At 42.3% G+C, this 288,358-nt stretch overlaps 2 protein-coding genes, 1 long non-coding RNA gene and 1 pseudogene across 5 annotated transcripts; 3 read left to right on the top strand and 1 right to left on the bottom strand.

The window, feature by feature from the left end:
* Positions 1 to 58,301: 58,301 nt before the first annotated feature.
* On the top strand, positions 58,302 to 144,586 carry PPP2R2A (protein phosphatase 2 regulatory subunit Balpha). Of its 2 annotated transcripts, none has more exons than XM_047856040.1 (10): positions 58,302 to 58,606; positions 60,467 to 60,541; positions 108,068 to 108,165; positions 126,647 to 126,812; positions 133,753 to 133,865; positions 134,539 to 134,716; positions 136,357 to 136,521; positions 137,444 to 137,613; positions 140,231 to 140,322; positions 143,585 to 144,586. In XM_047856040.1, exons 1-10 carry the CDS (start codon positions 58,600 to 58,602, stop codon positions 143,862 to 143,864), a joined length of 1,344 nt encoding a protein of 447 aa, XP_047711996.1. In that variant the 5' UTR covers positions 58,302 to 58,599; the 3' UTR covers positions 143,865 to 144,586. The 2 variants fall into 2 exon arrangements, with proteins under 2 accessions (XP_047711996.1, XP_047711998.1); XM_047856042.1 differs by lacking the exon at positions 58,302 to 58,606 and adding an exon at positions 94,767 to 94,905.
* A 2,324-nt stretch (positions 144,587 to 146,910) lies between these two features.
* On the bottom strand, positions 146,911 to 179,009 carry LOC125163832 (uncharacterized). Its single transcript, XR_007151564.1, has 5 exons — positions 178,886 to 179,009; positions 172,945 to 173,030; positions 153,370 to 153,880; positions 151,778 to 151,940; positions 146,911 to 146,992 (listed from the first exon to the last, which is right to left on the bottom strand). It is a non-coding gene; the product is annotated as an uncharacterized LOC125163832 (long non-coding RNA).
* Positions 179,010 to 179,107: 98 nt separating this feature from the next.
* On the top strand, positions 179,108 to 201,373 carry BNIP3L (BCL2 interacting protein 3 like). Of its 2 annotated transcripts, none has more exons than XM_047856023.1 (6): positions 179,108 to 179,294; positions 186,713 to 186,896; positions 191,467 to 191,539; positions 196,317 to 196,420; positions 196,552 to 196,701; positions 198,586 to 201,373. In XM_047856023.1, exons 1-6 carry the CDS (start codon positions 179,195 to 179,197, stop codon positions 198,632 to 198,634), a joined length of 660 nt encoding a protein of 219 aa, XP_047711979.1. In that variant the 5' UTR covers positions 179,108 to 179,194; the 3' UTR covers positions 198,635 to 201,373. The 2 variants fall into 2 exon arrangements, with proteins under 2 accessions (XP_047711979.1, XP_047711980.1); XM_047856024.1 differs by lacking the exon at positions 179,108 to 179,294 and adding an exon at positions 185,819 to 185,958.
* A 69,661-nt stretch (positions 201,374 to 271,034) lies between these two features.
* Positions 271,035 to 271,505, top strand: LOC125164366 (60S ribosomal protein L21-like; annotated as a pseudogene).
* Positions 271,506 to 288,358: the final 16,853 nt, after the last annotated feature.

Raw genomic sequence — 288,358 nt, 5'->3', positions numbered from 1 at the left:
TCAGGATTCCAGGAAAAGCTCAGATGGGCGGTTCTGGCTCAAGGTCTCTTGGCAGGTTGTGGCCAAGATGTCCAGCCTAGCTGGAGGCACCTGCTTCCTTCCTAGATAGCTTGCTCACACACCTGGCAAGTTCATGGGACTCTTGAGTGTCCTCAAGACACGCCCACTAAGTTCCCCAGAGCAAGCCATCCAAGAGAGAGCAAGCAGGAAGCCACAGTGCCTTTAATAACCTAGCACCGTCTGCTTTTTTCCTATATGCTAGTTAGGAAGCATTATGTCCACCCCATGCTCAAGGAGAGGGCAGTTAGGCTCCCCCTTTTGAAGGGAGTGCCAGACAATTGTGTAGATTCCAATGTCTCCGCCCTATCCCATTTTCACTCCCTTTCACTTATACTTAAGGTCCCATCTGGTCCATCAGGTCATCTAGTTTCTTGCCAATATCCTCCTTCCTTTGTCCCGTCATCCTATTGCTTCCACCTAAAGGAAGGGGGACAAAAGTGTGGTCCAAACCGAGCATCCACCTGATGCCATCCCCGGAGAGTTGGGGGGTGCTGGAGGTTATCACCGTACCTGTGCAAACTGGTGCTACTCCATGGCCTCCTGGGTTGAGTAGGCCCTCAACACAATACAGCACTTCTGCCTCCCAGTCACCAGACCGGCTGCTTGCTTCCTCACCCATTCCCCCAAACCTCCCTCATCGCCATGACTCAGGTTCGTCATCTGATGCCTTCTCCCCAGACCTTACACCGTACTCCCCATCTTCCCCCCCTCCTCCCCCGAAACCTTCACACAGGCCCTCAGTCACAGTGGGGGGGGGGGGGGGGATGAAGAGGGGACTCTGAGACCCAACCCTCTACGGAGTAGACACTGAAGGGATGTGTCTTTAAAACGAGAAGGACCTGACCTCTGTGTCACAAATACCCACCGCTCAGAAACCTCCTTGCTCCTCTGCTTCTGTCCTTGTGTCTTCAGCTTCCCTGTATGGACTCCTTCCCACCAGCATTTACACAGGCTCAAATCTCCCCCTCGCACAGGCAGAACCTCCCCTTCTAGCCCAGCCCTCCTCAGGTTAACACGTCGTTTCTCTTCATACTTAAAAATGCTCAGAGTGACAGTGTTTTACGCTCACCTTCTCTTTTCCTTACTTTTGGCCACAGCCCCCTGGAAAGGCTGCCCTCCCTCGGCTTCCATCTCTTCACATTTTCCGACCACAGCAGACGGGCTCTATTGCCACGGGCCTGTCAACATCGGGGTTTCTCGGAGTTTGGCTGGTGGCCCTTTTCTCTTTTTAACCTGCACAGCGATTCACTTCTGTGGCTTTAAACACCACCTATAGGCTGAGTAATTGCCAAGTCTGTATTCGCAACTCATATTTCTTGCCCGAGCTTCAATTTTGGAACCCCAGTGACCCACTAGACCTATTACCTTGGCTGTCCCGTAGACCCCGAACAGTCACCATGGAAGCAATACGGAGGCCATAAATCGGTCCTAGTGTTAGCTATGGCACTCGGAGGCTTGTGAGGCTTGGAGCAGATTACCCAGTGTCTCTGAACCTCAGTCTCCTCAACTGTAAAATGGAGCATAATAAGAGCTCAACTCATAAGGCAACTGAATAAGTCAACTTCTGTAAAGTTTTTTGAATGGTGCCTGGTATATGGTGGTAGGTCTCTGAAATGCGAATGTTCGAGGATTAAAGAAGACAATACAGGCACAGCACGGGGCCCATGGTAAGTGTTGAGTGGGCATGATCTGGTATGATTACATCCCAGCCTCAGCAGAGCTCCTTGGTCCTCTCTGTCTCCCTCAGACAAATCCACTCCTCCAGCATTCCCTCACTCAGCAAATGGGGCATTTATCTCCCACCTCTCTGCGCTCCGTGTCCAAGCGATGACCAAGTTCTAGCTCTTCTAGCATATGACTTCCTTTCTCATCAGTCCACCTCTTCCATCCCTGCTTCCATGCCACAAGATGTCCTCCCCAGATTCCCTCAAAGCCTCCCACCGGGTCTCTCTGCCTCTGGTCCTGCCCCTGGCCAATCGATTCTTCACACTGCGGCCAGAGCAATCAGTTCAAGATGCGCATCGAATCTCGTCATTTCCCTGAGGCCTCTGCATTGCCCCCCAGGCTAAAGTCCAATGCTCTTAATTGGATTACAAAGCCAATTATTGTAGGAATTTTGCTTTCCTTTCCAGACTGAACTCCCAAGCTCACCCTGCTTTCGGTGTCTCTGCTTTCTCTAGCCTGTGTCTTTGCAGATTTTTCCGAAACCTCCTCACCTTGCCGACGATCTCGTGCTGGTCCTGTAGCTCTCAACTTGGATGACGTCTCCTCCAGGAAGTTTATCTGACTGTCCCCAAACCAGGTTAGGTATGGCCCCCAATTTACTCTCCTGGAACCATGTGGACTCTCCGAAATCACGATCATCGTACTGTTATAACTAGCTGTTTATTTTCTCCCCAACTTATGTCATAAAGGTCATCATGTGATGGATGAATGCATATACAGACAACAAATGAGCAGCCGTCTTTCATCTTTAATGGCCTGTGACATTGTTGATGACTCTCACCACATTGTGGGGGGCCCTTTCCAACCTGTCCCTAACAACATAAGCACGATGCGCTGGAGGGTCCATGTGGGAAATTGGGAGAGCTGAGTTTAAGTCCCATCTGCCATTTACGAGCTATGAGATCTTGGTACAGCCACATAAGCATCCAAAAACTGGGAACAATAATACCCTTCTTCCAGATTGCTGAGAAGCTCAAATAACGCGTATGAAAGTATTGTACATGATACCAGTTCCAACCCTTTCCTTTTTGGGGTTTTTGGTTTGCTCTCTTTCCTGCCTCAGGCTCACTCTCTCTTTTTTTTTCCCCTCTCCTTCTTCTCATTCCTGCTAGAAGCTCCCATAACTTGGCTGACGATGGTTCTCAGAATATCTAGGGTCAGGGAGTTACCAACCTTTCAGAGAAAGAATGGAAGACACAGAGTTGGAGCTGAAGCGTGTTGCCTCATCACTTCTTCACTGGAAGCCTCAGTTTCCCCCACCCTTTGGTTGCTCGAAAAATTGCACATAGAATTCCCAGAGTGGCATATGGCTTCCCAATGATCTCTAAACACACTGTATCATTACCATTCAGAGATCTCTGCACACACTACATCGTTACCATTCAGAGATCTCTACAGGACTCCCTTCTCTGAGTTAAGTTCTTCTCCAACAAGTAAGGGAGTATTTAAGATGAAAAAGTTAAAGATTTGGAGATTTCTATTAAGGCAAATAGAACAGCTTGAAGCGAAAGAAACAATGTCTTTTTTTTTTAACGTTTTTTAATGCTTTTATTTATTTTTGAGACAGAGAGAGACAGAGCATGAGTGGGGGAGGGGGCAGAGAGAGAGGAAGACACAGAATCAGAAGCAGGCTCTGGGCTCTGAGCTGTCAGCACAGAGCCCGACGCGGGGCTCGAACTCACAGACTATGAGATCATGACCTGAGCTGAAGTCAGATGCTTAACTGACAGAGCCACCCCGGGTCCCCAAAACAACGTCCTTTTAAACATTTAATATGGCCAGGAGCATCACATATTTTTATTTCATTTACTTTTGACAACAACTGCGGAGGTACATATTATTTTCCTCGCCTTACAGGTGGGGAAACCACATTTCGGAGAAGTTAAGTAACTTTCCCAGGAATATGCAGCAAGCAAACTGTGAATTCAAATCCAGTTCATACTTCTATCCTGACCTTTCTACAACAGAAAAAGTGTTTCGTTCATTTGATCTTGAGTTTTTCCTTACTAGCAATTCAGAATTGTTTTTCCCTCCTTCCATTGCATGTCCTAAACCAATCCCAACACAAACCTGAATATTCGATAGAAGTAGCCTACTTAAACTGTTGGTTGACCAAGGGCTATATGGTACTCACGCCTAGAAGTTGAAAGCCTAAGAACAGATCCCTAGTTTTCTGGAACAACAGCTACTCCCCATAACTCCATTAGTCTTTGAAATTGTGATGTAGGGGCTAAGAAGCAAGCTGGGTAGCCTATACAGGGAGGATGGGAGTAGAGAGGGAAAGGGAAGAAGAGGAAGGGTCTTTCAATGTGGCCCAAAGCCAAGATGGTGGCCAGCAATCCATGCACGCATTGCCGTATAACCCACAATGCAGCTAGCCAAATGGGGTGTCCAAAACCATAAATACATTAGAGATTCAGAAAAGGGGGGTTCATCTAAGACAGCGTAGGCACAAAAGCCTTCAGCCGGCCACGCATGAGGGCAGATATGCCAATTCTCACTCGTGTGTGGAGTGAACCGCCTTGTAATATACATCTTTGCAGCAACTCCCGGCAAGCAATGGAATCTGTTTCCCTGCCTCTGAAATCTGAACTTGGCCCGTGACTTGCTTCACCAAAGGAATGAAATGGGAGTGACTTCGTGCCAGTTCTGAGCCCAGACTTCAGGAGACCCACTCTCTTGGAACCCTCTTGCTGCCATAAGCCTGTGCTAACCGGCTAGATGATGAGAAACACAGAGTCCAGTTGCCTGCTTTAACCCGGCCAATGGCCAGAACACCCGGCAGCTGACCAAAGGTGCATAAGACAGTCCAGGTGAGACCGGAAGAGCTGTTCATCTGGGCCAAGCTGAAATTGCGGATAAGCAACTGGGGACCTAAATAAGTGGTTGTTGTTTTAAGCCTCTCACTTTCAATGCGGTTATCACGTAGATATAAGCACTTTCGAGCATCAGTGTGAGTCGTAGTGTCCTCATCTGTAAAACTGGGATCGTAATCTTTTATCCCACAGGCATGTTGAGCCACTAAGCAAATAGGGGATCTCCAATAAGTGCTGCATCAGAAGAAACATCAAAACCTGAAAACAAAAATCATTCGTCCCTTGTGCGGGTATCCGTCATCTTCCATGCCTTCCCTCTACAGGAAGCACGGCCCCCCTGTGTCAAGCCAGGCGCGCCCTCAGATAGTCGGCTGGGGCTGTGTGAACCCAATTCCTGCCTCCCCGATTACTGGATCTAGTCGGTTCGGCAGCAGGTGAGTGGTGCAGGATTGAACCATTCAGTGCGCAAGCCCAAGCGAGTTTTAAGGATGACAGATCGATCGTTGCTTCCTGAAAACAAATTTAAATTGATGAGACCTTAATGAATTCTTTCTCCCATTCCTGGGGCAGGGGGAGGGTTCAGATAATGCTTTAATCACACTGTGAATGAGAACTGTTTGCCAAGCTCTCTTGTCTCTGAGAAGGCACTGGATTTCCCCTGCTGAAGAATTGTGTGCTTGTTCGGTGAGAGCAGTTTCAGGGGCTGATAAAAACTGTCTGCTTCCACTTTAGCTGTCAAGGACTCGCTCTTCAACTTCTATATAATATATAAGAGCGTGCCATGGAGCAGGTGGAGCATGGGGAAAGAAAATGTAGAGTGAACTGCAAATACCAGTTTTAAATCGGGTACTCGGGGTAGGCAGCTTGCCAGCCAGTGGTAGCCTCTGAGGCGGAGAGAGCAGTTGTGGGTCCAAAAGATGAGGGAGTCCAAGAAAATCTGAAGAAGTACATAATGTATCTGTGATACGCCATCGATATGCTGAAGTCCACTAGTGCTCGCTCACCAGAACCAATCATCCACACTCCTTCCCAACTCGTTCAGCGTTGAACAACTTGTTCAGCGTTGTCATGTGGGGGAACTTGAGATCGGTCGTGATGAGAGTATTTACACCATGGAAACGGGCAAACCCTTTTTTGTAAAGAAGTAAGAGCTGTTAAGCATTTCTTTGCATCCCACTGAGGGGACCCTACCTCCTAGGAGATGAGCAGTTGTTTGCTCCTTAATAATAAGCATAAGCTTGGGGGGGGGGGGCAATTCGGTGTAGCCCTTACAGGGAGGGATCGTTAATGGCAAAGTTTCAAGGAACAGTTCTTTGGAAGAAGGGCTCTTAAGAGAGGAACCAGGCCAAATTTGCGTAATGGAGAAGAAAGAGAGAGGAAAGAGAGTGAGAGGGGTGATTGCACGGGCAAGGCATGCCCATCGGGCTGACATGATGTTACAGAAAACCTCCAGCGAGTGAACACGAAACTGACACCCAACTCAGTGTCTCAAAGGTGGGATGGGATGCTTTCCAAAATTGAACTAAAATTATCTTGTCTTTCACGCCCCCACCAAAATCATTCCCAGCTCTCTGAAAGCTTTGCAAGCCTTGATGAACATGGTCCACATGTATCTTTAGGAATAGAATGTGGGCTCAGCATCTGTTTTACTGGAGTTCTCTGAATTTTTCTCCATGGAAACACAAGCTGGTAAATAGAAACTAGAAAGCCGAACGTCTGTGTTCTTTTTCCATCGCTGTAACTGCTTTGCTTGATAACATCAGGCACGTTATCTCAATGCTCAATTTCCCCACTTTAAAATTACTTCACTCATTGGTAGATAAAGATGAACAATATCATCTTTGGGAACTATTCCAAGCTTTTTAAAGAAAGGCATAAACAATTATATGCTTATGAGAAATGGAATCATCTTATTTTTATTCCAAATACGAATATAAACATACTCAAAAAGCTCAAGAGGGAGAGAAATCCCTATTAAATATTTCTGTTGTCAGGGAAGCCTTTTTCTCTCCAAGTACTCCTCCTCCAGGCCATGCATTTGCAAAAGGGATTCCCGCACCAGACGGGGGTTCCTCTGGCCTCCCATCACTGGTTCAGAACACCGGGGGGCCAGCAAAAGAAATACAGGCAGTGGAGGAAATGTCCCATTGGGATGCCATTGTCCTGTTGGGCATGACATTCACCGTCTCAAATCCTCTCACCTCCCCGGCACCGTCCTCCTTCTGTGACACTCCAGCCCCAGTCGGGCCCGGCAATTAGCTTTGTTTCAACCCACACCTTTAAATTCTCGGTCGCTGACATCAAAAGGACGTTCAGGATCCGCTCGACCAGGTTATGACGCTTTTCTAATGTGAGTTTTATCCCCCCTCCCCACAGAAACTAGTTCATATCTTCTCCACAGCTTCCTTCATCCTCGGTCCTTGACCGTCTGAGCTCAGGCTGCAACAGAAAAAAATACCATCATCCGGCTGACTCAAACAACAAACATTTGTTTCTACAGTTCTGGAGGCTGGAGGTCTATGGCCAAGACGTTGGTAGATGGGAGTCTGGTGGGAGTCCTTTTTCTGGTTTGTAGACCAACACCTTCTAGCTGTGTCCTCACACAGTGGAGAAAGTCAAAGGAAGCACGCTCTCCCCTCTCTGTCTCTGTGGGCACTCATCCCTTTATGAGGGCTCCGCCTTCATGACCTAATTATCTCCCAAAGGCTCCGCCTCCGAAGACTGTCACCTTGGGGGTTAAGCTCCCGCTTATGAATTTGGGCTGAGGGGACACACACCATCAGCCCATAGTGCCAGTCTTGCTCTATTCCTAATATGCAACATGTAAGTCACCAGACAAAACTTTCCTCATTTTCCCTTCTCCTCCCAAAAACCAACACCTCCAGTTGGTCATCAATCCCCTCTTCTCTCATTTTTTCAGAGACTCCAAACCATTGTTTATCACATCTCTTTCTTTAATCTTCCATCTCTTGTCTTGACTTGCTGAATTCTGTGATGATTCTAAGACGTGCTAGTAGTAAATATCTTGTAACTTTTTATGTGTGTGCGTGTGTGCACGCGGGTGTGTGTGTGTGGAGGGAGGAAGGGAAGACGAGAGAGAGAGAAAGCACATGTGGCAAAATGTTAAAAGTTGGCAAGTCTGTCAAATAAAATGGTCAAGTCACTTACAGGGGAGAGAAATCAGGCTGGCCTCAGAGTTCTCTACAGCTACAGTCAAGGTCGGAAGATTGGGGTGCAATATTTAAAAGATCTTCAAGGGAAAAAAAAGCTGTTACCCAAGGATTTTATATCCAGCCAAATTATCTTTCAACTCTAAAGATTGCAGATGGTCCTGAACATAAGAGAATTCAGGAAATATCAATTCTGTGAATCTGTTTTTGAGGAAACTACCAAGAGATGCTCAACTAAGAGATAATTGGGAAAGTTATGAAAAAAAAAAGATTGGCAACCAAGCTTAAAAGCATCATTGTAGACTAAAACTCAAATAATTTCTGCACATTGGATCATTGAAAAGGATGTAAAATTGTGTGTTCTGTTGATACATAAAGTATGCCATTAACAGACATTGGTGAAGGAAAAGAGAAAGTTAAGTGAGAGGTGGCATAAATTTAGTGGTTTCTACGTCTGTAACAACGGGAAGCCAAAACACATTCCTTGGGGCGCCTGAGTAGCTCAGTCAGAAAAGCATGTGATTCTTGATCTCGGGGTCATAAGTTCAAGCCCCATGTTGGGTGTAGAGATTACTAAAAAAAATAAACTTAAAAAAAGAACATTCCTCAAAGATGACAAACCAGCTAATAAAAGAAACGTTTAAAAAATATACACAAAAGATGTTGTCAAATCTGGGTGAAGAGTATTGAGAGTTTTGTGCCATTCTTATAACTTTTCTTGAAATTTCAGATTATTTCAAATGCCATTTCTTCAGAAAGGCTTCTCAAACGATCATATCTAAAGCAGTTACCTAATATTTTCTCTCCTAGCAAGCTGTCGAACCTACCGTATCTCGTAATTCTAGAGCTACAGCAGCCATCTCGGCTGTGTTTGTTTAACCGATGACACAGACACGGTGACATCCATCTGAAAGGTTGGTGGGAGTGGACCCAGGGCCAAGACTAGGGAGAGGCAAGTGAGGCACTCACCTTGGGCGCATAATTTACAGGAGCAACCAACACCTCAAAAATCAAGATAAATGATGTTTCAATACGGTAAAAAGTCAAACTTCATGCAAAAATCTGTGATGAACAAAATATCATAATTTTTTTTTAATTTTTTATTTTACTTTTGAGAGAGAGAGAGACAGAGCGTGAGCAGAGGAGGGGCAGAGAGAGTGGGAGACACGGAATCTGAAGCAGGCTCCAGGTTCTGAGCTGTCAGCCCAGAGCCTGATGCTGGGCTCGAACTCACGAGCCATGAGATCATGACTGAGCCAAAGTCGGATGCTTAATCGACTTAGCCACCCAGGCGCCCCAAAATATCGTAATTTTAAGTGAAGACAAGATCCAGACCTGTGACTTTCATGACTCTGCCTCACTCACCTTACCTTAATCCTGATGTTGGTCCCAACAAAATTTTATTTATAAAACCAGGCAGCTGGCCTATGGGCCATAAGTTACCATTATTAAAAATGTATATCAATCCCAATTACTGAAGCTTTTAGTAACCCCTTAAATTTTGCCTCGTCTTAGTCCCAGCCCTGGGAGACCCCTCTACTGCTAAAAAGCATCCAGGAATTGGGTAGACATTCACGTATTTGTTCGAAGATCATGGGCTAGCCTTGGAGAGGAGGGACAGTTCTGAACTCAGCACAGATGGTGGCTGTCTGTCTGCCTGTCGCTCAGATTGTTGCTTGTCCTGGTTGATTTAAGGACCCCATGTACACTTTGCGAGCTGCGTATCTTCTGCATATTCATGTATTACGCTTCATTGAAACTATTTGTAGTCTGTGTGCTCCTTGAAGGCGATTACGTCTTTTATCTTGAACTCTAGAGCCTGAGCTCTAGTAGATGTAACAGGGTTCCTGGGGATTCAGAATCTAGCATTTTTATGTGTGTCTAACGAGGGTGATGATGGCAAGGAAACCCTCAGAGGTGTCACAGGGAGGAGAATCTGAACTGGTGGCCTGGACCTGAATTCCCGGGGGTGAACTTCCTGGAAGGGGTAGCTAATGCGATGAAGTTGACCTCCTTGGCATCAAGGCCCTGCTTTGGAATAATGCCTAAGTACGTAAGCGTTCATTTAACAAGTTCTTAAGTTGGAGTCCAAAGTTGGGACAAACCAGAGATGCCTCAAGAGGGAGAAGATGTTCTTCCTGATAAGCAGGGCCCATGGGATCTTGCGTGATTAACTGGAAAGCAGAAGAGATGTGATCACGTGTGCACACCCAAGCTGCTGACCAGGCCACGCTGGCTTCAGCAGATACTCGATAAAAGTGTGATCAGTGGGGGCACCTGGGTGGCTCGGTCGGTTGAACGTCCGACTTCGGCTCAGGTCATGATCTCACGGTCCGTGAGTTCGAGCCCCGAGTCGGGCTCTGTGCTCACAGCTCAGAGCCTGGAGCCTGTTTCAGATTCTGTCTCTCTCTCTCTCTCTGCCCCTCCCCTGTTCGTGCTCTGCCTCTCTCTGTCTCAAAAATAAATACACGTTAAAAAAAAATTTTTTTAAAAATGTGATCAATGAAGGGGAGTCGTAATCTCTTCTGCCCCAGTGGCTGGGCCCACCGTTTACCCTACAAGATACCAGTTAATCAGAGAACGGGCTGGATAATGAGAAAGGAAGGAGAAAGTCGCTAGGAACTGTGATAATTACATTTACCAGCTACTCGATTCTTTTAGATAAAAAGTTTCTGTCTTTTTCAGGAGAGACTATATTTGCACACCATCTTCCCTCAAGTCAGCAAATATTTCTCGCGCACTCGTGCACAGTACACCTTTCCTCCAAAACAATTTGGCCATTAAAGCATTCGGAATTCATCCTCCGTCGGCTTCATTACTATGCAGGATGACTCATAGATCCGCCTCCCTCTGCAGTATCGAGTAAAGAGGCTACAGTAGAATAGACACCACATATTTGAATATCCAGATTTTCTTCCTTATTTAGACGCACAAAGATCCCTTCACACGCAGTAATACTTCTGGAACCATAAATAAGCAAGATCTAAGTAGGGCAGGTCCACGTTTTATGAAGTCATAAGCCCGTACAATTTAGGGGGCCTACTTTCAGAGAAAAAAAAGATAAAATTGGATATGAAAATGAATATTTAATCAAAATGAGAAAATGAATCATAACACATCGCCATTTTAAAAAGCTGGTACATCTAGAAAAGCTAGCCAAAAAAATAGCCCAGAGAAAGCAAGAGGATGTTTTTGTCAATTTGCTGCCTAATATCCCTCTGTAATACGGTTTTCGTATATTTTTTACTGCATTATCTTTGATCATTTATTAACCTGGGGATTATTTTGTAATATAATTTATAGAGATAATAGAAAGACAAACCCATTTTTTTTCTAGCTTGGTTCTTGGAGATTTAGTTTTTTATTATCGACAATTCCAATTTCTAGAGTTGTCATCAAATTTAAAAAGTCCTTTATCAAATTCCTTTCATATGAGCTGTAGAATTTGGAAGAATTATCCATAGACTTAATTTTGACCCAGCATTTCAAGGCTTGTTTCTCGCCACTCTCCTCCTGCTTCTAGAGCTCGGTGCGGTGGGACACGTCTGTACCGTGAAAAGTCCTCTAACCCCACATTTTTATGTCCGGATGGCCAGCAGTAACTGAGTAGACATGGAAGTGACTGTGACCAATATAAATCTATCCCATTAAACTCAGGTTAAAGTCATCCAATCAATTTTCCCTTAATTGGATCTCCAAAATGCCCATGGCCATCCCAACACCATCAACATGAAGTGAATGTGGCGGAGAGCAAGACCAAGGCCATGGATAGCAGCCCTAGTCAACTATGGCTAAAATGTCTTAATTTTGGAAGTTTCCTAACATGTACGTCCAAGGGAACACATTGCCAGGTCCCCCAATAGGATCTTGGAAGGGGACTGAGCAAGTGAGAGGGCTCAAGGCTTAAGATTCATTGGCTTCACTGTAAATTTTCCTCTGTCGGCCATACCCTTTCCCAAGATCTAGGAGTTCTGATGTGTTCTTAAGGCTCTCTTGCTGCCAATTGGACCCACATTCAAGATCTCCACCACCCTTGTTTCTCCCATATCCCTGGCCAGTTTCTGCAAAGGAGACTTCTGCTTTGTGCCAGCTCTCTATCTTATTCTTGACAGTCTTAGAGTGCTCACCAATAACCCCAGCATGATGGTGGGTCCGCCCTGTTGGTCCAGGATGATCACGACCTCCCTGCTGGGCTCTGAGAACCAGAGACTAGAGAACCAGAGAACTAGACTCTCCCCTCAGGTTACACTTGGAATACTTGATTATGACTTGGTTGTCTCTTGTCAGAAATGCTTTAAAATGCTGTTTGAGTCCAAGAGAAGCACGCCCAGGAGTACCTGGGTGGCTCAATCTGACTCTCGATTTTGGTTCAGGTCATGATTTCATGGTTCATGGGTTCAAGCCCTGCACTGGGCTCTGTGCTGACAGCACAGAGCCTGCTTGGGATTTTCCTCTCTCTGTCTCTCTGTCTCTGTCTCTCTGTCTCAAAAATAAATAAATAAATATTTTTTAAAAAGAGAGAGAAGCATGCCCATACTCTTTGTACTCTGGGCTCTGTACCTTGGACTCAGGTCCTTGGAGCTAAATCCTCCGATCTCCTCAATCATATATTCTGTTCCTGGCTTAACTTATGAGCCAGTCATAATGATGATGCAGAATTGGTTTTGGTAATCTCAGCCCTATTCCACTTCCCACTGTCCTTAGGAAAGAGTTCACTTAAGTCACCTCTCCCTCCTTCTTCTACCCACTTGCAACTTTGCTTCCAACGTACTTTCCTTTCCTTTCCAGTAGACCCATTATCTCAAAAGGTCTCTAATTATGACACTGAACATATTAATGACATTCAACTCATATCTGGGGTGGGGCGGGGGGGGTGGTGGTGGCTCAGTCGGTTGAGTGTCCAACTCTTAATTTTGGCTCAGGTCATGATCCCAGGGTCACGGGATAGAGCCCTGTGTCAGGCTCTGCTCTGAGTGTGGAGCCTCCTAAAGAGTCTCTCTCTCTCTCTCTCTTTCTCCTGCTCCCTTGCCCCCCGCTCTAAAAACAAAACCAGCCAAACAAACCAAACAAAAACCTCATGTCTTCTCAAATTCTTTATAATACACAAACTTTTGACTTCTTGAAACTCTTTCCCGTGGTTTCCACACCACCTGTGTCCTCACCTACCCCTCTTATTTCCCAGTCGTCTTCCCTAGTTTCTTTCCCTCACCGTTGCTTGCATTTAGACCTTCTCCATTGATTTGCTTCTTGGTCCTCTTCTTCCAATTTCTCTTTGCTTTAACTACAAACTTTAGAGATGACTTAAACCTGCATCGCTGGCTCCGGTATTTCTTCCAAATTCCAGACTGGTATTTTCCAACGGACTTTTAGACATCTCACATGCGTGTCCTGCCTGGTTTCAAGCTTCACATACCAACACTGATTTCCTAATCTTCACCCATCAAAAGCTCTATCTCCATTAACAGCCTAACCACTCGGTCCGGGCTAGAAATCTCTCGTTCTCTCCCTCCTTCCTTCAACAAACATGTTAGAACAAATCATTGTGGGCTCCGGCTCCACCACAGCTCAAACCCACCCCTGTCCATCCATTCTCTGTGGCCATCTCCCCCAGCCAAGGAGTCTTTTCTGCAGACGGCCACTGTGGTCCCCTACCTGATGTTCCTGTCTCCAAGCGTTCCCCAGTCCGATTTTTCCTGTGCACTGCTGACTTTCCTTCTTCTGCAACACAGAGTAGTCCGTGTCAGTTTCCTTTCAAAAACACCTTCACGCTCAACAAAGAAAGTTCAGGCTCCTGGGTGTGACCTTGAATATCTCCGTAATATGCCCTCGATCTAACCTCCCTGCCTATCTCCTACCTAAGTCCCGTGCACTTCAAGTTCCAGCCACCTAATCACACGGGCCCTCCCCAAGCCTTGCGCATGTTGCTCTGTCAGCGCGATGCTCTCCTCTCCTCCAAAATCGCCGTCTTTCCCTTTAAACCTGCCATCTTCTTAACTCGAGAGAATCCTCCTCTCCTCAGGGCCATGGCATGGGTCTGGAATGATGACAGTCAGGAGCGCTGTTGTATGGTTTGCGTCTATGGAGATGGAGACCTGTCTTCCCCATCGAGCCGCGAGTTTTCCAAAAGCAAGCAGCGAGCCTTCTTCCTACTTGTTTTTCTCCATTGTTGGCACCACGCCTCTGCTCGGTAAACTGAAGGTTGTTGTGGAGGCTGTGGTATAAATTCCTCAGGGACAGCGTGACTCACTATGGCATGGCCACGCTGCTCCATAGGAAGGACACTGGGTTTGCCATCAAAGAGACCCAGATTCCAAACCCAGTTACATCATTCATTAATAGCACAACTGGGAGCAAATCCCTTGCCTCCTTCTGGCCAGTTCCCTCACCAGTAAAAATGGGATAATCATAACTTTACAAAGCTTAAATGTCACGGGTGCAGGAGTGTTTGGGCCTAGAAGACTCTCAAATATTGATTGGACCTCATCCTGAAGTCCCTGCCAATCCCGCCTTGACTTTTTGTTTTTGTTTTCCTTTTCTTTCGTTCTTTCTTTCCTTCTTTTTCTTTCTTTTTCTTTCTTCTTCTTTCTTCTTCCTTCCTTTTCTTTCTTTCTTTCCTTCTTTTTCTTTCTTTTTCTTTCTTTTTCTTTCTTCTTCCTTCCTTTTCTTTCTTTCTTTTTCTTTCTTCTTCCTTCCTTTTCTTTCTTTCTTTCTTTCTTTCTTTCTTTCGTTAATGTTTATTTATTTTTGAGAGAGAGAGAAAGAGTGTGTGTGAGCAGGGGAGGGACAGAGAGAGAGGGGGACAGAGGGTCCAAAGCTGGCCCTGTGCTGACAGCAGACAACCCACTGTGGGGCTTGAACTCACGAACCGTGAGGTCGTGACCGGAGCCGAAGTTGGACCCTCAACTGAAGGAGCCACCTAGGAGCCCCTGTTTTTTTCTTTTTTGAGCCGGGAAACATATCACATTCCAAAAATGTGTTTTGGAATGAAAACACTTCAAAAATCTTTTCCTCTTTTTTTTTTTTTAATTCACAGGGAGGGAATAAAACTCGTGGCTAACACAGGAAAGTGATGAGGGTCATAAAACCCTTATTGTGGTGCTTACCACATTACATTATAATAATTTATTGGCTGTGTGTCCCCTGTGAGCTCGTCAAGGAAAGGGACTGTGACCTTTTATCCCAGCAACCAGCACAATGCCGAGCGTGGAGAAGGCTTTCGGTATACATTTATCGTCTACTTAGAGAGCAACTTCACAATCTTTCACAGATACAGCCTCGCATACCTCTTGACCTAAATATTCCACTCCTAGAGTTTATTTAACACGTAAACTCACACAAGCGTACAAGCAGATGAATCTCCAAACATGAGGGTTGTGGTCTTGTTCATAGTAACAAACCAAGCGAACAAACAAAAAAAATCCCTCAAACGTCCAATGTTAGAGGTCCGGTTAAATAAATAACGCACATGCACATGCACATCAAGGAACACTATGTAACATTAAAAACCATGAAGTAGATCTCTAGGCACTGATGTGAAAAGGTGTCCAATATATGTTGTTAAATGAAAAAAGCTTCTGCATAGCGCAAATATATACACTCACGCCCACAACACGCGCATATAGACACGTAGGCCTGTATGCAGAAGAACAGCTTCTTCAAGGTCATACAGGAAAGTGTATATAGTGGTAGTCTCTAGGGCTGCCTTGGTGGCTCAGTCGGCTGGGTGTCCGACTGGGCTCAGGTCACGATCTCACAGTTCGTGAGTTCGAGCCCCGCGTCGGGCTCTGTGCTGACAGCTCGGAGCCTGGAGCCTGCTTCAAATTCTGTGTCTTCCTCTCTCTGCCCTTCCTCTGCTCGCACTCTGTCTCTCTCTGTCTCTCAAAAATAATGCGTAAACATTAAAAAAAAAATTATAGTGGTAGTCTCTACAGAACAGAACTAAGGAATTAGGAGAAAGAGGAAGACTTTTCAGGCTCACCGTTTAGCCTCTGAAACAATGTCAACTTTTCATCAGCAGCAGGAACGAATTAAATGTTTTGATAATAGGGGCGCCTGGGTGGCGCAGTCGGTTAAGCATCCGACTTCAGCCAGGTCACGATCTCGCGGTCCGGGAGTTCAAGCCCCGCATCGGGCTCTGGGCTGATGGCTCAGAGCCTGGAGCCTGTTTCCGATTCTGTGTCTCCCTCTCTCTCTGCCCCTCCCCCGTTCATGCTCTGTCTCTCTCTGTCCCAAAAATAAATAAACGTTGAAAAAAAATTAAAAAAAAAAATGTTTTGATAATAAACAAATAAGTGTCTGTTGAACAATTCTACTTTGACCTTGTCTGGGTAGAATTTGATTATTAATTTTCATCAGCGGGATACAGAAAGTGATACGCATAAACTCCTTTCTTTTCCCTTGACGTGAGTTCAAAGACCGTAGGCGCAATTTCCGGAACATTCGGTTGCAAAGCTGGCGTCTCTGGTGGTTTATCAATGTCACTAAGAGCACCAGATGCATTTATAATCCCACCCCTAAGAGTCAATTGTGGCTTGTTCTCTGTGATCAATTACCAGCCCCTTCTTACTCTCTTAGCGGAAAACACATCCTCCCCAGGACAAAAGGGAGAGTGGAGAAAATCAGCTTGCCGATTGTCTGTGCAGGCTTCACGCTCTTTCCCTGGAAGCCATGTGGCTGCCTTAACAGTTGTCCCAAAGCTGGCACTGCATAAGGGAGAGGCATCTATAGCAGCAAGTGGTGGTGATTAATGTTAAGCTGTCATGGAAAATGTTTTTGCACTTTAATGTCAGAGAACTGAATTATTATTATAGGTCTGATGTTCCCTCGCCAAAGCTGTGTGTTTGCTCCCCGCCGCCCCCCCCCCCACCGCCCCCGATACAAAATGAACACAGAAAGCTTTCTGGTTGGCTCCCAGGAGCATCTTTTGGAGAAAAGACAAAAGGAACGCCGCCAAGCCAGCCGAGGCCCCTTGGGGCCCTGATGGGAGCATCAGGCCCTCCCCCCACCTGCCTGCCCCAGGCTGGAGGAAGCCCTAATAAGCCCCTCTGCCCGCATGGATCCCAGCTTGCCTGCTTGAGCCATTTGGAATCCCCAGAGGGTGGTGGACACCCCGGAGGAGAAAAGGATAGAGAAAGTCCAGATTTGGTACAGGGAAGAGAAGTTGCTGAATGCAGAAACAGGTGGAGGGGAGCATGGGGGCCAAGGTCAAGCCATACGCGGAGGTCCTTCAGATCCACGCCATCTGGATCTGAGTCAGACACAAAGCGTCACCCACTGGAATGCCTACGAACCCCTCCTCACTCCCCCCAAGCAGAGGAGGAGGAAAGGGGTGCAAAAACTGACTGACTTTTGCATTGCAATAAAATATTTATTTCTTGCATAATCTGCCAGCAAATTAGATCAAAGAGCTGTCAGTTTAAAACCATGCAATTCATTAAGGGAACAAACTTAAAATATACTTAGTCTAAAATAACATTTACCAAGAGGCAGGATTGATGTACGTAGCTAGAACAGATCTAGGAACTAGAAGAGAGTAACAAAAAATGGAACGCTGACTTTCTGGCACCGTATCAACTCTTTTCGAAAACGGAAGGTCAGCATATTAATAATAACAACTACTATTTATTGAGATCCTACCCTGTGCCAGGCCAGGCGCTTTACAAAGTTTTTATCTGTAACCTACCACGTGGAAAATGTAGTTATTCTCATTTTTCAGATGAGAGATCCGAGAATCAGAGAACTTGCTGAAAAGCATACGGCAAGTCAATGGTGGATTGCCACGCTGTCTGTCCGCCTGGCTGTCTGTCCACCGAACCAGACTGCTTCCCAGTACGTGCTATCAAAAGGGATACACATTGGGGCGCCTGGGTGGCTCAGCCAGTTGGGCGTCTGACTTCGACTCAGGTCATGATCTCGCGGTCTGTGAGTTCAAGCCCCATGTTGGGCTCTATGCTGACAGCTCAGAGCCTGGAGCCTGCTTCAGATTCTGTCTCTATCTCTCTCTGCCCCTCCCCTACTCTCACTGTGTCTCTCTCTCTCTCTCAAAAATAAAATAAAAACATTTAAAAAATTAAAAAAAAAAGGGATACACATTATGGCTAAACAGTCTACATTTTAAGCTCATCTTTCATCCAAATATTTGTTTTCATTGCATCTGATTCAACCCTTGACAGAAGGTGGGTCCTAACTTCAGCTTAAAAGTAGGGTCCTTGGGGTGCCTGGGTGGCTCAGTCAGTTAAGTGTTCAACTCTTGATTTTGGCTCAGGTCACGGTCTCATGGTTCCTGGGTTCAAGCCCCGTGTCAGGCTCTGCACTGACAGTGCTTGGGATTCTCTTTCTCTCCCTCTCTCTCTGCCCTCGCCCAAATAAATAAATAAACTTTTTTTAAAAAATGGTCCTTGAAGCTATTTGAATACTGACCATGATAAACCAATAGGAGAAACTGACCTGGGGCCCTTGACTCAAGAAATATTGCTATATTTCATGTTTGAATCTGCTGGAAGGGGGCTGCAAGCCAATCTTGCATATATTATATGCTTCAGTATCTATAGCTGTATTCTTGTCCACTGGGTTAATAGCTACCTCGCGAGGTGGTAAGAGAAGAAAATAACGTATTGGGTCAACTCTGGATTCGCTCTCTCCTCTGGGCTCCAGAATAGTATAACCAAAGCCATTTAGATGCCCCATAGGTACCTCCAATTAATTCATCACCTCTGGAAGTGAACACAGCATTTCCCTCCAGACTAACTCTTCCTGGTTTTCCGGTGAAGATCCTTCAGAAGGGGAGCAAACAGTTCGCTCCAGCCACGCGAGGGCCCCAGGGAGTAACTGGGGTGATAACTCCTAACTTCCCACCCCCCACATCAGATACTCACCAGGTCAGGTCACTTTTGTTCCTTAACGTCTCAGATGTGTCTGCTCCCCTCTATGTGTGAGACTGCAGCCTTAGTTCAAGGTACCATATGTCTCTCCCACTACTGCAACCACCTCCTGACTGGCTCCAATCTTTCCAGCCTTGCCCTATCCCAACCACCTTCCATATTGATTCCAGAGAAAGTGTTCTAAAGAGCAAATCTAATAATGACACTTTTCTGCTTAAAATCAAGTGACCTCCCTCTGAGCCCCTAGATTTTTTTAACACCTTCATTGAGATATAATTGACATATCATACAACTTACCCACTTAAACTGTTTAGTTCCATGGTTTTAGGATATTATGAGAGCCGTATGTCCATCAACACGAGCAATCTTAGAATATCTTTATTAAGTAAAAGGAAACTCCATACCCATTCACAGTCACTCTCTTTTTCTCTCCAACCCCTCTCATCCCTGGCAATAAATGATCTGCTTTCTGTCTCTCTAAACTTGCCTATACCGACATTTTATATAAATGGGACCATACACTGTGTGGTCTTTTAGGACTGACTTCTTTCCCTTAGCATGATGTCTTCCAGGTTCATCCATGTTGCAACCTATATCAGTATTTTGTTCCTTTTTTATGGCTGAATAATATTCCACTGCATGGATACACCACCTCTGTGTATCTATTCATTCATCAGATCACCACCTTTTGACTATTATGAATAGTGCTGCTTTGAACATTCACATACAAGTGTTCGTATGGATATACATTTTCGTTTCTCTTGGCTAGACATGAGTCAAAGTGCTGGGTCAAGTTAACTTTTTTGTATTTAACTTTTTAAGAAACTGCCAAGCTGTTTTCTAAAGTAACTGTACTACCCTCAGATATTTTTAAATCCAAGTTGTTTAACGGGGTTTGCAAAGCCCTTCCTGGTTACCTTCCTGGTTACAGCCTACCTTTCCATCTTCATCTCCGTCTATACCCCAATGCAGCCCGCCTGCTTCAATTACACCCACTTAGCAATCCCTGAAAACAAATCCTCTGTCTCATTTGGCTTCCGTAAACATTGTTTCCCCATGCTTGGACCACCCCTCTCCAGGCTAATGCCCACTGGTCCTCAGGCCCCAATATCTGTGACACTTCTCCCCAGAGCCCCCAACAATCCTGGCATTAACCTTTCGCTCTGTCATGTGGGCCCTGAATTTACTATTCCAGCAGGACTTGTCACACGTACTGTCATTGGTGACCTCATTGGTGACCTTGAGCCTTTACTAAACGGTAAGCTCCCTGAGGGTAAGGATTATACTCTTTGTCCTTGGCCAAGAATGGTTCCTGGAGTCTTGGAGGTCCCCAATAAATATTTAGTGAGTATACAAAGCCGCTGACATGTAGTAGGTTATCACTCCTCTTCCCTGACGAATTGAGCTGTGGAGTGATGGGTCCCCATCTCCCTTCACCCAAAGGAAATCGTTCACCAATCCTCTTGGAAATGCACAATCTAATTTTTAAAATAAAACACTTGTGGTTCCTTCCTAATTCTGTTTTGCTTGGGCTAAGAATAAAATGAGTTGGCATTTCTTGGGTATATATCAACTGACAGTAGAGGGAGCCAAGCCAAGAATGTGTTAGGTAGCTGGTAGGAATCTGTATGTGATTAAAAATAGGCCATGTGTAATAATGAAAAATTGAAAATTACTCAAATGACCAACAATTGGGGAATAACTAAATCGATTCTGGTAGTAGACAGATAGATGAATAATACTGCCATTATAATTGTAAATATGGAAATGTCTGTTTGAAATGATCCTAACAATAAAACCGGAACACCAACTAGAATATACACGTTGGTCGCAAGCAGGCAACATTGTGTGTGTGTGAGATGACAACGAACAGAAAAGATCACGTCATAGAACCATACTAATGGTGGGTGTTGTCTGGTGAAATTTAGGATTTTGCTCTTTCAATGTTTCTTAGCTTTTGCCGTAAAGATCTATAACAAATGATTGCCACGTATTGTTCTGAAAGTGTGTGTCACAAATTAAACCTACTGAAGTTCCCTAAGGTAACTAAGGGCACTGTTGAAAATGTTTTGGATGTATATATGATGCATTGCAGCCTTTAATGTAAAAATCTCTATATATGTACATGTTGCATACATATATTGTATACCTACACACACATGTATACGTGTCTTCCCCAGTGCTCTTAAAGAAGGCAAAATATTTTCACTCTGTGATTCCTCCTTGCCCCTAGCACCTTTGGGAGTCAGACAAAACAAGCACTATGGTATCATCCCCTCTTCATCCATTTAACTTTAGACACAAGCCAAAACTGAGATTTGTGGGGCACCTGGGTGGCTCAGTCGGATAAAGCGTCTGACTTTGGCTCAGGTCGTGATCTCACATCATGAGTTCGAGCCCCGCATCGGGCTCCATGCTGACAGCTCAGAGCCCGGAGCCTGCTTCCGATTCTACGTCTCCCTCTCTCTCTCTCTCTCTCTCTGCCCCTCCCCTGCCCACATTCTGCTTCTGTCTCTCAAAAATAAATAAACATTTAAAAATGAAAACAAAACACAGAAACTGAGATTTGTAAGATGGCTTGCTCAAGGTTACACAGCTAGAACCAAGATTGGAACCAAGATTGGAAGATCAAGATTGGATCAAGATTGGAACCAAGATCAGAACCAAGATTGGAATCCAGGTGTCTCCACACAGACACAATTCCTTAACTCTACCCAGAAACTGGAGCTAAAATGTGAGCAGGAAGGGCCCACAAGTACTCAGGATCTGCAGAGTTCTTTACTGAAGCATCTTGCCCAATATCCTGCCCCAGGAGACGCTCCAGAAGCGTTTGTTCAAAACATCGATGGATCGATGGGTCCATCAATGGGCAAGAGTTCAACAAGTCAACACTGCTCAGCAAAAATTCTTTGGTATTCTATGATGTCATTTTTACCAGACCCTCACTAGGACTTCCAACTTTTCCTCTACAAAAATTCCATCTATTCATTTATTCACTCGGCAATTGGTTATTGCTTATTAATTACCAGGCAACTGCTCTGTGCAAGAAGCTGTGTTAGTAGCTTAAGAAGTGATAGGAATAAGGTATTGTTCTTACCTTTGATATATTTATAATCTACTAGAAGAATGCAATTCATATTTTTAAAAAATCCCTAAATTTCCAGGCAAAATCTGAGGTCAAGAGATGACAAACGCTTTTCAGAGAATCCGGAGGAGAGAGATCCTTGTGTCTAGTTGACAGGATAGAGGAAAACACCATGGAAACGTGGCATTTCGGCGGGACCTTGAATGACAGGTACAATTTCAGAAGATGGGCTGGGGGAGGACATTTCAGGAGAAGCAAAGCATTTTCACAAAGACGTGAGGTAAAAAATTCACAAAGGTGAGGATCTAAGAAACAGTTTCCTCAGGGAAATAAATGCTCTTCTGCTAACGTGGGTTCTCTTTTTCCACGGGTGCCTTTGTCTAAAGGTGAAGTGCACGGTTCCCCGGTCACCTCACGTGCCTCACGCAGATGCTGGGTCCCAGCTATGCAGGAACATGCTGTGAGGACTTGTGTGTTCAGTTCCTGTAGAAAGTAGCGTTAGCCCCGGTGTGCAGTGGAGTGTGAAACAAAGGTGCAGAGAGCCCGGGGCCGTTCTCAAGGTCACAGGATGAGTCAGCCGGGTAGAAACCCTAGAACGAGGGCTGTACCTCTCCAAGGGAGGCTGCGTAGACATGTGTGTGGGAAAGCACAGTGTGTTCCCACCCCCTGCCCTCTGCGTCCAAGTGGTTGGTGCCTTTCTTCCTAGGAGCTCAGCATGTGCTGTAGACATGATTTGCTTCTCTCTCTCTCTCGTGGTTGAAGGAAGGTGAAGGCATATTTACCTTCTTTTCTCAAAGAGACAAACCAAAGTCCACAAGGAATCCTAAGCAGTTTATCTGATACCATGTAATATGTGCTAGAGTTAAGCAGGCTTCGGGCCCAGGAGTTATGTTCCATGTGGTTCCTGGGTTGAGATTGCGGAGCCAGGGGCCGGGCATTCGAAGACTTGACTCGGGATCCCGGCTCTATCAATTGCCTACAGTTCCAGCCTGGACAATTGCCCCTCCCCTTTTAGTCTCTTCCTTCATCTGTCAATGGGAGTAACACGATGCTTTTGTGTCTGTCTTCAACACACATTTTAATGCTAAGAAAACACATCTGAAACAGTACCTGCAAATGCATTTAAATTGGTTACTTTGGGGGGCCGGCGCGGGCGTTCAGTCGGCTAAGCGTCCGATGCTTGGCTTCCGCACAGGTCATGATCTCACAGTTTGTGATTTTGAGCCCCCACGTCAGGCTCTATGCTGACCATGTGAACCTGCTTGGAATTTTCTCTCTGCCCCTTCTCCACTCGTGCTCTCTCCTTCTTTCCCAATAAATAGACATTAAAAAAATATCGGTTACTTTGGGGAGGAAAGTGGAAGCGATTGGCTTCTATTTGTTCTTGATGTACTTCTTTTTCATTCGGGATGGCTGACAGTGATCTAGGCAAACCAAGGGATAGAAATAACAGCAATCTCATAAACTACCACACAGAAAAGACCTAGCCCGGTGATTGCCAAATACTGCCTTCTCCATAAAAGTTGGTTTCGTGTTTTTTTAATGTTTGATTTTTGAGAGACAGAGAAACAGATCGCAAGCGGGGCAGGGGCAGAGAGAGAGGGAGACACAGAATCCGAAGCGGGCTCCAGGCTCTGAGCTGCCAGCACAGAGCCCCACGCAGGGCTCAACTCATGGACGGTGAGATCATGACCTGGGCCGAAGTCAGACGCTTAAGTGACTGAGCCACCCAGACGCCCCTCATCTTTTGAAAATGAGCCAGTATGCTTTGTGGTGAGGAAGAGGTGGAATGTAAGAGAAAAAAAAAACAAAGAACAATAGAAGAGTAACACAAAGTTTCTAATCAAGGGCTAAATTCCTTGAGAGATCATGGAGACGAAAGAGCACCGGCCTTGGCTTTGAGAAACAGACCCGTTTTCAAGGTCACTGCTGCCACATGTCCGTTCTAGGACATTGGAGAAGTCATAACCTCTCTGGGCCTTAGTTTCCTTATCTGTAAATGGAGAGAAAAATCCTCACCGTATAGATTTACTGTAAGGATTCTATGAGACAAAAACGTAGGATGCTCCAGAAGGCACTGAGTATCACACACAGTACGGGCCACGGAAATAAAAACACCATGTTTACCTACAAAGCTCCTATTTTACCTGCTTCTGGTACAGATTGTTTCACAGGGGCGTCTCTAGGACCGTATCTCAGGGGCTCACCTACACTGTTTTAGCCATAAATTATTCTTTTAAAAATACTTTGTATCGTACGCTTGAAAGTTACTGTGAGGGTAGAGCTTTCAGGTTCTTACCATTAACAACAACAAAATGCTAGTTATGCGAGGGTGAAGATAACGAGATAAACGTGATAAACGAGATAAACATGTTGCCACGTGTTCGTATCTCAAGCCACCATCGTATTGTATACGCAACGTCACGTACGCCAACGTCACGTGTCAATTGCCTCTCAATAAATCGAGGAAAAAAACCGTTTCCACAGATACAAATTGAAGCCCAAAAAAGCGCACCAAAGACCCGCCGGAGTGGACCTCACTTTCGATCTTTCTGATCAAGACAGGCTTTTCAAGCTCACATACTTGTGGTCAAGCGCTGACCTCGGTGATCTCCGCGTACTTCCGGGACATGGTATGTTTACTCTCCTGCAGCCTTCGGTAGCAGATGTGTTTAAAGAGCAATAAACTCAAGAGAGTTAAAAAAAAAAAAAAAAGAGCCATAAACTCAGCAATGAATGATAGGTAGGGACATGCTTGATTTCTTCTGGCCCTCCTTGTTCTGAGTCAAAGAATTTTCCCTGGGTAGGAATTTGGCCCATGTACTCTGTTGGGTGTACCTAGCTGAGGTATACTTTTATTTTTATTTTTTTAAAGTTTATTTATTTATTTTGAGAGAGAGACAGAGAGAGCACGAGCAGGGGAGGGGCAGAGAACGAGAGAGAGAAGGAGAGAGAGAATCCCAAGCAGGCTCCACGCTGTCAGCTCAGAGCCAGAGGCAAGGGCTCAAACCCACGAACTGTGAGATCATGGCCTGAGCTGAAACCAAGAGACAGTTGCTTCACCAACTGAGCCACCCAGGCACCCTGGGATATTTTTATAGGGAGCTGTAAATCAGGGATGATCTTTGTCCCTTTCAACTCAGAGCAGTTGGCTTTCTGATTTCTTCACCTACGAAATGAAGCCGGCCTGTTGTCGTGACAGCTTGACATCATGGCTTGTGAGATTTAGATGAGACACTGTATGTTTGCACAGTGTTGTGCAAACTGGGAATAATAAACCACCCAGGAGAAAACCCACAAGGGGAGCTGAGGTCCCAAATCCTAGAACCCCGGCCTCAGTTTTCTTGTCCACGGAGAGACTTAACGGAAACGTTCCCGAAACTCAGTGGAAAAGGAACATTTTGCTGTTGAATTTGATCTATTCTTTTTTTTTGCCCTAAAATCTCCCGCTTCGTGTGTTCTTGCTCTCAGTGTAATACTTTGGATCTTGGTTCTGTGTCCTGTGTGTCTGAGCCTTGATTCTCTCTGCCACCTCCCTTCCCCTTCTCTTTGCTACCGTGGGCTCTTCCAGGCAGAGGTAGGGGAGCAGTAGTTCTCAGAGGGAGCATAGGGGCAGGTGGTGGCGTCTCTCGCTAATTCCATCTCTTAAAGACGCCACAAAAGGGCGAAAACAATCTTCTGAGAAAGCTTGTCTTCTTTCATTTATTGGGCCCTCCCTGTGTGCCAGGCGCCGCGCTTACGGTCCGCACAACAGTCTATGGGCGAGGACTTTTATCTACGTCGCGGTTAAGGAAAGGAAGAACTTAAGTGGCTTGTTCGCAGTCACACAGCTAATCGATGACAGAGGTGGGCTTAAAATCGAGGTGCATCTGACATCGAAGCTTTTAGCCCCTGGCCTCCACTGGCTCCTGTTCTACTAACGCTTGCGTTTGACCTGGAGCAAATCCGACCCCCACCAGCCACCCCACCTTCCCACAGGTGCAGGGTTGTTGTTCGTCCAGCTGGGACATCCTCTACCCTCTCTTGAAAACCCTGGCTAACTCCTGCCTGCCTTTTAAGACTCAGTTCCGGAGATGCCTTGGCAGACATCCCCAACTTGACCTCAAGCCCCACCCCCCATCCCCCACCCCAGGCTCCCACGGTCCAAACACTATGTATTTTCATATTTCGATTTTTGGGTTACCTGTGTGTGCTCTCACAGCGAGCAACCTGAGGGCAATTTTTTTGTGCATTCCCGACGCTTAGCCACTGCCCGGCACCGGCCCGAAGTTGGCCCTCTGTACTTGTCCGTTGAATGAGTAAATGGATTAATATATAATGAATACGTGAACAGCAACAAAGGCTACAACAGAGAACAGCCCAACCCTGCTCCTTACTTCTTGTACCCTCATCTTTATCGACGCGGCCAACCAAGTAGCACTAAATCAATTCAACAAAGATTTATTGCGCCGTAGGGAGGTGTCGCAGAGCGCTGGCACTTTGCTTCAGAGTATCTCGGAAGCGAGGACCCTGGGCACAGATGTCTGGTCTGTAAGAGGAGTGTGATAATCATACCTTTATCACAGGATTGCCGTGGGCTCAGGTCGCAGAATAGATACAAAAGCTCTTCTGACATTGCAAGGTGATATGCACATGTCGGTGGTTGTTACTTTACTGTTATTACTACGCACAAGGCACTCTGTCAGGCCCCGAAGGGGGACTTGAAGATGAGTAAACTACTGCCCACAGGACACTGGCCACAAAATGAAGCACTCAAAGGCCTATGAAATAAGGCAGAAGTTCAACGACCTAGAGGGGCTCGCAGGAGGGAGAAATCAGGAGTCAGGGGTCAGGAAAGCCCATTTGCCTAAGGCTGTGGGATCTGTGAGGGAGGTCGAATGGCAAGGTCACACTCCGAAGCCATTTATGGTCATGGGCAGTGTCATAAGGAACTGAACTGTGTGCTATTTGAACACAGCAGGATCTTCCAGGGTGTGGTCAGTGAAGGCCACAGAGACCTGGGCTGGATGTCAAAGAATGGGTTGGATTCAGGTTGTCCTTGCTGGACAGAGGATACAAATAATGGCAGGCTAGAGCCTGGAGAGTCTGGGAGACTAAGGATCGAGGAGAGCAGAGCCAGGGCTCGTGGTGCTCTATTCAGGCCTCATCCCATGACCCCAGGTGAAGCATCAAAACCGTATGAAGGGCCACCCTGGGTGGATCCATAGTCCATTCAGTACTCTCTATATTTGGACCGTAGCTCCAGGGGATAGTTTGGGAGAGCTTCTGGTGATACTCTTTGGATGAGTCTTTAGCGATTGGGAAGATAAATTGTATAATAACCTACATGGTCATGGAACAATCATTCATGACTTTTTATTAACCCTGTCTTCATCTCTAGGCAAAAATTCACAGACACACAAAAGACTATCTTCAAGGAATGTTCTATGATACAAAGCTGTTTCATAGGCTCTTGGATGGCTGATAGAAAAAAAAAAATTTTTTATATAAAAAGCAACCCTTAAAAAAAAAAACAAAAACCCAAACTGTAGAGATGAACAGCAGATCAGTTGCCTAGGGCTGGGGCTGGGAATGGGGATTGGATTGATTGTGCAAATTGATCGCGTTGGCACAAGGGAACCTTTGGAGGATGGAAGTGTTGGAAATTACAATGGGTGGATTTTATGTTGTGCATATTACAACTCACAAGATTTAAAATAAAAGAACTATATAAATGCTTCCTTCAGTCCTTAACCATAAAACATTATTCTTTTTTTAAGTTTTTTTTAGAAGTTTATTTATTTTGAAAGAGAGAGACAGAGATAGAGCACGAACAAGGATGGGCAGAAAGAGAGAGAAAGAGAGAGAATCCCAAGCAGACTATGTGCTGTCAATGCAAGGAGCCCAATTCAAGGCTCAAACTCACCAAGCCAAGAGATCTTGACCTGAGCTGAAATCAAGAGCCAGCTTAACCGACAGAGTCACCCAGGCACCCCAAAACATTATTCCTTACCCAGAAAGAAATTGCAAGGACAGAGACGAGAATGAGAGGACACTCAAAGTCATGTCGCATCAGAAACGTAAAGACTTGGGGATGGTCAAGCTAGAAAGGCGAGGGGAAGGGAAGAGAGGAACCCTGGGGGTACTCCATGGGGGAAAGGGATTCAGGGTGATCTGTGAAACCCAGGGGAGGCTGAACTCACTGAGATGGATGAATGTCTACTTTGCTCTGAGAAGTCGGGAGCCACCCAGCACTGGGCGTGGGCCCGATGCCCTGCTGTTGATGTTGTAGGTCTTTAAACATTGGATGGGGGTGTGGTGTATAGAGACTTGAAGGCCCTTTCTCTCCCTAAGAGTCTATGATTCTCTAAACTAGGTGAAATGTGGCCTTGCCTCACATATTAGCAGAGAAGGGAGAAAGCAGACCAGATTTGTGTTCCTTTCCTTCCCAAAGTGTCCGACTACAAAACTGGGCAAAAAGATCCCACAGCCAAGACAAGGAACTTTCTTTACAGTAGCCAGAGCTTGAGAGTCAATTCTGTTGAACTTTGGGGCCTTAAGGTCTTTGAGTTCAATCCTCGGCTTGGCATCTAGAAGCTTCCATCTGTAGAACTCTGAGCTCCCTTCGCAGCCTTTCTTCCATGTTCCCTGCTGCAAACCATCTGTTCCAGGGGAGCTGACCAACACACAGCCCCTCCCCCCCCATGCCTTTCACATTTTCCATTCTGCATCGTTCTTCAGATCACTACCCCTGCATGAAATGCCCTACTCTGATCATCACACTTGCCTAAGCCTTAACCTACTCGCAAGGCCAAAATCCAGTCGCATCCTGCCACTGCCTCACCGGTGACATAGTTGTGGAAGTGTATCCTGGGAGTACCTCACCGGGAGCCGTCTGCCGGCAAAGGTCAAAGCTGATCATTGCGGGGCTGAGACTACAATAGGCCCAGGGATGAACTGGGAATCCAAATGGGCCAAAGTCAAGGGGATGTTGACAGGATTAGGGGATCCAAACAGAACGCTGATCCAGTGGGGTTTTTGTTTTCTCTCAAAGTTTTAATTTATGTGTACTGTATATGTAATATTCAGAAAATCCAGAATGGGATGCCTGGGTGGCTTAGTTGGTTAAGCATCAGACTCTTGGTTTCGGCTCAGGTCATGATCTCACGGTCTGTGGGTTCATGCCCCACGTCTGTGCACGATGTGCTGTGGGCTGTGCTGATGGCTCAGAGCCTGGAGCCTGCCTCAGATTCTGTGTGTGTCTCTCTCTGTCCCTCCTCCATTCATGCTCTGTCTCTCTCTGAAAATAAATAAATAAAACACTTTTTTTAAAAGTTCCAAAATAAACAAACAAACAAATAAATAAAGTGATGCCCCTGCTGAAAAGGTAATGGTCATTGAAATGCCATTTCTTAATTTTGGGCAAGCAAGAGAGGAATAGTTGTAATTTCTCTGTCCAAAGGTTTTTAAAAATCAGCTTACTAAGTATTCTCCAAAAGGTATCCTCTTGGCCTTTGATGGTCTCTATTTTCAAGCTGAACAGGAAAAATTGAAAATGAAGAGACTATATCCTAAGGGGGGGAGGGGGTGTCCAAAATTGAAAAATGTTATAGACATTTCAGTTTATATTTTCATAACCAGTAATCGGTGATGTCTCTATAAATATTACCTTATTATTTGAAGATACCACAATATAAAGGCATGTTAGGCACAAATCTCTTATGTGCAGTAAATATGTCATAAGCTGAAGTCAGTTGACACACTATTAGTTACACCATTCCCAACAACCAAACCCGCAATCACTTCCCAGCCTTTGGGCGACATGCTTGGACAGCCTGTCATATTCAAGGTGGTTATATCCTAGGAAGAAACAGTTGTATCCTTTGGAATAGGTCCAATTCCCGGAAATGCCTCAGTAATCAAGATGGAGTAACCAAGGTCCCCAAATTGTCTCCTCTCGTCTCACCTCCCGTGTTGTTTCTGCACAAGGAGGAAGGGCTGAAGTGGAAGGAAGGAAGTGGATGTGCTCTTGGCATAGTTTGGCTGTGGTTCTAAACCACTGATTAACCAGTACTTGTCATCTTTAAAAAGAAAAACTTGACTCCTGGTTCCAATTTCATAAGTGGCTTTATAGCTCAGGAAACTTCCACCAAAGGGCCCATCCTTAAAGAAACAATTTTTTCCTCCAACTGCAGTGATAGGATCAACATTGAAATGGGGGCCACAGGTGGTTGGTCCCCTAGTGTAAGGATGCGACATAGCTTGGTGCTTTTCTGAGTCTCCTTACAAAGACTGGACGTCACGGATGTCATCTGTAGGGAGGAGAAAATATGTTAACTGTAACTGTAGAGGGAGAACATGATAGCCTTTGGATCTTTGGAATGGCCAAGCTCATGAACAATAGCAGTAAACAAGTTTATGCCTTTGGTGTGTTTAACCTAGATTTCAGCCTCACCGAAACGCAAGGCTTCTCGAATGCCAGCTCGGGCTCCATAAGCTTGATGGGCCCACCTCTGCCATCAAAGGATTGGAGCCCCTTGTGTGAGCTCCTCGTGTGAAATGTATCCTAACGTCGGCCTCACCGGGGCTAATCTGTCTGAATTGCAGGGGGTCACGTCACTCCGTACTTGAAAAGCCTCCTGGATGGCATAGTCCATATCTTTCCACGCCACGTCAGGAATGCAATTCTTGATTCCGTAGGTTACATATGTTCTGCCCAGACAGGTTTCCCCATCATTGTGCCGGACCAGTGAACATGGGATCCTCCGCAGTGAGGTGTTTACATCATTGCCAGAGGAGATGCACCCGGTTGCCCCGTCACATTTAGCCCCAAGAACTGCTGCGTGTCCTGGGTTATGTCCACCAGCAAGTCGCTAATGACTCATTTTGAACACAGTTCTTTCCATCTCCATCTGGAGGCCATAAAAGGTGCCCATCATCTTCTTCTGGACTTGTACCACCAGGCAGAGGAACAGCTCCAGAGGCAGGAGTTTGAAGAACCAGACTTAAGAGTAGAAACTTCTAACTTTCTCTTGAATAGTTTAACCCAACTTACTTTGTTCCTTTTCAATCTCCAGCTGGCTTTTATTCCTGCCTTTTATATATGCAGATATTTCCACCCCCAACATCCCTCGGTGTCTCTGACACCAGATCTCAGGGAGCACTCCCACCTCTAAATTCCTTATTATCTGTACTTCTTCTTTGATAACACCTTGTATTATCACTTAGCTTTTCCTCAAAATGATCGGATTTACCAACTGTGTTGTAAGACCCTCGATGGCACCCAGGCCAACCTGAGTTTCCAGTGTTATTATTACTTTTTTTATTTGCTATTTTTTTATTTTTGAGGTTGGCATCTCCCTCTACTTCCCACTCTCTCCTTTGACCCTGAATCTTCAAATTTAGACCAAAAGAGTTTTCGCAGGTGCATTCAAATGAAAGTGAGGTGAGGAATTTGGAACTGCCCTCTGGCCAGAGGGAAAGGAATCCCCAGCATTCAGGATCAATGTCCTTAAATGATGGCATCCTAAGCACCTCAGATCAAGCCTGATTTTTTTTTTTTTGAGAGGAGGGGGGCACCTGGTGGCTCAGTCATGATCTCGCGGTTCGTGGGTTCAAGCCCCGCATCAGGCTCTGTGCTGATGGCATGGATGGAGCCTGCTTTAGATTCTCTCTCCCTCCCTCCCCTGCTTGAACACTCAAGAAAGAAAGAAAGAAAGAAAGAAAGAAAGAAAGAAAGAGAAAGAAAGAAAGAAAAAGAAAGAGGGGGAGGGACAGAGAGAGAGAGAGAGAGAGAGAGAGAATCCTAAGCAGGCTCCATGCTCAACATGGAGCCCAACACTGGGCTCGATCCCACGACCCTGGGATCATGACCTGAGCCGAAATCAAGAGTCAGACACCCAACCAACTGAGCGACCAGGGGCCCCAAGGCTGATATTTAAAATTAGGACTCTTGGGGCGCCTGGGTGGCTCAGTCGGTTGAGCGCCTGACTTTGGCTCAGGTCATGATCTCACAGCTCTGTGGGTTTGAGCCCCACATTGGGCTCTGTGCTGATGGCTCGGAGCCTGGAGCCTACTTCGGATTCTGTCTCCCTCTCTCTGCCCCTAACCCACTTGCATTCTGTCTCTGTCTCTCTCAAAAATAAATAAAAACATTAAAAAAATAAAATAAAATAAAGTAAAATAAAATAAAATAAAATTAGGACTCTCTATATCTACACATCCACGTCGGAAGTTTTAGGCTCGTCTGAGCCTTTTGTTGGTGTGGTTAAAGGAAACAAATGCTGTTGCGGGGCGGTGGGGGGGGAGGGGGAGGGGTCCAGCCTGCATGTAAATGGTTCCCTCAGAATGAAAGGGCTTAATGTAAAACATTTTTCTGCAAGTCATTCCACATTCATTAAGTACTATCACTGGTATTTGTCTCTTAAACCCCTTTTACGAGTGGGAGGACCCCAGAGAGTTTACAAATAACGCCAGTGCCAATGGAGGTGGTTAGTATGACCTAACACACATCCATCTACTGGGGAAGTCCTGGGAGGAGAGACTGCTTTATCATTTATTCCAGTTACTCACTCCTGTTTTGGCCATCGAGTCGTGTTTAAAGGGGCCCTTCAAGGTTATTTGGCTCAAACTCCCAGCAAATTCTGGGATTTGCTTTCATACCTGACCTGCGTTCGACCACTCCGAGCGTTGTCAGATTACCCCTGTGTGAGGCAGTCCCACCCGCCATGCCTAGCTATGGGGGTCAAGAAATTTCCCACGGGGGGAGGGTGGGAATCTTCTTGATATTTGTCTGCACTTGCCCCCCTGTCTGCTCCCTTCACTGAATGGAACGTCTTGACCTAGTAAGTCTTGTCCAACCCACCAGGGCACGGACACCCATGTGGGTTTTGTACGCCTGAATATCAGAGACGGTGTCGGAATATGCGTGGAGTGCGTAGCCCCTTTCTCGTTTCTGTTACTTCCGATAAGTTCAGTTTAGAGAGTTATATAATTCTCAAATTTATAAGGGGCCTCAAAGTTCATCTAGGACGTAAATTCACAACATGAGCAAAAAAACCCACCTGACTCTTTTATGCACAGAGTGCAGATGCGCATACAGCGCGTAAACATACATACGGCATATCAGGTGGTGGTACATTTTTATGGCAGAGGGTAACGAGGAAAATCCATCTTTAAAAAGGATCTTAGGGGAGAAATAACGAAAACACAAAGTTGAGAAACACTGATGGGCCAGTGTCTTGAGGCCAATTACCTCAGAATCCATCAGGAGTGGGATCCAAACAGCACTTTTTTTTTTAATGTTTTTTATTTCTTTTTTGGGAGAGAGAGCATGAGCTGGGGAGGGGCAGAGAGAGAGGGGGGCAGAGGATATGAAGTGGGCTGTGCGCTGACAGCAGCAAGCCGGATATGGGGCTCGAACTCACAAACCGTGAGATCGTGACCTGAGCCAGCCTACGTCGGACGCTCAGCCGACTAAGCCACCCAAGTGCCCCAAAACAGCACAATTTTTCAAAACTAGTTTTCGACTATATAGCCGAGATTGAGCACCAGTGACCTAGACGAACCCCCCTCTTATCCCATGGGGCATTTGGGGACCGAAAAAGAGAAATAACCTGTTGTGATGAGCAAACTAGACAGTAGAGTCCCTCTTGAGGGCTATTTGAACCTTTTGTTTCACCGTGCCATGATGTTTTTTTCAACTTTTTTCTGTACCATTTTGTTATGCTTCTATAACATGTTAGCCTGTGGACAATTTGGCCCATGTGTTTATACCACACTTTATCCTGACAGCTTGAGTAATGAGGTACCGCCCTTTGTGAAAGTGGAAAATGTGCTATCTGCACATGGTTTTTAAATTTTTCAAATATAAAACGTCTATTATAAAAACGAAGTTTCTGTTTCTCAACCCCGACTCCAGTATCCCAGTCACTGACTTCCTCCCCCAGGCATGGGCTCTGTGCCAAGCGTCTTGACTATCTTTCCGACAAAATTGTGTGCCTCCTTCGGTGGCTCTTAAATAATGAAATCGCTTGATAATTAAACAGAAAATGATAGTGTTCAAATCAGGGCCCCCAAGTGGCTTTACTCCCAGCTTCATTATATCTTCCTCAGGGTCTGGTAACAAGTACACACTCTTCACCAGGAGTGAAAATAGCATCACTTTGAGCAAAGCCAGTCTTACACTTTCATTTTATACCGAACCTGCCCATACTGAAAATATCCCTGTAAACTACGACCACAACAGGCTGTCTCATTGTCCCATTAGATGGCAGCAGGATGGTAAGTTACCCAGCACTTCACAGAACAATCTAGAAAACTTTGCCTATCACAGACTTCCTCTTTTCTTCCTTCCTTTGAAAGCAAATTGCTTTAAGCACACATCAAAGTCCTGAATAACTGATATATTTAATAAACTGTAAAAAGTCATGGTGTTTTTCCAAATGCATATAATCGTAGGTCATGCTTGTTGGATAATTTGGATTACTTGGATAGCTGGATTATTGATTCCTCTCATTCATGATGAGAGTTTTAAATTAGAACCTTTCAAAGGAAAAAGAGAACATCCGTCTTTTTTTTTTTTTTTTTCAGAGAGAGAGAGAGAGAGAGCGAGCGAGAGAGAGCGTGCGCAGGAGACGGGCAGAGGGAGAGGGAGAGATCATCTTAAGCAGGCTCCATGCTTGTTGCAGAGCCCGATGCCAGGCTTGAGCCCATGACCCTGGGATCATGACTTGAGCCAAAATCAAGAGTCAGAGGCTCAGCCAACCGAGCCACACAGGACCTCCTAAGTGTCTTTCTTTTTTTTTTTAATTTTTTTTTCAATGTTTATTTATTTTTGGGACAGAGAGAGACAGAGCATGAACGGGGGAGGGGCAGAGAGAGAGGGAGACACAGAATCGGAAACAGGCTCCAGGCTCTGAGCCATCAGCCCAGAGCCCGACGCGGGGCTCGAACTCACAGACCGCGAGATCGTGACCTGGCTGAAGTCGGACGCTCAACCGACTGCGCCACCCAGGCGCCCCCTAAGTGTCTTTCTTAACACAATATTCTCGATATCCCAAAAGATGACCTCCGGCAGTGACAAGCAATCATCTATAGACTCAGGCTAGGTTGATAACTAGTGTCCAAACTTCTGCCCCTCTTCCCCACCCAAGTCTCAACTCTGAAGCGCTACCCTAAAGAGAAAAACCAATGTTATTTCCCTGGGAAGAGAAATTTTTAAAACCGTTCTCTTGGAACTTATCCCTACCCTGAACATGCTGACATAGAAGTGATAACAGTGAAATTTGGAAAGTTCTTCCTCAAATAAGAGAATACTCACGCTGAGAGGAAAAACAGAACGCATTCCACCCCGTTATTTCATTTGACAGAAAGAAAACTGAAGACGAGGGAGGTTAACCGGTTTGTCCAAGGTCACGTGGGAAAATTCACTCTTACTATGTAGTTGTTGGGTGTCTACCGTGTGCCCAGCATGTCCCAGGCACGGGGGTACAGCCCCCCGTGGGTTTCCATCAGGGGCATGAGCGGCAGCCCCAGGGCCAGGATTTAGTTCCGTCCTCTCCCACCATTCTCCATTACAGTCCCCTCTGGGGGACCGCTGGCCTTGCCTCCTCAGAGGATCAGCATTCAGAATGATAAAAATAAAGCGATTTCCAGGAAGGTGGAGCCTCATTTCTCTCAGTCCCTTCTGGCAGAAATTGAAGGATATTTGGGAGAAAGCCAGGGACACGAATGTGTCCTTATTTGTGGAGATGATGCCACTGTCCCAAAGCCACAGGACATGGCCTTGACTAATTTTATAGGTAGCTCTCCTATGGTTATGCGTCCCCTTGTGAATCAAGAGGGTCGTGGGGGCTAGATGGGTGCTGTCACCCTAGAACACACACGCCACCAGAAAGCTGACCCACTCGGAGATTACAACCGAGACTCATCTCCCTAGAACGGTACGACAGCCAATCGGGCCATAAACAGAACAGCCCTCGAGTCTGACTTTCAACCAACGACTTACTGTTCCTGAAATGTGTATTTATTTTGGCTTCATGACTTAACAGAAATAGTGTGAGGTAAAATGACATGAATCACTTAAAGCCTTTCAGATGGTGAAGTACCAGTCTTGGCTGGAAACATAAAACAAGCCATACAGGCACAAGGCATGCACGCACACACACACACACACACACGCACAGAAGTTAAGACTTATCCCTATGAAAATAAAATCTGACAATAGGAAACTTCTTGGAAGTGTCACTCTGGTACATCTCTGTGAATGGATATCTGTTTTGTTTAAAAAATTCAAGTAGGTGGATGAACCTTGAGAACATTACGCAAAGTGAAAGAAACCACTCACTAAAAAAAAAAAAAAGGCAAAATCTATAGGATTCCACTTATGTGAGGTATCCAGAGTAGTCAAATTCAGGGACACAGAAAGCGGAACGGGAGATCCCAGAGGCCGGAACGGGAGATCCCAGAGGCCGGGGGGGAGGGGAGGATGGGAGGTTGTTGTTTAATGGATACAGAGTTTCAGTTTTGCAAGATGAAAATGCTCTGGAGATTGGTTGCACAACAATGTGAATATACTTAATAATACTGCGTTACACTCTTAAAATTGATTGTGATGGTAACTTTTACGTTACATGCATTTTACCTTAATTTAAGAAAATTTTGAAATAGAAATGAAGTAATACATGTTCTCCATCAAGAATTTTCTATCATGTATCAGTGATATAGGTGTCACAGAGGAAAAACTTTTCCTCTACCCTCTTAGGGGTGGTGCGAGGGGCCTGTGAATTAAATTGCCAAAAGCCAGATTGGCAGGAGAAAAGATGATGTTTCTTTACATAGGTATTTGAGAGCTCACAAAGAAACCAAACTAAACTAAGGGTTTATGTACCTAACTTAACAAGGGGAAAGGAATGGGTCGAAGAAAGCTCCTAGGGGAAAAACGAATGGTTTCTTTAGGAAAAACAAATGGGCTCTTAGTAGAAAAAAAAAAAAAAAAAAGGGAGATAAGATAGTCTGCGATAATGTTTATTTATGCAAGTGTGAGAGCGGTCTTCTTTATCTTCTTTGGGGCCTGAATCTTCCCTGGAGAGGGGATTTATGATCATTTCATTCTAGATATCCTTCCTGGGAGTCAAACTGCCCAGAAGAGGGGAATTATGACAATCTCATTCCCAGGAGTTTCTGCTTTTAGTCAGATACATGTGTGAAGGTGGGAGGGCGGGCAGTCAGACAAAGCTTCTTTCTGGATCTGTTGATTGTCAGATGTCTTCAGCTCAGAGTAACTTTTATGCCACTGCCATCCGATTTAGACTACTTCCTAAGCGTTATTCCAAATATTAAAAAAGGTGCAGTTCGTAATATTTCCCAAAACGTTAGTTACCATGTCTGCCAAACGAACCTCTTCTCTCCTTGCAAGGGGCCCAAAATTATAAACCTCATGTTGTAGTTCAGTTTCAGTCCACAAAAAGCTGAGAGTAAAAGCTCAAAAGATCTTCTGAGATCAATCGTCATCAGCAAAGGGCAGTGAAGTGATAAAATGGGGGGCTGTCATTCAGTACAAAACTATGATTTTACCCCTGGGAGGCACCCGCTGGGTGGCACAGAGGATTTTATTTTTGCTCCAGATTCTAGAGCCCAGAAGAAATGAAATTATAACATGCCCTCTTTGAGGGGATGTTCACTGGTGCTCGGGACCAAAGAGATACAGGTCTGAGTTGCTTTTTTTTAGAAGGCATGTTTGTCTGTCTATGTATGGGTATTTTTCAATATTGCTTTCATTCTTAAAATTCTATATGCTTTACTGCTTTGCAGCAAGTGCTGGAAATAAACCTAAGGAGTTTTCTAGGCAGAGTAGAAACCTACAGAGTGTGATCCTGGAACAGCAGCATGTGAGAGCCAGTTAGAAGGCAGAATCTTGGGTCCCACCCCAGATGTACTGACTAGAATCTGCATCTCTAAAGAATCTCTGTAGGGGATTCTTGTGCCCTTAAAAGGCTGGTTAGAAACATGGAGTTCCAGGTAGGCTTGGGTGGTTCAGTTGGTTAAGCCTCTGATGTAGGCTCACGTCATGATCTCGTGGCTTGTGGAGTTCGAGCCCTGTACCAGGTTGTCTGCTGTAGGCAGGGAGCCTGCTCGGGTCCTTTGTCCCCCCCTCTCTCTGCTCCTCCCCTGCTGGCGCATGCTCTCTCTTTTTCAAAATAAAATTTTAAAAGGAAAAGAGAAACCTGGAGTTCTGCGTTCCACCTCAGTGAATCTTTTCTAAAGTCTGAGACTCCTTGGCCTAGAAGTTTCAAGTACTTACCGTGAAATTTCATATCCATAGAATTCCTGTGACAACAGTGAATTGCTTGTGGAGGAGAGTACTGGGAGAGGGACCCTTTCAATGTCATACCCTTTGTATGGCTTGAATTTTTTTTTATGTGTCTATATTATCTTTTTTACGTTTATTTATTTAAGAGAGAGAGTGCGAGCATGGGTGCAGGAGGGGAAGAGAGGGAGAGAGAATCCTAAGCAGTCTCCGTGGCTTGAACCCACGAACTGTGGGATCGTGACCTGAGCTGAAATCAACCGACTGAGCCACCCAGGTGCCCCTTAGGTGTCTATATTTTCTTTATTATGATTAAGTAATCATGAGCTGTCTCTAACCACCACATTTCAGTAGGACATTATAATTTACAAAGGACTTTCGTGATTGCACAAATACTCCAAACACCCATGAACCAAGAAGTGACACATTCGGGTATCCCTATACTAACAAAGGAAGATTCTGAAATACAGAAATAAAGAGCATAAGGAAACATTGAAAATTAGAGCCAAACATGGGATCCAAGTGTTTAAAATGTTTTTATTATGAAAAATTCAGACATTTATAAAGTAAATAGAATATCCTAATGGACTCCCATGTTCTATCATTCCCACCCCCTATTCCATTATTTATATGTATACTTTTTTAAGTAAGATGTACATACATTGAAATGCACAAATCTTACCCAGGTCCCTTTTTTCCCTTAATTCCAATCTTGTGTGGCAGAAATCTGGCTCTATCACCTCCCAAATGTAAATGCTATTGACGGATTTCCGGCTGTTTCCTACACTGAGTTGAATCATCCTTCCCTCGATTTAGGTTTGGCCAGAAACGGAATGCCTTTGTTCTCAGTCAGAAAGCATATGGGATTCTAAGTCTGACTGCTGCATTGTTACCCACTCGGCAAGTGAAATCGGGGCCTGCCCCCTTCAAACTGCCCTCCTGGCCAATAGCCTCCCTCCAAGACCGAAGCTCAGAGCCCCTTGGCTGTGCTCCACCCCCACCCAGCCTTGCACCCCATCCGCACCGCTCTGCGTGGGCTCTCGGGCCATCAGAAATACACTCGCCGCTCATGTAGTCTTATGTGCCAGGCATTGCTGGCGCATCATCTCATCTCCAAGAGACCTGACCTTGCAAGACTCCCATTTCCCTTTAAAAGCTGGAAAAGAAAATCTAAGCTTGCCTTCCATGTCATTGCAGGAGATGAGTCAGCAGAACAGGAAATTCTCCCCGCACAAGCCCTTCTGATCCCGTGGGTTGGGCGTGTGTGGCATCGAGAGCGAGGGCTGGGAAGGGAACCGGCTTCTCCCCTGGAACCACTTTGAAAGGCGAACAATGTGAGTTGGCCGGTGAGTTTAGAAGTGTTGACACACACCTTGCCAATTAGGACTGTCCCGACATGTTTTGGGGAAAGCTCAGCTGTTTCCAAATAAGGAACAAGGCAAATAGGGAAGCCGGTGGTTGCGAAAGTCTAGGTGGCTTTAGAGCCGGAGAGGTGAGCGGAGTTGCTGCCCGTGACACTCGCCGTGCATCTGAGCGGCAAGGCCAGCTTTCTGGGATGTTTGAGGGAAGAAGTGAGTTAAGGGGGGGAGGTCCCCGAGAAGGTCCTTAAATGCCACGGAAGCCCTAGTGGTGCAATTGTACACACGTGGTGGATTACAAAACAGTGAAGAAGAGCTGCGGGCACTGGAGACGCCTGTGTGAGGCCGCCACCTCTGGCCCCGTCTGCATGACACTGCCCTGTCCACCGAGGGCGCTCAGGTCACGGCCTGGGTTCTGCGCCTAACCAGCTGTGGGGCACTTGGAGTAAGTCTTCCAACTGTGTGGGGGCCCCGTTTTCTCAGCTGCAGAAAGGAAGTGCTTAAGAGCACAATAAGCTCTTCCATCTCTAAATCGCAAATCTTTCTCGACCTGGGATGCAGTTACGTCCCGGGGAAACCCCATCGTTAAGTTGAAAACACCGCGAGGTCGAAATGCATTTAACGCCCCGAACCTACCGACCGGCACCGCCCAGCCCAGCTGACCTGACACGTGCTCAGAACACGGACACGAGCCTACAGCCGGGCAAAAGCGGCTCACGCCAAGCCCGTTTGGTAACAGACTGTTGATCGGCTCGTGGGATGGATTGAACACCGTACCAGAAGTGAACAACAGAACGGCTCTGTGGGTGCAGAAGGGTTCTGAGTACCCAGGTTGTTGGCCCTCGCGATGGCGAGGCTGACTGCGAGCTGGGGCTCGCTGCCACGGCTCCGCATCACGAGACACGATCGTGTGGCACGTTGCTAGCCCGGGAGAAGATCCAAATTCAAAATTCGAAGTATGGTTTCTACGTGTGGAATACGTACAGTGGGAAGATGCGAAGTCGAACCATGGCAAGTCGGGGACCGTCTGTACTGCTGCTCCCTCACCAACTCGGACTGGTGTAGCATTAACCCCACTTTCTCCTTCCTTTCATGACTTTTCCAATGGGACAGGGAGAGAGAAGTGGCTGAGTGCGGCAGGCCGTGAGCGAAGCCAGTACTCTTTAAAATAAGTCGCCTGTGGGAATCAGGCGCTAGGTGCGGTGTGTGTGTGTGTACATTTCTATTGTGTGTGTACATTTCTATTGGGTGGGGCTCTGCAGAGGGGAAGAGCATTCAGCCTGCTCTAAATGTTTCAGCTTTGCAGGAAAATAGATGCAGCAAAGATTGAGGAGTGAGATTTTGCATATGAGGAGGTGGGGGAGGAGCAAATGCGCTGAGATTCCAGCACTGAATTAAAAAAAGAATGAGGACACAGAAGGGTAGGCTGAAAATGAGCCAAGAAGTAAAAATATGCTGGGGCTTTTAAATAGGGTGTAGCCAGAACCGGTTAAATCCTACCCTTCCACTCCGACTGGCCTTCCCCTCACCCCGCCCGGACCCATTCTAAATTCTTTCAAGGCGCGGGTCCCTCCCCCCCTCCTCCCCCGCGGAGAAATGATATAGGAGCCAGGAGGAAGTGACACATTTTCCTGCTTGAATGGAGCAGGCCCCTGCTGCAGCCTCGCAGCCATCGTCAGCAATCTTATCTCCCCCCGGCCATCCATCCATCGTGGGCGCCTGGTTCCTCAAACAATGGTTTCCTCTGGCTGAATGAACCCTGGGTGATGACCAGAACACCCAGGCGAGCTCCGTGCTGTGAGGTTCGGGACAACCGTGCATGGTTCGTGTTCCTTTCCAGGGCGCCACCCCACGAATAATCAAGTGCAGAGGGTAGCACTTAGCGTTTCCAAAAACGGGTCTGAGTCTGGACCCTGCACCCGGCCAAGTGCAGGGCCCTTGGGCGGTGAAGTGGGAGAATCCTGAGGTTGGTATTGAGGACTGAATTTGAGTGCCAGCTGTGTGACCTTGGGCAAGTTATGCGGCCTCTCTGAACCTCTGTATCTTCCTCTACAAAAGGAGGAAGGGCTGGTAATAATAACTGCCTTGAAGGTTCTTGTGAGGATTTAATAAGGTAGCAGGTGTGAAGGGCTTGGAGTGTTGTAAATATGCAAAGTTCATTTCCCTACCCCGCCCATCTTAGACACCCCCCCCCCTCACCGGTCCAACCCACAGTACTATTTGCTTACCCTTTAATAGCACTTTTTATCAGTACCTTACCAGCATAGCACTTAATTTTATGCAGTTATAGTGTAGTTTAATCATGTAGGCCTCATTTTGTCAGTCACACCGAAAACATAAATCAGCATTCCAGGCGAACATCTTATTAGCGGCTCCCAAATGACTAACTAAATGCTGTACTGACTAAACAATAAAACTACATAAGAATAGAGAGTGAAGTTAAAAGCATCACAGGCAAAAATAACCTCTAGACCTCCCTGTTCCCATACGGTTTTGTCCTGCCTGGTATGTATCTCCACTTTGTAGGATTTTCCTTTTTTTTCTTTTTTTAATTTTTGTAATGTTTATTTTATTTTATTTTATTTTATTTTGTTTTATTTTGTTTTATTTTATTTTATTTTTTTGAGAGAGAGAGAAAGAGAGAGAGAGAGCACAAGCAGGGGAGGGAGAGAGAGAGAGAAGGAGACACAGAATCCGAAGCAGGCTCCAGGCTCTGAGCTGTCAGCACAGAGCCTGATGCAGGGCTTGAACTCACAAACTGTGAGATCATGACCTGAGCCGAAGTGGGACGCCTAACCGACTGAGCCACCCAGGCGCCCCTAGGTTTGTTCTTATTATGTTATAATCACCTGGCTCCATACTTGTCTCTCAAGAATTTATAAGCTCCTGGAAGGCAGGGACAATGCTTCTTGTATCTTTGTATTTCCAGAACATAGCTTAACAAACTACGTTGTGGGTGCATAATAACTTTAATCAATTACTTTGAATAAGCCATTAAACTAGTAGATTTTTTTTCCTGTTCACTGATGTAGCCTCTGCATGTGGAATCGTGCCTGGCACATGGCAGGCTCCCCTAAACGTGTGTTGAGTGATTGCCCTGGGACCTTCCTGGGTTGCACTTTCTTCATCTGTATGAGGCTCGTTCAAGGGGGGGGGGGGGTCAGTGGACTAAATTAGCAGTTCTCAAATCCTGGTTCTCCAATGGGCCACAGCAGAATTGCACTGGGATTTTAAAAGACACAGATGCCTGGACTCCCCTGCTGAACGATTCAGTAGGTCTGAGATAGGACCTACTATCTTTTTTTTCAAAAAAAAAAAAAAAAAAAAAAAAGGAAGAAGAAATCTTTCCAGATGATTCTGGACAAAACCCAGGCCTCACTATGTTAGATATTTCTAACAGTTCTCATGTAGTATGATTTGGTACATCATTTTGACCGTTTCAAAAGACTGCATGCAGATCATCAGAGGAGTTTGCTGGGCTGATATAAGGAGAATATATAGAGCTTGATTTTGTGTTCAGAGGAGTTAGAGAGGAACGCTTTTGGGATTTTTTTTTTGATGTTTATTTTTGACAGAGAGAGAGAGAGAGCGCACGCAAGCAAGTAGGGGAGGGGTAGAGAGTGAGGGAGACACAGAATCCGAAGCAGGCTCCAGGCTCTGAGCTGTCAGCACAGAGCCCAATGCGGGGCTCGAACTCACCAACTGCGAGATCATGACCTGAGCCGGAGTTGGACGCTTAACCCACTGAGCCACCCAGGTGCCCTGAGACACATTTTTTTTAAAGAAATAAATACATATTGCATATGTCTTTCTGTTTAAAATAAGCAATTTATGACTTTTTTTTTTTTTTTCTGATTTTCTGAACCAGACAACATCTTCGGAGGCAGAGAGCATAGTTTCAAAATTCAGATAAGTTGTTTCAGGTAAACGTCCATTATTCAGACCACCATCAGCTGGCTGCTTTTGGGGTTCAGACAGGACCTGAGTAAAGTTGCCCCTGGACCTTTGCATGTGCCACAAAATCCTCAAGTTACCAGGGGTACAGAAACCAGGAAGGGTTTTGCATTTCTTCAAGGACACACTCTACTTTGGTGGTGGCAGAACCCATTTACTATTTCACCGAGTTGGTATTTTCACCTGGCTGGGGTCGTTCAACTCTAGTACTGTACTATACTCCGGCGATGGTTGACGACACCTTTTAGACTGATGCTGACCGGCTGGCCCAATAGTCCTCTTAACATTTGGGACATGCTAATCAAATGACAAAGGTCACTTCTCTACCCCCACAAATATTTTTTTCTCTCTCTCCCAAGTCAAAGAGTGTCCTCATCTGTTATATAACGGTACAAATTGGGGATGAGGAGGCTGGGGCGAAGGAGGGAAGTAGGTCTATTTTAACTGGATCAAGTTCCCTCCCACTCAGTAGTCAGGGCATCCGAGAAGAAGCCACGTACTGGAGGGAAGGGTCCAAGGGAGACCTACAGAGATTAGCATCTCTTAGCAGCCAAATAAGGGTGGGTCAATGAAGGCACGGCAGTCATCTGTTGAACCACACCAGCTTTTCATTGTTCTTCTTTCCTATGTTGATGAAAAATTTTGTGGTTTTGACACTCTCACTGAAAAAAAAAAAAAAAACCACCTGTGACATCTGACAACATTTAGGCCATTCAGTCAACTTTTCTGGCACAGAAACATGTTCAACCCCTCCGGGATGGTAAGGGTGTCACACGTCTGCCTTTCTGTTCCCCTGTGCTTTGTTTATATCACTATGTGACTTCTGGTACCAACACAGCCAGACAAGATCAGTGACCTGGTCGCACAGTCCCCCGGGATGTTCTGTGTGGTGACAGAGGAAGGGATATCTATCCCTCAACACCACTGCCCACAGGGGTGCTAGGGAGAGGGCTTCTAATGAGTCACTGGCAAAACGAGGGCTTGCCATTGAGCTGCACGAGAAAGTTCAGGATTTAACAGGGAAATGCCAAACTGCAAGGTTCTGGCTGACGAAAAAAATTGAAAGAGACAGTGCACAAATCCCATAGCACTTTTCAGGAATTTTTAGGAGCTGGAGTGACAAAACGGAAGTCATAGACATTTTGGATTTGGCCACAGAGCTGATTTCTCCGGAAGGACCGGAAGCTCACGCTGCAGGACATCCAAGCCCTTCCTTCTTTGAGAGCCAAGGCTGCGAAGCACACCTCCAAGCACGACCTGGAAGACGTGGCTCCTTTGGTAACCAGCAGGACTTGTATTGAGCACGCAATCATTCAAGAGGCGCCAGCTGATGGGGGTGGCATAAAATGGCATGTGCTTCATGACTGTACTCTCAGACTTTCTGCAGAGGGATGAAGAAAACCGGGGGTGACTCTTGCACGTGAAACAAAAGTAGCCTGCGTGTCATTTGCAAGGTCTGGAGTAACCATCACCCTTTCTTCAAAAATATGTCTCCATGGGGCGCCTGGGTGGCTCAGTCGGTTGAGCGTCCGACTTCGGCTCAGGTCACGATCTCACCGTTCGTGAGTTCGAGCCCCGCGTCAGGCTCTGGGCTGATGGCTCGGAGCCTGGAGCCTGCTTCCGATTCTGTGTCTCCCTCTCTCTCTGCCCCTCCCCCATTCATGCTCTGTCTCTCTCTGTCTCAAAAATAAATAAACATTAAAAAAAAAAAATGTCTCCTGTGAGCAGTTGGGAGAAGCAGTCGTGTTCTCAGCAGCAGCTTTTAAGTGACTGGAAACTCTTTGTAAATAAATGGAAATAGATCACATTCTATGGCATCATACTCCAGTTCCCTCAACTATAGTACGGTCATCCTAATGTATCCGATTGTATTATTGTGACCTTGCATCCGTAGGGCTGTAATAATGCGAATGAGGGTGACAAGCAGCACTTGCTTTGCAGCAGTGATATCTTTTCAACACATTTGTTGCTAGTTGTGGGACGGAACAGGTGGTATTCACCCCATTTCATCAGGGTGTCGGGTCTAATAAAAATAAAAATACAACACTTGATTGGGAGTGATACCTTTTTTAACCAGGAGTGCTGATTCATGGGAAATCATCTTAAAGGGCCTTGATTCTACCAATATAAGGATATTTACTATTTACTTTGAAGCATCTCATATGACCTCCCCCCATCAATAAAGCAGTGGTTCTGAATATTTTAGGCCACAGACCCCTTTAAAAACCTGAGGAAAACTGTGGGCCCTCCACTTGGAAGAGGGCACATTCACACATGCATAGAATATTTTTCAGGCTGTATCACGGGGCTCATTCACCCCAAGTTAGAATTCCCCTGCTATAGACATAGGATAGATAGAAAAAGAAAGATCTGGAATGGATCTTCTTTCCACAATTCTTTGGGGCCCATCTCCATGGTGACCGTTTTAGATTCCAAGTTCTAGGGCCATACCTTTACAAGGTGAAACTTGAGATCCAGCTATTTTTTTTTTTTTAATTTTTTTTCAACGTTTATTTATTTTTGGGACAGAGAGAGACCGAGCATGAACGGGGGAGGGGCAGAGAGAGAGGGAGACACAGAATCGGAAACAGGCTCCAGGCTCTGAGCCATCAGCCCAGAGCCCGACGCGGGGCTCGAATTCACGGACCGCGAGATCGTGACCTGGCTGAAGTCGGACGCTTAACCGACTGCGCCACCCAGGCGCCCCGAGATCCAGCTATTTTTGTCATTATTTTCAACTTCTCTTCTTGCAACGGTTCTCTGCCTTGGCCATATGTTGGAATCATATGTAGAATTTTTAAGAATCGCAGTGTGTGCCCAAAGCCATACCCCAGATCAATCAAATCGGAATTTCTGGAGGGTAGGAGCAAGGCATCAATACTATTTAAAGCTCCCAGATAATTTGGATGTTAAACCGAAGTTGAGAAATCCTGCTTTTCTGCCCCTCCGTACTTGAGAGAATAATTCTGTCAATCTGGGTATTCCAGCCGCTTGCAACCCCCTATATCTTCTGCGTCTTTCTGTGACACATCCAGTGTCTTTTCTGTGTGGGGTATAACAATTTCCTCTTTAAGCTAATAATTGCCTTTCACCTCGTTATCTAGAACGTCACTGAGAAATGTATTGTTCAGCTACCACTTAAGAAAGATTTCGGTTGACTCAGAGGTTATGATGGGGGAGAACAAGAAGCAGAAGAAAACAAAAGCTACCCCGAATCGTTAAACTCCATCCAACCTCATGGGTATGCTTTACTGAAAGAACAGAAGACAGAGAGGAGGTGGTGGCCCCCCAAAATTCCTCAAGCTGATTTTGAAGAGGTAGATGACTCAGTTAAATCTGCAAGAGTGAAGAGGTCCAGAGAAAAGGCAGAAACATCTCAAAAGTGATGCTCCTTTCATCGGCAGAGGTGAGGAATAAGGTGAATATCAGGAGGTGGGATTGAGTAGGCCCCCAAAAAAAGTTCCTACAAAGTCATGATTTTAGAGCTAGAAGAGATCACTGAGATAACTCAAGAGTTATTTCTTTCATTTTCTAGGTGAGAAAGCAACCCAGGTTGGTGGTGTCTCTGCCTGAAGTCTCTCAGCTGGTCGTGGTGGGGTAGGCATGGGCCCAGGCCTCCTGAATGGCCAGGCCTCTCTCATCTTCAATGGCTAGAGCTCATTAATACGGTGACCGCCCACTTTGTCATCTAAACCTAGACACTTCTGAGAGTAAAAGAGGACAACAGGCAAACCTACATTTTTTTTTTTCCTCTCTAAAACTCATTTGTTGGGGCTCCCGGGTGGCCCAGTCGGTTAAGCGTCTGACTCTTGATTTCGGCTCAGGTCATGATCTCATGGTTTGTGGGTTCGAGCCCCGCGTCGGGCTCTGTGTTGACAGCATGGAGCCTGACCGCTTGGGGTTCTCTCTCTCCCTCGCTCTCTGCCCCTCCCATTCCGACCCCCTACCCCCATTCACGCTCATTCTCTCTCTCTCTCTCTCTCTCTCTCTCTCAAAAATAAACATTTCAAAAAGAGAAAAGTTTGCTGGTTCTGAATCCTGTTCCTCATATCTTTCCATCCTGTCATCTGGATTCTAGCATCCCTGGAGGGTAACACATGGACGCTTGAGAGAACACTCCTACAAAGGTAATAAGGCCCCAGATGTGTGTCCTACGCCTCACTCTCCACCTCTTTCCTTATAGAGTTTCTTTGTATGAAAACTGGCCTTTGTAGGGGAGCCTCTGAGTTGACTTCTCTCCCAGAGATATAGTGTTGTCCCTCAGGTGAGCGCTATTTCTCCTTCTGCCAGTGGTTTTCCTTTTTGGGAAAGCAATGCTCTGATTTCTGTGACTTTTTTGCTTGTTGAAAGACAGGCCGGCCCTCTTTCCCGATTAGGCCCTGTTTACTTAGGGCTGGGTTTAAATATCTGCCACAGATTGGTCAGTGATGACGACGGCATTTCTAGTGAGTTTTCTGTAAGTGCTGCTTTTATATTAGCCTGTTAAAAATTTACTGTTGGGACCTTCCAAGAACAGAGCACATTTCCTTATGTGACAGTAATGCGGTTTCCAAATGGCTAACTACGAATGCCTTCTGGACCTTCTGCTTTTTATTTTTTTCTAAAAGTGTCCAAGGTAGTTACCAGACTCTGAGATACTTGGTAAACTCCTTTGTAATCGCTCTGGACTGATATAGAGTGAATTCCTGTTATAAAACTTGACATTGGGGGGGCGCCTGGGTGGCGCAGTCGGTTAAGCGTCCGACTTCAGCCAGGTCACGATCTCGCGGTCCGTGAGTTCGAGCCCCGCGTCGGGCTCTGGGCGGATGGCTCAGAGCCTGGAGCCTGTTTCCGATTCTGTGTCTCCCTCTCTCTCTGCCCCTCGCCCGTTCATGCTCTGTCTCTCTCTGTCCCAAAAATAAACGTTGGGAAAAAAAAATTTAAAAACTTGACGTTGGCTAAATTTTAGGACTCCATTTCCAATCAACATTGGGACCAATAAGGAGCAGGACTCAGTCAAGTTAATACAATCCCTATAAAATACTTAGATTTCAGTGATCAATACTCCAATGTCCACTCAGCTGAGGTAGCCTCATTTTCTGATTTCTTAACATAGCAGCTGATTAATTCAATTATCTTAATTATCATCATTATTTTAATTTGAGAGAGGGATATAGCACAAGCAGGAGAAAGGAGCAGAGAGAGAGAGAGGGAGAGAGAATCTCAAGCAGGCTCCACGCTCAGCGCGGACCTGGGCTGGATCTGGGCGTGATCCCGCCACCCTGGGATCATGACCTGAGCTGAAATCAAGAGTCAGACGCTCAACTGAGTCACCACGGTGCCCACAGTGATCTTGATGCTTAGTGGCTTGCCAACCACTGGTACCCCTCAGTTTGCTGTTACTGTAGACTTTTGCTATGTGGATGCAGCTTAAGCCCATTTATTCCTGGATATAACAGGATTTTAGCTGAGGACCTGTCTCCCAACTTTGATGGCACTGTCACTACCTGCTCGTGTTGTCTTGATTTTTAGGAGCCTCCTTCTTCAAACACAAGCTGTATTTTCCCTCGGATGATTTGCTTGGGACCGTGAAGCCTCCAGTGATTAGACAGGCTTATTTGTGGAGGTAGATACCTGTGTTGGAGAGAAGTCTTCTCAGGTTGGAAAGGACTCTGGCAGGGAACTTAGGCGGGACACTGAATAGCATTCTCACGTGACCTTCAAAAGAATCGCACATTTTTCCTTCTGCACCTTGACGGGGACGGCTGAGGTGGAGGAGGTTAAATCACAGAGGGGCGCCTGGGTGGCTCAGTCCGTTGAGCGTCCGACCTCGGCTCGGGTCGTGATCTCGCGGTCTGTGAGTTCGAGCCCCACGATGGGCTCTGTGCTGACAGCTCAGAGACTGGAGCCTGTTTCAGATTCCGTGTCTCCTTCTCTCTCTCTGACCCTCCCCCATTCATGCTCTGTCTCTGTCTCAAAATAAATAAACGTTAAAAAAAAAATTTAAAAAAAAAATCATGGAGGTGGGTGCCTCAAATAGCATTCGCCGAGTGGCGTCTTATCTCGTTTCCCTCGCTGAAAGCAATTTTGAAGTTTAACTTCTGTTGTAGCTTTATTGCCTTCCAAATTAAGAAGTTATTAAATTTAAATTTTTATTGCAAAGCTACCAACATACCATGTCAGAGAGGTTTTTGCAGGTCTATTAAGTATGAGCTGGATTTGATTCATTAAGCTTTCAATTTTCTCCAAAGCTGTCTTCAAGTGTTTGCGGAAGCATACATAACCTTTTTCGGGGGTAGGAGTCTATCTAAGGAGGAGCGATACGGTCATACCGGGCCACATTTAGGGGGCTTCATAGATGGGTTTCTATGTTTCATCCCCAAGGAATTTTTACCCAGCCAGCTGTAGTTTGATTGTTTTTAAAATGTGTGTGTTTGAGGGGACGCCTGGGTGGCTCAGCCGGTTAAGCATCCGACTTCGGCCCAGGTCATGATCTCACGGTTTGTGAGTTCGAGCCCCGCATCAGGCTCTGTGCTGATAGCTTGGAGCCTGGAGCCTGCTTCGGAGTCTGTGTCTTCCTCTCTCTCTCTCTGCCCCTCCCCAGCTCATGCTCGCTATCTGTCCCTGTTAAAAATAAATAAACTTAAAAAAAAATTTTTTTTTAAATGTGTGTGTTTGAGGACTTATGTCCTCTAAGTGCTCTGGGTCAAGACATGTGACCAAGATAAACAGTAGTTTCCTGGGAAAATGGAAGGAGCACTATACTGAGTGGACTGAGAGCCAGAAACTAGTTTCTAGCTCCCAGACTCTCCACTGACTAGCCCGGGTGACCTCAAGGAAGCTACCGGCATTTAATAACGAACACCTTAACCTCTTAGAAACCCAGTGTCCTCATCTATGTCGTGAAGGTCTTCGAGGTAACGTACACGACGTTATAAAGCAAACTAACGTACTGTCCAAATGCAGAAATCTATTGTTGATCTCATTGTCATGAATCATAACATGAGATATGAAGCCTGAATTATGGTAAACACTGAAACGAGCAGACCTTTGGCTCACTCAAAAATTTGGGAGGTGAACACAGGAAGACCCGCATACGCTTTCCCCCATACTCTTCAGGGACTTCCAGGGTTCCCAGGCAGACTCAATGTTGGACCAGGCTTCGAATTCAGAAGTGCGTTAAAGGCAAGACACTGCGAGGTGTGTGTCAATATCGAAGGCTATTTTCTGAATGGCTGAGTGACAAACTCTTTCTCGTTCGGAGGGGCCTGGAAACAACATGGACCAGACTTGGATACAGCAGAGCAGGGTCCAGTCATCAATATGAGAGGAATCCTAGGTCCTTGCATATACTCAGACCCAATAGTTTATCTGAATAGCTAATGCAAAACTGATGAATAGAAGGTCTGGTGGAGGCACATCAAAGGATTTGATATTTCAGGTCAAATGTTCCAGGCTAAGAATGTATGTGAAGGAGGAAAGGTGTGTGATAAGGACTCATGGAGTACTGTTTCATCACTGTTGTCAATGAGTCCAGAGGAATAATGAAGGACAGTGCGGGATGTCCAGCCAGGAGGCCTAGAAGAAGTATTCGCACCGAAGGGGTTCTCATCACTTGGTGCAGAATGCCTTGAGCTAGAAATGAGCAGGCAGTGGGTGATGGCAAGATACAATACACCTCATATGCTGGACGTATGAGGTTAAAGCACAGAAACAACGGCTTAAGCCCGAAAGTGCATTACCAAACATCGCGGCAGAGTTGTGCGCTGACTTCTGGAAAGAAATACAGGAGCGATCCCTAACTGACAGTGTGGTGAGAAATGAATATGGAACAGCTTCTGGCATGTCCAGATCGATCTTTATCGCAACTCAAAAACAGCCTTTACGTGTGAGCATAGATTTCTTTTGATGTTGGTTGGCCATCAGTCATGACTACACTTATTCTAACATCATTGTTTTGCCATCTCAACAACAGAAAAAGACATTTACTTATGTGAAAGTCACTGAATCTGTAAGTGGTGATGTGCTAATAAACATCTCATCACCAGCCTTCTGGCGGGGGTGGGTGGGGGGGAAGGGGTTTAAGGAGTATGGGGAGGTGAGCTACTTTCTAGCATTTGCTGCTTTCTGAGGTATAGTTTCATCATGCCCAATTTCTATCCCACAGGTACAATAGATGTAAATAACCTCCAAAGCATAGAAAATAGTAAAATAACAAGACGATTAGGAAGTGATGAGTGTTTTATTATCTTTGTTTATAATATGAATAATTTGAGGGGCGCCTGGGTGGCGCAGTCGGTTAAGCATCCGACTTCAGCCAGGTCACGATCTCGCGGTCCGTGAGTTCGAGCCCCGCATCAGGCTCCGGGCTGATGGCTCAGAGCCTGGAGCCTGTTTCCGATTCTGTGTCTCCCTCTCTCTCTGCCCCTCCCCCACTCATGCTCTGTCTCTCTCTGTCCCCCAAAAAATAAATAAATGTTGAAAAAAAATTAAAAAAAAAGAATATAATATAAATAATTTGATTGTCAGTTTACAATTTTTCCTTTTTAATAATGTCTGGTTTTTAACAACCGGCTCACAAAATTCCTAAAAATTTAACAACTAGCTCTTGAGAGACAATATGAGAGGCTCCAACACACCATTGCCAATGAGCGAAAGAACATCAGAGCATCTTTAGGGAAAGATAAAAAGAGAAAGGAAGAGCAGTGAAATATTTTATTTATGAAAAAAAATATGGAGAAATGTGGGTTTAGGTCCTTCTCCATTCAAGTGAATACTTAACTGTAGAATGATAATGCTGGTTTGTGGCTCAATGATTTTTGTCCCATAAGCTTGGGGAATGTTTCATGTTAGATCTCATTTGCTGTGTATTCACAATGTACATTTAAACATTACATAGTAAAGGACCCTTTTATGCCTAGTGTTCCCCAACTTTTTTGACTGGTAGAATCATTTTTTCCCCACAGAGTACTTAATATTTCATGGAAAATAGATTGAAAAACACTGCCTTGTGGATGTGCTTAAGTATCCCGTCTCTCAACATTTGTTATTGATGACTTCAATCAGACAATTTATGGCATGTCAGTCCAATCTGTGGTATACTAAATCAGTGATTCTCAAATTTGACTACCTATCAGACTCACCTGGAAGCTTGTTTGCTTATTTTATTTAAAATTTAGGGGCGCCTGGGTGGCGCAGTCAGTTAAGCGTCTGACTTCAGCCAGGTCACGATCTCGCGGTCCGTGAGTTCGAGCCCCGCGTCGGGCTCTGGGCTGATGGCTCAGAGCCTGGAGCCTGTTTCCGATTCTGTGTCTCCCTCTCTCTCTGCCCCTCGCCCGTTCATGCTCTGTCTCTCTCTGTCCCCAAAATAAATAAACGTTGAAAAAAAATTAAAAAAAAAAATAAATAAAATTTAAAATATGACCCCCTTTGGGAAAAAAATGGAAAACATGACTATATGAATAGTCTAGGATATTGAATAGGATATTGAATGAGATAAAGTATTGATACATAGATCAAAGCTGGGTCAAGGAAGGAAGCTTTAAGGAAGCTAGAGTGATTATTGTAGAGAAGAGAACATTTGGGAGACATAGTTATATTCCAATATCCAGATGACCTTCATATTCATGTTAAAGATGTCCCAGATGGGAGAACCTGGGTCTATAGAATAAAGTTGCCATGAAGTGCATTTCTATACAATATAGGGGTGAATTACTTAGTGGGTATAGCTGTCTAAAATCAGAATAGATCTTAGTTCTTGATTAATTGGACATTTTTAAGCAAAGGCTGAACGAACACTGGAGGGCCTGTTGAATAGGGAGTTCATCCATTGTGAGGATTGAACTAGTTAATCCCTAAAGTTCCTTCCCGTGTTGGGTCCATATGTTTCTGTTATTTGGGCATAAAACACATACTAGTGTCATAGCTAAACTCAAATGCCACCTAAAAAGTCGGCAGCATAGAAGTAGACTTATACTTCAAACAAACAGGCCATTTGGATAATAGTTTGTCAACATTGCAGAGCATTTATGATCATCTAATAAGCAATACTGAAAATAGATTTCAGAGATAATGTTTAATTTCACAGAGTTTGCATCCATATCGAAGAGATATTCAGCTATATATCTATAGACTGTATCTCCAACAAAAGCATAAAACAACATTTTCGGTTGCAATTTACAAACTCAAGGTTAGTGACATGAGGTTACTCATGAAGATCTTTTTTTCATCTTTAAATATTCACACTATTAAGAGACGAAAAGAAACTATTTCTCTGTTTTATGGTTGAACCATGAATTAAATCATATCTGTGAACACAGCTATAATGGACTACAACTTTTCCTTTAATGTGGAAAACCTATAACATAGATTTTATCATCAGGTTCTTATACCAGCAGTAGAGTGGACTTTTAAAGGACTTTTTAAATTCAGTTTATTCTTTCCCTTAATATATACTGATTATAGACAATTTGGAGAAACACGAATGTCAAAGAAGAAAAAAAAAATTGCCAGTTTGCCGCTGCCTGGAGACATTTCTGGTGAACACCTTAGTACATTTCCTTCCTGTCTTTTTCAGCTCTATGTATTTTGTGTATGTTTGTTGTACAAATGTGATCATATTGTATCTGTATTTTGTATCCTGTTCCTAAAGCATAAGCAACTTCCTCTGGTTTTACAAACATTTGGCTACATAATAATCCTCCTGGTGGCTTCACTATTGTTATTTTTGAACACCTGCTAGTGTAGGATATTTTCATGATTTGATAGTGCATACTATACCTTGAACATTGTGGCCTGAATTGTCAATACAGTCTAGACTATGCAGGGTTTTGGAAAACTGCCTTGTAGGCCAAATTTGTAGATATTAAGGAAGTACGTAAAAAGCTGACATCTGCTTATAATTTTCCCTATAAAGCCTTTGAGCATATTCCATGTTAGAAAGCATGGCTGTAAGTAGTTTGTCAAAATTTTAAATTGTATCACTCTCTTTTTACCCTTGAGTTCATGGTCCTTCCTAGATACCTCTAATTTTTTTTTTTTTTTTTTTTTTTGAGAGAAAGAGAGAAAGGGGGAGGAGCAGAGAGATAATCTTTTTTTAATTTTTTTTTTAAGTTATTTACTTTTAGAGTGAGAGAGCATTCGAGGGCATGCCAGCAGGGGAGGGGCAGAGACAGAGGGAGAAAGAGAATCCCAAGCAGGCTCTGCACACCGTTAGCGTGGAGCCCAGTGTGGGGCTCAAACCCACAAACTGTGAGACCATGACCTGACTTGAAATCAAGAGCCGGATGCTTAACCAACTGAGCCACCCAGATGTCCCGAGACACCCCTAATTCTAACTGCCTAGAGGAGAGAAGCATCTGAACTTCTCATTTAGTGTGGAGGAGAGTTTGTATTCATCTTAACTCCAAGGAAACACACAACTTTCAAGTGATTCTCCCCTCATTCTATAAAATTCTTTAAAAAGCCAGCTTGCAAGATCCCATTAGCTCCTTTCTTTGTTGAGATTGTGGGTGTCCTTAGTACCTCTCAGCTTAGATTTGAAACAAAACACCTCCGAGACTCATAGATTCTCCAGGACCTTACCAGGGAGAGTTTTCCTCTTGGTGTTCCTAGGCTGAACTCAGTTTTGCAGGGAACTATTATTTTGTGCATCTTACACACGGTTAGGTGTTGAAGTTCTGGCGAGGGGCTTACATGAAAAAATGTTTACGTGAATGTGTGTGGATCATGTGGATGAGGGAATGATGTCCTATGGGATTCTCTTGGATGATATGTATTCAGGGACAAAGGACCAGTTCGAAGTAGTTGGGATGAATCTATCTATAAACAACTTACATATTTAACCAACCATGCTTAACAGATATAGATCCGAATGACCAAGATAATGTGTAAAATGCCTTTTATTTCCTGGGTCAGGAAGGGTGAGTGAAAACCTTCACGACATAGTAAGCTTTTTTTTTTAATTTTTTTTTAAACGTTTATTTATTTTTGAGACAGAGAGAGACAGAGCATGAACGGGGGAGGGTCACAGAGAGAGGGAGACACAGAATCGGAAACAGGCTCCAGGCTCTGAGCTGTCAGCACAGAGCCCGATGCGGGGCTCGAACTCACGGACTGCGAGATCATGACCTGAGCCGAAGTCGGATGTTTAACCGACCAAGCCACCCAGGCACCCCACAACACAGTAAGCTTTAAGGAGGCGACACTTCAGTGGTTTCCTTCCCAAGCCAGGGAGATTTATTCATTCATTGGTTAATCCAATAAATTAGGTGGTTGGTGATATGGAGATGAATAAGACATATTTCCTACCTCAAAGAACTCAGTCTAGTAACAGACACGTATTTAGATAATTTTAACATGATCTCGTAAGAGAGAAGTACATTCGATTTTATGAAACTATTTGAGAAGGTAGGGAATGAGGGAACATATCAGAGAAAGCTTTCTGAAGGCAGTTACATCTGAATTGGTTTTTAAAGAATCAGAAAGAGTTTTGCTGGCTGAGGAAGGAAAGAGAGATGGGTAAGTGGGACTGTTGAGGCAGGGGTGTGGTGAGTAGATGGTGACATTCCAGGGGAAAACTAGCATCATCCTAGATATGAAGAAGACATGGAATCAAGACTTATGTTCTGCCAGTGCTTATTTGAAGTGCTTATTAGACATCTGTAGAAATGTCAAGCAGGCAGGTAGAAGTGTGTGTCTGCAGTTTCAGGGTGGGGACAGCGCTGGAGATCTAGATTTGGCAGGGACTGGTATATACATGGTATTTACACCTATAAATACTCAATGAAGTTGCCTGGGACAGAGAAGCATATGCAGGGCAGAGACCAGGAAGACATATCGTCCTAACATTTAGAGACTGGTCTGGGAGAAGGAGCTAGCACCCTGAAAGGGGTGTATAGAGAGACTGGAGGTAAACCAATCCTGTAACACGCAAAAAAGGGTCTCAAAAAAGCATGGGATGGCTAGTGGTTTCAAATGCTGCTGGGAAGCAGAGAACGAGAAAACCAAAGTGAACCATTGGAAGATCATTAGTGACCTTGGTGCCTTTTCATGAAATGGTAGGGACAGAGCCCTACTACAGTAGCAACCCTTGTCTTTGGGCTAATAGGTATTTGGGCTTCTCTTCCCAAGAGCCATTCAGAAGAAAGGGAGGCAGCTTGTGGCCTGCTGAAATTACTGCTTAGGGTCACTGATCCTTGATTACTGGGCCCATCTCAGCTTGTCCCAAGATTCCATACAATGTTCTTAGAACAGTACCCAGCACATAGTGCTATATGAACTTGTTGTAATTATCTCAGTTTCCAGGCAAGCCTTACCGGCTTCCCAGAAGAACAGATCATTTATGTAGACCAAATCATTTTTCAGGAAGTGTGAATATACCAATCTTACACGTGACAAAAACTGAAGAAAATGGCTTATGTATAGGGGTTCCAATCCTCTGGTTTATTGGTCTAGTCCCTCATTCTCTCTTTGTCTCTCCCTCTTAGTTCTGATTGAGGCTCACTGGAGAGCCTAGGATTGAATTATTAAACAAGGGCAGAGAACGTAAAAAGGAAAACAAGTCATAAAAGGCAGATGCAGAGAAATGCACTTACAAAATCAGCCAAAATAGAAGTACATACAGCACAGTGCATTAAAGTTTTGTACCTGTTTGTACAGGTAGCTGAAAGATGAAACTACAGGGTGGATTTTTAGTTTGGGTTTGTTCTTTGGTTAAGTGAGAAATACTAACATAGCAATGGAGGAATAATAATACAATGGTACAGCTTTTTTGAGTGGAGACATTTTGGGACTTATTTTACAACTGAACTGTTCTGGAAATCAAGAACAAGGTAGAGAGTGGAGATAATGGAGAGAAGGTGTAAATAATTATAAAACTTCCCCTTGGTCTCTCAATGCCTGACCACTCCTTTCAGCCTTAAGGTCAAATTCTGGATATTTTTACAGATATTTTTCACGTGCAAAGTAGAGATCTGTCTCCTAGGAGCATCGTGGGGATTAAGGGAGATCTGCAAAGTGTCCAGCTGATAGTGAGTGCATCATTAATGCATCTTTCAATGACGTACATATACATCTCCTTTTGGCTGATGACAAGTGTTTCCTGGTCGTTTTCCTTATACCTCTTAACTATTGGAGATGCTTTCAATACAAATCTAATAATAACAGCAGCAAACATTTATCACGTATTCTAAGTCATTTAATCTTAGAAACAATCCTATGAGGTAGGATTGTTACCCGCATCTCATCACAGCCTCACCATTTGGCAGCCTGGCTTCGGGGCCCAGTTCTTTCCTCAACCACCGCTTCCACTTTTTCGGCAGGACAGACCTGGGCCGCTTTTTTCGGCCATGTTCTGCTACTAGCAAACTCAGTTTTCTGTTCAGAAAACACTGAACCGCTTTCAGTCGCCAAGGGCTCTTGCCTCAGTTGCCAGGGCCCATCAGAAGGTAATTTATTTCACCCAGATGGAACCAGCCCAGCTGCGTCTTTCTCGGACCCAGGAACTGTTCCCCTGGCCGAGCCGCAAGTCTGCACCCCCCCCCCCCCGATCTTTTATTTCATCGGCCATAGTGTCACTATTTTGAGTAGAAACACAGTATGCTCAAAGACACAGGATCCCGCGAATCCACCGCGAGCGAGCACGGTAACCGCACGGCTGAGCCCGCCCGGGAATCCATGCACAGACGCGAGGGTTTGGGACACTGATGTGCGCGGGACCGCGGACTGGGCCAGGGACAGAGGGCAGGACGAGCACGGCAAGACACCAGACCAGCAGCTCGCGCACCAGGGCGCGGCGAAGGCCAGGCCGCCCCGGCGCAGCGCGGGGCGGAGAAGGAAGGGGCGGGAGCCAGGAGCCGGGCCGGCCGCTCCCCGCCCCGCCCCCTCTGGTCTCCGCCCCGGCCCTCGCCCCGCCCCGCCCCGCCCCGCCCCTCGGGCCCGGCCCGGCCGCTCCGCCCCTGGGTGACGTCACTGGCCAGGCCAGCCGGCGCCATTTTGAAAGTAGAGTCGCCTGCCCCTGCCGCCGCCGCCGCCGTCCCTGTCGTAGCTGCCGCCGCCACTGCTGGAGAAGGAGAGAGAGCGGGGAAGCCCCAGAGTGAAATCCACCATCCTCCTGACTGGTCTGCCCGCCCCTCCTTCCTTCTTCCCCGACCCCCGCCCTCTCCCCCCACAGGTGCCATCCGCCGCCATCCGCCCTCCCTACCCCCCCATCCCCAGGTGAGGGGGGTGAGTTCAGGAAGCGGCGACCCCGAGGAACCCAGCAGGGTCACCATTTGCAGCGCAACATGGCAGGTAAAGGAGAAATCACCCTCGTCCACTGACAAGGCACCGCTTCCTTCCTCCTCCCTCCATCACCCCCTAGCGACCGTCTGTGCCTCGCGTAGAGCCACGGGGCGCCCCTTGGATTTCAGGGAATTGGTCAAGTGGGGGGGGGGGGTGGGGTGGGGAGGGTTTGTTGAGGCGAGGGGCGGCAGTGATACCTAAATGGCTTTTTAAACGAGGGCTGGAACCTTGGCATGGGTGGGGGTGGGGTGTGTGCTGGCGAGCCGAGGGGTAAGGCGTGGGTGGGGCGGGGTGGGGGCGAGTGCAGATTTGTTCCTACTCCTTTGGACCCGGTGTAACCTCTGCTCCCCCCACCGTCTCCTCCCCGTCCTTCCCCCCCCTTCCCCCCCCCCCGCCCCGAGCTTTTTATACGGATCTTTCTCCGTATAATTCCAATTTTTTTTTTCCTGCTGCAAGCCTTCTTGGGTGTTTATACTAACGTATTTTGTACTGAGAGGGAAGAGTGCCTTACAAGTTAAAATACAATGGGGACCTATGTGTATTTTTTCCCCACTGTGGATACATGTATTTTTGAGACCATGAACCTTTATTTTTTGTCTCGAACCAGCTCCCTTTCGTTTCTTACCCTTCGTGTCCAAAGAGTGCAAGGCCTTGTTAATCCACCAAGTTGCATGAAAAATGTGATTTAAACTTTCCGTTTTGTATGTTAGTTTTTGTGCAGATGTCCTTTTCCCAAAAGGGTTTCGTGGAGTTAGTTAAAATAGTTGTGGAGTTCAGCGATATAAATAGCCAAGGGGATTGATTTAGGTAAAAGCTTGGGGGGGGGGGGGTGGGAAGGATGCATGGAGAAAACCGGCTTGGAATATTTAGCAAGGAATGATGGTGAAGGAAGGAAAAGGTGATTGCTTTGAGGATTATCTTTATACATTTTGATGTTGCTGAGTATCTTCCTGCTTCTAGTAGAACCAATTCTAGTTCTTGATTCAATTTCTTCCTTCATAGAGCCAGGGCATTTCCTTCTTAGTGCTTGGAAGTGAAATAGAAACATTGAGGAACTAAACCAATTCTCCATGCGTTTTCTAATATTTAGATAATCTTTAAATAATCAAACCTTTAAAAAAGTTAACATGTTGGATTGACTTAGGGTTTGCTGTAAACAAGTTGCTCCTTTGGCCTTGTCGAGTAAGTGAAATTGTTTTGCACAAGATGATGACAAACGAGCAAAACTGTTTGCAAGGTCCTTTGGACTCTGAGGGATAAGGTGGAGGGAGGCAAGACAAGCTTCCTCTGACAGGCTCTTGAGCATTTATTTCGGTTTCTTTTCCTGTCTGGAGCCCGTGATGTGCTGGTAATGAAATGCAAAGAAATGGGTGGTGAGTGTTGTGTGTGCTGTGTGTGTGCTCTGGTGATTGGGTTCACACGAATCATTACTCCTCACCCGGGGAGTAATGTTTCTGAAGTTTTCTCTTCGTTCCGTGTTTTGTGGTAGCTTAACCTTATTAACCCTTCTGTAGGCTTAAAGGAAAACTGTCTAATTGGTGGTATTTACTTTTCTCTGGTAGGTCTTGCGTGACTGTAAGGCTTTTACTGTCTTTGAGGGGAAGGGAAAATGGAAGTTTTGAACACATGTGCAATGTTAATGGTAGTACATGGCCTTTAGATGATCTCATACCTGGGATCTCTGTCTCTCCTCAAATGCAGTGCCAGCTATTGGAGACTAACCTTCCGAATTAATGCTCTGGGCTGGTGGTTGTATGTGTGGGCAGCACTAGGCTATTAGTATCATGCCAACCATGGATACCATCTCTGTGTTTACGAGAGTAAACATGAACAGAACTGAGTTTTAATTGGTATGTTTTCTTTTTCCAGGAGCTGGAGGAGGGAATGATATTCAGTGGTGTTTTTCTCAGGTGAAAGGAGCAGTAGATGATGACGTAGCAGAAGGTAAGAAGGCATTTAATAATGCAAAGTTTGAATATGGAATCTTCAAAATCTTGATTACTGAAGGATTTCTTTGCAGCTGAGTCTGTTCCAGGTTAAGAACATACTGTGTTTATTGCATAAGCAATGGGGGAACAGTTTTAAAGTCATCTTTCTGGAAAATAGTCTTCAGGTTTTTTTTTTTATTAATACCTTGTATCATTATTTTTTATTTCTATTAAATGAAAGGAGCACTGGATGATGATGTATTTAAAACCGTCACAAGAAAAATCTAAGGCTTGTATCATAAAGGTTTCCTGGCTGTATAAATTTCTTGTACAAATAAACGGTGATGCATTTTCATCATGTTTGTAAATCATTTTTAGATAATTGTGTTGAAATACGTATCAGCATTGAGCTCGGAAACATTTTTCAAAAATGAATATCTTTTTTGAAGGAAGATTTTTAGTTTTGTTTTGTTTTGTTTTTTAACTTGTGTACTTTGAGAGCGTGATGTTGGTTGACATTCTGTGAAGAAATGCTGACTCAAATGATGCATTTTATTGTCTTGTAAGGATTAATTTAGGTGGGTAAGAAAACAACAGTGTTGTGGATATATAGCATGGCTTCCTGGGAGCTTATTGTGGTGCAGTTAGAAGCTGGGTTTGATCGGTTGAAGTATTTAAGTCTTCTCCCAAATTTCTTAGTGTATTTCAAAAGCTTAACATTTTGAAACGTTAGGGATCTGCACTCATTTGAGGTGGTCTTAGGTGCTGGAGGCATTATTTCCCATAAAGTATTTGTGTTATTTCATTGTTCAGAAATAGTATTTAAAGTTTGAATTTTAAAGGTATCCTGTCTTGAATTACAGTAGGAATTTTTGAACAAAATTCAAACGAATTAAAATGTACTTTTAATGAAAAAAAAAAAAATGTCTAGGGGCACCTGGGTGGCTCATTTAAGCGTCCGACTCTTGGTTTTGGCTCAGGTTGTGATCTCACAGTTTGTGTGATGGAGCCCTGTGTTGGGGCTCTGCGCTGAGAGCATGGAGCCTGCTTGGGATCCCCCCCCCCCCCCGCCCCGCCCCTTTCATGCTCACACACGCACACACGCTCTCTCACTCTCAAAATAAACTTAAAAAAATTTGTCTAGTGAAAGTTTTTAAATCATCTTTCTCGAAACAGTATTGTCCTATTAAGATTCTGTTTCTCACCTGCTGCCTACAGTGCAGTTTGTTCTGAGGGTTTCTTTGATGATAGGATGATGACTTTGTATTGAGCCAGTGAAGGGTTTGGATTTGCATGTGCCCACGTCTTTCTCAAAGAAGTGTCTGATCAGTTTGGTGGGTCCTTTGGGGAGCCAACTGGTATCCATTATATTTGTGATACTTTACAGAGCCCTGTCACATTTCTGATGAGTCCTCATCTGTTTTTCAGATGAGAAATTAGACGCTTTAGTTAAGAGAGTTACTGATGGTCACACAAATGGTACAAATCAAGGTTTTCTGGTGAAGCCTATGGTGTTTGACTTGAGAGATCCTAAGTTCAAGGGAGGAGCCATATGTGACTCATTTTGTGATTCCATTACCTGTTGAATAGTAGGCAGTCGGATATTGGACCATTCATTCTGTGCTGTTGTGTAATATGCACCAAGTTATGAGAGTGGTGTATACTAGAAAACTTCTTTTGTTGACTGCCATTGATTTTTGTATGAAAGATCTGTTGGGGGGCTTCCTAAATGTTGAGCACTGGGGCTGCGAGGTGTCTGGAACATAAACCCTGCCCTGAAGGAGCTTGCAGTTTACTTGTTAAATGGTAGGCAGAAAGACCACATGAGTTTTATTTAATTAGAAGAAATTGATGGTTCCAAACTTAACCTAACTGAATCAAATGATAGTTTGTGATATGTATCATGGGATCAGTTGTAATTCTCCTCCTAATGCTTAGGAGCTGTATTTTGCTACTGATTCATCAAATAATTTTCTTTTGAGGTTGTTAAATAATACTTTAACATACAACCCCATCATCTTACCATGTTGAGGCTTAGTATGTACATTTTAATAAAAATACGACTTACTCTAGCACGTATGTGTATGCTAGTGTATTAAGCATCACAAGCACCCAGTTTTCAAATGATACTCCGTCAATTTGGGGATTTTTGCATACGGCAGCTTACATGTCATAGTGTATCATGTTTATGTTACTAAGGGAAGATTTGCTTTTCCAAAATAAGATTAATATGTTTTCTCCTTTGGTTTAGACTGTAATCTGTAAACAGGTTACATCTAGCTAAATCTTTAGTTCAGCTTGCCTGTTTTCTGTTAATGATGCATTGGAAGTTCTTTACCATCAAAAGCTCCAAATTGTCTTTCCTCCTACGTGCAGTTAGCTGTCATGGCATACCATTTTTACTTCTGTAATGCTTTAATCTTCTTTCCATACCCACTTTCAGCTTAGTTCAGGTTCTCAGTATCTTTCTTTTCAGGTTGCAGTAACTTCCTAAATTTCCTAAACTTCCAAAAATTTCCTGCTTCTCGTCCTTTGTTTTGCTTCTCAGTTGATCTTAAATGCTATCCCAGTTTTACGTTCCTCAGAAATCTTCAGTGGTCCCTGCATCTGCAGGGTTACATTCAAATATTTCAGCCTGGAGTACCAGACCTGTCACCAGTATGACCCCTATTTCTCTCAGTTCATTGCTGATGCGGTTCATGATCCAGCTCAGTGGATGCTGTTCTTCAAAAAAATTTTGTGCGCTCTTACTCTATCTAGGGTCTTTGTTTTTGCTCTTCCCACCTTGGAATGCCTGACACTCCTCCCATACTTCATCGCTGATCAGAATCCTTCAAGTCACATTTGTAACTCTTTTACTTCTCTTCCTTTTTTGGGAATATTTTTTACAGTCTTTCTTTATAGCACTTTGTATTTCTAATTTACCCTAAACCTCTGCGGTTATACTGTAAGCTTAGTGCAGGACTAATGCATCTTTGTGCTCTGTGCAGAACGTCCTATACAAACTTCTGTGCTTAGAACGATGCCTGGCACACAGTAGGTGTTGAGTATTTGTTGAATGAGGGAATGTGAGTGTTAGGAGGCTTTGAAGGGGAAAGAGATGGGGTGAAAAGATGATTGAGACATACTTCTGGAAATCGTAGAGGTATTTACTCAGCAGGCTTTGTAACTGGGTTGATGTTCTACAGCTGTGTAATGGAAAGAAGTCAGGAGACCTTGGGCTTTTATCCTGGTGACAAACTAGTGTATGTCACTTGGGATAAGTGCTTCTCTGGGTTCCAGTAAGCTTAGCCTTAAGGTGACAAGACTGGATTAGATGATTTCTGTTGTTCTTTATACTGTAGTCTAGTTACTTCTGAAAGATGTTTTAGAAAAGAAGCAGCTCAACATTATTACTGCGAAGTTAAATTGTGTGAGATGTTGGGCTCTTTGGGGGCCTTGATTTAGAAAGAAGTCTCTACTTAATCAAGGCTTAGACTTTTTCATTATGTACATTGCAGAACTAAGAATTTTAATGTTTGACCAGATACTCTTATAGACCTTTGGCCCACGTAGACACTTTTTGGGATACTTCTTCTGTGCATAGGTCTTTTTGGGCACTTTAAGTGGTTTACCTTTGGTGTAGCTTCTTGTCAGAGAGAAGGGTGAGGTACTAAAATCTCTATCATTCAGATGGTCTCCTGTCCTGCAGTTTTCATTTTAATCTTTGTGGTAGTAGTAGTAACATTTTATCATCTATACTTGAAAATTTTCCTTCACTGACCACTTTCTCTCACGAGACTAAAGGTAACATAGACACCAGATCTAGGCTACATAGTTTGAATCCTACTCAGTCCTTTACTAGCTGTGTAATCTTGGGCAAGGTAACTCACTTCTTTGTGCCTGTTTTCCTCTCTCTAAAATGAAGATCACAGTAAAATCTGTCTTAGGCTGTTGTTTTGTTGATTAAATGAGTTAATATCCAAAAAACAGAAACCTGGCTCATAGTAAGCGTATTATAAAGGATTTAGCTGTTATTATTTGGACACTTACAGTAAGTAAGGAAGAGTTGGAGAATGTGAAAACTGGGGAATTGTCCTTAAAGGTTACTAAGAATTTCTCCTCAGCCAAAGTGAAGAGATTTATACATATTCTTTGGTTCCACTAATATAAAGCTCAAAAAACACTCAGCACTAAACCATAGCCTTAGAGACACATATTAAACTGGTAAAACTTTGAAGAATAGCTACAAAATAATTGCTGTAAAAGCCAGTATGTGGTGGTTACCTTTAAGTGATGGACGGGAGTCGTTCTTGAAAGGGTCTGGGGAGGCCTCATGGAGACAGTGTCTTGACCTCGGTGGTGATTGTACTGACTGATTATCCTGGTCATTTTCTGGTGATTTGTGATTTGTGTGTGTTTGTTAGATTTCACCCAAAAAGGTGTATGTTTGTGTGTGTGTGTGTGTTTTTAAATCAATACTGTACTCTAAAAAGGGTTTAGAGCGAACACTGGCCATCCCCACCTTCACCCACTCTCTAATCCTCCCTCGTCCTTCTGAAGGCAATTAAATTGAACTCCTCTAGTTGTTGTATTCCTTAGTGCTTAATTTTTGTGGATAAAATGATATTTCTATTTCTCATCAGTTTTAGACATTTCCAGTTGACTTTCTAGTAGATGAAGATTAAGCTGTTGTCATTATCACCCCCATACCCCAACGTTATAGCACATATTATGGGTTAAGAAGTCAGTGCTCACAGTGGCACCTGGGTGGCTCAGTCGGTTGAGAGTCCAACTTCAGCCCAGGTCATGATTTTGCGGCTCCTGGGTTCCAGCCCCACGTCTGGCTCTGTGCTGACAGCTTGGAGCCTGGAGCCTGCTTGGGATTCTGTGCCTGCCTCTGTCTCTCTGCCCCTCTTCTGCTCATGCTCTGCCTGTCTCACTCTCAAAAGTAAACATTTAAAAAAAAAAGAAGTCAGGGTTCACATTGTTATGACCATTCAGATATATATTGAACCCCCATCACCTGGCATCATCAACCTATGGCGCATGCTGTCCTATGTATACATCACTTGATCCATTCCTAGTCCTCTGTATTTAGTAATAGAAACACTGATTGTATTTTTAAAATCTGGTTAAACAAATTAGAAAAACCAAGATCATCATTTAAAGTGAAACAGTAAGGAATTTTTCCTAATTTTTTTTTTTGCAGTAGCAATACCTGGTAATCTGTTATTTGCTTAAATTTTACTTGTGGAAATATTAAACATTCAAATACATGTGGATAATCTGAAGTCTGTAATTTTTGGTTAAAAATATGGGACTATTGTTAACCATTCAAGATGGTTATTTTAATTTAATGTAAATTTTCATTATTTAATAGTTAATATTGTTAACTATTAAATAGTAATTTTAAATATACATCATTTTAATGCGAGTATAATTTTCCTCATTTCCGTATTTGACATTCTTAATTTTTTATAGGAAATTGTTTTAGGATATGAGTTTATTACACGATGCCTGTTTTTATGAAACTTGGATCCACAGGCATAGCATCTTTTCAACGCTTGGCTTCCTGTTTACTTTTGGTAGGACTTAGACTTACAGACTGGTTCTTGGGGGAAAAAATTCAATAGTAGAGCCTAAGTATTCCCCAAATGAAGATATAACTAAAATTGTGAAAAACAATTTTTGAGATACCACATGAAATTTAATGTTTTTAAATCCATTCCATATATCTAATGCTACATACAGTGTAAACAATTTAAGATCATTTGTGTTCTGTGTTTCTTAGAGGAGTATGCATGTTAGATTTAGGCACTAAGGCCATTAGTAGGAAAAAATAGTAGAACCCTGATATGTGTGGATTTCAAAATAGTGGCACATAAGCTATATGTCAAAACCTAATGACCCGTAGGAAAGGCCTTATTTAACATTCTTGGATCACATGTGATACTCCTCCTTGCCCTTAACACACATTACTACTGATAGAAGTCTTGTGCTCATGCAGTAAAATCACTTAGCGTAAATTTGCCCATTAAATAATGTGAATGATTGTATTTATCTAGCATTAGGCAGTATCCTTGTTTTTTGTTTTGTTTCGTTTTTAATTTTTGGGGGGTGGGGTGGTGGCGGGCAGAGAAAGAGGTAGACAGAGGATCTGAAGCAGGCTCTGAGCTGACAGCAGAGAGCCCAGTGTGGGGCTGGAACTTGTAAACCGTGAGATCTTGACCTGAGCTGAACTTTAGGTATGTTCTGATACTCTTAGTGAACTAAATTTTAAAATTCTAGAAATCGTGGAATAAGCAGCATGATGAGAGGTTGTTTGAAGCAAAGAATTTGTTATTAAGTCAGTAAAAAGATTCCCATATATTATGTATTTGCACATCCGTATTTTCTTAGTTGAGTTGCAAGAGGAAAGATATATTTTAAGTTTCTTTTGTCGTTAATAGGAAAATTGAATGGTTGGACATAAATGTTTTATTTATTTTTTATTTTGTTATTTTTTTGCAAAAGTTTATTAGAATGTAAGATTAGAAAGGAAGAATAGTAGGAAAGCTCTCTTTACAGAGACGGGACATTTGGAAGTGAGTGCCCTGGGCATAGATGTTTTAGCTAATCTCAACTATAATCTCTTTACCTTAGGTGATAATGGAAAATACAATTTAGTAACCAAGGGTCCACAAGTGCCTTTTTAGTAGTAGTAAAGAGAAAGTCTTGGTGATACTTAAATTACATTTCTTATCAATAATTGAATTTGATTATTATCACTACATAATCAGCATGAGGAAGAGATGGCCTGGTCATCTTAATCACAGTGGTCAGCATTTATTGGGTGCTTAACTATGTGCCAAGTACTATGTTAGCTGCTTTATATATTTCATTAATCTTCACCAAAACTGAAATAAGTAGATGTTGTTTTTCCAGATTATAGATGAGGAAACTAGGCTAGGAAGATTAATTGTGTATTCTTGAGCAGGTGATGGAACTGGGATTCTTAACTTCAAATTTAATTTCCCTTCTAATGTCCGTAATGTAATTTTTTAATTTAAAAGCTTGCTATTTCTCTTAGTTTAAATGAGGGTGTTTTGAGGTTGTTGGAATGTGACTTGTTTAACAGAGTTGTTTGTAATGTCCAGTAGACGTTGTTTTGAAGTAATTAAATCCAATTTGGAGATTTTCTGGATTTCCTAATGGAATTTTTAAGCTAGGATGTTCTATAAGTGGGCTATAAGGGTTTTTTAAATCTTCTGAGGTCGTATGTCACATATTGTGTATACTTGTACATATGTGCATTTTTCTGATCAGAGAGGTCCACGCCATTGTCAAAGCAGCTATTTTAGAGTGTGGTCTGATGACTTCTCAACTCTTTCAGAAGGTCTATGAAGTGGAAACTATTTTCTTTTTTTTTTTTAATTTTTTTTTTTTCCAACGTTTATTTATTTTTGGGACAGAGAGAGACAGAGCATGAACCGGGGGAGGGGCAGAGAGAGAGGGAGACACAGAATCGGAAACAGGCTCCAGGCTCTGAGCCATCAGCCCAGAGCCTGACGCGGGGCTCGAACTCACAGACCGCGAGATCGTGACCTGGCTGAAGTCGGACGCTCAACCGACTGCGCCACCCAGGCACCCCTACTATTTTCATAATAACATGATGCTTGCCTTTTTGACTGTGTTGACATTTGCAGCAGTGGTACAAAAGCAATGTGGGTAAATCTGCCGGTTCCTTGGCATAATCAAGGCCGTGACACCAAATGGTACCAGTAGTCATGGTGATCTTCACCATGTACCAGTAGTTTAAAAATGCCAGTTTTACATATGAATGTCTTTGATGATGCAGTAAAAACTAATTTTATTAAATCTGACTCTTGAGTACATGTCTGTTAAACATTCTTTGTGACAAAATGAAAGGTACACCAAAGCACTTCTACTGCAGACCAGAGCACAGCGGTTGTCTGGAGGAAAAGCATTGGTGCAGTCACTTGGGTTTTAAGGTGAACTAGCTGCTGCTTTCATGGGACATTTTTGTTAGAAATAACTATGGACAAATAAGTGATGATTATTCAGACTTGGATATTCGGCAGAAATTTTCTCAAATGGACAGTGAATTTGTTGCCTCAGTGGACAGTATCTGTTGCCCATGATAAAATTTGAGCTTTCAAGCACAAATGAGAACATTGGAAGACATGTATCTGCCATCCTGAGTTGGATAACTTCCCAATACTCAAAGAATTTTCAGATAAGTTCAGTAGTAATATCAGTGACTGCAATTTTTTGATGTTATGTAATGAAAGGTGTCAACATTTGGAAGCTCTGTATAACTCTGAATCAGTGTTTTCCAAATATCCAATGCTTGTGAGGTTAAAAAATGACGCATGAGTAAAAATGCAAGACACAGCATTGGATTTTAATGGAACAGACAGCTGATATGGTTTCAGATTCCACAAACCTTTAAGAAACTACTGCTTGTCCAGTTGTGGTGTAGTATCAAAGGGATAACCATGATTACCTGAAAAGCCTATTGAAATACTCCTTTTTCAACTACGTACTTGAATGAACGTGGATTTTCTTCATACATCTAACACAACACACTGTGGTGTGTTGAATGCAGAAACAATCAAGAGACAACGGGCATCTTCTGTTAAGCCAGATTTGCAGCAGTGTAAAAACAGTGCCATTCTTCTCACTAATTTTTCGGGGAGCAGGGGAAGTAAAATCTCTTTCTTTTTTTTTTTTTTTGTTTTTGTTTTTTTGTTAATGTGTAGGGCTTATCATTAATATTTTTAAATTGATAAATATTTTAAAATTTGAAAGGCCTTTGGGGACCCTCAGATTTCAATTGTAAGGAAATCCTGCCACCCAGAAATACCTGACAGTTGTTGGTTTAGTCTGTTAGTAGATTTCACTGTATTGATGCTTTAAGAGAGTCTCACAGACCACTAGGTAAGTAATCAAAGTAACATGCTGCTTTTGTGCATGAATGTCCAAAGCTTTCCCATAAAAGCTTTCTTGTGACTTGATATTGTTTCAGCCTACTCCCTTGCTGTTCTTTGGATACCAAATTAGATCTGCTTAAGCTCTTTCAATCTGGTGATCTCGGTGAAGGAAGGATACCTTTAGGACTTTAAAATTATCTATTTTTAAACTTAATCTCCCTTACAAAGATTACATACTAGTGCATATTTGCCAAAATACTTCAGCTTTAAAAGTTTTTGAGGTCTCTTCCCACTATCTGTTCAGGTCCTGTTAACATTAATACTTAATGAAGGATTACTGAGTTCCTCAGAACCTGGCATGGTGCCATTTCTGGGTTGCTGCCTGGTTATTAGAAATGAGTTGGTGCCCTTGGCATTGTGTTTTATTCTGAGCCCAACATGTAGGAGTTTGATGTATTGTTTTTTCTTGGAAGAAAGGCATAAAATTGCCTTGGTAACTTTCTACTTACCAACTCTATTACTAAAGAGAGGGAATGGTGTTTTCTTTAAATTTTACTTGAAAGCACAACATAAGTCTATTTTAAAATAGATGCTGAATTTCCCATTCTAAGAATTCAGTATCAACTCTTGATTGCTTAGTATTTTCAGTACTTTTGTGGTTCTTTTTCTACCCTTTAAAGAACATTTGTCAAAGAACTTTAGGACTTTTAAAACTAGCTACACCAGTTTCTCTTCCATGTTCAAATGCTGGGTTTATTAAAAAGGAAAACTAATTTTTTATAATATATTTTTTAGTTAATATTAGCAGTAGTTGATTGAAATGTCATCTAGGTCTTTGCCAATGTCATATGTAGAATCCTTGGCAAATCATGATTGAATGCTTTTCTATAAGCCACTATACCAGGAGTTGTAGATTTGTAATTTTAGTTTCTTTTGGTTGACTTCCTCGGAGAAAACTGGGATTTTCTCTTCTGAAATCTTTGAATAATATCTTTTATACAGTTCGGGGGTGGGGGTTCATGGACCAATGACTGTGTTTAAGAACCTTTGCTTTAATTCAGGTTTTGCCTATGGTTATATGCCTATTGAAATTTGGAGGAGTTGAGGATATTTTATATGGAAATGATAACTTTTAGACTGTTAAGAGGGTATTCTTTCTTAGGAATCCTTTCAGTGCTTACCATTTCTTCTATGATATTAGAGGGATGACTCTTCTCTAAGGTACTGGACTTGACAACTTTAGTGTGTTTCCATCTTAATTTCTTTTTTTTTTAATCAAAAACTTGTCTCTATAACCATGGGAAAACTGTTAGAGGACTATATTGAGTTTTGAACCAGCTGCTTGTTCTATACTTCATTCAGAAGGAATCTAAATTCTTCATTAGCCTGTATTAAGAGAGATACCAAAGTAGATAAAAGGGATTGGTAAGAAATATTTTTAAATTTTCTAAAGATACGGAAAAATTTTAACTTATAGAACCTGACATTGTAGAGCTTTAGGTCTCCTTTGTGTGAAAGTGGAACCTTTTCGTCTCCTTTTTTCCAGCTTACCACAAAGTAAGAGTTCTGTGGGTCTGGAATAGATGTGTTTCTAAGATAACATAAGGGGAATAGTTAGTACATTTTTATAGACTCGTTGATTGGGAAGACTCTATTTCAAGAGAGAAAGGCTATTGTAGGCAATAAATAATTCCTTATCTAGGGATGCAACATGCAAAAATGGTTATTATAGGAACTGGTAGGCTTTTCCCCCTTAACATAAAAGGAGAATTAATTTTTTTCTAGCAGCAGAACCAGTTCTTCAAACGGAATATTTTTTAGCCTATAAAATAAAAAGCTACTTTTAATTTTAATGCATTTTTATTGTTAAAAATACATAACAAAAACCACATAACAAAGCTTACCTTACTAACGATTTTTAAACATACACTTGAGTAGTGTTAACTATTCACATCATTGTGAAACTCTCTAGATCTTTTTCATCTTGCAAAACTGAAACTGGACCTGTTAACACTTCCCTATTCTCCTGTCTGCCCCTGGTATCCACCATTTTACTTTGTTTCTATGAATTTGACTACCTTAGATAACCTACAAATGAATCCTAAGACAAAAAAGTATTTGTCTTTTTGTGACTGGCTTAACTTCATGTCCTCAGAGTTCATCCATGTTGTAGCACGTGACAAGATTTCCTTCCTTTCTAAGGTTTAATAATACTCCATTGTATGTAAATACCACATTTGTTTATCCATTCATACCTTGATGGACATTTAGGTTGCTTCCACCTCTTAGCTAGTGTGTGCTTTTTTTATAGATGTCTTTTTATACATGGCTCGGGTTCTATGGGAAGGAACAACAGAAATACTTTCTTTAAAATTGTTTTTTATGTTTGTTTCTGAGACAGAGCATGAGTGGGGGAGGGGTAGAGAAGAGAGGGAGACAGAGAATCCGAAACAGGCTCCAGGCTCTGAGCTGTCAGCACAGAGCCCTATGCAGGGCTCGGACTCACAAACCTTGAGATCATGGCCTGAGCCGAAGTCGGTCGCTCAACTGACCGAGCCACCCAGGCGCTCCAGAAATACTTTCTTTAAATGATTGGAGGTTGGGGTTGTAGACAAGGAATGATCAAGATTGTATTTTTTACAACAACCTTTGAGGTAGACACTGCCATTTTGTACACAAGGACACTGAAGCTCAGAGTTGAGCGTCGTTAATCTAAGATTGAGTCAGTAAAACTGTTCTGCTTTTTAGGCTTCCATGTTTCTTCTGTGTGGTTCAGTTTTTAAAAATAACTATTTGATTACAAATTTAAATCTTTTGTTCTCATAGGGAAAGGGTAGAGAGCTAAGGTGAGACCTTAGTTAGTATCCACAAGTGAACAAGAATATGTAATATTGAGTGCCCAGTGCTGTAGAGAATGTGTAGGAAATAGAACAGATCCTTCACTTCAGGTGTATTAGGAGGGTCCGAATTATTAAAATAAGCCTTTTCCATAACTTTGTGGCTTTTGGTATTATTAACCTGTTGACATTACTGGGAGATCCTTTGCAAATCCTGTGTAAAAAATTTACAGGTAATGTTGGGCTGTAAGAAATTATTTTCCCTTTTCTAAGTTGGCATTGTTTTTAAAGTTTATTTTTGAGAGAGAGACAGCACGTGAGCCCACATGCAGGCCAGCAGGGGGAGGGGGAGGGCGGGAGAAGCAGAATCTGAAGCAGGCTTCAGGCTCCAACCTTGTTAGCACAGAGGCCAATGCAGGGCTTGGACTCAAAAACCGTGAGATCATGACCTGAGTTGAGTCGGACACTGAGCCACCCAGGCACCCCTCAGTTGACATGCTTTTTGACGTTGAGATGGTGATGTAGTACAAATACTTAGTTGTTCTTGGAATTAAATGAAAGAATCATCTTGATCTCAAGTCTAAGACCTAAATATGTCTTTCAGTGATTTCAAATAGCTGTGAATCGAATTTACTCATGAGTATCTTTGAAGATCTCTCCAAGTTAAATGTCCATGGTAGTGTATAAGCCTTTTCTTTCTTCCGTCTTTCCTGTGTGTTTCAAGACCTTCATTTTAACAGTTTGGGCATTCCTTAAAACGTTAAACATAGATTTAACCATAGAACCCAGTAATTCTGTTCCTAGGTATATACTTAAGAGAATTGAAAACATATGTGCACAAAAACTTTTACATCAATGTTTATAGCAACGTTGGTCATAATAGCAGAAAAGTGGAAACAAACCAAATGTCGATCTACTGACTATGCATAAAGCAAAGGTGGTGTATCTATACAATGGAGTATTATGCAGCCATAGAAAGGAACGAAATGCTGTTAGGTGCTGCAGCTTGGATGAACTTTGAAAACATTATGCTAAGATGAAGAAGTTGGTCACAAAAGACTGCATATTATATGATTCTATTTGTATGAAATATCCAGAAGAGGCAAATCTATAGAGACAGAAAGTAGATGAGTGGTTGGTAGGGCTGGTGGATGATGTGACTGCCGTGGGTACAGCGTTTCTCTAAGGGGGTAATGAAAATGTTCTGAAATTAGATAGTGATGACGGTTGCACAGTTTTGTAAATAGAGTAAAAAAGCTGAATTGTGCACTGAATCTGACAAATGAATAATAGTAAATAAACTTTTTAGTTTACACATACAAATGGTAAATCCAAACAGTGCAAGAGATACAGAGTGAAAGTATGTCTCCCTCTTAACCCCCTTCTCCCAGGTTCTGTGTCTCTAGAGATACTGTCAAAATTTTTTATGTGTTTCAGAAGTGTTTCGCAGTTGCAAATTGTTAACTTTAACAGAGCATGTTCATCATTTCAGATTTGAAAGTGGGAAAATACGTTCCAGAAATCCATGATATGCAAGGTTTATAGGCCTTGTCTTAGGATCAAAAAAATTGCCAGGTAGCTACCATTTTCTTTTAACTGTCCTATGAGGTTTCTGTAGCTTCAGACTGAAGAGTTGCTGAGAAGATTGTACATATTTGGGATGTGCATCTAGATGTGCAATTAGTAGATTTTAAAGCTGAGTAAAATTTGTGAAATAACAATGTCTAATAATAAAGTAATAATGTCTCACATATCCAAATCTTTAAAAATAACAATGGGGGGGGGGCACTTGGGTGGCTTAGTCGGTTGAGCGCTAACTTTGACCCAGGTCATGATCTCATGGTTTGTGAGTTTGAGCCCCATGTTGGGATCTGTGCTGACAGCTCAGAGCCTCGGCCTGCCTCAGGTTCTGTGTCTCCCTCTCTGTCTCTGCCCCTCTGCTTCTCATACTCTGTCTCTCTCTCTCTCAAAAATAAGATAAACACTAAAAAAAATTTTTTTTTAAATAGCAATTTGGGTTCATTGATACCTGAAGTCTGTGTCTTATCCCTCATTAAATTAGACCTTGAGTATTTTTCCATCTAGATCTTACCGTTCCTAATGATGTCTGTAGTGACTAGGTCCTTTTTTGGTGATTATTTAATTAGGACTAAACCAGACATTAGTAGGCTAGATCCTAAAGACCAAATGTGTCCCTTTTTCCCCCCTCCTTATGTGTCTTTTTGACTATTTGGTAAATACATTAGCTCCTTGTTATGTCTACCATCTCTAATTCTCAACCAAATTTCTTGGAAATTTTGTTAACATTGTACAAATGCCAAAATGTGACAGTTTTTACACTGCTCAGTTTGGTGAGAATACAGTTTCATTAAATTCTTGTTATGTGGTAATTTATTAACATTAATAAGGATTTTTATTTAAGGAAAAATAATTCTCTGAATGTAAACATAAACTGATGTATTTTAAATAAGCGCTCGAGAAACTTAGCTAACTGCCTATCACTGTTGTTTTGCATGCATTATCATTTAATCTTCTCAGCCAGCCTCTGAGGATAGGTATTTTTATTTTATAGATGAGGAAATCAAGGATTAGACAAAGTAACTTGATCAAGGCCACAGTGGTAAGTGGGGAAGCCAGTGGTTGAGCCTTGGTTCTTCTCACTTTAGAACTACCATAAAGTAAACAAAAAAAAATAATAAGATCACACATAATCTCACCATTTTTAGATAACATCTCAACATTTTGGTGTAGACCTGTCCTTTTACTGCTGTGAATATATATATTTTAAAAACTTGTTTTACATGTGTAGTTTTGTATAATGCTTTTTTTCTATTTAACATCTAGAAAGATAAATGGCTCTTGTACTTAATTTGGGCATTTTAGTTTTCTACAGTTTTTGCTGTTGTAAATTTATGATGAACATCTTTGTGAGAATCTTAATACTTTAGGGTATGTTTCTAGAAATGGAGCTGCCGGTCAAAAGATACGACCTTTTTATTAAGGCTTATGTAATGTATTACCAAATTGCCTTAGAAAGTTGGCGTCGGGGGCGCCTGGGTGGCGCAGTCGGTTAAGCGTCTGACTTCAGCCAGGTCACGATCTCGCGGTCCGGGAGTTTGAGCCCCGCGTCGGGCTCTGGGCTGATGGCTCAGAGCCTGGAGCCTGTTTCCGATTCTGTGTCTCCCTCTCTCTCTGCCCCTCGCCCGTTCATGCTCTGTCTCTCTCTGTCCCAAAAATAAATAAACGTTGAAAAAAAAAATTAAAAAAAAATAAATAAAAAGTGATATTGGGCATCTTTAAAAAAAAAAAAAAGAAGAAAGTTGGTGTTGGTTTTCTCTTCCTCCAGCAGTGAATAGGAGTACCCATTTCCTAACCTGTTGACAACGTCTAGCACAATAATACCATTCAATAAAATCTTTTCCGCTTATTTGTTTGAGCATGTTTAACTATGTAGGTTCTGTTCATGTCCTTTATTGTTCTTTGGGGGTACTTTTCGTATTCATTTGTAATAGGTAAACTTTCCCTCCACCCCGCCCCCACCTTCCATCATCATAGCTAGTGAAAGTTGTATGGAAGCTAAAAGAAGTAATTTGGGTCTAGAGTAGATGGGAAAGTCTTTTCTAAATGAAGTGGTTTTTTGTTTGTTCTTGCCAGGCAATGGAAGGCAGAGGGTAAGAAAAAAACGTTTGAGAACTATTACTTGTTAGTTTTCTTATCTGCAAATGGGGGGATGATTAGTAGTACTGGCTTTGTTATTCGGAGGATTAAACGTATAGGAGTGCTTAGTTTTGGCATATACTTACTGCTTGGAAAATTTAGTTGATGCAGTTATTTATTGCATGATTAACAGAAATAACACATTAAAAATTAATGGAGTAAATGCCTATTCAAGCCCACAAATCAAGATAAACTAGTTGTTTTTGAGATTTGGGGCAGGTTATACAGGCACTTTCAGTAAGTATATGTTGCATTAATGAATACAGCTTTAGCTTGGTTGAGTTAGGAGTTTGGGGAATCCAAAGACAGAAGTAGGAAGATTAGTTTTATCGGAATTTGGGTTAGGCAGGGGTCTGGCACTTTGACTATTTGAGAAATTTAAAAGAGAAGTTCAAGCTCATTCTTTAGGGGTTGTTTTTTTTTGTTGTTGTTCCATTTTCCTGTTGTTCTCAAGTCTCTCCATTGTTGTTTTTTTTTTTTCTTTCTTTCCTGTGATTGGATACTCTACTTGAGGGGTGGGGCTTTGAACGCACTAGAGCCAAAGCAGCCTTCGCTGCTGGTTTCATTTTCCTCTAGCAGGTAAGAAATGGGAGTTTGGGAGCACCTGAAAGTGTGATCTCAGGAAAATCCCATTAAAAGTGTTGACCCTTAACTGCTGAGGCTCTTAAAAAAAAGCCCTTTCTTCCGCCTCTCTTTGGCGATGTTCTCTATTTCTGTCGTGTTATATGATGATCTGAATCCTTTACCAGACCTTGAGCAGACTGATGAGTAGGTGTAGAGCCCATAAAAAATTTTACAGGAGTCTGAAGAGAAAGCACATTTTATTGTACCGGTGAACACCCTTATTTCTCTCTTTGATTCCTTATTCAGAAGTTGTGCTGTGTTTTATTTTGTCAAAAGAATTTTATTAGCGGATACTAGTACTTCTCAAGCTTTCTGTGCTTATGGATTTCCCCGAAACCTTGTTAAAATGCAGATTATGATTCTGCATGTACATCTGGGGTGGAGCCTGTGATTTTTCATTTCTCACCCACTCCAGTGAGGGCCGTGTTGCTGCTGTTGCTGGTGTGTTGGTGTACAATCTACACTTCCAGGGGAAAGGCAGCTGGTTTATAGCCTTTTGTAGGGGAAGGGAGAACAGGTACAGTAGTATCTTAATTATTTTACTCAGCATTTCTGACAGACTGAATAGATTCATTGTGCTGTTCTCACATCATTTAACATTTGCTCAATAAATGAATAAACACCTCCTGGGGAGCTTTGTACTAGCTGTTAAAAGAGCAGCTTGCATCACAGTGTACTGCATGTTAGCCATCCCTAATTGTTAGATTGAATTTGTGTTTGTATTTCAAGTTTAGCTCAGGCCAATATCTTAGTATACATAAAGGTTTGCTTTTGCTAGTAATTTGCTTTTTTAAATAGATTGGCCCCCTAGTGCTGTGAAAAAGATGAATTTAGGAAATAAAATTTTAACGCCTTAATTGGTTATTTTATAACTGCTAACAGATTTCTAGTAAGTATAAATTCTAATAGGTATAAATGATTAAGTTTTGAATTCTTTATGATTTTCTGTTTGCTTTGTTAACATTGGAGGTACCTTTTCAGTCTCCTATCAGGATTTCTGTCTTCCTAACCACCCAATCTTAGTTTTATTTTAAGTTGATTTTTATTTTATCTGTGTAGCTCAGGTACATAGTTGAACAAGCTGGTAAATTCAAAATGCTTATGAGGAAAAGGAACCAGTTTCCTGTCCCTTTAACCTGTAATCACCTTGAGTCCCCTTCCCCACACTTTTCAACTGGCTTATTTTCCTATTTCTAAGTACATAGCAGCTGCTTATCCATTTTAGATGTCCTCAGAAGTAAATGGTAGTTAAGAGTTCTGTTCTGCCTCTCTTAACTGCTCCTGTTTTCTCAATATTGCTATGCCATTATTATTGTTGTTTAAACCAGTGTTCAGTGTTGTGGTAGGCTGAGTAATGCTCTCCCCTGCCCCTCAAAGAAACCCACATCCTAATCCCCAGAACAAGTGAATTTACTTCCCCGGAGAGGGAGCAGAGATGGGATTAAATTAATGATTTTGATCTAAGGAGGTTATTTGAGATTATCCTGGCCCTAAATGTAATCACAAGGACGCTTGCAAGGAAAAGAGGGAGATAAGATCTAAGGAGGAAGTAGTAGTAGATGTGATACCAGAAGCAAGAGGTTGGAGATACAGGGGAAGGGTCTTAAGCCGAGGAATGCAGGTGGTCTCCAGAGTTTAAAAAGCAGAGAGGGGCGCCTGGGTGGCGCAGTCGGTTAAGCGTCCGACTTCAGCCAGGTCACGATCTCGAGGTCCGTGAGTTCGAGCCCCGCGTCGGGCTCTGGGCTGATAGCTCAGAGCCTGGAGCCTGTTTCCGATTCTGTGTCTCCCTCTCTCTCTGCCCCTCCCCCGCTCATGCTCTGTCTCTCTCTGTCCCAAAAATAAATAAACGTTGAAAAAAAAATTAAAAAAAAAAAAAAAAAGAATAAAAAGCAGAGAAACCAAATTCTTCCTTGAGTCTCTAGAAAGAAGCCTAGCCAGGCTCGTACCTTGAATCCAATGCAACTGAGTTTTGGGCTTCTGGCTTCCAGAACTTCAGTGTGCTGTTAAGCCACCAAATTTGTGCTAATTTGTTACAGTAGCCGTAGGAACCTCATATAAGAGTGGACATGATTGTGTCCATATACCCTGTGCTGCTGTGCTCTTTTCTCCAGAGTTAATAATTACCTTGATTTTAGTTTGTTGTTGTTTTTAGTCTGTCGCTGCTATTTTCTTTCTGCACCTTTCAATATGATTTTCTTCATTGTCAAAAGAATCAGATAACGTACATACACACCCCACCTTCTGGTGTTTTCTCCATTTTGTTGTTTCAGTCTAGAGTGATTTGCTTTGTTTTCTGTGACTCTATCACGAAACCACCTTAGATTTTCTGACAGGTGACTAAATCTCCTGTCAGTATATTGAAGTACATCAGACATTCTATCAGTTTTACTTTTGCCTTGAGCTCTATCCTTCGATATGGCCTGGCTTTTTTCTAAGTTTATTGCACAGCTGTTGTCCTTGTCCTTTCCTTCGTTCTTATTTTTACTTCACCATCATGGGAATTCCTTTTGCTTCTTCTGTGTTGGATCTCCTTATTCCTGGATTCCATAACTTCCTTTTTTGGTTTGCTCCCTCATTTTAGTGGTGCGTACCATCCAGTATTTCACAAGAAAGATTTCATGGGTGGTACACGCTTTGAGATTTCGCTTGCCTGGAGAAGTTGTCTTTACGTTACTTTCCCACTTCAAAGTTGGGCTGGTTATTGGAAATAATTTTTCCTCAGAATTCGGAAGGAGTTTTTTCTTCTTTTTTTTAACGTATCTTGAGAGTGTGTGTGCACACGAGCGGAAGAGAGGGAGAGAGAATCCCAAGCTTACAGCACGGAGCCTAATGTGGAGCTTGAACTCATGAACCGGACTCATGAACCATGAGCTCATGACCTGAACTGAAATCGAGAGTCAGATGCTTAACCGACTGAGCCACCCAGACACCCTGAAAGGCATTTCTTTTGTCTGCTGGTGTCTGTCACTGCATTTGAGAAGCCTGATGCCATGCCGTTTACTCTTCTTTTTTCCTGTTTGGATGATGTGCCTTGATACTGGGCTAGTCGTCATTGGGCCGTTTCAACTTGTGGATTCTTTTCCTTTAGGTTTTTCCTTCTCTATTTTATTTGTTCTTTCTATAACTCCTGTTATATGGATCTTGGGCTTTTTACACCGATCCTCCAATTTTTTTCTTCTCTTTATGTTTTGTTCTGTGTTCCAGAAATTCTCAATTTTGTTTTCAACTCTTCCACAGATGTTTTACATTTTCAGTTATGTTTTAAGAGCTCCTTTGTTCCTTTTTCAGCAACCTTTCTTTTTGAGAAGATTGATTTTTTTTTTTTAATGGTCGTTTATTTTTAAGAGAGAGAGAGTGAGCACACGAGCAGGGGAGGGACAGAGAGAGAGGGAGACACAATCCGAAACTGACTACAGACTTCGAGATGTCAGCACAGAGCCCGATGTGGGGCTCGAACTCACAAAACATGAGATTGGGACCTGAGCCAAAGTCAGAGGCCCAACTGACTGAGCCACTGAGGCGCTCTGAGAAGACTAATGTTTTAAATTTTTTCTAATCTTGGCATTCCATTTCTTTCACGTTCCTTTTTTCTTATTTATGTCAGCAGATTGCACTATCTGGTAATCCTTGGTTGTCCATAGCATTTAAGAACGAGGAGCTGAGAAATAGATTGGAGATGCCGTGAGCACTGACAGATCTAGTCAGCTGTGAGCTTCACAGTAAGGTGTTAAACCTGGGACTCTCACTGTTTCAGTGAGAGGGAACTTCCAGTGTCCTGTCTCAGAAGGAAGCCTGTATGGGGTTGGGTGTGTGTGTGTGGGGGGGGGTACTTATATTCAAGCCTGGCTGCGGATATTTTGGGAGCCAAGAACATGACTGAGCAGCTCATTGTTTTACGTGCCCTCTAACTTAATCTTGTTTTCAGTGTGGTACTTCACCATCAGCCTTAGCTCTCAACTACTGTCTTTGATCCAGCCAGTTCAGAAAGTTAAAGTGGTTCTTTGAGAATGGGGCTTCTTGCATCTTAAACAGATGTTTTAACTGGTAGTCCTGTTTGGAGCCTTAGTCCTCACTGTTGTCCTTTCTTGACCCTTTGCAGGGTCTGCAGGGTGAATCTGCTTGCCTCTCTTGGCAACTCCTTCCATACGTTCTTAGGTTTCAGTTTATTTTATTCTGTGAGTTACCTGCTTTCCATTTTCCATCACATTTGTTGTTGTCTTCCTTCGGCTGTTTCCCTGAATGTTCCTTTGTTCTTACTGTCTTAAACTGTTTTTATTCATTTATTGTCATTTTAGTGGGATCTAGAGGGGAGAGAGAAATGAGTTTTGAATTTCTGTGTTTAACAAGTGTATCAATAAAATGTTTATAGTACGATTTTCCTTCATGTCCCAGAGCACTTGGTAATCACTTCGTCTACCATGAAACAGTAGAATTCACAGAATTTGTATTTGTTTTTTTCTATATAAAAGCAGACGATTTTTTCTTAGATCTAAATTCTAAGGTTGTGTACTATTTGTTTTTAATATACTAAACTTTAAAATATTGTGTAATTCTTTCCCTCAAGTACAGCAAAGGATGACAAGTTAAAATAAAAGACACTAACTTGCACTTTCAAACCTAAATTTTAGGCATTGAGGAATCAGCCAAAAGCAGTGAGATTTTTAAAAATTTATTACTATCATTTTTAAACTTTGACATATATTCTGTTAAGCTCTGTAAAGGGTGGATCTTTATTTACTTTTAATAAAGCACTTGCCACCATGTGTGGCATACATAGTAGGTGCTCATGAAATACTTGTTGATGGGTGCATATGTGAAATTTATTCATGTATTTAAAATATCAGAGGTGTTAGCTTTATTAGATGCAAATGAGTTTGTTTTATTTCTACTCCTAAAATTGGTTTTAATTAATTAAAGTGTTTATGTCTGAGTAAAGACATTTATAAGTAGAATGTAAGATTATAGTCACTTACTGATTGCAGGGCAGCTAAGATCATAATTTTCTGTTGGGAATTATCATTGTTCCTGAAGCCAGGACATAGAGGGAGTAGTAATTTTTCTCTGTGTTTCAGGGGGAGCTCTCATCCCCTGATATTAGTAATAAAACAGTTTTATACTTTTTCTGTTTTACAGATTTTATTTTTAAGTGATCTATACACCCATTGTGGTTTCAACTTAACGACCCTGAGATCTAGTTGAACGCTGGCCCAGCCCCACTGGGCTAGATCTAGTCGAATGCTGGCCCAGTACCATGCTGCCTCTGCCTGCCTTGGATGTTTTCTTTCTTTCCTTGCTCACTAGTAGCTCCAGTCACCTGGGCTTTCTTGGTGGTCCATGAACAAACACCGTCTTGTTCTTGCTGAGGGCTTCAGACTTACCCTTTTAAATCTGGAATAAACTTTACCTAGACTTTTGTGTGGCCCTGTGTAAATTAATTGATTCCCCTCCTAACCCTAGATAACTCTGTGTTCTCTGCTTTTTTTTTTTTCTTTTTCAAATACTCTTGCCATTATTTGGAATAATCTTGTTTGTTTATTGTTGACTTGCATATTGTAGGCTTCCTTTCACATTTTCAGTTTCATGCACAAGGGAATAAACTTTTGTTTTATCACTTTATTCTTAGCATTTTGAATAGTTGCAGGCACATAACAGTATTTGGCACTTAGTGGGCATTTTGTAATTATATTTTGAACGGGCAGGTAAATTGAACAAGGTGTTTTCACATGTCATCCCATTTTTAAATATTTGAGACTTTAATTTTACTAAATGTACACACTTTTATTTAAAATAGAAAATACTGTATGCTAAAGAATTTATAGCGCTCATAATCATTCTCTCCAGTTTTGTAAACCAGTAAAATGAGGCCCAGAGAAGTACCCAGAGTCCTACAATCTATTATTTATTATAGGCCAAGCTGCTATAAAAGACCCATACAGTGGTTCCCCAAATTAGCTAATTTCTCTCTCCTGTAATCCTACAGTGGTAGAGAGTAGTCCAGAGTGGATAAGCTGCCTTTGCCAGTGATTTTCCAGGATCCCAGGTTTCTTCTGTCTTGGTGTTGTAGTATGCTCTTGTCTGCATGGTCAGAATTAGGAAATTTTCTAATTTTTTAAAATAAGGAATTTTCTAATTTTCTTTAACCTCTCATTTTCTTTAAAACACTATGTGGTTTTGCTGAGGGACAGGGGTACCTGGAGACCCTTTCTTTTTTTTACTAAAAGGAGAAAGGGGGCATGGCCAGTTGCAGGGATAGTCTCTGTTATAGCTAGTAATTGTTAGAACTTTTACTCAGGCCTGTTTACTCCTTAGTGCATTGCTCTTTCCTTCCTATTTCATCTGTACATAATATTAGACATTTTCTTAAGGAAGTTCAAGAATAAAAATGTTACTGCACCTTTCATTGTCAGATAAATGTTGGTTAATCCATAATGACATAGGTTCTAGAGTAGTAACAGAATGATAACAACTAATGTCTTCAAATTTAGTTTTCTTGTGTCTTGTTTGATGCGGGACGGGATAGGCCTACATCTCCTTTTTAGGAGGCAAGAATCCTCCTCCCCCATTTTGAGTGCCATTATATAGCCTGTTATATATGTTGCCATTTGCAACAACATGGGTAGAGCTGGGAAGTATAATGCTAAGTGAAATGTCAGTTTGAGAAAGACAAATACATTATGATTTCACTCATATGTGGGATTTAGGAAACAAAACAAATGAGCACATCAAAACAGAGGGAAAGAGAAAGCAAGAAACTCATAACTGTAGAGAACAAAATGGGAGAACAATAGGGAAGATGATCTGTCTCAGTGATGGTTTGGCAGGAACTTGCCAGCTTAGATCTTGGTTTTCATGCTGCCTAGGTGGGAGAAGTCCATTCTGACATTTTTTGTCATTGTAGGTGGATTCATGGTTTTATAGCTAAGCTAAATATGAAATGAGGTCAGACAGATAATATTAGATCTATACAATGATATAGGAAGAGCTCTTTGCTGGGGGTAGGAGCGGGGGGTGGGGGGCGGGGAGGCGGGTGGAGGGGTGGTAGGGTTCTTTGAAAGGCTTCGCAGCCCTTTAAAAAGAAACCCAAGGAAGAGAGAGCTGCTGTTTTTTCTTTTTTCTTTCTCTTTCTTTCTTTCTTTCTTTCTTTCTTTCTTTCTTTCTCTTTTTCTTTCTTTCTCTCTCTCTCTCTCTCTCTTTTTTTGCTGTAATGTATGAGAATATATCTAGAGCTGCTATAGTCTGTCTCTCCCTTGTCCCAACTTTTTATTTTGAAAAAAATACATATATAATTTTTTTTTAACATTTGTTTATTTTTGAGAGACAGAGAGAGATAGAGCACAAGCAGAGGAGGGGCAGAGAGTGAAGGAGACACAGAATCTGAAGCAGATTCTAGGCTCTGAGCTGTCAGCACAGAGCCTGACACAGGGCTCAAACTCACAAACCATGAGATCATGACCTTAGCCGAAGTCAGACGCTTGATCGACTGAGCCACCTAGGCCACCTCTATTCTGAAAATTTTTAAGCCCGCAAAGAAGTTGAAAAATACTACTATAACTATTATTTAATCATATTCACCAATTACAAGCATGTTGGCACGTTTGCTTTATCTCTTCTCTCATACTTACACCTGCATTCTTGTCCCCAAATCTTTTGAAAACATGTTGGAAGTAGCATATGCTTTACCCTTAAATAACTTAGCATTAATCTCTTAAGAAGACTTTCTCTTAAACAATAACATTATCATACCCAAGAAATTTAGCATAAATGCTCTCTGTTATATAGTCCATATTTAAACCTCCGCAAGTGGCTCAAAAACTGTCCTTAAATTTTTTTTTTTTTTTTTAGTCCAGGATCCAGTCAAAGCATTCTGTTAAATTTGAAGAGTCAAAGCTTGTTTTCTAAAATAACATACTTTCTGGATTTTGCTGTTTCCTCATATAAAATCCAGGTTAAACATTCTTGGCAGAACATCAAATCATGTAAATTTGTCCCATTATTGACAATTGTTAATTTGATCACTTGATCATGTAGTGGTTGCCAGATCTCTCAAAAAAACAAAGCAAAAACTTTTTTTTTTGTAATTAATAAGCATTCATTGATGATCCTTACCTGAGGTAGGTAGTAATTACATGGGTGCCTCAGAATTTCCTAATCTCCCAACTCTCTCCCTTTTTTAGTACCATTGTGGACTTACAGGTTCTTTTGTTATTCTGTGTATTAATCTGTTAATGTCCCCTAATCTGTCAGTGCCACTGTTCCTTTTGATGCTTAAATGGTCCTAAATTTGGTCTGTGAGAGAGACCTATCAAGTCCCTCCTGTGCCCCCATTGCATGCCCAAGTTAGTCTTTGATCACTCCCTATTTTTCTGACACAAGATGTTTCAAGAGTGTAACTTTTCTGCCTCAGACTTGGAATCGATATTTTTCTAAGAAGTTTTGGGTTCTTTTAATAGGGAATGGTATTTAGAAGCCATTTTAGGTGCTAAGTGTTTTCTTTACTACTGGAATGTCATTTTTTTCTAGACAGCTAGGAAATTAAAATGATTTTGCAGTTTTTAATTTTTGAGTTTGTACAGGATGAACTATAATACCTTGTTTTTTCAAAAGGGACTTACAAAATATATCAGTCAATTGTAGTTTGTAAAACTTACTGTATTGTAATTCAGACAGCTAAAAAAGTTTTAAAAAATTATCTTACATACGAATTAGAAATTTGAATGTATACAGTATCATGGATATTTGATATTAAGGAAGTACTGTTTGCCTTTTTTCCCCCAGGTATGATAGTGTTTGGTTATATTAAAAATGGTGCCTTTATCTTTTAGAGATACCTTTGAAATATGGATGAAATAATTAGGTATCTGGAATATGCACAAAATAATATGGGATGGCTTTAAGGATAAAACAAGAGTGACCCTGAGTTTTCTACCTACTGTTGCAGATGACTAAAATAGTTTGTGATGGAATTAGGAAAATATTAATTTCTACAGATCTGCCAATTTAGATTGAATACCGGAGAGTTCTTTGTTACCTCCCCCAGCCTATATTTGTATCTTTTTCCTTTTACAGTGCGAACCTCAGTTCCCAAATCTGTAGTTATCTTTTGTCAGAATATGAAGATGATAAGAATTTGGATCTTTGATGAGATAAACCAGTGGATTAACCCTGCATTTAATTGCTCTATACTGGGATTTCTTGTGAGGGATAACAAATAATTTTTTTATTGTGATAAAATATACATTAGACTTACTGTTTTTTAATCATTTTCAGTGTACAGTTTATTGGCATTAAGTATGTGCACATTGTGCAACCATCACCTTCGTCCATCTCCAGAACTTTTTTTAAGATTCTATTGTCAAGTAATCCCTACACCCAACATGGGGCTCGAATTTAGAACTGTGAGATCAGGAGTTGCATGCTTCTCCAACTGAGCCAGCCAGGTGCCTGAGAACTTTTTTTATCTTACCAAACTGAAACTTCATTCCCATTAAACAGTAACTTCCATTCTCCCGTTTCCCAATTCCTGGCAACTCCCATTCTACTTCGGTCTCTGTGAATTTGATTGCTCTGGGTACCTCATAAAAGTGCAATTATACAGTGTTTGTCTTCAATATACCAGTGTTTGACTGGTTTATTTCACGTAGCATAATGTCCTTGCCTTAATCTGTTCCGTCTGCCATAACAAACTACCATAGACTGGGTCACTTAATTTATTTCTCACAGTTGTGGAAAGTTCAAAATCAGGGCGCCAGCTGATTCTGTATCTGATCAGGGCTGGCTTTCTTGGTTCACAGATGGCTGTCCTCTCACTGTGTCCTCATATGGCAGAAGGGGTGAGAGAGCTTTTTGGGATGTCTTATGTAATGACACTAATCCCATTGATGAGGGCTCTACCCTTATGACCTAATCACCTCACAAAGGCCCCACATCCTCATATCACTGAGGGTTAGGATTTCAACATGAATTCTGGGCTTATTTCATCAAAGATCCAGATTGTTTTCACCTTCATATTCTGACAAAAGATAGCTACAGATTAGGGAACTAGGGTTCTCACTGCAGGAGAAAAAAGATACAAATATAGAATGGAGGAGGTAAAAAAAACTCAGCATTCAGTCCATAACAGTGCTCAGAGCTTATCCATGTTAGAGACTGTCAGTTTCCTTCCTCCATTGTATTTAATACCACTTTGTTTATCCAATCATCTGTTGATACACATTTGGATTGTTCCCACTTTTTGGCTATCATGAATAATGCTGCTATTCAACATTGGTGTTCCAATATCTATTCAAGTCCCTTAGAGTATTTGGGTCTGTAGCCAGAAGTGCAATTGCTGAATCATAAGCTAATTCTGTGTTTAACTTTTTGAGAAGCACCATACTGTTCCACAGTGGCTGTTCTGCTTTACATTTTCACCAGCAGTGTACATGGGTTTTAATTTCTCCACGTTCTCCCCAACACTATTTTTGGTTTTTGTTTTTGATAATAACCATTCTAACGGATATGAAGTGGTGTCTCGATGTGGTTTTGATTTATATTTTCCTGATGACTGGTTATGTTGCACATCTTTTTATGTGTTTTTGTCTGTTTGTATATCTCCTTTAAGAGAAATGTTTTTCCAATTCCCTTGCCTATTTTTAATTTATTTTTTTTAATTGATGAGTTTCAGGAGTTCTATATATATTTTGGATATAATTCCTTGTCAGGTATATGGTTTGCACATATTTTCTCTCATTCCATGGGTTGCCTTTTCACTTTTGTGTCCTTTGATGCACGAAAAGTTTTTATTTTGACAATGTTCAATTTACCCTTTTTTCAGCATCATAGTCATAGTCAAGAAAGCATTGCCAAATCCAATGTCCTGAGGCCTTTTTCCCTGTTTTCTTAAAATTTTATGTCTAATGTTTAGGTCTTTGATCCATTTTAAGTTAATTTTTGTAAATGGTGTAAGATAAGAGGTCAACCTTCATTCTTTTGCATGTGGATATCTAGTTTTCCTAGCACCAGGTGTCGAAAAGACGTTGTCAATAAGCATTTGACCATATGTGGGGGCCCATGTGACCATAGGCAGAATAGAATAGTGATTATCTCTGGGTGCTGTTTCATTGGTCTGTGTATCTGCGTTTATGTCAGTATCACACTATTTTGATTATGGTAGCTCTGTAGTGTTTTTTGAAATAAGGAAGAGTGAAACCTCCAACTCCCCCCTCCCCCTGCCCAAGATTGTTTTGGCTATTCAGGTTCCTTCAGATTCCAAATGTTAGGATTGATTTTCCTATTTCTGCAATAAATGGACCTAGACATTGATAGGGATTGCATTAAATCTGTGGATCACTTTGGGTAGTATTGATATCTTGACTGTAGTAAATCTTCTAGTTCGTGAACAAGGGATATCTTTCCATTTATTTTTAAATTTTCTTTTAGCAATACGTCTTTCACCTTATTGACTAAATTTATTCATAAATGTTTTATTCTTTTTGATGCTATCATAAAGTGAATTGTTTACATGATTTCCTTTTGGGGTTGTTCATTGTTAGTGTTTAGAAGCCCAGTTGAGTTGTGTGTTGATTTTGTGTTCTGCAACTTTGCTGAGATTATAAGTAATTGTATTCCTTAAGTAGAGTGCTAAGATGTTTGAAAATCCCTTTTCTTTGACTAAGAACGTATCACCTAGAAATCTGATGAGAGCTCAGGTACAGGGTTTATCCCTCAGACACTCTGCCCTACCTGTCTGTACAGGTTGGCTTCTTGTGTAGGTTAGGTCTCGTGCAGTAGTATGTTTTTGTGCTTAATGTCATTGTGTTAAGTCCCTTCTTAATTCTGTTTCTTGCATATTCATCAGCAGAGGACAAGAAACCTGAAGTCTGATTATCCTGGAGAGAGTACACCCTATACTAGTGTATCATCGGATGAGAAAATTTGTTGCCATCTGATTTAGTTTTTGTTGGTTCTCCTAACCTGTTTATTAGGATTCTAAGAAAATAGGGCAAATAAATTATTTCCAGGGGAGTGTGGATGGGGTAAAGGAGTAATGTGGTAGGGAAACTTTTTACATTGGTTTTTTTTTTTTTGTTTGTTTTTGTTTTTTAATTTTTTTTTTCAACGTTTATTTTTTTGGGGACAGAGAGAGACAGAGCATGAACGGGGGAGGGGCAGAGAGAGAGGGAGACACAGAATCGGAAACAGGCTCCAGGCTCCGAGCCATCAGCCCAGAGCCTGACGCGGGGCTCGAACTCACGGACCGCGAGATCGTGACCTGGCTGAAGTCGGACGCTTAACCGACTGCGCCACCCAGGCGCCCCGAAACTTTTTACATTGTTAAATAAAAAATGGATATTTTGGTTTGTGAGTTAGAATGCTGTTGGTGTTCTGACTTAAGGTTTGTGTTTGATTAATGTTAGGTTCTTCTCGCAGTGCAAGGTATCTACTGCTGGCATGTAGTTGTAGGGGCTTCTTTACAACCATGTGTGATGTGGTAGTTTGTGCTGCTGAGCAGCTGTGTGTCTGATTCCTTTTAAGATTATATGGGTATATTGTTAAAGTGTTCCTGTGCTAGGCTTGGTGACATTGCATTTTTTGGAAATCATCAAAATTTAGTTAAATTACCATAGTAGGATGTTTCCTGGGGATTGATGATGTAGATTAAAACATCTTTGTTTTATCCAACAATAGAACTGAATTACATGGGTAGGAAAACCAACAGGCATTTCCTGTCCTATTTATCAAAACAGAGTCTTTTAAAGAATGTGTAAAGTGCTTTACTTAAACAAATCCGCTGTGTTGACTTCCGGTGGAAGATGATGATCTAAGTCCATGTGTTAAAACAGACAAACACACCAAAATGACCAACAAGATAATGGGAGAGTTCAGTCTCCTTGGAAACCCTGGAAGCATGCCATAACTAAACTAAAAAGAATTTTGGCAGGAAAAGGTACAAATGAGAAAGAAATATAGTGAGGGAAGTTCTTTCGGGTTAGCTTGGTGTTCATTTTTGTGGTTGAGAAGCCATCCTGGGGTATGAGGAAAGACCTATTTTGAGCTAGAATTTAAGGGTGGTCCATAGGGTAGTTGATTGGTATGAGATTTTGTACTTTGAAGCAAGGATTGAAAACTAAGTGACTCAATGCTTCTCACCAAGGAGAATATCCGTAAAGAGGGGCTAGCTACACATGGTTGCAGGAAAGAGACTAACTGAAGCACAGAGTTGAAACTTCCTGCTCTGAAGCTACCTTATTTGGCCTGCAGGGCTGTGACTTGACCACTTATTGCTGAATCTATATGGTGACCAAGGAAGTGTGGCGGGCGGCCTCTAAGATTGCCCCCAATGATCCTTGCCTCCTGGTATTCATGTCTTTTATCTAATCCCCTGACCTTGAGTATGGCTGGACCTGGTGGTTTCTCCAAGTATGACAGAAGTGAATGGATTAACTTGATGGCAAAACTTTTGAGGTTAGGTTACAAAAAGGCTTTGGCTTTCATGTGGGGCTGTCCTCTTTCATTTGCTCTCAGGGAAACAATCTACCATTTTGTAAGCTTCTCTGTGGAGCTTATGAGGCAAGGAGCTGGTGTTTCTGGCCAACAGTCAGTGAAGACCTGATGATTGCCAGCAGTCACGTGTTTGAACTTGAACTGCAAGCAGATCCTTCCACCATCCAGTTTGAAGATGATAGAGGCCCTGGCTGACACATTGACTGCAGACTTGTGAAAGATCCTGAGCTGGATGCCCCCAGCTAAGCCACACTCAGATTCCTGATCCACAGAAACAGAGGGAGTAGAGTACATGTTTGTTGTTTTAAGCTGCTAAATTTGGGGTAATTTGTTAGGCAGCAGTTGAGAAACTAATACAGGAAGTAACCATGTGAACACACACACCCCCACCCTAGAGGATTGAACTTGGTTCTAAATGTTTTCTGATTAACCTAAGACAATTCCCAAATGTTACATAAACATAGACCTTTCTCTATAAAGATGAACACATGAAAAGGTGGACTCATACAGGCTCAGTCTAAAAGAAGGTGACCAGTGTGAGCAGGTGATTTCCTGTGATAGGGACTTATTTCAAAAAACAAGAGAAAATGTTGAAATTTAAAAAACAACTAATTACTGTTCTCAAGGAGACTCCTGAACACTTGAACAAAAAAAAAAAAAAAAAGAGAGCAGGAAAGAGTTCTTAAGTGAAATTTGTGCTTCTTAACTGTTAACTTTTTGGAGTGATAGCAGAGGGCTTTAGAAATAGTCCCACAGTTCAGAGGAGAAAATGAGATGAAAATTATATAGGCATAAGTATAAGAAACACAAAGAGTAGATCCAATGTATAATAAAGGTTCAGAGTGAGAGATCAGAGCAAACATATAAAAGATAAAGTCAGAGAAACAGTAAAAATTTTCCTAGAGAGAACAGGTCAAAAGGGCTCAGGGAATATATAGCTAACATTTATTGAACACTTATTATGTACCAAGTATTTTTCACATTGAAACTCACTTGAAATTCTCTACAACCCCCATGAGATAGGGTCTTTTAATATTCTTCTACAAATAATTAAAGTGCATACCAAGCAAAATAAATGAGATCCATACCTAGGAATAGCCTAATGGATTTCAAAGATTTCAAAACTTTAAGGTATAGAAATAAATAGTACAAGTATCCTGACAAGAAACAAGTTACCTGCAAAGGAAGGTGTATCAGATGAGCATTTCATTTGTCTTCTGTATGCTAGCACTATGTGTGGCTGTTAAATCCGTTAGGTAAAATACAATAAATTCATTTCCTCAGTTTAAGTGCTCAATAGCTATGCGTGGCTAGTGGCTACCGTGTTGGACGGTGCAAAATAGAACATTTCTGTTACAGTAGAAAGTTTTGTTGGACAGCACGGTGCTAAAAGATAGTGGAGTGGCATTTAGAAAACCCTGAGGAGAAAGCTGTTACAACCTAAGAATCTTAAATTGCTAAAACTTCACATAGGCAGGATAACAGAATGGCAATTTTCAGGCTTGTAATGATTGAAAGTGTGTCACTCGAGTACTTTTCTTGAAAAAATTCTACTCTTAGTGTATCCGGGCAGCTGGGAAGTCAGCAACTCAGAAGCATGATGAATCAGCTTCAGAGTCCTGTTTGTTTAACCCTCTGTTTCTCAGAATAACCCAAGATACATAAAAGGGAAAATCTCCGTTCATGGCAGATCTGAAGAGAATGTCCTTCATAAGCTAAATTTCAGAGTGTCAGAGCAATGATTACAGCCTCCTACAGCTCAGCTCCAGAGCTAGCCACAGAAAACAGCTTTTATTTTAAGGACAGTTAATCCACTGAAACCGCTTTTGTTGAAATCGCACAGAGAATCTTCATGCCACCAAATCCAAGCTTACTTCTCAGCCCTCACTTTACTTGATCTGGACACTTTTTGGACACAGTTCATCCCTGCCTCCTTTTAGAAACACTTTGCCTGGCTTCTGCAAAAGCTCTTCCTACCTTACTGGTAGTTCCCTGTGCAGTGTCCTTTACTAGCTAGCTTAGTGCTAGGTGCGGGAGAGCTCGAGGCCCAGCCCTCAGGCCACACCTCTTGTTTTCTGTAATCATTCACCAGGAAATCATATCTAGTCTTTAAATGCCTTCTGTTAGCCGATGATGCCTTAATTTGTGTCTCTCCTTCCTTCCTAGGTGGTTGAAATCCATACTAAAGTTATAAAAATGAAATTCTTGGCTCCTTTCTTAACCAGAACCTGCTGTTTTCTGGTGTGTCTCTTGCCAGTAAATGACACTGCTTTTCCTCCATTGCGCTGGGTTCTAAGACCTTGGAATCCTCCTTTGATAACCTCCATCCATCCGCTAATTCTGGCAGTGCTCTCTTCAGAATGTGTTCTGAATCTGTCCATCTTTGTGACCACCACCTTAGCTCAGACCGTCATCATCTTTGCTTATGCTACTGCAGTAATTTAGGAACCATTCTCCTTCCCCACCCCCACCCCCCATTTTGTGCTGTAGTCGCAAAACAGATAATCACTTTAAAACAAGATAGAAATTCTGCGAGGACTTCTTCTCATTCTTAAAACAAAGCCACAGTCCTTCTCCCATGGCCTACGAGGCTGTATGTATATCTGGCCTCGGCCAAATGCTCCATCTCCTCTACCACCTTATTATGTAATTAGTCTTGTCAAATATAGCAACATTTCTACTTACGCTGCCTGCTTGAAATACTTTCCTTTACAAGTTTGGATGACTAATTCCCTGTTTGGTCTCTGCCTAAGTTACCTCCTCAGAGAGGCTTTCTCTGACCACTCTACCTGAAATAATGCCCCACCCTCATTACTTTTCTTCTCTTGTTGGTCTTTGTATTTTTCTATTTTTATTTCTGTTCTATTTATACTGCCCTGATACATTTTATATTTATTTGTTTATAATACGTCTCCGTCACTAGCATGTATGTTCCATGAAGGCAGGGATATTTATTTACTCTTGTACCCCCAGCAGCTAGAAATGCTAGGTTGACCTAGAGTGCCTAGCATGTGGTAGGTGCTCACTCACCACATTGTGCTCCACCTTGTGCAGCACCACAAGGAGGTGCTGCTCACTCCTTGTGGAAGGAATGACCGTCCTAAAAATGAGCAAAACAACAAGTGCACAAGATTTATAAAAAACACCAGTTTCCAGAATTAGATGAATAAATCTTTAGTTCAAGTAAATGGAGAAAAACCTTTAATGTAGAACTTTATTTTTCAATGAGATTCATGAAAGAAATTGCGTCTTTGAGAATGGAATCGTGAAAATCGCAAATCATTGGAAAAGCATGATTACAATTATTTTAAAAAGTTTAGTAGAGACCATGAATTGCAGTGCAAATATAATTTGCACTGGTCAGGAGTATCACTTTGAACAAACTAACCTGCCTCAGCTGAGAGAAAAAGGATGAAAAAGGGAAAAGATGGGGAAAAAGAATTTTCTGGACTAAATGTCTTTTTTTTTTGTAATAGTATGTGATGTATTCCTTTTGGTTGAGAATTTTGGTGAAATCATTTATGACCAATGGAAGTTAACTTCTTTCTTTAAACCTGCCATTTACACGCTATTAAAGAATACTTGATATAAGGCAAACATCAGTCTATTAATGTTACTAAGTACATTCAACCACCATGAGAACCTGGACATTATTCTTCTTGCTTTCATCTTTAGCTCTCCACACCTTATCAATGATCAAGCCTTGAGAAGCCTTGCATCGTATACTTCATAAATGTATTTTAAAATCTGTACACTTCTGTCCCCTCTTTGTATCTCCATGGTTTAGTTAATGGAACAGGTGATATTAATAAAACCAACTTTATAGGTTTGTTGTGAGGGTTAAATACCTAACATACAATAAGTGCATTTTAGATGTTTGCTACTTAGGATAATATTGTTACTGTACTGTCCTGGCTCAGATCACTGTCATTGCTTACCCCGATTTCTGGAGTGACTCCAGATTGGTCTCCAGACTTCCCTCTGCTTACCCTTCTCCCAGTTCCCAGTTCTCTTCACTTCAGTCCGAGTAATCTAAAGGCATGTCTAATTGGATTACTCATATTTAAAACGGCACAGTGAGCTCCCTTTAATCATTGGGGTAAAGTCTGTAAAATTTTCTGTAACATATCTTAATGATCTCTAACTTCTTTCTGTAAATAGACTTCCCCTTTGTACCGGGTTTGTAGGTGAGCAGGACGAATCCTATCAAAACAAAGTGGAGTTGGGCGTGACTCTGCGAAGACAGATGGACAGTGAAGGGCTTTCTGGTTCTTCTAGCATGGCCATAATAATCCTAGTTTGTAAATATTTTAGGCAGATACTAATAACCAGGTGCCCATTCTAGTTAAAAAAATATCTTAAGGCATGCATACATAGATGCACAAGCTTTGTGCAGTACTGCTCTGTATAATCTCCATGGAAACTATTTGCATCATATTTTGATAAGGCAACTTTAATGAGGTGATTTGCTTTGTGGTTTGAATTATGAGCCACTTAAAAGTTAGTGAACATCTAATAAAGATGGTTACTTTAGGTTTAGAATGGTCAGTTTCAAGTTCTTCATTCTAACATTATATAACATAAATACACCAAGGCTTGTTTGTTACGATCACACCTATAGAGTAAATGTATTAGCAACTGTTTATCTTTCTGTTCTTTGTTGCAGGAGGGTATGGTTCCATTCCATTTTATCCAAACATGATATCAGATTATCCAGGAACAAGTTAAAAAGAAGGGAGACTGGTTCCAGAACACATCTCTGGAAATTACCCTATGGACCCTGACTCTCATGGCAACATTACAATGTAGGTTCTGTATGAGCATCAATAGCCAGTGGTCTTTTTTGAGCCTATCACATAACATGTTCCTGTTCACTGAGTCAGAGGTTGAAAAAAGGTGTTTAAAAAGGCTGTTAGCACTTCTTTTATTGTTGAAAATCATAATGTAATCAAAGTGATATTTTAGTCCAGAGACCTAGGAGTACAGAATCTTAACCTGCAGCCTGAGGCTTCTTGAGTGTACAGACGGTCGCTGACTTAATGATGGTTTGACCTACGATTTTCCAGCTTTATGACGGTACGAAGGCAATATGCATTCCGTAGAAACTGTACGTTGAATTTTGATCTTTTCCTGGGCTACCAATAGATGGTAGGGTATTTGCTCCCAGTTGGCCATGTGATCACAAGGGTAAACAGCGAATATGCTTAACAGTGATTCCATATCTATCATATAATCATTTTGTTTTTCACTTTCAGTTTAGTTATTCAATAACTTAATGAGCTATTTAACACATTATCAAAACAGACTTTGAATTAGATAATTTTGCCCAATTATAGGCTAACGTAAATGGTCTGAGCACATTTAAGGTAAGCTAGGCTGAGCTACGATGTTGGGTAAGTTAGGTGCATTTACATGCACTTCAATTTATGATGGGTTTATTGGGCTGTAACCCCGTCTTAGGTCGAGAGTATCTGGATATGCAAAGAAGCAGCAAAGCAGGTCAGTTATGACACTTTACTACTTAGGGCTTCAGCCTCAGTCTCCAGGGAGCTTTGCTGGACCATTTGGAGAACTTTACCTAAGCTAGATTGGCCTCGATAGCCTAGAAACAGATAAGGTTACAATGCTTGCTTCTGCTTTGTGCAGCAAAGCCCAAAGCCCAGCCAACATCTCCTGCCTATCACGTGCCTGATTCAAGGTTCATTTCTTTACATCTATTGCTTGTTTAGCCCTCAAAGCTACTCTGTGAGATAGGTATTTAAAGATGAGGAAACTGAATCTTTAAGAGCCTTAGTTACTTCCTCAGGGTCTTACAGGCAGGTGAAGTGAAGAAAAGTCCAGTCTGACTTCTCATCATTTCCTGCACAAGTTTCTTATAGATACGGCCCCAAGAATGTATTACGGGTATGCTAAGACAGTGATCCCTCAGTTCCTGTGGGGTGCATGCTGAGCTGGATGGGGGGGTGCTTAGCCGACTAGAGTTCCTGAGCAGACATGAACAGCCTAATCTTATCTTTACACTAGCGTGCCTTACAAACAGTGTATTCTGTGTGCCCTGACATGAGAAAGATCGACACACTGGCCTGCTCCGCTGAAAGTAACAAGTCAGCAAGGGGGAACATTAGGCGCCAGTTCTTATAGCCATCCTCCTTTCAGCCTCTCAGGTTACGGTAATAACCCCTAGTCAGTGCCAAGTAGGCAAGAAAACTTCAGGATGGTCTGGAAGGGAGAGAGGAAGAAATGGTTGGGGCCCACTTCCCCAAGAGCAGGTGAGTAGGTCAAGCCTTACTTACTTCATAGGAGCAAGAGATTGCTAAAAGGATGGCACATACTTAACTTGCTTTTTAGGCCGAAATAAAATGTTCTTAAATCTTGAACATAGCACTTTAGTGGAAGGGGTGGATCTGACCTTTCAGAAAAGGTAACAAAAACTTTGAGCTCCCTCTAGAGGTCAACAGTGATAAAGGAGCATCATAATGGGAAATAACCTAAAGCTAGTCTACCCCTTCAGCAAGAAACTAGCATTTTATAGATGCATTATCCAGGAAAATACTTTCTTACATTGGAGAGTAGTTAGTTGCCTTTGAGAAGAAATTTGGGTTAATCATATTTTAATAGCTTTGTGGGGTGATTCCTAAAATTCAGTGTTTGCTGTGTTATGGTATATTGAACTAATAAAGGAGAAAAGATCATGATAATAGATTGTGTCCAGACAAAATAGCATGCTTTTAATTTACTTGGTTTTTTTTTTTTTTTTTTTTTTTTTTTGAGAGAGAGAGGGTACATGTGCAGGGATGGGGGTAGGCACAGAGACAGAGGGAGAGAGAATCTTAAGCAGGTTCCATGTCCAGGGCAGAGCCCAGTGCAAGGCTGGATCTCACAACTGTGAGATCATGACCTGAGCCAAAATCAAGAGTTGGATGCTTAACCAATGGAGCCACGCAGGTACCCGCAAATTAGCATGCTTGGAGCTCTGAGTGTTGAAGCAGATCAGATCAAAATGAGAATTAATTTCTGTGCTATTGTGTGCCAGAACATTTTGACTTTAGCAGAGATAAAGGTGATGAGTATACCCACTGTGTTCTCATCCCTACCTCTCCAACATCTGAAAAGAAAAGAACAGTGAATACCAGATTAATATTCTGAGGTTCAAGTTGCCAGGCATATGTTAAAACTTCTCAGAAAGCTAACATACAATTTAAGTTTTAGAACCTCAGTTGATCAAATGAGAAATCTGTTTCAGCACAGATATCTTCCTCCGGATCAGATACTTCATGGATAAGAATTAGTTATGGTGCTGACCTTTACTGTGTTTACACCTTTTGTTCCCAGTATAGTTTATTCTTCTCTTCAGAACTCACCGAGAAAGTTCAGTTCTTAAACTTTAGTATGTAACTATAGAATGAAGAAGTTAGAAGTCATGTTTAATTTGTGGTAATATTCAGAATATTTGAAAGTTACATTTTTTTTAAGTTCCTGAAGTGCTTAAAAAAAAAAAAAACCCCAGAAGGATGGGAACATCCCACAAAGGGACCCAGGAGCCAACCTGAAAGCTCTCAATGACCAAATCTGGAATAATTTGAACAATACAGTAAACTTCATAGTATGATTATAACCCAGAGTATGAAATAAATAAATAATGAGTTCATACTGATAACTGAATAAAGAAGTGGGAGAGAAAAGACAAATTTCCCCTAGAGAAGAATTCTGAATATGTAGATATTCCTCCTCAAGGCAGTAGTGCTTTATATCTCCATCCCTTAAATGTAGGCTGCGCTTAATGACTTCCTACCAGAGTACCTTACTGGGGGACGGGTACTTTATAGTGGAGAAACCTGGCAAACAGCATCATGGCCAGATAATCTAGGTTATCATCAATAAGTCATATTGATAAGATGTACCTTCGCATGATGTAGTAAGAATGACATTTCGTCTCTGTGATCTTCCTGCCAATAAGGCATAATGGCAGTGTGGCCAGGAGAAAAACAATATCAAATTTAGGGACATGCTGTAAAGCACCTGGCCATTACTCTTCAAAACTGTCAAGGTCACCACCGAAGAGAAAGTGTCACAGACCGGAGGAAGCTAGAGACAAGATGACTAAATACAATATGGAATCCTACATGGGATCCTGGAACTGAAAAAAAGGTACTAGGGAAAGATGACTGAAATCTGAATAAAGTGTGGAGTTCAGTTAATATTCCAGTGTTGGTTCTTCATTTGTGACAGGTAAACCATAGCAATGTAAGGTGAAGGTGTATGGGAACTCTCCGTACCGTCTTTGCAACTCTTAATGTAAATCTAAAATTAGGCTAAAATTAATTTATGGAAAATAAAGATTCAGCTCAGTTAATTCTTATGCTGTGTAGCTTTTGTTCAGTGATGTTTGAAAACTCCCCAGGTGTTTTGAAAAATGGAGAACTTCTCTGCTATGTGTATATGTATCATCACTTGCAGTTAAGTAGTTTGTGACTTTTATGTATAAAAGTGAGAAAGACCCTATGTCATAGAAGTGTAGTGAGTAGTTTCCAACGATATGAGCATATCCAGCACCATAGTTTCCTGCTGTAGCAGTGGCGGGAGTTGAGCAGAGCAGAATCGTGCTTCATTGCTTCAGTCCCATTCTGTTTTCACATTGATTGGCTTATAACTTACAGAAAGTAACTTTCATTAAGTCACTATTGTTGTGAATTCCAGGTTACAAAGAAATCTGAGATCCATTTTGTCAGAGTGAGGTCCCTGACAGAGATCCATGGTCATGGGTGGAGTTAACGCAGTTTTTGCAGACGTGTTGTCTTACAGGTCTTTAATTTTCCATATTTGAAGTTTCCTGATAAAAGCACGTTATTTTTCTCAGCCATCATTCTGTTTTCTTCCTCCCTAAATGTATTAAGTGTATGAATACGTGTTATATATGCTCTGTGAAAGATAAATTCTCTGAAGAGAGAAATCATCTTTCAGTGTTTCTTGGCAAATGAAATTTCATTGCAAATTTTGAAGTTCACAATTGACTTAACTTATGGTTGAATTTTTTTTTTAAGTTTATTTATTTTGAGTGAATGAGTGAGTGAGAGGAGGTGCAGGGGAGGAGCAGAGAGAGACAACCCCAAGCAGGCTCCAGGCTGTCAGTGTAGAGCCCGATGTGGGGCTCGCTCTCACAAACCTTGAGATCATAACCTGAGCCAAAAATCAAGAGTTGGACACTTAACTGACTGAGCCACTCGGGTGCCCCACTCGAGGTCGAATTATTAATAGCAGAGCTGAGACTACATCTCCAGGTGTCTTCTTGTTCTTACCTAGTAGTTAATGAAGGGCCAAGGGAAAGTGTGAAAAGGGAGGAAGATTTAAAGAAAAATTAGAGCAAAATGTGAAAAGATACTGGCAAAATAAGAACATCTGATGTTTCCCTTCTATTCTTATTCTTCTACTCTTTAACGGTCTAGACATCAGTGAGCATCTTTATACTTTTTTTTTTTAATTTTTGGATTATTGGGGCGCCTGGGTGGCTCAAGTCAGTTCAGTGTCCGACTTCAGCTCAGGTCATGATCTCACATCACAGTCCATGAGTTTGAGCCCTGCGTTGGGCTCTGTGCTGACAGCTCAGAGCCTGGAACTTGCTTTGGATTCTGTGCCTCCCTCTCTCTCTGCCCCTCCCCAGCTTGCTCTCTCTTCCTCTCTCTCTCTCTCTCAGAAGTAGACATTTAAAAAATTTAAAGTAAAATAAAATTTTTGGATTATTTTAGTAGGATGATTTCTGAAACTGACATGAAGTTACAAGAGAATGAATGCTTTGTGGCTGTTGGTATAAATTATGAAATAGTTTTCCAAAATAACAAGATATACTTTTCTACAGTGCAGGTAGAGCAATTTATATTTTTCCTCTAGTTTAAGAGATAGAAAATGGTGTGTTATTTAAAAATTAATTTGAGGGTCACCTGGGTGTCTCAGTTGGTTAAGCATCAGACTTTGGCTCAAGTCATGATCTAGTGGTTCGTGGGTTCGAGCCCCGCATCGGGCTCTGTGCTGACAGCTCAGAGCCTGGAGCCTGCTTCAGATTCTGTCTCCCCATCTCTCTCTGCCCCTCCCCTGCTCATATTCATTCATATTCATATTTTCTCTCCCTCTCTCTCAAAAATAAATAAAAAAATTAATTTGAGTGGATATTTTATTATATTTTACCAGTATTGCTCTTCTGCTCTTCTGTGAATTGTCTTCCCCATGTTGTATGAGCGAGCTGTTTTTGGAAATACAGGTATTTTTCTTAGCCACTTGTCTTTAGTTATTGTGTAAAAGTCACATTTTTGTTTCATTATCTATCTATCTATCTATATATATATAATATATATGTATATTATATATATATATGCTTCTTCTGATGTATTTATACCCCTCCAGAGATCTAATATACACTTTCCCCCCTGATGGAGTACATACAGAAGGGGTAAAGGATTGGGGAGAGGAAAGGTGATATTTATCAGGCATTGTCATCTTTTTTTTTTTTTTTAATTTTAGTCATTCAAATAGTGTGTAGTGATAACTCATGACTTACAGATTCATCTGTTGTCAGGGTTTTCATGTTACTCTTACGGTAATGGTTATAGGCATGTTAACCTGGTCTCCCTCCCTGTCTTGAGCTTTGGAAACAAATTCCATAATGCTCTGATTGTTTCATTTATGTTGTGTACAAATCAGATCAAACATGCTTTATATCTTTTTTTTTAATCTCCATGATATAATGTAAGCAGCATTCTTTCTCAGTACAAATAGATTTTATTTTTTTGTGCTGAGAATGTAAGGTACACATAGACAAACTTTGGAAGGATGTATACTAAAATCATAGTCTATCAGTAATGGGATTAAGAGTGATGATTGTCTTTTTTTACGGAGCAGTTTGTGTGATTAAAAGAGTTAAATCCCATTGCAGTTCTTACACAAATCATAGTATACATAAATACATCTATACCTGTTTCACAGTTTGCACATGTTTGTTGAAAGACTGTTTAGTTATTATCTACGGTTATCTCTTAGTGATGGGATTTCAGGTTTTTTATTCTTTAAGTTGGTTAAAATGATCACTATATTATTTTTTTAACAAAAACAAAAAACAAATATTTTTATAGTTAGGTTCCTGTAAATATTTTTAAGTATTTTTATTGCAATACTGGTTTTTATCTTTTGCCTTAGAGTTGTAAGATTATCAAGTGGTTAGTTAGAATCGGTGGTTCTTAATCTTTAGCTAATTTTATTGTGGTTAGAGAATGTGGTCTTTAAATTTGAAATTAGAATTCTTTAAGGGACTGTCTGTGGCTCAGTGTATGAGTTTTTTAATTGCATAGCTCTTTGGAAGATACATGTTCTTCTGTATTGGTATAAAGTTCTCTGTATGTGTGTATCAGTTTGATCTTTCAAGTGTGTATACTTTCTCCTCCCCTCCCCCTTCTACTCTTCTCCCTTTTTTGATCTGTCAGGCATGGAGAGGGATGTCAGTCTTCTGCTGTAGTTACAATTTTTGTCAATTACTTTATTTCTGAAACCCTAAAATATATATAGTAAAAAATATGTGGAAAGATTCATGGCTGTTAACGTCTTTAGCTTACTTTTTATCATTATATACATATTATAAACTCTGTCATACTGAATTTCTTTTTACTTAATTTAACCAGTGGTTGGAAGCATTAGTGGCATTTACTAGGCATGGGCCAAGTGTGCTAGCTCTTTGGCAGTTTGCGGAACAATCTTGAACAAGAAAAAATCGTCCCATGGTCTGCATGACTTAGAATATTCTGCCAAATGCTTTTGGTGCTGGAAAAAACTTCCTAATATTTTCTAAGCCTAAAATCCGTTTTATTTATCACATATTATTTTGCATGGGTTTAATGTATATACTGATGTTTGCTGTGTAAATCAAGGGAACATTGTACTTGGAAATACTAGAATTTTACAAAGAATTCCTCATGATTTTCCAGTCACATCACCAGTGCAAGGCTGTTGATGTTTTTTGAGTTACCACTATTGTATACCTGTATAAGTCTGCATTTATAACTGATCTATTGTGATTATTCTACATAGAGTGTCATCATGCTCACATTTACATATTGGTGGGGGGCTTTTTTATTTTGTTTTTCAGTATTTTCCACCTTTTTTTTTCTGGGACTGCAGTGATCCACATGGTAGAACACTTGATATTATCTTACAGGTCAGGTCTTTGTTCTTTTTTCCTGCTTTGCTCTTGCTTTTTTTTTTTTTCCTCCCCCCTGTAATAGCCCTTTGAGTTCTTGATCTTTCCTCCTGCAGTATCTAGTTGGTTAATGCCACCCAGTGTATCTTTCATTTCAGGTAGTGTATTTTTCATTTCTAGATGTTCCTTGTCTTTTCTCTTACATTTCTCAACATGTTTATAATTCATTCTGTGTTCTGGAGCATATTTACAATAGTTGTTTTAAGGTTCTTGTCTGATAGGACCTTAATTCCATCATCATTTTTGTCATTTCGGGTCCTTCTGGTTATGGGTCACATATTGCTGCTCTTTACATAACTGGTGATTTTGGATTAGATGCCAAACGTTGTGAATTTACATTGTTGAGTATTGGGTTTTGTTCCAGCACATAGTTAAGTTGCTTGAGATACATTTGATTCTTTCGAAGTCTGTGTTTAGCTTTGTTAGGACAAATTCAGTCTTTTGTGTTGATGTAGTTCCACTTACTAAGGTGATGCTCTTCTGAAGACTTTACTTGGTGCTTCATTAATTATGAGGTTTCTCTACTCCAGCTGGTAGGGATCCCCTAATAGTTCTGAGCCCTCGAAAGCTTTCTAGTGGTTCTTTTCTAGGCCTCGTGGAGTGTCACCACAAATGCTCAGATTCAATTAAAGAACCCAAGTGTCCTCTCTCTTTCTGTGCTCTGCTTCAAATTCCCCCTGATTTCTGTTTTCCATAACCCCCAGTTTCTGTCTCCACAACTAAGTGAGATTGCTGCTCTGTCTGACTGCCCTGTCCAGAAAGTAAAGTGCGTTAAATATGACTCACTTCTTTCTCTTGTCTAAGGGTTCACAGTCCGACAACATTTTTGTTCCGTTTTCTAGTCCTTCCCAGCAAGAGGATGCGTCCAGATTGTCTTAGTCTCTCCCTCATGGCCAGAAGCAGAAACTAACTCCTAACCCTCATTCTCACCCTCACCCACATGTCAGAGCTAATAATTATTTGCTCACCTAATATATAGTAATTTTTGTTAATTACTACTATTGATATATACCATCTGTTAGTTTTCTGCTGTACCCTGTTTTGTTTATTATACCACTTAGGAAATAGGGGAGACAGGTAACAAGAAATGTTGTGCCTGGTGAAATAAAAACAGACCAGTAATACTACTGTTGTCACTCGTACTGCCACCAACCACCACTCTGCCCCCAGAAGAAAGCAGTGATTTCAGCTTCCGAGAATGAAACCTGGCTGCCAGTGGTTTACAAAGAAAGGAAAGGGTTGGAAGAAATGAGAATTCCATTTTATAGAATACATTTTAATCCTTGATTTTATAAGATTTAACGAGTCAAAAACATTGTGTATATTAAGTTTTCTTACTAAAAATTTGTGCCTTTTAAGTGCTGTTGCCTGGAATTCGATCTATGCCTAAAATTGCTCTGTGTTGACTTCGGGCATAGTAGGGCAGTTGACTGATGTTCTTATAAAAAGATTAACATGGACAGTTTTTTCATTGTGAAATAACATTTTAGGCCATAGGAAATAATCTTTTTTTTTTTTTCTTCCTTAAAAGAGGAAGTTTTTGTTCTTTGATTTTTGTTGTTTGTTGCTTTACACTGTTCAGCTAAGCAGTGGCTTGGTTGGCTGTTTCTCAGATTTTCTCTTAGTTCATTGGCTTGTAGCAAGATGAAAAATAACAGACACCAATGTATTAAGAATATCTATAAATGGGGGCACCTGGGTGGCTCAGTCTGTTGAGTGACCGACGTCGGCTCAGGTCATGATCTCACGGTTTGTGAGTTCGAGCCCCGCTTTGAAAGGCTCTGTGCTGACAGCTCGGAGCCTGGAGCCTGCTTTGGATTCTGTGTCTCCCTCTCGCTCTGCCCCTCCCCCACTCATGCTCTGTCTCTGTCTTAGAAATAAATAAACATTAAAAAAAATTTTTTTTAAAGAGTATCTATAAATTGAGGGGTGCCTGGGTGCCTCAGTCGATACAGCGTCTGACCTCGGCTCAGGTCATGATCTCACAGTTCATGAGTTCGAGCCCCGCATTGGGCTCTGTGCTCACAGTTCAGAGCCTGGAGCCTGCTTCAGATTCTGTGTCTCCCCCTTTCTTGGCCCCTCCCTCACTTGTACTCTGTCTCTCTCAAAAATAAACAAACGCTAAAAAATAATAATAATAAAGTGTGTATAAATAGAGAAAGTTGTATGCCTTTCACCCAATATTTTCCTTCCTCAGTGATTTAAAGTGGGTTGACTTCTATGGTATATAGTATCTTTGGTTCTTGGCCCTTTTTTTTTTTTTTTTTTTTTTTGATAGGCTGGTTGTTAGTTTTGTTTCTAGGATTCCTCGGCCTGTCTCAAGTGTGCCTGTTAAAATTTTGTACCCTTGCTGTGAAGCTGCTTCAGTATTAAGCATTTATGACATCACTTTACTTTGGGGTTCTAGTTGTAAAATAGCCATTCCTGGGATAAGTGACCATTGTAAGAACAGATGTCGTCTTATTCCTGTTACAGTTTGCACTAAAACACTAGTCTGTTTCTCTTCTTCCCTCCCCTTCTCTTTTCCTCCTCCCTTCTCTCTCTTACATGCAGACAGACACACTTCTCTTTTCTTCCCCACCCTGTCACATACTCAGTGACTGCATTATAACCAGCTGTAACCAGTACTATCTTTAGTACCTTGGGGTGTTATAATAAAGCCTACTGTTTTATTACTTGATTCTTGTTCTGTCTTCTGAGGGTAACATAGATACAGAATCCTATCACCACCATTCCTATCCCACATCTCTTCAGTACTATTATAATGACCTCCCTGTTGACTTAATCATCTCTAGATTTTTCTCCTGTCCAGGTCACTTTAGAAAGACAAGATTTCTCCCCCATTGGAAATTAAGCACATCTTTCAGCAAGTCCCTCTTGCTTTCCAGTGCTCAGCAGGAAGGCTAGTCAGGCTAATTATACTGATCATTGACTTATCCTTTATTAAGTTACAGCCATAACAGCTCATCTAACTAACAAGAGTTGTAATTTCTTTAATTTAGGTGAATGCAACAATTTGGGAAAAAGATGAAGTAATTTAAATACTGAGCCAACTCTGCCTGTTATTCCATTGTGTGAACAGGAAAGTGAATCTGGTGTTGGTGTTAGGTGTGAGCATTTCACCAATTTGAGAGTTCAAAGAGAAGTATTTTTGGTGCAGCATGACTTTGTATGCAAATTAACTAGTTCATCTGGTGCATTAGCCAAAGAAACCATAAGCTAGCAATGCACTGGGGGAAGTTGGCTGAGCTGGACTGACAACAGAAAGAATTTGCGTGTCCAAAGTGATGCTTGTCTGAGTGGTTTGAATTTAAAGGTAATTTTTATGATGTATGGTTTTTAACCTTATTCCCTGATTTTAAAAAGAACCTGACCTTCAGGTGAGAAGTGACTCCATATATTGTGTCTGGTATTGTTAGCTTCTATTTATTTTCTCTCTCAAAGTGTACCCTAATGTACTTTAAGTGCAGGGCTCTTGTATGATTTTAAACCTTCACTACAGAATACAGAGCACCCAATGAATGGCTTTTATGTGTGATTTCTTATTTGGCTCATTGCTTGTGCAACAGTATGTTGTTTAATATTTACATATTAAATATTTAATAATTACATTGTAGCTTTTCCAGCTTTGTTTTATTGCTGATAATTTAGTTTTGTGCCGGTGTGATTGGGAAATGTACTTGGTATGATTCAAGGGTTCTTAAATTTGTCATATTCGTTAGGTTTCTTTTTTATGTGATTTAACTGGGGGATTCTCCTGTGTGTACTTGAAGAAAATGTGTATTCTGTTTTTCTTGGATGGAATGTTTTATATATATACACACACATATACACACATATATATGTGTATATATTTATATATATGTACATATTTATATATGAATATATGTATTAGAAAAATATATAAATATATTTTAAAGTATATATTTATATATTTTAGAACCCTGTATTAAGTATGCTTCAAGTAAAAAATGTTGAAAAAGAAAAAAAATAACTGAGGGTACTCACTTAAAGCATGTCAGAGGGGAGGTGGGTGGGGGAATGGATGAAATAGGTGAAGGGGATTAAGAGTACACTTAATCTTGATGAGCAAAATAGAATGGCTTTTTAAATAATTATGTTTGTCTTTACAGATTAGTCTGATATGTTCAGTTTCACACTTTTACGTTACATATACGAACACTAAATTTATTTTTTCCTCCTGATACCGCTGACCACGATGGGCTTCTGAGATAAGGTGGTTTTTTTTTGTTTTTTGTTTTTTAATTTTTTTTTAACATTTATTTATTATTGAGAGACAAGAGAGACACAGAGCGTGAGCATAGGAGGGGTAGGGAGAGGGAGAGACAGAATCTGAAGTAGGCTCCAGGCTCTGAGCCGCCGTCAGCACAGACCCCGACATGGGGCTTGAACTCACAAACTGCGAGATCATGACCTGAGCCGAAGTCGGTCGCCCAACCAACTGAGCCACCCAGGCACCCCTGGGATAAGGTTTTTAATCTGGAAGTGGGGTGCTGTCCACACCTTCTGAAATTACATGCACATTTTTGTGTGCACTTAAGCATGCAGTTTTTTGGCACGACACGTGTAACTTTCGGTAGGCTCTCAGAGTATTCCAAAAAGGTAAAGTGCCTTGGACCTAGACAATGAAGGAAGCAAAGAAAGCTTTCCAAAATCAAGCTGTTCTTGGAAAAATCACTAAAAAGAAAACTACAAAATGGAGTGTTGGACAGGTTATTAGTAAAGATACGTTGGTCAGTAATTTTTAAAATTGAAGGTGTATAGTGTTCTTTAGTATAGCAAATCAACATTCTTAAATTGTCACAGTGAGCTGATATAGGTCAGAAAATGGCCTTTCTCTTGTAAAAAAAAAAAAGTTTATTTAAATTGCATATGATGAAGTCTTTCCTAATTTGGCATAATGCTTTATAGTGAAGAACTTGTTAGTAACAGTGGTGAATTTTTCCAGTGTAGTTGCTTTATCTTAATACCTAATTCTGTAACTTAGATTTTTTTCCCTTAGAAAAATGACTCTGGTGTCAATAAGCAAGTGAAATACCCTATAATTTTATTTGAATTTACTGTGAAATTAGCACTGACTTCGGGTGTAACAGGACTGCTTCTAGTAGCCTGTGTGGTGTTTGGGAACCACAAGAAGAGCTGTGCATATTGACGGTGCATAGCACAAAGTGTTCCTGATATGTGTGTGTTCTGTTTGCAGACTTTTGTTTGAGAGGCCATAATTTGAATTTATTGATTTATGACTGTTAAAATTTCATCTAAAGTTACTTTTACATTTAAAAATTTCCCCCATTTTAGTTATATCTGCTTTAGTTTCAGAGGCCACCTTTGGGTTTGCATAAAGAAGCTTATCAAAAGTATATAAGAAGGAAAATTATCAAGATAATTATTATAATGTTTCATGGTCCTATCATAAAATGTTTCACAAATTGTTGATTACACTCAAGATTTTAGTGAAATACCAGTAAACCACTAGTATTTAAGTATAATTTGTATTCCTGTTAAAATAGATTCATACTGATTTATTCTAGAGAGAATGTGTTTTTGGAGAACTAAAATATTCATGAAAGAACCTTAGATTTACTTATTTCTGATGGTAGGTTCATCTGTAGGCCTGGAATGTGTTAGGGAAAACATGCTAAGTTCTGTGTAAGTTGGGAAAGAAAAACTAAAATCATTTCTTCTTTGTTTTTGTTTCAATTATACAGCAGATATAATTTCTACGGTAGAATTTAATCATTCTGGAGAATTACTAGCAACAGGAGATAAAGGTGGTAGAGTCGTCATCTTTCAGCAGGAGCAGGAGGTAAGTGTTTAAAGTTTAATATATCTAAATTTCAGTTTGCTTTGGGGGCTAGAACTTGTATTGCACTGGAGTACTTCATCAGAGGATTTTGACTTTTTTTTTTTTTTCCCCTTAATGTTTATCAAGCAGAATATCCCAATGGATAGATGGTTTCCCTTAATGTTTATCAAGCAGAATATCCCAATGGATAGATGGCTCTGCTTCTCTTAGCTTTGTGTGTATGTGTGTGTGTGTGTGTGTGTGTGTGTGTGTGTGTGTGTGTGTGTGTTGTTTTGACTATAAAAACACAGCGCTTTGTTAGATTTGGTTAGAGAAAGGAGTGGGAAGTGGTGTTAATTCAAGATTTTAACTGGTTTTGAAGCCTTGGCCCTCGTTTTTTTTCTCTTAAAACCCCATAAAGCAAAATTGCTTTGATCTCTTCTCAATGCTTAGTTTGCTTTGTGTAATTGGGGGTGGGAGGCTAGTTTAAAGAAAAAGCTGTTGAGTTATTTTGACATCAGTTCATACTAATACTGTTACTGTGGTTTAAATAAAACTGTTTTAAATGACAATTGCGTGTATACCCATGTAATGTAATTTATAAGCTCAGTAGTACCCCTTTTCAAGCAGAGTTGATTTGAAAATTGTTTTCCTTTTCTCTTTGAAGAAAGGAATTTCTCATTGCAGACTCTTGAGATTAAAGTGGGTTTTGTTTTGTTTCGGGTACAGCTTAGGCACACTTCTAAATCCGATTGACAAGATTTCTCACTAAAATTTTATGTTAAAATTTGTCACACTAGATTTTCCTTTACTTTCTCTGTCCATTCATAGATCAAAGTTAGACATTATTTAAAATCCTCTGTTTTGAAACATCCTGTCCCTGTTTATGTATCCAAAAAGAGTTAAAAGTAATGTGCATAAATTGCAGGGTTTTACAAATAGATGTCTAAATCATAACAGAGAGTTAGGTTTTAAAGGATTGTGAAGTTCCTTAAATAAGCAAAGAATCTAGTAATAATACTACTACTTTGCACTTCTATAGCGCCTTTGACCTGAGGATCTCAAAGTGCTTTACAAACACTAATGAATTAATCCTCACAACACCCCAGTGAGGTAGGTAATTTAATTTTAAAAGAAATGATTAATAGTGTCTGATTAGAAGATGCACAAACACTAAATATGTCTCCTTTTATTTATTTATTTATTTTTGGTTGGAAGACAATATGAAAAGACTCCAGCTTTTCTTGACAAAGACTGTTCTTATGGGAAGGGGGGAGGCAAAATCAGTTTTCTGTTCCTATTTTCAAGCAACTAAAATCTTGACCATAGGAATCTTGAAATACTTAAGAGTTGAAATGGAACCTTAGATCATTACAGTTTCCCTTTCTATTTACAAATGAGAAAGTTAGGATATTAACAGACCACTTGATTAGTGTGGCAGAACTAACAGCTAGGACTCAAAACTTCTGACGCGTCATCTTTTAATATTCTTCGGTGCCTTTCACCTTAGATAACCAAAATATGAATGGTAATTTTGTTATTCAGAAGTTAGAGCTGGCATTCTCTGCCCTTGAGTGGTTTTTTTTGTTTGTTTGGTTTTGGTTTTTTACTGGATGTTAATGACTGTCTACAACTTAGCTTTTGTTTTAAAGAAAGGTGTTTGGAGCTTTCGATAAATCTAGTAGGGGTTTGATACACGATAAATTGGAATAAAAGATCTAACACAGAGTTACTGCAACTGCTCGAACGTTTTACTTGTATTGGCAAACAAGGCCCCAGATTTGAGGAATAGGTTTCCTTTGATTCTTTTCTGAAATTCCATTGAAGATTCTAAAGTGCTAATATTTAAGATACATACCCTTATAACAAGGAATGAGCAAAATGACTTTTTGAGAAGGATCATTGGTACCAAAAAAGGACTTCCTTTTTCACATGTATCTGACCTTCTTAACTGCATTTAAGAATTCAAGATAGATGCATTATCTAGAACCTCAGGTTAGTAGTGTATCTTGAGAATTACTTAGTACAAGTATCAGTATGTTTTAAGCGATGGATTAAATAATGATGAGGTAATAATTTACTTCTTCCTTCAAAACTTTATCTTGTTAATATTAATTTGGTGCCTGTTACCTAATTTATTTTCCACATTTTTAAGCCCTGTCTTTTTTTTTTTTTTTTTTTTTTTTTTAAATTTTTTTTTTTTTCAACGTTTATTTATTTTTGGGACAGAGAGAGACAGAGCATGAACGGGGGAGGGGCAGAGAGAGAGGGAGACACAGAATCGGAAACAGGCTCCAGGCTCTGAGCCATCAGCCCAGAGCCTGACGCGGGGCTGGAACTCACAGACCCTGAGATCGTGACCTGGCTGAAGTCGGACGCTTAACCGACTGCGCCACCCAGGCGCCCCTAAGCCCTGTCTTATATGGAGCGTGTAGTATAGGGCTGTCTTCAGGACACTCACTGCCTACGTCACTGATAATGTCTGTGCCTTACGTCTAGAGGCACCTTTATATCAGTACCTAATATATTTAGATTAGATTTTTATTTTATTTTATTTTTTTTAAATTTTTTTTTTCAACGTTTATTTATTTTTGGGACAGAGAGAGACAGAGCATGAACGGGGGAGGGGCAGAGAGAGAGGGAGACACAGAATTGGAAACTGGCTCCAGGCTCTGAGCCATCAGCCCAGAGCCTGACGCAGGGCTCGAACTCCCGGACCGGGAGATCGTGACCTGGCTGAAGTCGGACGCCCAACCAACTGCGCCACCCAGGCGCCCCTAGATTAGATTTTTATGAATCCACATCTGTTACATCTGTAAAATAGTGTTCTAGTTTGGAAAGTGGGAGAGAACTTAAAGATGATCTTTTTCTAGTTTTTAGATAATCCCAGAAAAGGTTTCTATCAAAAGGTTGTATTGCTTAGTTTAATAGCAGAGCTCTAGAATTAGAACTTAGATCTCTGAATTTCAGTCCAGCTTCTTCTAACAGTTACAGCTATTAAACATACATTCCAGGGAGCACTGGTGCCTGTCCAGTGAGCCTTTCTTAGTGTCTGATAATGATGCCAGCTCCGTGTACAAAACAGTGGCATTTGCATTCTCGTGGCTTTATCTTCTCACTGGGTAGCTGGCGGGGTTCCTTTCTAAACTTCACTTGACTGGCACGGCAGACTGACACCTTTAACTCACCGTTCTGTCTCACTTCTTTTACCCTTCAAGTGTGGCTGATCCCCTTCCTGTCATCCTGTCGGGTACCTCTTGCTGCCTGTCCATCTGTTCCACAGTCAAAGAAACTGGGTAGTCATTTAGAGGGCTGTCATTCAGTGCGAGTATATTTCACCCTGGTGATGCTAAAACATTTTTTGCTGTCATTTAATACTATTTTTATAACTAATACGTTCCTATAGTTTTCTGTTTGACAGAATCTCTGTGATAGAAGCAGGTCGCGTAGGGAAATTAAGGCCCAAGGGTAAGGTGATTTCCATGAGGCATTCCACTTGTCCTGTGGTCAGTAAGTGTTGATACCCAGTCCAATGTTTATAGCATGTCCTAAAATAGGTGAACAATCATACTGTTTTCATAACTTTTATGTAATAGCTTTTGACAACAAAGTAGATGGTGGGATATATTCTTGTTGATAATGAAAATATTAATAGTTTTTCTTGGGAGATTCCAAGTAACTGTTAGACTAGGTGGTGTTGGTGTTCTGTATTTTGTAAAGGATCTTTCGTTTTATGGGTATTCAAATTAGGTGGGCGGCAGTTGTTGAAATTGCTGATATTTCTTTTGACTTTGGATTGCTCAGACCTTCACTTTTCTCTGAGGCTTTCTGATTGATAGAGGTTAAAGTGTGTGTAGGGGGGAGATTTTTTTTTAAGGGACAATTAAGGAGAAAGGTGAGAAGGGAGATGTTCCTTTTTTACATTTCTTCCTAGATTATCGTATAGAGCCTTTGTTTTCTGTGTTCTAGGAGTGCTAGTAACTTTCTAGGCTTTTTCTCATTTTTTGGTTGTTCTTAACGTGGCATTCCCAAAACTCCTTAACAAGATATAGAAGAAATCTTAAAAGATGGGTAGGGGGTTAGGGCATCTGGGTGATTCAATTGTTAAGCTTGATGTCGGCTCAAGGACATGATCTCACAGTTGTGAGATCAAGCCCCCTGTGTCAGGCTCCATGCCGAGCATGGATGGAGCCTGCTCTTTAAATTCTCTCCCTCTCCCTGTCCCCTTTCTGTGTGCATGCACTCTCAACTCTCCCTCTCTCTCCCTCTCCAATAAAAAAAAAAAAAATGGGTAGGGGTTTAATATGTATTTTCTTTGTAAATTATTTGGAAAGACTAGAATGGAGCTCAAAATCACCAAGATGTTGTTAAGGGCGCCCAAGTGGCTCAGTCAGTGGAGCATCCAACTCCTGAATTCGGCTCAGGTCATGAAGTTCATCAGGTTGAGCCCCACCTGGGGCTCTGTGCTGACAGTATAGAACCTGCTTGGGATTGTCTCTCTCTCTCTCTCTGCCCCTCCCCGACTTGCTCTTTCTCTCTCTCAAAATAAACTTAAAAAAAAAAAAAAACAAGATTTGTTTTTAACAGATTCAGTATCATCCATACAAAGGGGTTGTTGATTTACTTTGATGTTTAAGTGAAGAGAGAACCCACTTTTCTAGGGTGATGTGGCAGCATTCGCTTTACATAGTATTTACTGAGCAGCAATCAGAACAGCAAATTTAGCAGTGTTGGTGAGAAATGGTCGAAGGAACCAAGTCTATATAGCCAGGAGAAGAGACTGTGTAGAGTCTTGATATTTAGGGATTTATGTGGGAAGAATTGATTAGTTTCTTTTGTATATGGAAATAAATACACAAGATCTGGATGCCCATCTGTCAGGAATATTATAGAAAGAATACATGAGAAGTTCAAGAAAATCCAGTGTGGTTTACGCTAAATCAAAGTATGTATAAAATAAGGTTTCTTCTCTTAGCTACCGGGCTTAACTGTCTTCATTTTTCATTCACTCTTTGATCTAAGTTTTGTGTTTTTCAAAGAATAAAATGTTAGAATCGCCTGGGAACATGCATTTCAAATGCAGATTACTGGACTGTGTCTCAAACCCACTAAATCAGAATGTCTGGAGGCCCGAGATCCCACTTTTACTTTTTTTAAAAGTCCTTTGGGGACCTCATTTGATAGAAAATGTCGAGTTGAAATTCTCTGCATTCCAGTGCCAGGATAAGGATAAAAGCTCCATAATACAGCTTCAAGTTTATATCTAAAAATACATTTAAACAGATAGATCTTAAATGTATTTAAGATACATTAAATGTAAATACCTTTAAGATAGATCACATGATACATACAGAAAAATGCACAGAATCACAAGTGTACAGTTCTATAAATTTTCACAAAACAAACACACTTGTGTAATTCTTCCCTGGATCAAGAAATGGGATATTACTGGCACTTTAGAAGCCTTCTTTGTCCTTCCTGTTACTACTACCCTCCTCTACCAGAGATAACTGTGAAATTTGTTTTGCCCATATTGAGCTTTATTTGTATATGGTGCAGTCACAGAAACTAAGTGCTAAAATGTATAAGCTTTTTGCAGGGGTTCTCAACCTTTGGTGTCATGGATTTCGTCAGTAGCCTGGTCAGTTCTGTGGACTTCTCAGAATGTTTTAATTGTATATAATAACATCGGATTAGGAAGGAAACTATATTGAAAAATACGTTTCAAAGTGTTTTTAAAAACACTTATTACTGAGTAATAAATGTTTTTTGTGGGGTGCCTGGGTGGCTCAATCAATTGTCTGACTTCGGCTCAAGTCATGATCTCACGGTTTGTGAGTTCGAGCCCGCGTTGGGCTCTGTGCTGACAGCTCAGAGCCTGGAGCCTGCTTCGGATTCTGTGACTCCCTCTCTCTCTGCCCCTCCCCCACTCACGCTCTGTCTCTCAAAAATAAATAAACATAGGGGCGCCTGGGTGGCGCAGTCGGTTAAGCGTCCGACTTCAGCCAGGTCACGATCTCGCGGTCCGTGAGTTCGAGCCCCGCGTCGGGCTCTGGGCTGATGGCTCAGAGCCTGGAGCCTGCTTCCGATTCTGTGTCTCCCTCTCTCTCTGCCCCTCCCCCGTTCATGCTCTGTCTCTCTCTGTCTCAAAAATAAATAAAAAACGTTAAAAAAAAATTGTTTAAAAAAAATAAACATAAACATATTTTAAAAATTGAAAAAGTAAATAAAATTAAAAACAAAAGTTTTTGTGGGTAACAACTGGGGTGTGATTTAAAAACATGTCATGTCTATAGTGACAAAGTGATGGATGCTGCTAATATGGTGTTTTATCACCTATATCCATAAATGAAAGAAATGCTGAATTTCAGCTAGACATTAGTAGGAAAAAATATTTAAATTTCCACCACATCCAGGTTCACAAAATCCCTGGGTTTCATCCATGGATAGGTAGTATATGGGCCCCAAATTTACAGCCCCTAGTAAAGCAGTTTCTTTTTATCAATAAAAAGACTGGGGTCAGACAATAGGTTTAATCATCCAAAGTCATACACTTTAATAAAGAGATGAACCCTTAATTCTAGAATCCACGTGTCTTGTTTCTCTGCCACAGTCACGAAATCTTATTTAATCTTCACAGCAAAATAATGAAGATGTGTGCACACCTCCTGTGTTTCAATTTATTACCAATTTATGGATGAATTGAGATTAGAGAAGATAACTTTTCTACGATCACATAGCTAGTGAAGTCGGTAATAGTTAATTTCTGTATAAATTGGAATGAATATCCACAACGCTGCATATTGTTTAACATATGAAAAAAAATCTGACTTCTCTAAGTATGAGCCTAAGTGATACAAGTCACACAGAAAAATCAGTTTCATTACTTTATCGTAATGGGGAAAATACTTGATCTTGACTTTTTAATAGTAGCCATTAACGAATGATGTCTTCTCTGTGGTAGGCTTAAGGAGGGAAAAGTTAGAAAGACTTTGGATTGAGAGTTTAAATACCTCATTTCTGTTTGTTCATGAATTCATCCAGCCACCTCTCTTGTTCAACCGTCTATTGTCCACATTTCTATCCAACCAGCTGTTAAACACATGTCACCTACCTACTAATCTTTTGAGGTTCCAGCTCAAAGAATTCAAAATTCAAAAGAATTATATTTTCCAGAATTGAAGTATCAGTTTAAAGTACCATTTCTGATTGCTAAGCGTTATCAGTATGAATGTCACTAAACAACTGTTAGACAAAGTGGGATTCCTCTAAATGTTATTTTTTGTAACACTGGATGAGATCTTGAAAGGATGTTTTTGACATATTAAAGTAATTTTTTCACTTTACCTGTTGCCCAGAAATTTGAATTGTCCATATTTCTTATATTGTCCCCCCAGAATCCAAACAACAAAAAACAGATCCAAATCTGTGAAACTAATAATACCCAGGAATTTTAGAATTTACTTTTTCTTCTCTCTGCCATCTTCTCAACCTCACACATACAACACTTCTTAATTGTATTTTTCTCACAAGTAATTTCTCCCTCTTAATTAAAAACATCATATTCACTCAGACATGGACAGGGGGCAAGAAAGTACCTATAACTCCACCAAACAAAACCCAACACTTTTGGTGTGTATTAAAGATTTGTCTTTCTAAAATGAGATTATATTTAGGGTGGTATGTTATTTTTCCTCACATACTGTATGTAAAGACCTTTCATGTTGTTAAAGATTCTAAATCCTCATCTTTAATGATTACATGATACTCCATTACAGACATGTACTGAAGTTTATTTAATGTAATCTCTATTGCTAGAGATTACCTAGATTGTTTATTTCTTGCTTTCTGATCTTTTTTTTTCTTTTTCTGTTATGAATAACACTATAAAAACATTCTTGTAGTTGAAACTTTGAAGCACCTATTACTTCTTTAGAACCTTCTAGAAGTGAAGTAGCTGGATCTAAGGTTGTGAGCATTTTTAAGTTATATTGGCCAATTCTCTTCCAGTAAACTTTACGAATTTATACTTGAACCAAAAATTTCTAAATACAGAGAAGAAATAAAATCGACAAATTGGTGATTAAAAAAGGTATTTTTACCGGATTTTAGTTTTACCTAAACTTTTGATACTTCCAGTAATTAAAATTGTTTCCTCTACGTCCTGTTTTTCTGATGGTGTATTTAATAAATTGATTTGTTATAGGCCATGTATTGTGAGGAGAGTAAGTTCTTTCAGGAGGCTGTGTTTCTCAGTTTTGTAGATTGGCTGCCTTTAAGTTTCGTTTACTTTTTCTGTTTGTGTTTGCTGATTTCCTGCCTCTAAATTATTTAGACATTTACCCATATTTCATATTTTCCCATTTCAATTCAATATCTGATTGAAATTTATTACTCTGCTTTATGTAATTTAGAGATCTTCCCCTCCTCTACCTTCCCTCCCCACCCCCAAACTGACAGGCAGGTTATTCCAACATACATACTGATAATCTTTTTACAATGACTATTTTAAATGCATCTGTATCAGACAGAACATTATTTAATAGAGTTATATCTAGTCTTTACTGTATTTTACTTTTTCAGTACCTTAAGTGTGTTGAACTAATCTTTTTTATTTTTTCCATATTGTAATTGAATTGTATATACAGGTTTCAGAATTTATTGAAGTTGGTTTCTTTCTCAAATAACTCCTTTTGCTCTTTTCAAAATAAATGACTTGGTCAGAATACAGGGTGTTGCAGGTTTCCTAATTTGAGAAACTAACGTTCAGCTTTTTGAATTGCAGGCCATTGTATGTTTAGCCATATCATGTTGTGTCTAAATAATGTGGATCGATTGGACATTAAAGATGTGGGGTCCATCTGCTGTTGGTTAAGCAGTCCAACTCTTGATTTCGGCTGAGGTCATGATCTCACGGTTTGTGAGATTGAGCTGAGCCTCGTGTCATCACAGAGCCTACTTGGGATTCATTTTCTCTCTCTCTCTGTCTCTCTCAAAATAAACATTCAGAATCATTTCATCTCATGAATAAAGACCAATCTCTGTGTTAATCTTGTTTAGAGAGGAAACCAACTCCATAAGAGTCTAAGTTGTCTAAAGTGTGTGTTGCTTAGTATAGTATATAATAGGCATTCAGCGAAGGGGCACAACTTACTATTTAATAAGAGCTGAAAAATCTTGAAATATTCTACCACCATCATTGTGATCAGAAAATGATAGAAATTTCTTTTGTTGTTGTTGTTTTCTGTTTACATCGATTGTGTTTTATCTTGCTTTATTCTAGAAAGTTCCATATATTTGCATTGATAGTGGTTTGTTAATCAGATATCTACCATTTCTGTCATTTCACAAGACTCAAACTTTTTTTTTCTTTTAGTTTTTTTAATGTTTACTTTTTTAAGAGAGAGGGAGAACACAAGAGTCAGCATGAACAGGGGAGGGGCAGAGAGAGAGAGGAAGACACAGAATCAGAAACAGGCTCCAGGCTCTGAGCTGTCAGCACAGAGCCCCACGTAGGGCTTAAACCTGCAGGGCTTAAACCTGCAAACGGTGAGATCATGACCTGAGCCAAAGTCTGACTCTTAACCGACGAGTCACCCAGCCACCCTACAAGAGTCAAACTCTTTTAAACCACTTTGAAATAAAAAGCAAATGTTTGCTTGTTGCAAATATATTACAAGATTAAAGAATCATTAATAAACACTAACTAAATTTTATTAGTGTTCTATTTAGCAGCTTAAAAAATATCCATTGTCAGTCACATGAGATTACAGTAAAATACATTTTTAATTTTTTCTAAAATGTGTTATGTTTTGTTCAGGGAGCAAAGTAAATCCTACATTTTCATAAAGTTTCTTTTAAAAGAAGGAAGTTATTAGTAAAAGCACAGTGCAGTTATTTATATTTAGAATTAGCTGTTAGAGAATGTCAGATGATGTTCTTTCAGAGATTGTTTTTAATTCTTGATTATTCTTAATAGGTTTATCATGAAAAGTATGAAAACTGTATCATTTTCACAAAGAAAAAGATAAAAATCCAAAATCCTCCCATCTCAGGGGCACCTGGGTGGCTCAGTCTGATAAGCATCCGACTCTTGATTTCAGCTCAGGTCATGATCTCATGGTTTGTGAGATGGAACTGAGCCCCTTGTCAACACAAAGACTGCTTGGGAGCACCCCCCCCCCCCCCCCCCATAAGCAAACATTCAGAATCATCTCATCTCATGAATAAAGACCAATCTGTGTCTGTGTGCATTCTGGGTGTTTTTGTTTTGCAGAATTAGAATCATGTTGCACATGCGACTCCATAAGTTTTTGTATCTGTTGATGTTGATCAGGTTAATTTCAGTCAAGGAGGTGAAGAAACTGGGCAATAATTGAGTGGAAAGGAGTGCATGTGTAGTGTGGAAGAACATGTCCAGTCTGCTTTTATAACTTAAGTGACAAAAGTTAAATGAACATGGAGCTTGTGGGAGCTGTAGAAGACGAGTAGCAGGAAGCATTGTGCTTGATATAAGTTAATATGGTTGAGACACACTGATCTGCTGTTGAATGTAATTGGCTCTATAGTATTTCATAATTCACTTGATTTGATGGATATTGAGGTTGTTTATGCATTAAGTTGTTCATACATCTTTGCAGGCATGGTTTTCCATGAGGTTATACTTTTCAAGTGGAATTGTTGAATATCTACATTTTTTAAGGCTTTCAATAAGTATTGACAAATTATCCTCCAGAGAAGCTGTGTAAATATTTATACTTCTTCCGGTAGTATATGACTTGAACCATATTCTCATCATTAAAACGATGGTCATTATCACATTTTTTATTCGTCTAAGGACCAAACATTATTCTTCAATTTTGATTACTAACAATAATGAGCAGTTGTACATATATTTACTGACCATGTTTTATATAAATTGCCAACTTTTGACCTTTGTCATCTTTCAAGGAAAGGTATTGCTATTTTTTTATAGTGATTTTTTTTTTATTTAAAAAAAATTTTTGTTTTTTACATTTAGAGACAGAGCACAAGTGGGGGAGGGGCAGAGAGAGAAGGAGACACAGAATCCGAAGCAGGCTCCAGTCTCTGAGCAAGTGGTCAGCACAGAGCCCGATGCGGAGCTCGAACCCACAAACCACAAGATCGTGACCTGAGCGGAAATTGGACGCTCAACCAACAGAGCCACCCAGGCTCCCCTTTCGTAGTGATTTTTAAGGACCTTTTATAATACATCTTATATAATACATAATTTTCTGGCCTATACTAGCCATCTTGTTAGCTGTCAGTCTTTCTCTGCTGTTTACTTTTGTCTTTATAGTAAGAAGTTCTTTTTCACTTTAAAATATATAGAAATTCACCATTGTACTTACCTTTTGTTGCTTTTGTTTATTTTTGAGCATTTAATTGCTCCCTCTGGAGTTTACTTGTGTATAAGAAACAAAGTTCCAATCTTCTTTCCAAATGGTTGGTTGGTTCTAACACCATTGAATATTATGGTTTTATATTTTGTTTTGGTTTGTTTAAACCTCAGGGGCATACTTGAGTTCATGAGCTCCAAACCTGTGCACATAGGCATGCAGGTGCACATACACTGCTTCTCACATGCTTTCATGTACCTTTCCCTGTAGATAACAATAGAGGTAGATTCCTCTGTCCCTATAGGTAACGATTTAAATGTGTTCTTATAATACATATTTTGTTTTTGTGCGCTGTATTATTAACTGTGGTAAAATATCATATAAGGTGGAACTTCTCAACAGTTTTCCGAGTCTGCAATACAGCATTACCAACCATATATACAATGTTGTATAACAGATTGCTAGACAACCCCCCCCATGCGGCCCCTCCCCCCACCAATCCTGCATAACTGAAACACTATACCCGCTGAACAACAACTTCCTACCCTCTTCCTCCTCCTAGCCCCTGGCAACCACCATTCTAACTTGCTGTTTCTATGAAGTTGGCTACTTTAGATACCTCATGTAAGTGGAATCATGGAGTATTTATCATTTTCTGACTGGCTTGTTTGACTTAGCTTAATCTCTTCATGGTTCATCCATATAGTGGCATAAGATAGGCTTTTTTTAAGACTAATATTCGTGTGTGTTTGTATGTCACATTTTTCTTTATTCATGTATCCATCACTGGACATTTAGTTTGCTTCTACTATTAGTTTGCTATTCACATAGCTATTGTGAATAATCTCTTTGAGATCCTGTTTTAATTCTTTCAAGTATATCCTGAAAAGTGCAATTGCTGAATCACAGGGTAGTTCTATTTTGAGGAACCCACATACTGTTTTCAAAGTGGCTGCACCTTTTGTGTGCCACATTTTTTTACACTGTATTGAAATAATACACAAAAGCATACAAAGCATTAGTACATTATCACATAGCAGACATCTAGGTCAAGAAATAGAACTTTCCACCCTTCCACATAGCCCTTCTCATCCCCCTTCCAAGTCATTAATTTCTCCTTTCTCCCCTTAAAGAAAAGTCTATTTATAAGCCTGATTTCTAACACTGAGTTTGATCTGTACTTTTAGAACCTTCCATAAATGGAATCATAATAAGGGTGTATCTGGCCTTTTTGCTCAATACTACGTTTGTGTGTATATAATTTGCTCATGTTCATTGCTATGTAATGAATGTTCTTTTGTGTTGCTTTACTACAATTTATCTGTTATGTTGTAGGTGCAAACATTTTGGTTGTTTCAGTTTGTGGCTATTAAGAATAATGCGTCTATGAGCGTTATTTTTTGTTATTGTTTGGTTTTTTTGTTTTTTGTTTTGTTTTCATATTTTCTTTATTGAAAATACATAAATACACTAAAAAGAACCTCAAATCCATATATATATTTGAACTTATCAGTCTGATATTTTTTCTTCATAATTATATGCAATTAAGGCAGAATTTGTTTAAAAATTTTTGGAGACACCTTTATATGAAGAACAAATTTGTTCTATAGAAAATAATGTAGAGGATGGTTACAACTCAGAGAGTCTGAAAATAGACATTTCAAAAAAACTGGCTATTTTATTCAATCACAGGAATGACATTGGAAATATAGCAAAGATCACATTGAAAATTACGAGGGAATTAGACACTAATAAAAATGCTCCAAAAGATAATTGTTTTAAGATGTTGGTGATATAAGGAAGGGGGGGGGGGTGGGAAGGAAAAGGTGGACTTGAATAAGTTAGTTAAGCAGAGTGATTAGTAGTTACATAATAACTGCAACTCAGGGATACATTAGAAACTAAAATGTTACTAGAAATACAAGCTTTTAAAAGCAGTGTGTTACTAAAAATATGAAAATGTGCATGGTGGATGCCTAAAACTCACCCAATTAACATTTTAAAGTATAATTTAAGGCCATTTTTATTTTTATTTTGAGAGTGAAAGGTGTTGAATAGGTGGGCAGAACAATTTCATCACTACTGGAGATTGATTTTCACTTCAGTAATCAAGAGAAAGGAATTTAAATTTTGCTGTCCTTAATTGATGTAGTATTTAGAATTATAAGCAGTACAAAGAGAAGGCTTGTTTTTCACAAACAGCTTGATTGGTAGAAGATTTCTTTCTTTTTTTTTTTAAAGCAGTGCTATTTTACCAGTTGGATAAATTGTCTCTATCCAACTATTGACTACAACCTCCCACATTGACCAGGATTTCCTTTATAATTTTGATTGATTCCTGGAATAGGAAAGACCATATTCCTCATACTAGTTTGTGACTTTCTCTTCTGTTCTCCATACTATACAATGTGACTAATGATAACCAATGAGCTTTTATATGATAAATAAGTTATATTCACTTATGTTGGTATCTAAAATTTTTTAAAAATATTAATTTGGATGGATTTTTACTATTTCGACAAGCACTATTTTTATTTTTTGGTATTTTCATTTAATTTATTTTTTTAAATTTACATCCAAGTTAGTTAGCATATAGTGCAACAGTGGTTTCAAGGAGTGATTCCTTAATGCCCCTTACTCATTTAGCCCTTCCACCCTCCCACAACCCCTCCTGTAACCCTCTCTTTGTTCTCCATGTTTAAGAGTCTCTTATGTTTTGTCCCCCTCCCTGTTTTTATGTTATGTTTGCTTCCCGTCCCTTATATCCATCTGTTTTGTATCTTAAAAGTCCTCATATGAGTGAAGTCTTACGATATTTGTTTTCTCTAATTTCGCTTAGCATAATAATACCCTCCAGTTCCAACCACGTAGTTGCAAATGGCAAGATTTCATTCTTTTTGATTGTCGAGTAATACTCCATGTGTGTGTGTGTGTGCGCGCGCGCGCGCACACACACACCACATCTTTATCCATTCATCCATCAGTGGACATTTGGGCTCTTTCCATACTTTGGCTGTTGTTGATAGTGCTGCTATAAACATGGGGGTGCATGTGCCCCTTCGAAACAGCACACCTGTATCCCTTGGATAAATACCCAGTAGTGCAATTGCTGGGTTGTAGGGTAGTTCTATTTTTAATTTTTTGAGGAACCTCCATACTGTTTTCCAGAGTGGCTCTGTCAGTTTGCATTCCCACCAATAGTGCAAAAGGGTTTCTCTTTCTCCGCATCCTTGCCAACATCTGTTGTTGCCTGAGTTAATGTTAGCCATTCTGACTGGTGTGAGGTGGTACCTCATTGTGGTTTTGATTTGTATTTCCCTGATGATGAGTAACGTTGGGCATTTTTTCATGTGTCGGTTGACCATCTGGATGTCTTCTTTGGAGAAGTGTCTGTTCATGACGTCTTTTGCCCATTTCTTCACTGGATTATTTGTGGTTTTTTGGGTGTTGAGTTTGATGAGTTCTTTATAGATTTTGGATACTAACCCTTTATCTGATATGTTGTTTGCAAATATCTTCTCCCATTCTATCGCCTTTTAGTTTTGCTGAACATTCTTGATCATGTTTTTTGGTCCACATAGTCATGCATGAAATTACTATGTCATGAGGTGGACAGCACAATAAAAAGTGGTTTGCCAATTTTATCCTCATGAACAGTACATGAAAATTCTGGTTGTTCACGTCTTTGCCAATATTTTATTATCGGTCTTTTTAAATTTTCAAATATTTTGGAGATTTTGTGTATGTCATATTATACTTTTTTTAACACTGATTGATCATCTTTTAATGCGTTTATTGGTCATTTGGATATTATCTTTTGTGAAGTGCATGTTTCCTACTTGGGTAGGAGCCGAAATCAAGAGTCCCCTTTACTCTTTAAATTTTTAAATTTAAAATTTTTTAATTTTTAAAACGACATTCTTTGATGCGTTCTTGTTCAAGTGTCACAGTGTTGAGGACAGGGGGATTATGTTTCCTTTTCTTTATATTTGCTCAAAGTACTTAGTTCGTACTTGCTCACAGTCATGTAAACATCCCTCCCCAAGTTTTAGGGGAAATCTCACTGCTCACTAAAGATTCAGCTCTCTGGAATCCACTAAGTCAGTTTCTGTGCATGCATCTGTTTTATGGCCTCTTCTGTGTGTTACTGCTGCTGTCATCTCTGCTGTTATTCTTTGTTCTTGTTGATTTGTCTTTAAAAATTCTTCTATGTAGGGACCTGGGTGGCTCAGTACGTTAAGCATCAGCCATTCAGTTTCAGCTCAGATCATGATCTTGGAGGTTTGTGAGTTCAAGTCCTGTCTCCCTCTCTTTCTGCCCCTCCACTGCTTGCGTGTGCATGCCCACATAGTCTTTCGCTCACTCACTCCCTCTCTCTCTCTCTCTCTCTCTCTCTCTCTCTCTCTCTCACACACACACACACACACACACACACACACACACACAAAATAAATAATGAAAAAAATTATTTTACTGTAATTTTAGTGGAGTTTCGGGAATATGGTTGTTAAGACGTGAGCCCAGCCTGCCATGTTTAACTTTGTAGACATAACTTTCTTCTTGTGTGATGTAGTTTTTATTTGCCTGTTGTAAAGAAAAAATGCTTCTTGAAATCCATTAAGACTGCCAATCATCTCCATGATTTTGTTTTTGTATCATGTAATCATGTTTAGACCCATGTAATAATTACTGAGTCTTCGGGATGATGGGTTTTTTTTTCCTGTTTTAGAAGATATGTTTATGTTTGTGCTTTTCTTATCATTTTATATATTGTGACCCATAGAGACCCAGTTTTTGCATATATAAGTGTATGTGTTTGCCCTTGGTTCTCTATATTGCTTACCTGAATTAAATGGACCTTATTTCTGCTTTTTTAAAAAATTATTTTTTTATAACTCTTTTTAATGTTTATTTTTGAGAGAGAGAGAGAGAGATAGAGCACACGCACACACACACACATACACACAAGTTGGGGAGGGGCAGAGAGAGGGGGAGACAGAGAATCCAAAGCAGGTTCCTGCTTTGATTGGGGCTCAGGGTCAAGAACCGCGAGATCATGACCTGTGCCAAAGTCGGACATGACTGATCGACCCAGGTGCCCTAATTTCTATTTTTGACTAAAGTTTCACATACACAAGTTACTTGAAGGTAGAGAATCTGTGTTATTAAATCTCTCTATTGTAGGTAGTAGGAAACATGTGCACTTCACTTGCTCAAGTTCAAAACACATTCATATTAAAAATTGAATTGCTATGGGGCACCTGGGTGGCTTGGTCAGTTAAGCGTCTGACTTCAACTCAGGTCATGATCTCCTGGTCCGTGAGTTTGAGCCCCATATCAGGCTCTGTGCTAACAGCTCAGAGCCTGGAGCCTGCTTCAGATTCTGCATCTCCCTCCCTCTGCCCCTCCTCTGCTCACGCGCTCTGTCTCTCTCGTCCCTCTCTCTCTCCCTCTCTCTCTCTCTCTCTCTCTCTCTCTCTCTTTCTCTCTCTCTGTCTCAAAAATAAAAATAAAACATTTAAAAAAAATTGAATTGCTATGATAGTTTTTTTGGAGAGTAACGTGACAGACCTTTTGAAACAGTAATTTTAGGTAGAAGATGTATGTTTTTTTCTGAAGTGATATTAGCATATACTTATTTAATGGATTGGGTTATCTGATTTGGTGTAAGGTTATGGTAATGAGATCACGGTTCTAATCCCCATGTGGATTATATTTTGTCATATGCCCTGCATTCTTAATATTGGCAAACTCAGTAATAATTAATACCTGCTACTGGAGGGTACAGAGACAACTGTGACTATGAATGATCGATCCAGGTAATCAAGCTACCAGAAAAAAACAACCCAAAACAGGCTTTTAAGATGTTGATTCAAGGGGTGCCTGTGTGGCTCAGTCACTTAAACCTCCGACTTCAGCTCAGGTCATGATCCTTGTGGTTTGTGAGTTTGAGCCCTGCGTTGCTGTGCTGACAGCTCAGAGCCTGGAGGCTGCTTAAGGTTCTGTGTCTCCCTCTCTCTCTGCTTCTCTCTCTCTCCTTCTCTCTCTCTCTCAAAAATAAACATTAAGAAAAAAATTTTTTTTAAAGAAGACCTATGTCCTAATTTAAAAAAAAGATTCAATAAGGTTTTCTTTCTGTATGGAGAATAATAACCAATGAGCCATTCTTAGATAATCTTAAACATTTCACTTGATAATTCTGTTTTACCTTAAAATAGTTGACTATCAGTAATATCGTTCCTGTGAACTGTTTTCCCATAGGTTCTTCTTTGAACTAAACTTTCAGTGTTTTTGATGGAAAGATTTTTAATCATGTGATGATAGGTTAAAAGATAAAATTCTGAACATGGTTATAACTCTGACTTTTTCTAAGGTGTTAGTGTTAACTAAAGAAGTTCACCAGCAGTCTCTTTATCCAGTAGCTTAACCCATATTCACTCACTGATACTAAATGAAATAAATCATCGGTGTGTGCTAGGCTTATAAATATAAGAAGGCTAATTTAAGGAGCGTAAACAATTGTTGATGGGTTTGTGGGGAGTGGTTTGCTGGTTAATGCTGAATGTGGACTTAGTAACAGAGCTATGTGACAGTGGTCTTGGGGTAGGAGTTGTGGTGGCCATGACATTGATGAGAGCTCTTAATGAGTTTTTTAGTGGTGAAATGACCTAAAGGCAGGCATGAGAAAGAAGAGGAGGAGGAAAATAATGCATCATATTAAATAACTGAGGATTGACCCTAAAGTGGGCAGAGAAAGAAAGTGTGCCTCAGCCAGCTGATTCTGATAAGCTTTTATTTACTTTTCCCTTTTTGGATGAGCTCCCTCATTAAGGATGCTTAGATTTTTTTTTTTTTTTTTAACCAGTAGTCCTTTATTATTTACTAAATAACAGTAAATTAGTAATCAGATTGATCCGTACCCTTTCCCAATTATATTGGGCTTAATTATTAGTCTTTAGCTTTTCCTTTTTGGTGAAGCTGTTTTATTTATTCCTTGAAGACCTTAAACATGAAAAGCAATTGTATTTAAGATGCAGATAATTAACCAGAATTTTGCAAGGTCTGTTGGAATTGATTACATGTTTGATTATTTTTTGAAATATTTCTCAACAATCGTCCAAATATTTTTGTTTCCATTTTAGAACAAAATCCAGTCTCATAGCAGAGGAGAATATAATGTTTACAGCACCTTTCAGAGCCATGAACCAGAGTTTGACTACTTGAAAAGTTTAGAAATAGAAGAAAAGATCAACAAAATTAGGTGGTTACCCCAGAAAAATGCTGCTCAGTTTTTATTGTCTACGAATGGTAAGTGTTAAAATTTTTTCCTTTTATATGCCCACTGTGTACACCTATTCTGTAGGATACTTTCACCTTTACAAAGTAGAATAATTCAGAGATTTCTGCAAATAGACACTTGGAAATATGTCTTTCCCACATGGAATGTGTAAATTCTTTTTTGTCTTCCCTTTTGTATTCTCTTTTAGTTTCTCTAAATTCCATGAAAGAGATCCTTTAGGTGTCGGTTTTCTTTTAGTACACACACAGTCTGTAGGGAAGAAAAAAAAAGACTTTACTATTAGATTTAGATCAGGTACCGTTTGTGCCACTTCTTGGCTTAAGTAGCCTTGAGCAGATCATAATAGTTGAGTCAGATTTTCCTCATGGGCAAACTGGAGATAGGAGTATCTATGTTACAGTATCATTATGAGTAGTAAATGTGATAACTCTTAGTGTGCATAGTGAGTGCTCGTTAAAGTGTGCCTAAGCTCTCCAAAGAGTATTTCAGTATAAATACACACTATCTGTCAAGGGATGGTCTCCATTCCTGGATACTTTTTGGGAGAGCACTCTTTCTGCTTGATACTTGTTCTTTAAGGACACGAACTGGAATCGACATACTGCCTTCTTCCCAACAAGCCTCATGGATGGAAGAAGATTCTTCTTACACCATTTTGTTTGCTCGAGAAAAGTTATTAACTAAGAATTAGAATTATGTAATGACTACCAGAATTTAAGAATATCTCTTTTTGTTCTTCTAAATTTTTTTTTATATAAGTTGTTGTGACTTGGTTTATCCTTGGGGGCTTGGGTCTGAAGAGAATCGTTAAGAGTGATTGAGGGGGGCACATCCAGGTTCTAGTTAGCCATTGTCTGTAAAAATTTAAATTAAAACTTTCTTGAGGCTGTATAAGGCACTATTAATGAAATTAGATTTTAGTACCTAGACCTTACTGTCCTTTCCCATTTGCAGATGATAAAGTCAAGAGACTTCTGGGGTGATGTGGTGGAGATTACTGAGTGACCCTTTCATCCAATTTAGGCTTTATCACCCACTGTATCAAGTTCTTAGAAATACATTCCATAAAATGATGCCATTAGCTGACACCATAAATGTTTGCTGCTTCTTAGGTGACCACTTTTCGGATCGTCAAAGCTCTCCCCAACCAGCACGTTGAAACCCTCTACCCCATCTCTTCTCACATAAACTGCATTTGCCTCTCTTCTCCTTATTAAAGGAAAAATAAATAGAAATAAAAATGATTTAAAGCTTATAACTTAGGGCATTATAGATGAAGGAAATGTGTTTATTCGTGTTGTATGTTGGCTTTTAATCTTGGTTCACTTTAAATTTAGATGTAAACTAAGTTATTTCAGCAGCACTTCAGATACTGCTGTTTCACATCAAAATAATACTTGATCATATCATTTATATGGTTTCTACTTTTGGAAGTAAATGCCCCAAGTAAGTGTGCTGGGGCATACATACCTCATATATTGGGATATTTGTTCTTAATAATTTTGGCAGTTCACTTCTTACGGGATAAATTACTATTCTTTTATAAAGGGAGATTTTTAAAGTAAAAGTTGAAATAGAATAATGGAGCCTGCATACCCATCACCCAGCTTCAGCAGTTCTCCGTTCATAGCCAGTTGTTTTTTTCAGGTGCTTCTGCTTCTCCATCTCCTCAGTATTGTTCAGAAGCAAATCCCATTTCAGTTCATTTATGGAATAAATCTCAAATATCTTTCAGTTCTCACTTGATATCCACATGTGTCTTCCATGCACTCTCTGTGATTTGAAATAAGCAAAGCAGTGTATAATCAGATGAGCCTTCCTAGACAGAAAACTTTACAGAGGCTCAGTGGAGGGGGAGACCAATGGGGATTCCAGTGTTTGGGTCTTAGGAATATGACTCTATGTAGTATTTTTCTGTAGAATCAAGTGTCTCCCAAATAGGTTTACTGTGTAAATTTTCAAGTCATTATTTTAAAGGGCACTGCACAGTGCATTGTAGGTATCTTTTGTCGTTATTATTAAAGAGTACTAATAGTTATTTGGGGATGCATTATTTTTTTGCACTAAAAAGTAGAGCTCACTGTGGAAGGATAAAACAGGTATGGGAATTTTACACACTGCTTTGTCTGGGTGTGGTGGGATGGGAAAAGGATGGAAGGAGCAGAACTTAAACTATATCTGAAAAGCTTTATTCTTTTTAAAAGAAAGTACTCATGGGAGAACGTCAACATCTCAACTCTGAGTAATAACTTTATATAATTTGGTATTGTTGTCTGTGTGAGATTAAGCGTAATGATGCCTCCTCCTCCTCCACTTGTAATGGGCCTTTACTCTCCTAAAAGATGAGAAACTACTGTGGGAGAATGGTAGGGAATAGAACTAAATATCGCAGCTTTGATTGACCCAAAGTAATCTCATTTTCATCTTTGCATTGCTTTGCCATGGTCCCATCATACACTGTCCAGTGTTCCCCATATTGTTCTTACTTAGGTCACTTCATAGTGCCCTCCTTATAACTTTAGTTCATTTTAATGTTTCTTTAAGTGACTTTATTCTTTTCCTCTTTCATCTTGTTTCGCTTTCTCTGAATTCTCCTCGATTCTTCCATGTTGCAGAAATGTCCATCTCTAACCTGTTGGCCATGAGTCTTGAATATATGAGTAGTACAGAGTTCACTAGTAAATAACAGTGTTTTAACAGCTTGTTAATAAGAAGCTTTTGAATAATAAAGCTGCATTCCCACAAAGGAAACTTGGTAGCATAGTCTTCCCTCTCCCAACCCTCTTTTTATGGTGAGAGAGGGGCACTGGGACTTGGGGATTTCTGGAACACCCTTTACTAATTAGTATTGACAATGTAGGGAACCACCAAAGAGCAGTGGTTCTTAACCTTTTAGAAAAGACAGATTTCTTTGAGGAATCCAATAATCCTCTTTATGGAAAAGCATATATATTTAAATAATTTTGCATGCAGCTCTATGGAGTTTGATTATTGTTTCATACCTCCAGTAGGCCAAAAACTACAGCTAGAAAAGTCACTACTGTAGAGCTTAGGAATTTCGTTTCTGGTTTTTTTTAATTGTTATACTTATTAAAGTATTTCATTTCTTGGGGCTTCTGGGTGGTTTAGTCAGTTAAGCGTATGACTCTTGATTTCTGCTCAGGTGCGTGGATACTTTCTCTCTCAAAAATGAACAAGCTTTTAAAAATATTTAAAATATTTATTTCTTGGGGCGCCTGGGTGGCTCAGTCAGTTAAACGTCCAACTTTGGCTCAGGTCATGATCTCACAGTTCGTGAGTTCGAGCCCTGCATCGGGCTCTATGCTGACAGCTTAGAGCCTGGAGCCTGCTTCGAATTCTGTGTCTCCCTCTCTCTCTGTTCCTCCCCCACTCATGCTCTGTCTCTCTCTCTCCTTCAGAAATAAATAAAAACATTAAAAAAAATGTTTTTAGTATTTATTTCTTTTCTTTTTTAAAAAAAGTTTATTTCTATTTTGAGAAAGAGAGAGTGAGCAGCGGAGGGGCAGAGAGTGGGAAAGAGAGAATCCCAAGCAGGCTCCCCGTTGTTAACACAGAGTCCAGTGCAGGGCTTAAACTCGTGACCCACGAGATCATGACCTGAGCCAAAATCAAGAGTTGGACATTCAACCAACTGAGCCACCCAGGTGCTCCTAAAATACTTTATTTCTGACCTGCCTTGTTCCCATGAACTGTACTCAAATTGTACAGGGAGAGAAAGAACCTTAAGCAGGCTCCTGAGCGGAAATCAAGAGTTGCTTAACTGGCCGAGCCACCCTGGTACCCATGTGGAGTCTTTGATAGATCTACTGGGAAGTATGGGAGGAAGGGAGATAGTCCTTTATCATTTTTATTATAAATTAGTTAATTAAAAACTTTTTTAACCTCTTAAGTGACAAGTTTATATCACTTAAAAAATGTTGAAATTTAATGTTTTAAAAATCTGTTTACCCAGTTTTTCATGATTTTTTAAAATATAATTTTCTTCCTAAAACACTACTAGGAACCACAGACTAATTACATTTTATTTGAAAAATTTGATACATATATTGTGATTTCTTTATATCTTTAGTAAGGATGGTGAATTTGAACAGGCCATACGATAGTTATAAATTGGTGACGGGAAGCTTTTCATTCTTCTAAAATGAAGAGTTTAGGGGCACCTGGGTGGCTCAGTCGGTTGGGCGTCCGACTTCGGCTCAGGTCATGATCTCGCAGTCCGTGAGTTCGAGCCCCGCGTTGGGCTCTGTGCTGACAGCTCAGAGCCTGGAGCCTGTTTCAGATTCTGTGTCTCCCTTTCTCTCTGACCCTTCCCCGTTCATGCTCTGTCTCTCTCTGTCTCAAAAATAAATAAACGTAAAAAATAAATAAATACATAAATACATAAATAAATAAATAAATAAATAAAATTTTAAAAAGTGAAGAGTTTAGTCTTGACTTATTTATATCATGCATTTGGGGACAAGTAAAATATCCTAAAATATATAAATCTTTACATAAGATTTATATATAGTATATATTATATGTTATATACAGTATATATATATTTTACACATAGCACATAGAGAATTTTTAACTGCAAGATAACTCTAAACATTACTAGGGTTTAGATGAAATATTAGATTACAAGTTAGCAAAATTAGCGATTTTTTTCTGTTTACACTTCATCTTTGCAAAGGGCATCCACAGGGGTAACTGACACACTTCCCTGCCAGGCAGAGAGAGGTGGTGAGGCTAGAAGAGTCCCTGCTACCCCTGTATGTGACAGAATTTTATAAAGTGCCCCCATACACTATTTTTTTTAAGTTGTTTTACCCATTTGTTTATGAAAGGACCATTAAGAATGTGATACATTTATATGAATGCAGTTTTAGGATTATAACATGAAGTATTAAATAAACGTGCTTGAGTCCATAATGATTTAAATAAATGATTGGTCAAATAAATAAGCAGGGAGAGGGGATACTTCTTACAGGAGAATTTCAAATATATGGATGGATGCTCCTCCCTACAGGAACTGTAACTTGATTCTCTAAGTGTGGACCAGACTTAGAGACTCATTTCCAAAGAATAGAGTATGACAAGGGGGGAAAGAGTAACTGCAGTGGAGAAACCTGGCAGATACTGCCTTAGCCAAGTGAGTAAAGCTAACATCACCAGTGGAAAAGTCATGTTGATATCATGTATACATGTGTACCTTACTTCACCTCTGGTACCTTCCTGAAAACCAGTGATCCCAGTCTGATGAGAAAAGAAAACAGACGTACCCAGCTGAGGGACATTCTACAGTACCTCACTACTACTTCTCAGAATGGTCAGGAAGATGAAAAATCAGGAAAGTCTGAGAAACTGTTAAAGTCAGAGAGACCAAGGAAAGTTGACAACTAAATACAGTGTTGTTTGGATCCTGGAGTAGAAAGGGCTTAGTAGAAAACCTGGTGAAATCTGAGTGAAGTCTGGAGTTTAAGCTAATAGTAATGTACAATGTTAATTTCTTAATTGTAACAAATGGTTAAATAGGATGTTGCATAAATACCATGGTTGCATAAGTTGTTGACATTAGAAGAAACTGGGTGAAGGGTATAATGGAAACACTCTGTGCTACCTTTGCAACTTTACTGTAACTCTGAACTTAAAATAAGCATTTATTTAAAAAATACTATTCTCTATGTTCTTGATAACCTAGGAATTTTGTCTTGAAGAACTTGGGGACATAGCTTTTAATTGGTCGGTTTTTGTTTTTGTTTTCAGTCCTGTTAACAACTTGACTTAAATCCCTAGTACAGCAGGGAGAAGATAGATTTAAACAAAGGCATCCAGTCTTGTGAAGGAATTTGTGGAGTCTTTCTTTTCTTTCTTTCTTTCTTTCTTTCTTTCTTTCTTTCTTTCTTTCTTTCAGTCTTTCTTTTCTTTCTTTCTTTCTTTTTTTTTTTTTTTTTGTGAGAGAGAGAGAGTGCACGCACACACACACGTGAACAGGAGAGAGGCAGAGGGAGAGAGAGAATCCTAAGCAGGCTCCTGAGCAGAAATCAAGTCAGGGGCTTAACTGGCTGAGCCACCCTGGCACCCATGGGAAGTCTTTGATAGATCTGCTAGGAAGTATGGGACAAAGGGAGATAGATATTCCTTTATCATTTTTATTCTAAATAATAAGCTTTCTTAACTCTGTTCTCTATTGAAAATTAAATATTAAGTAAATATATATGTATGTGTTTGTATATATATGTACACACATATATGTGTTTACATGCACAGATACATAGATGTATAATTTTTTCCCCTCTAGCTTTAATTACTTTTTTAAATATTTTTTTAATGTTTATTTATTTTGAGAGAGAGAGAGAGAGAGTGTGTGTGGATAGGGGAGGGGCAGAAAGAGGGAGACACAGAATCCAAAGCAGGCTCCAGGCTCTGGGCTGTGAGCACAGAGCCCGATGCTGGGCTTGAACCCATGAACTGTGAGATCATGACCTGAGCTGAAGTTGGATGCTTAACCGACTGAGCCACCCGGGCGCCCCATAGCTTTAATAATTTTTAAAAGATAAAGGACCTGGCTGTGACTTGATTTTAATATCAAATGGTACTTTATGAGTACCATTAACATAAATTTGTGATTTCTGTATTGTATTTCTATGAATGTGTTTTTATTCATCAGGTAATAGGAAATTTGTTTTTAACGTTTATTTATTTATTTTGAGAGAGAGAAAGAGAGGGCCTGAGTGGGCGGAGGGGCAGAGAAAGAGGAATAGAGAATCCCAGGCAGGCTCCACGCTGTCAGTGCAGAGCCCGACCTGAGCCGAAACCAAGATTCAGACACTCAACCACCTGAGCCACTCAGGTGCCCCGAAATAGCATGTTTTAATGTACCTATATATTTTTCTTCCATTAGTATTACTCTTTCTTTGAGGACTTTTTCATTTTTCTCTGCAGATAAAACAATAAAATTATGGAAAATCAGTGAAAGGGACAAAAGACCAGAAGGGTATAACTTGAAAGAGGAGGATGGAAGGTATAGAGATCCTACTACAGTCACTACACTACGAGTAAGTACTACTTACGAAAAAATGATGGTATGACAAACAGTGTTCTGTATTCATATTATATATGCTAGATACTTAGCAGAACTTGAATAGGATTAACTGTAATCTGCCCCCTCCCAATAATTCTGTAACCAGGTAGGACATTAAAAACTCCCATTTTAAACAACCATGTCCCACATAGAGGTCTCTCTGTGCCGGGGGCTGACCCAAGACCTAATGCAAGACTGTTTTATAGTATGTCATACTCTTTTGCTCTCATGGTGTGAGTGTTAGCTAACACAACCTTAAGTTTCAAGATTAATTTTCTTTGGAGATCAAAAAAGCAGAAATGGACCAGATATTCTGGTTCCTGCTGAAAAATACCAAGAATTAGGTGCTCTGGGCCAATTTCCTTTTTAGCCATTTCAAACTGGGAAAATGTTTAGCTTTGTAAATCTCAAGCAAAAGATTGGAACTAGAACGCACATCAAAGTCTAATAGTATAAAAGAAGGTAAATTGACCAAATTATTTTTCTTCTCATGTCAACACTTTAAGGATCAATATCAGTTGCTGTATAAAACTAAATCTGTGTGCTATTTGTAGTGTTCCCTCAAAAACTGGAGTAAAGAACTGAACCTTAAGTGCCATTGTAAATAAATGAGCATTTTGTAATGACTGTTTTTCATGTATTGACAGGTGCCAGTCTTTAGGCCCATGGATCTAATGGTTGAGGCCAGTCCACGAAGAATATTTGCCAATGCTCATACATACCACATCAACTCAATTTCTATTAATAGTGATTATGAAACATATTTATCTGCAGATGATTTACGGATTAATCTTTGGCATCTGGAGATTACAGACAGGAGTTTTAGTATCCATTTGGTTTCTTTTTTTGGTGTTCGGTAAAGAAGGCATGTTGTGCCCACTAGTTATTTCTTCATCTCTCCTTCATGTATTTTTATTTTTTCTGCTTATAGGAGCTTCTTACTATACCACTTTTTTTTTAAGTTTATTTAGTTATTTTGAGAGAGATACAGGAAGAGAGAATCCTAAGCAGGCTCTGCACTGTCAGCACAGAGCCTGACATGGGGCTTAAACTCATGAACTGTGAAATCATGACCTGAGCCGAAGTCAAGAGTTGGTCACTCAACCAACTGAGCCACCGAGGCGTCCCTATAGCATTTCTTCTTTGTGCTTAAGTGATTAAACCCTGGGGGAAGTTCTCTGATAATGATAAGGGCATAATGTATTGATTTAAAAATAGGAATGTTGGGGGCGCCTGGGTGGCTCAGTCAGTTAAGCGTCTGACTTTAGCTCAGGTCATGGTCTCGCAGTTCGTGAGTTCAAGCCCCGCGTCGGACTCTGTGCTGACAGCTCAGAGCCTGGAGCCTGCTTCGGATTCTGTGTCTCCCTCTCTCTCTGCCCCTCCCCCACTCACACTCTGTCTCTCTCTTTCTCTCAAAAATAAGTATTAAAAAAATTTTAAATAGGATTCTTGGAATTTTAAGTACTATTACGTATAGTAAGTTCAGTAATTAGCGCTAAGTGCTTTGCTATATAATACTGTGTATATTAAATACTGTTGCAGTCCCTGTGAAAATTAATGTTTTTAATAGTTGAGTTTTTTGTAAAAACCAAATTTGTGGAGTATTATTCTTTAAAAATGTAATTATAAAAATATGCTCACTAGAGTTAGAAAAAAATTCATACAAGTCATGATGCAATAGTGGTATAAAGTCAACAGAAATACCTTTCCCAACGCCATTCTCATTGTTCATATTATCCTTCTGAGATTTTTCTGTACAAGTGTATGATACTATACATACCTGGCATACACAGCATACTATGTGCATACAAATCTAGGGTTGTATATAAATATATTTAAGTTTGTCTTCCTTTTATTTTTTAAGGTTTTGTAAATGTTAGTTATTACCGCGAGTGTCATTGTATGTATTTTTAAATAGACTTCATTTGAAAAATTAACACCTTAATGGAATTTATATTCTACCCATATTGTATAAAAGAGCCTTTTTCCTCCAGTCTAGTCCCTTTACCAGTCTGGTTAGTGAAAAGTACTATTTATCAACCATTTATGTTTCTTTTTGTTCTTTTCTAGTTTTTACGTTAGGTACATCAGCTCCATTTTTGTGGTGCAGATAGGTTCCCCTTGAAGTTTTTTACTTTTGTTTGGAATGTACACTAGCTCCTGTCAGTATTTAGGAAGATAACTTATCAATCGGTTCCTTGTGGCTTCTGGGATTTGTGTCACACTCAGGAAAAAAAGGCCCTGCTACATTCTAACAGGATATCGAATTCACCCATGGTTTCTTCGAAGATTTTTCCCCAAGCGTTAGAATCCCTGTGGGATTTATACTCCTTTAAGGAGTAGAATTAGTTCAGAATTAATACTTGTGCTTAATTAAGTTTATGAATGAATTTTAGATTTGAGAACTGCAAGATTATATTTGCCCTTTTTTCTAAGTGGAAATTCCTTAATAAAATGCTATTCAGATATTGTGGATATCAAGCCTGCCAATATGGAAGAGCTAACAGAGGTGATCACAGCAGCAGAATTCCATCCGAACAGCTGCAACACGTTTGTATACAGCAGCAGTAAAGGAACTATTCGGTTATGTGACATGAGGGCCTCTGCCCTCTGTGATAGGCATTCTAAACGTAAGTTTACTGTGTCTTTTTTTCAAATGATAACATTTTCTGGTTTTTTGAAACTAGTGTCAGATGTGGTGACTGCATTTACGTAGGTTTGTAAGTCTGCGAATCTGTGTGCCCAGGGTCTCCCGTGCCTTTTGCCAAGCTGCCTGACTCTACACGAGGCTCTGGAGCTTACTCCACTGGAACAACATGAAGGCCCTCCTGGGAGCATGTCTGTCGATGTCCCAGTGGATATATTTTTAAATGGAATATGATTTTTTGGGAACCTGGGGTTAGGCTCTCCAACTCTGTATTCAAGTGTAATCGGTTTTTTTTCCCTCCTTCCCTTCCCCCCTCCCTTCTCTCTTTTCCCCCTGCCCTCCCTTTGTCACTTTCTATTTTGAGTTTTCTCGGAAGACTTTTCTGAGAAGAGCTTTCCTTGGTTTCAAAAAAAATGAAAAAGCGCCAGGTTAAAAAATTAAGGGTTTACATTATTATTGTCTTCATGTTACTGTAGACGTGAAATTCATTTGGTACGTGCCTGTTATCAAAACAGTTTCACCTGGCCACTAAAACAGTAGACTCTGGAATGAATTTGGACGGTGTGTTTCTTGCGGTGGCAGTACAGGCAGTCGTGGAGGATGCGGAACCCGCAGACCTGGTGCACTCTGGAGCCCGAATCCCTGGGGGGAGCTTAGCTCCCTTAAACCAGCCGTAGGGCTCTGGGTGTGCGCTATGTACTTGGGCGTCTTCGACGTCGGCACTAAATCACTCCTAAGAAACCTCCAGGGAGGTTATGTTCGTGTAGCCAGAGAGAGGTTTTTCAGTTCTATATACTAGCCTGTCACTCTGACTCACTTGTAGGAAGTTTGTGAATGGTTGTCTCAGCAAGTGCTTTGTCCGAGCCAGAATATTATACAATTTGCCCTTTTTTGCTTGTTTTTAGTGTTTGAAGAACCTGAAGATCCCAGTAACAGGTCTTTTTTTTCTGAAATCATCTCCTCTATTTCTGATGTAAAATTCAGCCATAGTGGTCGATATATGATGACTAGAGACTATTTGTCAGTCAAAATTTGGGACTTAAATATGGAAAACAGGCCTGTGGAAACATACCAGGTATTTGCAGTTTTTTCTTTCAATGAGCATACACCTTGTTTACTTCTAAGTCTTTATAGTGGATTTTGTACTACATGTTACTCCCAGTACAGCATGGTCAGCCCATAGGCTTTTTCCTTCAGACATCCATTGAGTACGTTGCTTCGCCTAATGTTAATTTTATGTATACTTTTGTAGGTTGTGTTGTCTATTCAGTTAAAGTGTGATTTTGCTACCAGTTTGGTTCAGTAGTAACAACTTTTCTTCCCCACCCCTGTCTACATTTAAAGTGAGGAGGGGAGAGCAAGCTCTCTATTAATGTCTAGGTGGGGAAGAGGATTGGGGAAAATGGCCAGTCCTACTGGAGATGTCCTGGTTGGAGTGTGCACAGTAGTAGTTTAAAACTGAAGCTGAACTTGGGCGTGCCCAGTCAGGTGGACCGGCGTTCTGCCGTTTGGCTGATAACTGTTGTCTTAAGCTAAAGGAGAAGGGCTTGAAAGCCCAGCAGACGGCTTTAGGTGTTGCCTATCTGTTGTAGGATGTTAGGTCTGGATTCTCTTCTCATCAGCCAGCCACTACCATTGATCCCGTCTCTTCTAGAGAAGAGAATGAAGGTGTGCACAGCTGGGAACAGGGTGGGGGGCAAGCAGAAACCTGGGTGAAGCCCTAGGCTACAGTGGAGAAAACACTTAACACTGTTGTATGAATAGAGAACTTCTAAACGGTACCTTCTTTATGTTATATGTCTTCCATAAAATTAGAACAACGTTTCTCTAACTTTTTAATCCTCTTTGACAAACGTAAACTACTTAAGACTCTTCTTAATGGTATTTGAAATTTTAAAATAAATGCTATGTTGAAGCAAAAGCAAATACATACTGCTTTGTTTTCACGTTACATTTGTGTGACCTGCAAGATTGTAATCTATTTCCTGGGGTTCCTCACCACCACCACCCCATTGCCATTGAGAGTAATTGATTTGAACCTTAACTTCATACACTTAAAATTGTTTGGTGAGAAACCCTTATATGTGCATTCTAAAACTTTGTTGGACTGTTAGGATTTACCTCGTTTTACCAGATTTGCAGGTTTTCTGCTTATGCTGAATTAGTGATTCGGAGTAGAGTCACATTATACTCAAATGTAATGTATGCAGATTCAACTCTTAACTGAATTTATATAATCCTCTTTCTGAGCTGTGTGACTAAAGAGTATTTTGAGCTTATTGATTTTTTGCCTTCTAACTCTACATGAGTTACAGTTCTTCTGTGTTAACAAATTTGTGCTTAGTGTCACATAGACATGGCTGAATCATTCCACTATACTTAATTGAAATGGACACTTAAAATGACTTAAGGTTGTTTCGTAAAGAATAGAGAATTCTAAGCATTTAGAAGGTACCTGCTCTTTTCTGTCATTATTTATTTTATAAGGCTCTCTAAGTAAAGTCAGTAAGATAGAGACCCCTTTTTCCCTCCCTCTGGTCACAACAAAAGCTTTGGAATGTCCTTTGTAATTTAACGGTGTTAATATTGAGAAAAATGCATCATTTCTCAGAATACTTTTTAAATACCAGATTTAATGATTTTTCTGGCTTATCCCCTTGTGAGATACTAGTGAGTAAAATACAGAATTATACTTCAGAAAACCAGTACCTCTTCATTAGTTTTTGATACTCCATAAGGAATATCAAGTAATAACCAATTTTTTTAGTGATGCATACCTCGAGTAACTATATGAAGTTGATCCTTGAACAACATGGTTTGAACTCCGTGGGTCCACTTACACGCGGACTGTTTTTCTGTGAAAACAGTATAGTGCCATAAATGTATTTTCTCTTCCTTATGATTTTCTTAATAACATTTTCTTTTCTCTAGCCTACTTTATTATAAGAATACAGTATATAATACATATTACATATAACATTAAAAAAAATACATGTTAACTTTATATTATCAGTAAGCCTTCCCCAGCCAAGAGTAGGCTATTAGTAGTTAAATTTGGGGGAGTCAAAAGTTCTATATGGATTTTGACTGCAGTGGGATTAGCACCCCTAATCCTCATGGTGTTCAAGGGTCAGTTGTAATTTATCACCAAACCAGGGGCGCATATGCTGCGCATAGTATGGGTATGTAATGACAATATAGGGCTTCAGTTATTTATGCCCAGGAAGTAGTTATTTAAAAAGGAAGTAAAACATAATACTGAGTTCTTTATCAGTAATTTATTGGTTGAAAACCAAGTGTTAACATATTCAACTACAGATATAATAATAATAGTCTTTAATTATCATTCTCTTATCTGTACCATTTTCAAATGTTCTCTAGCCTGAATAATTAGGCCTATAAAGTGTTCATTTGCCATGCCCCAAAGGGTATTTTTCTCTGTCCTACAATGGGAAAATGTGTGTTCTTGGAAAGGGGCTCATTTGTTTGTAAAAGAATAAAATTATTGCCTTTATTGTTACCAAGAGAATTGAATTTTAATAAGATTAAATAAAGTGTGTATGTATCTCTGTATATTTCTTTTTTAAAAAAACAAGTAAGGATTTAGTTAAATTGTTTTCCTAATATCAATCAGCAGATATTAAGATGTAAATAAATAGATCTGTAATAATGCATTTGTACTTAAAACTCAGGTTCATGAATACCTCAGAAGTAAACTTTGTTCACTGTATGAAAATGACTGCATATTTGACAAATTTGAATGTTGTTGGAACGGATCTGACAGGTAATTGATTTTAATTTGAACTTCTCATTCAATCGTGCATTTCATTAGAGGAAAGAAATTTGCTATTTCGCTTCTATGGTTGCCACATTCACTAAAAATACAACTTCTTTTAGATTGACACAAATTATAAATCCTGACTTCATTTTCTTTCAGTTTCCTTGAAATAAATTCAGTAATCTTACAGCAGTAACAGCAGAAAAAAATTAAACCTGTTTCACTAATAAATATGAAAATGCACAAAGAAGTCTCAGGATCTTAAATTATGACTTAAATGTCTTTAAATATTTCCCTTTGTGAACCAGATCAATGACATTTTTGACATGTCAGTAGTTAAAATGGTGAAATTTCAGTTTGTTCATCAAGTATGAAACTGTTTTTAGAAATATTTAGTCAGTGAATATTTCGTTTGGAATGCTACACACCAGTTTTTCCAGACACTACATTAATATCTCATGGAAGTGGTAATTATCATCTGTAATTTTAACCATATTACCATGAGTAATTAGGATTTTTATAATCCACAACTTTGCCATGGTATGCTTCATTTTTACCATGTCACGAATATGTGTATCATTATTTCCAGGGATAAATAAGTCTTAATCTTTCAGGTTTTAGTTTCAATAGAACGGAACATGGTACAAGAAAACATAATTTGGGGATTACCTAAACTTGCCTTCAAGGTAATTAGAGGTACTTTTAGTTTAATGGGTGAAGCTTGATAAAATTCGAGTCTCGTGGTATTAATGTGTTAAAGAGGATGATAGAACTTAGATCGTTTATCTTTGGTATGACTTTTAAAAGTACTTTTATCTGATTCTAACATGACACCCAGTAACAGGCTGACCAGAGTACACCTAGACTAGGAATAAGCAAGCTTTGCCTTTGAATGCACTAACCCCGAGGCATCGAGAAGTTTCGAAAAAGAAAAGAAGAGGAAAGGAGAAATTAGCAAGTAGGAAGAGAAAGAAGACACTGATAGAATAGAATACGGCACACTGCTACAACTAGTTCTTCCTCACACGGTTTAAATTGTTGATTTCCCTTAACCTTAAAATAATTTTTTGGAAATGATTTCAAACTTACGGAAAACTTGTAAGGGTGACACGTCTTATTTAGCCCTTACTCAGGTTCTCCTGGTACTGTTTGCTGGGTCATTCTCTTCTGCTGGGTCTTTTTCTCTCTCTCTCTAAAGACATGCAGGTAGGGGCTCCTGGGCGGCTCAGTTGGTTGAGCGTCCGACGCTGAATTGCGGCTCCGTTCACAGTCCCCCGGTTTGTGAGTTCGAGTGCCGCGTCGGGCTCTGTGCCGACAGTGCAGAGCCTGCTTGGGATCTCTCTCTCTCTCTCTCTCTCTCTCTCTCAAAAGAAATAAATAAACATAAACTAAAAAAAAAAAAAGACATTTAAACAGATGCACATTATTTGTGAACCAATTGAGAGTAAATTCCAAACATGCCCCATTGCCCTTTAATTTAATGAGTATTTAAATTAATAAGTATTTCCTAAAACATAATAGTTTCTCCCATGTGATGGCAGGGCAGTCCTCTAAAGCAGAGAAACTTGCGTTGGTGTAGTCCTCCTGTCTAATCCACAGAGCCCATTAAAATTTCCCCAGCCTCGGGGCGCATGGGTGGCTCAGTCAGCTGAGCCTCTGACTGCAGCTCAGGTCATGATCTCACAGTTTTGGGTTCGAGCCCTGCGTGGGGCTCTGTGCTGACAGCTTAGAGCCTGGAGCCTGCTTTGAGTTTTGTGGCTCCCTCTCTCTCTACCCCTCCCCTGCTCGCTCTTGCACTCACTCTCTGTTTCTCAAAAATAAACTTCAAAAAAATTAAAAAAAAATAAAATAAAATCCCCCCCCCCCCCCGCCCCAGCCTTCCTCAGTCACGTCCTTCCTAGCAGAGGACAAAATCTGATCAAATAGCCAATCCAAAGGTATATGTAACATTTAGTTGTCCTATCTCCTTAGTCTTCTTTAATTTGGAACAGTAGTTCTTCGTGTTTTCCTTGTCTTCTGCAACTGTGGCATTTTTGAAAAACAGGCCAGTGATTTTATAGGATGTTTCTCAGTTGGAGTGTTGTCTAATGTTTCCTCGGGACTTGATTCAGGTGACACATTTTTGGCAGGTATACCACAGAAATGCTGGCCTAACGAAACCTTTTAAATAGACCTACGTGTCCTAATCCATTAAAACCTCACAGATTCAAATAATACAAGGATGCCGGCCTAAATTACATAAATCCTTTTAAAAGAAATACAGTTTTAGTACCTTCAGTATATGCACCTATTTAAGTTTGATTAAAATGTTGTCAAATGTCCTTTGGGGGAATTGACAGTACTGTGTAACGTACGATATGTGCAAATACTCATAGTTGTTTTCAAGTGGTAAACAGTTCCTTGATAACCTGTGATCCTATTTACAATAATAATTTAAACCATGTGGGAAGAATGGGGGAAGTAATAATAGCACCAGACCCTTTCCAAATGAACGGTTTCAAACCTAGGTTTTGCTCACTGGGATACTTAAAACTTAGTAAGTGTTGAGCGGTGATGGATGGAAGGTTGAACTGACAAAGAGCTACCCTGGGTAGGATTAAGATTTGGCAGGCCTTTAAACGGCTGCTATTAAAAATATTGGTCAAAAAAAGTGCTTCAGATGTATTTAATGTTATAGGTAAAACGACTTTCTGTTCATAAAAAACTTCATATGCTACTCAGTATTCTCAGAAGCGGATTTCTTAAACCATTCATAAGCTAGGATGATCCCAGCCAGACAGCATCCTGGGAACAAGTTCTCTAGTTTATCATTTAAATCACAAAACAAAGCGTTGGTTTCTTACGAGCGGTTTTATACCGTGCGGTTTGGGGGTTTCAGAACCTGTGGTCCCACGGTTGGCACTTCAGAAAGCCACAGGTTTGGTCAGTCACGTAACAGCCTGTAGTGGCAAAAATGTTCGACAAAGGTGACGTCAGTACTAGTAATCAGAAGCTGCCCTTGAGAATGCTTCCCGCGTTGGTGATGGTTTGGGTAGTCATGAAAAGGAGTCGATGACAGAAAACCAAGCTCCCTAGCCCCAGCCCCAGACTAGTACCAGTTTGTTTCGATGGTCTCGGGGTTGGTGTCAGCAGCCCTCTTCCTAAATCCAGATGTGCTCGAAGTCCCTATTTCCTGTGGAGCACACTGGACTGGGTTTCATCCCTGAACCGTTGTACTGGAAATAAACTCTTTTCACTTATTTGACTGCACGCTTGTTTGCTTTTGCAGTGTTGTCATGACCGGATCTTACAATAACTTCTTCAGAATGTTTGACAGGAACACAAAGCGAGACATAACCCTAGAAGCGTCGCGGGAAAACAATAAACCTCGCACGGTTCTGAAGCCACGCAAAGTCTGTGCAAGTGGCAAGCGAAAGAAAGATGAAATAAGCGTTGACAGCCTAGACTTCAACAAGAAAATACTTCATACGGCCTGGCACCCCAAGGAAAACATCATTGCTGTAGCTACTACAAACAATCTGTATATATTTCAAGACAAAGTGAATTAGGGTTGGCATTCCCAGCCGAAGAGCCCACTTCCTGCTTAGTTGAGATAGTTGAATCTAGCATTCGTACCTAAAAACGAGAGAGGTCCATTGTGGCGCCCCTTTCCAGTGTTTGACAGTGTGCCATTCGACAACACATTTTTTATAGCTACATGGAGAAATCTCTGTGGATTCTCACCGCGGTGTTCTCCATGTCTGCTAGCCATGTAGGTAAGGGTAGGGCACTTTTAATTTAAATGACTTCTTGCACCATCTTGCCTAATGGACTAGATTGGACTGTGTCAACATTGATTTCCTCCACTTTTTATGCCTTCCATTGTGATGACGTCAAACACAGTGAGAGCCTTCAGTCATGCTTATGGGATTTAATTGTGTATCCTCATTACTGTATCATTTGTGGGGTACACCCCTCCCCCTTTTTTAAATTAAACACAGCTCATTCTTACTGTGGCTTGTAGCATTCCTCCTCTTCTGGCCTCCTGGACTCTTCCCCTCCGTCTCTCTCACCCCTGCCCCTCCACCCAGTCTTGGTGGTGGTATATTAAAAAAAGAAAGAACGAAAGCACACAAAATGAGTCAGTTTGGGGTCAGTGGTAAAGGGGGTATATGTTGCGAACAAATGTTTTAAATAACAGTTGGCTGTAATCACTCCTTGCCGTGTCTGGCACCGAAAATAAGGAAAAAAAAAATACTACTACTGAATAAAAGTGACAAAGAATGGAGAATCTGGTTTTCTTTTTCTTTTTTAATCTACCTCTCTAAGCCAATATTTTGTGTCATACTTTTGGGCGCAGTGAAATGAAATGAGTTTCCATTGTTTAATCGGTATTTTTGTTAACTATTTTTAACAAGTGTTCTTTTACATGGAGAAGAAGGGGTCTTGGTTCTGTATGAACATGTTTTGAATATATATTGGTATTACTAAGGATTTCACAATCTATAAATTGCTATTAGAGATTTTTTTTTTTTTTTACTGTGGTTATAAGTATTGGATACATTGTATCTACACTTAACTCATCTGTTAATGAAATTGTTGTAAATGGGAACCAAATTTGTAGAACTTCATTTTTGAAGACTTTTTACAGTGCTTAATTTCATTTTTGCCTTACTAAAGTTAAAGGTTTAAAAAACTTTCTTAACAGGTTAAAACTTTTTTTGTCATTCACTCATAAGACATGACATAAAACTATCCTCCAGTGATTTACATAGATAAAATTGACACTGCACTAAATATTTTTTTTGTATTTTCCTGCTATCAGATCTGAATGAAATGTACTTTGCCATAGATATGTTTTTCCTCTATTTTTGGTTTTCCAAAGTATTAATATTAAAGACAAACTTTAAAGGTTCAGTGTTCAGAAAGTGCTTAATGGACTCCCAACAGCTGCCTCAAATAAAAATTTAGTAATCTGTAAATGATTACATTTTCCTTAAGTGGTGATACCTTTTCCAAAGATGAAGAGTACTCCTATTTTTTAATGGGTAGAATGTACCTTTGTCAGTCTTGCAGAAGCTTTAATGGAGAAGAAAATGGACTTTATTTTTAAAACTATAAATTGAGTAGGCATGTATATTATTAGAGAATGGTTAGGATGTTTTGGATGAGCAGTAATAGACAACCTAGAATTTTAGAGGACTCTGAGTGCTTCGTGTATATATATATATATATATATATATATATATATATCCACTACCTATGGTTCTATTCTCATCAATGAAAGATGATGAAGCAATTTGACCGTAATTCCCTCTATACTTATACGAATATTATGTCTTGTAAGTCAACATTTTTAGCACACAGGAGAAATTTTATGTAATAAAATTACTGTATCTTTTGGACTTAACAAATTGGAATTTGTATTTAAACACGTTCTATGTCTGGAAATTCTTCAAGTAATGGCACTTTTACTAACTTATTTGGGGATCTTGGGTGCATTCCTAATTTGTTATTTATTCTTCACACTTGACTCGGAGTGGGATGTTCTCCTGCCACAGTATCAAACACTGATGCTCGTCTCTGATCAGGCAGCTTTCCAGATCTACGCGGAAGATCGTTTCCCTAAAGTTTGGGTGTAGATCTTGAGATTAATACCACCAAACAGCTCTTGGAAATTCTCTTTGGATTCAGCAATAGCTATAATGATTCTCACTCATGACACTAAGGGTTAGTTTTTTATGTTTAAGAGAAACATTACTACAGTTAAAATGCCTCCATAAAGGAATGCTATTACAAATTGTAATGATATTCTCAAGTATCCATTTTTACTTATTTGATGTAGCAAATTAGAAGCCCAGCCACTCATCTCATATGGTCATGGTTAATCTTTTTATTAATAAAAATTTTGCTTAGAATAAACTTAGTCTTGTCAAGTTGCTTGTATTCTATTGACACCTACAAACATTCATATTCTATCCCTTCTGTCTTAACCTGTTTTTAAAATTACAGTAGGAAAAGGAACTTGCATTCTGTTAATCTCCTTTGATCTCTTTAGTGGCTGGGCAGTAGTCATCTTATAAATCTCTGTATTTAGGTGAACAGCTGTTCATGTAACAACTAACTACTGGACATTAAACTGTCTTCTGTGAAGCCCTTAGTCTTTTGGAATAAATGACTCCATGCCGGGCACCTGGGTGGCTCAGTCGATGAAGCATTCAACTCTTGATCTCGGCTCAAGTCTTGATCTCAGCGGGGTGCGTTCAAGCCCCACGTTGGGTTCCACACGGGGCATGGAGCCTATTTAAAAAACCAAAAAGACATCCATGCACTTTTTTCTCATTTCAAATTGAAGTTTTGTTTTTTTGTTCGGGTTTTGTTTTTGTTTTTGTTTTTGTTTTTGTTTTTTAGTGAGGATCTTTATAAACCTTAAATGTGAGGATTCTGGCTACAGATATTCCTAAAGAAAATGAGAAGTATGAGAACAGGTTCTTGCAGTGTGTAACTATTTCAAGTAATACCTTTTTGGTCTTGGAAAATTTATATGTGAAACCTAAACACTACTGATGAGTGTTTTTAGTGAAATACAAATCATTACCTTCTTGGAGAACACTGCTTCAGCATTTTTTTTTTTTCTTTAAATCACACTTAAATTCAAGTGGAGATAATCTACACTTCTGGAAGAACAAAACCAAGCCTAGAAAAGAGAAAAGGTGAATGCTGGGTAATCAAGAATCAAGTCAATTTACTTTAGCATTTGAGAACATTACTATTTTTGGGTCTTATTTATTCAGTTGGTTGATAAGGTGTGTGTGTGTGTGTGTGTGTGTGTGTGACCGTGACTAAAAGTTTTTCACACACCTTTTCCCCAAACCTTAGAACCTGACCCTGCTTCATTTTGTAGAACTGCATATGAGGTCAAAACATCCTCACTCACTGTTTAGTATTATCAAATGCTTGGTGAGCTTACAAAGCCTTGGGGGTGTTCTCAAATGCCGAAGGTAATTTTTTAAGCTGGTGATAACTTTAGTTTTGTCGCCTTGCCATTTTATTGCATAGTGGTATCAGACTTTTTAATCTATCTCTATGTAAGAATTAAGACACGCCCACCAAAACTTCCTCTTTGGCACAGTAACTGTCAAACTGAAGGCACTACACAGATGCCTCCAAAAGGAGAAATTTAGCAAAGAACTAAACTTGTTTCTTCTAAAGTTCTATGCTTCTGCTCAGTAGTAGGTGAATAGCAACAAGTTATTTGAGGGCTTTCCCACTAGGGGGCAATGGTTAAGTCCTGAACAGCATTTACCAGGTATTTTTAAGAATTCATTAACAGGAGAATTCTATTCCTATACTGTAAGAGCTTAATTTTCAAACACTAAATTGGGAACCAAATAAAGGGGAAGCCCAAGGTATACTTCTGTCCAAATAAAACCAGTATTCAACATGACCTAGCAGTACTTATTAACAGGCCCAATGATAGAGGATGGATCCCACATGTCACTTAGGAGGTCTTTTGTGATCCTTTCTTACTGAGGAAGCAGCAAAAGTGAAATTACGAAAGAGTCGAGCGCTCCTTTGTTTCAATCCTAGCCTACACAGTCTGGCTACCCCTTTGCAAAATCAGATCCTTAAGTGCCATGTTCGCTTTCTTATTTACAAGGAGACCACGAGTTTTATGTTGATTTAACTCTGGGCCACCATTTCTTTAAAAAAACAAACAAAAACCTTCTAGACCCTGAATGCATGTTTTTCAGAAAGTACAGAAGGAAAAAATACCCCATCAGTAATCTTACCATGCAGGGAAAACATAGTTGCCTTTTTTTTTTCTTTCCATAGAGAATGGAATCATGTGTACAGTTTAATGTCCTATTTCTCTGCTCAACATTGTGCCGAGCAGTGTCCCAGATCAGATACGAGATTTCCCTGTCTGCAAAGCCTCACGTTTGTGGATCATCCACTATTTATTTCACTGGTCCCTGTTGTGAGGGCTGAGTTTTGTTTTTATTTTTGCAAATAGAAGTATTGATGGGTACGATTTTTAGGATACATTCCTAGAAACACAGTTACTGTGTTCAAGGCTATGGATATATTTAAGATACGATACATGTTGTCAGATTTACCTTCCAAAAACGGAAGTTCCATCACTAGTGTGTGGGATTACCCGTATCTTCACACTTACAAAATCTCATGTTTCGGTTTTATTAATTTGAAAAAGTCAGAAATGGTACACCAATTTGTGTTTCCCTATTTCTAGCCAGGTAACTCATTTCTATAACACAAGACACGTATGTACTCTGTAAATACTTTCTCCCACTCTGAGCCAGTCTTTTCTTCATTCTCTTAACAGAGCTTTTTGAACATCAGCAGTTCTTAATTTTCACAAAGTCCACTTTAGCAACTTTAATGGATTATGCTTGTGGTGTCATCCAAGAAACCCGCCCAACTTAAGGTGACAAAGATTTTTTTTTTTCTTTAGAACTCTAATAGTTTTAAGTTTTTACATTTAGGTCTGTGATGCCTTTGAGTTACTTTTTACATACGGTCCGTATAAAACCTATACACCACAGACAGATCAAGTTTTTTCTTGACAATCAGCCACAGTGTTAGCCTGTTTCTAAACTGTTCCATTAGTGTATCTGCTTTCATCCACACTGCCTTGCCTTGATTCGTGTCGCTTTCCGTAAGTCGGAAAATCAACTTTGTTCTGTTTCAAAAACGTGTTGCAATTTGAATTCCTTTGCCTTTCCGTTACACGTTTTAGAGCCAGCCTGTTGCGAACAAAAACACCCTCTCGGATTTGGATGATAACGGCACTGCACGCACAGACCAGTTCAGGGAGAGTGGACGTTTTAGGGTTTGTCCTCCAATCTGAGTGAACACAGCATATTGTCCCATTTTCTGTAGGTTGCAGAGTTCTTTTATCACTGTTTTTAGTTTTTAGCGTACAGATGTTGCACAATAGTACTGTTACCGGTTCATGGGGTTTTTTTGTATGCATGCTGGGGAATTGGTACTTATACAATTTTCAATATCTAATTGTTCATTGTTCACATCTAGAAATAGAATGGATTTTTGTATCTAGACCCTGTATCCCGACATCTTACCAAATTCACTTACGGAGATTTTTAGAAGTTTTCTATTGAGCCATGTTGTCTGCAGATTATTTATAACAAATGTTTTCTTTCTCCACAGTCTTTCTGATTTTCCTTTCAGATGCCTTTTCTTTCTCTTCCTTGTCCTGCTGCCCTGGTTAGACCTTCCCAGTGGACGGTCAAAGGAGTGGTGAGGTCAGTTCAGACACATCCTTACATTCTTGCCTTGTCACCAATGTGGGGGGGCAAGCATTCATTTACCATTACCATTAAGTGTGTTGTTTACCATTTGGTTAGTTGTAGGGTTTTTGCAAATGGCCTTTTTCAGGCTGAGGAAATTCCGTGTTATTCCTGGTTTTCTGAGATCTGTTAATCATGAATGGATTTTGGATTTTGTCAGGGTTTTTTTTTTTTTGCATCTACTGAAACGATGTCTTTTGTTGAAGGACCGGCCTTGCATTTCCAGAATATTGTTAGATTCTTTTGCTAGTATTTTGTTATTTTTGCCTCAGTGTTCATAAGGGATATTGATCTGTAGCTTCCTTACCTTTTAATGTCATTTTGGCCAGTGTAATGTTGCTCTCATAAAATAAGTTTCCCTCCTCCCCCATACTATGGAAGAATGTGGGTAGAATTCATATATAGTTTCTTCCCTAAGTGTTGGGTAGTATTCACCGCGGATGCCATTTGGGCCTCTTATTGGAAGATTTTTATCTGAATTCAATTTTTTAAATAGAATTATACAGATTATTTCTTCAGTTTTAGCATTTTGGCTTTCAAGGAGATTGTCCATTTCATCTAAGTTATCGGATTTATGAGCATAGTTTTTCATAACATTCTGTTTATCTTATTCGGCTCAGGCTGCTATAACAAAATACCATACGCTGTGGTTTTTCTTATTTTTGCTTTTATTCCTCCTTCCCCCGTCCCTGTCCTCCCTTTCCCCTCCTCTTCTCCTCCTCCTCCCTTTTTTTGTCGTCAAACCAAAGAGTTTATTTCATTTATGGTTAGAAAGTCCTTCCCTTCATTTAGGGTTAGAAAATGAGAAAAAGTTCTTTTATGTTCACTTTTACACTTAAAAATGCTTTTTATTATGAATCATTTTACTTCTTCATTGCATTTTCCTTTCTATTAATGATGACATATGAGAGCTACTAATTTCACTATATTTTACATGTAGCCATTAACTAGACCATTAAGTAATTCTACTTTGTACGTCACTTGACTCTTTGGCGTTTTGTGTAATTCTATTGTCCCCATATAATTTCATTTTTTTTCCAGTATCGAAACCTTTTATTTTCAAACCTCTTTCTCTTCTGCTTTAATTGCGGAAACTTCCAAAGTAATGGTAAATAAAAGATACAAAGTTGTTTGTTTTCTCCGGGACTGCATGGCGATACCTTTGGTGTTTGTTATTAAGTATAATGTGGGCTGTTGATGGAGATACTCTTTACCATGCTAAGAAAATCTCCCTGGTCCTATTTTTACTAAGTTTTTTTTTTTTTTTTTAATGTAATAATATCAAATACTATGGCTGTCTATTGAGTTTATTTTTATTCCCTTTGACCCTACTAAAGCGATGAAGAGTATTTTTGGAATTTCACTTCTGTGTACCAGAGGACATGGATCTTTTGTTCTTGCGTGTGGCTGATTTTGTCAGGATTGGGCCAGCTTCGTAAAATTAAACGAGATGGTCTCATCTCTCTCAGTGTTTTACCTTGGTTTTGCTTCTTTTACTCAAGAGTACTGTTGGTAATTCCAGTGGAGTGGGGGTGGGGCGGCAAGAGGTAAGGTGATATTTCTATGGTGGTCACTCCTTCTCCAAAAGGTCCTTCTTATCTTAATTCTGAACTCCATCGAGGTTATAGTAGTTAAAATTATTATAGGTAAAGAATTGGCTCCAAATTACCAAATAATATGCCCTATGAGCGTGATCTTGATTTACACATCAATTAAGAAGTACTTTATTGCTTAAAGGGACCTCAGACCTCATTAAGCCAACCTCCTCATTTGAAAAATGGCCAGACATAAAGTTGTTCTGTCAAGAGTCACACGGCTGTGAGTCACTCTACAAAGACAACTGTAACATATGTCCCTTGTGGGGGAATTGAAATGTATTCCTACTTTGTTCTCTGAATCGCCCAGCAGTCGGCAGAATGGAGCACCGTAATTTGAACTTTGTCTGGTGACATTTTGCTTCTTGGCCCTAATCTAGATCAAACTCTTTGCCCAGCAGTTCACTTAGTAATGCCTGAAAAGATCTACCGATGAGATTGTAGAATTGTGATCCTAAGCAGCAAAGAACAGGTAGTTAGGATGTGATGGGATGCCACACTAGGGACCCTGCCAGACTACAAAAATATTCTGATAAACTGTTTTCCTCCTCTTACCCTTTCTTCACTCCCTCAACTGGTGGCCAAGTGCTGACCTGTCTTGTGGATAAGTTTATATGGTCATCAGATGAGAATGTCATCCAACACGCACTCTTTCATTCATTCCACTGACGTCTAGTTACTTCCCTTCCTTCTGTAATTATTTGAGTTTGCACCTCACCTGCGTTAGGATTAGGGCAAAGTTGGGGCGCCTGGGTGGCGCAGTCGGTTAAGCGTCCGACTTCAGCCAGGTCACGATCTCGCGGTCCGGGAGTTCGAGCCCCGCGTCGGGCTCTGGGCTGATGGCTCAGAGCCTGGAGCCTGTTTCTGATTCTGTGTCTCCCTCTCTCTCTGCCCCTCCCCCGTTCATGCTCTGTCTCTCTCTGTCCCAAAAATAAATAAACGTTGAAAAAAAAAATTTAAAAAAAAAAAAAGAATTAGGGCAAAATTACTTGTAATTGCGTATGCTACTAAGTCAACACTCAATATAATAATAAAATACTTTGCAGGGTATATCGTGGCTTCTTTAGTCCTCTTTAAAAAAATTTTTTTTCAACGTTTATTTATTTTTGGGACAGAGAGAGACAGAGCATGAACGGGGGAGGGGCAGGGAGAGAGGGAGACACAGAATCTGAAACAGGCTCCAGGCTCTGAGCCATCAGCCCAGAGCCCGACGCGGGGCTCGAACTCCTGGATCGCGAGATCGTGACCTGGCTGAAGTCGGGACGCTTAACCGACTGCACCACCCAGGCGCCCCTAAAGTCCTCTTAAAAATTCTCGCTTGATCCCAACTACGTTTCTGAAATGGCGAAAGAGTATTACTCTCCCCATTTGGCCCTTGAAATCAGGCTCAGAGGATGTGACTTGCACAAAATCTCACCACTGGTCAGCTTGGGCTCAGACCCAGTTTTTCTTACTCCTGGTCCCCTGTTTTTTTTGTTTTGTTTTGTTTTGTTTGTGTAATATACACACTGCCTCTTTGATAGGCTCCACACTGTCCCCACAGAGCCTGAAGCAGGGCTTGAGCTCACCCAATGCAGGGCTTGAATTCATGAGCCGTGAGATCATGACCTGAGCCGAAGTCAGATGCTTAACCGACTGAGCCACCCAGGCGCCCCGTGCTAAAGATGTTACATAAATTAACTCATCCAATTTTCGTAAAGTAACTTGCCTGGGGCCACACAATTAAACTGGGGCCACTACTTTAAACTGCCAGAAAAGTTGTAGCCAAATCTTTGTCAGAAAGTAAACAAGCTTAAGGTCCTAATTTAGACATCAGTGTTCAGGTGCCAAAGCAGTTCCCAAAATTTTGGATCAAAATGTCCATTTCCTTTCCAATTTATATTTTTTTATTTATATTTTTATATTTTTTATTTATATTTATATTTATATTTATATAAATATTTATATAAATATAAATAATATATATTTATATATTTATATTATATTTTTTAATTTATATTTATATTTATTTATTTATATTTATATTTTTATATTAAGTTTGGCCCTTATTTTTTCCACGGGCAGTAAAAGTACAAGGTTCTAGAACTGGATGAAATTTCAGAGATCAAGGTAAAATGTTTTCTGCATGATATAATTGTGGCTCTTACCTTTCTCTTGACAGGAGAAATTTGAGAGAGCATTCCTTGGATGACCACACAAACAGCCAGCACTTTTTTTTTTTTTTTTGAGCATTTGAAAGGAAACATTTTTTCCTACAAGAGAAACGTTAAATAATTGAACCTCATAGATTGCACTTGGCATAAGCCCCAAAATAAAGTGGTAAGTCTGATAATGAGCGATTCTGAAGGAAATGAACATGGGGGCACAAATGAAGGAAGTGAAATGGCGAACTCAACTTGGGTCCAGGTGGGATCTCTGTGAATCTGGGTAAAGAAGAGTGTGGCCCAATCAGAGCCATTTTTGTAGACAGTGCCTTGGAAGCAGAGAAACTAGACTACGAGTCGAGCGCACGAGTCATTTATCCACGTTTGTGTTAAAATGCAAGGGGAGCCCAGGAGCTGTGGGTCTGTGCGTTGCAGTCAAGTGGTCTGGATTCAAGTCCATATCTGTCACTGCCATCTTGTGTGCGGTACTCTGCACGTGTATCAGTTTTCTTCCCTATAAGATAATAGAGACACCTAACTCATGAGATAATTGCATAGAACATCAACTGTATGAAGTACTTACAAAGTCTGGCGTATATTAAGGGCACAGGGACTTCAGCCGCTATCATAAATGTCTGACCCCCCCTCTTCTACCTGGTTTATTATCTCATTCGTTTTGAATAAAGGCACTGGGGGAAATAACATGTAATGTAGTACGCACAAACTCTCTAACGTCCAGACCCAGTGTAACTCAATATGTAAATCGCAAATTTCCCCTCAGGAGAACACACTTTACAGACTCCGGCTCAGGCCTTCCTCCAAAGTGGGACCAGCCAGACCACGTGTTTTGCCCCTCACTAGGCTCTCGCCTGCATGTGGCTTATGTCATTAGGATAAACCTGGGAGGGGCGCCTGGGTGGCTCGGTCGGTTAAGCGTCCGACTTCGGCTCGGGCCATGATCTCGCGGTTCATGGGTTCGAGGCCCGCATCGGTCTCTGTGCTGACAGCTCGGAGCCTGGAGCCTGCTTCGGATTCTGTGTCTCCCTCTCTCTCTGGCCCTTCCCTCTTGAGCTCTGCCTCTCTCTCTCTCTCTCTCTCAAAAATAAATAAACATTAAAAAAAAAAAAGGATAAACCTGGGAAAGGGACATTTACCAACTCTGTTGGGAGAAAGCCGGGCTTTACCCGGTAATTCAGTTGGCCTTCACTGAAATCTGGTTCTCTCCACCAAGGAAAGCCTGCTATTGTTTACAGACCCCTAAATGGGAGGTCATGGTCTCCTGCTCCTTTTTCATCCTTCTCAACTCTTCCCTCGGGCCCTCTGTCCCTGTCCGTGGGCCTGCCAAGGTTCTCTTGCCACAAGAATAAAGGGCGTTACACGAGGACATGCCTCCTGCATGTCTTAGTTCAGTGTCTGCTTCTCGAGCTTTCTCCAGACTAACTCCCAGTTGGCTCCCCCTCAGTGAGCCTTGGTCACCAATCCCCAGGCCCCGCTTTTCTCCATGGCACTGGTTACTCTCTGGAATTGCCATTCCCTTGATCATTCTCTGTCTCGCTGGTGAGACAGGCAGCTACAAAACAGAGGCCTTGTCTGACTTCTTAACTGTAGTAACCTGGACCTCAAATGCCTGGTAGTTAACAAACACTCAGAGTATTTATCGAATGGCTGAATGAATACATCGTCGCCTTTTTATTTGTCCTCTATAACCTTGCCCAAGCTACCCCGCGGATGTGAGTTTTAGATCCCTCGTTGGTTAAGTGATGCTGATAATGAGGATCAATTGAGGTAAATATACGTAAAGTAGCCAGCAGAGGCCATGGCACTAAACAGTAGCTATATTGATGTTGGCATTTCCAGTGATTAAGTGGTGTTTGGTAACATATTTATCGAGGGAAATTTTCACCGGATATAGCTTCTAGGTTGACTTTTATACACTCTCAGCACTTTGAAGAGATTCCAGTGTTTTCTGTGTTCCATAGTTTCCAGTGAGAAGTCTGTTATATCCTCCTCTTTGTCGCCCTGTAAGTTAGGTGTCGTTTTTTTTGTTTGTTTGTTTGTTTTGCTGCTCCTTTTAAGATTTTCTCTTTGTCAGTGTGTTGTTGTTGTTGTGTTTTTTGTTTTGTTTGCCATGGGACTGTGATGTGCTTTGGTAGGACTTTCTTCATGTTTTACCTGCTGGGGGTTGTTGAGGATTTTGTAAGCACGAGACCATAGTTTGTGTCACGTTGGGAAATTTTTCTTCAAAGAAATAACTTCTTTAATGATTTTCTCTGTCCTTCCCTCTGCTCTCCTTCTAGGACTCCAGTTATGCACATGTCAGACTTTCTGATAAAATCCCTTAGGTCACTGTTCATTTCCTTTCCCCATCCTTATTCTCTGGATTAAAAAAAAAAAAAACGGGTTCTATTGCTTTCTTCAAGTTTATGTCATTTCTTCTGCAATGTATGATTGGCCTTAATACCTATCCAATGTATTTGTTATTTAAGGTAATAGTATTTTTTCATCCCTAAGGGTCCTATTGGTTTTTCATGTTTCTCCTCAGTATGTTAATGGTTTTCCTTAAAATCTCTGGATATATTTATAGCAATTATTTTGACATCTGTGTCTACTCATTCCATCATCTTTGTCCCTTGTAGATCTGTTTCTATTGACTTCTTTTCCTCCTAGTTATGGCTCACATTTTTCTACTTCTTGGCATAGCTACTAATTGTTCTCATCAGGTTTTGGACGTTTTGAGTACTTGTTGGACATTCAGATTTTGTTTTCTTCTCTTTTTTTTTTTTCAACGTTTATTTATTTTTGGGACAGAGAGAGACAGAGCATGAACGGGCGAGGGGCAGAGAGAGAGGGAGACACAGAATCGGAAACAGGCTCCAGGCTCCGAGCCATCAGCCCGAAGCCTGACGCGGGGCTCGAACTCACGGACCGCGAGATCGTGACCTGGCTGAAGTCGGACGCTCAACCGACTGCGCCACCCAGGCGCCCCTGTTTTCTTCTCTTAAAGAGTGTTGGGATTTATTCTGGCAAGCAGTTATTTGCGGTTCAATTTCGTCTCCTCAAGACTTATCTTTATGAAGGTTCATGAGGTTGGCCATGGAACTTCACTGTCCAATATGATAGTCCCTAGGCACATGGGACTATTTAAGTTTCGATGTAAATTATTTAAATGAATTAAAATTAAGTAAAACTACAAATTCAGTTCCCTAGCCCCACTAGACACATTTCAAGTACTCAACAGCCACATATAGCTAATAGCAACTGTACTGGAAATTGCTGGCCTAGAATATTTTTACTCTAGAGGTAACTTAGATCTACTCTAAGGCATGACCTTTCTAGGGTCTTACTGAGTGTTCCATGAGAACTCTTCAGTCTGTCTTATCAGAACCTAAATACATCCTATTCCTGAGTAATTTACATTCCTGGAAATTGTTCAGCTTACAGTTTCCCAAACATTCTTAGCTTATAGAGTATCACTCTGCTTCCATGGCTTGGTATTAGGCAAAGAATAAAAGGGATCAATGCACAGATTTCTTTTTCATGCGTTGGTCCTTTCTCTCTCACAACTCTGCCCAACTCTGCCAGTTATTTCACCTCCCCGGACTCACCTCTCTCTGTTAATATCACCATCACCTCATCAAGTCTCCTTTGCTCTGCTCTCGATTCTCTTTCCTGTTGTAGTTCTCCCTTCCAGTGGGAAGCCAAGGTAATAACAGGACTTACTTGTTTCCTGTCTCTCATGTTTCAAAGTCCTATACAATTGTGCAATAGGACTTTAAGCAATGTCTGAAAATTATTGTTCTGTATATTTGATCCAGTTTGTTAGTTGTGTATTGTCAGAAGATAGGTCTAATCCCTGCTACTCTGTGATAGCTGGGAGTGGAAGTCCTTGATTCATAAAATTTTTTAAAATTTTATATCCTGTCCTAGTGACTACTCCAAAATATAACAGATTTAATTGATTAATTGAATAAGCCAAATTAATTTGTGTGTCTGCCACTGTTGCACACAATGATGAAATTATACAGTTGTGTAATTTTGGCAACTTATTCTTAAATAGTTCTAGCCATGTTCTTACTTTGTCTAGAAGTTTTTTATATACCCCTTCAGTCAGTGATGCAGTTTCTACTTGTGTCTTTCATAGTTACACAAATTTTGCTGTATAAGTCTTTTCTATTTAGATACTTAAATACAAAGTCTTATTCATAAAGAAAATCAAGGGGATGATCACATATGAAATTCTGAATAACAATAAAATTTGTAATATGTTACCACTAGCATATAAAGGAAAAGATATATAGTAAGAGAGATTAGTTCAAAAGTTTCAAATTCATTCATTTCTTATTTTAATGTATCAGTTTTGATCTCTTCATTTTTAAATAAATCGTATTAAGGCATGATGTAGAATAAATTCTTTTTCTATTGCTTCCGAGCACATCACCACAATCTTAGGGGGTTAAAACAACACAAACTTATCATCTCACAGTCGTGCAGGTCAGAAATCCATGTGGCGTTGGCTAATTTCTCTGCTCCAAATCTCACAAGGATGAAATCATAGTGTTGGCTGCCTGGGGTCTTCTCAGGAGGTTCTCAGAAGAATCTTTGAAATACACTGAGATTACTGGGAGAATCCAGGTCCTTGTTTGCTTGTGCAACTTAGGCCTTCCTAAGCTCCTCGAGGACTCTCCCCATATGGATGCCTAGATCTTAGCACCAAAAATAGCAAGTTGAATCCTGAAATGTTTGGAATCTCTCTAACTTACTTTTTTGATTCATCCCTTTTTAGAGACATAATTCTCTACTCTTGAGTGCTCATGTGATCAGATTGAGCCCACCCAGCTCAGCTCATCCAGGATAATATCCCTGTTTGTGCATCTAGAGACTTAATTACATTCACAAAGTCCCTTTTGCCATGTAATATAACACAGGCACAGGTTCGAGCGATTAGGACCTGGACATCTTTGGGGCAGGGGGAGGGTTCTGCCTGTAATATAAAATATTCAGAGGAAAAGAAGTATGATGTTTAGAAAGAAAAAGAGCAAAATGATCAGAAAATGATAGATTAACTAAAGACAGGCATCACAGAAAAAGGATCATGAAGATGTATAGGAATGCAAAAATATCTAGCACTAACTATGGCAAAAATCACAGTGTCTGAAATCCAGTCAAAGAAGACCAGGAGTGCAATGTTGAAAAAACACAATCCATAATGAGGAGAAAAACCAACCGATGTCGACAAAGAACAGTCACAGGAGATACAAGTGCATTAAAATAATTTTTAAACCTGTATTTTATTCATTTTTTAAGTAATTTTTACACCCAATGTGGAGCTCAAACTCATGACGCCAAGATCAAGAGTCACACGTTCTTTTCACTGAACCAGCCAGGCACCCGTGAATCTGTATTTTATATGTTAAAAAGAGGGGCACCTGGGTGGCTCAGCTGGTTAAGTGTCCAACTTTGGCTCAGGTTATGATCTTTGTGGGTTCAAGCCCCACATCGGTCTCTGTGCTGACAGCTCAGAGCCTGGAGCCTGCTTCTGATTCTGTGTCTCCCTCTCTCTCTGCCCCTCCCCTGCTTATGCTGTGACTCTCTCTCTCTCTCTCTCAAAAATAAACATTAAAAACAATTTTTTTTAATTAAGGGAAGATATAACACAGATTCAAATCATATTTCTAGGGATTAGAAACTACAAGGTCTGAAATGAAAATACACCAGATGAGATTAATGGTAGATTAAATATTGCAAAAGAAAAGTTTAGTGAACTTGAAATAATACCAATAGAAATTATTCTAAAGGAAAGATAAAAAAATAATGAAAAGACACCAGTGAGCTATAAGACAACATTAATATATGGATATTGGACATATAGACAACCTAATATATGGATAAATAGCATCCACAAGGGGATCCTGAGAAACTTAACAGAAACCCATGGGGGAGGGATAGGAAAAAAAAAAGAGGTTAGAGTGGGAGAGAGCCAAAGCATAAGAGACTCTTAAAAACTGAGAACAAACTGAGGGTTGATGGGGGGTGGGAGGGAGGGGAGGGTGGGTGATGGGTATTGAGGAGGGCACCTTTTGGGATGAGCACTGGGTGTTGTATGGAAACCAATTTGACAATAAATTTCATATATTGAAAAAAAAAAATAACATCCACAAGGAAAGGAGAGAGAGCAGGAGACCAAAAAAAGATTTTTTTAGGAAATCATGGCTGAAATTTTTCCAAATTTGATGAAAATTATAAATACAGAGTTCCAAAATGTTTAATAAGCCCCACACATATGAAATATAAAGGAAATATAAAGGAAGCTAAATCAAAGTGCCTCATAATCAAATGGCTGAAAATCAGTAATAAAGAGAAAATATTAAAGGCAGTGAAAAAAAAAGACAACATTATACAGAGAAACAAAGAAAAGGATGATATCAGATTTCTGATTGGAAATAATGCAAACAAGAAGACACCAGAGCAACATTTTAAAAATACTGAAATGAAAGGGGGGAAAAAACTTGTAAACCTTGAATTCTATACCCAGCAAAAATAGCTTTCAGAAACAATGGAAAACCAACGAAAAACTGTCAGAATCAAAATTTCCAGGACTCTGGATAATAATAAATATTCAGCATTCAAAGGAATACCAAATTAGAAAAAGGCAACCAAAACATGGCAGTAGAGCTTTGTGGCATTTCTACTCACCCTGGCCCCATGCATCCCTGGCACGGAAGTGATCTTGTTGACGGCAGAGCCTGCATTCCCACTGTGAGAGCCTGGTCCTCGGTTTCAGAGAGAGAGAAGCACACGGTATTTTCGAAGAAATATGTTTGTCTGTTTTAACCTGTGTGGGGGTTACCTGAAAGTGCCTTTGTTTCCCCTGACTTGGAAATCATTCAGGGCAGAAAGATGGCTATATAGAGGGAATTAACTTATAATCGTTGCAAGGCAAATGAACTGCTGCTGCCTGGACAAAAGATTACAGCTGCAGCAAGCAACAGATGTGCCAAAAGTGGGAAGAGGGCTTTTTTTTTTTTCAATTGGGGCATTCAAAAGTGACTACATATACTGAGGAACTAAAAAAGTCATGCATATGCCCAAGGCAGGATGTGTGCCTAGAAAAGACATGAAGGGGCGCCTGGGTGGCTCAGTCGGTTGGGCGTCCGACTTTGGCTCAGGTCATGATCGCACAGCTCGTGAGTTCCAGCCCCACGTCGGGCTCTGTGCTGCCAGCTCAGAGCCTGGAGCCTGTTTCAGATTCTGTGTCTCCCTCTCCCTAACTTTCCCCACTCGCACCCTGTCTCTCTCTATCTCAGAAATAAACATTTAAAAAAAATTTTTTAAATAAAAGAATGAGAATGACTCTCCACTTTTAGAAAAGACTTAGAAAGACACTACACTGTCACCCCTGGCTAATCTCTAGGCCCAGCAGAAGCAAGAAGTAGAGGCTCAGAGTTGTAAGTGGGCCGTCAAAGCACTGAAGGAATGTCCCCCAACACATACTGAGAATGTTTTTCCCATTTCTTCTTTTTCTTTTTTTCTTTTTCATTGGTTCTAGACATTCAAAGAAATCGCTGTCAAAACACCAACTGATCTCAAGCTAAAGGAACAGAGGCTTCAGAAATTTCACATGACAGAGAATATGGACTTGACAGAAATAGTTTTTAAAGGCCACTAAAAAACTACACAGCTATAGTCCACAACTAACAACAAAACAAACCCTAAAATGGGAGAGAAATCTGACTTCCAGAGTTGTCATATTATATTCAAGATGTTCGGTTTTCAACAAAAGTTAGGAAGCATATAAAGAAATGAAAATGTATGGCCCATTCACAGAAGAAATTAACAAAAACTGTCTGAGGAATCACAGACATCGAATGTATTAGATGAAGATTTTAAATAAACTGTTTTACATATGCTCAGAGAGCTAAAGAAAACCATAGATGAAGAGCTAAAGGGAACAAGGAGAATATCTCAATGAATAGCGAATATCAATAAAGACACAAATTAGGACCCCCTGGGTGGCTCAGTATCCGACTTCAGCTCAGGTCAAGATCTCGCAGTTCTTGAGTTCGAGCCCCTTGTCAGGCTATCTGCTGTCAGGGCAAAGCCTGCTTGGGATCCTCTGCCTCCCTCTTTCTCTGCGCCTCTACCATTTACACACGCTCTCCCTCTCTCAGAAATTGATAAACATTAAAATAATAATAATCATAAAGAGGCACAAATTATAAAAAGGAACAAAACAAAAGTCCTGGAACTAGAGAGTACAATACTTGAAATGAAAGAATCATCAGATTTGAGCAGGTGGAAGAAACAATCAGCACACTTGAAAATAGGTCAACTGAAATCCAACCTGAGGAACAGAAAGAAAAAACAATTTTAAAAAACCCACAGCTTATGGTTTGTGGTCAGTACATAAGAACCTTGGAAGTTATCACTCTATATGTATCATAAAGCCAAAGCTGAACAAATTGAAAAATCAACAATTCTTATATCCACAAGAGAAGTGACAACACTGAGCAAACCACTGCCCCCCAAATTGGAGAGACTGGCAGGCAAATACAGAGAATAATAGTTTTCTGGAGTAGAAACTGATGAGCTAAAACTTTCCCAGGAACCAATGCTGGGGATAGGAAAACCTGACCATAATCGATGAAATGCTGAAGGCTCAGTGTGGACCAGTCTGAGAGTTTAAACCCCAGGGAAACCAATCACTAGGAGGTCCTCACACATGTGAGTTTTACCTCCTGGATTTCTACCGTGTTCTCACAGTGAATATGGGAGGAAAACCCACTTGTGCCTACCTAGCAAGGGGGTTGGGGCAGGAGGAACCATTTTAGAATATGCCTGACCATTCTGTTCTTAACAAGGTCTGCCTTCTGGAGAAACTATTTAACCAAACCTATATCTGTTTTTTTGTTTTGTTTTGTTTTGTTTTTTTTTAAATCAGAGCCTAATTGACCTCAGGGAAGGAAACTACCCAATCCCGGATGACTCTAGTCTTCTACATGAAGGCTAGAGGGAAGGGGGGGGGGGGGAGGATGGGAACTACTCAAGCCCCTTCTGGGCTTACACGTGGGAGAGGGAAAATACCCAATTTCAGCCCACTCTAGCCATCCTGTCTCACCTACAGGGAGTGGGGATTGAAAATCACGTGTGAAGCTTACAGTCTAGAAGTACAGCCTCACTGAGACTGAGATCTAATCATAGGACTATAGAATATTTCCCCTTGCCTACACTTTACCAGCACATTACTAAAGGCTTATTTACAGCAAATCCTTTTGCTGAGTGCATCATGCTCAGTTAAAAAAAGAAAAATTACAAGACATACTAAAAGGCAAAAAACATGGTTTGAAGACTAATGCAAACATCAGAACCAACCTCAGATATGGCAGAGATATTGGAAATTTCAGGCTGGGAATTTAAAACAATTATGATTAATATGCTAAAGGCTCTAATAGATAAAGTAGACAGCATGCAAGCAATATAAGCAGAGAGATGGAAATGCTCATAAAGAACCAAAAAGAAATGCTTGAGACCAAAAACACTGTAACAGGAATGGAGAATGCCTTCAATGGCTTTATTAATAGACTGGACGTAGCTGAGGGAAAAAAAACCTCTGAGCTTGAGAAGATCTTAATAGAAACCACCAGAACTGCAAAGCCAACAGACAAAAGACTGAAAAAAGCAGAACACAATATCCAAGAACTGTGGGGACAACTATAAAAAGTGTAAAACATACAGCTTATGACAAGATTATAACAGAATAAGAAGGAAGAGAAAAAGGAATAAAAGAAATATTTGAAACAATAATGACTGAGAGTTTCTCCAAATTAAGGCTAAACACCAAACCACTGATACAAGAAGTTCAGAGAACACCAAGTATGATAAATACCAAAGAACTATACCTGAGTATGGGGAGCCTGTGTGGCTCAGTCAGTTAAGCATTGGACTTCAGCTCAGGTCATGATTTCACAGTTTATGAGTTCAAGCCCCGTGACCGGCTCTGTGCTGACAGCCCGGAGCCCAGAGCCCACTTTGGATTCTGTGTCTCCCTCTCTCTCTGCCCCTCTGCCGTTCATGCTCTGTCTCTCTCTGTCCCAAAAATGAATAAACGTTGAAAATAAATAAATAAATAAATAAATAAATAAATAAATAAATTTTTTTTAAGAAGAAAGACTGCAAGCCCATAGCTTAACTTTATGACTTAAGGAATTGGAAAAAGAAGACCAAACTAAACCAAAAGCTAGCAGAAGAGAAAAATAATAATGATTAGAGAGAAATGTGATAGACAACTAGTAAAATCACAGAGAGAATGAATGAAACCAAAAGTTGGTTCTTTGAAAAGATCAACAGAATTGAGAAACCTTTAGCTAAACTAAGGGGAAAAAAGCAAATAACTAGGGATATTACTACTGGCTTTACAGAAATAAAAAGAATAGTAAAAGAATACTAAGAACAATTATATGCCAACAGATTATAAGACCTACATGAAAATGGACACATTCCCAGAAAGACACAAATTACCAAAACTCACTCAAGAAGAAATAGAAAATCCAGGTAGGCCTATAGCAAGTACAGAGAATTGTAAACCTCTAGACATGAAAAACCCAGGACCAGAAGCCTCACTGATGAATTCTTTCAAACATTTATTGATTTTTTTTTTAATTTTCATTTATTTTTCAGAGAAAGGGAGAGTGGTGGGGGGGGGGTGGGGAAGAGCGATGGGAACAGAGGATCTGAAGCGGGCTCTGTGCTGACAGCCAAGAGCCTGATGCATGGCTCAAACTCACAAACCGTGAGCTCATGACCTGAGCTGAAGTCGGACGCTTAATCGACTGAGCCACCCAGGTACCCAATTCTCCCAAACATTTAAAGAAAAATTAACAATAATCCTTCTCAAACTCTTCCAAAAAGTAGAAGAAGGAAGACTTCCTACCTCATTCTATGAAGCAAGTATTACCCCAACCCCAAAGGCTGACAAAGACACCACAAAAAAAACTATACACCAGTATCCTTTATGAATGTAGATACAAAAATTCTTAACATTAAGATCAGTCACAAAACAAGGAGTCCTACTTCCACCAAAGCTATTCAACATTGTACTGGAGGTTCTGACTAGAGCAATTAGGCAAGAAAAAAAGGAAAGGCATTCACTTAGAAAGGAAGGCATACAACTATCTCACTGTCACATGATATGATTTTATACACAGGAAATCTCAAAGAATTAAAGGAAAATTACTAGAGCTAATAAATGAATTCAGTCAAGTTTGCAGGGTACAAGACCAACATACAAAAATCCACTGTCTTATTATATATAAACAATAAATAACCTGAAAAGAAAATTAACAAAATAATTAATTTACACTTGCACACAAAAGAATAAAATAGGTACAAATTTAATCAAGGAAGTGAGAAATCTGTACACAAGGAGGTGAGAAATATAAAACATTGCTGAAAGCGATGAAAGGATATTTAAATAAATGAAAAGACAACCCATGTTCATGATTGGAAGACTACTGTTAAAATGCTACCCAAGGCAATCTACATGTTCACTGTAATTGTATCAAAATCCTAGAAGAAAACATACTAGAAAATCTTTGTTACCTTGAATTGGGAGATATGACATCAAAAGCACAATACATAAAAGAACAAATTCTTTGATAACTAGATGTTATCAAAACTGAAAACTTCTGTTCCTCAAAAGACAGTGTTGGGGTGCCTGGGTGGTTCAGTCAGTTAAGTGTATGACTTTGGCTCAGGTCATGATCTCATGGTTCTTGGGTTAAAGTCCCGCATCGGACTCTGTGCTGACATCTCACAGCCTGGAACCTGCTTCGGATTCTGTGTCTCCCTCTCTCTCTGCCCCTCCCCTGCTCTCACTCTGTCTGTCTGTCTCTCTCAAAAATAAATAAACATTTAAAAATTTTAAAAAAAGGGGCGCCTGGGTGGCTCAGTCGGTTAAGCGTCCGACTTCGGCTCAGGTCATGATCTCACGGTCCGTGAGTTCCAGCCCCGCATCAGGCTCTGTGCTGACAGCTCAGAGCCTGGAGCCTGCTTCAGATTCTGTGTCTCCCTCTCTCTGACCCTCCCCTGTTCATGCTCTGTCTCTCTCTGTCTCAAAAATAAATAAAACATTAAAAAAAAAATTTTTTTAATTAAAAAAAAAAAAGACACTGTTAAGAGAAACACCAGACAAGTGTATGTAATGGGGGTGGGGGGAGGGGGAGCGGGAATCTTTACAAATCATAGGCCTGAAAAAATATTTGTATTGTGAACATACAAAGAACTCTCATAACTCAAAAATAAGAAAACAACTCACTTTTAAAAGTGGGCAAATGATTTGAACAGACACTTCATCAAATAAGATATATGGATAACAAGCATATGAAAAGTTGTTCAATGGCTTTATCATTAGAGAAATGCAAATTAAATCCACCATGAAACATTACACCCTTACGAGAATAACTAAAGTTAAATTACAATTAACACAATACCAGGTGTTAACAAGGTTATTGAGCAAACAGAACTGTCAAATGCTGCTTGCGGAACTATAAAACTACTCTTGAAAATATTTTAGCAGTTTCTCAAGATATTAAACATACTCTTACCATATGATCCATTCATTTACCTCCTAGGTAGGTATTTCCCCAAGAGAAAAGGAACTATATGTCCGTACAAGGAATTGTACATAAATGTTCATAGTGGCCATATTTGTAATAGCCCCAAATTGGAAACAACCTAAATGTGCCTTCAATGCATGAATGGAGAAACAAATTACGTATATCCATTCAAAGGAATGCTATTTAGCAATAAAAAGCAACAAACCATTAATACACACAACTACATAAATGAATCTCAAGATAAGTATATTGAAAGAAGCCAGCCAAAAAAGTACATCATATATGATTTCATTTATATAAAAACTCTGGACAATGAAAATTATAGTGACAGAAAGCAGATCATTGATCACTTGGGAGTGAAAGGAGGCGAAGGGAAGGAGGCACAGATTAAAAGGGGCACTAGAGGGGCGCCTGGGTGGCGCAGTCGGTTAAGCGTCCGACTTCAGCCAGGTCACGATCTCGCGGTCCGGGAGTTCGAGCCCCGCGTCAGGCTCTGGGCTGATGGCTCAGAGCCTGGAGCCTGTTTCCGATTCTGTGTCTCCCTCTCTCTCTGCCCCTCCCGCGTTCATGCTCTGTCTCTCTCTGTCCCAAAAATAAATAAACTTTGAAAAAAAATAAATAAAAAATAAAAGGGGCACTAGAGGGGCGCCTGGGTGGCTCAGTCAGTTTAGTGTCCAACTTCAGCTCAGGTCATGATCTCGCGGTCTGTGAGTTCGAGCCCCGCGTGGGGCTCTGTGCTGACAGCTTGGAGCCTGGAGCCTGCTTCGGATTCTGTGTCTCCCTCTCTCCGTGCCCTCCCCACTCACACTCTGTCTCTCGAAAATGAATAAATGTTAAAAAAAATTTTTTTTAATAAAAATAAATTTTATTAAAAATTTTTTTTTTTTTTTTTTTTTTAACGTTTATTTATTTTTGGGACAGAGAGAGACAGAGCATGAACGGGGGAGGGGCAGAGAGAGAGGGAGACACAGAATCCGAAACAGGCTCCAGGCTCTGAGCCATCAGCCCAGAGCCCGACGCGGGGCTCGAACTCACGGACCGCGAGATCGTGACCTGGCTGAAGTCGGACGCCCAACCGACTGCGCCACCCAGGCGCCCCTAATAAAAATAAATTTTAAAAAAAGGGGGGCACTAGGAAAAGTGTTGAGGATGATGGATATATCCACTCTCTTGACTGTGGTGATGGTTTCACAGTGTAAACATAAGTCCAAAGATATCAAATTGTGTACTTACAAACACGTGCTTCATTGTGTTTCAACTGTTGTGCAAAAAAAAAAGTTGTTTCAAGAAAAAAAATTCACGGACAACAGGCTAACCTTTTAGAATACGCATTCTTAGGGGACACTATTCTCAGGGAGAGAACTTCAGCAAGCCAGAGATAACTGCATAAATTGTGGCAATAGGATCTATAATGAGCAATGAAACTGTAACTATAGAATTGAGACTAAAATAAATATGGGAATTACGCTAACATGTTTTTGTAGTCTCCTAGAATCCATTCCCTTCCCAGTGTGACTTTGCAGCTGGTTCTCTGACTTGCTTTGGCCAATGGAATGTGCAAGGAATGATAGTCTGGAGTTGCTTCTGCTCATTATTCTTGAATTTCTTCCGTCATCATGAGGGGAATATGATCTGGCCAACCCATGGTCCAAGGAAGATTACAGAGCAGGACTAACTTTCACCCTGAAACCAAATCCACCTAAACTGAGTCTATATTAATTATCCTTCAAATACATGACAGAGAATAAATGTTTCTTCTGTAAGCCAGTGGGCTTGGGGTGGTTCATTATGCAATATGATTACAGTAATAGCTATTGGATACATACAAATATATACTACAATGTATTAACTCTATATTGAAATGAGTAACATATGTTTGTTGTGGCGGAGAAAAGGGAGAAAAGTAAAAGATAGGGAAGGTATGCAACCTTATTTTTACTCATCAAAATTTATCAGATTAAGTTGACAAATCAAGTGATAGATGTTCAACTATATCTAAAACTACAAAGATAAATATGAAGAGAATATGACTGGGGCTCCTGGGTGGCTCAGTCGGTTAAGCGTCTGGCTTCAGCTCAGGTCAATTTTCACAGTTCGTGAGTTTGAGCCCCGCGTCGGGCTCTGTGCTGACAGCTCAGAGCATGGAGCCTGCTCCGGATTCTGTGTCTCCCTCTTTGGAAGAAACTGAAGAAAGAAGAAATGGAGGACTAAAGAAATTATACAAACGTCTAGTTATAAGAGGAACTAACTGAACAAAAATAAAATTCCTAAATTATAAAATGAAATATATTATAAAACAAAGAGCACTATGGTGAAAGATATTTTGAGATATCAAACAGAAAGCATGATATATAATAACAATATGAAATCCAAATACATATATATTATTAATGTATACAAATGTGTTAAACAGGGTGCCGGGGTGGCTCAGTCATCTAAGCCACTGGTTTCGGCTCAGATCATGATCTCACAATTCATGGGATTGAGTCCTGCGTTGGGCTCTATGCTGACAGCATGGAGCCCACTTAGGATTCTCTCTCTCTCCATCTCTCTCTGCCCCCCTGCCCCCTCTCTCTCAAAATAAATAAATAAACTTAAAAAAATAAATGTGTTAAACTATTGTAGTAAAAGAAAAAAAAATCTGATTGTATCCTAAAGCAAAGACTAGTTTTTGCTGTAACCCTATGACACACCTAATAGAATGTAATTCAGAGAGGTGGAAAATTAAAAGGGTAAGTAAAGATACACTATGATGTTACAACTAAACAAAAGCCACTATCACAACAAAAACCAGGATCGTGATGTCAGTATCAGGATAATTTGAACTGAGGACAAAGTGATGACCACTTCATTATGATAAAGAGACAACCATGAATATCTGTGAATCAAATAATGAAGTATCAACTATAAAAGAAGGAGATAGAAGAAATAAAATCATAGTTAGGGGTGGGAAATGTTAACTGACCTCTTGAAACCCATGACACATAAAGAGGGGGAAAATAGAAAAACTTAGGTGACATTACTATTTTTTTTTATTTTTTTTAAACATTTATTTATTATTGAGAGACAGAGAGAGACAAAGAATGAGCAGGCGAGGGGCCGAGAGACAGGAAGACACAGAATCTGAAGCAGGCTCCAGGTTCTGAGCTGTCAGCACAGAGCCCGATGCGGGGCTCGAACTCACAAACCACGAGATCATGACCTGAGCCGAAGTTGGACGCTCAACGGATGGAGCCACCCAGGCGCCCCATTAAATGACATTACTATTAAGGTGGTTCCAATAGATCCATTAACCCTGATATTATGAACACAGAAACTATACCTCCTTTTTAAATACTCATGGAACATTCTCTAAAGGAAACCATATAGTAGATTTCAAAGAAAACCTAAAAAATAATCTCCAAATGAGAAACAATGCAAAAACATACTCTGATCTAGAAAAAGTCTTAAATACCCAAGTTCAGAAAAAAGAATAAAATAAGTATCAAATGTAACAAGTTAGGAAAAGATGAAGAGGGGCGGCTAATGAGTATAGGATGACAAAAGTCCAAAATTAGATTGTGATGATGGTTACATGACCCTGTGAATATAATAAAAACACTGAATTGTGAACTTTAAAGGGATTAATTGTAGAGTATGTGAATTATATCTCAATTAAGCTGTGAAAAGAAGGATTTAAGAATAATACAATTGGGTAGGAAGAAATGAGATTTAAAAGTCAATAAAATAGATAAACTATTAGGTAATATAATCAAGAAAAAATTGAGGACATTTAACACAAAATAAGATATAAAGGGAACATCCTATGGCAACAAAGCTAACCTCCCTAAAAACACTAGATGTTTCTTCCCTTAGTGGAATTGTACCAACCCCTTAAAGAAAGGTAATTTCAGGGGCGCCTCGGTGGCTCAGTCGGTTGAGCGGCCGACTTCGGCTCAGGTCATGATCCCGCGGTCTGTGAGTTCGAGCCCCGCGTCGGGCTCTGTGCTGACCGCTTAGAGCCTGTTTCAGATTCTGTGTCTCCCTCTCTCTCTGCCCCTCCCCCGCTCATGCTCTGTCTCTCTCTGTCTCAAAAATAAATAAACGTTAAAAAAAAAATTTTTTTTAAAAAAGAAAGGTAATTTCAGTTTTATCTACTTAAGACCATAGAAAAGGAAACTTTTTTTTTTTTTGAAAAAGAAACTTTCTAATTAATTTTGTATAAAGTGATTATACCCAAACTCAGAAAAGACTAAGAAATGTTCAAGACTTTTTTGAAGAAGCACTTTTACAAAATAATAATAATAATAAATAGAATAAGGAGGGATATTATAGTGTGAAACTGAATAAAGAAAACCTAATTCAAAGTGGAGTCACGAAGCAACGAAGGAAGGGTTCTCGTGTCTGTGCCACCGGTCATAGGTGACTTTACATACACCAGAAGATTTTCTCCTCACCCAGCAACAACCCAGCCAATGAGAAATCGGCACAACCCTAAACTCTTGCTCTCCTCTGATATATTTTTGTTCAAAGCAACCCCTCCAAACTTTCTCCTTTCCTCTATAAAAGGATGATCTCCTCCCTTGTTCTTTGGACTTGCCTAGGGATCCCCAAGATTTGCTCCTCCTCAATTCTTCAGCTATTCCCAAATAAGGTTGATTTTGTTGGTTCAACTGCTCACCTTCTTCTTTTAATGGATGACATTTCTTGGTGTTACCAATGGGATCCAAAGGAGATAAACCCTTGAGAACTACCCACAGGACCCACCTGAGCCCCTTGTGTTCTTCACAAGGTGTAGTCTTCTTCCCTTTGGGTTTGATTAAGTCTCCTCTTGGATTCAAGCTCTCTCCTTTTGGTCAAGCTTTTGGACTTTATTTGGGACCTCTTTTCATGAAAGTACCACCCTTCCTGCTGATTTTCTTTTTGTTTTCTAAATTTCTGTCTCCCTCCTCCTCTTCTTCTTCTTCTTCTTCTTCTTCTTCTTCTTCTTCTTCTTCGGTTTATTTGTTTATCTTGAGAGGTGAGAGGAGGGGCAGGGAGCGAGGGAGAGAGAATCCCAAGCAGGCTCTGTGCTGTCAGCATGGAGCCTGATGCGGGGATTTGATCTCAAGAACTGTGAGATCATGACCTGAGCTGAAACCGAGAATTGGATGCATAACCAACTGAGCCACCCAGGTACCTCTGTTTTTGTTGTTGTTGTTCTGGTTGCGTTCTGAGCTCTCCAAGTTTATGTGCATACTTGGTCTCTATTTCTGTTTATTCCCTTCTGTTTCTGTTTCAATTTGTTGAAGTTTCTTAGCAAGTCACCCATCCTATTCAAAAGGGGTGGGAAAACACATAATTCCTGGTGTTGTAAAACAGCTGTTGGAAAACAGGGCCCCTTGTGGTATATTTTAGAGAATCCAAAGGCAAGATAGGCTCCACCTAATCCTTGGACCAGGTTCTTGTGCCTTTCTGAAAAATGGGTAAAGTTTTGGATACTTTGGAATTTTATTTTATTTTATTTTATTATTATTTTTTTAATGTTTTATTTATTTTTGAGACAGAAAGAGACAGCGCATGAGCAGGGGAGGGGCAGAGACAGAGGGGAGACACGGAATCAGAAGCACGCTCCAGGCTCTGAGCTGTCAGCACAGAGCCCAATGCAGGGCTTGAACTCACGAACCGTGAGATCAGGACCTGAGCCGAAGTTGGACGCTCAACCGACTGAGCCACCCAGGCGCCCCGCTTTGGAATTTTAATGGCCATTCTGGGGAAACTTTCTTGTAGATAAATCCACCATTTAAGGTGATCCATGAAAAGAGAACATCCTACATATTTCGGCAACAATGAAATACATTCCTAGATCGGTAGCAGAAGGTCTAAAAGACAAAATGACTCCAAAAACAGCTCTAACAGGAACCTTGGAGCATACAAATGCAAAATCTTTAGTAAAAAACATTGGCCATCATAAGGCCAACTTAACTTAGGCCATCTGCCAGAAACATAATTTGGATCCAACTATTCTTTTGAGTTTTGTACCTGAGATATAACTAAAAATTTTAAAACAAAAGTTATAAGATTTCCATGTCTGCCTATATATTATGCATGTCTATGTATGTATATTATAGATATGTGATATTTTCCTACCTCTGGATGGTATTGCCAAATTAATTTGTAAATGACTCCTTTTTATTGGCTTCAAAACAATAAGTACTTATATAAATGAAGTAGACTAACCCAAATGTTTTTTGAGTTCACGTGGTCTGAGATAAACTAAAAGCTGGTTTAAGTTTGTCAGTTTCGTAAAAACAAGCATGTCTTCTACCCTATGACCCAGCAAAATAGCACTGCTAGGAATTTACCCAACAGATACAGGAGTGCTGATGTATAGGGTCACATGTACCCCAATGTTTATAGCAGCACTTTCAACAGTAGCCAAATTATGGAAAGAGCCTAAATGTCCGTCAACTGATGAATGGATAAAGAAGTTGTGGTTTATATATACAATGGAATACCACTTGGCAATGAGAAAGAATGAAATCTGGCCATTTGCAGCAATGTGGATGGACCTGGAGGGTATTATGCTAAGTGAAATAAGTCAGGCAGAGAAAGACAGATACCATATGTTTTCATTCTTATGTGGATCCAGAGAAACTTAACAGAAGACAATGGGGGAGGGGAAGGGGTAAAAAAAAGTTAGAGATGGAGAGAGCCAAAGCATAAGAGACTCTTAAAAACTGAGACTAAACTGAGCGTTGATGGGGGGTGGGAGGGAGGGGAGGGTGGGTGATGGGCATTGAGGAGGACACCTGTTGGGATGAGCACTGGGTGTTGTATGGAAACTAATTTGACAATAAATTTCATATTAAAAAAAACAATTTGATATTTTTCTACCTCTGGATGGTATTGCCAAAATTAACTCTTCAGAGTCATCAACATTAAATATAATGCAAATAAACAACTGTAATTCTACTTGGGTTTATTAAGTCAAATAAGTTCATCTTACCTCAATTGCAAAGTTTGTCAGCAGGAAAATTCCCTGGAAATGATGGCTGATCTTGTCTAATGTCTCGTTAAGCTTTTGTGAGTAATCTAAACATAATTTGGGGGAACAAAGGATTTAGATAGATGAAATGGAATAAGAATTTTTTAAGTTGCAATAATTCTGTTTTATGGTATGCGTGCTAAAAAAATACCTTCCCCAAATATTTTTGGTAACTTGAAACTTTTAGAATTTTGCTAAGTTAAATCAAATGATGGAACTTCATTGAGTATCTGGATCATTTTCCAAACAAGATAAAATACTAAAGCATTAATTACTGAACATAGGTTTCTCTACTATTGATTTTCTATTCCAGAGAAACTAAAGGTAAATTTGGGTCTGTAAGTAATGATGTCTTGTGCCACATTGAAAGAGTATACTAGTTAAAAGAGCATATGCTGGGGCGCCTGGGTGGTGCAGTCGGTTAAGCGTCTGACTTCAGCCAGGTCACGATCTCGCGGTCCGCGAGTTCGAGCCCCGCGTCGGGCTCTGGGCTGATGGCTCAGAGCCTGGAGCCTGCTTCCGATTCTGTGTCTCCCTCCCTCTCTCTCTGACCCTCCCCCGTTCATGCTCTGTCTCTCTCTGTCCCAAAAATAAATTTAAAAAAACATTGAAAAAAAAAAAAAGAGCATATGCTTCCAGAACTGTATTTATAAATGAAATACATGAAACGTATAAATACATGAAATGTATTTATAAATTTGTCAGTCCATTATTGCTTACTTCTTAGTTTTCAGAAAGAAATTTTTTGCATGGTTAAGACTGAAATGGATTTATTTAAGTTTAAAAAAAGAAAGAATTTTAGTATCAAAAGTATACGGGTACAGAATTAAAATGTGTCTTTTCTATTAAAAGGACAAAGTTTTCTTAGATTATTTTTTTGCTATTAATAAGAAATTATAAACAAAGTTTCTGTACCTTCAATGTAATCTCCCTAGGAAACAAAGAATCTGTGTTTTATCTTTATCAGGTCTTTGATTACCTAGGGAAAGAGTCTTTTCTATTAAAAGGAGCTAAGGCTTTTTGCAACTAGGTAACCTTCTGTGTTTGCCTTTAAAATGTTTTTGTCACTTTGGTCAAATGGATAATTATGTCTTGTTTCATAATTTTCTGTGGTCCTATTTGGTCAAGTGTTAAAGTCTTTTTATATTTTTGACAAACTTCCCAAAACTCTGGTTGAAATGTTTTTGACCTTGAACTATCTTGTGTGTTTCCAGAGGGTTCCTAGAACATCTCAAAGGATTTGTTTTCTCTCCCTACAAAAAAGGGAAATGTTAAACTGATTAGGCTTATTTAATATGTTAAATTACATGAGAAGCTTGTCAAATAAGAAGTAATACTAAACCTTATTTACCTTATATTTGTATATGTATATGTAATTATGTGCTCCAAAGTTTATATGAAATCCTTAAAATTCTGATATGTCCTGACATATTATCAGTCATAATTTAAAAATATATGTCACAGAAATAGGCAAGTTTTCTTGTCAATTCCATTGTAATGAACTGTTCATCAGATCTTTAATAATGGGCATTTTTAAGTCTTTTGTCATTTATACCCAGTTATTGTTTTACTCTGATGCTTTTGCAAATGTATTTCATCTAAGGAGAAATTCATGAAAAGGACTCTGACAAGTACTGTAGAATACAGGTCTCTGAAAGCTTTAGGATCATATAACTAGGTTGAAGAAAACGTTTTCTCTTAGACGATCTGTGACTTACAACAATTATGTAAAATCTTTGTGAACAAAGATGAAATGATTTTTTTTCTTCCTAACTGATCCCTCCAGAATTCAGACACTTGAGTACTTTTTCTCATGGCAGTATAGTTATTTGCAGAAGTTCAATAAGAATCCGTTCTCCTTGTAAACAGGCCACTGCTACCTCCGTGGCTAAGATCCTATTAGAAAGGATCATTCCTACTAGGGGAACCCCTCTTCCCCCCACCTTTGAACTCCTAGTGATCGGGGAACCCACTTTACCAGTCAGGTGCTTCAACAAATTTGCGCTGTTTGGCCAGTTTTACAACACGTTCACGGTGCCTACCACCCTCAATTTTCAAAACTAGTTGAATTACTAATTCATCATTAAGACTCAATTAGCAAAATTTGTAGAAACCCTTCAAATTCCCTGGACAAAAGCACTGTCATTGGTTTTTCTGAATCTCAGATCCGCCCCTTTTGAAACTGGTAAACTCCCTTTTTTGAGATAATCACAGGATGCCCAATGCACTTAACTAGTTCCTGCTTTTTTTGATCCACAGCTGATAAAAGGGGATATACTTCAGTTTTGCCAAGGTCCAATAAAATCCTTAAAGAATGATCATACTTAGTAGAACAATCTTTCCACAGTGAGCTCCCAGGAGACAAAGCCATTAGACCTCATAATCTGCAGCCTGGAGATTTCATCTCCTAGGAAAGAAGACTTCAGAAAGATTCCCTCCAATCAGGCTGCCTGGAAGGGACTTTAACAGGAATTTAAGCAAACGGCAGCTGAGCCAGACAGCTTTCCCAAAATGATAGGACTAGGCCTGTTTACTTTTTCTTGCTATTCTCACCTTACTTTCCTTCTCTCCTCCTTGGAAAGGCAATGCTCTTATCCACATTTCCCAATCTATTTCAAAAGGGGCAAATCTTTCTGACTGTTGGATCTGTCACCAGAAACTCCAATCTATTCACGATGTCAGAGACCCCTTGCTTTTACAAGTAACCGATTTCTCCTTAGTCTCAAATGTCATTCCTGAGTACACGCACAAGCCTTTGGATGTTACCTATGGGGTTAGGATACTACGGCCAGGTGTTCCCCTACTTTATTTCAACCTTTCCCCAGTAATAACCACATTAGCTCAAATAGACACCTCCACCTTTGCCAATCATACAACCTTTGCTTCCTCCCAACCCGTGTCTTTTCCTTGCTTAAATATGATCTATTCCCTGTATCCAAAGGAAATACAGATGGACTAACTCCTCTTTGCAAGGCTTCTAGAAAACACCACTTTAGAATGGGATGGTACCTCACAGAATGTCATCCTAATTCCCCTGACCCCTGGCTTGAAAAGTTCAATCAGGAAATTCCAGCTAATGAATCTATCAACAGCCAGGTCTTAGCTGAAGTCCTCTGTGCTCCATCTGGTTTCATTTTTGTCTGCGGTGGATAGCATTTTCATGGGTATATGAATGTTTAGATAGCTGGTGAACTGGACGCCAATGCTTATTGGGACATTTAACCATCCTCTTTGACATGCATAACAAACCAAAAGCCTTCCATTGGTTCAGCCATTGAACCACCATGGCTGCCTTGAATGGGAACTTCAAGAGGCATTCACGACTCCATAGGGAAAGCTTTTCTTCTTTGGGTTGCGGTGAATCCCAATGAGCACCTGATCAGAAATCTCTCCCTAACATTAGAAGAGCTAGCCAATTCCACACCAAAGCAGTAGCAGGCCAACAATGATCATTTGAATCATTGGCTAATTGCTTCGCCCTTGATTACTTGCTGAACAAGGAGGCATTTGCGCAATGGCAAACAGCATCTGTTGCACCTTATAAATGCCTCTAGAGAGGTAGAAACTCAATTACACAAGATCAGGGAACAACTGCACTGGTTACAACAAATTTCACCTGACTTCCCTGGTCCTTTGGTTTGTTTAGTTGGCTACCTTCAAATTTGGGTCATGGTTTAGAACCATTGTACAAATTGGATTCGTCATGCTACTTTTAATTCTGTTTTGCATAATTATTTTTAAACTCGTTGTGTGTCGAATCTCTCCAGAGGTGATGCATCAAATGGAATGATGTTAGCTCAACATTTTGAGATGATTTCAAAGCTTAAAATCTAGACAAGATACGACCTTAAGAGGGGAAAATGCCTGACAGCCCCTCCTTCTACCTTCTTTCTTGTTCAGATGTGGTTTCTATGGTTTTTATCACCACCTGCTCTCCCTGCAACATGGGACACGACTCCAAGGAAAAGTCCTTCCTGGCACTAAGTGACACTGATAGACAAAAATGTTTAATTAAGTAAATAAGTAACCAAATGCTTGAGCAGCAATTGTCTCAAGGAAAGATCTTGGTCAAAAGAGGGAAATGTGAAAATGAATAAAGGAAACCTAATTCAAAACGGAGAAGGGAATCAACGAAGAGGGTGTTCACAGGTACCACTCTTGGCAGCCTACCTTACATACTTCAGCAGGACGAAGCTCACTTTACATACCCCAGAAGGAAGGAAGATTTTCCTCTTGCTTGGCAACTACTCAGCCAATGAGAAGTTGCCACAACCTCAAACTCTTGCTCTCCTTAATGAACTTTGGCTCAAGACAACCCCTTCCAACCTCTTCCTTTCCTCTTAAAGGACGCTTTCTTCTTTCTTCTTCAGACCTGCCTGTGGTTCACCATCGTTTGCAACTCCTCTGCTATTCCTGAATAAACTCAATTTTTTTCTGGCTATTCGCTTACCTTTTTCTTTTAATGATTGACAATAGTCCTGAATGGGAAGGCAGTTTTGTAAATATGTCAACTATCTTCCCAGTTAATCTTTTAATTGAATACATTTATGACCAAAATCTTAAAAGAATTTGCAATGCAATTTGACAAATCCTTAAAAAACATTTTTAGTGTGGAATTTGTCAAATATATTGAAAACTGGAATAATAGTTTAATGTATCCATCACCTAGCTTCAATAACTACTAATACATGGTCCATCCTGGATAGTCAACTTTTAAGTTCATCTAAAGAGTTATTAAACAGTCATGAAGTTTTAAAAAGACCACAGAGGGGACAAACTTCTCTTATTTTTAATGGAGCTATTGTAGAGAGGCCTTAAACAGATTCATGTTTTTGAGGAAATTTAGAACATGAGAAAGGTACGGTTTCACAGACCGGGTTGCTCAGTCCGTTGGGCATTCAACTCTTGACTTCTGCTCAGGTTATGATCCCAGGGTCATGGGATAGAGCCCTGCGTCAGGCTCAGTGCTGAGCATGGAGCCTTCTTAAGATTCTCTCTCTCTGTCTCTGTCTCTCTCTCTTTTCTATCTCCCTCTGCCTCTCTCCCCTGCTCAGTCACCCTTCCTTCCTCCCTCTCTCTCTCTCTCAGATAGTAATAATAAAAAAGGTACAGTTTCAAATCAGTGTGGAAAGGAGGACTTAAAAATTAATAAATATCATTGACTCAATTGACTACTCAGTTGGAAAGAACTGAAGTTAATTCATGTACAACAAATCAAAAATAAATTTCATATAGATTAAGGGTCTCAATATAAAAAAGTAAGCCTATGAGAAAATTAGAAACAATTATAAGGAATGGATTTAAAATCCTGCTGTCAAGTAATAGATTTGATTGCATGAAAATTTTGAACATTTGCAGAGCGACACAAAGTTAAAAGATGACAGACTGAGAGAAATATATGCCACACAGACCAAGGAAAGGCAAAGGCATGGATATATGAAATAGGTGGAGTGTTTAGGAATCTAAAGAAATTTAGCGCCACCCAAGCAGAAGGAACATGGCTTCCCATGTCCAGTCCCAGAAATAGGTTCAGTGATGGAATCTGGGTGGTTATTTTCTTCGGTATGTCTTCCTGGAATTTTCCACTTTTTACAATGATGGAATATAGTACATTTGAAATTTAAATTTAAAAAAAATCTGTAACAACTAAAATTCTGGCGTGCCTTACATTGTTCCCTATTTAGAGTGTTAATATATCGCCAACTTTGTTTTAGGTTTTAAGACAGGGAGGCACCTGGGTTTTTGCTTCCTTTGTGTCACCATGATACCTATTACAGAAGTGAGCCTTTATACTGAAATGTTCGGGGGACTGGCTAAAACAATATTGATCCTGTAGGTGTGGGAGGTTTGGGTGCCAGCACATGAGCACCTCACACTTCCTCATTACACATTTCTCTCTAACCTCTATCTCGGTTCCAGCCGCATCAGTCACTCCATCAGGCCAGTACAAATGACACGCAAGAATTCATTCCAGGGGCGCGAGTCAGCGTGACTCCCGCGTCTCCAGATCCGGAGCTCGCCTAGGAACGCCCCCTCCCCGCCCCTTCGCTTGTTGTGTTGTCATCACGTGGCCCTAGCGGACCCTGACGTCAGGGGCGGGGGAGGGGCTGCGCAGGCGCAGAAAAGGGGGCGGGGGACTCGGCTTGTTGTGTTGCTGCCCGAGAACCAGAGACGGTCCTGCTTCGGCCGCGGGTCTTCCAGCCGCCCGACAATGTCGTCTCATTTAGTAGAACAGCCGCCGCCCCCCCACAACAACAACAACAACTGCGAAGAGGGTGAACAGCCGTTGGCCCCGACAGCCGGCCTCAACAGTGAGTGCTGGGCCGGCGGGCTCGGTGAAGAGGATGGGGGAGGAGGAGCTGCTCTGGCCGCGGCCGCCAGCTCCGCGCGGAGGGCGGGAGGAGAAGGCAGCCCATTGGCCCCGGCTGAGGATGTGCGGGTGACTGACAGCTCCCGTCACCTGTCAGGGCGAGTTGCTCCTGTCTTCCTCTAGCCCTGTCTCCCCTCCCTCCTGGGGTCTTGGGTGGGGAGCTGCTTGGGTTCGCAGTTGGGGAGGGCCGATGGGTGGGAGGAGAAGGGGGCGAGCCGATCCCACCTGTGGTGGGCCCCCGAGCGGAGCCAATCGGGGCGCGGGGGGCGGGCCTTGGGGCGCGGTGAGGGCGGGGTGGGCGGAGCGGGCGGCGGAGGGGACGTGGGCAGGGATGGGGACGTGCTGCGGGGACGCCGGGGGATGGACGCGGGCGGCGGGCCGAGGGGAGGGGGCGGCCGGCAGACGCGTGGGAGGTCAGGTGTGCAGCGGGGCTCCGGCCTGGCCCGGCGGACCTCCCCTCTCTGGGTCGGCCTTCCCCCAAGGCTTGGAATGTGAGCCCCTTGGTTCCCTTCCTTTGTTACCACGGGCTGGCCAGGAAAATTATTTGGCAATTTAGTGGTTACTTGTATCGCGCGTGTTGGGGTGTGAGGAGGCTATGCTACTTTTTTTTTTTTTCTGAGATTTTTTTTTCTTTTAGAGTTGGCCCAAGTGAGTTTTTTGTTTTGTTTTTGAAACGATGGAGTTTTGTGCCCTGAAAACCTCTTGTGACCAGCCTCTTTAAACCACCCAAGATTGCATAAATCTTGGAGTCTGGGGCAATAAATGTTCAGAAACGAGCTTAAAACCACACTGATGCAGTCGGGCGCTTGGAAGTCCATGTGCAGTATTGAGTTATGACCAACTACAGTTGCTTATCCAGACATTGCGGTGCTCAGACATCTTGTCCTAAGATTGTTCCTAGCTGTCTTTAAAGCTCAGAGTCTTGGAAAGGTTCTTGCCTAACCTTTCTTTCCACAATTGATCTCATAAAAGAGGTAGTTGGGACAGTTAGCATATGGCCTGATGAAATCATTTAAAAATCATTTGGATGCTTAAATGACACTTCAAGGCATTGCAATCTCTTTCATAAGAGGGAGGTGTTCCAACATGGCCTGAAAATTATTTTAGGGAAAAGAATTCCTGTCCCCGCAAGATGGGGATAGAATTTTCTTATTTTAAGATGTTTTCATTGCTTATTGCTCCTGTTCCATCTTTTGATGGATGAATTTCTGAAAGGTTGAGTTTTTAAAACGTATAAGTGTCTTATGTTCTGGACTGTAAGATTATATATTATTTCCCACAGTAAGGATTAATTTATGTGTCTTTAAACGTTATTCGTTTCATGTGTTAATGTGCATTTTAAACACGACTTAACTTGTTTTTAGCATACTCATAGAAGCATGGGATTTCAGAATAGGAAGACTTTAGAGGTAACTGCCTCTGTTTACTGGTAAAGGAGCAGGGTGAGAGTAAAAGTGTGTTGTCCAAGTTCACAGCAGGCTAGGACTTAGAGCTGAGATTTCTACTTTCAAATGATCTAGTGCTCCTTTCAGGACACGTCAGTGGCCCAGAATGCCCTGGTTATGTGTGTTTACTATTCTCTCAGTATGTTATCCTGCCTTATGAGCAGAAGTGACCTGCCTAGCCAGCTAGCTCTTTTTGGTGTACTCTTTCTTCATTGTACTCCCTCTTATCCTGCAGCGCTCACGACTTGGCCAGTTGGTTAGTATGCATGCATGATTTCACAGGAAAAAAAGAAATTTTAGTTTTCCTTTGACCAGCTAGCAAAAACAACAAAGGGGGTTGAGTTGTATGTGATGGTTTATCTCTGTGTCTGGAAGACCCTATGCGGTATTTGATGTTTTGGGACAGTCCGTTGCTGCTGCGTTCGTATTAGCTCTTAACAGAAGTAGAACATTCAGTCTGTGTGTGATATCCAAATGGTGCTTTGGGAAATCTGCTAGATAGCAAGTATTTTATTTGGGGTAGGGTGAGCTTTGAAAAGTTACTGAAGAGCTTTTAGGTAGTGCCATATTTAATGACTCCCCTCTTGCCTTTTATTCTGTTTGTTTTTTCAGTTCATTATACAACAGTGGTTCAAACCAAACAAGAAGCCTTCCTGATTCCTTCAAATGATTTTTGGGCACTGGGCAAAACAACTTATTCAGACATCTAATACCACCCAAATTGTTGATAAGTTGAAGTTCTTTGTTGGGTAAAGTTGCACCACTGTGAAACACAGAAGATGAGCTCGTTGTACAGATTATCTGTGGTTTGTGATTTTTATCTTAAGTTCAGGAATCAAAACAGAGTTTTAACAGCAAATTATTGAAATATTTGAAGTAATGAAAGCTTTCTCTGACTTTTTTTTTTTTTTTTTTAGTTTACCATTGTAGGGGAACAGTTCACCTTCCTTACAAATTAATGGACAAATATACAGAATACTGGCAAAGTTAAAATGATGTTTTTCCAGTTTCCAGTCTCAGTTCTAGTCTTAAGAAAACTGTCAAGTTACTTAATATTTGTATAGGACATTTATGTTATGTAATAATTCTTGTTGTTTAATGTAGGAAGTACAGCCTTTTTTTTTTTTTTTCTTTTTTTTTTTTCTTTTTGAACATCTTCAGCCATGATGTACTTGTTTCCCCAGTATGGCCAGAGAGCTTTTGAGTCTATGGCATGTGAAACTTCACTGCTTCATGATACTATTCTTGAATATATTAGTAACTGGTGTGTAAGTACTCCTTCGTGCAAAATGATTTTTTTTTTTTTTTAGAAGAATATCAGTGACTGTTCTTGGTCTGCATTCCAGCATCAAGTGCTTGAAATAAAATAAAGGCTTGGAGGAAAGAACATAAGACATGATGAAATGTATCTCTGCTGGTTAGGATGAAAGTTACACGTGGGACCTTGGAAAGTTGGGGGGGAAGTGAGAAATACTCTTCCTCCTTCTCTCCCTTCCTGTGCCCTGCAGCTCTCCCACTCCCCTTCTTGCAAAAGGATTGAACTAGTAATTATAAAACTAGAAAGAGTATATACAGCATACAGTCATGAATATAATCACAATTACTGAACCAGCCTTCATGATGTACTAGATTAGAAAATATAGAAGCATGAATCTCTTAGCAATTCTGAATCTCTTAGCAATTCTCAAAGATTTGAGAAAATATCTCATGTATGGTGTATATGTACAGTCTGGCATAAGAACACTTTTCAGTTTGTAAGTAGACTTAATATAACAGAGAGAGCCTGCCAGTTTTTTTCTTTTTTTTTTTTTTTTAAAGCTTGATTTTTAGGAAGAGAATTCACTGAGATTTTTTTCTACTTTGTATTGCTTGGACAGCACAATCCTCATATCTTGTTTCCTTTCCAAGTAGAAAGGGACTTTATGAGGATTGGTAGAGTTAGAACATCAAGAAATTCTGAAGCTGTAAATCAAGAATGAACGAGGTAATGAAAAGCATGTGTAGTCCGTCTATTGAGAAAGACAGGTTTACTTTTTTCCCATTTTACTCAAAAAATAAAGCTGATAGGTAGCCTTTTAATATCTGTATGCATAGGTGTTTCTGCAGTACAGTTTATTTCCATAGATGATATATCTGGAGAATTGTTGAGTTAGGGAAAGTCTACCTTTTTAGGTGTCTTAATGCATATTGTCAAATTATACTCTAATGAATACCTGATTGTAATAACATCATATTAGAAACAATTTTGGTTATCATTAACCATCGACATTGGATAATGGCTAAAGTATGGTACATCTTTATGAGATGCAAAGCAGTTGTTTAAAAGAATGAGGTAAGGTAATATGGATTGATGGTGAAAGATATCTACAAACTGTTAGGTAAAAAACACTTTTTACAGAAAAACATGTATAGTATGATTCAATTTTTTTGTAAAGACAAAAGCAAAAAGCACAACTATCGAAAAAGCTCTGGAAGTTTACATTATGAACTTTTTTTTTTTTTAATTTTTTTTTTTTTCTTCAACGTTTTTATTTATTTTTGGGACAGAGAGAGACAGAGCATGAACGGGGGAGGGTCAGAGAGAGAGGGAGACACAGAATCGGAAACAGGCTCCAGGCTCCGAGCCATCAGCCCAGAGCCCGACGCGGGGCTCGAACTCACGGACCGCGAGATCGTGACCTGGCTGAAGTCGGACGCTTAACCGACTGCGCCACCCAGGCGCCCCCATTATGAACTTTTTAAAAGTGGTTTTATTTGGGAGTAGGAATAGGAGATTGGGAAGAAAGGTATTTTTACTTTATGTATGTTTATTTTCAAGAAACACATTTTTGCATTAAGAAATGTTTCTTGGGGCGCCTGGGTGGCGCAGTCGGTTAAGCGTCCGACTTCAGCCAGGTCACGATCTCGCGGTCCGGGAGTTCGAGCCCCGCGTCGGGCTCTGGGCTGATGGCTCGGAGCCTGGAGCCTGCTTCCGATTCTGTGTCTCCCTCTCTCTCTGCCCCTCGCCCGTTCATGCTCTGTCTCTCTCTGTCCCCAAAATAAATAAACGTTGAAAAAAAAAATTAAAAAAAAAAAAAAAAAGAAATGTTTCTTAAAAGATACAGAGTATGATTACAATAATAGCTAACACATACCATTCACTAGTGATTTTCCTTATTTTTCTCAGTACTTTATTCATGTTGTCTTCGTGCACCCCTCTGAGGTAGATGTCATTTTTATCCCCATTTTACAGGTGGGAAAACTAGTAAGGGATTAAGTAACCTGTTTGGGGTGTAACAGCTGTTAAGTGTTAGAACGGGAGTCTGGCTTCAGTCTGTGCTCCTAACCACGGATATTAATATATGCCCCAAATTTTTGTCCGCCTTAAGTGGAAATGCCTTCAGTTATGCTGGGTGTGAAGCCAGGTACAGAAATCACTTTTACCAAGCTTTTCCAGGTGTGTCTTCTCAAGTTCGTAGATTATGATTGCTTACATATTTTTAATGCTGGAAGTAGAACCTAGATATTGGTTTGGAAGTCCTTCAAAAAGGTGAGGTGTGGAAAACCTGATAATGTTACAGCTGGTTTTCTCTTTGATCAGCTACTTGAAGTGAACATTAATTGTATTTTCGGGAAGACTGGCTTCCACAGAGATCCATCGGGAACGCCTGGTTCCTTACTTCTACCAGAGCAGCTCAGGTCTTCTGTTTGTGTTGTTTATGCATTAGGCTTCTGTACAAGAAGAACTGATTCTGTTGGTTTAAAGTAAGTTTGAAATTGTAGAAAACAATAGGAGTAGGAAAAAAACTTATCATATACCTCTTTCTTTTTCTGTCTCTCCAGTTAAAGTACTTTGCAGAGCTCTAAATTTAGGGATGCTTTTGGCATGTTTCTTCTACACTCCAGAGGCACTCCAAGGATTTAGTTAAATTACCTTTAGTGTTCAGTCTGTCTTAGCTTTGTTAGTCGAATTTGTTAATCCATTTTGAACTCTACCTAGTCTGTCCATTTTTGTTTCTGTATAGAATGAGGTCGCGGGGACGTCCTGCCACCGTGTTGTTTGGCAGTAGAGTCCCAAAGATTTGGTTGTGGTTATTGGGCTGTGACCCCCCACTGGGACTGCCGTGGAGGGAAAGGGAGGAAAGGGTAACTTCATTTTTATTCAGCAAACACGGTTCTAAGTACTGGACAAGGACAAACTCGTTTATCTAGCAGATAACTGAATATCTCAGCTGAATATCTCCCACTTACTAGGTACTTCACCCGTGTTCCTCTAGTTAATCCTCAGAGCAGCTCTGGGGTAGGGTCTGTGCTTTTATATCTGTTTTACAGATGAGAATACTGAAGCTGAGAAATATGGGCAGAGAGCAGGCGGTGGAGTCTGATTTCCAGGCAGGTCGCCTTTGAGCTGTTCCTTCATAGAAGGATGATGTGTTCACTTTGGATCTAGAATAGTCCTCACTTCATTAATAGTTCATTTGAGGGTTTGAGCCTGTTTTGGTGATTACTTGTGATTTACTGATGGAAGACTGTTCAGCCACAGAACGCTTAACACTTAGGCTGGGAGTTTGGAGAGATGGCCCTACCAGCCTGCTTCATTATATTTTCTAAAACAAAATATGCGGGGCACCTGGGTGGCTCAGTCGGTTAAGCGTCCGACTTCGGCTCAGGTCACGATCTCGAGGTTCGTGAGTTCGAGCCCCGCGCCGGGCTCTGTGCTGACAGCTCAGAGCCTGGAGCCTGTTTCGGATTCTGTGTCACCCTCTCTCTGCTCCTCCCCCGTTCATGCTCTGTCTCTCTCTGTCTCAAAAATAAGTAAAATAAATTTTAAAAATAAAAAATAAATAAAATAAAAAAATATGCAAAGTATGAAGCAAATCCGTCACTATCTCTTTTTGTTGTGAAGTTGGCCTGTTGGCTACTGCTGCCAATTCTTATTAAAATTAAAGCATCTTAATGTGTCCGCAAACTCATGGAGCCAGTAAATATTTTCAAGAGCTGTCCAGATTACCGAGGCCACGTCCCCTTTCCCGTGGCTCCACCCCCTTTGACTGTTGGCCTGAGAAAACCTCAGTGTCTCCTGTGCAGATGCACAGTAGTTTCTCCCCTAAAACCAACAAGGCTTAATGAAACCCTAGAAAGTAGGAGCTCGTGGGAGAGAAGAAAAGTCAAGTCCACAAGGTACGGTTAGTACATAGAGAAAGGGAATAGAAAGGGGTGAGGTACAGAGGAAAGGAAGAAACTAATCGGTGGCATGGAGACAAGAGCTTTTTCAGAATTCTTAGTGTTACCACCTGATTTAATTAAGAGCTGGATGCGTTCATTTATTTTGCACATGTGTACACAAATTGAAACTTACGATTGGAGTTAAGTTCTCTGGGAGCTTCTCAATTGTTTATACTAATTAAGACAGTTGTTGACTTATTCAGATGACTTTCATGAAGTTTCTAAGCCATGTGTTTATTTTATCTGTGGGGAGGGCACAACTAAATAGCTGAAGTAGACTTTGGGGAAAAATATGTGTTACATTAAATACATCTATAACTAAAATATTGAAGATAAGTAGGCTGTCTTGTAATAAAGTAGCCATTTATTTTTTGGAAAGCAATCTCAGAGTTTTCAGAGGAGTGCTTATTGTATATAAACTAAGCTTTAACTAGAGAGAAAATTGGCCGAAAAACACATTTTCTAAGATACTAGTGGTTAGAGTTCCAGCTTCTTCTAAATTGGTTGATTGCATGAGCTACTTCAGGAACAAGAACTATACACATTTTTAGACTTCTGTTGCTCCTTGTTTATTGTCTTCAGAGTACTTCTACGTTTGCTTCAAGGCAAGACCGAATTCTTATCGGAATTCACCACATTCGCATCTGTGTGCACATGACAGAGTTTGGTTCTGCTGTGGTTAACTTAAGCTATCTGACTCGTCCAACAGGTTCCTGGGTGGAGCTCCCTATGAACAGCAGCAATGGCAATGATAATGGCAATGGGAAAAATGGGGGGCTAGAACACGTACCTTCCTCATCCTCTATCCACAATGGAGACATGGAAAAGATTCTTTTGGACGCACAACACGAATCAGGACAGAGTAGTTCAAGAGCCAGTTCTCACTGTGACAGGTAAGTGAGATCCATGATTTGGTAGAATTCGGAAAACAGACGGGTTACAAGGTTAATTCCCATTAGAAGAAATAAATATGCTTTCGTCTTCATTTGACAAAATATGACTCCTGATTTATTGCAGCATGTGAATTTAAATCAGAGCTAATTGACAAATAGTTGAGTCCCTAGTGTTTTCCCCTAGATTAAATCAGTTTCTTTACTCAGAGTGTATCATTTTTTTGATATTTATCGGTTTAAAAGTCAAGGGCATAAATGTTTACTTGTAGAATGAATCCAACTTTTTCCCATTTTCCTTTGTGTCCCTGTTTCAGAGATCACATTCTGCCAGTCACCTCTTCTGTGTCTGTCCCCGCTTCTAGCTTGTGAGTCTCCAAAGAGCAGGGGTCATGTTTCATCTCTGTGGTACCCTTGATAGTCATGGTGCTGGTGTGTAGTAACACTCAGTACATGTTTCTGAGTCCTAGGAACTGCAGGTTGATGCAAGTTACGGCAGAATTTGCAGGGTGGAAACACTGGCCACCGGCTATCAAGATAGTTAATTTGGGAGGCCATTCTGTTTCTTCAGAGGAACTTTTATTTTAGACCTCCTATTTCTATATTTAACTTGGGAAAAGTAATTCCACTGATTAAGAACTGCTTATGGTGAAAGAGTAAGGGCACAGTGATTGAGTTGAATGAAACCAAGTTGTTTGTTTGCTTTTCAGTGTAAGCGTCATTTTTTTTCCCCCCGGGGACGCGGTATTAAATGACATGGTGATCTACCTAACACCTCCTGGTCTGTGACGGCCATACGTTAGCATTACGGGATACTGGATGATGTGGTTAACTAAGAGTTAACTGATACTATCCATGGAGAAAATGCAAACGCACGAGGAAAAGGCTAAGGAAACACTTAAAAATGGGTACTAAAAATAAAAGTGATTATCTCTAAGGGATGGAATTATGGATATTTTTCTTCTTCTGAACATTTTTGTACTTTGTGTAAAATGTATATATAGCACATTTTATATATCAGAAAAAGTTTAAAAGGAGAAACAGGAGTTCAGTCACGTTTGAAGTTCCTGCCTGTCTTATGATCCACCGATGTCACCAAGGTAGCAGAGGACTGGGTTGCTGGCTCTGGCCCACCGCGCACCCCCGCCTCTGCCTCTGTCCCTGTACTTCCCAGGAGCCTCGTTAGAAGCAGAGCAGATGGCTCTTTGCTGAGCAGCTTGCCACTGATTCCAGTAGCAACAGCATTCGTCTGTCTTTCAGAATGAAGTTTCTATTACGCTGCATTTATATTATGGGACTCGTTATGCGTTTCTGAAGTTTTCTGCTTGTTCTAGGCTTGTTTCTAAGGCTTTTCTGCATTCAAGTACATGACCCTTGATGATTGGCATCAATGTGTCCCTTAACCTGTTCACTTGCTGTGGTCATTGAGCAGAGAAGAAGTCCCTTGCTTGCTTTTCTGGTCAACTTCTTTCACTTGTGGTTGTAGTTATACTTGTGATTGGACATGAATTTACTTTCTCACGATCATGTTCAAGTTAGGTCTTTAAACATGTGAAGTGAGGCGTGGCGCATGCCTTCGAGCACTTTCCTGTCCCTCAGCTTGTGTGCCTTTACGCGCTGGGTTCCTGGTCATCTTTCAGAGAAGGCCTACAGCTCGAACTCAGTAATACTCCCCTGCTATATAACACATTTTAACATTCAGAAATGTCTTCAAAATTCATGTCATTTGAATTGCCATGCATCCCTATATTTGAAGTCATTGAGAAGTGTTTCTTATAGATGGAGAAGTTCTAGGATTCTTGGATATTAGTCTCAAAGCTAATTTATGTATACAGTGACCCTTGAACAACGTGAGTCTGAACTGCACAGTCATGTGAATGCTTTTCGATACAGTCCAATACTGTAAATGTGTTTTTTCCTCCTTATGATTATCTTTAACATGTTTTTCCTCTAGTTTACTTTATTGTAAAAATACACTAGACAATACATATAACATACAGGATATGTGTCAGTTGACTATGTTATCCGTAAGGCTTCTGGTCAAAAGTAGGTTATTAGCGATTAAGTTTTGGGGGAGTCAAAAGTTATACACAGGTTTTTAACTTTGTGGGGTGGCCTCAGCACCCTGTATTGTTCAAGGACCAACCGAACTTGGAATTTAAAAATTATCCCACAGATACATTTTTGTCCCTGTGGCGGTTGTAAGAAGATAACCCCCCTGTGTTTTATATTGCGTCTCACCCTATTGCGGGAGTTCTCAGCCTACACACCAGACATACCTAGGGAGCTTTTAAAAATACCAGTGCACAGACCCCATCCCTAGAGATTCTCATTCCGTTGTGAGGGGTGGGGTAGAGACAGGATATTTTAAAAGCTCCCCAGCTAATTCTATCATGAGCCAGAATTGAAGCTCTAATGCATTTCACATTGTTAGGAGGAGTAAACCATTGACCAGTGAAACATTGAGTATTTTCCTAAGTGGGATTGGTGCCAACGATAAAGAAGAGTGTAGAAGGAGAGAAGTGCTCCTGTAGGGTCCTTGACTGTGTCATTCTACTGCGTTGACCTGCTTATGGCTACGGAAGGCTCGCCCTTAACTGGATCTCTGGCTGTGAACTCAATGGTGTTGGAGCATAAGGACAGTAAACTGAGGACAGGAGTGCCTCCTACCTGGTTCCTGTGCTGTAGCCTGAGATTTCTAGTTTAAGACCAAAATTTTCTAAATACACTAAAATGTTTGTGCGGTACATAATCAGCTTTTCTCTCTTGCCATCCCTATTTAGGACTCTCTTGTGTCAGTGATAATAGTCTGAGGCTCCTAGGCCGAATCAGTCTGACACATTTCAGGTGAACTTATTTTTGAGTGTGTCTCACCATCATTTCTATATGTTAACATTCTACACGTGCTCTTGGTATCTTGAACAGTTAATATCTAGTCCTTTGAACAAGTCAGGCCTGAGCGTTTTCATCCATACTTCAGTTTAGATTTGGGAGGTAGGGGCGGGGTGTATAGTGGAAAATCTAGTGACCTGTTGTGTTATACTTGATCTTAGCCGAAAGGCCGAGAAGCAACAACCTGCCGTGGTTACACAAGGAATCGCTGATAAAACTAAGAATAGAACTTAGCATGTTGTGTTCATCTATCGTATCAAGGTAGTTTGCAGTCACGTCTTTTGTCGAAAAGTTTGTCTGTAAATTTTTGTTTTGGGGAATATTATCTTGTACTTTTCATTAAAGTTCCATATTCATATATGAGCTTCAGTAATCCACTCTGAGATATCTCAAAGCAAATATTTCTGAAACAAGTAGAACAGTGGTTTTGAAACTCTTTGGTCTCAGTACTCCTTTACAGCCCTAAAAATTATTAGGATCCCCAAAAGTTCTTTGATTATGTGGGTTATATATTTCAACATTTAACTATATTAGAAATTAAAACAGAAAGTTTCAAAATACGCACTCATTCAACAATAATAAACCCTTTACATTTCAATATAAGTAGCTTTTTAAAATGAAAAGCAACTTTTTCATAACCAAAAAAATTAGTGAGAATTAGTAGCATTGTTTTGCATTTTTGCAAATCTCTTCAATATCTGGCTTTAATAGAAAACAGCTGGATTCTCATCTGCTTTTGCACTGGGTCTGTTGTCATAAAACACATCATGTAGCCTTTGGAAAGTTTCACGATACACGGAGTAAGAATGACAGACATGACAGAATAAGAATGACAAAGGCAAATAAATCGTAATAGTATTGTGAACACAATTTTAAGCTTGAAGACCCTTTGAAAGAGTGCCAGAGGAGGTGTTCGAGAAGATGTGACCGCAGATTGACCCTGAAGCTGGACTTGGGCAACTGGAGGCTCCCCAGCCCCTCTCCTGGCCTTGGAATGTGCCTACCTTCCCAGCTCTCAGAAGCTGCCTGAGGAATACAGCTTTGAGACAGAAATGTGGTGTTGAGACTGTTTGAACGGCATATGTGACTAGACCCAGTTAAGGCCTCTGTATGAACTTTTAAGATTTGGCAGGCTGATGGCGAGCTGATGTGCTCGACTTACTGTCACCCCAAGACAAGCGTCATCTGTAAGTTGCCTCTCTCTTTAAAGCTGCCACCTACCGATGTGAGGTGGCCTGCCTCTTTTGCTCTCCTCGCCCTCCCATTTGGGGGCCGGTTTCAGATTATACCCAGGAAGCTCCTCAGGAGGCTGGGAACCAACTAGGCTCTGAAAACTGCTTTCACATGTTGAGACTTGCTGGTGATGAATTATTTAATGAGGAAAGAGCTTTGAGCAAAAGAATCCCAAACCAGCTTTCTGAATTTGTAGATCATCGTACCTTTATTGGAAAAAGAGTAAAAATAAGGAAATTTATCATTGCAAAGAAATTCATCACCACCACAAAATTCCAGAACATTTTGGAAACAAGAGTGCTTGATTTCAGAAAAGATAATACTTTTTGATTTGCGGCTTTTTCAAAGCCAATTCTACTGTAACTTTCAGTTTTCTAATTTCCAGTGGAGGTTAATTTACTTGGCAAAATGAGAACTAAAATTAATGGCTAAATTCTTTCTCTTCTAGCCCTTCCCCACAAGAAGATGGGCAGATTATGTTTGATGTGGAGATGCACACCAGCAGGGACCATAGCTCTCAGGTGTGTGTGCGTGTGTTCGTTGTTCTGATGTACAGTAAACAATTAGGAAAAATGCGAACCTCTGGATAAGTGTGTTTTGCTAAAATATATTGAAGAATAAGAAGACTTTAAAAAGTACTTGGAAGCTGCTTTAAGTTATTCAGTTTCTGGTTGTATAATTTGCTCAGGATGATACAGCCCTTGTACTTCTCTACAGCTGAGAATTTGGGGTCCTATCACCCTAAAAGAATTGGAAAATTCTTTTTTTTTAATTTTTTTTAAGTGTCTATTTATTTTTGAAGGAGAGAGAGAGACAGAGTGTGAGTGGGGGAGGGGCAGAGAGAGAGGGAGACCCAGAATCCGAAGCAGGCTCCAGGCTCGGAGCTGTCAGCACAGAGCTCAACGCGGGGCTCAAACTCACAGACTGTGAGATCGTGACCCGAGCCGAAGTCGGACGCTCAACTGACTGAGCCAGCCAGGTACCCCTAGAATTGGAAAATTCTTATCTATGATGTATCATTCTGTATTCTGGGCTAGTTTCTTGAGTTTATAAATGGAAAACTGAGGAGTTTTATGTAAGGTCACAAAATGAATGAAAAGGAAAGCTGTAGAACCAGGTATGAAAACTTTTTCTGCATCTGAAATCAAAGCAGTGACTTTTGAAGTGAATACAACAGCTAGAGAGAGAATTCATCTATAAATTAAAGAAGATAAGAATAGTTCACTAGGAGTTGATGTTTTAGTAAAATCAATGGATATAGTATTGAAAGCTTACAAGGGTTTATATTATAAAACTTACGATGAGTAAATACTTGTTCGTGATTTAGAATGTTCATAGCCAGCCCTTAGCTTTCACCGAAAAGGGTCAGTGCAAATTCGTGAGGACAGGAACCGTTGTCTTGCTCTCCTGTGTTAGGTGCTTGCAGAGTGTTTGATTGAGGTTTGTTTAAATGGATTCTGACAGAAACTTTGTTTCGTGGGGTTATCACTTTACAATGTCCTAAACCCCTTTGCACTAGAAACATTTTACACGGTATGTTGGATGCACCCAGTATTTTCTGTTTCCGAAGGCTGCACAATTTCTCCCTGCTTTGCCTATATTCTATTTGTGCTGTCCTGAAACCTCGCAGATCTGTGGATTGAATACAATTTATATTATGATGAGCTTTATCTTATAGAGAAGGTTACAGTAGCAAGGCTCTCACGTAGGAAGCTGTTCTGACTGTAGTTGTTGAATTGCTGGCTTACGTATGTCCAGTTTGCCATGTGGATGTGCTATAACTATTGAAGAAGAAAATATACAGTTTCCATGGCAAAGTGGACTAAGGAATCCCAAGACAGAGAAGTGAAATTAATTCTTTGTTGTAGTCTTTCCTGAGGAAGATATCCTCAATCCATATTGTCTTTCGTACGGACAAATTGAAAATCTAGATTAGCCTTTTCCAGAATGTGTTTCGAGAAACAGTTGCTCAATGGGAAGCTCCGTAAAATAATCCTGAAGGCAAGTTAAGTGGAAATAATACAACCCCTGTGCTCCCTCCCCCTCCCATCCCAGTATTTACAGCACACAGTAGTACCTTAAAGGCTCTGACAACTCCTGCAGTAAAACAATCTGTTTATTTAAACCAAGTGTTTTCCAAGTTAATTTGATCTTAGACCTCCCTCCCCCTTCACACATACTTCTCCCCACCCCCGAATAAGCTCCCTAACCACCTAATGAAACACTTTGATAGGTGCTCTCCCGGTTCATGGAGTGGCAGTGTACAATGAGCCTTCACTGATAATTGAATTCAAATGGAATTCTAGAGTTGACTGCATCCATCCTAGAATTCCAAAGGAATTTGTGAAATTTAGGAAAGATAATGAAAATCTTTTGGCTTCTGTGTCGGATTATGGTCGTATTGCTAGTGTGGTTCCTATTCAGAAACAGGTACCTAAAGGAACATTGAAGTAAGACTTTTAATAAGACATCGGTAGGTATGATTTACTTAAGCTTTCAAAAAGCCTTTTTCATTGCTTTTTTAAAATTGAAGAAACGATCATTTAAAAATGAGTAACTTTAGGGCTTGGGAGGACGCATTTTATATTTGTGAATGAGAAGCAAGTTTAGGGTTAGCAAACTTTGAAGCAGTTACCACAGGACTGTTATGGTACTTGATTTTATTGAACATTTTTATATATGTCTATACGAGGAATGTTTGACATTTTCAGCCTTTTCTAGGAGGAAGGAAAGACACTGATAGATATATTCTTGGTGCTAAATTTATTCCTAAAAAAAGTTTTTCCCACTTCTGATGTTCTCAGTCCAGTGAAAGAGGTGATATTAGCCCTGAGAACAAATAGGGAAAGTGAGACTTTGTCTTCGAGAAGTTACTTATCTAAGATCACAGAGCCAATACACAATAGAGCCAGGATTGAAACCAGGGCTGTCTGGGCCTGCTCCTTCTACTGTAATAAGTCCTTGCAGGGGATTGATTTCAGGAGAGCTCATAAGGTCATGAGAATGAACTAAAACATGCCTGCTAAGTTATGCTGTGAAGAAGCCTAAGGGGTAATGCATTTAAGAAAAGGATCATTCAGACTATACTTTTATGACCATAGTCCTCAAGAGTCTTGTTTTATAGTAGAAAATTGACTGTAGATGGTCTCTTGAAGTCATGATGCAGACGGAAGATGTCCTCCCTTCTCCCTCTTGTAAAACTGTGGTTTATCTGCCCATGGACCCCACTGTATGCAGTTTAATAGTCACATGTAGAGAACTTGAGTGGCCCAGGGAAGGAAAATGTAAGTGATTTGAAGGTAAGGGACTTCCGCATGAGAACAGGCTAAAATGATGAGAGTTTTTTTAGACGTGGGTGTAGAGAGAGGATAATTCAGTTTAAAAGCACAAATCGTATTAATTAGATTAAGTACATTTTTACCATATTCCGGAATTCCAAGGATTAGAAGGTAATTTAAAACCTGAAACTGGCAAATTTAACATGAATAAAAGGGAAGCACACAGCGGTAGTAAACGAGGATGGCATGAGATTCTTGGTTCTTAAGGTAAGCAGTCTAAACTGATTTGGGCAATTTGTATTTTGTTGTTGTTTATTTGTTTTTTACTAGTAGTCTAAAAACTTTGCTTCACTCAACTGAGAGAAAATGACATCAGCTTCGAAAAAATTAGAGCGTAAAATCTTACCACACTTTCATTCTCTTGGAAAGTGGGAAATACTGATCTGTTCACAAATTTAAATATAACTCTTCGAGCAGTTTTAAGGAGAGACATGTGAGACCAGAGTCGGAAACTGGAAGCAGAATGTCGTGCGGTGTTGCATATAGCCAGATATTGTGTGTACACAAACTGGTCTCTAAGTAAATTGTAACAGTTTATTGTTTTTGATTTAGGATGTTTTCAGATTTATTTCACAAAGAGCCAACTCATGATTCTGAGTAATCTCAACACCCAGTGGAAAAAGCTTAATCCTAAAGGCTACATTGTGTCATTCAGCGGAATTTGCTAAATCCAGCAGAACTAAATAAGAATGGTACTACCAGAGTAGCAGAAATCCACAGGGATTTTACTTTCGGTTCGATCGTCTCTAGATGCAGGTAGCCCATTTTATTCTGAAACCACCTTACTGGGGCACCTGTTTCAAAAAGAACTAGCCTGTCAGGGAGAATCATGTTGATCTATTAAGTTCTGCATTTCACTGCTGTCTACGAAAAGAATGAAAGCTTTGGTCAAAGAATGAATCCTATTCAAGCAAAGTAACAAATCAAAATAGTTCGCTCTGAGACCCTTTGGTTTGAGGTCCTAGCATCCATTCTGTAAAGCTGAGTGAACATTGCTGTTCATTATTAGGAATATCTCCTAAAAATTCCTGTCGCTTCTTTTGCATGTTCTTGGCCTGAAACTATAGGTTATAGTTAGCAAGAGCAAAGACTTCTTTCTCATTTATCTGATGGAAAAATGTCAAATTCTAAGTCAGTAGCAAATAAATGGGTCCAAGAAACTTTTGGCGTAAGTACTTTTGAATAAACCTTGGGAAATGTTTAGTGATTTGTCTAAAAAGTATATAATCTCCTTCCAGGAAATAAAACCTAATGCTTATAAGCGGGGGCTGTAGAAGACCGTTTGCCCAGGTTGAAATACTGGCCCCGCCTCTTACTGATTACGGAACCTTAGGCAGTTACTGAATTTGTGTCTTCATTTCCTCATCTGTAAAATGGAATGTCAGTAATTCCTGTTTTTGTAGGGTTGTTGCAAGGTAAAGATTAATGCATGTGAAGTGCTTAGAATGATGCTTGTATTTTGATGAATGATTAATAAATATTATTATTTACTTCTTCATCACATCTCCCACTGATTTCTTCCCTCATCACTTTAATTGGTTTGTATATACATTTGGATATGTTGTCTTTTAGTTTTAATAATGAAAAATTTTAAGTGCGTACAAAAGTGAAGAGAATGTTGCAGTGGGCCTGTGAAGAAACATTGCCCAGGTTCAACAGTTGTTAATGCTTTCTGCACTGTACCTAGCATGATAGCCCCAAGTGCGCTTTTTTGAGGTTCACATCCTCTGCTTAGATAGAACCGCAGTGAGGCCCGCTCAGGTTCTTTTTAAGATCTTGAATGCTGTGATCTCAGATCATTTTGTCAGCCTGTTTAGAAAGCTGTCATGTTTCTTCCATGAAAATTGCCCAGGCACAACCTTAGGATCTTCATATATTTGCTGTCTAGATTTGTCTTTTGTGGTAGGAAGAATTGGTCTTCCTTTGTTTTTCTTTTTAAAGTTGTATTTCTTCTTTACAGTCAGAAGAAGAGGTTGCAGAAGGAGAGAAAGAAGTTGATGCTTTGAAGAAAAGTGTAGACTGGGTGTCTGACTGGTCCAGTAGACCCGAAAACATTCCACCTAAGTGAGTTCTTGCCCGTGTCTCCTCTGGACACGGGGGAGGTGTGAACTACCAGCGTGCGGTGGACCTACTCGTTTCCAAGATGTTCTCAGCAAGTGCATTTCTGACCCCTTCCTCTGCCTTTCTTTCCCCAGGGAGTTCCACTTCAGACACCCCAAACGCTCCGTTTCCTTAAGCATGAGGAAAAGCGGGGCCATGAAGAAAGGGGGTATCTTCTCCGCAGAATTTCTTAAAGTGTTCATTCCGTCTCTCTTCCTCTCTCATGTTTTGGCTTTGGGGCTAGGGTAAGTACTGGTGAACTCCCAACGTGTTTTCCATTTATTTTACCCTCCTATTTTATTTCCAGATCTAAGACACATGGTTGAGACCGTTTGTATTGTTTCCCTTTTAATGTTTGAGTGCAGATAGGGTGAGCTTAAAAGAACTGTTGAAGCCGATACGTTATTGGTACATTGGTAAGCATTTTTAATAGTGGAGTTTTGTTTTTCTTATTTGAAAGTAAGTTGTTCATGTTAGTCCTGTAGTGATCATTTTTAAGTGGGCTCTTCTGTGTCTGATTTTTCCTTTTGGGTTTTGTCGTTTATAAGTTATTCAAGATTAGCTAAGCTTTAATGTAAACTAACCTTTAGTGTATAAATTTGGGGCTGATGTGAACATTTTTTTTTCCCCCAGATGGGAAAATACACCGTTTTATTGAATAGTCTTTGAGTGAAACTGGTAGGTTGGTGGGCGTCCTGTATTTTTCTTCCTGTAGCATTTTCATTGACTCTTCTAAAATTGACCCCACGTTTACCTGTAGCTGATTGATTTTTCAGTCTTTTATATTCTTTTTTTTTTTTTGATCGAACAGTTGAGGGAATCTATTTTTCTGGAGGATTTTAGGAGTTAAACACTAGCTGTTAGTTTCTTTCTTTTTTTAAGGTCTGTTATTCTCTTCAAGCATGTACAAGGAGTCATTTTCTCTATATAATATGCAAAAGAGATATCCCTTATCTTCCCTTTAAGGAGCTCAGCATATGGGAGAGTATTTACAGTCACAAACATGGAAACATATACGTGACTTTCCCATAGACTCCTTTTGTCTTTCTGGGTGCTTGATCTGGTTTTGTGATGGCAAAGACCGTGATGGCAGACAGCAGAATGGAAGGGGTTTGTGCGGAAGGAAGTATGTGAGTGTCGTATGGGGTTGCTGTGAGGGCAGACTGGGTAGGACTTTAAATTCCCTTTCAGTATAGGGGTGCGTGGGTGGCCCATTCGGTTAAGCTTCCGACATCGGCTTGGGTCATGATCTCGCGGTTTGTGAGTTCGAGCCCTGCATCGGGCTCTGTGCTGACAGCTCAGAGCCTGGAACCCACTTTGGATTCTGTGTCTCCGTTTCTCTCTGCTCCCCTGCTCACGCTCTGCCTCTCTCTCTCTCTTTCAAAAATATAACCATTCAAAAAAAATTTTTTTTAATTCCCTTTTAGTATTGACTGCAGAGTAGTTCATTTGCCCTCAGGGAGTTTGGTTTTTGTACCTTGTGCGGGCTCGCTCTTTCATGAGTCTTCAGATTCTCTCTCTTGCTGGAATAAGTGTGTTATTATTGATGAATGTAGAAAAAAGGATTTGAGAAAGTTGGTTGGTTTTGTGACACTGGGAGGGGTGGGACTAAATTCCTATTTTCCTTAACTTCCTTTCCGCTTATGTTACTTAATGGTAAAATGCTTGCTTGGCATGGGAAAACAATGTTAGGCCTGATCCTGAAGAGTTAAATGGTTCGTAAGAGCCCACTCTAAGGCACTGGCAGCTTTGTGATTTGGCTCATTACCGTATGTCGTATCTCAAATATCAATAGACCTCTGTCCGCTGTAAGGGAACATCTCAAAGGAAGTTTGTGCTTTGTCCTTTGGGGAATCTGTTCTCTCTGGTTTTACTTTTGTCTGATCGCTGCCCCTGTGCTGTCCAGTCCTGCCTAATGAGTAAACATAATTATATAAAACCAGTTTGGCTGGCTGCTGACTAGTTTTAAGTAAGTCAGCAGTGATTTCAGGGTAGGGAACTGTGCACTGACACCTTTTAGCCTTCTACGAGAATTGAAACATTTAGTTTTTAAGTACAGTTCAGCCTGTGAAAAGCTGGTATACACCTGTTGAAGCCGATGAAACGTGACGCACTCTGTTTCCTTTCAGCATCTATATTGGAAAGCGACTGAGCACACCTTCTGCCAGCACCTACTGAAGGAAAGAAAAGCCCCTGGACAAGCGTGTGACCTGTGAAGTGGTGTATTGTCACAATAGTTTATTTGAACTTGAGACCATTGTAAGCATGACCCAACCTACCACCCTATTTTTACATATCCAAGTTCCAGTAACTCTCAAATCCAGTATTTTATTCAAACTCTGTTGAGGCATTTTACTAACCTCATTCCCTTTTTGGCCTGTAAGACACTTTAGAATTTCCTAACAGAGTTTACTGTTATTTAGAAATTTGCAAGGGCTTCTTTTCCGCAAATGCCACCAGCAGATTATAATTTTGTCAACAATGCTATCGTCTCCTTTTAGTGCTACCAGACTTAGACCTGCATCATTCGTGGTATAAATTTTGCTCTTGCAAGATAACTACCATCTCTCTCTTCAAATGAGATCAGGTTAGCAAATGATATGACAGCTTTGTTGTTTTGTTTTTTTCAAGACAAAGGCAAGCTTCCCTAAGCTTGAATTTATAGTTATTAAAAAAGAAAACAAACAAACAAAAAAAACCAAGACACACAAAAAAAAAATATCCTGGGCAATAAAAAATTATTTTAAACAAGCTTTGGAGCCACTTTTTGTCTAAACAGCCTCCTTAATGGCGCCTTTTAATTTGTAGGAGGCCAGCTACATAAACGATGGGTATGACGTAGAATCAGAACTAAAGCACATGAGCGCCTTTTAATACTAGGATGTTGTAATGCTGTCTTTTCTATGGTGTAGAATCTCTATTACTCATAAGGAACGTCTCAGGCCTACCTAGAAATAGATGAAATTGCTTTGGGGATTTGTGTGTGTTTGGTATTTTTATGTTTATTAGCTTTAGCTGCATGTGAATTTTTCATGACTTTTAAGTTTTTCTGTTGTTGTTGTTTTTTTCCTAAGAGGAGGCTTTGGAACGAGTTCCAATTTGTGGTACAAATACAGGCTTCTTGTTTTAGGAAGCACCACTTACACTCTGAAGCCTTTAAACTGTGAAGGTAATTGTTTCGGAGTGATTGCAAGCACTCGCACAGCTTTGAAAACCAGACGTGGGTTGTGGGGACAGTTGACAAAGTTCTAAAAAGATGGTGTTTGTTTTCTTCGGATCTTTCCCTCTCACCTGTCCAGCCTTCCCACGGTGGTCCCTGTGATTGGGCAGGCACTGGCGGTTTTCTCCTCCCATAGCCATCTTCAGCTGTGAACTCCTGAAGTTCCAGGACACTCGGCAACAGTGATCGGCTTGTGTGTGTTTGTGCATTTGGGTTTGTTTGTTTCTAAAATGTGAAGCTTTAGGACCAAATTGTTAGAAAGCATCAGGACCCCCAGTTATTGCAAGTAGATTTCTTGGATTTTTGGAACACCTGGCATGACTCTGAAGGATACTATTATATGTTTTATATATAAATTGCTGTTTATGATGTAGACATGACTATTGACTATTTAGAGGACCATTGGTAATCTTAAAGCTGGCGATCTCTTCATTAAATCAATTGCATCAGATTGCCTGGGATAAGAGCAGTGACAATAATAGATTTGCCGGTCTGCAGAAACTATCTAACTCTGTTCTCTTTCACATCAGATTTTGTAAACTGGATGTGTTGTAGTGGAAAATAACCTACAGATTAAACAAAACAATAATAATTTCTGACTATCTTCTTTTCAAGAATATAGCAGGTTATCTTTGAGAAAGATGATATATCCAAAATAGTTTTCTGAATTATTTTAGGTTTTCTTTTGAGCGGTTGATGTCTGAATAATTTTGGATATCTTTTTATTATACTTTGTTTCTAGCTTATTCTTAAACCTGGTAACACTTGATTTGCCTTCTATAACCTATTTATTTCAAGTGTTCATATTTGAATTTGTTTGGAAAGTGAATCTGACGGCCCACTGATTTTGAAAAGCCTGCCTAAAACTGGAAAGGCCGATCAAGTTGCAAGAACTAAAGAGTTGGACCGCTGTTATATACAGCTTGTATTACAATCCGTATCATGGGAGGGAAAAGTAAAATTATACAAAAAGTAAGAGCAACTTTTTTATAGGCAACACATTGCCCTCTTTTGAAACTCAGTAGCAATCCTATCAGTAGTGTGGTTGAACTTGGGTATGTTTATGATTTTCTTCAACATCGGACATAAATTTAGTTCTTTTTTCTTAAAATATCTGTGAAATTTTGGACTATGACTTAAAACATGAATACATGATCACAGTAGAACTTATCATAAGATACAGTCATGCAGTATTTATTGACAGCCCTAACATATGGAATACATGTTGATGCTCCCACCCAGATTTATGTCAAACAGAAACAGATTGCGTTATTAGAAAGGAGACTTCAACACGTAACAGTTGACGTTTTAAGAATAATGTTTTAAAAGCTTTACGCCTGTTTACAGTTTGGGGGATGAAAAGGCAGGCTTCATTTTTCTTGATTGATGAAAGCTGGCTAAAAATATTCGTAGATGGAATCACGAGCGAAACTGCACAAACTTGCCCATTAAAAAGTGCAACAAGTTACTTTGCAGCAAAAGTATTTACTGTTGTAAAAAGTGAAAACTGAACACTTAGCCAGTGGGATGAATTTTTAAGTGAACCAGTTGTTGAAATTATTGGAATTAACTGAGCCAAAGTGATTATGCATTCTTCATCTATTTAGTTAGCACTTTGTATCATTATATACAGTTTACAATACATGTATAACTTGTAGCTATAAACATTTCGTGCCATTAAAGCTCTCACAAAACTTCTTCTGTCAGCATATCGTTTTATGTCATGTGTGTTGCCTGGGAGTTCAGAGAGGAGGCCTTCTGTGTGCATAGAAGTTTTCCGCCATTGAGCTCCTTGAATACGAGGGTGCCGAGTTCACGGGGACGAATGCTCTTCCTGCCTTCCTGAGTTCCCTCCTCTTGGGGGGACGGTCACCACACAGGTGAAATTATTTATCAGAGATGTGTATAAGAAGTAGAAGGTACCAAAGCAATTTAGAACTTTTGTTCTGCCAGAGAGCATCAGGATATTATTCACAGAAGAGGTGATATATTGAAAGATGAGTGAGTGTTCAGTGCAAAAGAGAATCAAGAGCATGCCTATAAAGGAATGGCAGAAACTGACGTGTGAAAATCTATCCTAGGGACACCTGGGTGGCTCAGTCGGTTAAGCGTCCAGCTCTTGGCTTTGGCTCAGGTCATGATCTCACAGTGTCAGGAGTTCAAGCCCCACATCAGACCCTGCATTGACCGTGCAGGGCCTGCTTGGGATTCTCTCTCTCCATCTCTTTCTGCCCCTCCCTTGCTTGCTAGCTCTTGCTCAAAATAAATAAAAACAAACTTAAAAAAAATCGATTCTAGAAATAACAGGAAGTTCGTTGTGGCTGGAAAACGGGATGGGTAGAGAGGAAATTCAAAGTATAGTTTAGTGCTGAACCAAACAGATTTATATGCTTTTCTGGGAGTTGAACTCATGTGTCTAGTCGATGGGATACCTTTGAAGGGTTAAATGCAGGGAAATGATTGAAGACTGAAGTTTTGGATGGTCACGAAAACGTGAGGAGAGGAGTACCAGAGGCCAGAAGATCAGTTGATTCTCTAGGTAAGGAATAGGGCCTGCCCTGGGTAACCCCCAGGATGGGAAGGGTGGGCCAGGGTGCGTACGAAGATCTGAGAGAAACCTGAAGTCCATGGTGAGAAGATTTAGAGAGGAAGAAGGCATATGTGTCTCCCCTTCTCTACCATTTTTTTGTTTTTTTGTTGTTTGTTTTTTGCTCTGAATATCTGTTGGTGCCATTAACTGAGAAAATGAGGACAGGCGGAGGAATTGGGGGGGGGCGGTAGGGGAGAAAGAGGACTCGGCTTTGAATACATTGAACCTGGTTGGAACCTAACCTAGCACTAGAACTCAGGAGAAAGGTCTGGAATGGAAACGAAATACACTGAGACACACGCATATGTGTGTTATGTACTTACCACTTGCAGATTTGACCATGAGGAAAGGAGAAAGCAGTGAAGTCCAACATTTGAAGATTGAGCAGAAGAGAAGCTCAAAAAGGTGACTGATGTAAATAGTAGGGTAGGAGAAGGCCTGCAGAAGGGGAGGCGGGGGCCAATCCTGTCAAGAGTTCATGGTTAAGGAAGTGATGAGAATCTTTTGATTTTGGCAGTTGAGTCACTGCTGGGCCTTCCAAGAGCATTTTCTGTAGGAGCAAAAGAGAGGTCTCACATGAGATCGCATGGGGTCAGTGAAAGCCTAGCGAGTAAGGAAGTGGTGCTGGCTTTTCTCAGTAAGTCTGGAGATGAAGAAAGGGGAAGATTTCTAAGAGGAGACAAGCTGATAGGATTGTCTCTGCAGGTCAGGTATAGAGGTGGGAGTAGGTTTGTAGGCTAAGGAAAGAGCACAAAGTGCAATATTAAAGACACGGGGGAGAGAGAGATACTGGAGCCAGACCCCGAAGGCAGTAAGTGGGATTACATTAAGGACTCAGAGGGGAGATTAACCTTGGAAAGGGGGAGAAGGACTTTCGGAGCCATTGAAAGTTTACAAACCCGAACATCCATGAGAGGAAGTGGAGAGGCAGGTGAGAAAGGGTCAGGAGAGGTCTGTTAGGAGCAAAAGAGTGACAAGTTGGGGAAATCCACGTCTGATGGGCTCTGTTCTCTCCATAAAGACAAACATGGTGTAGATGCTGAGCGGGGGTGGGGCTGTTCTCCATCAGTATCTCCTGATCTGAAAGGAGACCAGAACTGAATCTGGGATTCTTGAACCCCTATAGTTGACCCTGCCATTATTCTCCGGCATAACCAAACGCATCAGTCCCATCGACCCAGACTAGGCTTCCCCCTTTTCAGCCTAGTCGATGCTTTTGAGCTTCAGCGGTCTTAGATTGGACTAAATGATCTCTTGGGACCTTTTAATTCTCTCATTGCTATTAGTAAGTGACAGTTCATTCTAAAAAGCAGGGTTGAGAATGGCTGAGTTAGGTATAGACATTGAATCTTAGAACTGATACTTTATATTTGGTAGTGGAACAAGAATGTGTTTGCCTATTCTAAATATCTCTTTTATGCCTCTTGGTAAATGGACCAAGATAACCACAATTCAGGGGGGAAAAAAGCTATGAATTCTAGGTTTAGGTGATGAAGATTCCAAATCACAAGTGTTTAATCTTCAATAAGATTAAAGTAGTAAGTAGTAAGCCCCATTTGTGACATTTTAACTTCCATGTGTTATAGCCCTGGAATGATTTATTGTACCTCTGCCTCACAAGGGGTCGAAGTTCAAAGTATTAACCACTTTTTTAGACCAATTATAAAATTTAGTGAAATCTTTATTCAGAGTGTAGAGAACAGTTTGTAAAGATTGCCATGTCCTCTGCTTCGTTTATTATTTCTTCAGAATGGTAGAAATACAAATACAAAGGTCATGAAATTAGCCAGTGTATGAATTTAAATCAAGGGAAAACAGTTTTCAAAAAGGTTTTATTTCTGCAGCCAAGAAGACCGAGCTCATCAGAAGTTAATAGATGATAGCCAGTTTTATGAGTAACTGAAAAGAGCATTTGGGTGTGTTTCAGGGGGTTTTGAATAAGTGCTAATGGGTGGTTAAGCTGCTGATCAATTCTTAGACTTTGAAATGCAAATCTGAAGTTTGCCCAAGTGGAATGGGGTTGGAAACTTAGGGTGAAGGAAGGACTACAAATCATATTGAAATTATTTGGTTAGCACTTAGTAAAAGATATGCCTCCTCTGCAGTTTGTATCATTTTTTGAAATGCTCAGGGAAGGAGAACTGAAAGCTTTATTTCCTCAACCTCCGTGAATCCCCCCCCCCCCCCCCCCCCCATTGAAGCAATGTCCTGCCTTCTACTTCCCCCTCCCAGGGCAAGGACTGAAAAATTGTGGATATATGTAATCAAAGGAAACAAATGATGTTTGTTGTGTTTTTTTTTTAAGTGTTCCAAAAGTGAGTCTGCTTCACAGCCAAGGGTTGTCCATCACTGACCCACAAGTATGTGGCAGTGGTGCCCGCAGTTACAATGCAGCCAGGTATGTGCCGGGCTCCAGACCCTTTTGTCTGACTTACCCGTTCCACACGGCCATTTCGAGTTTCCCGTGTCCCGAACTGGTCTTCCCCTCCTTCCTTCCATGCACCCCTCTTCTCGTGTCGTCTGTCTGTGAATAGCACAAGTATCCCTTCAGGTGCCCAAAGCAGACACTTGCCAGCCGCCCACCCCCAACGCGTGCATCCCGTCAGCAGGCCTGTTCATTCCACCTTTGAAACATCTCCCCTCCACCTGCTTCCTCCCACCTTCTGCTGCCTTAATCCCAGCCACCGCCTACCTTTGTTGGGTCACTACGGGAGCTTCCCAGCTGGTCTCTGGGTCTCTACCGCTCTGTACTTTCAGCAGCCACAGTAACTGTTCTAAACTTCGAATCTGGTCGTATCACTGTCACTTGAAACCATTAAATGCTTCCCCGTCGTCCTGAGGACAAAGTTCCTAAAGCTGCTGCCAGGCCCTCCCTCATCGGGCCCTGCTCTTCTCCGCCCCCCGCCCTCCTCCCCACGGTTGTCCTCCTCACGCCCTCCCCCACTGATGAACCTGTCTTCACCGTCATCTAGCACACGGCCTCTGTAAGTGCTGTTCGGGCTCTGCCAGGGCTGTCCCTTCCCCCACCCCTCATCCTCCACTTCCCAGGGCTCCGCTCCCGGTTCACTTCCTCTGGGAAACCTTCTTGACAACCATCGCACACGCCCCCACACCCAGCTGGCTTAGGTGCCTCTCCTGTAATCGCCCAGAGCATCTGGCATTTGCCCTGAATCCTGAGTCGTTTCCACTTGCCTGTCTTCCACATAGACTGTGAGGTCCCTCTCCCACCATCCCAGAACTGACCCACTGCTTGCCATATGATGCCTGCTCACAATATTGAAAATTACGGAATTTTATTTGCAACACACACACACACACACACAACCAAACAAACTAGTTTGGGGCTAGTTTTCTTTTTTTTTTTCCTTTTAATTTACCTGAAGTGGAATAGCAAGATAGAGCATTTTGAAATAACCCAGGATGTCAGGAAGGACTGCACGCTTAGGTTGTGTAGAATGGCACCAGATTTTTGAAGGTTCATTTTTGAGACAGAAGAGGAAAATGTTTAAGAAGCACTGAAGGAAAGGGGGCCCCCTGGGTGGCTCAGCTGGTTAAGCGTCTGACTCTGCATTTTGGCTCCCGTCAAGATCTCACGGTTGTTGGTTGTGGGATCGAGCCCTGCTTGGGATTCTGTCTCTCTCTCCCTCTGCCCCTCTCTACCCCACCCCCTCAAAAACAAATAGACATTAAAAAAAAAGAAACAGGGCGCCTGGGTGGCGCAGTCGGTTAAGTGTCCGACTTCAGCCAGGTCACGATCTCGCGGTGAGTTCGAGCCCCGCGTCAGGCTCTGGGCTGATGGCTCAGAGCCTGGAGCCTGTTTCCGATTCTGTGTCTCCCTCTCTCTCTGCCCCTCCCCCGTTCATGCTCTGTCTCTCTCTGTTCCAAAAATAAATAAATGTTGAAAAAAAAATTTAAAAAAAAAGAAACAAAGACAGAAACACTTAAGGAAAAGAATGGAGTGCTTGGAAACCTGACATCTCTTCAAGTGACACAGATCATACTGATTGGCTCCTTAAGATTCTGGTTAAACCGAGAATCTTCCTTCACCCTAGCTTGGTGTCCCGTGTGTTTTGTACTAGAATCGTCACATACGAAAGCAGCTCTGGGTGGCCATTTGTTTTAATAATGGGATTAGGGGCACTGCAGGCTTTGCATGACACGAAACATGGAACTGACTGATTCATTCTTGCCATGTAACCTTGTTTATGGGGTGGGATTGGATTAAATGGCTTGAAATGAGATGGCTGGACATCAGAGGTGTTTGGACGAAAATTCAGCCTACAGAGAAAGGTGGGGCGAGTTTCCTACAAGTTATCTCCGCTGCCTGTGAGAAAAACTCCATCTGTTAAGGATTTTTTGTTTGTTTGTTTTTGCTGAGCATCGCGGTGGCTGTTGGTTAATAGAGTCCCGTAGGTAATTTTATTGCGGAAGGAACCAGGGTTCAGAGGTGTTAAATAATTAGCCCGTATCCCACCATTAATGAATGACCGAGCCAAGATGCCATTTCAAAGAAAAATCACTTTCCAGGGCCCCAGGCTCTCTTTAGATCAAGCATCTGGGATGACTTAGTTTTCTCAAAATAATTCTGAAATACCAATTTATATCCTGAAAAATCACAGCTTCTAACCAAAACATTAGACTTCTGCAAAAATTAATACGCTTGAAAGAAACTTGTCAACGGTCGTACCAGCAGATGCGGGAACAGGATGGGATCAGGCACCGGGCAGTGCTGTCCCCACGACACATTTTGTTGACGTTTGGCAGCACCAGCGGCCCTTGTGCAGAGGAGGATTCTGAGCTTCAGGCTCCCCATCTGGGCATCACTAGGTTCAGGATCAGGAGTAAACCCGAAAAAGGAAATTCCTACACAACTTAACTGTTTCTGAAAGCTCATCTCCGTATCACCTGTGCTCTTACAAATGCTATCATGTTCCTGCCAAAGAATCCATGTTTGGGGGGATGTAACTCAGGATGAGAATAGCACGACAGACCGTCAGTATCACTGGTTTCTCAAACGCTGCTGTGCTTGCTGTATGATTGAATAAACCAGATCGATGTTTGGGGGGAAGGGAGGGGAGGGAGGAGGAGAAGAAGAAGAGGAAGGAAATACGGAAACGCCAAGGGAGTGCTAAGCGCCAGACGGGGTCTTCAGAGCCCTTAACATTCTCTCATTTGAACCTCACAACAATCCATTCGTGGTAGTGGCTCTTTCGGTTTCACAGAAGAGAAAACCTAGGTTCAGTGAATGAACCAGGTCTCTGCCCTGCATTCTTTGTCAAAGAACGGCTCCTGAATCCCTTTGGGTTTTGGTCTATAGCTAGGTGACACTTGCCTCCGAGTGAACTGTCCCTCACATAACGCACGCTCCCTGGTTACTGGGCCAAGTCTGTTCTTTGGTGGATGTGACCTTTTTCCCCCGGGAAAAGAAATCATACGGTATGCCGTGGGTGCCGTCTTTAAGGAACTTTCAATATCAACCGATGCAGTGTTTTCCAAACTGGTTTAATATTTGTTACCTTTGCCATTTAAATGTAAGGAGGATGGGAGTTTTAAAAATTAATCTGTTTCGGGGTCCCTCCGTGGCTCAGTCGGTGAAGCGTCCAACTCTTGGTTTCAGCTCAGCTCATGATCTCATGGTTCGTGAGCTCCAGCCCTGTGTCGTACTCTGTGCCTGTTTGGGAGTATCTCTGTCCCTCTCTCTCTGCTTCTCCTCTCTCTCCCTCTCTCTGTCTTTCTCAAAATAAATTAATTTTGAAAAATATAAAAGCCTCTGAGGACAGGACTTAAAAAAAATTATTCTGTGTAAGAATAAGGGATCCTTAGTCCACAGAGGCACATATGACCCTCTGTTTCAGGCATTCTTTAAAACCAGTAAACATTCATTGTCTACATGCGACATGCCAGAGACTCTTCTGGAACACCAGATTTATAGCTGTTGTATTAGCTCCGACTAGTAGATTCTGGTGTAGTCTCAGTCTGGTGCACATGGTGTTGATTACAAGTGACAGAAGCGTTGAGAAGACTGGAGAGCCACCCCCACAGAACTGGTGGTAACCGCTGAGCACAAGGGGCAGTGTTTTTAAGTTCTAGTCCCATGATCTCAGTTGGTAGCCACTGCTGCTGCCATCACAAAAGCCGCTTCTGCCCCAGAAGCCACCACACCACTTCTTCCGTCTGAAGAAGTGAGTTCCCCTTTCCGTCTACAGTATCAGTTCCTGGGCCAAAATCCTTTAAGGATGTGCCCACTGGGGGAGTGTTTGTGTCCAACCCCCAGGAGGGGCTGGGAAACTGAGCGAGTGGTGCGGTGGATGGTCTTTTGCGCGCCTGTCCCCTTCCACCGAGATTCATAAAGCGGTTGATTGTTCCAACCTAGAAAGATCAGGTGCAGCGTCCCCACAAGGAAAGACAAATGTCATCTACAACTGAACAGAACAGACCTCACAGATGTGGAACTTTCCGTCTAGCAGGAAGAGTGAACGGGTAAAGAATTGCACAATTAAAAAAAAAATTTTTTTTTAACATTTATTTTTGAGACACAGAGACAGAGCATGAGCAGGGGAGGGGCAGAGAGAGAGAAGGAGACACAGAATCTGAAACAGGCTGCAAGCTCTGAGCAAGCTGTCAGCACAGAGCCTGATGCGGGGCTCGAACCCACAAACTGTGAGATCATGACCTGAGCCGAAGTCGGACGCTCAACCGACTGAGCCACCCAGGCGCCCCTGGAATTGCATAAATTATTATGATAAGTGTTGAGAAGTAAAGAACACTTTGAAAACCTGTCACCCGGGGACTTGGACAAATGGGACTTGGAGCCGAGGGGGTAGCCTTAGAACACGCCCTGGATGCCGAGCTGCAGCCACTGGGGGAAATGGCAGAGAAGGACAGTTCTGGGCAGAGGAAGCAGCATACGCTATTAAGGTAAAAGAACACGTGTGAGTAACTGGCAGAAGGTCAGTGATGAGACAGGTCAGGCAGAGAGGCGGACAGCAAACAGGCGGGACCTCGGAGGCCAAGCTTCTGACAGTGGCTGTCATTCCAAGAGCTTGGGGAAGAGACGGATTTCAAGCAGAGGACCAACAGGCATAGATTTGCATTATTAAAAGACCACCCTTTCAAGCTTAGAGAATGAATCTGAGAAGAACAGGAATGGATGTGGGATGACTGGTGAGGATGAAGAGGTTATCATGGTTTAAAACTAAATTTGTTGTCGTGGAGCGTGGGGAAGAAGTTTAGGAATTTCCTGAGCTTGCACCAATGGGTTAACAAGACTTAGAGCAGAAAGTGGCCAAGGGCGAAAAGCGCCCCCAGTGTGCAACGAAGCGTAGATTGGGAAGCCACAGGACCAAAACCTCCTAGAATAGGTAAACAGGTAAACAGGACCAAAGACCACTGGAGCAGGGTGAAATTGCCCGGAGCTGATTAGCAAAAAAAGTGCCTTGTTGATCCTGAGGTAGCATGCTCTGTCTTATCCCCTAGGCAAGTTAGGATAAACGGACACAGCCCCTGGTGCCTGCCGCAAACAGCCATCTGCTCAGTGCCGGATTTTGTATTGCATTGACCCAAACCCCTAACCCCGAAAATCTTTGAAACCGCTTTTCTCTCACACGCGAGTTAATGATCACTGTTTCATTGTCTCTTTCGGCACGTCCATCACGTTTGTAAGTCTTCTGATCCTAATAAATACGGAGCAAGGACCCTTACTCAGGGCCCTGGTCTCCTGGACATTAGCCTCTCCCGTATTCAATTTTTTTTTTTTTAACGTTTATTTATTTTTGGGACAGAGAGAGACAGAGCATGAATGGGGGAGGGGGCAGAGAGAGAGGGAGACACAGAATCGGAAACAGGCTCCAGGCTCTGAGCCATCAGCCCAGAGCCCGACGTGGGGCGCCTCTCCCATATTCAATTCTGCGGCTTCTTTCTCGCTGGACAAGAGAGAATTCCAGACTCAAAGTCTGTGACAGTGGAGATGGGGCAAAAAAATAGATATGAGAAAAATCCAGAAAGTAAGATCAGTAGGATGATTGGTGAAAAGGTTATTTCGACGCTGCTACTGGATGATGGCTCCGTGTCCCCAAGGACAACCAGCCCAGTGGTCCCGAGGGATCAAGGGCTCATCAGAGAGCCTAGTACAGGAGTGTCATCTATCACCGGAACCCCAAGGAAGGAGCTGGACTGCAGATGCAGATTTTGGTCTTAATCAGCACAATGGTAGTCAAAGAAGGCATAGCATGGATGATAGAGTCCAGGGGAGAGAGTGAGGAGAAGAAAGAAGTCCAGGAGGAGTTCCAAGGGCCTGCAGCACCGACAGATTTGGATAGAGGGGAAGCTAAGAGGAGGTTAAAGAGGCAGATTAAGAAACTGGAAGGAAAACCGGGCCATGGGACTGGGGAGAAGAGCGGTTTTATACAGCCGCCACGCCAACTGCTTCAGGATCGGTTTAAAGGAGGGGCTGGACAGCAGTTGCTGGCTTCGTCACTGATGCGAACCACAGACTGGAAGATTGCCAGGGACAGGGCTAGACCAGAGTGCTTTGCCAAGTGAGAAGAGGAAGAAAGAGCCCTTTCTGGAAAATGTGCCACGAAGGACAAGAAAGTGATAGGATGGTAACAGGGGCTAAGGCTTGGGGGAGGATTTTTCTTTTTTTGAGATGGAACAGATTTGAACATATTTAAATACTTACGGAAAGGATCTGGTAGAAAGAGAAGTTGGAGATGAGGACGAGGGATGAAAGGGGCCAGGATTTTGTTCTGTTTTCTTTTTGAAAGAAAGAAAGTTTTATGACAAAGCCCCCTCAAGATTTCTCGCTCATACCTCAGTCTCCAAGACCCTGATTGCTCCAAAAATAAGGCCAATGAATAGTGCCTGCCGGGGCGCAGGTGTTCTGAGCATACATAGTACATGGAGTGTGTGCGGCCCTGGGTGACTTTGGAGAAAAATGACGAAGGGGAGGTGTGGAGGTGAGGGACCTGATACAGGCAAAGGTGAGGGAGAGGGGAGTGCATGTGCCCCAAACAGCTTCATGGACAGGCTGCTGTTTATGTCAACTTATGTACATATGCATGGCTATTTTTTAAAAAAGAGAAAAAGAAAGTTTGCCACCAATGGGCTTTGACTTATATATATATATTTTTAATTTTTGTTTTAACATTTTATTTATTTTTGAGACGGGGAGAGACAGAGCATGAACAGGGGAGGGGCAGAGAGAGGGAGACACAGAATCTGAAACAGGCTCCAGGCTCTGAGCTGTCAGCACAGAGCCCGACGCGGGGCTCGAACTCACGGACCGCGAGATCATGACCTGAGCCAAAGTCGGCCGCTCAACCGACTGAGCCACCCAGGCGCCCCTTGACTTGTTATATTGAATGCCTTTACTGCATCTGCTGAGAAAAGATTTTTTTCTTTCAATTTTTGTAAGTGTTTATTTATTTTGGAGAGTGAGAGGCAGAGAGAGAGAGGGAAGGAGAGAATCCTAAGCAGGCTCCACACTGTCAGCGCATTGCCCAATTTGGGGCTCAAACCCACAAACCATGAGATCATGGCCTGCACTGAACCGACTGAGCCACCCAGGGCCCCCATATTTTTTTCTTTCATAGGTTAATGTGGCAACTTACATTAAGTGGTTTAAAGCAAATTCATTCTTGCTTTGCTGAAATAAACACAATTTAGCCATGATTTGGCCATATACGAAGCTGGATTCAGTTGAACTTGAATGGGGTTCAGGTGTCTGCCTCTCCACAAACTCACTAGCCTCTCCCCCTCCGGGCTCAGGGAATCCACTCTCCCTGGAGTTGGGCCACTTCCCGCTTCCCACCAAAGGCTGGCCTCTGCACCTCACGGACAGTCCGCTGGAATCGCTGAGGGGGGGTCTCTGCCTTTGAAGCACAAAAGTCCTACAGTGGCTTCCAGAGCAACTGGCTTACCTGCCAGATTCTCATCCTGAAACGTGCACCCATACACGTGTGTACGTGTGCACACGCACACGCACACACACAGCAAAGACAGCTTTAGGAGTTGCAATTACAAATATTCATCTCATGTCCCTCATGAGAGTCTTCCAAAATTACGGGAAAGGAACTTAGGTATAAATCGATCCTTATAAAGAGAATGGGGGTATCAGCAGGCAGATTTCAGCACAGTTGTGGAAACAGAATGCCAAGGGAACTAGGAATTTGTGGTCTCCTTACACTAACAGCGGTGACTCTATACTCCCATGGACCCAAGCCCCAGCAGTGTCCAGCTGACCCACTCCTGATTCTGGCTCTGCTTCAAGCTGTTTCAGTGCACTTGCTGAGATCCGTAAGTCCCAAGATGGAGTCTCCTTGTGGTCTGGTCTCCCTATGTCTGCAAGGAGTTTCACGGAACTCAGCTCGGTGTGAGGAGTGTGCATCAGCGATGCGGCGGGTCAAGGAGGACAGGACAGGGGAAGGCAGAGAAAGATGCTTCTCCTACACGGTGGGGACTGGCGGGAGATGCATAGGACAAATTAACAGAGCTTCATGTCCTAGACAAACTGATAATGCTACTGAATAAAGTCCTTTTCAGCTTTTTGAATTAGCATATAATTAATCAGGATGTTTTTACTGCACTATGTGGTTTTATTGATATTAATTACATTTGAAAACACAAACTTATATTTTTTTAATATTTATTTTGTTTTTTTTAGTATTTTTTTCATAATGTTTTTATTTATTTTTGAGACAGAGACAGAGCATGAGCAGGGAAGGGGCAGAGAGAGAGGGAGACACAGAATCGGAAGCAGGCTCCAGGTTCTGAGCCTTCAGCACAGAGCCCGATGTGGGGCTCAAACTCACAGACTGTGAGATCATGACCTGGGCTGAAGTCGGACGCCCAACCGACTGAGCCGCCCAGGCGCCCCTTTTAATGTTTATTTTGAAAGAGATAGAGTGAGCACGGGTGCATGCAAGCAGGAGAGGGGCAGAGAGAGAGAGAGAGAGAGAGAGAGAGAGAGAGAGAGAGACAGAGTGAGGATCCGTGCTGTCAGTTTGGAGCCCAGCTCAGGGCTCAAACCCACGAACCTTAAGATCCTGACCTGAGCTGAAATCAAGAAGTCAGATGCTTAACCGGCTGAGACACCCAGGCACCCTTTTAATTAATGTTTTAAAAGTAAACTCAGCCCCCAACATGGGGCTCAAACGCACAACCCCGAGACGGGACTTAGTGAGCCAGCCAGGCACCTCAGCAAACATAAATGTATCTTTTCTCATGAGGGTCAAATTTTCAGTGTCTCAAAGTGATGTGGTTTGATTAGTCCCTTAGAGACCAAAGGAGTGTTGTGCTTCAATTGTAGCAAAACATATAACATAAAATTTACCATCTTAACCACTTTTTCAATTATTTTTTTTTAGTATATTTTTTAGCAGTTTCAGGCTGACGGCAAAACTGAGTAGAAGGTACAGCACTCCCATATACCCCCTGCCTACCTATGCATTACTTCCCCCATTATCAGCGTCCCCCTTCAGAGGGGTTCATTTGTTACAACTGATAAACCTGTCCTGCCACGTCGTTATCATCCAGTGTTGTACCTTCTGTGGGTTTGGACAAATGTATACAGACATGTAACCATTATTACAGTATCCTAGAGAGCAGCTTCCTTGCCTTAAAATCCTCTGTGCTCCTCCCACTCACCGCTGCCTCTCCCAACCCCTGGCACCCACCCACCTTTTTACCATCCCGCTAGTTTTGCCTTTTCCGGAATGTGATCTGGTTGGACTCATATAGTATGTAGCCTTTTCGCATTGGTTTCTTTCACTGAGTAATACGCATTCAAGTTTCCTTCACTTCTTTTCGTGGCTTCCTAGTTCATTTTTAAAGTCGCTGAATAATATTCCATTGCCCGAATGTACCACAGTTTCTCTCTTCATCTGCTGAAGGACATCTTGGTTGCTTCCACGTTTTGGCATTTACGAACAAAATCGCAGAGACATCTGTGTGCAGGTTTTTGGGTGGGTGTAAGTTTCCAGCTCCTTTGGATAAACACTGAGCATTGTGACTGCTGGATCATATGGAAAGAATATGTTTCATTTGGTGCGAAACTGACAAACTGCCCCCCAGGTGGCTGTGCCATTGTGCATTCCCACCAGCAGTGAGCGAGGGTTTCTGGGGCTCCACATCCTTCTCAGCATTTGGGATTGGCAGGGTTGTGGATTTCAGCCATTTTAATAATTGTGTAGAAGTACTTCCTGTTCTTTAAATGTGTATTTCTCTGACAACATATGATGTGGATCACCTTTGCATATACTTACTTGCCGTCTGTGCCTCTTCTTTGCTGAGTGAGGTGTTTGTTAAGGCCTCTGGCCCATTTTTTAAATGGAGTTTTCTTGTGGTTGAGTTTCAAGAGTTCTTTGTGTGTTTTAGATAACCGTCCTTTATCAGATGTGTCTTTTGCAAAATTTTTTTTTTCAGGTCTGTGGCTCGTCTTTTCATTCTGTTGACATTATCTTTCATGGAGCAGAAAATTTTAATTTTAATGAAGTCCAGCTTATTAATCCTTTCTTGCAAGGATCATGCCCTTGGTGTCATATCTAAAAAGTCATCACCAAACCCAAAGTCATCTAGATATTCTCTTATGTTATCTTCTGTGAGTTTTATAGTTTTGCATTTTAGGTCTGTGATCCATTTTGAGTCCTCTTACCTTTTCTAAGTGTGCGGCTCAGTGGCCTTAACTACATGCACATAGTTGTGCAACAGATCTCCGGAGCTCTGCCATCTTGCAAAACTGAAACTCTACACCCATTGAACAAGGTCTCTCCATCTCCCCCCACCCCCAGTTCCTACAACTGCTATTGTATTTTCTCTATGTGTTGTATCGTCTCTATGAATTTGACTATTCTAGAGACTTCATAATAGTGGAATCATATAGGAATTATCTTTTTGTGACTGGCTTATTTCCCTGAATGTAATGTCCTCAAGGTTCATCCATGTTGTAGCATATTACAGTTTCCCTTTTTTTTTTTAATTTTTTTTTAACGTTTATTTATTTTTGAGACAGAGAGAGACAGAGCATGAACGGGGGAGGGTCAGAGAGAGAGGGAGACACAGAATCTGAAACAGGCTCCAGGCTCTGAGCAGTCAGCACAGAGCCCGACGTGGGGCTCGAACTCACATACCGCGAGATCGTGACCTGAGCCGAAGTCGGACGCTTAACCGACTGAGCCACCCAGGCGCCCCCCCCCCTTTTTTTTTTTAAGACTGAATAATAGTCCATTTTGTGTGTGTATATACACCATGCCTTCTTTATCCACACAGCACGTTTTCTTTATCCATTCAAATGGTTATGGACACTTAGCTTGTTACCACCTCTAGGCTATATTGTGATTCGTGCTGAAATGAACATAGGTGTACAAATTTCTTTGAGAACTTGCCGTCAGTTCTTTTGGGTATCGATCCAGAAGTGGGATTGCTGGATCATACAGTAATTCTATTTTGAATTTTTTGAGGAACTTCCATATCATTTTCCATTGCAGCTGTACCAATCTACATTCCCACCAATGGTGCAGACGTGTTCCAATTTCTACACACCCTTGCCAATACCTGTTATTTTCTGTTTCCCCCCTGCGTTTTTTTGGTTTGGTTTTTGGGGTTTTGTTTTTGTTTTTGCAGTAGCCATCATAATGGGCGTGAGGAGACCAGGATTCATATTTTTAATTTTGACCTGGAAATGATGTATCCCAAGTAAGCTATACATCGCATCATAGTTAAAAGTTGTGTCTGTGTGCATGGGTGAGAGACATAGAGCACTACATAGGTATACACTGTATATTTCTGCTAAATGGCGGTGAGACTAGAATCAGAATGATTTGGGAGAGAAGGATACACTGTGATGTGGTGGCAAAAGCCTAGGGAGCGGAGACGGGAATTCTCTGCTTTGGTCCTGACACTTCGGGTTGGTGAGTGATCATGTAAACTCAGCATCTGTCTCTTCGTAGTGAGGATGGAAAGGAACGTGTGTAAGAGAGCAGGCTGACACGGTCGGACACTTCACAACGCAGCCAGCTAGGGTAAACAAGCAGAAAATACCAAGGAGGCTCGAGTTCTGCACGGAATTGAGTTCTTCCGGAATCGATGTTGCCCTCTGAAATACAGATAAAAGTCACTTTCCACAGCAGGCGTGTTGAAGAGATACCGAGCCTGTGGGAAACTTTTTAAATAAGGCAAATGAAGATGTAACCGTTTTCAGGGAATTGTCCATGAAGGAACCCCATGGTGAAGTTAAATGTAATTTGCTAACGTAAATGATGAATGTGATGGCTGAGTGCATGTATTGGGAGAATTAGCTCCTTACCTCTGTGTGTGTATGTGCATGTGTGCCTTTCTCTTTGGCCCCCATTCTTATCTTTCCCACCCCTTTCAATAAGGATTTGATATGCCATGTTAAAGACAAGTGTAAAATTAAAAGATAAATTGGAGGAAGGCAAATAAAAAAAATAAAAGAAAACTTTAAAGCAGAGCAAATGTGAATTCTCCAAACTCATGCTTTGGAAAGATACACTTTTTGTTAAAGGAAGCATCAAAAAAAATTGGATCTGAGCATCCTAGTATCCAGTTCAGTGGGAGAAACATAATCCAATGCAACATTCACATGGTCCAAAAACTTAAACCAACTGCACAGTTCTGATGAGTGATGCCTGAAAGATTTTTTTTCCTGGGAGGTATTTAAAGGAGCGCCTGGGTGGCTCAGTCGGTTGGGCGTCCGACTTTGGCTCAGGTCACGATCTCGTGGTCCGTGAGTTCAAGCCCCACGTCGGGCTCTGGGCTGATGGCTCAGAGCCTGGAGCCTGCTTCCGATTCTGTGTCTCCTTCTCTCTCTGCCCCTCCCCCGTTCATGCTCTGTCTCTCCCTGTCTCAAAAATAAATAAAACGTTAAAAAAAAAAATTAAAAAAAAAAAAAAAGGACACAGTGTCCTAGAAATACCTGCATCCTCGACAGTTAACTCTAGAATAAATACAATACTGAATTTTTAAATCCAATGGGGCGGTGAACCATAGCCTGGCTTGTGTAGAAACGGAGTTCTTTGCCTGAGATACTGCCGGTTGTATCTTGCCCTTGTGAGTTCTCATTTCGTTTTTCTGTTGTTTTGTTTTGTTTTTTAGTAATCTTAAGAATTGACGCATAAAGAACTAACAAAAAGGGGATTTTATTGACTACCTGGAGCCCCAGGCTTAGCCTCCAAAATCCTATTGAAAATACTTGATGACTTATTTTTGGTTACTGAAAGAATTTATACTTATGTAGGAAACATACCATAAACGGTGCAGAAAAGGGAACCCTCGTGCCCTGTTGGTGGGAAGTAAATTGATGCAGCCACTGTGGAAGATGGTATGGAGATCCCTCAAATAGTTAAAAATAGAACCACCACATGATCCAGTAATTCCATTCCTGAGTATTTAGCCAAAGAAAGTGAACACACTACTTCGAAAAGATGGATGCACCCCCATGTTAATTGCTGCATTGTTTACAATGGCCAAGATAGGGAAGCAACTAAGTGTCCATAGATGGATGAACGGACAAAGGGAAGGTGGTATATATGCAATGGAGTATTATTCAACCATTAAGAAGAATGAAATTTTGCCATTTGTGACATGGATGGATCATGAAGGCATCGTGCTGAGGGAAATAAGTGAGACAGACAAAGACACATACCATATAATCTCATTTATATGTGGAATTCAACAACAACAACAAAAAAACGCAAGCTCATAGGTAAAGAGAACAGATTGGTGGTGGTCAGAGTTGTATGGTGGGGTGGGGGTTACATGGGTGAAAAGAATCGTAAGGCACAAACTTCCAATTAAAAAATAAGTAAGTCACGGGGACATAACGTACCTCATGGCGACCACAGTTGTAACACTGCATCGTATATTCAAAAGTTGCTGAGAGTCGATCTTAAGCATTCTCCTCATAAGAGAAAAGAGTTCTGTAACTATGCGTGGTGACGGCTGTTAACTAGATTCCTTGCGTGATCATTTTGCAATATATACAAATATCAAATCATTATGTTGTACACCTGAACCTAGTAAAATGTCATCTGTCCATTATACTGCCACAACAAACAACAACAGCAAACCATTCACAAAGTCAAAAGAGAAACAACGAGCTGAGAAAAGGTTTCTCAACACGTAAGACAAAGAAAAACATTGCCTCTTCTTTCAGGCACCCCCCCCCCCAATTTGGATGTAAGTGGTTACCGTTTGGGGAAGGGAAGATGTGGGGGGTCTTAACCCTTTATAAAAGATACTGTATTATAATTCTGGGACTTCATAAGATCTTTGTGAAATCTTTCAGAATCAGCCTTATGTAGGGACAGTGCTCCCTTCCATGGTGTTGGCATCTGTAACATCTTCTGTGTCCTGGCAGGCCACGTGAGACCGGTCTTGATTTGTGCTGTTTAGGACCCTAGTGGTTGAGGCTGGGTAAACAGGTCCCAGGTAGCCTTAACAACCTGTTTGGGGAGTTTCATCCCAACTATATTTTGGTTTCCAGTTTTGGCCTATGTAGGTAATATCTATATATGTGTTGCCTCCTGGGACTTCTCCGTGAGGATGTCTCATAGTACTTTTAATTCAGCGTGGATTAATTCAGATGGAAATTGACCTCTTCCCTTCAGATGCTTCCTCCTTGATCTCCCTTGGAATGTATTACAACCATTCAACTCCTCCAGCCAAAAACTAGATGGCACCCATACTTTGTTCTCTGCCCCCGCTCCCAAGGTCAAATGTATTGTAAGTCTATTGACGCTGACTCTGATATTTTTCCAGTGTCCATCTACTTCTTTCTCTCTCCTTACTCTTCCTCCACTGGTTTGGTCACTATAATCTTTGGTCGGGTTATGAAGCAGCCTCCTGATGGCCTCCCTGCCTCCACTCATCAGAAGATTTTGCACACAGTGGGCAGAGGGATCTTTCTAAAATGCAAATCTGGGGCACATAGGTGGCTCAGTCATTAAGCACCTGGCTTTGGCTCAGGTCATGATCTCATGGTTCGTGAATTCGAGTCCCACATTGGGTGAGCTTGAGCCCCGCTTCAGGTAAACCACGAGCCCTGCTTTGGACGAGCCCCATTTCTCTCTCTCTCTCTCCCCACCCCCCACCTCTCTCTCTCACTCACGACCTCTGTCTCTCACAAAAAAATAGTAATAAAATGCAAATCTGATCATATCACCTGCTCAAATCCATTCAGTGGCTTACAACTGCCATTGGTAAAAAGACCTACTCTTTTTCTTGTTGAGTGGAGGAAGAAACAAATATATGGACAGATATTTAAATAAATTGCATAAATAAAGGCCATTCAGATAATGATAAGTTGCCATCAAAATCAAACACAGTGATGCACTAGAGGTGAATGTAAATGTTGAGGCAGGTGGGATTTGGGGAGGAAAATGACATTCATGTTGACCTTGGTCTCAGAGGGGCATCATGATGGGGCCCCTCCCTTCCTTACTCTCCCACCGCTTTGAAGGCACTATGCATTCTGGCTTCCAAGCCTTCACACAAACTGTTATCTCTGGCTTATTTTCTCCTCTCTCCTCCTTCACTTGACTTAAGACCTACCCTTCAGGTCACTTCTTTAAGGTTGTGTGCTCACCTGCTGGAATGCTATACTTTGAAAAGTGATGCTGAGCTGCCTTGCCCGTGGTATGTTCCAATACGCTCCCCCCAGAAAGGTAGCAAAGGGCTGGTTTCCCCATGTCTGCAGTCCTATGAGTGGCTATTGTCCATTCTTTCTCATTTTGGCCATTTTGATGAGCACAATGGTAGTATCTCAGTGTCGTCTTAATTTGTGCTTCTTTGATTCCAGTGAGACTGACATTTTTATGGGTTTACTGTCCATTTGAGTTTTCCTTTTGTGATTTTCCAGTTTATTTCCTTCATTTATTTTTCTCTTGATATGCTCGTAGCTTTCTCATTTGTCCAACAGCATGCTCGTTGTGTGCCTACTATATATTATGCAGTTGCTATGGGCTGCAGTATGTTTTCCCAAAATTCATATTGAATTGAACATGGTTAGGGTTGAAGCCCTAACCCCAGCACCTCAGAAAGTGACTGAATGTGGAGATAGACCCTTTATTTATTTTTAAAAAATTTTTTTAATGTTTATTTATTTTTGAGACAGGGAGAGACAGCATGAATGGGGGAGGGTCAGAGAGAGAGGGAGACACAGAATCCGAAACAGACTCCAGGCTCTGAGCTGTCAGCACAGAGCCCGACGCGGGGCTCGAACTCACGGACTGCAAGATCATGACCTGAGCTGAAGTCGGACGCTTAACCGACTGAGCCACCCAGGCGCCCCTAGATGGACCCTTTAAAGAGGTGATGAAGATAAAATGAGGTCAGTGGGGTGCTATCCAATATGACTGATGTCCTTATAAGAGGAGGAGGTCAGGACGCAGACACACACAGAGGGGAGACGATGTGAAGACACAGGAAAGGAAAGCCATCTACAAGCAAGGGGAAAGGAAGAAGAAACCAACCTTGCTGACACCTTGATCATGGACTTCCAGCCCCCAGACTGTGAGAAAAATAAATTTCTCTTCTTTACGTCACCCAGTCTGTGCTTTTTCTTTCTTTCTTTTTCCCCGTGGCAACCCTATCAAACTAATACAGCAGTGTCCTGGGCACTGGGGTGATACATAAATACATTTATTTTATGTTGTATCTTATTATATTTTGGTCTTACTGTAAATAAGATGGTGAAGTTCCAACTGGAGTACAGAAGACCAATGTACCGGCTTGAAAATAGGCAGAGACAGTAAATTCTCCCTTCTTCCTGTACTCAGGCCTCCAACAGATTGGATGAAGCGCACCCACACTGGGGAGGGCAATCTGCTTTACTCAGTCTACTGAGTCACATGTTAATCTCCTCCGGGAGCACCCATGCAGACATACCCAGAATCACATTTAACCAAATATCGGGGCACCCTTGGCCCAGTCAAGTTGACAAATAAAATTATCAGCATGGCAAGTCTCATGGATAAATGAGGAAAACATCCTGGTTACAATGACAGTTCAGGACCTGGAACTGAGTTCAAAGTTGACATCAGGAGTTCCTGGACTCATAGAATTTTAGGTCCAGAAAGGACTTCAGAGGGCATCCTACCAAACCTTGTGTTTAAGAGTTCAAGCTTTAAGGGGTGCCTCGGTGGCACAGTCGGTTGAGCGTCCGACTTCAGCCAGGTCACGATCTCGCGGTCCGTGAGTTTGAGCCCCGCATCTGGCTCTGGGCTGATGGCTCGGAGCCTGGAGCCTGTTTCCGATTCTGTGTCTCCCTCTCTCTCTGCCCCTCCCCCGTTCATGCTCTGTCTCTCTCTGTCCCAAAAATAAATAAAAAACATTGAAAAAAAATCTAAAAAAAAAAAAAGAGTTCAAGCGCTTAAATGTTTTTGCTCAGATACATAGAGTGACTTAGCGGAGGAGACCCAAGTGCCCTCAAATGAGTGAGCAATGACTTATTATGATAATAGTGAGTTAACACGTATCAAACGTCACCATGTGCCAGACAACTGTTCTCAGCTGCATTCAGTAACACATGAGCCCCTGAGCTGACAGATGCGGACCCTGAGGCATGGCCACATTGCCACCAAGGGGCAGAGCCAGGAATCAAACTCAGGCGTGTTGGTTCCAGAGCCCGTGCTGTTAACAAGCACCATGCTAGAAAATCTGAAGGATGTGCCTGAGAGCAGGGCAGGGGCCCAGGAGAGATTTTCACCAGGTCACCTCTGTTGGAACATGAGTGGCCACTGTGGGCACCCCACAGTGGGGGAGCTTGGCTAGTTTGGGCCTCTGTAGCCTTTTTGAATTGGACTCTTAACAGATCAGTCTGGGTTCTAAAAGGAAAAGCACCACATTCACTATTGCAGTTTCATTAAAGGGGGCTCCTGCCTCTTGTACTGTGGCCTTGAACAGAGGTACATTCGAAAGAGGATATAGTTACTGGCGTGAGTCAGGTAAGTCATTGATGGGTGATCCTGACCTTGCAAACTCTCAGCTGCCCCGTGATGCCTTGGAAAAGAATCAGACAAAATGGGGTTTCCATCCCAGGAAACTACTCCATTTACTGCCTTCCAAGGGCAAACCGGAAACTGGTCTTTGTTCCCTCCCCCCACAGACTCATTGCAGATTTTTCTTTTTTTCTTTTCTTTTCGAAAAATGTTTATTTTGAGAGAGAGAACACACGCAAATGGAAGAGGGACAGAGAAGAAGGAGAGAGAGAATCCCAAGCAGACCCCGTGCTGTCGACACAGAGCCTGACTTGGGGCTCGATCCCACGAACCGTGATGAGATCATGACCTGAGCCAAAATCAAGAGTCAGAAGCTTGACCAAATGAGCCACCCAGGTACCCCTCTTGTTTCCTTTTTAGTTATTTATTTTTATTTTTTTTAATGTTTATTTTATTATTTATTTATTTATTTATTTTTTTGAAAGAGAGAGACAGAGAGCAAGCAGGGGAGGGGCAGAGAGAGAGGCAGACACAGAATCAGAAGCAGGCTCCAGGCTCCGAGCTGTCAGCACAGAGCCCAACGTGGGGCTCAAACTCGTGAACCGCAAGATCATGACCTGGGCCGAAGTCGGCCGCTTAACCGACTGAGCCACCCAGGCGCACCTCTTGTTTCTTTTTAAAAAGTGAATCTGGGAGTTGATTTCCCATACTGTCATACGTGTTTTGCCATGTTTTACTCATCAATGGCATTTTACTTTTATTTATTAAAAACACACGGTCTTGGATCAAGTCCCTAGCAGCAGGACCTGAGACAGCTACTCTTGGGAAAGTGATCTATTAAAAGCGACGCTGGTAGGAAGGCCCTGTAAGGGACAGAGGGGCAAGGTGGGGGGGGGGGGGGGGCAGCGAGGATCTAGTCTCAAGTAGAGTTGAGGTTTGAAATACACACACAAAAGGAGAAACAGACCCGTAAACTTAGAGAACCAACTGGTGGTTGCCAGAGGGAAAGGGAGGAATGGGGATGGGCAAAATGGGCGAAGGGGAGGGGGAGATACAGGCTTCCAGGTATGGAACGAATAAGTCACGGGGATGCAAGGTCCCGCAGGGAACAGAGTCAATGGTCCTGTGACAGCGTTGCGTGGTGACAGGCAGCGGTGGCTCCACTGTGGCCAGCACAGCACAGCCTTGTGGAATCTCTCAGGGGCACACCTGAAACATGGATCATTGTCTGTCAACGCTCCTTCAATTAAGAAAATAAGTAAAGTTTAGGTCCGGCTTGATCCACGAGGGGAAGATTCCAGAACATAAACTGCACTGTAGAGCTGACCCACCTTGAGGCAAGGGGGGGCAGCCTTGTAAACCACATCAATCAGTCTGTGGCTGCGGGTGCCTGTCGTCAGTGCGAGGGGGCGGGGGGGGGGAGGGGTCGCGGAGGGGAGGGGAGCTGCAGGCCGGGGCCCCGCCCCCCGCCCCTCTGCACAGTGGCCTGGCAGGGGTTCTGGGCAGGCAACCGGCCTCTACTTCACAAAAGCAGCTGGATAGCTCAGTGTCGACACCGTTTCCCAACAACTGCCCTCCCCTTCCTCCTCCTGTGCGTTGCACAGCACAGCGACCACAGCAGCACGGAGAAGGACTGGGCGAGATGGCAGGAGTGGCAGCCCGTAGCGAACAAACCCCACGTGGCCATCCGTGTTGCTTTTGTCCTGACTCCCCACTCGCCTGGCCTGGTACTCACACACCGATGGGAAGACTCAGAGCGCAAGAACGGGAAGGGAGCCTGGAAAACAGCTCGCCTGCGTGCGGGCGAAATGCCAGCAGCCCTCGCGTGTCCCGTGCTCCAGGGCACGCGGTCAATCAGTGACGACATCGGGACTGGAACTCAGATCTTGTGAGTCGAGGCCAGGGCTCTTTCCCTAGCAGTAGGCGTGTTTCCTCCGCGTGGCGTCTGTCCCCGCCCCGGAGCTGCAGGAGGACCCTGGAGAGAGCACATTAGCGCAGGGGCAGCGAGGTGGGGATCCACAAGGGGCAGGCGGACACCTGCCGGTCCTGTAGCCGTGAAGTGCAGCGAAAGGATATTGGTCACATCATGTCGCTTTCAGAGGGGAGAAAGGAGGCCAGAAATTTGTGTTTTCATGTCACTGGCTTGGAACCCACCAAGCAAACCAACAACTGCTGTTTTGTTTTGTTTTGTTTTGTTTTTTCACGGGCGCCCTGGCACTGGACATCTTTAGTGCCTAAAGATGACAGATACAGCACGGGTTTCATTGCAGCCTCCGCTCAGGGGGGTTGTATTGCGTCCCCGCTGCCACCAGCCCAAGGCCCGGGTGCAGCTCGGACGCCCTAATGCCAGCTGTGGTGGCCCCGTCATTCCACTGGGGACGTGGCCCCATGTTCTGTTTGGTGCTTCAGGTCTGGTCTGGACCTGATACCCTGTTGAGCTCTTGAACCGTTCCCCGTGGCCAGGACCCTCCTGCCCAACGAAGCAGCTGGGAATTGTGGTTCCATTTTCCACCTGGTTCTTCAACGTGGCTGCCACCTGGGGACTCCCATGGTGGGGCCCCTCCCAACCTTCCCACGTTTGGACTTCCCTGGCGACTGGCCTAAATCAATGCCTGGTGTTTCATCACCCCTTGGAATGTTCTGTGTCGTACAGTTTTCCAGGCACACCTGAGGCCAGCTCGATGGCTAGTTGTTTCTTGCAGCTCTAACTGGGTCTGGCCTTCTCTTCCATTTTCCCACCATCCCCTGTTTCTGAGATCCCAGCATGCCTTACAGCTGAGCCTACCGGAGTCATGGGGACTTGACCTTACCTTGTGGCTGGTTTCTTCTCCCTTCCTTCCTTCCTTCCTTCCTTCCTTCCTTCCTCCCTCCCTGTCTTCCTTCCTTTCCTTCCTTCCTTCCTTCCTTTCCTTCCTTCCTTCCTTCCTTCCTTCCTCCCTCCCTCCCTGTTTTCCTTCCTTCCTTCCTTCCTTCCTCTTCCTTCCTTCCTTCCTTCCTTCTTTCCTTCCTTCCTTCCTTCCTTCTTTCCTTCCTTCCTCTTCCTTCCTTCCTTCCTTCTTTCCTTCCTTCCTTCCTTCCTTCTTTCCTTCCTTCCTTCCTTCCTTCCTGTTAGCCTTTCTTAAGAACCTGAAACCTGCCAGACCCTAGACTCTGCTATGATAGACAGTAGGGAGGTAAGGATGAAAGAAACATGAAGGCTGATAACAAGGAACTCCGAAGAAACCTGGGTTTCTATTCAAAACATCGCTGAGGTCTGAACATGTCTGGACTGGGCAAGATCTGCCGGTGGAAGCTGTGGGAGGGAGGCTTAACCTGGGAGCACCTCAGGTCCACAGGCAACCTCACTGGTGAGTGTGTTAGCTTGAGCACAATTATCCAAACAGACCGTATCATTGTTTAATAATCAGTGTAACCTGTATTCCTCCTTCATGCAGAGTTTCTTCTTAAATTTCTCTCTCTTTTTTTTTTTTTTTTAAGTTTAAACTTTTGAGAGACAGTGAGAGAGCATGAGCAGGGGAGGGGCAAAGAGAGGGAGAGGGCGGATCCCAAGCAGGCGCAATATTGTTAGTGTGGAGCCCTACACGGGTCTAGAACTCACGAACCGTGAGATCATGAACCGAGTACAGATCAAGAGTCAGACACTTAACCAACTGAACCATCCAGACGCCCCTTAAATTTCTCTTTGATCGTGGTACTTTCTTAGCACAAAAATCACCATCATTTGGGGCACCTGGGTGGCTCAGTCAGTTAAGTGTTCAACTCTTGGTCTCGGCTCAGGTCATGATCTCACGGTTCGTGGGCTCGAGGCCTGCATCAGGCTCAGCAGTGAACATGGAGTCTGCTTGGGTTTCTCTCTCTCTCTTTCAAAAATAAAATAAATTAAAAAAAAAAAAAAAGTAAAAGTCACCATCAAAATGGTGATCCTTGCCTTCAGAATAGTCTAAACTTTTTGGTCTGGCATTCAAGGCCCTTCCCAGACAGACCCACTCATATTTCTAGTTTCATCTCCCAGTACTGATCAGTTAGAACTCTCTTTCGCAACTACTCTGATTGCCTGGCTGATAGCAAGAGTGACATTTCATTCCTTCCTCACTCCTCAGATACCCCTGCTCCATGCTGTCCAACTTGCCCCTATATTTCAAGGATTAGCCCAGAGATGACAGCCTCCCAGATGCCTTCCTAGTCGACATCTCTCCTTTTATAATTTTTTAAATATTTATTTATTTATTTTGAGAGAGAAAGAGATGATGTGCATAAGCAAGGTAGAGGCAGAGAGAGAGAGGGAGAGAGAGAGAATCCCAAGCAGGCTCCACACCACCAGTGCAGAGCCCGGCTCGGGGCTCGATCCCACGAACCGTGAGACCATGACCTGAACAGAAACCCAGAGTCTGGTGCTTAACTGACTGAGCCCCCCAGGTTCCCCAGACCTCTCCTTCTTTTAAATCAGTGGCTCTCAACCCTGACTGGTTATTAGAATGACCTAGGGAACTTTAGAAAATTAGATAATGTGGGGCACCTGGGTGGCTGAGTCTGTTGGGTGTCCGACTTCCGCTTGGGTCATGAGCTCACGGTTCGTGGGTTCGAGCCCCACGTCAGGCCCTGTGCTGGCAGCTCGGAGCCTGGAGCCTGCTTCGGATTCTGTGTCTCCCCCTCTCTCTACCCCTCCCCCCCTCGTGCTCGCTCTCTCTAATCAGGCTCTCCCGGGAGAGTGCCTGGGCGTGTGCCTGTTTTCAAAGCTCCCAGCTCATTCTAACACGCAGCCAGGGATGAGACCGGCTATTGTGAACAAATATGTATTCCTTCCACCCCCTGCCCCCCTGCCCGGCTACATTGTTATTTAGGACACATTCCGAGAGAAACATTAACTCCCTTATTAAGGTGTCCCTTAAAGCACAAGACTCGGCCTTCCTTTCTTTTTCTCCAGTGCAGAGCATAGAGCAGCGTCTTGTACGTGAAAACACACAAGTATCTGCTGGAGGGACTGACTTACAGAGCACATCTGCCCAGACAGAACGTGGACGTGAGCCAGGGAGGTGGGTCAGCTCTCAAAGGATGAGAAACCTGGCCAGTGGCTACGATACAGGGAGGAGCTCCTGTGAACAAAAGCCTCCACTTGTCCTGCATGTCTGGAGCCCCTACTCTGTACAGGCCACGCTGCTGGGTGCCGGACTGCCTTGGGCAGATACATGTAAGCCTAAGATGAGAACTCCTAGTCCGCCGCAGGAAGGTGGCGACTCGTCCCAACCTGGGGTGTACTGCAACTCAGACAAGGGCCCGATGTCATGGGTGCTTGCAGGAGGAAGTCATAGTCTGATCAGGAAGTCTGGGACTACTTCTCCTAAAATAAGCAACAATTTAACTAGAAAGACCTAGAAAGTTGAACGGCTTACCAATGTATCGGTGAGAAATGTCCTCAGCTGCAAGCAACAGAATGCTTAACTCACAGTGGTTTAAAAATAATATTATATGTATACACATATGTGTATATATATGTGTATATATATGTATATATGTGTGTGTGTGTGTGTATATATATATATATATATACATATATATATGTATATATATGAGACCTACATTATATAGTTATAACAAGTAAGTCCAGAGTTCGGCACTGAAGATGATACATTAGCTCAACAATGTCAGGGCCGAAGTTTCTGGAATTCTCTTGTCCCTTTAGTCATAGTCACAGGTTGGCTACAGCAGCCCAGGCATTGTGTCCACATGCATGGGAGAAAGATGAAAATAAGAGTGACAGCTGTGTTTGCCCCTTTTCTCGGGAAAGCAAAAACTCCCGGAAACCTCCCCATGGATTTCCCCTTACGTCTCGTTGGCCAGAACCGGGTCACATGACTCTCTGTAGCGGCAAGTCTGGGAAAGAGAGGATTTGCCTTTTCCAGCTTCTAGAGAGCAAGCCAGGTCGCAGAAGGGGGTTGGAACTGGCTCCTGAGTGAGCCCACGAACAGACAGATCATTTTAGACAGAACTGCATTTCCCAAAACAGGGAGCAGGTTGAAAGTAGGTGGGACAGTCTAAAAACATGGCAGACAACGCAGAGAGACGTTGAAGTGAGATTCCTTGAATTGTTGAATGACACGCTGGAGGGCTTGGAATTTCTTCTATAGAGCCTAGGTCACCAGTGATGAAATCAGTAGGTTTGGGAGGAAAGTGGCAGGATGGTGGAGGAACCAAGAAAGAAAAAGATGACAGACTATAGCAATCCAGGCAAGCAATGATGAGGGTCTACACTAAAATTTCTTTCTTTTTTTTTTAACATTTATTTATTTACTTATTTTGAGAAGAAAGAGACAAAACATGAGCGGAGGAGGAGAGAGAAAGAGGGAGACACAGAATCTGAAATAGGCTCCAGGCTCCGAGGTGTCAGCACAGAGCCCGACGTGGGGCTCGAACACACGGACCGTGAGATCGTGACCTGAGCCAAAGTCGGCCGCTTAACCGACTGAGCCACTCAGGCGCCCCTACACTAAAATTTCTTTTAGCTTAGCTGCTGGGGGAAGAGATGGCAGGTTGGCCGACCGGCCAGGGATCTGATGAAAACATCTGCCCAAACTTTATCGTTAGGTGAAACGTGGCATACGACGGATTCCACTTCGTGAAAGTCTCTTGCGTGTGTTTCTTGGAAGGAAGAGGTGGGAGCGCTGCTCTGGTGGAAAGTGTCAGACAAGTCTGGCTTGAGGGGAAGACAGGGCATTTGTCTACCGGCAAAATCGGAAGCACAAGGGAATAGACATGCTGTCCTTAACGTTGCTTCATTCTCAGGAAGGATCCCTCCACAGGATGGCTAAGATTACCCTCCATCCACCCTCATTGCATCCAGGTTGACAAAGGCCATCTCAGAACAAGGTCTCCCGCACGTTCTGTGGTAACCCCACCATGGGAACCACAGGCTACGTGCCTATCCTTTGAGGCATGGAGGCAACTTGCCCAAATCATAACAATTGAACAGGATCATCACGGAACGTGGCGGACGATCCCCCAAAGTGCAGCCACGCACTATTCTTTCTCTGCTGCATCCAAATGAGGGCATGAGGGCAAGGAGAGAAAGCCCCAGCCGGAAACACCAGCTTCTTCCTGGCAATCTTGATCTTGCAGGCAACTTACACAATCGGGCACTGTGGGCACTGCATCTGTTGACTTATGGTTCATGTGGTTTTGGAGGACACATACCTGGCGAGCCCTTTATTCTGCTCGGGAACCTGGCATTTCCCCTCGTGTCCCCATCTGCCCACGGGAGATAAGAGCCAGCGGAAAAGGTTGCCCAAGTGAGCAAGCCGGGCCCGCCACCCAGAATTCCTTTACCGTTCTGTGACTCCGGGGCCATGACGCTGAGGACGTCTGGCCATTACGCTCTGCTCCTCGCACTGTGACCTTTGGGACTCCCTGTACATGTCAGGCTCCCCCCACCCGCTTCACAGGGTCCTCAAGGTGCAGAGAATCCCTGTCTGGCCTGGTGCTCCAAACAGGCCAACCTCTGCCAGCACAGGCAAGCAAGAAGCTAGAAACATCCTGAGGTCCACACCTGGATCGGGACTCCCTAAATATCCCACCACTGCCACCATCCGCAGTCTCGACACCCAAGCGGGAAAACTGCCACTTTCCTCCAGCTGGCTTCCCTTCGCTGTTGCTCAGCCTCAGATCTGACCAGAGGCGGGCACAGCTAGGAAAACCCCTGGGGACAACGAGTTCGGGTCCTTCCCGGTATAGATGGTGCGAGCTTCATGTTCACCCTCCTCCACCTGCAGGGAGACAGTGGAGGAGGAGGGAGCACATATTTGACCTTGACTAAGCCCTGGGCCTCCTGGACTGGTTGGACCTGCTGCTCGGCTGGATGCCCTTCTTCCCTTTGTCACAGGTGGACGGGTACTCCCCCCGTCCCTCCCCCAGGCCCCAGGCTTGGTACTTGGATTTCTACCCACATATTCCTCTTGAGGACCTCTCGTAGGGTGAAATGAGATGTTAATATTCTCCTTAACAATTTCATTATCAACAATGCATCATAACAGCCACTCCCATGTACACGTCCCATATTGCCGAGAGGAACATACGTCCAAGTTCACAGACCTAGTGAGTTGTCAGAAGTGAACTCCGAGGGGTGGCCTCAGGCTGTGACAGGCAGCAGGGGAAGCCAGGGTTTTTTGATTCCCCTTCTCTCTTCTGACACCACACGCAGCTCCTCCAATTCCTGGCCGTCGGCTGTACCCAGTTTTCTTAATGGGAAAACACTCTATTTTTTGTTTGTTCACAAGTATTTTTTTTTTCTAAATAATCGACTTTTGCTTTTTCCTTAGTTTCTTCCTTTTGATTTCCTTAAGTTTATGTTTCGTAGCTAAGTGTCCTCAGTGTTCTTTCCTTAACGATCTATCATTTCAGTGTTGACTTTCTCTCTGACCCAAGAGTTAAAGAGAGGGTTCTAACCTTTCCAGGTGGTTAGCCTTTTGTCATTAAGTACTAGCGTTCTGTTTGTTTGTTTTTGTTTGGGATGGTGGATTGAGGTGTGGGTGGGCAGGCTATTTGCCTTTGGGAATGTTGAGGAGAAACTTGTTTATTTGACCCGAATTGATGGACACCAGCTGTGTGAGGGTGTTATATTCAACTGCATAGGAAACAGAGGTAGGTCAGAATCAAGTCCACGCTACATGCTTTACCTTCTAGTGCTTTTGGTTTTCTTTTCATTGTTGTTTTTTAAACTGCGATATAATTGACATGAAACACTGTATTACTTTTAGGTATAAACACGATGAGTGGATATATGTATATATTACAAAATGATCACCACAATAGTTTAGTTAATACCCATCACGTACACATTTTCTTCCTTGTGATGAGGACTTTTAAGATCTACTCTCTTCACAATGCTCACATATATAATTACTAGAACATTAATGACTAGTTTTTACTGCATTGCAGCTAGATATTATGGCCTGTATCATTTCTACTTTTGAACTGTATGGAGATTAAAAAATTTTTTTAATGTTTTTATTTATTTTTGAGACAGAGGGAGACAGAACATGAGCAGGGGAGGGGCAGAGAGAGAGGGAGACACAGAATCCAAAGTGGGCTCTGGGCTCTGAGCGGTCAGCACAGAGCCTGACGCGGGGCTCGAACTCATGGACTGTGAGATCATGACCTGAGCCGAAGTCGGACGCTCAACCAACTGAGCCACCCAGGCACCCCGAACTGTATGGAGATTTTAAAAAGAATATATACTCTCTGTAAAAGTCAATCGAGAGCTCTTAAAACTATAAAACTCTTGAGAAGAAAACGGGAGGAAAGCTTCCTGACATGGGATTTGCCAACGATTTCTTGGAGATGACACCAAAAGCATGGGCAATGAAAGAAAAAAGAAACTGGACTTGTTCAACATTAAAAACTTCGGTGTTTCAAAGGGTACATACCAACGGAATGAAAGGCAACCTACAGAATGGGAGAAGATATTTGTAAAGCATACATCTGATACGGGATTAATATCTGGAATATGTAACAACTCTAGTAACTCAACAGCAAAACCCAAACAATCCAACTCAAAAATGGGCGAAGGACTTGAATCGACATTTCTCCACAGAAGCTACACAAATGGCCAGTAAGCCCATGAAAAGATGCTCCGCACCACTAACCAGGGAAATGCAAATCAAAACCACGAAGAGACACCACTTCACATCCGATAGGATGGCGATTATACACAAACTGGAGTCCTTGCGCATTGCTGGTGGGGATACGAAATGGTACAACGGCTGTGGAAAACAGTATGGTATGGTGCTTCCTGAAAAAATTAAATATGGAATGGTCCATATAATCCAGCCGTCCCACCTCTGGGCGTCTACCCAGAACTGAACGCAGGGATTTGAAAATATATTCGTACACCATGTTCATAGCGGCGTTATTCACAGTAGCCCAAAGGAAGAAACAACCCAAGTGTCCATCAAAGAATGAGCAGATAGGGGCGCCTGGGTGGCTCAGTCGGTTAAGCGTCCGACTTCGGCTCAGGTCACGATCTCGAGGTCCGTGAGTTCGAGCCCCGCGTCGGGCTCTGGGCTGATGGCTCAGAGCCTGGAGCCTGTTTCCGATCTGTGTCTCCCTCTCTCTCTACCCCTCCCCTGTTCATGCTCTGTCTCTGTCTCAAAAATAAACGTTAAAAAAAAAAAAAAGCAGATAAACAAAATGTGGTATGTACCTAAAATGGAATATTATTTAGCCTTTAAAAGGAAGGAAGCTCTGACATAAGCCACAATATGGATGAGCTTTGGGAACGCTGCGGAAGTGAGATAAGTCAGTTAGAAAAGGAAAGATACTGTATGATCCACTTATACGAGGTACCATGAGTAGTCAAATTCGGAGACAGAAATTAGGATGGGGGTTGCCTGGGGCCAGGAGGAGGGGGAATGGGGAAGTAGTGTTTAATGGACGCAGAGTTTTAGTTTTGGAGGATGAAAAGTTCTGGAGATGGATGGTGCTGATGGTTCCAAAACAGTGTGAACATGCTTAATGTCACTGAACCCTACATTTAAAAATGGCTAAAACGCTAAAGTTTACGTTATGTGTATTTTACCACAATCAAAAAGTAAATATAGAGCTCTTGGGGCGCGCAGGGGGGCTCAGTCGGTTGAGCATCCGACTTCAGCTCAGGTCATGATCTCACAGTTCTTGAGTTTGAGCCCCGCCTCGGGCTCTGTGCTGACGGCTCAGAGCCTGGAGCCTGCTTCGGATTCTGTGTCTCCCTTTCTCTCTGCCCCTCCCCGGCTCACACTATAGAGCTCTTAAAGCAAGTTAATTTCTTTTTTAAAGTTTATTTATTTATTTTGAGAGAGACAGAGAGAATCCCAAGCAGGCTCTGCATAGTTAGCTCAGAGCTGGACATGGGGTACCTCTCAAGTTAATTTCTTTATAGTTTTCCACGTCACCTTTTTTTTTTTTTTAACATTTATTTATTTTTGAGAAAGAGAGAGCATGAGCGGGGGAGAGGGAGTCACAGAATACGAAGCAGGCTCCAGGCTCTGAGCTGTCGGCACAGAGCCCAAGGCGGGGCTCCAACTCATGAGCCATGAGATCATGACCTGAGACGAAGTTGGGCGCTTAACCAACTGAGCCACCCAGGCGCCCCCATCTAGGTCACCTTTTGCCTATGAGATATGACCAAGAGAGAGGGAGTTAAGGTTCCTAAAATTAATGTGATATTTACAATTTTTCCTGTTCTTTGGACAGTTTTTACTTCCAGTAAGTTGACATCACGCTATTCAAGACCTCAGGTTTTGTGGCTGTTATTTCTTCCTGTTTTTAAAAAATGTTTTTATTTATTTGTGACAGAGAGAGCGCGCGCGCGCGCGCGCGCGAGAGGGGACAGAGGATCTCTGCGCTGACAGCAGAGAGCCCCGTGAGGGGCTCACACCCACTAACCGTGAGGTCATGACCTGAGCCGAAGTGGAGGCTTAACCAACTGAGCCACCCAGGTGCCCCTCTTTCTTTTTTAAATAAATGCAAGGGGCGCCTGGGTGGCTCAGTGGATTGAGCGGCCGACTTCGGCCCAGGTCACGATCTCGAGGTCCGTGAGTTCGAGCCCTGCGGCGGGCTGTGTGCTGACCGCTCAGAGCCTGGAGCCTGTTTCAGATTCTGTGTCTCCCTCTCTCTCTGACCCTCCCCCGTTCATGCTTTGTCTCTCTCTGTCTCAAAAATAAATAAACGCTAAAAAAAAATTAAAAAAAATAAATAAATGCAAAATAAACCTTGTGTCCATTTAGGCTTTTCACCTTGAATTCTACTTTGTATGCCAGATTTATCCCCCTGTTTTCTTTTTTGGCTTGTATTTCATTCATTCCTTCTTTGGGAACCACTGCCCCTACCGTGTACCAGATACCCCTTCTAGGTGCGGAGGGCATAGTGGGGAACAAACTAGACCAAATCTTTGCCCTTCTGAATTTACGTGCTAGTGCAGGGAAAAACGGAGTAAAAAAAAAAAAAAATCAGTATGAAAATACAGTCTAAGTGTGTTTGATCTTTTCTATTTAAAATGTCCTCCACATGCCCGGGCGGACGGGCAGCAGCAACATAAGGTGGGAACCTCTTAGAAACTTGGGGACCCGTCCTGAGCCCGCTGAATGTGCATTTGGGTTGCAGCAAGATGACCAGGTGATTCGACATTCAGGTTTGAGAAGCACTGCGTAGACCCTACCGAGGGCTAGGGTTTTAGGGACATTAGGCAGCGAGGGGGTCAGGGAGGCCTCGCTGGGAACGAGTCCTTTGTGGCAGAGGACGTGAGCTCTGCAGACATCGGCAGGAAGAAGCTGCAGGGAATGCGAGGGCCCGCCGGCACGGCGAGCTGCCGAAGGAGCATCCGGTCACAGCCGAGGCACCCTCGAGGTCTTTACTCGGGCCCCTTGTTTTGGGTGTGTCCTCGGGCGCGAGTTCGGGCGCTGTAATTGGAGCGGGCTGCCCCCCCCCCCCCCATCAGCCTGGCCCCGGGATTCACGAAGCACCCAGCTCTGTGCTTCCTCGGGGGCACTCGCGAGTGAAGAGGGATCTGCCCCTCCACCCAAAGCTCCCAGGGCTTTCCTTTGCGAATGCAGATTCTCCCCTGCCAGCAATCAGGCTTGTAGCAGAAGAAATCGCACCGCAACCCTTTGAACTTACTCCTTTCCCTTGGCTTCCTCACCCTCAACGTCCCTGCTTAAACTCCGCCTCTCACCCCAGCATCTCCCCCGTTTTCCCATGCCCTACCATCGAAACGCTTAGAAGAACAGACCAGGCAAGTGGATCTGAAACCGAGATCGGGGCTGATGGAGACAATCACCCGTGCTTCAACGTGTGCTCGGCTTTCCGAACAAGAGGACGGTGGAGCGCGGCCCGGATCTGGTCTGACCCGACCAGGCTCCGCCGCCCAGTCTGGGACCTTGGGCGAATTCCTTTACCTCTCCAAGCTTTAATTTCCTCCCCTGTGAAAGGAGATAATAACACCATCTTCCCCGGGTTGTTCCGCGGCCCAAGTGAGAGCATTCCTAGGAAAGCATTTTGTAAGTCATAAAGTGCTCAAACGCACGTGACCAACTACAGCCCCCCCGGTTACAGCTCCAGGACTCCTGTCGCGCCCCCACCCCGGTTACTGCTCCAGGACTCCTGTCGCGCCCCCACTCCGCCCCGCCCCGCCCTCCGGTTTCTGCAGCCCCGGACTTGCCCTAGCGCACGGTTACTGCACACACTGCCCTGGATTCCGCGTCTGGGGCCACAGGTTTCCCGGGGGAGGACCGGCCGGATGCGGAGGAGAGGACTGATTGGCTGCGGAGGAGGTGGGCCGAGCGGTGACGCGCGGCGCCGGGAGACTGCGCCGCGGAGTGCGCGGGGTGCCGGGGCCGGGGCCGGGGCCGGGGCGGGGCGGGGCGGGGCGGGAAGGGCGCGGCGGCACCGAGGGCGGGGTGGGAGAAGGGGGGCCGGGCGGCAGGGGGAGGAGCAGGGGAGGAAAGGGAAGGGGGCGGGGGGGGGAAGAGTAGGAGGGGGAGGAGGGAGGAGGGTGGGGCAGGGGCCAGGGGTGGGGTGGGGAGGGGATGGGGGCGGAGGCCTGGTCTCAGCCGGCGTGGCTGCGTCCCTCTTCCCCTGGAAGACCGTGGCGCTGGAGAACCATTACTGGCCCATCAGGGGACGGGACGGGGCGGCGCGGGAGGGGGCCGTCCTGGGCCGTCTAGGGCCCTCGGGGCCAGGCGTACCGGCGCCCGCTCAGCCTTGGCTCTGGCACCGTCGCCGCGCCCGGGAGGTTTCCGGTCACAGCACGTTTCTGTGCTTTTCTCTGCTTCCCAGGCCGTTCTCCAGCCGCCGCCCTTCCCTCCCTTAGCTGCTGGAACCCGCGCCCGAGGGGAGGGACGTCGGGGTCGTGTCCCTGGTGCTTGCTGGAGGGGTGGGGGCACCCAGCGACCCACACGCCTACTGTGCGCTCTGTGCGGTGCGGGTGAGTGGGATGGAGAGTGGAATACAGGCAACCAGGAGGACCCGGAGAGAGGGGCGGCTATGGGGAGACGTTGAGGGGCCCTGAGCATGGAGGTGTGAGCTCCAGGGCGGAGGAGGCGTGGGCCCTGGGGGCGATCTAGCCTCTGGCGGTGGAGATGTGGGCGCCCCAGGCAGAGGGAGTGATGAGATGGAGGCAGGGACACTGGCTTGCTGGGGTCAAGGACTGGAGGAGTGGGAGGGCGCCCGGAGGTTCCAGGCTAGTAGTCCACCCTGCGGAGTCCGCCCGGTGCAAGTCGACGCTCCCATGCCGGGCAACAGTCACCTGGCCAAGGTAGCCTTTCTGAGCCGTGGGGTCTTCGTGAGTAGGCGGGACAATAGCTCACTGTTGTAAGGGTTTGTGATCTATGTGAATGGCACTGTTGTGGTTTTCCCAGCATCCCACTGCTTAACACACTTAGCCTTTTTCCCTTCTGGAAGGAGATGGAAGTTGATTTGTGGGGCTTCTCTGGATACTGGGAACACAGATAAGAGCCAAATAGAGTCGACAGAATGGCTAAGCGGCCTCGGAATAGGTGCCTGACCTAGGTGGCCATCTGTTTCTGGGATGCACAGCCCCCTGCAGCCTCCCTATACGTTAAGGCCAGGGTCTCAACTTGTTTATTCTTTTTAGAAGATTCTGAAACATCACAACAGAGGGAACTTACTGATACCGACTGCATCAGCACGGACACACGCACAAAGACACGCATTGGAGGGCATTCTCTCTCTCATAGGTACACAGACCCGCCCAGGTTGTCCCCAGCCAGAATTCCTTGATTTGCAACTCGATGTTGGGTCTGGGGTTCTCGCTTGAATGGTGGAAACCTAACAGGGTCTGGGAGGTGGGACCCCAGAAATGCCCCAGTAGAGCCCTAGGCAAAACTTCTGGTTCCAGCTAGGTCCCTTGTCTGTGATGCAGCACAGAGCAGAGATACGTGCTCCGAGCCACACAGCCTGTGGTTTGGACTGTGTGGGATCTTGGCCCTGATGAGTCACTGAAACGTTGAGAGTACCCTGGTAAATCATTTCCATGACTCAGTTTTTCCACCTATAAATTAGGAGTAAGGATACTGGACGTATTGCTTCCCTTAAGGGAGGTGCAGTCTTAAATAGCGCCTCCCACGCTAAGGCAGTTGTCGGATGGGACTCCCATCTTTATGGGATACGGTGGGTGCCGCCTTCCAGTGAGATCAGTGCCCTGGCATGGCTGAGGCAACACGGAGGAGAGCCGGGAGAAGCCTGGCAGGGAGGGTGGTACCTCCCCGAAGAGAAAGGAGGAGGAAGGCTGGAGAGGTGTGGCCGATTTGGGGGGGAGAGGCATTGTGACACTGGGGTTCCCCCAGTGCCCTCTTCCCTGGGGCAGAGTAAGGCTGTGTGAGTGCCCGGATGCTGGCCAGGACAGGTGACGCTTCTCTTTGCAATACCCGTGGACCCTGATTTAGGAAGTAGCTTGACTGATGGCACGGTGTGGGGCCGAGCCATGTTCTGGGCACGTAGGTGTATGCCTTCCTTCCTGAGTGCAGCGGTCAGCCAAACCCTCCTGAGCCTGGCCCCTGCCTCCTTTCCTTCTCCAGGTGGGCCCTGCTTTGACGAAAGGCTCAATCTTTCTGTGGTTGTGGTTGTTTATTTATGTATTTTTGCGAGGGGGGGATGGGCAGAGAGAGAAAGATAATCCCCAGTAGACTCCGCACGGTCAGCGCGGAGCCCGATGCAGGGCTTGAACTCACAAACCATGAGGCCACGACTTGAGCCCAAATCAAGAGTCAGACGCTCAATGACTGAGCCACCCAGGCGCCCCGAAAGGCTCGTTCTGGGAGGTCTTCCATAGCGTTTTACAAAATGCCAGGCTGGGCGGGTTTTGCTGATGTCAGCTTTTCACTGCCGCTGAAGCCTCCCGGTGAACCCTAGAGACCCCTCTTCGTTCTGGCCTGGCTGTTGTCTTCCTGCCCTTTGTCCTCTCAGCGCGATGCTGCCCCGCTCCTCAGCAAAGCTCATTTATATGTTTTCACCCCCTGCTATCCGCACCTAGAATGTTCTCCCCGCTCTCCGCCAGTCCTCCTGCAGGCCTCGCGTGCGCCTCACCATTTTCAGTGCCTCCCCGACAGCTGCAGCCTTGTTCAGAGCGTTCAGAGCCCCTCCACACACGTCTGTGTGCTCAGGAGTGGCCTGCCCTTGTTTTATGTCAAGGAATTTTAATTTTTCCTCCCCGGTGGAGATGCCACCAGATACGTCTTGGCCGTCCTACGGCACCCAGAGCGAGCCGAATGTGTCTTGGGCTCTCACTAGTCACTTGCGGGTGCCACCAGTAGATTGCACATCTGTCCTCCCCTTCTGCGTCTTTCCAGGATAACAACTTCCTACCCCCCAAAACCTAGTGACTTCAAGCCGGCCGTTTGTGCGTGAACGGGCCATCTGCGTGGGGCTCAGAGGGGGGCAGTTTTGCCGCCTGGGGTCGCTTGTGAGGTGGCGGTCAGATGGGAGCCTATCGGGGAGGGTCTGCGGTGGCCTCACTCGCGTGGCTCGGTGGGTGCCGGCTCTCAGCTGGAGCCCCTCGGTTCTCCACGGAGCCCTCCACGTTTCCGTGGGCCAGGCCGGCTCTTAGCCACACGGCTCCTTGGTTCTGAGTGGCCTTTCTCGCCAAGGCCCAGGAGGCACTTCTGCAGTCTGCGGACTAAAAAAGTCACGGGGCCTCTGGAGGGTCATGGGCACCATCTTTTGATAAGAGTGGCAAAAGTCACACCGCAAAAAAGGCACGCAGGATGCGAGGGATTGTTGTGGCTGTTTCACTAGCCCATCCAGAGAGGTAGGTCTTTTATTTATTTATTTTTAAATGTTTTTATTTTTAGAGAGAGAGAGAGAGAGAGAGAGAGAGAGAGGGAGAGCAGGGGAGGGGCAGAGAGAGAGAGGGAGAGAGAGAAAATCCCAACAGGCTCTGGGCTGTCAGCGCAGAGCCTGATGCAGGGCTTGAACCCACGGCCTGTGAGATCATGACCTGAGCCGAAATCAAGAGCTGGTGACTGAGCCATCCAGGCGTCCCCAAGGGAGGCATGTCTTTTGGGAATGTCATTGCGCCATAGCCCGAGAGGGCCCACTGCCCTTTACGTGACACCCCCCCCCATACTCCCACCCTCTTAGCTCCCCAGACCCGCCTCCCCTCCAGCACCACGGCCTGGGGACCAGGTGGACCGGATGCGAAGCCTGAGCCAGAGGTTTGTGATTCTGCCAGGATTCCGTGGGGGAGCGCACAGGGGTGGAGAGAGGGAGGCCCCCCAGGAGATGAGGGGAAGAAGAGAGAGCCCAGAGGGGCCACTGACACCCACCTGGAGAGGGTCAGTGCCGACCGACGTGGTCCAGAAAAAAAGTTAGCGACCGTGGGGTGCCATCCTTTGGTCTCTGTGTCAGACTAGTGCTTTCTTTCTGGCGAGTTTACCTTCCGGCTTTCCATCCACTAGGGGCACAGGTGCAACAGATATCGTCGTAGATGTTAAAAAATTTCACTCTAATAGAAAACCCAGAAGGGCTGTGTGTTTACATGGTGACTTGAGACTTTTCAGGTAGAAGAAAACCCACGGTCTCTCATCCCGATACTTCCCTGAGGATCAGAAAGTGAAACTGGTAGGTGCCGCTGGGTGATTCCAAGCCCCCTCTGCTAGTGGAAAGGGTGCTTCCGGGCGAGGGCAGCCCCTCAGCGTCACTGCAGGGTCCCCAGCACGTTTAGTCCTTCGCTGCTTCTGCGGCCTTCTGGGCCTGAGCCCCTCCGGCCTCAGCCCTCATGTGGGAAGGGGCCAGACCCCTCTAGGGGGCCAGACTCAGCTCAGCTATCCCTGGAGGCAGATCTGGAGCAGCCCAGGAAGCTGCGATGGCACAGAGGGCTGGGAACTTTGCTTTCCTTGGCACAGTGCCCTCAGTTTCGGTGACTGAGAGGCACGTGAACTCCAGAGGATGAAGCGGTTGAAAACATTTGTGCGAAACATGTGTCCACCTCGGCCAGAAGGAACCCGCGCTCCTAGGGCAAACGGCTGGAGCGAGGAGAGGACACGAGGAGCCTACAATACTCTGTTGTTATGAAGACGTGCTCAAAGATCGATGGGGACATTTCTAAAGACATAGAGGCTAGCTTAAGGGGGCTCCCACCCCCAGCCCGCCTCCCCAGGCCAGAATGAACTGTCCTACAGAAGAGTGAACTAACAACTCCGAGTAGACGTGGAGGGCTTGGTTTCTAGACCTGGGTTTGAATCTTTCCTCTAACTAGTTAGGTGACCTTGGATATGGTCATTCATCTTAAAAAAAAAAAAAAAAAAAAAAGTCAACGGGGCGCCCGGGTGGCTCAGTCGGTTGAGTGTCCGACTTCAGCTCAGGTCATGATCTCACGGTTCGTGGGTTCAGGCCCCGTGTCGGGCTCTTTGCTGACAGCGCGGAGCCTGGAGCCTGCTTTGGATTCTACTCCCTGCCTCTCCCACCTCTCTGCCCCTGCCCTGCTCATGCTCTGTCTCTCTCTCTTTCTCTCTCTCTCAAAAATAAAATAAAAACACAAAAAAAATTTTTTAAGTGTCAAAGACCTACAGAAAAGTTGCAAGTAAAACAAAAAAAATTCCTTTTTTCCCCCTGCTGAGCCCTCAAGAGTAAGTTGCTGGCCTGATGCTACATCGTGCCCCAGTGCCTTAGCATGTATTTCCCGCCAATAAGAACCTTCTACTTGTGTAGGACGCAGCCATCAAAATCAGGACGTGGACATTAATACCGCCGTACCTGGAGAGCTATCATTCGTTCCAATAATGTTCTTTATAGCAAAGGATCTCACTGAGGGTCACATGTTGCATTTGGCTTGACGTGAACTTGTTCTTCAGCCTTGACCCTCATAACCCTGCTTCACGCTGCTGTGCATTACACGTCAGTTGTTTTGTGGACTGTCCTCAGTTTGGGCTTGTCTAAGGTTTCCTCTTGATTGGATTCGGGCTATGAGTCTTTGGCAGGAACATCTGCGTTGTGTTCACTTAGGCCTGTCGGGCTGTTCCCCGATTTCACTTGGAACCATTACTGGGATGATTGCTCTTGCCATTTGATGAAGCCGATGTCTGCCAAGCTCTCTCCACTGTAAAGTCACTTTTTTCCATTGCAATGATTGCACGTTTTGTGGGGAGGTCCTTTGAAACCTGTTCTCCAGGCACCTTTAGTTCACTTGTCTATTTACTTACAGGGGTGCGGCATCACGGATCCCTGTGCTGTTCCGTGGGTTGCCATCCATGTTTGTCGTGTTTTCTTTTGACACTCAAATTGTCCTCTGTCAGGCCTCTTGGAGCTGGCTGCTGCGTCCTTTTGGAACGTCCCCATCAATCTTTGAGCACTTTCCTGCACGAAGAGTACGCGAATATTCTAGGTGGTTTGTATCTTCTCTCGGCCATTTGTCCCCGTAGCTGCTGGTTCTTTTTAGCAGAGAATGAATTCAGAAACCGAGATTTGGGGGGTAGGTATGCTTGTTACGGGTGGGGCGTTGTGGCCCCCAGGCCCTCTCAGTGGACAGAGCTAAGGATATACATCAAGATATGTTCATTCGTCTACATCTATACATATACATCATCTATTTCTGTGTCTGCCTGTAGTGTTGCAAACAGTGACCTCAAACCAAGACCCCAGTGGCGATCTAGACCCACAGGATCTGTCCTAGTGCCCTCCCTTTACTTTTTTGACTCTTTTGTCCAACAGAGGGACATCTGGCTTGCATGGTCTGTAATATGAGTACTTAACCTCCGCTTCTGGTAACCGATCTCCCACCACCACTGGATCCCTTCTCCGTAGGGAAGCCGTCCTCACCTGGCTTGGGCTCCAGCACCCCACAGCCCCTTCCGCACCCTGCTCCGGATCTCATACCCCATGCTGTCCCCCCACAACTTCTGCATGGGCTCCCTCCTCGATCTGCTCTGATTCTGATATCTCGCGCTGGGGCACCCTGTTCAGGGCCTAATACCCCACACCCAGCCACCCCCTGACCCAAGAAGCCCTTCTACCCTCCTGCAGACAGGCTTTGCATCTGCAAAGCTCTGGCACTCCAGTCTAGACCCCTTGCCACCCTCTGTGTGGACACCTACCTTTCTAGGCCTCAGCCGGTGGTGTTCGGACTGAGTTCTTCAGGAAGGAAAGGGAAGAGACAGAGCCACGTGTTAAATCTTAGGCCTCGGATTGCTCATCAGTAAAATGAGCATAATAATGGTTCCCATGGAATATGGGTGGGGGAGAGAGAACCACATGAGATCACATACGTGAGGTGCTTCCTCGGCCCGATGCCTGGCACAGGGTGGATGCTCACTGTCAATGCCATCATTCTTACCGCACGTTAACGTTCCCGATTTTACTGTATCACTTGGTGGGCCCGTGGTAGAGACCTACCGGAGAGAAGGCAGGAGGAGTGGGTGCAGACGGCACGTGTGCCAAGAGAGGACCCATGCCTCTTTTTTTTTTGTTTTTAATTAGGCTTCGTGCCCAGTGCAGAGCCCATCACGGGGCTTGAACTCACAACCCCGAGATCAAAACCTGAGTTGACCATTGTTGCACTATCTGCTAACTAACTTCGGTGTAAATTTTTTAAACATGCTTGTTTATTTCTGAGACAGAGAGAGACAGTGCATGAGTGGAGGAGGGGCAGACAGAGAAGGAGACACAGAATCCAAAGCAGGCTCCAGGCTCTGAGCTAATAGCACAGAGCCCGACGCGGGGCTCCACCTCAAAGACCGTGAGATCGTGACCTGAGCCGAGGTCGGACACTCAACCGACTGAGCCACCCAGGCACCCCAACTTGGATGTAAATTAAAAAAAAAAAATAAATTAAAAAAAACAAAAAACACCCGAGTTGAGATCAAGAGTTGGACCCTTAACTGACTAAATCAACCAGGCGCCCCGCCCTCCCCACCCCCCTTTGCCTCTTTCTTAATAGAATAAAGACACTCATTATATCAACTAACTTAAAATACAGGAGTAGGGGGAAAAAACTGGGAGGAAACTGGGAGGAAATTTTAATATGTTAAGTGATTATCTTTTTTGGTGGGATTCCGTGACTTAACATTGGCGTGTGCGTTGGTCAAAACGCATTCAATAAATATTATTCAAACTTAGAAAAACCATTCAGAAGGATCCTGGTTAACTTCAGCATAATTTATTGAAAAGTGCTCTCAGCCCGAGTGGTTGGTTGTGGGGTTTTTTTTGTTTTTGTTTTTGTTTTTCTTCTGCCTGGTAGGTTCTAGAGATTCAGATCCCGGTGCTTCCATTTCCCAGCTAGATGACCATGGGTAAGTTAGTTAACTTCTCTTTGCCTTTGCTTTTTTTGTTTTGCAGAGCAAGGAATCTTACAGTGCCTAATTCAGGGGTATTTATCAGTTAAATGAGATATTGCTTACAGAGCACCTGCCACGGAGTAAGCCCACAAATATGTTAGCTATTGATGTTGTTATTATTTCATGGGAAGGAATGCGGTGAGTGGTTCCCCAGAGGAGAGAATTCCTTCTGTGAGTAGTCTCAGCTATGCCTCCCCTTGAGTTCGTGGCTTGTGACTAACCCAGAGACTTCAGGCAGCTGGGCCTCCCGTGGGGCAACAAATGGTGGCAAGGGTGACAAACCCAGTCTGGGGAAATGTTTGCTTCACTTCCTGGAAGGGATCCAAAGAGATCAGTTCCTTAACAGACTCAGCAGCCTGGTGGTAAGACATCGTGAGTGCCACCTACAGGACAATGATGTAGCTCCGTCTGAGTTGGTGTCCAGTGTGGTGGGAATCACTCATTCATTCACTCATTCATTCATTCATTCATTTGGCTGTTAGTTCCATATATATATATATATATTTTTTTTTTTTTGAAGTAGGCTGTTTTTTTTTTTTTTGTTTTGTTTTGTTTTGTTTTTTTGAAGCAGGCTTCACACCCAGCACTGAGCCCAAGATGAGGCTTGAATTCACAACCCTGAGCTCAAGACCGGAGCTGAGACCCAAGAGTCAGATGCTTAACCGACGGAGCCACCCGGATGCCCCATCACATATGTTAATTAAATGCTTGCTATGCGTCAGGCTCTGTTATAGGCAATGGGATACCACCATTAAAACACAGCTGACTGGAAGACATTGTACTAAGTGACATAAGCCAGTCACAAAAGGACAAATACCGCGTGATTCATTTGAGACACCCTAGAGTAGCCACTTTCAGAGACAGAAAGCAGAATGGTGGTTGCCAGAGGCTGAGGGATGGGGGGAGCAGTGGAGGGTTAGTGTTTACTGTGGACCGAGTTTCAATTTGGAATGACGAAGAAAACTCTGAAGATGGACGGTGGGGATGGCCGCACGACAAAGAGACGGCGTGCTTAGTGCCGCTGAACGGGACAGGTAAAAATGGTGACAATGCAAGCCTTATGTTGTATATATTTTACCACGGTTTTTTCAAATGTGACAAAATAACAACAACACCTGTAGATAGTGGAATAAAGCACAGAAATCAAGTTCACGACAGCATTTGCCTAACAGGTTTAGCTTTCACAAGTTGTTTTCTTTTAAAACGTTTTGAACACGGGGCTCCTGGGGTGGCTCAGTTGGTTGAGCGTCTGACTCTCGGTTTTGGCTTAGGTTGGGGCCTCACAGTTTGTGGGATCGAGCCCTGCATCAGGCTCTGTGCTGACAGTGAAGGGTCTGCTTAGGATATTCTCTCTCTCTCTCTCTCTCAAGATAAGTAAATAAATTAAAATAAATAAAGGGGCGCCAGGGTGGCGCAGTCGGTTAAGCGTCCGACTTCAGCCAGGTCACGATCTCGCGGTCCGGGAGTTCGAGCCCCGCGTCGGGCTCTGGGCTGATGGCTCGGAGCCTGGAGCCTGTTTCCGATTCTGTGTCTCCCTCTCTCTCTGCCCCTCCCCCGTTCATGCTCTGTCTCTCTCTGTCCCAAAAATAAATAAACATTGAAAAAAAAATTAAAAAAATAAATAAAATAAATAAAACTAAAAAATAAAACTTTGAGCAAACACTTCGCTGCACAAGATGTATGGATAATAAATAAGCATGTGAAAAGATGCTCAACATCATTAGTCATTAGAAAAATGTAACATAAAACCATAATAAGACATGATTTACATACCTAAATGGCTAAAATTAAGGGCGCCTGCATGGCTCAGTCAATTGAGCAGCCGACTTTGACCCAGGTCATGATCTCGCGGTCCATGGGTTCGAGCCCTGCATTGGGATCTGTGCTGATGGCTCAGAGCCTGGAGCCTGCTTCAGTTTCTGTGTCTCCCTCTCTCTGCCCTTCCCCTGCTCATGCTCTGTCTCTCTGTTTCAAAAATAAACATAAAAAATTAAAAAAAAAAATAAAATTAAAGAGGTTGACCATACCCAGTGTTGATGAGGATGGAACTCTCATACACTCCTGGTGAGAATGTAAAATGGCACAACCACTTTGGAAACCAGTTTGGCACTTTGTTTAAAAAGTTAGACATATACTGCTATCTGATGCAGCCAGATTTACCTAGGCGAAATGAAAGCATATGTTCATACGAACAGGAAGAAATACAAATGTCCATCAACAATAAAAGGATAAAGGCTCCTGGGTGGCTCACTCAGTTAAATGTCCAACTTGCTCAGGTCATGATCTTATGATCGGTGAGTTTGAGCCCTGCATCGGTCTCTGTGCTGATGGCTCAGAGCCTGGAGCCTGCTTCCGATTCTGTGTCTCCCTCTCTGCCCCTCCCCTGCTCACGCTCTGTCTCTGTCTCTCTCAAAAATAAATAAACATTAAAAATATATTAAAACAAGGGGCGCCTGGGTGGCTCAGTCAGTTAAGCGTCTGACTTTGGCTCAGGTCATGATTTCGTGGTTTGTGAGTTCCAGCCCCGCGTTGGGCTCTGAGCTGACAGCTCAGAGCCTGGAGCCTGCTTCCGATTCTGTGTCTCCCTCTCTCTCTGCCCCTCCCCTGCTCATGCTCTGTCTCTCTGTGTCTCAAAAATAAATAAAACATTAAACAAATTTTTAAAATGTATATTAAAACAATAAATGGATACACAAACTGATAATGCTGACAGTAGAATACTACTCAACAATAAAAGAAAAAGGATGAACGATTGCTACTACATGGATGAATCTCAAAATAATTAGGCTGGGGGGGAAAAAAGGCAGGCAAAAAAGAGTATATACTGTATGATTACATTTATATAAAATTCTAGAAAATGTTAACTAATATATGATGACAGAGAACCAATCAGTGGTTGCCTGCAAATGAGAGAGAAGTCAAGGAAGGCCGGAAGAAGACACACAAGGGGACACAGGGAAATTTGGTGGGGGGAGAGACAAATCCTTTCTTTTTTTTTAAAAAAAAAATTTTTTTTTTAACATTTATTTATTTTTGAGACAGAGAGACAGAGCATGAACAGGGGAGGGGCAGAGAGAGAGGGAGACACAGAATCTGAAACAGGGTCCAGGCTCTGAGCTGTCAGCACAGAGCCCAACGCGGGGCTCGAACTCACGGACCGTGAGATCATGACCTGAGCCGAAATCGGACGCTTAACCGACCGAGCCACCCAGACGCCCCTAAATCCTTTTTCTTAATTGTGGTGATTCTTTTATGGGTGTGTACACTTACATATGCACAGCCTATGACATGTCGATTGTACATTAGTAAAGCTGTTAAAGCCAAAATTGAAACAAAGGCAATGCACAGAAACAATCCAGTAAGCAAAGGGCAGGAAAACCATAGGGGTCCCCAGGGACACAAGGTGGGGCTGTGCGTGCTGGTGGTGGCGGTCAGGTGGGGCTTCAGAGAAGCTAGCTGAGAATGAATATGTGTTGTCAGGCAAAATGCGGGACAGGGGAGGGTCTTTCCTATAGTGGGCGAAATGTGTGGGAAGACTCACAGGCCCCAAAGAGCTGGGGGCTGGAACTCTGTGTGGCTGGAACTCAGGGCACGGGGCGGTAGAGAGAGGGCCAGAGAGAGCAGCCGAGACCAGCTATGGATGTGGATTTTCTCCCGAGGTCAGTGGAGACGGACTACGGGCAACCAGGGGGTTATAGTGTGCGAGGTCTAGAAAGACATTCTGGCTGCAACCTGAGAGGTGAGCTGGAGGGGAGTGGAGGGCAGGCAGGAGTCTGGGAGTGGGGTGAGGACATTTAACTGGGCAGGGAGTGGCCCAAGACAAGAACAGTTGGGATATACTACTTCGTGGCACATTTTCAGGACCCTGGAGAGGTAGGACCTTTGATGTCAGCTTTACAGAAGAGCAAACGGCGACTTGAAGGACCGAGCCTCCGAGTGGCTGGTGATGCGGTGAGATGCAGAGAGGCCCGAGATTTGGCCCTGATGTTTAGCTGTCTGTGAAGCAGCTGACAGAACGCGGCAGCTGGGAGAGAGGCCAGTGGGGAGAACCCCGTTGATCTGGTGGTGAAATCCTGCCCACCAGGCATCTGCCTTACAGTGGTTGCCGCGGAAACATCAGATGTAGACCAAGAAGCATCTAGTCGGCCCCTCTTGTTAAAGATGATGACAAGGACAAGACGGGGAAGTGATTTGCTGACTTTCCTACTGGCAGCAGGGTAAAATACAGAACACGAAATGGACTACTTTAGCCATTTTCAGTGTATGGTTCCGGGACCGTATCTACATTCATAATATTGTGCAGAAGCCATCACCCTGCATCTCCACAAAGTCCTCATCATTCTGAACTGAAACTCTGTACCCACCACAGTAACCCCCTTCCCTCCCCAGACCCTGGTAATTACTATTCTCCTTTGTCTCTATGAATTTGATTCGATACATGGGATCGTGCATACATACATGGTGGAATCATGCAATATTTGCCTTTTTGTGACTGGCTTATGTCACTCAGCGCGATGTCTTCAAGGCTCATCCGTGTTGCGGCATGTGACAACATTGCCTTCCTTTTTCAAGCCGAACAATACTCCATGGTCTGTACCTCCCACATTTTGTGTCTCCATCCATCTGTTGGCGGACATTGGGTTGCTTCTACCTTGTCGTTACTGTAAATAATGCCGCTGTAAACGCGGGTATACTGGAAACCTTTGTAGACATGGATTATTGGTATTTAGTGAAGAAGACAGACTTTGGCTGGTGAGTTTCAGGTAAAAGGGAAGGAAAATGGGGGGAGAGAAATATTTTCCCTGGAAGTCAACGATAAGTACTCTTTGTGCCTAAATACTTTTGGACTTATTCTAGGCAATGTTCCCCTTGGCTGTCATCCTGAATATGGTCCGTTAAGCCTGCAAGTGTGTCCAGCTCTGGTTAGAAGAACAGGTGTAGGAGAACGCCTTTCATCAAGGCACAGATTTGCCTTGGGACACTTCTCCCGGGGGATTCTCTGGTCTTCTAGGAAAACCGCCAAAAGGCCAGCTGGCCTGTTCCGCCAGGCTCCGTGATGGCAGGATCATGTCTGTTCTGTCTGTTTTATTAGCTAGTGAATCTCCAGCACCTCGAACACTGCCTGGCACTCAAAACTTTGTCAAATGAATGACCGTGTCTTCCGCGGATCAGACCTGCTGTGCGCTTCCTGGGGAAGTCGTATCTCAGGAAAAGAAGAGGTCGCTGGACTAGAGGCAGACTCAGGAGCTTACCCAGGCTCTGATGCTGCCTGACGTGTGATGTGGCCTTGGCTTGTCTTTTGTACTTCCCAGCTTCTCATTGCTCGGCTGGTGGAAACGACAACCCGCTTGGGCTGACCTCACCAGGTGTCATGAGCAGTGAGGGGCTCATGTGAATGAAAGCGTTGTGCAAATGAATGCCATGATTGTGTCAAATCCTGGCCCCTCTTCTGTCCTGCATTGACAACTAACCTTCACCTGTGGGCACCTCTCACGTCTCGGCACCTCCCCACAAGCAGCACCCACTCCCAGCCTACTTTTCTCATCGTATCTCTATTTTCTCGGTCTTTTGTGCCTGCAAATCGAGTCACATCTAGTTCCTCCCTCTCTCTGGCACCCCGTTCTCCTGCCCCGAGTCTCAGAGTCTCGAGTCAAGTCTCGACTCTCGAGCCGCTACTCCTTTTCCCTCCTGGCCCTGGTCTGCACTGCCGCCCTCCTCCTCAGGAGTCCCTCCCTCCAGTCTGACCACTGCCAAAGCTTTGACCGTCTTCTGCCTCTTGACTTTTCTGCTGCCGGCAAGAACCTCCAACGTGGAGCTCTGATTTCATCGTGCCTCTGCTCAAAAGCAACTAATGATGCTGAGATGCACAAGGATGCCCCCTATCAAAAGCACAGAGGGGCGCCTGGGTGATTTTGGCTCAGGTCGTGATCTCACAGTTCATGAGTTCGAGCCCCGTACCAGGCTCTGTGCTGAGAGCGCAGAGCCTGCTTGGGATTCTCACTCTGCCCGTTCTCTCTCATGCACTTACAAATGTAAACCCTCATGCACTTACAATTTGAAATGCCACTATAGAAAGCAGTATGGTGGTTCCTCAAAAATTAAAAATGGAGTTACCATATGATGCAGCAATCCTGCTTCTGGGTGTGCCCCCAAAAGGACTGAAAGCAGGGACTCAAAGAGATATTTGCACACCCATGTTCATAGCAGCACTATTCCCAATACTCAAGAGGCAGAAGGAACGCAAGTGTTTATCCACAGGTGAATAGATCAACAAAAGGTGATGAATACTTATCATGGAATGTGATTCAGCCTTGAGAAGGAAGGATATCCTGTCACATGTTACAACACGGATGAATCTTAAAGACCTTATGCTGGGGCGCCTGGGTGGCTCAGTGGGTTAGGCGTCGGACGTGGGCTCAGATTGTGACCTCACGGTTCATGGGTTCGAGCCCCACATCGGGCTCTGTGCTGACGGCTCAGAGCCTGGAGTCTGCTTCGGATTCTGTGTCTCCCTCTCTCTCTGCCCTCCCCCCACTCGTGTTTTCTCTCTCTCTCTCTCTGTCTCTCAAAAATAAATAAATATTACAGAAGCAATATCATGTTAAGTGAAGTAAGCCAGTCCCCCCCCCCCCCCCACCAAATAAAAACAAATACTGTAGGATTCCACTTAAATGAGGTGCCTGGAACAGTCAGAGATTTACAGAGACAGGAGGTAGAATGGGAGTGACCTGGCACACGGGGGAGGGAGGAGAGAGGGTTTGTTGTTTACCGGGTTCAGAGTTTCCCATTTGCAAGGTGAGACACTTCTGGAGATCTGCTTCACAGCCACGTGAACATACTTAACACTCCTGAACGGTCCACTTAAAAACGGTTCAGAGGCTCAATTTGACATCCTGTGCTTTTCACCACGACGTTCAAAAATGACTGCAGGGTGAATGGGCTAAATCTGTCTTCTGCTCCCTGGCCCTTCCGGGCCGTCCCCACGTCTGTTCTCTCGCTTCCCTAACCCGGGCAGGCCCTAAACGTCCTGGCCTCTCTGTCTCCGTGAGCCCCGCTCCCTCCGGCCGGAACATTGAATTTCACTCCTCCCCACTCTGGTGAAATCCTGTGCTTCAACCACCCACTTCAAGTGCTCCACTGTGCTATTTCTGCAGTTCGTCCACACTGCGGCTCTGGGCGTGGAGGGGTTTCCATTCCTTCCTTTGCGCCCGGCACGAGACTGAATTCCCCAGGGCGGCGAGGATGCACCTGCTGCGGCTCCCAGCGCCATCCCGTCCAGCCAGCCGTAAGGGGCAGCTGGTTTGGGGGGGGGGGTGCGCTCCTGGCTTCCCCATGCGGCCGTTTCTGGATGCTCCTTCCCTGTCTGTCTGGGTCTTGTGTGCTGCCCTCATCCCCTTTCTGGGGCCCGAGCTGGCGGAGGGCGAAGCCTGGATTCTCTTCTTTGCCTGGCCCAAGGCGCCTCGCGCAGTGCCCGGCTGGGAGGGGCTGCACGAACGTTCGATGGTTACAAAACCGGGCGAGAATCCACCGCCCCTGGATCTGTTGCCTCGCTCCCTGACGGGAGGCTGAAAAGAAATGGACGGGGCTCCTCTTTCTCCCGCCCTCTGTGGATTGTAGGCTCCCGGGTCACAGCCGCTTCAGCATTTCTTTGTGTCGCCTCAAGTGCGGCTGCCAAGGCTGCCGAGAAAACAGGACGGAGGAGGTGCCTCGAGCATCTCAGGGGATTGTACTTGTTGCCTCCAGCACGACCAGCCAGAGGCCTTTTCATTAGACCAGACGTGTTGGCTCCGGGCTGGCCGGGCTTCCTGTCACTGATGGAGTCTGTTTAACATCTCAGCTGGATCTGGCTGAGCTGGAGATCCCGGGGAACAGGGCCGGTCCGCCGTGGCGGATCTGCACATGAGCATCTTGGATGTGGCCTGGCAGCTTCTCTCGGAGTCTGCCTTCTCCTCGGAAGCTCATCGGCGGGGCGTGGGGGTGGGGTTGTTGGTTCTTGCCATCACCGAAGAGAAACCAGACCTCCCGTCCACAGAGGAAAGCGCTGAGTTAGGTCTGGGTTTTTCTGGAATCGTGCGGACGATCATTGTTTTCTTCACCGGAGTGGAGATTAAGTGCTCCATGCAGCAGTGAAACACGATGTAAGTTTTATATCTTTGTCAAGCCTTTTAAAGGGAAATTCACTGATCTTAAAACTCCTTTGGGCAGCCCCTTGCTCTTATCTTTGTGCTACATGAGCTGCGGGGAAACGGAGAGGCAAGATGTTCCAGCTGGGAACACACTCTTCTGTTTCTGAGCAACATCAGGCACTGACTTTAGGCAGAAGCCACCTGGGTGGGCAGCGTCTGGAAACCCCCCCGAGGTCCTCTGTGGCGGGGAGCGGATCTCCACATAACCATTTCTTATCTTCCAGTCTGCTGGCCCTTTGGCCTTGTTGCTGGTTCCTGATCGTCAGTTCCCACTTTGAACTGAGACTTTCGTATTAATCACGCCTTTTTATTTCCTGACGCTTTGCTATCTGAGGCCTTGCTGATGCTGGAGGGACTGCTCCTCCCAGGGCTGGTCAGTTTCTAGAGCCAGCGCTTTTCATGCGCAGCCCCACCAATCCCGTGAGTCCACACCCCAACCGTTTCCTGAATCAGGCTCTCACATTCCCCATCACTAGCTACCTGCCCTAATCACCCCGGGGCCAGGTACCGGACAACTGGGGACAGTTCCTATGACCCAGCGCCCACCCCAGATTTTCAGCCTAGCCACTCCTGAACTTGCCCCTGTGCTTTGCTTTTCCAGCAAAAGCCACAGGAATGGCTCTTGCTCATGTTTTCTTGTTGGTTCCTCTGTCTCCTGAGCCACCCTGGTGCTTCTCCATGTGCTCCTGCATAGCCATGCCCTGTCCCCTAGTTTTAGGTGTGTGTGAGTGTGAAAAACCTCTTCCTTCATGACAGTCCCTACACCTGAGTAAAACAATCCCAGGTACAACTTACTACAACTTTCAGCCTCTCTTTGGCTCAGATATTAGTAATTCCTGGTGACATTCAAAATAGGACTTGGTTCCTTGTCCCTGGCCTTGACTCTTTAGCCAAAGATTAGGCTAAAAGATTAGCCAAAGATCTGACTTTTCACACTCCCTGCTGTCCTTTCTCTCTAGCCAATGTCAAACTAGACGCAACAAGCAGAGCTGAACTGACACTAGGAAGAGAAGTTTACCTTCACGGTGTAATTGGAGTTGCCCTAGAAAGGCTCCAAGCCCCCAGAGAAACTCACTCTGATGCCTAAAGTTTTCCCATCACCAAATCGTCCCTTTTCCTTGACTATCATCCTCTGCTTTCTCTCTCTCTCTCTCTCTCTCCGTCTCTCTGTTTTGAAATATACGTTCTCAATTGCTTTCCCCTTATAATAAAAGAATAGAGATTGGATAAAAGTGATATGTGAATCTATGCCTTCTCTTATCCCAAATCCAATGAAATCACAAAAAAACATGTTTTTAAGAGGGAGGGCCTCCAGGTCCAAATACACGAGTTCCCCTCTACGTGCACCAAGAGCATCTAGAAGAATGATGCACTTCTCATTAGCACTAGATTTTGATAGGAAAAAAAAATGAGTTTTAGGTTAAAGGATATCGTCAAAACATAGAACTGTCATGTAGAATTTCCAAACCGTAGAAGAAAAATACAATCTAACAAGAGTCAGAAAAGAAATAAAATAAAGAATGAGAACGTATGGCAAGTGTAAAACTCAAACGATAATCAGGAACGAATCTAAGTCCATCAGTAATCCCAACAAATTAAAGTGGGTTAAAAAAGTCTAAGAAAGTGTCGGGATGCTTGGGTAGCTCAGTCAGTTGGGCATCCGACTTCGGCTCAGGTCATGATCTCATGGTCCATGAGTTTGAGCCCTGCGCGGGGCTCTGTGCTGACAGCTCAGAGCCTGGAGCTTGTTTGGGGTTCTGTGTCTTCCCCTCTCTCTGCACCTCCCCCCCCCACTCTGTCTCTGTCTCTCTCAAAAATAAACATTAAAAATTTTTTTAATTAAAAAAAATTCTAATAGAGTGTCTCAGATTGGGTTAAGGAAAAAAAAAAAGCCTCAAATCCAGGAATATACACTTTAAAAGAAAACTTCTTAAAATAAAATATCTTTAGGACAGTTGAAAACAAAACATGAAGAAAGGTGTTTTAAGCAAATGTTAATGAAAAGAATGTATCAGACAGAAATAGAATTCAAAGTGAAAATTATTATGAGAGGAGTTTTATTTTGTATTTATAAAAGTTATAATTCATCAAGGAGTTATACTAGTTATAAATCCTATGCACCCAAACATCTAACTTTAAAACATAGTCAGCATAAACTGAGAGAAATATAAAAAGAAATAAATGAATTAATAATCATAGTGGTCATAATAAATGAATTAATAATCATAGTGGTCATAATCATTGATAGTTTTCAATCATAGATTGAAAACACTCTTCTTTCATATATTGGCAAATAAAATAAGCAAAAATTAAGTGAGGATACAGAGGGTTTGAATAAATGAACACATTTTACAAATAACTATATGTAGAATTTTATATGCAATGAAGAGAGCCTACGTTATTTTTACACACTTAAGGTAACGGAATAAAAATTAGCTACCAGGTCACAAAGAAAATCTCAATTCCAAACATGCCAGAAGGCCACAACAATAAAAATGATTGTTAAAAAAAACAAAACATGAACACATTCATATGCTAATTTAAGAAAGAATCGAAACCTGTGGGTAGTGACTATCTCCTGGGAAGAGTTGGAGGTTGGTCTGGAAAGTTTTACATATAGCCTCATGAAGGAAGTATTTGCTTGAGGTTTTTTTTTTTTTTTTTTTTTTTTATTAAGTGTGTAAAGTATTTTGAAGAGTCTAAAGTGATAATTATATAAAATAACAAATAAGGGCCACTGGTTGGCTTAGTCGGAGAAGAGTGCGACTCTTGATCTCACGGATGTGAGTTCAAGCCCCACTTTGGGTATAGAGAGTACTTAAATAAATAAAACTTAAAAAATAAGTAACAAGTGAATAAGATATATAAGGAAGAAAATATCGCTATTGTTCAAAACCTGTGGATGAAGACAAAGCAGTAACCAGAGGGAATGTGTAGCCTCAAGTGCACGTATTGGAGAATAATAAACATAGAGCACAAGGGCACTAAACTAAAGGGTTCAATCAAAAAAGGCTTTTTTAAGCCTCTTCAAAACTAAAAGAAAGGCTAATCCGAATAAAAGTTTCAAATGTTGAAGTCATAAGACTGTTATTTGCAGTTACTATAATTATCTACTGTAAACATCCTAGAGAATCAGCCAAAACACCCAGTAATCCAATACAGAAGAATCAAGTAATGTGATGTTTTTGCTCCTTATTTGGATAAAATCTAGAATTTCCACTGGTGGGTGCCTGGGTGGCTCAGTCAGTTAAATGTCAGACTCTTGATTTCAGCTCAGGTCATGATCTCACAGTACGTGAGTTTGAGTCCTGCATCCGGCTGTGTGCTGACGATGTGGAGCCTGCTTGGAGTTCTCTCTCCCTCCCTCTCTGCCCCTCCCTGCTGATACACTATCTCTCTTTCAAAATAAATAAATGAACTTAAAAAAAAAAAAGATTTCCTCTGTTTGTAGGGAGGTGGGAAATAGGCACTCACACACAGTACTGGGGGCATGTAAATTGGCCCATCTTTGAGGGCAATTCAGCAGAATCTATCAACGTTTTAAAAGCACTTATCCTTGGACAACTGCCCTTGTAGCAATCCTAGAATGATACCATCACGTGTTCCCCCAGGAAACTTGTACAAGGAGTTCACTGCAGCGTTGTTTGAAATGGGGAGATTTAAGAGCAGTCTTGATGTTTCTCAACAGAAACAAAAATCATCATGTACGTATCCTGTGGAATATCATGCAGAATTAGAAAGAGCGATATAAACGCACTTACAGAAAATCTCCAAGACGTATCGTGAATTAAAAACATACACAAATAGAGGAAGAGGAGGAGAAAAAAACCATACACAAGTAAAAAAAAAAATAGCTGTTTTGTCAGATACAGCCGTTAGCAGTTAGCAGACCCCAAAGCAATTGCCACACTGCCTCCTTGATACTCACTCCCCTCGTGGTTAAAATGCTTGCCTTTCAGTCTTCTGCTGGATCCAGAGGTGGCCATGTGCCATATTTGGCAAATGAAACATATATGGAATTCTGTTGGTAGGTTTTTGGAAAATCTTTGCTTTTCTGATCAAAAGGTCAGATACAGCAGTCCTTTCCTCTTCTTCTAGCCTGAATACAGACAGGTGGACTGCCGGAGGGAAGAGAGTCCTCTTGCAGCCACGAGGTTACAAACATGGGCGAAAGTTCCAGAGAATCATCAAGACAGTGGCGCCGTCTAAGGTCACTGAGCCACTGAGCTACCTCGAGGACCTACTTGTGTCCAGAATTCCTGGATTGTGAGTCAAATAAAATCCCCATTTGTTTAAATTGCTTTTTGTAAACCTCTCTAGATGAATACGTTTCTAACCGATAGACCCACGTGTTGGCGTTTGTACCTCCAGAGAAGACACACAGAGAATATCCAGAAGGCTTCTCACCAATTTGTTGACGGTTACCCCTCTGGAATGGAGTGGGATTGACTTTTTCCCCTAAATCGTTTTGCCGTGTTTCAAATATTTTCAATAAAGAAGTATTTATGTATGAATCATGTATTTATGTACGGATCATGTAACAGTTTTTAGATACATAGGAATGAAACCTGCCCACGTTGAGGTTTTACGATTACAGCCACATACAAAAGAAAAAAGATGTCACGGTTTCATCACACAGAGATAAACGCGGTCTATTTGCTCTCTCTTCTCTAACAGATTGTATGTTTTAGAAGTTTTAGGTTTGCAGAAAAATGGAGCAGACGGTGCAGAAAGTTCCTATATACTACCCCTGTCCCCCAGTTTGCTCTGTTATTAACATCTTGCAGTAGTGTGGTATATCCCTGGCCATGAATGGACAAGTATTGATACATTATTATTAACTAAAGCCCATAATTTACATCAGGTTTCACTCTGTGTTGTACAAAGGATGCTGTAGGTTTGGGCAAGTGTATAACGACATGTATCCACTACGTGCATCATACAGATGAGTTTCACTGCCCTAACATTGCCTGTGCTTCACATATTCATCCCCCCTCCCCCTTCCCCCTCCACCCAAACCCTGGCCGCCCCTGATCTTTTTACCATCTCCGTAGTTTTGCCTTTTCTGGAATGCCATATAGTTGGAATCCTGCGGTATGTAGCCTTTTCAGATTGTCTTCTTTGACTTCAGGAATATACATTTAAAGTTCCTTCAGGTCTTTTCATTCGTTTGAGCACCGAAAAATACTCCGGTGTCTGGGTGCACGGTTTATTTCTCTCTCCCCTTACCAGGGGACATCTTGGCAGTCTCCAATTCTGAGTAGAGCTGCTCTAAATATCCGTGTGCAGGTGTTTGTGTGGACATGTGTTTTCAACGCATCTGGGTATAAATACCGAGAAGCGTGATTGCTGGATGGTATGGTTAGGGTGGGTGTGATTTTGTAAGGAACTGCCAAACTGTCTTCCAAAGTGGCTATACCATCGTGCATTCCCACCAGCGATGGATGACAGTTCCTGTGGCCCCGTCAACATTTGGTATTGTCGCATTCCTGGATGTCGGCCATTCTAAAAGGTTTACAGCGATAGTTCCTTGTAGCTCTAACTTGCAGTGGCCTGATGACATACGATGTTGGGCACCTGCTCATATGCTTACTTGCCATCTGTTATTCCCCTTTCATAAAAATATGTAACCGGGTGACAGCTGGGGTTTCTGGTCCCTTGCAGTCAGATGAGATTTATTAACCCCCTTATTCTAAGTTCTTTGAAAGTGCTAATCCCTCTTTGGAAGAAATGTAGACTAGATCAGACAAGGACAGAATGATAGAAGTGGAGGCATTTCCAACGCTCAGCACCCAATCCCGGCCCTCGTCTGGCAGGGGCTGTCCCTGTGCATGTCGCCATCCACTTGGGTAAAAGCCAGAGCCCTCGGGGCCACCCTCATCGCCCTCTCCTTCATCCTCGTATTTGGGTTCTGTCGATTGTACATCCAGAATATCTCTCAAATCCACTCATCTCCACTGCAGTCATGACCAAAACCAATAACCACATGTTCAGGCTATATATTTTTCTCACCTGAATTATAGTGACCTCTTCACCATGCAGATGTGTTCATGTCACCCTCCTGTATCCAGAACAGGTAAAACCCCTACCATATTTCCTGCTCCGCCACCACCACTCCCCACTCCACTCTCATTGGCCTGATTTAGTCCCTCCTCTCCGTGTCCCTCAGACCTCAGGCCCTTTGCACATGCAGTTTCCTCCAGTTAGAATCCTTCTTCCTCGCCTCGGTTCCTGAGAACACCTACACAGGACTCATAACTCAAGCAAGCATCACTTGGCTAGTGAGCTGACTCCCTGAGGGGACAAAACTCCCTCTTCAGGCTCAGGCTTCCTCTCTTGTGAACTTCTGTCACGGCTGCAATTTTGTAAAGCTTGTGTGCTTGGGGTAGTACGCGTTTCACCGTTAGACTGTGAACTCCACGGGATTAAGGATTTTGCCTGCTTTTGCTCACTGTTTCATCCCCAGGATTTAACACACTGCCATACTCATAGCAGGCACTCGGTAAACACTTGTTGAATGAATGAGTGACTAAATGAATCACTTCCCTCTAGAATTCTAGATACAGGACTAAGTCTCTTGCCTGCCCTCTTCTAAGTTTGGCATAATAATGCAGATAGAACACCACCCCAAAGCTTGATGGACTCTAAAACAGATAAATCCTTGGGGCGCCTGGGTGGCTCAGTCGGTTGGGCGTCCGACCTCGGCTCAGGTCGTGATCTCACGGTCCGTGGGTTCGAGCCCCGCGTCGGGCTCTGTGCTGACAGCTCAGAGCCTGGAGCCTGTTTCCGATTCTGTGTCTCCCTCTTCCTCTGACCCTCTCCCGTTCATGCTCTGTCTCTCTCTGTCTCAAAAATAAAATAAAAAAAAATAAATTATAAAACAGATAAATCGTAATAAACTCCACAATGGAGAATGGCTTTTGACTTCCTGTGAAAGGATCCAGTATAACCAAATACTGTTTCTGTCTCCCAGCATATAGCTGTGCCTGCAATCCAGCTCGTATTTTACATCTTCACGATTTCGTTAGAGCTTGAGTGAATCTCTCAGTACTCCAGATGCCAACATTTGGACACATTTGTAAGAGTGGAATTTCTGCCCCTGCCTAATGACCAGCAGGAGGGAAGTTCCTGGGTTTGGCTCTGTCTGCCTCCTCATGCATATGGATGATGTGTGGACATATGATGGGCACAGATGGGGACCTCATTCCTTCCAGGAACTTTGCAGCTTGTCTCGTCCAGGACAGGGCGTGTGTTAGGAGGAAGTCTGGACCGGAATTTCCCGCCGAGTCATCTGCGCAAAGATTTAGGAACAGATCCACTAAGGCAGGGGTGGGGGTGGGGCTTTGAAGAAGAAAGCATACTTCGGGTGTGTGCTCATTTCGTGCTCCTTCTCTGTGAACTCCCCCCGGGGAAGGGGAAGGTCTGACCCTAGGCACTGTCTGTGGCCACAAGCGAATGAACCCTAGCGGAGCATCTGATTGAATGTGGGTAAATGAGGGGCGCCTGGGTGGCTCAGTCGGTTGAGCGTCCGACTTCAGCCCAGGTCACGATCTTGCGGTCCGGGAGTTCGAGCCCCGCGTCGGGCTCTGGGCTGATGGCTCAGAGCCTGGAGCCTGCTTCCGATTCTGTGTCTCCCTCTCTCTCTGCCCCTCCCCCGTTCATGCTCTGTCTCTCTCTGTCTCAAAAATAAATAAACGGTAAAAAAAAAAAAAAAATTAAAAAAAAAATTAAAAAAAAAAAAAAAAAAGAATGTGGGTAAATGAGATGATCTTCGTGGAATTGAGGGCCGGCACAGAGAGACTTCCAGTTCCCACGAAACAGACAAGTCGGAAGGCCGTGTGGAGTCAGGGCTGGCATGACTGTTTCTTCCACGTGCACAGAGAGGCGGGGCAAGTGGACAAGCAGAGAGAAACAGGTGTGCTGCAGCACAATAAGGCAAGGGACCATTTGGTCCAAGTTCCTCGTTCCGAGCCTTTAGGAGGTCTGGCTGTGTTTCCTATCTCAATATTCCACAAGATACCCCTGCATCCTTCAGTAGATTCTAATTTGCACTTGAGCACTTCCCTGGCAGATGCCTGTTCCGTGGAAACAGATACAGAGAAGGATGGGAAGGAGGGGCATGCTGAGACACATTGCAAAGGAAGAAATGCCAGAGTGGAAGTCAGTTTGCAGGTGGAAAGGGGAGAGGACACGAACCCTGGCTGAATGCTGATCATGCCCCCATCCCCGTGCTGGGAACCTCCTGTATATGAACTCGGTTTTGAATTTCAAGAAGCTTAGGCAGCAGATCTTCTTATCCTCATGTGACGGACAAGAAAACAGAGGCTCAGAGAAGTCACGCGGTGTCCCGAGGTCACACAACCAGCAGGCGGCATGGAACCAGATATGGAGCTGGCATTAGAAACAAAGATGTCAGCGCCAGTAGCTCTTGCCTAAAAGACCGATGGCTGCGTGGCCATTGTCTCCCTGTCCGGGAAAGCAGCAGCATGTCTTTTCTTGCCCTGGTTATGCCTGACCGTCATCCGTCCACACTGCAGAATGCATCAGACACTGCCCTGTGCAGGATTCCTACTCCGCCCCTCAGCCCCGTCTGTTTCCTCCTCTGACATGACAGGGTGCAATTAACATTCTAGCCTTCCTAAGCAGATGTCTGTCTGACCCGTCACTCAGTCCAGGGAAGGTCTGTGCTCAGTGTCGTGCAGGGGCTGGCATTTCCCACTGGGGCGTTGGGGAAAGGGGGGCGAGACGAGGGAGGAGGAAGGGGTACGTTCTGGTTGTGGAGCAGCAATCTTTTTGCTTTTCCCTCCTCATGGCTTGTCCGCAGTTCTCCCCACCTCAGGCACTACATTCTCTCAGGAGCCAGAGCCGATCATGCTAGAAGTTGCCCTTCTGTGTATGCACAGCACCAGCATGGTTTCCATGGGAACAACTCAGAAGGAGGATGCTCGCATTCTGGGCTCTTTGTGGCCTTGGATAAACAATGGATTGGATGCTTCTGAGGAGCCCAGAGCCTTCTCTCTCTGTCTTCTCTAACACTGTTTACAGCCCCTCCCATCACACATACGAAAAGCAAGTGAAATGAAAACTTAAGTCAATTCAGCCTGAAGTGTGTAGAAAAAACCCCCAAACCTGTGTTTATTTTTGTAAACCCAGTATGTGTGGGTTTTTAAAACCCCTACCATCAAACCCACATAAGAGTACAAAGATTCCTAGGAGAGAATTGTAACGAGGGCCACCAACGTTTCTCCAAGGGTTTTGAGGGAAACGGGCTTCTCTTTGACACCTCGTCCACCTAGTCCCTGCCTGATCTAGCAATCTCTGTGGTGCCATTCATCAGCTAAGGACTCGTTTATTCATTCATTCCATCATCATTTATGGAGGACCCACCCAGGACGGGGTACCGCACCACAACGAACGCTTAAGGAACTCATGGCTTCATCAGAAAGACCTATAGTGGGAAAATATAAATTATAGGTGAATCGAGACATGAGGCAAGACGAATTCAAGCAACTCCAGTCCCACATGTGATAACTCAACCATCAAGGTGTTTGGTCAGTGGTCTGTCCTTTGCTTCCTGCCCTGCTGACTCTTGAGTACTTTGGTCTCATAGAGGAGAATGGCCTTTCTTTTTCTAGACCTCCTCGTGAGGATTGGAACCTGCCAGGTTGCCAGTCCCTGCGTTTAACTAACTTCTCAGAATAATTAGCATTGTGGGGAAAGAGTTTGGGCTCTGAGTCAAGGATCGGGTTCGAATCTCATCCCTGTTTCCTTGGTTTCCTCATCTGTGAAATGGGACTCTCTCATAAAGATTTCCATGAGGGTAAATGAAATAATATCTGTAAAGTTGCTGGCACAGGGTTTGGCATATGGAAAGAGCTAAGTAAGTATTAGTCCCTTCCTTTCTTTATTATTTTGTTAAATATTTATTTATTTATTTGTTTGTTTGTTTTTGAGAGAGACAGACAGAGCATGAGCAGGGGAGGGGCAGAGAGAGAGGGAGACACAGAATCCGAAGCAGGCTCCAGGCTCCGAGCTGTCAGCACAGAGCCCGACGCGGGGCTTGAACTCACGAACTGCGAGATCGTGACCTGACCCCTGAAGTCGGACACTTAACCGAACGAGCCACCCAGGCGCCCCTAGTCCCTTCCTTTCTACCTAGACCGCCCCACCTCCCCAACCTCTACTTATCGCCAACTGTTTGCCTGGCCTGCCTCCTGGATAGGTTGTTACCTGAGATCCAGTGTTACCGCCAGACTGCACTTTCCTTCCACTGGCCCCCAGAGCAGAGTGGTATCCCCGAGGCCACGGGTAGACTGCTTTCTGCATCTTAGAACTCACCCGCCATCTTGTCTCTGTTCCTCTCTGCTCTGTTTTGTGGTGAGAAGGTGGGCACGCAGGAGGTTCCTGTGGGGAAACCTGATGAAACAACACCATGAGATAAAGTGCGTTGAGAAGACAGATCCGCCCAGCCCAAGTAAGTTGATGTGCTCCTCCCTTGTGAATTTAAATGTGTTGATAATTTAGGTTTCTGCAATTCCCTAGATAAGCTCAGTGTCCCTCTTTCCTCTGTATCGGGTCTCTGTTGGAAGGCCTTCAACTCAACATGTACCAGGTCACTAATTTTGAGAGAAAGCAAAAGCCGCGTTGAAGTCACTTCTGGTCACCGAGAGGACTTGGTGTGGGGATCGGGGCTGCTGTCTCACGAGGCAACCCAGGCGGCCTCCGGCCAGATGTGATTTGGACCACACCCCCAAATGTCTCCCACCAGCTGTCGTAGTGTCTGACGTCTCAAAATAAGGCGACAGCTCTTCTGCCGCCCTTGTTAAAATGTCTCAACTCCTGGCAAATGCATCGATGAGGCTGGCATGGGGCGGCCAGTAGGGCCAACCTGGGGCCTCTGGGAACACGTGGCAGCTGAGACTGGTTTGCCGACTTGTCCTTCTCCGTGGTGCTGTTCTTTTTTTTTTTTTTTTTGAAATTTAAAAAAAAAAAAAAAATTTTTTTTTTTCAATGTTTATTTATTTTTGGGACAGAGAGAGACAGAGCATGAACGAGGGAGGGGCAGAGAGAGAGGGAGACACAGAATCGGAAACAGGCTCCAGGCTCTGAGCCATCAGCCCAGAGCCCGACGCGGGGCTCGAACTCACGGACCGCGAGATCATGACCTGGCTGAAGTCGGACGCTTAACCGACTGCGCCACCCAGGCGCCCCTGAAATTTTTTTAATGTTTATTTATTTTGAGGGAGAGAGAGAGAGAGAGAGACAGAATGCAATCAGGGGAGGGGCAGAGAGAGAGAGGGAATCTGAAGCAGGCTCCAGGCTCTGAGCTGTCGGCTGCCGAGCCTGACCCGGGGCTCGAACTCCTGAACCGCGAGGTCGTGACCTGAGCCAAAGTCGGACGCTTAACTGACTGAGCCACCCAGGCGCCCCTCTGTGGTGCTGTTCTATGCTGTTGGCCAGCTGGGAGCCGGGGCCTAAGGAAGCGCTGGACTCCACAAGAGAGGAGGAAGATGCTGATATGCGACAGACTCATTTCCGAGGTGAGGAAACCCTTTAGAGACTGTGTTCCTGTTTGACCATTCGGGACAGAGGCCAGGGGAGGGGACCTGAACTCTGTGAGATGGTTTATGAGTGTCTTGCGGCCAGGAAGCCGCAAGAGAAAAAAGAAAGTTCACGTGGGAGCCCTGAGCCAGGATGGAGGGGACCAAGTCACGTGCTACGCCAAGGGCCCAACATCTAGGTGAGCCTGAGGTGGGAAGGCTTAGCAAAGCCGAAAGCCAAGGACAAATCTCCTGCTGTATCACTGGCCTTCCGGAACTTGAGCACAGGATGGCCAATAGGGCCGATGAGGTTTCGGGGTGGTGGTGGGGTTTGTGGGGTTGGGAGCTGACGGGCAAGAAAGAATTCTTGAAGACGTTTTTGGGGCAAAAAGGTGGTTTTATTAAAGCACAGATCTGGGCTGATGGCTCAGAGCCTGGAGCCTGTTTCCGATTCTGTGTCTCCCTCACTCTCTGCCCCTCCCCCGTTCATGCTCTGTCTCTCTCTGTCCCAAAAATAAATAAACGTTGAAAAAAAAAAATTTAAAGCACAGGGACAGGACCTGTGGGCAGGAAGAGTGCCCCGGGGACCATAAGGAGAGACTGGGTATTTACTATGGAGTGGGGGGAGCTAAAGTCAAAAGGAAATTCCCGAAGAGATTTCCATATGCTGAAGACTCCAGGATACTGGAGGCCTAGCTATTGTCAGCTAAGGTTGTTTTTCCTTCTAGCAAAACATTAGCATTAACACAGTAAGGAGTTCCTGCAGAAAATCCGCCTGCCTCAAGTGTTTGTCAGTGGGCTGCAGGTTAGAAGGAAATTTAATTTTGTCTGCCATTTCCTTCTGCCTTGGCTCCCCACATCACTATGGAGGGGGGATGTTGGGGCTCCAGGAAACGGAGTCTATAGGTTTCTGGAGATTGGGCTATTGATGAGATTGCCTTTGTCTTGTAATTTACTAAGATACTTGTAAACTGATGGAGACTCTATCAATTTAACCATTTGTTTTCTGTCCTTTCCTTTGTCTTTGGGCAGCCGGGAGTGCCTGGGGAATGTCACACATATCCCACCCAGGGGTGGGGGGTGCTCTTAGCCTGTACTTTGCCCTCAGCTTGCCCCACGCTCCCTCATCAAGGCCATTGTTGTAGCTTAAACAGACATGTATTGTCTCCCAGTTCTGGAGGCTGGAAGGCAGAGAGCAAGGGGTCTGCAGGGTTGGCGCCTTCTGAGGGCCATGAGGAAGAATCTGCTCCCTGCCTCTCCCCCGGCTTCTGGTGGTTCCCCCCAATCCTTCATGGCGTGTGGCTTCTAGATGCGTCTTTCCAATCTCTGCCTCTGTCTCTGCCCGTACGTCTGTCTGTGCTTCTCATCTTATGAGGACCCTAGTCATACTGGATGAAGGGCCCACCATGCTCCAAAGATGACCTCTTAGTAACTATTTATTTTTTTCTGCAATGGTCCTATTTCCAAATTAGGTCACTCCCTGAGGTACTGGGGCTAGGACTTCAACACATGAGTTTTGGGGAGGACTCAACTCAACTATAACAACCGTTATGCCCAGAAATCGTGATCCCCAAAGACCACCAGGGAGCCGAGTCCGATGCAAAAGCAAAAGAGCCTTTATTCGCGCTAGCTCAAGCTCAATCCCCTACCTGCACCAACGCAGCGGTGAGATACCGGGGAGAGAGCGAGTTTCAAAAGGACAAAGGTTTTATTGGGGCCTAGGAGCAGTTGGTGAGGTAATGGCTGTGGCCTCAGCCGATTGGCTGGGGAAGGGTCGGAGTCCTGTTACGCAGGTCGCCTGGCGTGTTTTGATTGGGAAATTTGAACGGGTGAGCGGGAGGTTACTCAAGGGGAGGAGGCGTGGTCAAGGTGAAGGACACAGAACAAGATGGAGTCAGCCAGCATAGGCCCGCCCTTTCACAACCACCTTTACTCATCCTTGTTCTTTGGGGGTTCTAAATGAAGCAAGCATATACCCAGCAGTCAGAAGGAAGTGCAGGTGGGGATTCAGGTTCAGTAAGTTGGGGATGCCAGCAGCTGGGGAAAACCACGTGAACATCTCTGATCATTCAAATATGCCCTTTTTCAAAGGCTCAAAGGGACTGACCTTGAACATTTGAATTATTAAACTTCTTTTTTTAAATTTTTTTAATGTTTATTTATTTTTGACAGACAGACAGAAAGAGAGAGACAGGGCATGAGCTGGGGAGGAGCAGAGAAAGAGGGAGACACAGAATCCGAGGCAGGCTCTGCGCTCCAAGCTGTCAGCACAGAGCCTGACAACGGGCTCGAACTCACAAACTGTGAGATCATGACCCGAGCCGAAGTTGGATGCTTAACCAGCTTAGCCACCCAGGCGCCCTTGAATTATTAGACTTCTTTATAATGAATATCAGCCCTGTATGAGATTAATAATGTTGCACTTTAGGGGCACCTGGCTGGCTCAGGCGGTAGAGCACGTGACTCTTGATCTCCAGGTCGTGAGTTCGAGCCCCACATCAGGTTTAGAATTTACTTAATAAGAAATAAAAATAAAAATAAATAATGCTGCGCTTCAGCCCTTCTCTTTGGGACTTGCCTCACCTCCAGTGGCTTTTCAGATGCAAAGTTTCCTGCCACCTCATGAGAGAAAGTCACTTCCTGTAATCCCTTAGTTCAGACTTACTAAGGTTATTAGTGAGCGACAGAAGCCATCTCTGGATAATTTAAGAAGAGACAGACGGAAGCATTTCCTCCACTGGCCCTGAAACTGTCTGTGTCCTTGTGTGCCGGATTCTGAGGTGTCCCTGAGCCCCAAAAGGTGAGCCATCTCAGGCTGCAGATTGAGACAACCAGAATTTCCAGGCTCAGTGGAGGACACGCCTACTGTCCAGTGTAGAGAGGCCTCGTGGGGTGCCCAAGTCCAGGGGCAAGGCGAAGGTGGGTCCTTTGGTGCTCCCCGGTGTGGTTCCCCTTCCCCAGGGAGACCCACCCTGAGCTCCCCAAAGCGACAGACTGTCTCCGCATCTCTGATAGAGCCTGGCCCCAGGGCTGAGTGCAGAATAAAAGCCCTGGGAACACTTTCTGATCCCTCTAAGGTGGCTTCTGGCTGCTTCCTCTCCCCACCTCCAGCTCCTCCCCAGCCTTGCCCCTTAAGCACCGCAGGCTGAAGGCTCCAGGAGAGCAGGCCTACCTTAAGCCCCCTGGCTCTCTTTCAGGGTGAATTTCTGACAGCCGAGCGCTTTCTTCCCCACCCCCCTCTCCAATCTTTCATTGTTCTTGTTGCAAATGCCGGAGAAAAGCAGGCCGGGCCCTACTCTCCAACACCTCCCTCGCAGAAAAGCATTTGACAACCGGTTCCCATGGCAACAGCTTTCTTTGAAATAATTTCTTGTGCGGCGTGCCAGACCCCCGCCTCTCTCTTCTGGAGAGTAATGGCCAGCATCGAAAATGAGATCGGAGGAGACAAGGAGAGAGCATCGGGACCAGCGGAGCCCGCGGGCCGACAAGAGGGCTCTCCAGGGCCCGGGAGGGCGCGTCTGGGCGTGTGTCCTTGGGGCCACGCTGGTGCCCAGCAAGGGGTTAACAGATGAGGTCTCAGGAAAGCTGACAGTGGCATCAACAGGCGCTATTTAGAGCAGCATGGGAGCGGCAGAGCTCTCTAATTTTGGAAAAGGGCCATGTTCGCACTTTTCCGAGCAGCAGCGTCTGCCCTGGAAGCTGCTGGCTTCCCCCCCACCCCCCCTTTTTTTTTTTTTTGGTTTCTTTGTCAGTCTTGGCACATGGGTAGTGCTTTCCGCTCAGGGGAGAGCCGCCCCTGGCCTCTGCCCCTCGCCCTTGTCCCCACTGAGCTAAGCAGTGGGAGACACCAGACTTGGCTTCTGTTACAGGTGGATGTGCCCCTCACCCCCAATCTTACGCGGACGGAAGCCCTAACTCCCAGGACCTCGGAATGGGACTTTGGGAGATAGGGCCTTTAAGGAAGTGGTAAAGTTAAAACGAGACTATTAGGGTGGGTCCTAATCCAATCTGATGATGTGCTCTTAAGAATAGAAAGTTTGGTGGCGCCTGGGTGGCTCAGGCAGCTGATCGTCTGACTTTTAGTTTCAGCTCAGGTCATGATCTCACAGTCTGTGAGTTGGAGCCCGGGACTGGGCTCTGCGCTGACAGTGCAGAGTCGGCTTGGGATTCTCTGTCCCCTCCCCCCACCCCACCTCAAAATTAACAAATAAACTTAAAAAAAAAAAAAGAGTAGGAAATTTGAACACACAGAAGAGACACCAGAGATGTGCAAGCACAGAGCAAGGGTTGAACGAGGACACGGTAAGACAGCCATCAGCAAGCCAAGGAGAGAGGCTGCAGGAGAAACCAGCTTGCCGGCACCTTGATCTTGGACTTCCAGCCTCCAGAACTGTGAGAAGCTGATAATGTCTGTTGTTAAAGACGCCTGGTGGGTGGTACTTTGTTATGGTGGCCGAAGCAAACTAATGGACTGCTGGGGCTCCGAAGCGATCCCCTCTGGGCTGCTGGGGCTCCAATGGTCAGGCTCTGGAAAGTCAGCCTAAAATCATTCTGCTCTACCGTCCCCTTGAGAGAGGGTTGGGGCGCGCCAGGTGCCCCAGCAAGCTCACTGCCCTCCCTGTGTGACCTGATACACTTGTGTCCTGACGAGTCTGAAGGTCTTTTCTCTCCCTGACTGCAGCGTCCTGCGAAGCTGCTGTTGGAGGCCCAGCCATCCACCGCTCAGAGCGACAGGAGGCAAAGGCAGGTCTGAGCGATTCAGCCTCCGGAGGCCGGGGCCACATAAATGGCTGTGTCCTTGCTTCTTCCCCTCACCCACCTTCAGCATATATTTAATGTATGAGATCCCATAATGGGATTCCTTGACGTTCTTTCCCTGTGTATCCCGGCCACTGGGACTGTGCTTAGCATGGAGACACTGCGTAAGTGTTTCTGAATACATTACTGGATCTTATTCCGGCCAAGAGAAAGGACGTTCTTGCTCTTTTGTTCCTAATGTGTTTTGCTTGGTTTTTGTTCTGTTTTAGAGAAGACGAGCAAGTAAGTGGCTTGCCTGAGGGCCAGAGAGAGGCAAAACCAGCACTAAACCCAAGGTCTCCCGGATCTCCGCTCAGGAATTTTTCTGCTCTGCTATCCAGTAAACTTAACACACAGCTAACTGTGTGGTACGCCCGCGAGAGAAAGGACAACACCTATATTTTCAGTCAAGCATTTTGTCTCAGGGGCAGCAGCCAAGTGTGAATGTATTTGTTATGTTTCAAAGGGCAGGGTATTATTTTGTGTACTTACCAGTAGTTACCTCTTCCAGCTCTCCATTCCCTTCATTCTAACTTTCAATAGCTCCCTAGGTCCATAGTTCCGAGCAAAGAGATTGCACCCAGGAAGCACTCAATACAACTTAAAAAATGAGTTAATGGATAGGGGCTCAGTCGTTAAGCATCTGACTTGGGCTCAAGTCGTGATTTCACGGTTCGTGAGTTCGAACCCCACTTCAGGTGAGCCCCACTTCTCTCTCTCCCTCTCTTTCTCTCTCTGCCTCTCGCTCACTTGCACTCCCCCTTTAAAATAAAACCAAATAAAATAAAATAAAATATAAAATAAGATAAATAAAATAAAATAAAATGAATTAATGGATAAATGAAAGCAGAAACAATTCTCTTTTTAAAACATTTTTTAACATGTGTTCATTTTTGAGAGACAGAGAGACAGAGCGCAAGTGGAGGAGGGCAGAGAAAGAGGAGACACAGAATCCGCAGCAGGCTCCAGGCTCTGAGCTGTCAGCACAGAGCCCGATGCAGGCCTTGAACCCATGAGATCATGAGCTGAGCTGAATTCGGATGCTTAACCGACTAAGCCACCCAGGTGCCCCGAAAGCAGAAATAATTCTTAATTCTTCCCCTTGGTATCACATGTTCTCCATAACCTGGTCCTTAATTTCCAGTCTTCACAGACATAACCCTTTGCTCAAGCTGGCTCCGTTTCCTCTCTGGTTCCAGAAAAATGCATCCATTGCAACTCTGCTCTGGTTGCCCCCCCAGACTCGGGTCATCCTTCTCTCCCTTATTTGTCCATCCTGACGTTGCTCACATCTTCCAGCTTAACTGCAGCTCCACCCCCCCCCCCCCCCCCCACTGCCTCCCCTTCTGGCCTGCTGCACGAATAAGAATAATGGGATTTGGGGTCTGGGAGGCGTGGATGGAGGAAAAAGAACCTGCAGAGCATCCTGAAATAGGAGTACAGGTCTTTGAATTACGTCTTCTTTAGGAAGAAAATCTGGAGAGACAGAAGCAGAGGTATGGCCAAAAAGCTAGACTTACATTTTTTGTCCATGATGCAATGCCTACTATGACAGCAGACTTACCTTCTTGCTGTAAACACCAATCAGCTGGATAAAATGTATGACAAAGTGTTTTCAGACATTAGATACTAGGTGGTGCAGGATCATGGTTCCTGATAGGAGACAAATGAGATGAGCCCTAGGATTGCCCTGGGTTTCTACATGGAGACACTTTCTTGGTCATGGGTGCAAGGAAGTGGTACTCAAGCAGAGATAGTCATCTCTTTTTTTTTTTTTTTTCCAACGTTTTTAATTTATTTTTGGGACAGAGAGAGACAGAGCATGAACGGGGGAGGGGCAGAGAGAGAGGGAGACACAGAATCGGAAACAGGCTCCAGGCTCTGAGCCATCAGCCCAGAGCCTGACGCGGGGCTCGAACTCACGGACCGCGAGATCGTGACCTGGCTGAAGTCGGACGCTTAACCGACTGCGCCACCCAGGCGCCCCAGTCATCTCTTGAGTTGAAGGGAGGCCAGAATATTGGAATTTTCCAGGCAGAGTATCAGAAAGAAGGGAGTTCGTGTCCCAGATAGTGTCCCTCGAGTCTTTAATTAAATACTTAAATTATATGCTTCTATAGGAAAACACTCACCATCATCAGGCCAAGAAAACTACAAATCCTAAAACCGAACAATTTCCAGAGCTCACATAGGGCTTGGAATTGCTTGAGTTATGACTAACTGAAAGAGAGAAACCTCTTTGAGCACCTGGATGGTTCACCGGACTCCAGGAGGATCATGCATTACCTAGTAGGTCTAAATTACTCCTAGCTGACTTCTTTTAATAAAGTTTAAAAACAAGCCCCGAAAGGTTAATAGCTGTTTACCTCTCTGCCAAAAGTAACGTCAACACCCTTTAAAGGAAGAGAACAAAATTTGGACATTCGACAACCTAATATTCACAATGACTAGAGTATTGTCAGGGTTAAGTAGTCAGCGTTCAACCAGAGAAGAATGAATAGGGGACTATCATCTCTCTATTATCTATCCACATATCACTCTATCTATCCATCCTTCTTCCATCTATCCATCTATCTATCATCTATCTAGTTGACCCTTGAACAATGTGGGTTTAAACTGCATGGGTCCACTTCTACCCAGATTTTTTTTTATAAGTACAGTACATGATTATAAATGTAGTTTCTCTTCCTTATGATTTCCTTAATAACACTTTCTTTTCTTTAGCTTACTTTATTGTAAGAATATTGTATATAACATATACAAAACACGTGTTCATCGGCTGTTTATATTATCGGTAAGGCTTCCAGTCAACTGTGGGCTATTAGTAGTTAAGTTTTGGGGGAGTCAAAAGTTTTATACAGACTTTTGACCCACAGGGAGTTGACGCCTCTAACACCTGTGTTGTTCAAGGCTCAGTGTATAAGAAATATATATGTGTGCCTTTCAGCTGGAACCACCATCTTCCAATAATTTGCCAAAATGACCAACATAAAGGGAAAGAGGAAAGGTACTTGCTCTCTGGACCTTTCAGAAAACATGGAATTGTTCCTTCTGCCACATACATGCAAATCTACAAAAAGATGATATTGTAGACATTGACTGAATGGGCGCTGTTCAAAAAGGAATGTTCCACAAATGTTGCCACGGCAAAACTGGAAGGATCTACAGTGTTACCCAGCATGCTGTTGACATTGTTGAAAGCAAATTAAGGGCAAGATTCTTGCCAAGAGAATTAATGTACGTATTAAGCATATTAAGCACTCATAGAGCCGAGATTGCTTCCTGAAGTGTGTGAAGGGAAATTCTCAGAAAAAGAAGGCTGCCAAAGAGAAAGATACTTGGGTTCAACTGAGGGGCCAGCCTGCTCCACCCAGAGAAGCACACTTTGTGAGAACCAAAGGAAAGGAGCCTGAGTTGCTGGAACCCGTTCCCTATGAATTCATGGCATGATCGATGTGAAAAAAACAAACCAAAAAACAAAAACAAAAACAAAAAAACCACCAAAAAACAAAAAACCCTCAAGACAGTAATAAAAAGAAAAGGAAAAAGAAAAACAAGAACTGTGTGTGTGTGTGGATTTATTAGAAGAGGGCTTACACAATTATGGGAGTTGGTTCAACAAACTTGAAGTCTGTAGTGCAGTCAAGAAGGAGAGATCATGGCAGGCTGAAAGCAAGAGGAGGAAGAAAACAGCACAGCACTTTCAGACCCAGTTGTTGTTTGGAGTCTCTGAGTTCAGGGAGGTCTGAGCCCTTTTTTTTTTTTTTTTAATTTTTTACAGAGCGCAAGCAGGGGAGGAACAGAAACAGAAGGAGACACAGAATCCAAAGCAGGCTCCAGGCTCTGAGCTGTCAGCACAGAGCTCGACATGGGGCTCGAACCCACGAACCGAGAGATCATGACCCGAGCCGAAGTCGGACACTTAACCTACTGAGCCACACAGGTGCCACCCCCCCTTTTTTTTAATGTTTATTTATTTTTGAAGGAGAGAGAGACAGAGCTTGAGCGGGGAAGGGGCAGAGAGAGAGGGAGACATAGAATCCAAAATGGGCTCCAGGCTCTGAGCTGTCAGCACAAAGCCTTATGCTGGGGTTGAACTCACGAACTTTGAGGTCATGACCTGAGCCGAAGTCGGACGCTTAACCGACTGACCCACCCAACCGCCCCCATCTGGGTCCTCTTTTAAAGGCTTCCAAATGATAAAGTCAGGCCCATTTATCTCCATTTTATTAACTTAAAGACAACTGAATATGGACTTGAATCGCGTCTGCAAAATTCCTTCAAAACAGCACCTAGATGTGTGTTTGATTGAATAATTTGGAGAAGGTGTGTGTATGTCTTACATAATCGTTGCTACTTCCCTTTTATTCTCCATCTTCCAGGAGAGAATATGCCTTGTACCTTAACCTAATTGGAAACATACGAGAAAAATAATTCTGGAGACTATAGTTCAGCTTAGCCAACTTGACATATCACAAAGCCATCTTCAGCATCCATTAAAAAAAAATACTAGACATTCAATGAAGCAGGAAAATGGAACCCATAACCAGGAGAGAAATATAAATAGATCTAGATATTACAGAAATTGTGGAATTAATAGAAAAGGACTTTTAAAACTCCATAATTATCATACTTAAGGTTTTTAAGGAGTACTTGGCTGGCTCAGTTGGTAGAGCATGTGATTCTTGATCTCAGGGGTCAGGAATTCAAGTCCCACATTGGGAGCAGAGATTACTTAAAAAGTAAATAAATAAAACCACATTATTAGAAAAAATAATTTAAAGGAAAAACTGAAGTTAATGAGATAAAAAGAAGCCATTAAAGGAACCAAATGGGACATCTAGAGCAGAAAATTAAATATCCAACATGAAAAATTTACCACATGGGCCTAAATATAGACTGGAGACTGCAGAAGAAAAAAATAAAAAACTTGCAGACATAGTAGTAGAAACTTTCAAAGTTGAAGCACGGAGAGGAAAAAAAGGCTGGAAAAAGGAACAGAGTCTCAGTCACTGTTAGGACAATATCCAGCAGCCTAACACAGGCAGCCGGAGTTCTGAAAAGACAGTAGAATCAGAAAAATAGTTTGAAAAAACAGTCAAAAAATTTCCAAACTTCAAAGAAGCTCAACAAACACCAAGCAGAATAAATGCCACATTAAAGCACATCATAATCTAAATGATGAAAACCAGGAAGAAAAAGAAAATCTTAAAGAAACCAGAGGGAAAAAAATGCATTAGATACAGGAGAACAATCATGAGATCTATCACAGTATTTTTGTCAATAAAACTGCAAGCCAGAAGATAAAGGAATGACTTTAGTGGGCTACAATAAAACAGACAAACAAACAAACAAACAAAAAAACCCTTGAATTCTATATTGAGTCAAAATATTCTAAAAAGAGTATAGATAAAATCAAGACCTTTTCATATAAACAAGCTAAGATAATTCATTGCCAATAGACTAGCACTAAAGAAATCGTTTCCTCAGGCTGAAAGAAAATGATATTAGATGGAAAGTCAGCTATACGCACAAAAAAAATGAAGAGTGCTAAAAATATTAAATGAGTGAGTAAATCTAAGATGTTTGTCCTAGTTTTTAAATCTGCTTAAAAGAGGGGCGCCTGGGTGGCGCAGTCGGTTAAGCGTTCAACTTCAGCCAGGTCACGATCTTGCGGTCCGTGAGTTCGAGCCCCACGTCAGGCTCTGGGCTGATGGCTCGGAGCCTGGAGCCTGTTTCAGATTCTGTGTCTCCCTCTCTCTCTGCCCTTCCCCTGTTCATGCTCTGTCTCTCTCTGTCCCCAAAATAAATAAAACGTTGAAAAGAAAATTAAAAAAAAAATCTGCTTAAAAGAAAATTGAACCCAGAAGACTTTTGTTTTCAACCAAGATGGAATAATAGGGATTGGAGGTTTTTTTTTTTTTTTTTTTTTTTTTTTTTTGTCAGAAACAACCAGAAGCAAAAACAAAACAAAACAAAACAAAAAACAAAAACAAAAAACAACAAAAAAAAACAACAAAAAACACTTCATAGGATATTGACACTCAGGCATCAAAGGCTAGTGTTCCCTGAGAATCAGGAAACAAATGAAATGATGCCCCTAGATGTTGTCACTTAATTGCCTGAGGAAAATTTGATTGTAGGGCAGGGAGAGGGAACCCAAGTAAAGCTTGGTGAGCTCCTGAGTTACATATATGGAGGTGGGAACACAAGGAGAATTCATAGAATTCATAAGCCAGAGTATTGGAGATAAGAGACCTTTCACACAGTGAGAATTCCAGAGATCTGCAGAAGGTTCCCCTAAAAGATCCAGCTAAGTATTGATTAGCTCATCTGTGTGAAGAAACTATCTAATGCTGAGAAAAGAATCACTTAAAAGAATTAGTCAGAACAGTCCTTGGTATTCATACCAGGCCCAGGAATCATGCCTGTTCCCACAAGCCGTAATAGAAAGTTTCTTAATTCATGGGGCCTTAAGTAGAGTACTTTGAGATTTTGCCTCAGTACTGGAATAAAATTAGACTCGGATTAAATTCTATTCCAGTGTTGCCTAACAACGCTTAAAAGCAAAGTCAAAAAGATAAAGCTATTACCAAGTAACTTGCCCATATCCCAGAACAAAGCTCAAGAATATTTATAAGATTAAAAAAAAATTATCCAGCAGGCAAAATTCACAATGTCTGGCAAAACTTACCAGACATGCACAGAAACAGAAGTATGTGACTCATAATGAAAAGAAAATAAATTGAAAGTGACCCAGAAATGACTCAGAAGATAGAATTAGTAGAAGAAATCATTAAAACAATTATTAGGACTGTATTCCATATGTTTAAGAAGCTAGAAGAAAGATTAAGCATGATAAGTAGACCTATACAAAAAAGGCCCAAATTAAAATTGTACAGTTGGAAAACTAGAAATAAACTGAAATAAACAATATACTGAAAGAGATCAGAAAAGATTAGCAATTGCAGAAGAAAAGATTAAGAACTAGAAGACATAGCAAGAAGAAACCAAAAACAAAAAGTCCAAAAAAATAAAAAAAGACAGAGCCACAGTGAGTTGGCGCACAATTTTATGTGGCCTAAAATACATGAGATTGGAGTTACCAAAGGGAGGAGGAAACCAACAAAATAGCTGAAGAAATAATGGTCAAAGTCTTTCCAAATGTGATGAAAGCTATATACTCATAGCTAGATCAAGGACATTTAATGAACTCCAAGTAGAAGAAATATGAAGAAACTACACCAAGGCACATAATAATAAAATTGCTTAATACCAGAGATAAAGATAAAAATCTTAAAAGTAGCCATAGATAAAGGACACATTATATATAAAAGAACAAAGATAAGGATGCCAACAGCTTTCCCACTGGAAACCAAAAGCTAGAATTTAGAAGAGCAACATCTTTAAAGTGCTGGAAAAAAAAAAAAAAAAACTCAGCCTAGAATTCGTCACTCAGCATAAATATCTTTCAAAAAAGAATGTGAAATAAAGACACTTTTAGATATTCAGACATACAAAAGCTGAAAGAACTCATCCAGTCAACTGGCACAGTGAGAAATGTTAAAGGAAGTCCTTCAAGCAGAAGTAAAATGATACAAGATGAAAACTTGGATCTATACCAAGGAATGAAGAACACTGGTTGTGGCAACTACATAAAGACATATGTTACATGTTTTAATTGTTTGAATTGCTTTAACAATAATTTAATGTTTAAACCAAAAATAATAATGTATTTTGGGCTTATAACACGTGTAGTAGTAAAATGTATGACAATAGCACAAAGCCAAGGGAGGGGGGAATGGCAGTGCACTAATGTAAGATATTTATACTGTATGTGAAATGATACAACATCACTTGAAGTTAGGCTGTGGTAAAAATAACCACTAAAAGAATGCAACAAATAGTTATATTTAATAAGCCAACAAAAGAAATAAAATGAATCGTTAAAAAATATTCAATCCAAAAGAGGACAGAAAAAGAGGGAAAAAAGAACAGAAAACATATGGTCAAATAAACATCATACAGCAATACTAAGAATCACACTAAATGTCAATGGTTTAAACAGCTAATTAAAAGGCTGAGATTGTTAGCTTAAGATCAAACTACCTGCTATCTACAAGTAACATACATTAAATTAAAAAGATGTAATAGACCATAAGTGAAAGGATTGGAAAAATAATACTATGCTAACACGAATCAAAGAAGGCTGGAGACAAAGCAGATTTCATAGCAAAGAATACTGCCTGAAATAAAGACAGTAATTTCAAAATGATAAAGGGGTCAAGTAATCAAGAAGACAACATTCCTATGTTTTTATGAACCTACTAACAGAGCCACAAAATACACGGAGCAAAATTGATAGAACCACAGAGAGAAATAAACAGATTCACAACTCCAGTCAAAGATTGAAAACTTTTTCAAAAAATTCATTTAAAAAGTAGATTTAAATTCAGTAAGGCTAGAGAAGACTTGAACAATATAGACTTACCTGACTTAATTGACATTTAGAGAACACTCAGTGAGTGCTGAATTCACATTATTTTTAGGTACATATGAAACATTTATACATGATGGGACGTATAACTAATCTCAATAAAGCTGAAAAGATTCTACCATCATTTTTATTTATTTTATTTTTTAAGTAATCTCTATGGCCAACACAGGGTGCAAATTCATGACCCTGAGATCAAGAGTCAAGTGCTCTACTGATGAAGCCAGCCAAGTACCCCTGAAAAGATTCTAAATAACCATAAAGGAATTCAATTATAAACCCAAACCAGAAAATATCTCAAAAGATACATAAATATTTGTAAATGAAATAACACACTTCTAAATAGGCCATGGGTCCAAGCAAAAGTCAAAAAGGAAACTAGAAAATTATTTTGAACTGAATGGCATTCAAAATACGACATATCAAAATTTGTGAGTGAGCAGAAAAGAAAGAAAAGAAGTTAGAAAATGAAAGCGGAAATAAGTGGAAAAGGAAGTGGAAAAACATTAGAGAAAATAAATATGACTAAAAGCTGGTTTTTTGAGAACAGCAATAAAATTGATAAATCTCTTGCTAGATTGGTCAGGAAGAGGGAAGACACAATCAACGAGAGAGAAGAAAAAGAGGTGATTTTTCACAGATACTAAAAGGACAATAAAGAGTATTATGAAAAATTTGTAACAGTAAATTGACAACTTCTATAAAACCCCAAAATTCCACAAGAAGACAGAGATAACCTATGTAGCCTTACATATATTAAAGGAATTGAATTTGTAGTTAAAACCTTTCTTACATGTTTTCATAAAGAAAACTCCAGTCCCAGAAGGATTAACTGGTGAATTCTAACTTAAGGAAGAAATAATGCCAAATCCAACCAACTTCTTCCAGAAAACTCAAAAGGAGGGAATAGTTGTCAATTCCTGCTATAAGGTCAGCATTGCTGTTGTTTCAAAACCAGACAAAGAAAGTACAAAAGGCAAAACTAATGACCAGTATTCCTCATACACATAGGTGAGGAAATTCTTAAAATTTAGCTTGAAAATCCAATTCAAAAATGTGTAAGATTTATAAAAAGTCCAGTGTGCCACAACCAAATGAGATTTATTCCGGGAATGCAAGGTTGGTTTAAAACTTGCAAATCATTTAAAGCAACTCCCCCCATAAATAGACTAAAAAAGAATACCATACGCTTGTCTCAATAGATACAAATGACAAAATCCAACATTCCTTAGTGTTACAAACTTCCTCAAAGTGATAGTGTATGGAGCTAGTTTTCTGTTGATGTGTAGCAAATTAGCACAAACTCAGAAATTTAAAATGCCACCATTTATTACCCAACACTCTGTAGATCAGAAGTCAGAGGGGCGTCTGGGTGGGTCTGTCAGTTAAGCATCCACCTTTGCCTCAGGTCCTAATCTCGCGTTCGTGAGTTCGAGCCCCACATTGGGCATACTGCTGTCCGCACAGAGCCCACTTCAGACCTTCTGTCCTCTCTCTCTGCCCCTCTCTTGCCCTCTCACTCTCTCTCTCTCTCTCAAAAATAAACATTAAAAAAAAAAAAGAAGAAGTCAGAGCGGGCTGGCATAGATTCTCTGCTCAGAATCTCACATTCACAGTATTGGCTGGGCAGGGGTCTCATCTGGAGGCCCTGAGGAAGAATCTACTCACTTTCAAGCTCATTCAGGTTGTTGGCAGAACCCAGTTTTAAGTTTTAGGTTATAGGTATGAGATTTATGTTTCTGGTAGCCTGGGTCTGCCATCAACTTCCCAGGGCCCACATTTCTTCTCAATGGCCCCTTCCATCTTCAAAGCAGCAATCACGTGTCAAGTTCTCACTCATACTTTGGATCTGTCTGACTTCCCTTTCTATCAACCACAGAAAGGTATCTGACTTTTTAAAAAGAGTTTTTTTGTTGTTTTTAGAGCAGCTTTAGGTTCACAGCAAAATTGAAGGGAGGTTACAGAGATTTCCCATATATCTCAACATCTCCTACCAGAGCATCTCGTATCAACAGCCCCTACCATTATCTACATTCCCTACATTTGTTACAATTGATGAATCTGTATTGGCACATCATTAGTCCATTGTTTACCTTATACTCACTCTTGATGTTGTATATGGGTGTGAACACACACATTTGATGGGTGTGAACAAATGTGTAATGGTATGTATCCATCATTATAATATCATACAGAATATTTTCACTGCCCCAAAAAAGTCCTCTGTTCTCTGCTGATTTATCCCTCCCCTTCACCCTAACCCCAGGCAAATACTGTTGTCTTTTTAAAAATGGTTTCCATAGTTATGTATCTAAGAATGTCACATTGTTGGAATCATACAATAAGTAGCCTTTCCAAATTGGCTTCTTTCACTTAGTAATATGCATTCAAAACTTACTCCATGTCTTTTTCAAGGTTTGGAGAGCTTGTTTCTTTTTAGCACTGAATAATATTCCATTGTCTGGATGTACTACGGTTTATTTACACCTTCACCTACGGAAGGATATCTTGGTAGTTTCTAAGTTTGAGCAATTATGGATAAAGCTGTTATAAACATCTGTGGGCAGGTTTTTGTGTGGACATAAGTTGTCAACTCCTTTGGGTAAATACCAAAGAGTGCAATTACTGGATCATATGTTAAGAGTATGTTTAGTTTTGTAAGAAACTGCTAAACTGTCTTCCAAGGAGACTGCACCATTTTGCATTGCCCTCAACAATAAATGTGAGTTTCTGTTGCTCCATATCCTTCTGAGCATTTGTTATTATTAGTGTTCCTAATAATAGGATTTAGGCCATTCTAATGGATGTGTAATGGAATCTCGTCATTTTAATTTTCATTTCCCTGATGACATGATGTGCAACACTTTTTACATGCTTGTCATCTATATATCTTCTATGATGAAGTGTCTGTTAAGGTCTTTGACCCATGGACGTCTCTAATTTTAAGGGCTCCTGTGATTATTAGATAAGCCCACAGATAATCTCCCTCTTAAGGTCAACTGTGCCATATAACATAACAACACACGACAACACGTAACAACACATAGCAACATGTAACAACACATAACAACACATAACACAACATAACATAACATTACATAACTGTGGGAGGGATATCTTATCCTATTCACAGGTTCCAGGGCATGGGAGTAAATGAAGATTATCCAAATGAGAACAAACAAAAGCTACTTCTTTAGCACTTGCAAGGGAGGCAGACACTATCATTTGCATTTAGCAAACACTCAAAGTCAGGCTGGGGAGGTGGAAGGCTTTGTAGTGGAAAAAGAGAAGGCTTAGGGTATGTCCTGGTTGGACAAACTGTAGGAAAACTGGAAGGGGGCTAAATAGAAGCAGGACATGTTAGGGGAGCACATTTGGCTTTCTGTTATTGTTCTTTTTTTTTTTTTAAGTTTATTTATTTATTTTGAGAGAAAGAGAGTGGGCGAGGGGCAGAGAGTGAGAATCCCAGCACCGTGCCCTATGTGGAGTTTGAACTCACAAACTGTGAAGTCATGACCTGAGCGGAGACGAAGAGTCAGATGCTTAACCCACTGAGCCACCCAGGTGCCCCTCTCTTATTGTTCTTAAGCTGGAAGTGGGAAATAATTAGGGAAGCTGGCAGTTATTGGCCAAGGGCTGACTGTTTGGGGCTAGTTGCTGCAGGAGTTGTGGGTCAGAGTTCTACTTTTATACATGGTCTGACCATTGTCAGTTTGTATATTCAATTTTTGAAAGGATTAGGAGGACTGTCTATCTTTGGGGAGCCAGTTTTAGACATTCTACCTACTGTCGGTATCTATGAAAAACCAACAACTAATATCAAGCTTAATGGCAAAAGATTGAACGCTTTTCCCTTAATATCAGGAACAAGACAAGAATGTTTGTTCTCTCCACCACTATTCAGTAGGATACGGTAGGTTCTAGCCTGTGCCATAAGGCAAGAAAAAGAAATAAATGATATCCAGATTGGAAAGAAGGAAGTGAAACAATCTTTAATCTAACATGACATGATCTTTTCTGCAAAAAAATCCCATGAAATCTTTAAGAAAGCTACTACAGCTGATAAGTGAGTTCAGCAAGGTTGCAGGACACATCAATATATAAAAATTAATTGTGTTTCTATATACTAGCAACAAACAAATTAAAAGACAATATGAATTACAATAGCATTAAAAACTGAAATACTTAGGGATATATTTGACAAACTCTACATAAGACATCTCAAAACTACAAAACATTGCTATAAAAATTAAATATGACCTAGTAAATGAAAAGCTTTACCATATTAATTGATCAGAAGGTTAACTATTATGATTTCAATTATTGCCAAATTGATATATAGATTAAAGGCAATCCAAACAGAATTTCAGACGGCTTTTTTGCTAGAGATTGAAAAGCGTGTTTTAAAATTCACATGGAAATGCAAAGGACCATGAATAGCTAAAACAACTTTGAAAAAGAAGAACAAAGTTGGAAACTTTACTCGATTTCAAGACATTGTATTGCTGTTGTTTTTTAAATTTTTTAGTGTTTATTTATTTTTGAGTGAGACAGAGACAGAGTGTGAGTGAGGGAGAGGCAGAGAGAGAAGGAGACACAGAATCTGAAGCAAACTCCAGACTCTGAGCTGTCAGCACAGAGCCTGACATGGGGCTCGAACCCATGAACCGTGAGATCAGGACCTGAGCTGAAGTAGGACGCTTAACCCACTGAGCCACCCAGGTGCCCCTCATATATTGTTACAGGAAAAAGGACAGTGGGTTTTGGTGCCAAGATAGACAAAAAGATCAATAAGATACAATAGAATCCAGAATCAGGCACCTATATATATGGTCAACTGATTTTTGACAATGGTTTAAAGGCAATTTAGTAGAGAAATTATAGTCTTTTTAACAAATGGTGCTGGAACAATTGGATATCCATATGCAAAAGAGATAAAAAAAGAAGCAAAAATTGGAAGAACTAAATGAGAGAAACAGACAAATCTACAATTATAATTGGAAATTGTAATACTCCTCTCTCAGTAATTCATAAAACATGTAGACAGAAAATGAGTAAGGAAATAGAAAAATTGTCAACCTTTTCAGCCAACTTGACTTAATTAAAACTGTGAAAATTAATAAAAAGAAAACTCATTTAGAATGGCACCAGGAGGCTAACAGGGGGAGCTTTCATGCCCAGCACTTATTTACTTATGCCCAGTAAATCCAAGAGGAGGAGACAGATGTTGTAAGTCAATAGTACTATTTTAGCAGCAGAAGAAAGATTTCTTCCTACCCTGGCAACAGCCCAGCCAATTAGAGAGAGTCACAGCTCAGCCAATGAAAAATGGCTATACTTGAACTCCCAGTTTACTCCAAAGGACTTTTAGTTTATAACAGTCCCTCCCAACTCCCCTCTACCTCTATAAAAGAGCATTTATTTCCTTTGTTCTCTGGGACTTGCTTTTGGTTTAGCCGTAGCTTGCTTGTTCTGGATTGTAATTCTCAGCTATTCTTGAATAAACCCATGTTTGTTGGTAAAAATAACTGGAAGTTTTATTTTGAAGGTTAAAAAAACTTATAACGTTCAATAGTGGAGCCCACATTGTTTTCATGGGCACATTGTACATTCACAATAGACCATATGTTAGATCATGAGAATTAAATTAGAGATTAACTTAGAAATCAGTAATGGAAAGATGATTGAAAAACCCCAAATATTGGAAATCGGACAACACATTGTTAAATAATTCACAAGTCAAAGAAGAAATCACAAGAGAAATTAGGAAATATTTTGAAATGACTACTAATGAAAACATATAAAAATGTGTGGAATGCACAGTTTATAAAGGGAAACTTATAGCTTTCAATGCTTATATTCCACCTTAAGCTAGAAAAAGAAATTAAGCACAAAGTAAGGAGACAGAAAATAATTAAGGTAAAAGCAGAAATCAATGAGATAGAAAATTAGCAAATAGAGAAATCAATAAAACCAAATTTGTGTTGTTAAAATGATCAGTAACACTGACAAGTCTCTAGTTAGAGTGATCAAGGGGGAAAGAGTAGATGCAAAATATCAGGATTGAAAGTGGGGAATACTAGGCCTCCTACAATCTTGAAAACGATACGAAGGGAATATTATGAACAATACATTTATTATGACAATAAATTTGATCGCTTAGGTGAAATGCACAAATCTTAAAATTACCAGAATCAGCTCAATAAAAAATAGAAAATTAGAATGACTTGAATTCATCATTAAAACCTTTCCTTAGAGAGTCACCTGTGTGGCTCAGTCAGTTGGGCATCTAACTCTTGATTTCAGCTCAAGTCATGATCCCAGGGTCGTGGTATGGAGCCCCATATCGGGCTCTGTGCTGAGCATGGAGTCTGCTTAAGTTCTCTCTCTCCCTCTGCCCCTCTGCCCCACTCTCTCTCTCTCTCAAATAAAACAAACAAAAACCAAACAAACAAAAAACTTTCCTTAGGGGTGCCTGACTGACTCAGTTGGTAGAGCGCATGACTTAATCTCAGGGTCATGAGTTCAAGCCCCACGTTGGGTATGTAGCCTACTTTTTTTAAAAAAAAATCTTTTTAAATCTTTATTTATTTTTGAGAGAGAGACAGAGTGTGAGCAGGGGAGGAGCAGAGAGAGAGGGAGACACAGAATCTGAAGCAGGCTCCAGGCTCCGAGCTGTCAGCACAGAGTCCGATGCAGGGCTCGAATCCACGAACTGTGAGATCATGACCTGAGCCAAAGTCGGATGCTCAACCGACTGAGCCACCTAGGCGCCCCTGGGTTCGGATGATTTTAGAGGCAAATTTTTACTAAACATGACGTAACAAAAAAATCTTTATCCAGTGGTTTAAAGCTGTTATTGCCATGTCTTCTGGTCTGTATATTTTCTCATGAGAAATCAGCAGAATTCCTATGGTTATCCTTTTGTATGTAATATCTTAGTTTCCCTGGCTGCTCTCAAGATTTTCTTGGTTTATAGCGATTTATTTTTGGTTACAGCAGTTTGACTATGATGTATCTATGCATGATTTTCTTACACTTATTCTGTCTGGGTTGTCTGTTCTCTTATGTTTTGCTCTACTCCTTAAATTTTAATTTCTGTTGCCCTCTCCTTTGTTTCTGACATAGACTGGAAGTGTCAGGAGTAGGGGTGGGTGGGTAGGAGGCATACATGACCTCTTCTCCACTTCTTATTCCTCAATGTACATCATCAGTTCCAATCCTTGGGCTGATGACGGTGTTTGTCTACTTCATAAGCAGAAACCCAGTTCAGGCCAACCTGTCCACTCCTGGCACACCATAGACTTCCTGGTAACAGAGCAGGTTTATGTGCCCAGCCCAATGTGCCCAAAGCTTCACTACAACTTGGATGGATTCTTAAGCTGAGCCAAAAATATTCTGGTTGCCGATGGAAAGCATTTCATAGCCATGCCGTTGTGCGTTCTGAAGCATCAAAGACCTTTTGAATGGGCCCTGGTGAAGGAGGAATATCTCCCAGGAAGTTTAGCTACTGACAAAATCTAGCAGTCCCTGTGGGGAAGTGGGGATTCCATGGCTCTGCCCATTAGGTAATCTATAAAAGCCCACTCAAGGGCCTGAATATGGCCTGTGGGACCTCTAATGCCTGGTCATCACCCCACATTGCCACTGGTAGGTCATAAACCCAGGCCAGTAACAAGACTTGGGAGTCCAAAGGATTACTACCTTAGTTTCAGGCCCTGTAATTTGTTTTTTGTTTTTGTTTTTGTTTTTTTTTTAGTAATTTGTTTTCAGATTTACTTTTATTTTATTTTATTTTATTTATGAAATTTATTGACAAATTGGTTTCCATACAACACCCAGTGCTCATCCCAAAAGGTGCCCTCCTCAATACCCATCACCCACCCTCTCCTCCCTCCCACCCCCCATCAACCCTCAGTTTGTTCTCAGTTTTTAACAGTCTCTTATGCTTTGGCTCTCTCCCAATCCAACCTCTTTTTTTTTTTTTCCTTCCCCTCCCCCATGGGTTGCTGTTAAGTTTCTCAGGATCCACATAAGAGTGAAACCATATGGTATCTGTCTTTCTCTGTATGGCTTATTTCACTTAGCATCACACTCTCCAGTTCCATCCACGTTGCTACAAAAGGCCATATTTCATTTTTTCTCATTGCCACGTAATATTCCATTGTGTATATAAACCACAATTTCTTTATCCATTCATCAGTTGATGGACTTTTAGGCTCTTCCCATAATTTGGCTATTGTTGAGAGTGCTGCTATGAACATTGGGGTACAAGTGGCCCTATGCATCAGTACTCCTGTATCCCTTGGATAAATTCCTAGCAGTGCTATTGCTGGGTCATAGGGTAGGTCTATTTTTAATTTTCTGAGGAACCTCCACACTGCTTTCCAGAGCGGCTGCACCAGTTTGCATTCCCACCAACAGTGCAAGAGGGTTCCCGTTTCTCCACATCCTCTCCAGCATCTATGGTCTCCTGATTTGTTCATTTTGGCCACTCTGACTGGCGTGAGGTGATACCTGAGTGTGGTTTTGATTTGTATTTCCCTGATAAGGAGCGACGCTGAACATCTTGTCATGTGTCAGGCCCTGTAATTTGAATCAGTAATTGGCAATTCTGGATTGGTAGATGTTTTCCCCAAGATGGCAGCACGCCTAGTCGTGGACATTTACTGTTGTCTTGGGCTCCTGTCTATTTAGGACCTTTAAAATGTCTATTAGCTACTGATGATGTTTGTGGGTGACAGTGGGGTTTGTGGGGGCCAGAGCCAACGACCAGGACAGAATTCTTGAAGACATCTTTGGTGCAAAAGGTGAATTCTTGAAGACGTCTTTGGTGCAAAAGGTGATTTTATTAAAGCACAGGGACAGGACCCGTGGGCAAGGAAGAGCTGCCCGGGGACCCTGAGGAGAGACTGGTTATATACTATGGAGTCGGGGGGAGATAAAGTCCAGGGGAAGTTTCCAATGAGACTTTCATATGCTAAAGAAGACTCCAGGATAGTGGAGGCCTAGTTACGGTCAGGCTAAGGTTGTTTTTTCCCCTAGCCAAGTATTAGCATTAAGATAGCAGAGAGTTGCTGGAGAAACATCTTGCTCTGCCTGCCTCAAGTATTTGTCAATGGGCTGCAGGTTATAAGGAAATTTAATTTTATCTGCCGTTTCCTTCTGCCTTTGTTTCCCACATTAGCTACTATTTGGGATAGCAGGGTTCCCAAGCTCAACAAGTGTCAACAGAGGCTTGCCATCCCTTGTATGGGATTTCACCAGGGAATGCAATGTGATGGCTAGTTAGCAGAACTCAATGTTCTTTATTCCCCCACCTGGTTTCCACTACTTTGCTTTTGTTAACTTTAGTATAGAGTTTACTTTTGTAGAAGCAAATCCTGCCATTTGTGAGCCTGGAGGACATTATGCTAAATGAAATCAGCCAGATATAGAAAGACAAATACTTCATTATCTCACTTACATACGGAGTCTACGAAAGTAGAACTCATGAAAGCAGAGAGTAGAATGGCTGTTACCAGGGGCTGGGCGGCGAGAGAAATGGGAACATGTTGGTCAAAGGGTACAAACTTGCACTTGAAGTTTGAAACTTCAAACTTCAAACTAGGGTTTCAATTTGTACTTGAAAATTATACCACAATAAAGCTGGAAAAAAGGAAGTTTATTTTTAAAAATTTGTTAATGTTTATTCATTTTTGAGAGACAGAGTGTGAGTGGAGGAGGGGCAGAGAGAAAGGGAGGCCCAGAATCTGAAGCAGGCTGAGCTGTCAGCACAGAGCCCAACGCGGGGCTCGAACTTGTGAACGGCGACATCATGACCTGAGCTGAAGTTGGACGCTCAACTGACTGAGCCACCCAGGCATCCTAGAAATTTGCTTTTGTGATGAGTGCTTATTATTTCAAGAAAGCTCTGTTAGTAACTGAGTTAGTTGGGAAAACTGTTGTACCAAGAATCCAGGGAAGGCCTTCAGTGAGACTGCCTTTAGGCTGTGCAGAGCAGGGGCAGGTCTGGGACAAGATGGGATGGAAGTGAGCCTTCCCCGCATTCTCTGGGGACTTTCTCCTAGGCTCTTAGCCTCAGCACCACCACATCGTCTGGGTTGTGCCTCCTTTTGGTAACCTTTCCCTTCAAGAGTGGGTGGGGGGGGGGGCAGATGGGGACAAAGTCTCAGCTGCTGCTTAAAGCACCCCAGACAATTAACGGGCAGCTCCAGCTGGTGTCTTGAAAAATGGATTGAAATCCTACACCATTTTTTCTTACGATTGAATTGATTTTGGCATCCACTTCTGGAGTTACTCTAGTTTTTAAGAAAATGTTCATCTGCAATGTCAAGGACCACTCGGGCACAGCAGGTTGTGTAATGCAGGTCAGGACCAGGGACAGCTCCAGAGCCTGCTACAGTGGGGAGGCTAGCTTCTGAGAAGCCCGTCTATGGACACCATCTTGCACCCCGAGAGGATTTCTCAATGAGTATAAGTCTTCTCTGAGCAAGCTCAAGGAGCCCTTGGCCCACCCTGAAAGAAAAGGGATGAGGGAGATGTCTTCTGCTCTGATCATGAATCTTTAGACTGTGCAAAGATTATGCTGGTGGTCAACAAAGCATGAATTCTGAGTGCATTTGACAATACTGTCTCAGACACTCTTCCTTCACCTCTATGCTTCATTTCAGGCTCCACTCTTTCAAACTCTGGCTTCCAACCATCTTTGCTTTTCCAGGCTCGACTTGTAGGACTCCCTTAGATAATGGCTTATGGTCATTATCTTTTCCTTCCTACTTTTTGTTACTATAGATAACATCTGGCCAGGTGCCATCCTCAATAGGCTCCTCGCAGTGTTGCTTTGCCAACACTCTGTCCAGGCTTGTCAGGACTGCCCCACAGGGAGGTGTGGGGCAGAGGGGGTCAGCTTAGGCCAGGAAAGCGTTTGCAGGTGAGGAGGTGATGATGGTGAACTAAATGCCACCAGCAATCTCCAATCTTTCCTGAGATGGGAGACTGAGCAGCTTCCACTCAAGAGACTTGAGGACAGCAGGCTACCAGGAAGACCAGAATCCAATTAACGAATCTGGTGCTGAGGTATTTTGCAAGGACTCCGATGATACAGGCTAGTTCGTCTAGGACATCATGGAGGATCAAGAAGGCATGGTGGAGGACCTTAATGATCAGCACTGGGAGCATGGACAGGAAGGGCACCGATAATCATCTGGGGTAGCATCTGGGTAGACAGTGGATGACAACAGCATGAAAGGCTTGGCAGGACTGGCTGGTATAGATGGGGATGTCAGATAATACTAAGGCCTTGAGGAAGCCAATGGCCCTGGTGAAAAGTTACCTTCAGCAGGGGACTATGTAATCATGGAGGCTTCAGTCTCCAAGGGTCAGAACTGGAGACAGACATAGTAAGTATAAGGCAAGACCAATTTTTTAAGAGGTTTTTGCTCTGGTGATGGGGAGAGGGTGTCGGACATCACTCAGGACACTCATCGTGAAATAGGCCGATCTGCACTGCGTACAGCCCAATGAGGAATCCTCCCCATTGCACTGTAGAAAAGAGGAAAAGAAACAATTCCAAGAAAGTCAATGGCAAGAGGAATTATCCTCCTACACATCTACAAGCTGGAAACTGGCTACATCCCAGAGACGCAACATTTCCCCACTAGGTCGTTTTGTTCTTCTGTGGAGTTACTTGCCTGAGCAAATGAGTTGGAGGTCTCCGAGGGGACTGGCCTCCATCTGTTGTTTCTATGTATTTTAAAAGGGACATTGATGATGGGTAGACTGGGCTCTCTCTCATCCCTGGAGACAA

This window comes from Prionailurus viverrinus, chromosome B1, assembly GCF_022837055.1.
Source record: "Prionailurus viverrinus isolate Anna chromosome B1, UM_Priviv_1.0, whole genome shotgun sequence".
Taxonomy (NCBI): Eukaryota; Metazoa; Chordata; class Mammalia; order Carnivora; family Felidae; genus Prionailurus; species Prionailurus viverrinus.
Note: the sequence above shows the minus strand (reverse complement) of the source record. Positions and strands in the feature narration are given on the sequence as shown.

What these genes read in the sequence shown, in the direction of transcription:
- PPP2R2A (XM_047856040.1), top strand. An exon ending in TCTTTCAGCAGGAGCAGGAG is followed by an intron (nt 108,166 to 126,646) that starts GTAAGTGTTTAA and finishes TTTCCATTTTAG; the next exon opens with AACAAAATCCAGTCTCATAG. An exon ending in GATTACAGACAGGAGTTTTA is followed by an intron (nt 134,717 to 136,356) that starts GTATCCATTTGG and finishes AATGCTATTCAG; the next exon opens with ATATTGTGGATATCAAGCCT.
- BNIP3L (XM_047856023.1), top strand. Translation starts at nt 179,195, where the DNA reads ATGTCGTCTCATTTAGTAGAACAGCCGCCGCCCCCCCACAACAACAAC. An exon ending in CCCGAAAACATTCCACCTAA is followed by an intron (nt 196,421 to 196,551) that starts GTGAGTTCTTGC and finishes TTCTTTCCCCAG; the next exon opens with GGAGTTCCACTTCAGACACC. An exon ending in GTTTTGGCTTTGGGGCTAGG is followed by an intron (nt 196,702 to 198,585) that starts GTAAGTACTGGT and finishes GTTTCCTTTCAG; the next exon opens with CATCTATATTGGAAAGCGAC.